The 211040-nt window shown below is 43.7% G+C and overlaps 1 protein-coding gene across 7 annotated transcripts; it reads right to left on the reverse strand.

The window, feature by feature from the left end:
* Positions 1–29247: 29247 nt before the first annotated feature.
* Positions 29248–151960, reverse strand: TRMT61A (tRNA methyltransferase 61A). 7 transcript variants are annotated; one of them, XM_085626296.1, is made up of 4 exons: positions 151863–151960; positions 151127–151469; positions 94630–94896; positions 29248–29803 (listed from the first exon to the last, which is right to left on the reverse strand). In XM_085626296.1, exons 2-4 carry the CDS (start codon positions 151455–151457, stop codon positions 29478–29480), a joined length of 924 nt encoding a protein of 307 aa, XP_085482422.1. In that variant the 5' UTR covers positions 151458–151469; positions 151863–151960; the 3' UTR covers positions 29248–29477. The 7 variants fall into 7 exon arrangements, with proteins under 7 accessions (XP_085482422.1, XP_085482427.1, XP_085482426.1 ...); XM_085626301.1 differs by having other exon boundaries at positions 151127–151466; positions 151863–151929; XM_085626300.1 differs by having other exon boundaries at positions 151786–151881.
* Between the last annotated feature and the right edge of the window lie 59080 nt (positions 151961–211040).

The raw sequence follows: 211040 nt of genomic DNA on the forward strand, positions 1-211040 counted from the left end.
ATTTCCCTATGCTAACTTTCACTGGTTCTGTAAGATAAGTTTTAATCTGTCTGTTGGATACACCAACTACTTGGATTGTTTCATCTGAGAGAGAAAGATTCTTAATATCAGCTGACCTAACAGTTGATTGAGTAGCACCAGTATCTACTAGGAAAGTAATATTCTCATTATTTATTTTTCGTCCACAAATGGGCCTGTCTGGTCTACTTCTAGAGTTGCGGCAAGTACGCTCTCTTCTTCCTCCACTCGGCACCGTCAATAACCTTCTTCTGACTCGCTCTCATCGCGTTGTAGCCAATACTGCGAAACAGCGCTAGCGCGCGGCAGCTTAGTTACCTGTTCTTCGTTGTAGAATCCTGTCTCATTACTGTATTTCTGTGAATTTTTGCTTTGTGGAAAAGGCGGTTTTGGCACCTGATTCTGTTGGGTAACAACCTGCTGCTGTCGCTGCGGTTGACCACTCACCTCATTCTGCACCTGTGGATTCAATGATGCATTTTCATTATTAGTACTTGGGGGAAATTTACACTTGGATTTCCGATGCCCTACTCTTCCGCAATTATGACATGGGAATTTCTTTTTAGCTTCTTCTATAATAAAATTTCCCTTACCTTTCCCAGGAATTAATTTTGGTCTGGGTCCTGTACTATTCGCTTGTTCCACTAACTGAGCTTCCTGTCTTTCTGCCACCTTTACTTGTGCCCACATAGCTTTCTCTTTTAATTTACGCTGTTTGGCTTCAATCTCATCACTAAAATATTTTGCATGTCTCAATACTTCATCTATTTTCTTGTTGTGCCAATCTACAGTATGTTGCTTGATCATTTCACTAATTTCTGGACGTAAACCATATACAAATCTGTATACAAAATGGCTCAAATCCTTCTCACTCAAATTTTCATCACCACTGAACTGTTTAAAGGCCTGGATTAATCTCTCGTAATATGCATGTACTGATTCCTTACTTTCCTGATGAGTTCTGTCAATTTTTACCCAATCAGTTTCTTTGGGAGCTACTTTATTTTTCAGAAAGGCAATAACCTGTTCATATTTTTCATAACTTCTGGGTCAGGGGCTCCTGTCTTTGGATCCCTAGGGTATTCCTGTGTAGGCCAATTTATCACAAGCTTGCACTCTGTCCATAAATCTGCTGGTACTATTATGTCAGATGGACTGTTTAGATCAATCCATAATACTTTAGATAATTTCACAAATCTGTCGACTTGCCTATACCACTCGACAGGCTTTTTGCGTAGTCGAGGGAAATCATTGGTAAATGACAAAATATCTTGCCTAGTCCATGGAACATGTACATATCCTCCTCCTGGAATTTCTCTCATGGGGCATTCTGTTACTACTTTTTCTTTTTCTCTTACAGGGAAAGCTGCAAAAGTTTTATCTGAGGCATCATCTCGTTTTCGGTACCACCTGCTTCTCCATTTATCCACATCTCCCCATTTTCTCAACAAGATAATTATTTCCTTAATCTGACTTATTCGTCCTGTGGTATTCAAATTTTCAATATCTTTTTCAGTAAAATCTATTCAATATGGTTTTTGTAGAGCCTTTACCTTTTCAATATCTATACCCATTTCATTTGCTGCTACTTCTAATCTTTCATGCAGATTTTATACTTTTACACAGAAATAGTAACTCCTCGTCCTGATAAGTTTTTAACTTCTCTGTGGGGATAGTTCCTACTATTAATTCTTCCAGAACCATTCATAGCTTGCCACATCTATTGATTGGGATTCTTTGTCTTTTCTCTGCAAGTTTCTCAACCATTCACTTAATTCTTCCGAAGTAGGACCCACTGGTTTCACAACATTACTTCGTTCTAAGTCTTTTTAAATCTCTAAAACTGATTCCATTGTCATTGTATGTCTTTCTGCTATATTTGGATTTAATATCAGGTTTTTTTAAACATTTGGATCGGTCGTACTCATTGTTTGTCTCCATGGATTTTCATCTAAGCTTTGCCAGTCTGTTTATTACTGTTATAAGGAACCATTAAACAAAGTTCACTATCTTTCTGTTTATCAAAAATAGGCATAACAGGGCCTATAGTCACTGGAACAGTCACAGCTTCTACATTTTTAGTCAATTCTCTTATCTTTTCAGTTAATTCTAAAGTTGTTTTTGCTAATTCTGTTGAATTTTCACCACTCACTTTATCATCTGATTTTCTCTCTATTTCTCTGAAGGAATTATTTTTCCCTAATTCTTGGGGTAGTGGTTCAGTTTTAATGATTCGCAAAGTTTCTCTCATTGGGGCACTTGGTGTCAACATTTCAGATTCTGGTTGATACGGGGGTGGATTTTTATAAAACATGTTATCAAGAACATCATCCTCCGATTCATGCACTCCATACCCTCCTGATTCTATATTATGTCTCTTTCCCGTAAACTTTCTACCTCCAACTTCTTCAGCATTTCTTACAGGAAATAAACCTTCAGTCATACTTGCATTCTGCCACCTCCTCATTCTGTCATCATGATTTTCATGCCCATATCTACAAAACATGTATCTATATCTTCCGCCACTCTTCTGTCTTTCTCTGTCATGCATCTCATCTTCCCATTCTGTCAGTGCTTCAAACTGTGTTGGTCTAGGTCTTGGTTCTAGATTCATCATTTTCTCTCTCAAATTTCTCAAAACCGCTAAATTAAACGAACCATGCTCTGGAAATGCCAAAACTCCGTCATTCTTTGTGTACTTTACCCAATTGTCTAACCAAATACAAGTATGATATCCGTATTTCGCAACCATAAAGGATGCGGGAGTTTTCGGTGGGGGAAGTAACTGTCCTTCCCTAGTCACAATCGGTTTGTCCTTTTTAAATAATTTCTTGATTTTCCCAAACCTGGATTTTTTCTCTTTTTCTGGTGGATCGTAATACATCATTTTGTCTTTCGTGTATCGCTAGTTTTTCTCTTTCGACTGTTCTGTTGTTCTAACCAATCGTAGCGCGACTCACACTAACGCACCAATCCGGAGCGTCTATGTCACTTCTGCGAGTCTCCAAACCCAGCGCGTCTCCCACCTACGCACCAATCAGCAATGTCTACATCACCCTGTAATTCTCCACTCCTAGTGCGGCATACACTAGTGCATCACTCAAGGGCGTCTACGTTTCTCACTGACTAGCCAATCCCAGCGCAGCTTTTCTGACGTCAGCTTTTCTTGCTGTCGCAGCTCCTGCCGACCCCTCCTTTCCAAATTTTATTGGTAACTTTTCTTACGTTCTTTTTTACTTTACAAATTTGTTAGTAACAACATAAAAACGCCACCATTGTCTGCTTCGCTAACCAAAGAATAGTTAATGACCTTTTTCACAAGAATTCCGTCTTTCCCGAGAGCAGCGCTTACCTCTGCCCTACTACGGAATCGTTACTTCCGTTGATAAAGTAGCACATCCCTCTACCTTACCCTTCTATCAAGCATTAGCTAACTGTTTCTCCAGAATTAAGACACCTAGTTGGAGACCCAATGCTCCTGAGAAATAAAACCAGAGTTTCTAAACTAACCCGAATGCCTTTTTCATTCACGCACTTTCACACGGAAAATGTAGTTCATTCACACAGAATTCTGCCTTTCCCGAGAAAAGCGAACAGTCTGTCCTACTACAGAATCATAACACTCGTTAACAAAGTAGCACTTCCCTCTACTTTATCCTTCTAACAAGCTTAGGGAACACCTATTACCTTTCCAGTGATAAGCGTTATCAGAGCTCCTTCTGGACTCCTGGTACCTAAGACCAAAATTTCACAGGTGAACTTCGCTACCATACACTTCTTTCATACAGGAGATATTTCTAATGCAACACACAACGATGTCACCGAATCGAACCCAGACAATGCGTCGTGCAACTCCAATCATTACACGTTTTCCCTGTGTACCTACAGGACAACAACAATTCCGTCTTTCCCGAGAACAGCGCTTACCTCTGCTCTACTACGGAACCGTTACAAACTCCCGACTTGCTACATCCCAGAAGCCGTGCAAACAACATAGAACCAAACGTGACTCAACATAGAGTGTTAATACATAAACCAATACTAATCAATAAGCAATAAGCAATTTACAAGCAATAATCACCAAACCAAAACAATAAAAACCATAACTCTGCTACCAGAATAACTGATGCAGCGCGGAAACCTGGGTAACGGGGAACAGGACAAAACCCATACCAAATATCCTCCCTTCGTCACAGACCAGATATCACATTAACACTTTTACTCATGCAGTCATTGGTGGGGCCCATAACACCAACATTCACACATCACTTAACACTGGTCTGCACTTACAGGAGAGATGAGTGTTTCATGCGCTGACATGAAAGGAATACCTTATAACCTATAGGAAGAAAGTTATATTACATATCTATACATTAATATCTTACACCTACAGATCTCAATCCTAAACTTCAAGGTACTCCTCCCACGTGATCAATGGATCATTTAGTTGGATTAGTTGATGGCGATTTAGAACCAGCTAAAACACATTTAAGATCTTCCCTCCTTCAATAAATCACAAATGCATTTGTTTGTTAATCAATATCTGTTTTTCTATTTATTGCAAAGAGTTAAGTTTACATCTAATACGTTTATTAATTTTTATGTACATCACAGAACACCATATTTACCTAATCTGGCTATCGGGCGTCCTCTAAGTCATCAAATTAGCTGTCAATCAGTCGGAATTCAAAAGTTCTTCATGCAGCACGCTACAGCCCCAAGAATGGGCAAGGACCAGAGACGTGCAAGCATCTATCAGTGCCCATAAATTTTATAAAGTTCGCAGTTCATCAGGAAAATGGGCAGCATTCAGACTGCCAAAGATTCAGGAACGCAGCAGTCACCATAGATAGTAGCGTCGCGCAGCGTCACCGTCGTCTTCGTCAGCAAAAGGAAAAGGGAAAGTATGCGCAATCTCTCTCTATTCTACCATCATTTTTATAATAAAAGTAAAGTCAAGATGTAACAATTTACAAAGTTTGGGCTTTCTTGATTGGTCAGTTGGGATCGTCCAGTAAGGTTTAGCACAGTTCAAGAGGTTATGTCATGGTTTTGGATTTTTCTGGTTTCTTGTAAAAGTTAATTGCGTGGGTACTTGGCCGACTTCCCACCGTGGCCTTGTTCGGGCACAGTATGACAAGGGTCATGACGCGGCCACAGAAACAAACGGATGCGCAGTCGCACTTCGCCCGAAACCTCGTGGAATGGTGGCCATCACATCGTGTCACGTTGGGGGCCATTTTGTTTTTGGGCCCAAAAGGACAACTTAAGCGAAACAAACACAAAAAGTAATTAATACATAGAAATAATGAATAAAATGTTAACCCCTTACTAATCCCTCTATGTGCTTGTAATTATCTAGCGTATAGCGACATTTAAAGCGTTCATATTCACCCATTTTATGTCATCTGGAGAAACATAACGAAAATGTCACAAAAGCAACATATATCATGCAGTATTCTATTTACTACATATACTACTGTTAATATGCGTACATATTTTAGTCATAGAACTTAGTTAGCCATGCGAAATGCAAATCCCACGTATATTTCATATATTAGTAATGTTGATTAAAACAAACAAACTTATTTAATAATATTACAATTAATAGATTATTTAATTAGTTTATTCATACAGAATAGGGGGGGGTATACAAAATTTTGTTCTACCCACTCCTTTATCCGCACTGTGCAATCATTGCTAACAGCATCTTGCACAGAGCAAGCGGTCGTTTTATGCCGCTCGAGTAGATTTGTACTCGAGCGGCAGCTTTCTCAACGCGGACTGGTAGTTTCTCATCGCGAGCGGTCGCGAGCATACGCGACCACTCGCAATGAGAAACCTGACCTCCCCTCGTTGAGAATGTCACCGGGAGGTTTATTTTCCACGCTCGCGATTGGCAACTTGATGTTGCTGATCGCGAATGAGGAAAAAGTCTCGCCAGGATGTTGATTTTGTTCGCTCGCCAACTTGACGTTGAGGACCGCGAGCAAGCAAAAACTGGCCGCTACGCGTTTTTGCACTGTACTACTTGCAATTCGCGTAGTGCAAACTACGCACGCTCCGCGAGCGTAGCGTGGTACTATGCCCAGGGTTACTTATGCTCTGTTTTTATCCAGGTTGTCGGTGGCATTCCGGGGAGAGTCTGTTTTACAGAGAATCACTGCTAATTACCCCTTATCGGTGGCTTGATGCGTTTTACCTACTCAGGGTCATTTCATTTTGTAACAAATATGCCCTATTTTTTACCATTAATATTCTGTCTTTGTTTACTTTAATTGTTAGTTAGAGTTCATTAACGCTGCTTTAGAACCTATTTAAATGTGCTTTCTATTAATATTTCTTATCATGCATTGCTCTATGGCTGAATTAATGATCCCTGACGAATAGTTAAAATAAACACAGGCATAATGTTCATGTTACAAAGGCTCACATATGTTATGTGCTTTGCATACGAATGACTGATATTTTTTTCTCTTGGATAGGTGGCAAACTTATCAAATGTGTTAACATGAATTTTCTGCTTTTGTTTACTATATGTTTTACTCAAGAATCATGGTCACAGCTCTAGATCACATTTAAATGTTCTTTCCCTTTATATATTTTCTTATTGTTCTAGGCCTACGTTACTGATCCCTGACTAATAATTAAAGTAAACACTGACAGAAAGCTAATATTCCAAATGATTTGAGACAGTTGTATATACTGTCTTTTTAAGTATTGTCTGGGCCTTTGCAAACATATCTCTTCCCCTCCCTCCCCCCGCTTTCTCCCCCGCCACTACCCGGAAAGATGACAAACCTATATGTTAACAGTCTCCTTCCCACATAACTTGTGTTTTTTTTATTTTCCCCATTCCTTTTGAAATGTTGGGTTGCCACCTTTCAAAGAGAAAAAAATACCAGCCATTTGATCATGTTTTAGGTATATGCAAAGGCCTAGTTGTAATAGCTAAACAGGACTTTATATTTTTTTTAAAAGCCTGTATTCATTTGTAACATGGCTTTTATATCTTTATGCACTTTAATTATTCAGGCAATGCCATGGCAGATGCCATTGATTCTGGTGGTTGCGTGCTGCACTCATGTGAATAGCCAGCTTCTTGGCTCACATACCCCTGGCTGCAGCACACTGAGACCTTATACTGCCGCACACATTTGGAAAAAAAATAGAGGGAACATTGCCACCAGAGACGTTTTAAAGCATGGGCAAAGTGGGCTCTGGCCCAGGGCCTCAGCCTTTTAGGAGACCCCCTGCTAGAGCCGGCTTTGCTCTGGAGAGAGTCATGCCCTGATGACCTTGCATAATTCTTAAACAGATTATTTTAAATAGCAATTGGCTTTACTTTATTTTTTAAAGGGGGGGGGGGTGATATGTAAGAGTACATTACAGAAAAATGTTTTTATGTTTCATGTAACATCCATTAAAAAGTTTATTTTAGATCAAAACAGGGCATCACATATGATTATTTGCAGTAATGTAAGTGAGCAGCTACTATGTTACAATATTGAAAACACGTCACTATCCTTGAGTAATAGATCTAAACACATGTAAAATTTGGACAGTGACCTCGCCCAAAAGGGCATGAAAGAGCTGAAATTGGATCATAAATTAAAAGCTGTTCTGAACAGGGGTCACCAAATTACGTTTGGCCCAGCGCCCCCAACATCCTTAAGATGCCTCTGTTGCCACCCACTGAAACCTAACAAACCCTGAAATTTCCTAAAACTAGACACCCAGAGGAGTCCACGATTGTGTTACTCGTATAGATATAACATTTTCTTACACATAAGGTCTTGCAAACCTAAAACTTTGGGTAAAAACACACCTTTTTCAGTGAACAAAAGTTCTGGAACTTTAGAGATACACAGAATGAATACCACTTAGCCTTCTCACACTTCTCCAGATAGAAAAGTACCCCACTTCTGTGCCTGGTTGTAGTGCCCACGACAAAAAACACCACACGTTGCAATCCGATTTCACAAATAAAAACGGACTCTTTTTTGTGATGTTGGTAGCTGTGGAATTTCAGCCCTGGCTCATCCGCGAACCACGGAAATCTACCAAACCCAGATTGTTCTGAAACTTCGACCAAACAGTCCATAGTTGTGTTATTTGTGTGAAACCCATAAAGTTTTATTCTCCATGAGGTCTTGCAAATCTCAAACTTTGGCTTTGCATGGTCTCTGGTGTGATCTGTTCCTGTTGTGGGCACTAAGCCCAGTCACAAATGTAGGGTACAGTTTTTACTGGGAGATAAGTGGGAACACTGGGTAGTAGGAATATTCTGACTCCCTGCAGTTTCTGGAACTTTCCCTCACAGAAGTGCAAGGAAAATGTGCGTTGTATTTAGCCAAAATGTAAGGTTTGTAAGGCCTCTTGGGGAAAACACTTTGTGGGATTGACGCAAGTCACACCATCCTGGACTTCCCTGGACAGGTTTCCTTGGATGTCATCAACTACCAGAATGCCATTCATACCTTCTGCCACAGGCCCCACACAACACAAAACTCACATCAACATACCGCCTCCATTCAAGTGCCCATCACATTCACACACCACAGGGCTGAAAAAAACAATCACACTGCCTCTCAAATACTCATCAGCCAACTTTCATACAAACAGCACCTGCAAACCTCTAAACACATACCGCCAAACATGATGTAGGTCGGTGCCTTGACAAGCTTCTAGACTAATGTTTTACTACCTGCTTATGTCTCTGTTGAAATCCTCTGTGGTCCTGTATGTTGTCAGGTGAACCGTTACTAATGCCTCCCAGTAGCATTTACTTGGGGCTCACCTTGCGCTTTTAGAGCACTCTCTGTGCTAAATCAAACCCCTTCCAGTGTAAGTTATAAGTTGGAGGGGTGTCCAAGGATGCCATTGGCATTCATTTCTCAGCCTGTGTGAGCATAGCTACCTTTGCAACAAAGGTAACATGCTGGGGTAAACTGTCTTGAGGTTCCCTAAAGGGCACTTCCAAAACTACTAAAGCCTTCAACATTTAGTGCACACAGGGTGCTCTGTAACAATGTGGTGTATGTTCCATCTACATTCATGTGCAGTCCTGTGACTGTAATGCACTTATCTTGCAGCGAACAGAATGCTTGCCACATTCTGTTAAAGGATGAAGGTTGGAAGCAGGCCATAAGCAAGACTACATTGTAAAGGATTTACAAACTAGAGGGAACAATTTGAAAGCATGCATTCCTAGTCAAGTATTGGCTTATGGAAGGTATGTACCTATGCACAGATACTGAAAGGTATAAACTACCAGAACCACAGCTCCACTTCAGTCAGATTCCCAAACGTTCACTTTTGCTTGGTACAAAATGAAGCAAGTTGGAAAACAAGTGCCTGGATGAGATGGGCACTGGGGACAGTAATACATACTCTCTTGCCTTTTCCTTGCTTAGAGCAAAATCTGCGCCTAGTCTTGTTCTCTATTGCAGGAACTTGGTTAGCAAAGTGCAGATCCTGCAGCCTTTCAGTAATTGTGGTCAAGTAGAGATGTCTTTTAAGGTTTTCTTGGCCAAGGTAACAAAGGGCCCTTCATGATTGCTAAGTACACAACTGCAGTATTGGTAAAGGCTACGAAAGGCCAGTTGCACTGAAAGTTCTGTTGGGCAACACCTGGTTCTATTCTGGTTAGATACTGCCCTACAGTACTGAGCCAAATGACCATCATTACATGCATATGGGTCATCATTCAACCAATGACAAGGATTTCCTAATACTGTGTGTCTTCTTCCGCCGGGATAGTGGGAGACTCTATCACACCAGCGGGCTGGCTACCTTACTCCCCAGAGAGCTCTAAATGAGTTACTATGTTGTTTTTCAAGGCATTTTTTCGAAGCCGTCTCATTAGACGCTCTCTGTCACATACATCATATTTCTAATCCTAGTGGCTAGTTCTTTATGCTTTTTTCGGGTTAATTGCCTTTCTTTTACCCAAAAACCTCCTGGATAATGCTATGTTAATTCTTTTTTAGGCTGTTTTCTAAAAATTAAATTCCTTATATTGGACTGTTTTGAATATGTTGTACTGAGTTTTGAACCCCATCACCTCCAACAAGGTTCAAGCCTTAACCTTAAAGAAGCTCCTGGAGGGTGTGTCCAAGATGGCAGACAAGACAGTCGCTTAAACGCGAGCTCCGATCCCCCTGCTGGATTTCTCCTGCTGAAAACCCCCTTGCCACACTAGTGAGGGAGAAGTATGTGGTTGCAGCTGGAGGGGGTCTACTAGACGACGGGCTGCAGCCGACAGCCAAACTGATTGACGGCCGCCCGGGACCACAAAGGTACAGAGGCCTCTGGCCGCGTCCGACCACGCAGTGAGGAGGATGTGCTCTGGAAGGACGGAGACGGCACATGCTGTGCTAGTGCACGTGCCCAGGATCATACCACGCCCGGTGGGGAGCCCTGGGGCAGAGAGCCACCCGGCAGCAGTTGATGCGCCCGCCCGGCTCAACGAGGCTCCAGCAGAGAACAAGACGGGGATGGCGGCGGAAGGAGCAGACCGCCTTCCCAATGGAGTCTGAGTGCAGCATGAGGTGAGCACAGATGGCAGTGTTTCTACTGTACCCCTAAGGAAGGGTCTACTTGTTTCTTCCTCTGCATGCTTTATGGCGGTTCTGTACAACGCGTCACTGGATCCCATCCCCTACCCAGCTGCCTGGAGGACTGTGGAGGCATAGGTACTGTCACCTGAACCCTGGTGCTGCCTTGCGTTGTTCAGGATATCTTTTCCCAATGGCTGGTGAGACAGTGACTTGTGAGGTGCGGTGCCGTGCATAACCTGTAGTGCGTAGGATTGCGCCCTGTATGTGGGACTGTACATACCACCATGTCGCCATAGCGGTGGAGATTGAATTGTAGCTGCATCTAAACTCCTCGTGTGTGCGTCTGAGGGGGACCCAATATTGCAGGCCGCTCTAATTAGCTCCTCCTTCAAGATCATAACCAGAAGTTCTCGGAACTAATGGTGGTGGTCAGCAGCCTCAAGGCCTCCATTGAACCAAAACTGGACTCTGATAATTGATATGGGGCTCTTGAAGGACGCTCACAAAAAACTAAAAGACCGAGTGCAGCATGTAGAGCAGGCAATTGAGACAGTGCAGGGCACGGTCACAGATCATTAAGCACGGATCGAGGCGCTGCGAAAGGAGGTTGTGCAACTATGGGCCAGAGCAGAGGATTCTGAAGGCCGATTACGTCCGAATAACATCGAGGTAGTTAGTCTGCCGGAGGGGGCAGAAGGACCAAGCATGGACCTGTACCTAGAAACATGGCTATTGGAGGAAGTACTCAGTGCAAGACTCTCTAAATTCTTCTCGGTGGAAAGATCGCATAGGGTACCAGGTTGCCCTCCAGCACCAGGGGCACCTTTAGAGACTGTGGTCATGCAACTCTTCCATTTCAGGGATCGGGACAATATATTGCAAATTGCTTATGCTAAAGGCCCCTGGATGGTGCAGAACAGCAGGGTCACCATTTTCCCGGATTACACCATGGATGTAAGCAAGCTACGTGATGCATTTCATGACGTGAAATACTGTCTGCGCACCCTGAATATTAAGTATGCGTTGTTGTTCCCGGCAAGGTTGAGGATGTTATCTGGCACCGAGACATTGTTTTTCACCGCTTCTAAGGAAACGTGGTCTTGGCTTGAGTCTAGGTAGGATCACCAGCGCACACCTCCCTCAGATAATGAAAGTGGTTGGCAGCCCCGGAGGTGCAAAAGACGCGCCACTAAAAGAGTCTGCACCGCGCGAGGCAGACCCTCCAAGGAGGAGACTGCCTTGGGCACAACAGATGTGATAGCTGCAGTGGGATAACCCTGGTCTCTGATCAGATGGACAGGAACTCTTAAGAACTTATGGAGATTCAGTGAGGAGAAGAACTTGTGCTGGAGCTACCGAAGGATTTGCGGGATGGACCGCAGATCACACAGATAACTGTGGACTTATTTCTTTCTACTTGAGTATCAAATATGTCTCTTTTTCTTCCTTCTTTCTTATTCATTGGTGCCTAGCCCTAGAGCATGGCGTGTGGCGGTGTGCATGCAGGAGTGGAGTTGGGGAGGCAACGGTTAAAGGGCAGACTCTTGCAGTTCTGCACCACTGATTGTGAGGGAGGGTGGGCTTTGATATTCGGATGATAGCGGGAGAAGGAGTCGCGGGGGCTTTTGGCTTTGTTTTTATCTGTGATGGATTGCCCCCGGCAGGACAGAAGCTCAGTAGTGATAGCAGAATGTCACTAGAACCGTAATGCCATATGACTCTGTATTTGGCTCCTACACTCAGGAGTCGTAACCAAAAGTACGAAACAGCTGAGGGGTTTCCAAAAGTTGACCTTGGTATTAGCAAAACAGTGTATCTTAATGGCATGGAGGAGTGCACTCTCCCCTCTAGTGACCGTGTGGCAAAGGGATGTGATTCGATGGGCGAATGTAGAGCTTTGGATTAAGCTGGATGCCAGAGCATGGGATGGGAGATGTAATGTCATGGAACAATGGAATTGGCATTTAGCCAGACTGAGTGTGATTCTTGTCCCCACGGACAATGCTACTACACCTTAGCTGTAAGGCCGCAACCGTGAGGAATTACTACCCATTGGGGTGCACTGAGGCATTGACTCCTGATCTACTTTGGGACTGGATGGGGGTGGGAAGGGGCGTGGGGGATTGAACAGAGTTGTTGTCTTTGGGATTGTGCTTATTCATTATGCTGATATTGGACTCATAATAGCACGATTGTCAAAATACGATTTCCTGATCATTATGTTAAGCATTTGCACACAACTGCTTTGTTGTACAAGCTGTCTACATTGAGTGACCCCATATTGCGGCAATATACCACTGCTGGAATTAAAAATGAATATTATGTTGTTGCAGTGCCACTGAAGAACAATACGATAAAAATAAAATCAGTAAAGATATTTTTTTAAAACTTAAAATAGCTTCTAAAACCATGAACAGGGGTAACAGAGGGAGTTAATCTTTATCTGTTTATTTCATTCTGAGAATACCTCTTTCCAAGAGTGGCAGAAGGTCCAGTATGGAGTGATTAACTTTTTCAGCGTTTGAAGCCCTGGTAGCTACAAGTAATCCCAATATAAAGTAATATGGACTGTATTGAATTGCATTTACCATGATGTACTGGGAGAAATGGGACACACCTATGAGCAGTGTGCAACTCTACCCCTTAGAAATATACATACAAACTCAAGCCCCTTGTGGGAGCTGGTGATCGGGTTCCAGAGCCAGGAGTCCGAACCTAGGAGCTGTTTGGCACTGAAAAAAATACTGGTGTCAATGGCTAACAGCAACGGCTGTACTTCAACACACAAGTGAAAACCAGAAAAATTTTACATTTGCGTTGAACTGTATTTACCATGATGCACTGGGGAGGACGGGGCAGACTTGTGACCAGTGTACGATTCTCCCCATTAAGAAAGTAATTTTCTGTAAAACTCTGTATTTAGGAATGAAATAAAAAGTAAGTAGCGGCAGGAAGCGGCAAAAAACTACTGAAAGAACTAAATAGATCAGTAAAAGCTCTAACCCCCTCCAGGCGGCGATTCGCTCCTCCCCGCTCCCCCTTTTCCCAACTGCGCGCTTTCTCCCAAAATCACCACTGGCCATGTTCTTTGGTGCCTGAAAAGGTCGCAGTTTATTAATTCACATGTTTATACATTTCAAAAAACATTTTATGTTCATATCTACATTCGTTGTCCATGTTATATATTTACATCATTGCTCTTTAAGCCTTTTTCTTGCATTATGGACCCAGCCTCTTCAATATCCCGGGAGACGGAGGGGCCTCTTTCGTTGGGCTTCTGATTCGCTGGCCTAGGCTTCAACTTGCTACCGATTTGGAGGGGGACCTTCCAGACCTGCCTGGGCTGCAATTGCCATCCTGCTTGCCCTGTAAACCTTTTGTGGGCCCTCCCTTCTCCCAGGGGTCCCTGCCGTGTGGCATCCCAAGGACCATACTTGAGCATCTACCTTTCCTGAGGCTGAGTCCTTGCCATCTTCCCCCTGGTACCCCTGCCGTGAGGCATCCCAGGGGTCCTGCGGGAGCATTATATCTATTGTGTCCCTGGCAGTACGCTGCCCCTTGGCCCCCTCAGTGCCCCTGCCGTGATACATCCCAAGGACACTGTGAGGGCCTTCCATCTACCTTCTAGTAAATGTTCTCTTTTTATTAACTTTGTTGTGTTTTGTTCCGCCACGCTACCTACGGTTCCCCGACCGGAAGGAGCTCCTCCCTACCCTGGCCTTTCACTTTCTCTTATTTGAAGCCCATCTGCTCAAGTACCCCCACAAAGTTCAGTAGGAACATGTCAATTCCCACCCCCGTGAGGTGTACTCCATCCTCCCTATGATATCCCAGGGACCTCAGGTTTATGAACCCGTGTCTCACGAAGCCCCATCCATTGGCCCTACACACTTTGGCCATGGTGATATTCAGCTTCCGTCTGGACTTTTCCACTGCTCCCAGATCCACTGCCCCCCGCCACGCCCTCCGCACTATGACCTCTGAAAAGATTACTTCTGCGGGGCGGATCAGGCACGCCAATGCCGTGAGGTCTCTCTGCATGTCCTCCAGTAGTGTACGCCTCCCTAATGCTGCCAAGTAGTTTCCCCCCAGGTGGACTACTACCGCGTCCGGTCTGCCACTTTTTTGCAATGCTTCCCGCACCACGGTTAGCAGTTGGTCCCACTTCATTCCCGATTGTCCCCACCATTCTACTTCGGTGACCCGCAGCCATATCCCGCCGAAACCGCGTCTGGCTGCTGCCCATTGTTGGGCCCGCGTCACGTATGAGTGCCCCATGATCCACACCTTCTTCTGTGCAGCGTCTGGACCTAGACGGGGCGGGAGAAGTCTGTCTCAGTACATAGTTGGGCATATGTAACGCTTAAACGCGCTGGACGCCCATCGCCACATCCCCTTAATCAGCCCGCTTCCCAGACCTAGCCCCACCGCCGTGGTAGCTGCCCCTATTCTGAACGAGTGGGAGCCATACTCGTGTGCAGGGAAACCCATTGCTTCCAGAACTTTTCTCATTACTGCTATGAATTGAAAGCGGCTGAGGAAAGAGTCGTTCCTGTGCTTGAAAAGTGGCCCAGCTTTCCTATCCCCTTCTCCCAGGTGTACCTGCAGTAGGCACACCAGGCTGCAAGCTGCGTCTTTAATGCACTGTATCCTGGTCCATTTTTCCTTTCTTGCCTGGTCTGATTTGGACCGCCGCAACAGTATGTCCATGTAGCCCTTGCGTATGTCTACATCCCCCCCGTGGAAGCATGCGGTCCCTGGGTCCACCACTGATGGGGCAACTAATTCGCTGCCCCTGTATGCCCCAAAGAATGCCATCATGATGGCTGCCCTAAAGAGCACTTCTTCCTGCCTTGAGGAGCAGATCCCAGCTAGTGCCCCCAGCATCCCCTGCAGCATGCTGTATTGGATGGGGCACCTTGAGTCTTTCTTGGTCTGCTGCAGCCTGCCCCAGCCCTTCATTGCCATTCTGCATCTGAATATCTTGGTTGGGTCTTCCTGCTCTGCCATCTTTGCGTAATAGGATACCGCGTTTAAGTGTGCCTGGGCCCAGGTTTTCGTTTTTCCTGCCATAAACAACCACTCAATGAAGTCTAATACCTCCTTCTGTGAGGTCCGCTGTCCCTTTCTCAGCCCTGTTGTAGCCCTGAACGTTTCCCAGCACTTACTGTAGTGGGCGTTCGTCTTTGGGGCCAATGCACTGTTCAGTAATGTCTTCAAACCGTTTCCAGCCAGGACCACGCCTCTTCTGGCATTGGGGTCATCTTTTTGTCTGCATCTGGGCCAAGCTCTCTGAATATGTCCCACTGAAAACGAGAAATGGCATCTGCCACTGAGTTGTCTGTTCCCGGGATGTGTCTCGCCCTGAGCGCGATGTTGCCCTTTAGCTGGCAACCCACCAGTCTCCGCAGCAAGGTTGCTACTGCTGGGCACTGTGCAGACCCTGTGTTGATTACTTGTACTACTGCGTTGTTGTCAGACCACAGTGTGATCTGTCTATTCGGTAGCTGAGAGGCCCAAATGTGGAAAGCCACCATTATGGGGAACAGCTCTAGAAGGGATATGTTCGCTGTCAGCCCAGCTTTCTGCCAAGCTTCTGGCCAACCCCCTGCCAACCAGGCGGTCCCTAGTATTGCCCCAAGGCCATACCTTCCCGCCGAGTCAGTGTACAGTTTCAATTTGCTTGCCTGTGCCCACGGCTCTCGCCATATTAGGGTGCCATTGAAGTCTGCCAGAAAACTTTCCCATTGCCCCAGGTCCTCCTTCACCCCTTGCGTGATGCGGACCCTGTGGTGTCTCTGGGTCATGCCCCTAGTAAGCCATGCCAATCGCCTTGCAAATGTGCATCCTGCGGGGATCACCTGTGTGGCAAAGTTCAATTTTCCTAGCAGTTGTATTTCTCTCAATGTCCCTTTTCTTTGATGCCTCAGCTTCGTTATGCTGTTCAGCAGGTTGGCTACCTTTTCTGGTGGCAGCCTGCATGTCCCTGCAACTGAGTGCAACTCTATACCCAGGAAAGCCAGCTTCGTGGTGGGGCCCTCTGTCTTGTCCTGCGCCAGAGGGATGCCTAGTTCTCGCGCTAACCCTATGAACTTGTCTAGGAGGTTGGCGCACTCGTCTGTGCCTGCCCTTCCAATGAACAGGAAGTCATCTAGGTAGTGGATGCGCCCCCCCCCCCTTTGGTGCGCGCGCTCCCAACTCCCACTCCAGAAAACTGCTGAAGGCCTCGAAATGAGCGCAGGATATCGAGCACCCCATCGGTAGGTATTTGTCATGGTAATATGCACCCTCTACTTTGAAACCTAACAGATGGTAACTGTCTGGGTGCACCGGCAGCAGCCTGAACGCTGATTCTATATCTGATTTTGCCATCAAAACCCCCTTTCCTTCCTGTCTAATCAGGTCCACCATATCGTCCACTGATGCGTAGGCTACCGTGCAAGCTCCCTTTTCAAACCAGTTGTTAATGGACTCTCCTTCAGGGTGGGACAGGTGGTGGATCAGACAGAATTTCCCTGGCTCCTTTCTGGGCACTACTCCGAGTGGTGATACCACCATGTCTTTTAATGGCGGGAAAAGAAAGGGCCAGCCACCCGCCCCACCAGTACTTCCTTCTCTACCTTTTGCTTTGCTACCCCGGGGTTTTCTCAGACCGATTTTAAGTTTAAGCTCTCCCTTGCGCCTTTGTATGGGATTGGAAACCCCTGTGTGAAACCGTCCGCTAACAGTTGTCTGTCTGTTAGTATGGGATAGTCCTTCATCAGGTGTAGCAGTCTGCTAACTTTTATGGGGGTTGGTAGCGTCTGGCCGCTGCGTCGTTTTTGGCCTTTCTTTGGGGGTGCTGGCCTTTCTTGGTTCTCCCTGAACCGGGCCGGGTGCTGAGTTTTCCACCCCGCCGATCTGCTCCTGCCCGCCATCTGCGGTTCCAGTTGCCCAGGCACAGCTCCTGCCGAGTTTGATCCTCTCAGCCTTTCTCTCTGCTGTGTCACAATGGCCCCTGCTGCCTTTATCTTTACGCTTTTTGCACCGTGTTACTTACCCTTTAAGGAGCCTGGCGCCGCCGCATACTTGTGTCAGCTCGTGCTGTGGAGTCTGTTCCGTGTAAAGGATGCCCTGGAGAGCGCGCTTGAGGAAGCAAAAAACCCCCTCAGCAATTACCGTTGCTTGTCCCTGGGAGCTTCGAAGCAGAGTTCAGGCTCCGGTCGTGCTGCCCCCGCTTCGGGGGATTCCTGCTGCTCCGCTCCGCCAGAAAAGCGCCTGCCGCTCACCTGGTCCGCGGCGGCTGCGAGAGCTCTGGTCACGCTGCTTCGGCCCCTGTAGGTTTTCTGTGCCGCAGATGCGGGGTGGAGGCTCCGGGCACGCTGCCCCTGCTTTGATGGAGTCCTGCTGCTCTGCCGGAATAAGCCTGCCGCTCGCCCAGTTCGCTCGGCGGCTGCAGCAGCGACGGGGGTGGAGGCTCAGTTCACGCTGCCCCCGCTGTGAAAACTTTCCCGCGGGTCCGCTGGTTGGAGGAGGCGGCGGTGGAGGTTCTGCACACGCTGCTCTCGCCAATTCTGCTCTCACTTCCTGGCCGGCAAAGCAAGCCCGGAGGCCGAAGGCTGGCCTTTGTCGGTGGAAATCGTAGCGGACGATCTATGAAAAGAAAAGGGCCCGAAAAATCAGCCCCGTCGTCAGCAATCGTCCCACGTAGCGTCGTCCAGCAGCCCGACAATCAAAAGTTATTCTTTTCCTTCCTAGGATGCGAGTGGGGTTCTGGATGCTTGGTTGGGCCTTTGGCCCCTTTTTATCCCCCCCCTCGCCCTTTCCTGCTCGCCCCTCCCGATTGGGGGGGTTCACCTTTTACAGAGGGGGCCAACCCTGGCCTCCGCTGGCCTAGCCGGCATGCAAATAGGAGTGGGGGTGGGGGAGGGCCTCCCACCTCCGGATGACGTTTTACCAGGGCCCCCATCGGGTCTGGCTTCGCGTACCCGGCCCGGGTTCAAATATGCATGTGAAAATCAAACGAGCCAAGTGGTTCTTTTTATTTACTTTTAACAAAAATGTAACATTTATTGAAGGGTGTCTGACCGCTGACTGATAAGAAAAGGCCTTTGGGGTGAAAACTATTGATGAATTTAAGGTCTCTGTTTTTCTGACCTGTGATTTGATTTCCATTTTGAATCAATCTTTACCGACGTTATAAGAAACACATATTGTGTCTATCCAGCAATATAAGATGACAAAAGTTATCCGGGACCACATTCCCTGGTGTTGTTCAACACACCTGTTGCGATTTTATGATGGGGAGTGTCATTTTAAAAATTGTCAAGGGTGATGGAGGTACGGCAGGAATAAAACAACGGAAAATCAAACGTTGGCTTGTTGTCACGTGCTGTTCATTCTGTTCAGGAAGGTTGTGCCAAAGCCACTCTGTGAAATTCTGCTGCACAGATGTTGTCAGTTCAACTTGCCTTGGACTTGGCTTCAGACTAAAAGCATTCGGCGGGAGAAGCAGAAAGCAGTGGCAGAGAGCTGCAGATTCATATAAGGAGTGGATCTGTGTGAGAGTTACATGAAAGAGGGACAGGGAATTCACTCGCCTATTAGGAAGATGTACATGCTGCAGTCTAATGGCGGGAAATGAGCCATCACTGCTGGCCGGGGGTGTACAGCGCGAGCACTGTCTGACAGAACAGAATGACCAAATGCTGCTTCATATCTGTGAGAAGCTCTTTGATTTAAAAAACACAAAGGGCCTGCCAAATAGCAAGCTGGAGCAAAGATTGATACACATATGTTATATATATATAAACTCTCCAACTTCTGAAAGCTTCTATTTTCGCTAACGGACACCCATATAAAATATATATATATATATATTAATTCAAGCATTCCATCCATCACTTCTTGTATACATGAGTGTCACCCTAAGTGGGATAGGTATGCCCAGACATGGAACCCGTGCACACTTTCACTGGACCCCCAACCTATACCTGGCTGATGACCCCTAACAAGGGAGAAACTGGTACTGTGTTGCTTGTGTTCCAGTTCAGGAATGATTGACTTGGCAGTTCAGGCTGGACTTTTCTCATTGGAACTGGGCCCAAACCTAAGTGGCATGGTATGGGGAATAAGAATAGACTGGGATATGGCCCGGAGTAATTACCATTGGCTGAGATTAATTCAAGAATTCCATCCATAACTTTTTTGTATACTCCAAAATGGCCAAGGGCAGCATCACAACATGTCAGGAACAAGACCAAAGGAGCAAGAAGCCCAGTCAACAGGAAGGACAGAAAGGCAAATCAAAACACGACCACATATTATTTATATCATTATTATTCAATGTATAATTGAGTAACCTCCACAGTTTAAGCATGTTCTACAACTCTCCACCCTCACGCGTCAGGATTTTAACCTATTTCGCAGCGATTGCACTCGCCTTGGTTGACACTCCTATATATCAATCAGTGAAACTTGTAGAGCGCGCTACATACCCGTGGGGTCTCAAGGCGCTGGGGGGGGGGGGGGGGGGGGTGCCGCTACTGCTCGAACAGCCAGGTCTTCAGCTTCTTCCTGAAGGAGAGGTGGTCTTGGGACAGGCGCAGGTCGGTCGGGAGGGAGTTCCAGGTCTTGGCGGCCAGGTAGGAGAAGGACCTTCCTCCTGTAGTCGCTCTTCGGATGTGGGGGACGGCGGCGAGGGCGTGGTTGGCTGATCGGAGGTGGCGTTTGGGAGCGTAGAAGTTGACTCGGCTGTTGAGGTAGCTCGGGCCTTGGTCGTGTAGGGCCTTGTGTGCGTGGGTGAGGAGGCGGAAGGTGATTCTTTTGTTGACGGGGAGCCAGTGAAGGTCTCTCAGATGTCCGGAGATGTGGCTGGTTCGTGGGATGTCGAGGATGAGTCTGGCTGAGGCGTTCTGGATCCGCTGGAGTCTCTTCTGGAGCTTGGCGGTGGTACCGGCGTAGAGGGCGTTGCCGTAGTCCAGTCGGCTGGTGACGAGGGCCTGGGTGACGGTCTTCCTGGTCTCGGTGGGGATCCACCAGAAGATCTTCCGTAGCATGCGTAGGATGTTGAAGCACGCCGAGGAGACGTTGTTGACTTGCCTGGTCATGGAGAGGTAGGAGTCCAGGATGAAGCCCAGGTTTCGTGCATGGTCTGTCGGTTTGGGTGCGGTGCCCAGGGCGGGAGGCCACCAGGAGTCGTCCCAGGCGGAGGGTGAGGAGCCCAGGATGAGGACCTCCGTCTTGTCCGAGTTCAGTTTCAGGCGGCTGGTTGTCATCCACTCGGCTACCTCTTTCATCCCTTCGTGCAGGTTGGCTCTGGCGGCGGCGGGGTCGTTGGTCAGGGAGAGGATCAGCTGGGTGTCGTCGGCGTAGGAGATTATGCTGAGGTTGTGTTTGCGTACGATGGCCGCGAGGGGGCTCATGTAGACGTTGAAGAGGGTGGGGCTCAGAGATGATCCTTGGGGGACGCCGCAGATGACTTCGGAGGCCTCTGACTTGTACGGTGGAAGGCGGACTCTCTGTGTTCTTCCGTCGAGGAAGGAGATGATCCATTCCAGCGCCTTGTCCTGGATGCCGATGTTGCTGAGGCGCCGTACTAGGGTGCGGTGGCAGACCGTGTCGAATGCCGCGGAGAGGTCTAGGAGGATGAGGGCCGCTGTTTCTCCCTTGTCCATAAGGGGCTCGGATGTCATCGGTGGCGGTGATGAGGGCGGTCTCGGTGCTGTGGTTGGCTCGGAAGCCGGACTGTGAGGGGTCGAGGGATCTGTTCGTCTCGAGGAAGGCGGCCATCTGCTTGTTGACGGTCTTCTCGATGACTTTGGCTGGAAACGGGAGGAGCGAGATAGGGCGGTAGTTCTTGAGTTCGGTGGGGTCCGCTGTGGGTTTCTTGAGTAGAGCGCTGAGTTCGGCGTGCTTCCAGCTCTCAGGGAAGGTGGCGGTGTCGAAGGATGTGTTGATGATGTCTCGCAGGTGGGGTGCGATGACAGCGTCGGCCTTGTTGAAGACGTGGTGAGGGCAGGGGTCGGTCGGTGATCCGGAGTGGATGGAGTTCATCGTGCGGATGGTGTCTTCGGTGCTGATCGGGGTCCAGGCGTGGAGGGTGGTGGTGGGGGGCGGTTGTTCGGTCATGGTGTGCGTTGGTTGGTTGTTGAAGCTGCTGTGTATGTCCGCGATCTTGTTGTGGAAGTATGAAGCGAGGGAGTTGCAGAGGTCTTGCGATGGGGTGATGTCGTTGTTTCCTGCGCTGGGGTTGGAAAGCTCTTTCACGATGTTGAAGAGTTCCTTGCAGTTGTGTGCGTTGTTGTCCAGCCGGTCCTTGAATGCTGTTTTCTTGGCGGCGCGGATCAGCTGGTGGTGTTTCCGGGTGGCGAGTTTGAAGGAGGTCCTGTTGTCCGGTGTCGGTTCCCTTCTCCAGACTTTCTCGAGGGCTCGGCAGTTCTTCTTGGAGCTCTTGAGTTCGTCGGTGAACCATGGGGCCTTCTTGCTGCCGGGTCTGCTAGGCGGGGTCCTCAGTGGGGCGAGTTCGTCCGCGCAGTTGCTGATCCACTTCGAGAGGTTGTCGGCGGCTTGGCTGGGGTTCGCTGAGCTGGCAGGGGGGTGCTGGCTCAGGGAGGTGGCGAGCTGGTCTGCTGAGATCTTGTTCCAGCTTCTGCGGGCGGCCTGTTGCTGGTGGTGGTGGGTCGTCGTTCTCTTGAAGGTGAAGTGGACGCAGCTGTGGTCCGTCCATTGAAGCTCAGTGGCGTGGCTGAAGTCGATGTCTGTGCTGGAAGAGAAGACTGCGTCGAGTGTGTGTCCGGCGAGGTGGGTGGGGGTGGACACCAGTTGCTTGAGTCCCAGGTTGGCGAGGTTGTCGAGCAGGGTGCTGGTGTTGCGGTCGTTGTTGTTCTCCAGGTGGAAGTTGAGGTCCCCCAGGAGGATGTAGTCAGCGGAGGGGAGGGCATGCGGGCTGACGAAGTCGGCGATGTCCTCGCTGAATTGTGTGCGTGGTCCAGGGGGTCGGTAGATCAGGGTGCCTCTGAGGGTGGTCTTCGGGTTGGTGTGGATCTGGAAATGCAGGTGTTCGGCGCTGGTCAGGGTGTTGTCGGTGCTGGTCGTGAGACGGATGGTGCTCCTGTGGACGATGGCGATGCCTCCTCCCATCTGGTTGGCGTTTCGGTCCCTCCGGACGATCTTGTAGCCCTCTGGGATAGCGATGGCGATGTCGGGAGCTGAAGAGGCGTTCATCCAGGTCTCTGTGAGGAAGGCAACGTCTGGGGCTGTGGCGTCTAGGAGGTTCCAGAGTTCGATGGCGTGTCTGTGGACGGAGCGGGTGTTGAGCAGGATGCACTTGAGGTGGGTGCTGCTGGTCTGTGCGCTTAACTATTTAGCATGGCTCAACGACTTGTCTAACTCTTCGTCAAAATGCCCCATCGTAGCCTTACCTTACTAGGTTAACCACCACACCTTGTCTACACACTGTATTATATACATGGTCCATATACCACTTGAGCACACCAGCCTGTTTCACGTCCCATACTGCTCACAACCTACCTCTTCCCATGTTGCTCTCGCATCTTAATGCATGCTAATCAGAACTTTTAGAGTCTGAAATGCATGCTTTTGTCACTGCGTTGCCACTATTGAGTTTCCTAGTTATCTGTAATCCTCCTAACTGTTTTCGCTTATGTATCTTCCTTACCCCCTTGCTCCCCCAGGCTAATGAGGCTCTATTTAACAGGCATGTTATTAAAGTCCTGATGATGATCTGCTCATCCCATAAACGGATCGAAACGCCGTCGACACCCTAATACACCTTATACGCAAAAAACCTTTAGTTCATTCCGCTGTAAAGGTGTTTTGTAGTGATTTGTTCTTGTAACACTGTATATCCTCGTTGTGTAACAAACCGGAAAAGCTTTGCCTGAGCCCCCTGTTGTTCGTTTTCTCCCTTGTTTATGTACTCTACTGGCTAAGTAGGACACAGGATTGTGTCCCATTTTATGTATTGTTTTGTGTGATTATATCCTAAACCTACAAGTAAATATCAGACCTCTGTCCGGCTGGACAAGTCCACTAAATATAGCTACGATTGAGTCTATATTCATTCCTTTGGTTTCCATTTCACTTTCTGGGGACCACTGTTGTTGAAAACAATTGTCTCCCAAGGTCCCTGGTCGAATTCTCTTGGGTTCCCTTGTTGTTGCAGAATATATACTATTATTATTACAACAAAAATCATAAGAGACAAGATACAACCAGAGAATCCACAAAGTACAAGAGTACCACAACCTTATCTAAACTGTGCAACAGGAAAAAAAAAAAAAAACAACTGGCGAAGGTGTGCATGCACACAGAGAAAAGGGAGCATGTTGCACTGGACACATTCATGTACGCGAGATATTGGCATACAATGTTCTGAATTAACACCTTTTTAATGCACTAGTCTGAAATTAACATCAAACCTGTGATTGGCTTTTTTTTGTCTATTGACAGGCCTCTCCACATTGACGTGATCATCCTGGTTATATAGTTTGTTACTTTTCAATTGTTTTCAATGAGTGAACTTTTTACTTCCGTCCTGAACGGGGAGATTTAGTTTCAGGAAAAGTATCAGGCCATTGTTTTTCTGTGTTGGTGTTCTGTTGTTGTCTTACAAAATAGGCGCATTCACCACAGAATTTTGAACCCTTTGGTGTTCTCAGTAGGCATGATGAGGCATTGCTCTTGCTTGGGGATTCCTGTTCCAATTGGGTCATTCTCAGGAGTTGGTAATATAATCTCACACATATCAGATGCAATAGGTCCTTTGGCAGAAGTCAAAGCCTTGGCTTTGTTTGACATGGCGTAACAAAAGTAAGTATATGCTAAATGGACGTTTTCTCTTTGAGGGATTTAAATAAAATAGGTCAGATTACAATTAAAGTAAGCATAATTCACTGATTTCAATTGCACTTTAAAAATGTTAAATTAATTAAAATGTAATTCTGAGCATTTCTTCTCCGTTTTAAGACTTTATCAACCTGCTCTATCCTCATTGGCTACTGGCATTGTGGCAGCTTACATTTTGGTCCTGAGGCTGTTGTCTTCATTCATGAGACTTTGAGCAGGCGCATCTTCGTTTTAGTGTCTGAAACCCTCCTGCCCAGTTAATACATCAACATCTTTACTCCTTGCTTTATGATTGATATATATGCATTTACCATTGTTCACTGCTGAGTTATTGCTTTTGTTTCTGTGTTCAGGGTTCTTTGGTTGGCATCTGTTTAGGTCTCTGCTACAGACAGCTACTAGCTGTCCAGTAGATTAAGGTCTCTTTTGAACCATCCCAAAAAATGTACTATGGGGTTATACCCCGCTTATTAGTTACCACTGGGTGGTTTTACAACCACTCATTTAGTTGCTTCTCATTTGATGGCTTGCCTTCCTTTTCTTGTGTTTGTCCTTCTACTTTAACATAGCATCTGTACCAGCTTTTTCATTGGCTGAGTAGTACGATTCCATCTCTCATTTTTAGGGAACTACTTTTTATGGTCTGGCTTGACAGCATAGCTGTAGTCAGACAATTATGTGAGCATTATTAGAGAGGAGGTTTGGCTCCGCCCACATGTTGGCAGCCATAAGAGCATGTTTTGATTGGGCAGAAGTTGTGCGCTTCCACAATAAAAGTGCTTGCCCTCCACCCTGCTGTGATAATTTTGTTTATTTATCCAGCTGCCGAAGCTTGAACTTTCAGGGCCACACATGTGACATTGGAATGCTATTAAAGTGACCTACATCACTAAATAATTTATGTTGTTTTTCTCTGGCAGCAGCACACATGGGCAGAGAGCACTCTAATCTACATGGATTTTTTAGGTCTGGCTTGACAGTGCAACTGTCACCTGGTCTTTTAATGTACAACAATATTACTCTACAGTTTTTTGCTTCCACGCACTACATATCTATTCCCATGCTATTTACATGTAATGCTTCACATTACCAAAAACATTACTTTAAAGCCAGACCCATTGGCATTGCCAATGTTTACTTTCTTTTTCATTGTGCACATGAGATACACATTTTCTTGCTCTCTCTCTGTACTGCTTCACCCCTCAAAATACCTGCCCCCACTACCCAACCCTTCACTGCTCACAGACCCTTGTGACCCTTGAAACAAATGTTTTAATACAATGTTACTTTCTTTGGAGGGCTTGGCAGTTGTTGCTCACCCGCCCACTCATCTGTTGCTTCTCTAACCCCTTTGCCCCCAACCTGCTCTTCTGTTATTCCCCCAACCACTGTGGTCCGTTAAATTCTTTTTTTAATTGAATTATTTTAGAGGACCAACTACTGACGTTTCCTGCCGGGTGGTTCCTCTATACAGAAACGCCCCTTTGAGCCATTATTTATCAATCTAGAAGTGTCCACCATCTTAGATGAGTAGATTTTTAAAAAATGGCTCTGGCATCATTCTCTAGTCATGTGCGTGTCATCACACGTGTGCCTACAGAACGACGCAGCTGCTACTTTTTGTGCGGATGCTGCACAGCGTTGGCAAAGCTGATAGGACAACAAGGCTAAACCTACTAGATTTGCCAGTGTTTGCTAGAATTAAACCAGTCTTGCAACATGAGCTAAATGGGGAAACTGGATTGCAATAGTTGGTCACATGGTGGAAGTCGTAACCTTATGGAGCATGTGGCCGGGAAAGGGATTTGTTATATAGGATAACTCAAATCTTGTTCTTACCACTGTTGTGTTATTGTGGAGTTCTATGGCATTTCTTTTCAGCTGCACCTGGCTTTTTTCCCAGGTGTTTGGAGGAAGTGTTGGTCTGTGATTTAACACAAATGGCATCAGACTTTTGGCACAGAAACCTAGATGATTGGGATTAGTTTACCTTTCTTCTTGCACTACAATTTAAGGCCATGACACATCAGTTTACTAATTCACAAGTTTGGGCACCCTCCATAGTTCTTACTGGAGAGAGATGCTGGCTAGTTGAACCTTGTTTACTGTTCTCCTATCATTCACAGGTTCAATCCGTTAGTTAAGATCTGGGTCATTCCTTGAGCTTATTAGTGTCATGGTTGCTTTGTTGCTGCAGAACAATTCCCGATCCCTTCCACGTCTTTTTCTATGGAGATATGGAAAATGTATACAGGGCTAGCAAAAGTTGCCAGTAAATCACCTGACAGTTGGTTATTCTGATGTTTTGCAGGCTTATCTCCTTCCTTGCCACTTTTGGGTCAAACCTTCTTCTGTTGGTTTCCATGCCCCTTTGCGTGTGGGAATAGCCTTTTCCCGGAGTTAGGCCCCAACTCGCTACCTTGCTAGTCTTTTTTTGTGCCCTGCCATCTGGCAGGGTCTGGGTTGCGAGCGCCGTCTCCATTTGCTACCCCCTTTTATAAGGCCTACTCACCATGCCGTAAGGCATCCCAAAGTGAGCGGCCCTCCTTCTACACACCGCCCTGTCGATGTGCCTCCATAACCAACCAAATGTACCCCTCTTATCCGCCAACCCTGCGACACTGCTGCTGCGTAGGTGTGGGTCTTGAAAAACCTTCAGCGCCACTTCCCAGCTCGACGATGTAGTAGTGAGCTGTAGTGTGGGGAGTGGTGCCTTATATCCCCCCCACTATTTTCCAGCCGCGTCTGGTGTTGCACCATGATTGGGGGGTTCCACATATCACCTGCCCCACCCCATTGGCCAGGTGACTAGGCGCCTCTTTGGCGCGAGTTTGCCGCAAGCGAAGTGCCCCTTCTGCTTCGGGGCGCTTCCAGGCAGCTAAAACCAGCTCCTTGCAGGGCTCTGATGTCCGTTATAGCACAGACCCTCCAGGCGCCCCTTCGGGCAGCCTCTGCAAAACCAGGTTGCTAGAGTGAGGTTTGCTAAAGTGCCCTAGATTGTTCACCTTTGAAATCACAGTCCATCCTTTTAGTTAATGCGCTTTTGGATATGGGGCATTTGCAGGCACATGTAATGGTTGCTCACTTACTATTTCCTTCCCTTTGGGACTGCTGCTTGGAATGTTAAGTGGCCAGTAGTGAATAAATGCTCATTTTCTTGTGGCTAACACAACAGTTGTTTTCACAGTGCTTTAGTGATTCTTGTTTAGACTTTCGAGTGAAATCCTCCTACTCTGGTGGATGTCCATGAAAAGGACAAAGAACGCCCTCAAGGTTCTCTTAGGTCTTAAGATTTCTGAAGAACAACACCTTGTTCTCATCTTTTCCACGGTCGCTAAATTAGAGAATATATTCCTGCGTAGAATTTGGGTTTGAGTTGTGTCAATTTCCTGGGTCACGAGTATTGAAGGTTTATGCTCATAAAGTTTTCATGTTTTACTATTAATTTACAACGCATTTTTGGTATACTGTCCCAGTGACTCCCAGTGGTTTGTTTCCTTGAGATTCTTCTACTTCTCTGGTTCCCTGATCACTGTGGTCTGGGTAAATGTGGCATTTGTTGGGATCTCTAATCCGAGGTGATGCAGGTAGTTTAGAAACGGTCACTCCTAGCAGTATGTTTGAGCCTTTTGGTTGTTCAGTGCATTTTAGCTTTTTGGCAACAGTGCCTTCCTGTGAGTGGATAGTTTTGCGATATCAAAATACGAACTTCTAATGACAGTCTTCTGCATTCACTGTGCTTGATGGTTCATTGGATTGTGTCTTTATTTCCTAAGTCGTGTTTTGAGAGCAGCACCATCATTAGGGTCTTCAGTGGTACAGGATTTGTCGGTGATTAGGAGGGATGTCAGTCGAAGACTTGGCATTGCTTGGTACAATCTCATTATGTAAGGACTCTGAGGTGGATGAGGACTGTGGTGATAGTGCTCATATTATTTACAGTAATCTTCAGGGAAGGGAGTCCTGCTGTTCCTAGTCCCGTGTATTAGGTTCCCTCTCTCCATAATGTGCAGTCCTACTTTGGTCGCTTTAGTACTTCCTGGTATTATGTAGACTGCTTCAGGTGAGGGCCCAGGATTTTTGTCATCATTGCAGTGGAAAAGAGTTAACACTTTTAGCAAGTTTAAGGAGCGGTTATGGTTGGCTGCTTCTTGGACATGACTCATCCTCATAACGTGAATAGGGCTCAGTATAATCAATAGTAATACTAAGTTATAAAAGGATTAAACAGCGCCCCACTCCTGTAGGGTGCCAGTGGTAAGGTTTTTCTTAGCAGCTGCTGTCTGAGCCAGATCTCTTTCTTCACATGGATTCTTTTTTGCCTGGGGCCACAAATGACTGTACCGTCTCGCCCACCTCCTCCTCTACTTCTTAATGCTATTTAATTGGCAAAAGAAAGAAGTGTGCTAGCCACTGGACAGATGGTTACACAGGAGAAACATCTTTGAATAAGTAACCTATTTTGAAATTCGGAAGACCTTCCCTGCGAAATTACCACTAAGATGGGTCACTGAAAGCACCATAGACAAAAAGGTAGAAGGCTGCTAGCAAGGGGTGCAGTTATTCCTTTAAGGCTGGGAGGTGTGATGTGTTCTTACAGTCTCGGAAAAATGAACTCAGCAGGCAGGGCAGTAGTCTCCATGCAGCTGCACTATTAAAATATTCGAAGTACAGCCAGCCATATGTGGTTTCCAAATGAGCTCACACATGTAAACTCTAAATAAGGAAATAAAAGAGAACCAGAGACCCATGCAAGCAGACTAACCCTTGCAGAGAACACAGCAACAGGGTGATAAAACACAAAGGTAAATCTACAAAATGTTATTAAAACAGGTCTTTATTATTCGAACATGTAAAGACAAATAAGGCTGCATAAGTACACACTGTATTTTGGGTCTGTGTCAAACTGTAGCTCTGCTCGAGGGCGCAAACACTGCTTCGTCTATTCTTGAGCCTGTTGTTTAAACAAATGCATACTCCAAGTCAATCTGACTATATATGGAATTTTCAGCTGCATTCTGAGCCGTGGTACTGACTAAAAAAGTCCTTCTAAAATAAACCTTTAGTAGCAAAAGTTAAGTAGCCTGTGTGCCCCACCACTTCCTTGAGGGGCACTCCACTTTTAAACTGGGCGACGCCCTGCGGGGGATTGCTGCACACAGAACCTTGACTCGGCTTGCTGGTGCTGTCCCCCGAGCTGGACTGATCGTCACTTCCTTGGCCCAGGTCGGCAGTCGGCAGACTAATTGTCCTGACATCATAAACCCGTGGCAGTATTTCCAATGTGTTTAACTCTGTGAAGCCGTGTTCTTCCATAGCCAGGCAGGTTCTCTGGACCTGCTCGATGCAGGGGGAGAAGGAGCAGATCCGCCCACCTGCAAAACATGAACAAAAGGGCTTAGTGAGTAAATCAAGGTGCGAACAGAAGAACTTTCAATGAAAGGAACAGTCAACATGCTTAGATACATTTTAAAGAATTCCCAAAAATAGGATGCTAAAATGGCATTCTGCATCACCTTTCAGAGTTGCACGCAATCCCAGAGATGACAGAGACACAAACAAAGTTTGCAGGATGATTTAAATTGAGCAGAATTACCTGATCGGCCCTCTTTATTACTTGCACCCAGATAACAGGCACTTTGCTTACCCAACATCCCAAAACATTTTCACTTCCTTCCCTTCTGGGTGCCAAACAAATAGGACTCGTCGCCCACCACATACCTTAGAAACTGAAATGTCAAGAAAGAATCTATGAACAGGTACCCAGGTTCTGACTTCCTGCAAGAGAGGCTTCCATATTAAATCGGGGTGAGATGCTACAGCAGGCCTGCCAATCAGCTGCTTTGTCTGGAGGCGGTGGGTTGGTTCTTTCCTCTGGGACGTGCCACTTTGTGAAGGCCACACATCTGTCTCTTTTGCCTAGAAATGTACTCCTCCCTTCCCTAATCATGCTAGGAGGCACAGCATGGATTCCAGAGGCCGGCCTCAGAACTGACTGAACAGGGATGTGGCTTGTAGATGGCAAGAAAGCATCCAATTCATTTATACAGAGGACGTCGGGATCTCACATTTGCCAATTACACCTAGATACAGCATCGATGAGGCTGGCTGGGCAGGTCTCCTTGCTCCAAGAATGCACTGGTGAACTTTATTGTGGTGCGTCTCACTATTACAGAGGCACTAGAGGAGGAAGTTTATAGGAATCAAGGAAGTTAATAAGAATCCCTTGTCCCGTATCGAAGCAAGGGGGCCTTCGATAAAGTATCATTGCCCGTCATTGACGTTAATGTGCCCTTTTTCTACAGACTGCATTAAGGACGTGGGACACTAACCAGCATTTAAAAGTAACATCCCAAATGGAATTTAGGAAAGTACACAATTGCATTTCAAGGACTTCTGTAAGAGCTACAGCCTTGAGAAAGCTCACCGACTGACATGCTATTATTAAGAGCGCAACGTTTCGGTTTAAAGGCCATATTAATGCAGGACAGTAACTTTATCTAGGTAACTAATTTCAAGGTTCATTGAAGAAATATGTCTAAGGATTTACTAGTCCAAACCTAATCTTAGCGGTTTAATTAAGGCTTTAAAAAAACAATCAAAAGAAAGAAATATGTTATACCAGCTTCCTGTTTAGGGCTTTCTGGATAACAAGGCCCTGCCATGTAGAAGTGAGAACAATTACATAAAAGCATGACCAGAAAAGAAGCATTTGAACAGGAGTTGTGACACACAAACGGCATCGTTTCCGGGAGTTCGAGTAGGCACTCAGACAGAACTGTACTGTAGCTGTCAGGTGGCAAAGAGAGCAGCGAGTGAATCTGCCTGTAGAATGAAGTATTCATTACGCGAGCAGGGGTGTCCGAAGTGTCTATAGCAGCCTTGAAGCCCTGGCCCAGCCTTTCTGAAATTGGGGTCTTTTCGGAATATAAGATTCATTATGTCAAGTCTCTGGGGTTCCTCCAGGAACGGGCAAACAATTTGGATGCGGGCCCTATGGCATGGGCTCCGAGACCTTTAAATATCTGGGATTGCAGTTTCATCACGAACGGGTGGACCCTTCTCGAGGGGAACAAGGGAAGGACTCGATCCCTTTTGGATTTCCCTCCCCTTATCCGTAGCAGGCCGCTTCGCCCCATCACAAATGGTGATGCTCCCCTGGCTAGTTTATTATTTTGTCTACCTACCAAAGCTCATTTCCCTCCAAATATTCAGTGAACATGATCCCTTAATGACAGACTTGTTTGGAGGAAGAGCCGATCCAGAGCTGTGCTCTCCCAACTAAAGCTCCCCACATCTGGCGGTGGCATGGGGGCACCGGACTTTTTTAAATATTACCTATCAGCACAACTTCAATAGCCAGAATGTTGGTTGGCTGGGCACCACCAAGTGAATACGAGTCACTCTTAGATGAAGATACAGGAAGGAACCACGCTCGAGCCTTGTACCCAGGCACCCCTAATCTAAGTCCTCGGTCGTTTTATCTTAGCATCACCCACAATTGCCACAAGCATAGCTTCCCCCACATGGCAGAACCAAAGCCTTACTCTCTGGGATTACCATATAGAGGGATTCCAATAGGTGGGAAGGCATTCAGACCAAGAGAGTTAACTGAGGCAGCAGGAATCAGCACAGCTGGAGATTTGTTTTCTGAAGGAGCCTTCCTTAGTTTTGAAGACCTGTGTGATCAGGCTAGCTTACACAGACCTCAGAACAAAAAAGCAACCTCCAAATTCATAGAAGTTGCCCTAATACTAGCCAAATGGGTGATCGCAATGAGATGGAAGTACCCCACTTATCCTGTGGTCAAACACTGGAAGAGAGAGATTTTGCGATGGTCACAAGCAGAGTGTGTGGCCTTATGACGGGAGGCGAAGCGTAGCTTACGTAAACAACCCATAGCAAAATACTGGGATGCAGTACTCTATGACTTTAATGAACACTCTAAAGAAGATGGTAGGCTACCATAACGGAGCAAACCATTGTATTCACATACTTAATGACATGCACACAACTTGAGCATCACCCCACCTGTCCCATGGATTTTACAAAGAGCCACACCACCCCCCTACTGTAGTACGCTCTCTTCACCTTCAGAGCATAAAATGAAATCACAGGAACAGAAGTTTCTTCAAACGTTGTATTTATTTTCAGAGCAAACGACTCACGACATATCCCGTTAACATCCTGTCTTCATCTGACTTCTCCCTGAGATTCTAGATCCCAAGAAGCATTCTACCTTCTGCTCACATAGCTACATTCCATAAAGTAACAACAACCCATTTACCATAACATTATACAATCAACTTACTACACACCCTCCCCTTTTTACACAAACAGAAATTTAAGTTATTCACAAAAAACATAACATATGATAAATAAAAGAAATAAAAGAAAATATGATTACTTCAGTCATGACATAATCACGGAAGCGAATAGGTGCTGTACGTAATCTTGAACCTCCAAGATTTCTACCACTACCCTCACCTTCTCCCCTCTCAGATGTTACACAAGGAAAAACTGGATGTGGTAAAATCTCCTCAGAATCTCCCCTATCACCTTGATGCAAATTAGTATGAGGATGATCAAAGAGTTCTGAATGTGTACCAATATTGTCACAAACACCAAACCAATTCTGATTTGAAATATCTGTAACAACAGGGTTAGTCTTATTTTCCAAAATGATAGCTGCTTGTTTGTTGGTAATTTTAATAAGTGCATTTTTGTTCCACCAACCTCTATCTTGCAGCATAGCAGACCCCCGAGACATACATACAACTTGAACAGGAGATGAAAACTTTGAGTGACCTTTAGAAACCTTAATGGGTTTCCGAATCAAAACCCAATCACCGACTAACAAAGGTTTAGCCACAACATGAAATCTTTTGTCATAGTTTTGTTTGTAACTACTTTGTTTTTTTATTACACAATCTCAAATCTTATTCAAATCAAGAGGAACCTGAGATTGTTTTTCAAGCAACTATGAAGGATTGAGTTTGGAAGTTGGTATGCGGCCCCTTAACAATGTGAAAGGTGAAACACCAGTAGTGGAGTGTGGTGTGGTATTGTAATTCCAAATTCTCTGGAATAAAAAAGAAGGAATATTTAAACCATTACTGACTGCAGTTTGTACTGCATCTTTCAACACTCTGTTGGCACGCTCAACCAACCCGTTTGTTGAAGGACTAAACAAAGGAGCAAGAGTATGCTTGATATCTAACTTTTTTAGAAACAATTCAAAATCACGACTAATAAAATGAGATCCATTGTCAGTTACAATATCATCAGGTGTACCTTCCGTGTAAAACAAATGTTGCAAAAATAAGATAGCAGTGTCAGAATCTGCATTTTTGACAATAGAAAAATAAATCCACTTTGAAAAATATTCAACAGCTACAATAAGGTATTTCTTTTCTGAATTGAAAAACGAAAATGGACCTGAATAATCTAAGCCAATTTTTCTCCATGCTGCAGAGGGCCATTCAACAGGGCACAACGGGGAATTAGATGACTTCCAATGTTTGTCAGAGCACAAGCACTGAGCACACTGGTTCACATGAGTTTTAACCTGACTGTCAATGCCAGGCCACCAATATGAGAGTTTAATTTTGTTAACTGTAGCCGTAGTACCTGGATGTCCCTCATGAGCAAGCAAAATAATTTTATCTCGGATACCTCTGGGAGGAACAAATTTATCTTGCCGCATTAAAATTTCATTAGAACAAGACAATTCTGAAGCAACCTGTGCACATTTTTTTTCCTCTAATGATAAACTCCTATTCAGTGGCCAACCTTTGACAAGAAACTTTTTGACATTTTGCAAACAATCATCTTGTTGAAAGCTTTGCACCCAATCATCTTGCGTGATCTTGTGAGGTTGTATGACATCCTCAACAGAGAACACACATTCAAACTCATCATCCGCATGAAAAGTCTCTTAAGTATGAGGAAGCGGAATACGCGAAAGGCAATCCGCTCGAACGTTTTTGCCACCAGGAAGATACTTTATATTAAAGTTGAACTCTTGGAGTCTAGCTAGCAACCTGACTAACCAAGAAGATGCCTTATTGGAAGAACTATCAGAAAGCATATACATCAATGGTTTATGATCTGTGTATAACTGAAATCTAGTCCCCCAAATATATGTGCGAAGTTTTTCCACAGACCAAGAGCAAGCTAAAGCTTCACGCTCAATGGTGCTATAATTGATTTCAGCACTAGTTAAAGTACGAGAAGCAAAAGCTATTGTACACTCTTGTCCATTGATTATCTGACTCAAAACAGCCCCTAGACCTTTTGCACTGGCATCAACCGTAATAATGCTTTGAACACCATAGGTAAATGGCTTTATTGCAGGAGCATTAACTATCAATTGCTTGACTGATTTGAATGCCTCATCCGCGTCCACAGACCACTCAAACTTAGCATGTTTTTTTAACAAGTTTCGAAGAGGTTGTACCACCAGAGCATACCCTTGAACAAAACGAGCATAGTACTCACTCAAACCAAGGAATGCTCTCAGTGAATCCTTATCTAATGGGGCTGGTGCATTTTTGATTGCATCCAACAACAAATTCTTTGGCTTGATACCTTCCTTTGATAAATTGTGACCCAAATAGTCTACATCCTGTGTCAGAAATTTACATTTGTTAATATTTACAGTCATACCATTTTTTTGTAATTTAAATAAAACTTCTTCAAGTCGAGTGTGATGCTGTTCCAACGTTTCTGAGTGTACTAAAATATCATCCTGAAAGGCTTGAATACCATCACAATTATCAAAAATCTTATCCATTAATCTCTGGAATATACTAGCCGCAGACGCTAATCCAAAAGGAAGTCTCTTATACATAAAAACACCAAACGGTGTAACAAAAGTAGTCAAAGGCTGAGACTTATCAGATAGCGGGATTTGATGATACGCGGAGCGTAAGTCAATGGTGGAAAACAATTTGCTGCGACCTAATTTGGCAAGCATATCATGAATTTTGGGTAACGGGTGGGCATCTACAACAATATTGCGATTGAGAATCCGCAAATCCGCACATAGACGAATATCGCCAGAGTGTTTACGAGCTACTACTGCAGCAGAAACCCACTCTGATGATTCGACAGGGCAAATAATATTTTGCGCACACAATTGATCTAAGTGTTTTTTTAGATCGTCCCTAACGGAAAGTGGAATAGGGCGAACTTTCTGAACAACCGGGCAAACTTTCTCTTTAAGTTTGATGGTATGTTCAAAATTCTTAACCAACCCAATTTCATTGCTGAACACAGATTTATATTTGTTAAGAACAGGGTCATGTATTTTATCATCATCGACTAATAGTACCGGAAAGTCACCAAGAACTACAGGTTCCGGATGACCCGGTTTCAAGAAAATACCCAAACTGGCTTGATCACGCCAACCCAAAATGTCTCTACCATCCAAGGCCACATAAATTTTGGTATTGATGACTCTACCTTTAAAATTTATAGTGTCATTGAAATACCCTCTCATTATGATGTCGTACTCCCCGAAGGCTTTCGGGTTGACATCAGTAGCTATCAGTTTTGTGTTCGTCCATAGCTTGTAAAATGTGTTTTCGTCTAAAATCGTAATTGGAGAGCCCGAATCAGCCATTACTTCCATTTCAACTTGATCTATTAACCCCTTCAGTGCCCGCCCCTTTCCCCGCCCTGTGCCGGCCGTTTCATTAGCGGGCGGGGTTTATGACGAGCTGGTCTCGTCATGGGCACAGCGCAACCGCGGCCCATGACGAGACCAGCTCGTCATGGGCATTGAAGAGGTTAAAACTTTACAATTAGGCAATTTAACTTTATTCCCTTCAAGAGAATTAATATGAATCGATAAAGAAGATACATTTAACGCATCACATATGTCATCATCATTGTAAATCTGGTTCACCTTGCTTTTGTCTTTTGGTAACCGACACATAGTAAAGAAATGACAATTTTTTTTTGCAATTATTGCATCTTTTGCCATGAGCTGGACACTTTGGATTGTTACCAACATGAAACTTGGACCCACACCTGTTACAAAAAATGTTATTTTTACGTTCAAACACTTTTGCATTTTTTAAACGATTTGCAACAGCATTGACTTCTATTTGATTACCATCATCAGTATCTATATTCATGACCTTGGTGCTACCAGATGCATTAGAAGTCTCTGCTAAAATCTTGGATGATGTGACAGAACATTCAATGCTCTTAGCAATAATTACAACTTCATCTAAGGTAGGATTTTTACAAGTTAATATGCGTTCTTGTATTTTTTTGTTGTAACAGTTAAAAACAAGCTGGTCTCGAAGCGCTGTCTCTAAATAGGACCCAAATTCACACTTTGTAGCCAACACCCTCAATGTAGCTAAGTAATCGTCAATGGATTCTTCCGCAGACTGCTTTTGTTTAAAAAACACATGTCTTTCAATCATTATTGAGGGTTCATCTTTATACTGTTTACCCAAACGAGCTAAAGCTTCTGAATAAATGTTCCAAGAATCGTCAGCTGAAGGATTCGTGACAGTAGGAAGACTATCAAAAACTTGTTGACCGGCATCTCCAAGATGATTAAATAAAATGGCTTGTTTCCTAGATGGAGAATATTCAAGTGCATCAATAGCTTCCAAATAGTTTGTGAAAACTCTTAACCATTTTGGCCATGGAGTGGGTGGCTTACCCGCAATTTTTAAAAAACAAGGTGGAGCCACAATACTCTCATTGGATTTAGCCATAGCACACACAACAGTTTTGTTAATAAATTTAAAAAAAAAAAACTTTATCAACTTTAAAAAAAAAAAACACACCTTAGTGTTGATCCGTTTTGTACTCAATACCGATGGTGATGACAAGTAAAATGGATTTTAAAAAAAAAAACGAGAGAAAAACGATGTTCTCTTGAAATCGGCAGATAAAACAACGTGGCTGTAATGCTTTGCAATGCAGGCGATCCCAACCTTTCAAAATAGCCGCTATAACGCGATGATGCAATCGCGCATCGACATCACTTCCTTGTTCCGACTTCCGATTGAGCAAGCTGTCGGCAGTTGACAAGCGAGCGCGGACACCTCAGAGAATCAACACGCAGTTTGAAAGATGCTGAGGCATAAACAGGTATGAGAGCCAAAAATCAAATGAGTACCAACACTGTCGATGTACTCACAACCTCGCAACTTGAATTCCAAACAGGATAACACAGTCGGTGGGTCTTCTTTTCCAATTCTGACAAAAATGCCACTTTTCCAGAGTTCAAAACGCTCGGTTTGCTATGAAGTTTCACCAATCCCATCCAGTGCGTCGCCAAAATATGTAGTACGCTCTCTTCACCTTCAGAGCATAAAATGAAATCACAGGAACAGAAGTTTCTTGAAACGTTGTATTTATTTTCAGAGCAAACGACTCACGACATATCCCGTTAACATCCTGTCTTCATCTGACTTCTCCCTGAGATTCTAGATCCCAAGAAGCATTCTACCTTCTGCTCACATAGCTACATTCCATAAAGTAACAACAACCCATTTACCATAACATTACGCAATCAACTTACTACACCTACACATCAATATGATGCCCTTGAGTCAACCTCCAGAAAGCCTATGCGATGCGGGTCCTGAAAGTTTACATTCCTGTCCTATGGGCCTCTTTACCTCCTCATCCCTAGGATCGAGGTGCCATTCCAGGGGCGGCGAGCATAGAACCTTTAGTTAGCGCCAGGATAGTGCACTTTACAAATACAGATATCATAACATTTGAGACTAGTTTTCCTATCTTGCCTTGGCCCTGTCATCTTAGTGGAAATACCCATATTAAGGACCCTTCCCCAACACTTGAGTATACTCCTGACACAGCCTGCATTAACGATCATGTTTGATAAATGACATTGTATAAGAGTATTGCCATATTTGTCATGCTTTGTTTAAGATAAAACAATAATGTAATTTTGTAAACAAAAAAAAAGCGAGTTAACCTCTTCAGTGCCCATGACGAGATAGTCTCGTCATGGAGCACGGTCGCGCTGTGCCCATGACGAGACTATCTCGTCATGAACCCCACCCACTAATAAAACGCCCGGCACAGGAGGGGGAAAGGGCGTGGCACAGAAGGGGTTAAGCTATTTCTTCAAGGTGTGCCATGATTGGTACCGATCTTTCCTTCATGTCAAATTAAATTTCGTCAACAAAGAGTACAACTATTAAGTGGGCATAAAACCTGCATCACTTCAACCATACTTATTTCCTTCTCTCTGGCAAACAGGCCCTCTATTTGTGCCTGCTCGTGTGCCGACTTTGCGTTGTGTAGGAATATATGTGCAGCTGTATAATTGTCTGTGTGTGTTACCTTCTGTGGGCTGGCTTGCGTAGGAGTTCATTTAGTCCTTGGCTTGCATGGGTACATACTCCTTTGTCTAGTGGTCTGTGTGAATGGGTGACTACATGTATGTTTAAGGTACGCATGAAAGTGTGCAGGGATTTTGCTTTGACTTCCTATTTGAATGTATGTATCATCTAGGTTTATTTGTGCATGCGTGGTATGTGAAACGGCCACCTTGCTCCAAGACATCATGGACATGGTTTACAGGCATGGGCAGAGCTGCCAATGTTTCAGATTGCTTATGTGTGACATTTTCATAATTTCAGTGTAATTAGGAGTGACATTCAATGACTAGGACTGACACTTTCTTGAGCAAAGTCAACCAATGCAGATGAGGGAAACCTATATAAATATCAGAATTTACAACCACTTGAGCAACAAGAAATCCTAAGAAGAGCTTAAAACTGCTGCAAGGCACCAGAAATGGAAACACGCTAACCTAGTGCCCTTGTAACCTGATCGTACTGTTAAACAAATGTGTAAGTATGATATTAAACATTAGCTGCTAGTCCGCGTGCCAGCTGCTGACCTGAGCTGTACTGGGCGTCATGAGAGGGCAGGTGTACTCTGTGCCATTGGTTCAGCAGTTTGATAACTGACTCACAAGTCGCGCACTTGTAAGAATCAGACGCGGGGTCGGGCAACGAAGCAGCACGCAGAGAGCTCCGAAGGGAGCCGCAATGTCGCTGCCGTTCAGACAGTGCACGGCGGCAACAGAATCATACTTGTACAAGTCAACAAGAACCAACCAACCACACGGTGACACCAGTAAATAGGAGGGGTTTCCGGAAGCAAATCAGAGCCCACCTTGCTGTCCACAGGGTATACTCATTCATCGATTCAGCCCGCTGCGTAACTTGGGACACAAATGTTAACAAGATGGGGAGAAGTCTTTCACTCAAACACATACTTTGACAGCAACACCGGTCCAGGTTGGGGGTCTGAAAGTACCAATAGTGTACATCAATAGGCCGCTTGGCACAACACGGTGCGAGAAGCGGCAGGTGGCGCTGCCAAACGTTTTCAGTCAGTGGTGCTAATTAGGCAGCACTCCTGCTTGACAGCTGAAGAGATGCTATAAATGCGTGACTTTGCATTTCAGTGCTGTGACGAGGACCACCAAACTGATATGCATTCAGGCGCGCAACACCCATTGGACTCAAAGGGCTTCAGCCCCCCCCCCCCCCCCTCCCCCCCGTGTGTGGCAGCCCGGGATGAGACACCTTCCCGGGCACACACACAGCCGCACCCGAGCACTTCACAGGTCTTTAAATGTTTAAATGACTATTTGCATGTTAATGAGGCCTTGCTGCTGTTTCACCCCTTCTAAGAGCCCCTGCAGCTCCACTCTGCCTTTGCTTAAAGATTCAGCCCCCTCCGAAATGTTTTCTTAACCCCCCCCCCCCCCCCCCCCGAAATTTGGCTCTAGTTGCGCCTCTGTATGCATTAGTCTAACACCCTGGTACTTGGCAGGGCTGCATGGGTTTTTACTGTACAAAACACTGCTATCAGGCGTGTAGTCTAATTTTTCAACGGAAGCAAACGGGACTGAAATACCCAGAATGCATTAGTCTGTCAACAGTGTCTGTGACGAACGAGAATGAGGTGGTATTGTGTCTGCTTGTATTAATGAACTGTACAAAAGTAAAACCTATTGCATTTGCCATTGCTTATTTAAACATAGAAAAAAAGAAGCATACTGCATGCTAAAATGCCTCTACATCCTGGTTTTCTATATTTTTTTAAACATGAAATTCCATTTTGTATGAAAGTAAATATGTTCCAGGAGACCGAAATTATTTATAGCCCTTTTAAACGGAGCAGAATTCATGTTTTGTCAACAAAAATGTATGGGCATGACTGACTGATAACCACTAGAGGAATCTACTGCAGCACTTCCACAGGGAATCACATTTTACAACAAATTTTCTCCAACACAGAACATCAATATTTGTTCACGTCCACACTTGTCCAAATTAAGCAAGGAAGGTCTTACAACTCCATGTGTGCCTGCCCTTGCCAAACAGGCAGATGAATGGCACACGTCGTGACTGAGTTCACCGTATAAGGCATCTCCGAGTCTTCGTGGTTTCTAATCTCGAGCTGTGTCGACCGAGCACACACAAAAATGAATGGATGGATTTCTTTCCAATGGAAACAAAACTATTCACGCCCTCCAGGCAATGTGTGTGGAGCCTACGATCCAAATGACATTGAAACATTTTCCTTGGCGCGCGAGTCGAACGTGAACTGAATATTCTGTAGGATTTTTCTCACCTCTTCATAAAAAAGAACAGTAAACTGACGTTTTAGTTATGGCCGGGTTCATTGCTAGCTCGTGAAAAATGTCATCTGTGTGATCAGCAGCACAAGGCTGACGCAATCATTAATTAACTCCACCTGCATTCGGCGTCTCAATTCTACGGGGAATTTGCAGGGCCGGTTACAAAAATAGAACGCACACAGTCTGGCCATGCTGGCAGTGTCTATGCAGAAGGCAGAATGATGGCTAAAGCAAGGCGGCCCCCAGCCCATAGAAGGATTCCCTTTAAGTTCCACAAGGGAGCAATGTTGCCAGACCAGGACACGCTCAGGCTGATGAGGCTGAAAGCAGAACAGTATTGCATACATGTAACATTTCAAAAAGCGTTTTCTTGATGAAAATGCGTATTCTGTATATGTAGTATAGGTGATATATGGGTATGTGAAAACATGCAGGCCTTGTCAGGCCCAATATTCTTTCTTCGTAATAAGTTGTAATCATTCTTGTAAGGATGCATTCTAAGCAACTGCTTTTTCGGAAAAGCTTTCAGCTGTCTGATACAGAATGGGTCTTCAGTCTTTCAATGCCTTGGTGCATATAAGCAGGAATCTGAAGTCAACCCCAATTTGATGTTGTATTGCATTGGAACTGGCTGCTTGCTCCTTTGCATAGGATTTTGAGAATATCTGCCTTCCAGCAATGTAGGTGCCTGTGCATGGTCCCGATTGATGGTGTTTTGGAGAGCATTGGATGAATGCTAATGTATACCCGAATTAAATTAGATCTAAAACCCACCTTTCCGTGGTGATCTTAAACCACTGTTTGTAAAGGGCAGAGATTTTGCATCTACCAGGTCTGATGTGTACACAAGGAAATGGGGTAGTCAGTGCCAGTAGTTTACAAGTGGCCTTTGCTTGTGCCCTGATGCTTTGCTTGGCATCCCCTATTGCTTCTGGAGGGTGCTCTTGAAGAGATTTGCGTTGACAGTGCTCTGTAAGCTGTCTGCCGAGGTTGCACTTTGAATTGTCTAAATTACTGTCGAGTCTGGTTTGCAAAATATCTATAAGGCTGGTAACATCCTTGATAGGGTAAATAGCTGCCTCCATCTCCATAAAGTTGCTGAGAATGACGCTATTGCAAAGCTCCAAGAGATATGGCAATGGAAACGTAAGCTTTGATACTCTAAAGCCCATCATCAATGTGTTTGCCAAGCAACGAGTCCCTTTAAAAGGGCATGACAAGGATCCTTTTCTGTACTGCTGGTCAAAAGAAAGTTGCCTGTAGTCAGCCCTGCCTCCTAAGAACTGCTGCTCCGGCCAACCCATTACATTCTAAGCTTGCAACATCCATTGCTGAATCAATGAGTGCAGTCAATTGACATTACCGCGTGCTTTTTACCATCCGACATGAAAATACAGGCACAGGATGATGTCAGACTACATAGGTCCCTCGTAGAGACCTAAAAAGGCCATTGTGTTAGCCACCCTAATAGACCTTGCTGCCAGCTTGACACCCTCTATCTGATGACCTCCATCCTGCAGCCTTCTCTGTCTGCTGGAGCCGGCTCGGTGTGCCATAGTTTCTAGACCTCCATTGTGCTACAGCTGCATGACTACTGAGCCTGCTTTAGGATGACCCATAAGATTCATTGGCGTGTCTTCTGGCACCTTATATTTCTTGTCCAGTCTCGGTACAACTAAGGCTACCATTGCTTAAATCTGCCCTGGACAATGATGATCTACGAAAGGACTTGATTTGATACTCTTCTAGATGGGTTTCTGAAGCCGTCTAAAGAAGCAATCCATTTCTTTGGATGCCACTGGGAGGTTGACTCTTTTTGATGCCCTTGCAACAATGGAACTATCGGTTGAGGTGTTGGTGGTTCATCTGTTGGTAACATATAATTGTACACTTCATTGCCACTTGCCCTTGAGGGGTCTGGGAGTTCAGCTTTTTCTCCATCTGAACACTGGTAGTAATCCGATGTGGGGACCTGTATTATAATATAACAGAGAAATGCTGGAGCTGACAAGCAGGTTTTGTAGGTACTGGTGTGGTAGGTCCAGATGGAAGAGAAGCTACGGGGTCGTATTCATGCTGTTTTGGTGCTTCCTGGATATTCACAGGCTGGGTCTTCCGAGTAGATTATGGTTGTTGATGTAGTTTGAATAGAAGTGAGTATAATGATCCTTCATCATAAGCCTGAGGTCCTTGACTAGATCTACAAGCACCTGAATCATGGTCAGTTCATGGGACTGTTCGTATTACACTGCATATGGATGGTAAATACAATCATAATAAGCACATCTTTCACGCTGGTCTAGTCCCTGTTATGGGATAGTTTGGATGAACAGAATAAGCTTGTTTCCTAATATGGTGAAAGTCTTTGCTCTTCCTATGTGTCCTGCTTATTTATCTTTACTTGCCAGGACTGTAAGTTGCACCACAGGGATCATCTGGATATCACTCCTACTCCTCTCCGGCCTCAGTTTCCAGACTTGATGATGATAGTGTAGGTATTTTACTGGGTGATGTAAGCTTTGGCAGATGTCGTATGACTGCAGTTTTCTCTTGAGTCTCTTGTTGATGGGAATGGTAAATACAATCATAATAAGCACATCTGATGGGTGTAACAATGATGACTTTGTCAACCGAGTGGGGGTGGGAAGTTTGGTTCAGTCGTCAATTGCATTAGGTGAGACTTTGTTGACTGAGTAGTGTCTGGATGTGTAGCAAACAAGTCAGTCAGTGATGAGGTTACCGGGAAAGAAGGTCTTACAGATTTATCTAAAGGTTATGGTACTCCGTTTTTGCTTGGGCTCTTTTAAAGACGAAGCCTCATCGCTGATCATTACATTTTTGGCCTTTTTCGTTTACTTTTGGCCATGCTGCACACCTTCTTGCCAATGGTGTACAGCTTGGACAACAAAAGGCACTGGCTAAGGCCCATAGGTTTCAAAGGTGAGACCTAATGAATTTGTCAATGCTTGTTCTCCTTTGAAGGTGTAAATAATTAGCCTGATTTATCCCCTCAGGAGGGGGGTTTCAGATGGCTTGGAGTTTTACAGCCACTTCAAAAGTCTTCCCTCACTGTCATTACGGGTCTTGGATGAAAAAGTGCACAGATTTTGCAGTCCTTTGGAATATGGTCTGGGTAAAGGCAATGAAGCAGGCTTCTCCAACCTTGTGGTACAACCTATTCATTGGCTTAGCTAATTTACTCTTCTTTATTTAGCCAGGCATACCTGTTCATAACTATCTTCACCAGTAGACAAGCAATTATTCGTATTAATGCACCCTCTCTACTGCTCTTTGGACCAACATCCCTCTTCCACTGTTCACCTTGTGAAATGGATTGTTCACATGTGCACACATAGCTCCACACAAGTAAGTTGAGGCATTACTAGAAACTGCACTACAGGGATTGGAATAATTTAGGGAGTCTTTTAGGTTTGTACCCTAGCCTAAAAATAATTCCACAGAATGAGGAGGTGGGAGGCAAGTGAGCAATCCGCAGTTATATATAGTACTCACCAAAAAAGCCTAACTTATTATTCTGATGTATACTACTAATTGCAGATTCCTCTAGACTCTAGAACAGACACCTTCTAAAGGTGGAGGGTACGCTGAGTGAACTCAAATCAAAAGGTCCTGTAGACCTAAGCAAGTGCATTGTTTTTATCGCTGGAGCTGCTGTGGAGGCAGTGATGCCTCATGGACATAGACTTTGATGCCCACATCACACTCTGGAGGATGTCAAGTCCAGGCACATTTCACAACAATGTTGTTGTGGCAGTCTTGGTTCTAGTAGAATGGGATCTCAGACCCACAGAGGGCTGCTTTTTGGCCATTGCAGAACATAGCTTAATGCAGAGCACTATCCACATCAAGAAGATTCTCTTTTGCATAGACTTACCTTTCTTCATTCCAGAAAATCCAACAAAAAGTTGTTCATCCAATTGAGGGCTCTACGTATGATCAATATAAATTCATAAAGTTATTGGGGTCCAACCAATAGAGTCCGTCCTTCTCTTTCAAAGGGTAAGGGGGAGCAAATTATGATGGTACAGTAATTGTTTGCTTAACATGGAAGTGAGTCTCAACCTTCGGCCAAAAGGTCACCCTAGTCCTCAGCACTAATTTGTCTGGAAAGATACTGATGCTGCACCGTTGCAATTAAAGTACCTGCAGTTCACTCATGCGACGAGCTGATGAGGACAGTTTTCAGGGTAAACAGACTCAGCGAGCAACTATGCATAGACTTGAATGGTGTACACATGAGAAATGGTAAGATCAAGTTAAGGTCCCACTGGGGCATTACAAATGTTTTTGGGAGGGAACATGTGTCAAATTTAATAAACTGCTTCGCAATAGGCGATTTAAATAAGGATAGCTGGTACGGCAAACGCAGAAAGGTGGAAAGTGCTGACACATAATATTTTAGAGTACCCACTGAAAGGTCTTGTTGGGCTAAAGAAAGAACAAGCAACAGAATGCCCAACAGCTCAGCCTGTGAGAGGTCAGTGTTTCCAGCATCAACCGAAGAAACAAACTTGTTCCAGTGCCCAGCATAGATGTATTTCGTGGAAGGGCATCTGGCAACTCAAATGTCGATAATTGCTGCAGCAGGAAGTTGTAAGTTGCAGAGGTTCAGATAAGGGACCTGTTCCTGAAACAAAAGTCCTCCCACAGTGGTACCCAGATTGGAGGACAGATGCTCATGTTCAGAATTTCTGGGTACCTCAATCTCCTGGTCTAGTCTGAGGCAATTAGGATGATGTGGGCCCACTTGTTCACGATATTCAGAACACGGGACAGGAGAGTTAGTGGCAGTGAATATGTACAGGAGTTGCTTGTTGCATTCCAGCCGGACTGCATCTCCTAATGACTGCTCTTAAGCAAACTCCAATGTGCAAAATCATTGACACTGCACGTTCTGGACTGTGGTGAAAAGATCTAGCCAGAACTCTACTCCGTGATAGAATACGCCCTGCACCACCTCGGGATGCAGATGTCACTCATCTCTTAAGCTGCCAGGTGACATATGTTCAATTTGCATGCTCTGGCGTTCAAAGACCCTACCAGGTGGTTGGCTACTAGAAAGATCTCATGCAGCTCCAACAGTCTCCATAGACGTAAAGCCTTTTGGCATCCAGCCCAGGACCTCGCTTCTCCCTGCTTGTTACAGCAAGTACCACATGGTGTTGGGGTTGTCGTTAAGACCCACACTGGCCTGTTTGCAAAAATTCCACCTCACCAAAGAGAATATTCCATTGGATAGGCTGTCAGAGAACACACAGAACTACTTGTAAAGAGAACAGACAGGAGCTGATTAACTGTCAGCTCCTCTGGCAGGGTACTGGAGAGCACAGCTACAGAATGCAGACACATACAGTGCCTGTAGTCCTCCAAGCATAGCTTTAATGGCAAAGGCTGGTGAAATATTTAAGGGTATAGAAAAACCTTGTGTGTAGAGCAAGATCAAGAGAGAACAAATAACTGCCTATTTAAGAGGTAGAGAAGCAGATCAAGAGACACGATGACTCCTGGCATCAAACTTGAAGTTTTGGGCTAAATATTCAGTGCAATAATTTGGTGACTTGGGAGAGGAAGGAGGTAGCTGTAGAAAATGCGTACTACATTAATTGCTTGGTATCCTCATTGGATTACCTCAGACCTCCTTCACTAAAGGTTACATTTATTCATGTAGGTGTTTTGTGCAGTGTAAAATTAACACATCTGAGAGTGGTAGTGAGAGGCGTAGTGCTAAATGGGTGTTGGGTGTCTACCAAGGGGATTTAAGTGCTGAGCAGAGATTTAAACTCTCCGAGATGCTGTTTAAGTGCTTTAGGACAACATTGGGGCATAGAGAGATAGGGTTAACGAATCTGGGTTTGAGCTTAAGGGCAAAAGGAGCCAGGCACTCAACATTAAACGATATTATACTATGATGACAAAATTGACAGTTGTTAGGTCCATGAGGAAGCCATGGAAACACAGAGTTTGGAACAGCTTTAGATGCTACCCAACTGCAATGGAGTAGCGTGACAATGTATGAAACCTCCTGTAAGAACAATTTTCCACATGACATGCACCTGATAATAAATGCTTGCAGCATGAACAGACAAAGGTGACAATTATTACTGTTGTGTATTTCACTTCTGTCCATTAGTCTTAACAATTCCACTGGAATTTGACCTCTAGAAGCAAATATACACATGTATTCAAAGAAACATTGAAAAACCTGACATATTGTGTTTTGGAGGCAACGGCTCCCTCCAACCAATTGTTCTTCCAGCGACAGTTTATGTTTGTAAGAATAGCCTTGAGCTGAAAACAATGTAAACTGCCATTTCAATCCCTTAGACATCTAACTTCCATGGCAACACCTCATCTCCAGCCAGCAAGCAAGCACGTCCTCTACAAAAGAGTCTTCAGATTCTCAACATGTTTCCAATGACAACACCAGTAACACAAAGGAACCCATGCCACTCGTCAATCACCTGCCTGCCTCCTCACAACATTCGAGGTTCTAAAGCCAGCACATAACTACTTTGTTTCCCTTGAGTTCTGTGGTTAGAGTTGTAGAACCTGGTTGAAGAAAGAAATGTCTGGCTAGTCTCCTCGCACTATCCCTTCACTTTACTAAGATACACAATAGAACATAATAGCACTTTTATGGATTACGGATAGGTTTGGCTTACACTTATACACTAACTTTGGGATTTCTCTTTTAAACTGATAACCAAACCATAGATGTCTGGTACGAGCTACACTTAACTAGTTTACTCTTCTGTATCTAGCCAGAAGTACCGATTCATAACTATCCTCACCAGTAGACAAGCCACTCTTAGTAAAGATTCACCCTTTCGCCTGCTCTTTGGACCGACGTCCCTCTTCTATTGCTTATTTTGTGGAATGGATACTTCACTAACACACACATAACTCAATACAAGTAATATACGGCATGCCTGGATACAGCATCAAAGGATTTAGAATAAATAAGCAAGTGATGAGGTTTGTACCCTACCACAACCCCATTCAAAATTTTAATAATGACCTAGTTGCAAACCTCGTACCAATTACTAGTAATGTTCTGTTTTTTGGTGGTAGCCCAATAATGGGTCTTCTGAATACAACAACACAGTTATAATTTACTGAAAAAGCTCTTTCTTTATAAGTTGTTAGACTCTTTCGGGGGTTGTTAAAGCAAGAACGAAAAGCAGAAAGGAGTTGGCCTAACAGCTAGGGTGGTCGACCTCGGATCTGGGGAACTGGGTTCGAGTCTCGGTACTGACGCTGAACATCCTGTGATTCTGGGCAAATCACTTAATCTCCCTGTGCCTAATAAAAAGAAAAAAAAATTGTGTTCTCATGTAATGCAACTGGTGATATGTAAAGTGCTCTGATACCCGATACGGGTCAGGTTCGCGCTATATAAAACTCTAAAAAATAAAAATATATATATATTTGAAAAAATGTAAAGTCAAAATTGGGAAATCTGTATAGCACTAAGTTGTCCTTCAAATGACCTCATTCCAGTTATCGTTTGTAAAAAAGAATGGTGTTTTTATTTAATCCTGGCAACTCTTGTGTACATGTATTGTAGTTGTAAAACATTTTAAGATTTTAGGAAACAATTGTAAAAAAAAAATTTGAACTTCAATTTTACACTTTATATTTTCATCCACTCTGCTGGCATGCGCCTCTACCTCTTCAAACAAATTACAAAGTTCTCCAGTTTCCTAAAGAAACCACAACTTCTCCAGCTAGCTAGCCAACCACATCAGATCCTGCGCTCTTTTGTACCACATCTTCCCTAAGTATCCACCCACTAACTGGAGCCAGAATCCAATGGCGAAAGATCATATCATTCAAGACTGTCAATTCACATTCAAACAACTCTCCTGGTTCTCATTAATAATACCGCAATCTGTAGAGAGTGAATAGCTACCTCCATAGAGGTGTCCCGGTGCTGGGCTATAGATGGCGCGCAGCCGTGCTGTATACCGCATGAACCCTGAGAGAAAATTAAACTGACCTGAAAAGCCAGGTTTTTACAGATTTCCTAAATAAAGGATCTGACTCAATCAGACGAATGCAATTAGGCAGGGAGTTTCATAGCTTGGATGCCCCCACCGTAAATGATCTGCCGCCAAGGCGGGCTTTCCTAACTCACGGGATACAAAGCAAATTTTGAGAATTGGACCTCAGAGAGCGATTCGGTTTGTAGATGGATAACCGTTGTCTCAGGTAACTGGGACACTTCCCATGGAATGACCTGAATGCTAAGGTTAAGGCCTTGAACTCAATTCTTTTTTCCACCGGCAGCCAATGGAGCTTTTTAATATGCGGAGAGATGTGATGACGAAATGGAACACGTCTAATCAGTCTAGCTGCCGCATTCTGTACCATCTGAAGTCTCTTGATAAGGTACGCTGGCAAGCCCAAGTATAGGCTGTTAGCATAGTCCAGCCTAGATGTCACAGTGGCATGGACTATGATCCGGCGTAAATCCTCCGGCAACAGATGGAGGAATTTCCGCAAGTGTCTCAGCTTGCTGAAACAGGAGGCTGTCACTTGCTGTATCTGCGCAGAAAAAGAGAGGTCTGCCTCCCGCTTTACCCCCAGGTTCTTTATTGTGCCTGCTGGAACGGGCGGTGGGCCCATTTCTATTGGCCACCACAGGTCCGCTGCAGGCAGCTGCATCTTGCCGAAGAACAACACCTCAGTTTTCTCAGCATTGAGTTTCAGCTTGTTGTTGTTCATCCAGAGAGCGGTGTCCTTCAGGCAGGCTTTAAAATTCTTAAAAGAATCAGCCGACTGGTCATTAAAATGAAACACGAACCGTGTGTCATCGGCGTAATATATCGCCTTCACGCCCTAGTTGGCTATTAGTGAAAACAATGGGGCCAGGTATATATTAAAGAGGAGCGGGCTCAACGCAGACCCTTGAGGAACCCGACACCATACGTTTTTAGATCCAGACTGATGTAGTTGTAAAGAAACCCTTTGAGTGCGAATTATGAGAAAGGACTTTAGCTAGGTAAGGGCTACACCCCCAATGCCAATGTCCTGCAGACGCTGTACCAGCACTAAATGATTTACCGTATCGAAAGCTGTCGACAGATCCAGGAGCACCAGCATAGTTGATACCCCTGAATCTGTTGCCATCCTCACTGACTCTGCCACCTCTAGAAGCGCAGTCTCGGTGCTGAAACTGGCTAGAAAACCAAATTGGGTATCATGGAGGATACCTTGGCTCTCAATAAAATTTGCCAGTTGTCACTGCACCAATTTTCCCAACATTTTTATTTTTCATTAGAAACGCTGAAAAATCTAATACACCTAATCTGGTTCTTTAAGGTAAGAGGTATATATCCTGGCCCTATTGACAAAGTTGACTGGTCCAGGTCATTTTCAATAAGCCTCACGTCCTTTAAGAACTATCTTCTACCCAATTTTATTCAGAAGCTGTAGAATAAATGCACTTTCAAACGTCTGCTCTTGGCATTTATCAATGTGTAGGGCTAAAGGGGAACCCATAATAGGGAAATCCAGTAGTTTGGGGATGAAGAACAGTGCTTAACAACTTGAAACTATATACCTGATCCAACCATTTCTCAAAACATATTTCACATTATGATTTAATGATCATCATCAACTGCCCCAGTTAAATGTTAGACTGGCAAAGATGATACTTCATTATTTTTTTCAAATGATAGTTCACATGCTGCAGTATCCAGCACAATTTTTTTCAGAGGTTCATGCACCCACTGTAGCCTGAGTGTTGGAATGGGAATGTCCACCCACTGCATGGTGAACTGGAGAGTGCCCCTGCCCAGAGTACTTCACCAGATGGAACTCTGGTATCCTCACCTATCCTGGTATTTTGGCCCTGGCATCACGCTAATTTGAGCAACAAGTGACGCTTTGCCCAGATCACTAATGCAGAACATATTCTGTAAAAGAGCAGATGCATTTGGAGGAATTCTCTATGTGAGTCGAGCCGTACTCTTGCCATCACTGGGAGGGGTGAAGGCCTGGCAGTCTGGTCAGCTGGAGGCTTTGGGCTTTCTACAAAACTTGGCCACATGTTGCTGTAGTAACAAATACAACAATAATTGGCAATGCCAACAGGTCTGGCTTTAAAGGAGGAATGCTATATGGTAATGTGAAGCCTTACAAGTAATAGGATGGGAAAATTTATGCATCTGTGTAAAAGCAAAGAACTGTAGAGTAATATTGTGTAGATAAAAAGGTTAGACGACAGTTGCACTGTCAAGACAGACCTAAAAAATCTATGTTGGTTATTGACTTCCTTCCTCCCATCTGTGCTGCTGCCAGAGAAAAACAACATAAATGATTTAGTTATCTAAGATAATAGCATTCCAATATCATGTGTGTGCCCCTGATATTTCAGCTTAGGCAGCTGGATAAATAAAAAAAAATGGTCATAGCTGTGTGGAGGGCAGGCATTGTTTTGTGGAAGCACCCAACTGCTACCCAATTAAAATATGTGCTCATGGCTTCCAACATGAGGAAGGAGCCGAAGCCCTCTCTTGTGATTCTCAAATAATTATCTGGCGTAAGCTACTCTGGCAAGCCAGACAATAATCACCTTCCCAGACAGTGGAAGTGTATTGCATGCATTCCAATTGCGTATGGTTGGAAATTAGACACTGGAGTGAGAAAGAATAGAGACAGAGCTCCCCTTGGAAATTCAATTAGGTCTTCCTTAAGAAGGGGCTGCTAACTACTTGTTTTTCCTGAGTACTGCCAGTTTAGCAAAAGGAAAGTGTGAAGAGTAGGACTACAGTTCCTACTGCTCGGGTGAGGAAGTTTCCAATCGGGGTCTTTCCATTGTGTGTCTGATTACTGCCACTAAAGATCACACCTAATTCCTACTAATGTAATCTACCACACAGAAACTGGATTGAAGACATGGAATGGTTCCTGTAGAGCACAAGACTAATCCCAATATCCAACAATAACTAACAAAAATAAAATCAATAACCAGGCCTGCGGTAGTGAGTGCTATATATTACAACCATATTACATTACATAACTCGCACTAAACTAACCACCATAACACTCAGCAGCCAAACAGTTGATTGTAGTACATACAGGTGGCCTAAATTATTCACCTTTACTGCTCGACACTCTTATGCGCACAGCTAACATAAGACAAAACTGCTAATGATCATATCAATCACCCAGTACTAAACCAGTCCACAGCAATAAAACACCCATCACCAACTGAACAGGCAGAGAATAACTGAAGAGATCTGCCATATAGCGCTGGCCAATGGAGGACTCGAATAGAGACCAAAACAGCAGGTCCCAAATAGCAACATACTACGGCCACTTCTTGGCATCCCGCAATGACACTCAGATTTCAGATGATATTAACAAAGTCCAACCCAGCAGATATTTCCACTACTTCTCCCTTTAACCTATGACTGCTCAGGACTATAAACTTTTAACACAACATCTCTGAATGGACAACTCAGTATAGCAACCAGCTAGGAGGACTATAAACATACATGTCAAAAAGAAACCTGCAGAGCTGCTCAAAGCTGTCAACTTACTTAAAGCTGTAAGCTGCCACACCTCTTCATCCATCACACTGCTAAGCGCTGCGTTTTAAAACACAATAACCGCACCTCTGTGATCATCACAAACATGGAACCACTTCCTACATAGGGTCAAAACAAACAAATAGAACACTCTTCTGGGCACAAAAGAAGCAGATTGAGAGGTGCACCGACTCATAGCATCAAACTTAAAGCCTTAGGCAAAATATTCAATGCGATCATTAGGTGAATTGGAAGAGGAAGGTAGCTGTGGAATCATTGTCATCATCCTTGGTATCATCATTGGATTAACTCACACTTCTTCCATTTAAGGATACATTTATTCATGTAGGTGTTTTGTGTTGTGTACAATTAACATACCTGAGAGTGGCAGAGAGGGGCGTAGTGCTAAGTGGCTGTTAGGTGCCTGTTGAAGGGATTTAAGTGCACTAAGCGGTGATTTAAACTCTCAGAGATGCTCTTTAGGCACTTTAGGACAACATCGAGGCACCAACCGATAGAGTCTAACAATGTGGGTTTGACTATAAGGCAGGAGTCAGGCACTCCTCGACATAAAGCAAGAGTATACCATGGTGACACAATTGATTGTTTTTAAGTGCAGTACCCAAGAGGAAGCCAATGAAAACACAGAGTTTGGAAGAGCTTTTTGGGTGACCCAGCTTCAATAGAATAGTGTAGCAATGTATGAATCCCACTGAAATAATTTCCCACATAACATACACTTGCTAATAAATTCTTGCAGCTTTAACAAAGCTTTAGCGGTGTAATACATTTTTGACTTAATTATGACTATTTCTATTTCACTTTTGTCCATAGGTCTTACTGGTTTTACTGGAATGATTCCACGACAAGCAAATATAAAAAATGTTTGAATGAAAGAAACGCTGTACCACCCGACATATTATTTCTAAAGGCAGCGGCTCCCTCCAACTATTTGTTGTTCCTCCGATAGTTTACATTGTCTTCTACCCAAGGCTATTTTTACAAGCGTAAACTGCCATTTCAAAGCTTTAGACACAGAGCTCCCATGGCAACACCTCAACTCCAGCCAGCAAGCACGTCCTGTACAGAAGAGCCTTCAGATTCTCTGAGTCCCAACATGTTTCCAATGGCAACACCAGTAACACACATGAACTCCTGCCACACACCTATCTGCCTTTCCACAACACCTGTGATTCTAAAGTCAGCACTTAAATATTCAGTTTCTCTTGAATTCAGTGGTTAATGTAGAACCTGGTTGAAGAAAGAGATGGCTGGGTAGTCGCCTCCACCCACTACAATCATACTCTTCCTACAGGTTACTAAGATACGCCATACAACATAACTGCACTGTATAAATTACCGATAGGTTTGGTTTAGACTTATTATCTTAATTTGGAAATTCTCTCTTAACAGTCTTCCATCAGAACCAAACACGTCTGGTACCCCATACGCATCGGCTCAACCAGTTTACCGGTCGGTACCTATCAAGGTATACCAGTTCATAACTAGCTTCACCTGTAGGCAAGCCACTCTTAGTAAAAATACACCCCATCTCCTGCTCTTTGGACAAACGTACCTATTTCACTTTTCACCTTGCGGAATGGTTTCTTCATTCACAAACACGTAACTTCACACAAGTAAGGTATGGCATGCCTGGAAACGTCTCCAATGGGTTTGGAATAAATTAAGATGTGATCTAGGTTTGTACCCTAGACCAACAACATTTGTAATTTTAATACTGACCTAGTAGCAAACATCACTACAGTTACCAGTGATGTTCCATTTCTTGGGGGTAGGCCAATAAGGTGTCTTTTTTAATCCACGATAAAGTTGTAATTCACTGAAAAAGCTCTCTATAATTTGTCAGCTTCTTTCAGAGGTTGCCAAAGCAAGAAGCTAAAACTATATCAGAAGCAAATGCGGTGCTAAATTGGGAAAGTTGTCAAGTGCGAGGTTGTCGTTCGAATTACCTTGCTCCAGTTATCATTTATGATAGCAATGACATTTTTATTTAATCCATATTACTGTTTGTTTAGGTCAATTCTAGATATTTTAAATGTTATATATACAACCATTCTCCAGACATGCGCCTTTACCTCTCTAAACAAATTACAAAGTACTCAAATTTCCAAAAGAAACCATAACTTCTCCAGCTTGACAACCATATCAGACACGGTCTTCTTGTGTGCACATCTTCCATAGGTATCCACCCACCAATTGCAGAATCCAATGGAGAAAGAACAAATCATGCGAGACTGGCAGTTCACATTTAAACAGCTCCCATCGGTCTCATTAGGAATATTGGATAAGGTAACACACCTAATCAAGCTATTTACAGTTATCATGTATTCCCCAAAAGTAGTTTGTGAATGAAGATCGCTGCCTCCCAACTGGAGCCTGTTTCAAACATATTTTAGATTATGAGTCTTATGACCTGTTGTTGATAAAATGAAAACACACGAGGAGATCTATGATGAAACACAGTTGTTTCTGTTGCCATCAAGGCATGGTGTCTGAAAATTGATGGCATTGTTGAGAGATGGTAGAAGTCCCATATCGGATAAATATTATAATCCTTGCCCAACATAGGCTTAGCCCCATGTCATACAACTCACCAGGGGCTTTCCAAAAGAATGATGCACATCATTTCTCAATTTTAAAGTGAGCTTCACCTAAAAATAAGAGCACGCCAGCGCTCAATTTTATGGAAAACTTAGGTGGTTTAGTTCTCATGCTCTGCCATGCTTTTTACAAAGACAGTATGCAGGATTTCTCACACCTCAACCACGGTTGCTATAGAAACATAGTGGACAGCGGGAATACTCAGGTCCCAGACATGTATACAATTGGGGGACACAATGTAGGGGTTTGCAGGTACAGGTGCAAGGCCACTACAAGGTCACAAATGGAATTATTAAAATTTAAATTATAAAACAATACAGGACAGGGAGTTTAGGTACATGCCTTTTGTGAGATTTGATGCATGCTACTACCCATGGGAAACCTTCCTGCGGGTCTGGTGGGGGTGTTTCTATGTCCATTTCCTACACGTTAGATCATCCACAGACACTATTGCTTGAGTGTTAATGGGGTAATGAATGCAACACTTATGTGAATGAGCTCCTTTCCTCCTTCTACCACTTGAGTGTGTTCATAGTTGGGGTACCGGCAACGTAGAGTCGCTATTTCACATGTTGACAATGTGGCAAGCATAGTACAAGAAGTACAGAATTGCTAAACATTTTACCAACCAACACTAGCACAAACCCAGACCATGTGGCAAACAGGTAAGCACAGTTAAAAAAAAGTGTGGCTGCAACATGTATTTACAGAGTTAGTGCACGCAGTTCTGTATGATCGGTGGACTTTGCTTATGCACACAAGCGGACTAAAAGCAATGCACACAGTTGAATTATCAGTTCACATTGGGTGGGCCAGCCATTGCTTACATATTTATTGTAAGTGACTCTACAAGCTGAATTTGTGCTGCACAAACTTCCTTTGTAGATTATCATAGCTTGCACAAAGCAGCCAAATATGTTGTCAATCCATCCTGACAAAAACATCTAACTACCAAATTTTAACAAGCATTGTGAAAAACAGTAGTTTGAGTCTTTGGAACCTATTGGCTTTGCCAATGTCTTTTATCCATGCTGTACAACGTTGGCAAAATGCTGTGGAGCATGACGAAAAACTGAAAAAATAAAATGTTGATGCTCTAGTACACATGCATGCATACAAAAAGATAAGGGTGTCACTTTTTTAATTTATTGATTGGAGATGGACTAGTTAAGAAAAAGAAAATAAACAGAAGAAGCGCAAAAACACTTTAAAGGCGGATGGGCCTGCAGCAAATCACTGCCTGGTCCTCTGCAAAAGAAACAAAAAAAGGCTGTGAGTAGGGGCAGCAACGGGGATCAGGCAGATGGCGGAAAAGCAGCACTCTGTGGGGAAGCAGCACTCCAGGAAGAAGCAATCAGGTAGGAAAGCAACATTGGGAAGAAGTACACAAAGTAAGCGCATCAGGGCGGGGCAGTGGAGAAGCATAAAGGTGAGAGAGAGAGAGAGAGCAATACTGAGCGTGGAAGAGCGGGGTAAGAGAAGGCCACAATAGAAAAAACACATGCACTCTTGTAACAGTGCTTCAACAAAAAAAGTAGTGCAGTGGAAGGACATAAGTAATGAGGTTATGCTCCAGGGGAGAGACAAACACAAGCAGAGGAAGGAAGCCCACCCAAGTGAGCAAATAAAAAAGCTAGCAAATGAGAATGACAATAAAGTCAACCAATGGTAAGCAATTTGCGGGTTCTAAATCTACTGTAAGCTGACAAACTGTCTTTCTGTAACCAGACAGCTAGCACTGTTTGGTAGTCAAGACCTAAAAAGCAAAGCAGTGGGAAGAAAGGGTGGTGCTGAATTATTAAGACAATCAATGAACTACAAAACACCCAAGATCAAGCACAATCATCCTGAGTGGTAAAGAGATCAAAACAAAAATATATTTGCAAAGTTCTGTGATCATGAATGAGTAAGCAAAGCAAACACAAAACGCTCTCTTACCATGATCAAAAGTTACCTTTCTGTAATGATATGCTCAAGGAACTCCAGGTAAACTTCCCAAACAAAAACCGATATACAGACTGTAGGAAAAAAGACATCAGCCTTCCACTGCACTTTAACAAAAAGTGGAATTTTTAAAACTTAAAAAAATCGTTCAGATTAGAATTTTTTACTGAAAAATATCTTCAATTACTTCAAATTAAAAGTATGCATGACAACAAAAACCGGACTCAAATGTTTTTTTTTTAAACATCTTTATTGGTATTTAGGAATTAGAGACATAATTTCAAAGGAATATACTGAGGTGAAATCGGGCTCCCCATCCCATCCCTCCTCCCAGACAGAGACAATGGGAAGTAAATGATATCATCACTAAATCTCCGGCTATCTGCCGGTGGGGAAAAGAAGGGAAGGACTGCGACCCATCAATCCCATATACAGAAGCATTCCATTTCTCGGATAAGGATATGAAAAGAGGAAGAAACATCGTTACATCTGACTCAATTCTTATCGAAATAAACCAAGTAGAAACCACGTAAACTTGTGCAATCCCACTGAAGTTAACAGAAACCAGAGGGTTTACTGGAATTGTGCTCTACAATTCTGAAAGCCTATTTTTGGGATTAGTAAACAGAACCGGCACTAGACATAGCGGACATCTCTTCTTACCAGTCTCAGACATTGACAGAACACCAAAACACTCTGTGGATGATTCACAAACGCATTTTCGAGTAATGGAAGTAGTACTCCAGGAGCACTCTTATGTACTCCTACAAGTTAAACTGCCCGAAACATCCAACTCCCTAATAGTAAAAGTTCAAAGAGGGCCCATCCCTTCGATTTATACTAATTGTGTAGGTGTATTCCTGGGGTATTGCCATTTTAAGTGTGTTGGGGCCAACTCACAAAGGTATATAAGAGTACATAAAAGAGAAGAGAGAAATATTTTACATACTACAACATGACTTTGTGAACAGGGCCCTCTTACAGCAAAGCATTCTTTAAATATGCACGCTGTAAAACTGAACTTATCTAACTAAAAAAGATCATTTATAAAAGAGGGGATGTTTGAGCTTCCACCGTGCTCTCTGAAGCCAGATACAGCTTCACAATGCATGTAATACATTAACAACCAGGGTGCAGCACACTGCACTGGGATAATCTGTGCACATCAAAGTATTTGACTAGTACTTGCTCATCAACTTAATTGTATGCGCGGCAGTGACACATCTGACGCACTATGTTACCGGAACATGCACCAGTTGCATATCAATTCCAATGGAGGGGGAGCCCCTGACCCCCCTATTCACGGAGATTCTCCTCTGAGATACTGTAGGACCATGTGGGTAGGGACACCATAGCAGAGGCTCTGACTGACTATATTGACAAACTAGACGACTGCCCACAACCGTGCGACAGAAAGGGAGGCACCCAAAGCGGTGCTGAGAGGTAAATGTCTGGGTCTTCCGTCACACTCTACAGACCAAACTCCTTCACATTGGCAGCATTTTACAGGAGGAATGGTGGGGCACCGGGGGGGGGGGGGCGGGGGACCCAATGTCAGGAAACAGAATTACTGAGACAGGTAACTGAAACTAAGGACAGGTTAGAACATTACACTTTGAAATTGTATTGACAACTAGTTAATCGAGAGGGTGATAAATAAGAAGACTCTTGGCCTGGATCCTCTGCTGCGAGTTGGCCCGCCCCCTGGAGCTACACCTGATGGTTCTCTGTGGGGGTGAGGCATACACTCAGAGTGACATACTGGAGGTATTTCGAGAGCACTTCAAGTGGGTTTATGGCAGCACAGGTGACACCAGACCATGCACGACACACTGAATATGTGAGGGGAGGGGGGGGGGGGGAGGGGGCAGGAACTGGACACGACACATATATTAGAGGAGATTCAGGCTGCTATAAAATCTCTCCCAATAGGAAAGATACTAGGAAATTATGGCTTCACATCTGACTTTTATCGCGCTTACAGTACAGTGGTGGCCACCCACCTCTTTGATGTATATGGAGAATCACTAGACAAGAAAGTACTCCCGATTTCTTTGTGCAAAGGTACTATTGCAATGATCTTGAATCTCGGGCTGTGGCATCTGATCCGCCCTCCTACCGTCCAATCGCAATGATAAATATAAACATGAAGATCCTGTGTAAAGTTCCAGCATTGCATTTGGGTCCAGAGCAGCATGGTTGGTCCATCCGGACCAATGTGGGTTCATATCGGGACGGAACGCAACCATGAATATCAGGCGGTTAATGCATGTCATGCACACAGTGGAGAGTAGTGAGCAGGAATGGGCACTGGTCTCCCATGATATTGCAGAGGCATTTGACACGGTGATTTGCCAGTATCTCTTAGCGGTCTTGGAGGTGATGGGCTTCGGACCTCGATTTAGAAATTGGATGAGCTTGCTCTACATGGAACCCATGGTCAGGGTCAGGTTGGGTAGGCTATGTTCTGCCCCCCTGAAAGTAAGGATGGGTATATGACAAGGGTGCTCACTTTCACCTCTGTTTTTTGCGATAGCACTCAAGTCTTTGGCGCTCAGGCGAGACATGGGGAGGTGGGGGATCTGAGTGGAGGGGATGGAGTATTTAATCTCGCTCTATGCTGAGGACATGCTTTTTTACCTGCATGCTCCAAGGGAATCACTATAGTTGCTTCTGGAGCACTTTGATGCTTTTGGAGACATATCAGGATTGTGTATTAAGATGAATAAGTCATTGATATTCCCTCTGAGTCGCCTGGCTTCTCAGGACTCCGCCACATTACCGGACATGTCCTTGCGCTGGGAACCTGATTAGTTCCAATGCTTAGGAATTTAGATTACCCTCAGAAGCAGCAACAATATAATATTGATGGAGTGACAGAGGGCCTAACTAGGTCGGCACAATTCTGGAACACGCTCTCCCTGTCCCTTATGGGACGAGTGGCAGTGGCGACAATGGTGTTCTTGCCATGCTGCCTCTATGCTCTACAGCACTCGTTAAACATGCTGCCAAGGACAGTTTACACATCTCCACACCTTATTAACAACTTTAGTTTGGGCGGGAGGCAGGAGCAGAATGACCCGGGAGACTCTTTAGCTGCCTTTAGAGGATGGAGGATTAGTACTGCCAAATATGGAAATATACTACCTAGCATCTCAGTTCTAGCATGCAGCACACTGTTTGTCAGATATCCACAACTAGGCAAAAGATTTACTGGTGAAGGACACACAGGTAGAGACGAGGCCACAATTGCTCCACAGGGTGGGAGAGGTGATGATGCGGTGCCATATCTAATCAAACATACAGCCATATTGTGGGAACGAGCAGTAAAGGTGGTACTGAGAATTTTTCCCTTCGCAAGAGGAGTTTGTATTCTGGGACCTCCCGGATTTCTGCCTGTTTTTTTTTTTTTGAAAATTCTTTTTATTGGCATTTTTAAGATGTAAACGTACATACAACATGTGCCGTATAAGTAAATGTGGTTCATAAGTAGCGGAGTAGACCTTCAGCACCATAGGGAGTACATCAATGTCTTGTGCAGTGAGGATGTGGTCTGTGTTATAGCAGAGCATTGCCAGTAAAAGAAACTGGGGGGAAACTGAACTGGGGTGTGCCATGGGGTTTATAGTGTTTGGGGGGGCATACGCGATGGATCCATTAGTGCCTACTCGATAGTGCAGCTGCTGCTCGCCTAGGGGGAGGCGGGTGTGTGGATTAGTGTGGGGGGCCGTTGGATGTGAGAAAAGGACGAAGACGGACCCGGCTGGTCCGGTAGTGGTACAGGGGGACGTGGTGGAGAATCCGTTGTCTCGGGAGCCTGCAGAGCAGATGGCTGTACCGCGTTGGGGGTCTGGATGGCAGTGACTGTGTCTTCCGGGGTCTGGGATTGTCTGAATTGGTACAATAGAAGCGCCCACTCTAGAGAAATTGGGACTTTGCGGATACCTTTGGCTTCTTCCGCACGGATTGCCTCCTCCTCTGCAGCCGCCCATTTAAGAACCGCCCCCACCCATGCCGCCAATGGGGGGCCTGATGTGGCGCGCCAGTGCATGGCTATACAGCGTTTGGCCAACAAGTGGGCCAGGGATACGAAGCGCATTGATATTTTATGTCGTTTTCTCCGTCCCAGTATGCCCAATGCGCAGCCCTCCCAGGTGGTCAGGTGGGTCAACCCGGTAAGCTCCCTGAGTGTCGAGTGGATAGATGACCAATAGGTCTGAATGCCCGGACACGTCCAGAACATGTGGTGAAAGTCTGCGTCCCCCGCTGGACAGCGAGGGCAGAGGAAGGTCGTGTCGGGGTAAAAGCGTTGAAGTCGTGCTGGCGTTAGGTAGGCCCTGTGTAGGAAGTGAAACTGTATGTTCTTGAACCGGGCGTTCCTGGACACTTTTTTTGGGAATTCTATCGCTCTCTCCCATTCACTATCATGGAAAGGTCGCCCTGCTTCCTCCTCCCAGAGGGTCCGCAGGGGTCCCAATAGCGGGGGTGTCAGTTCCCTGATTGACTTATATAACCATGTGGTGTGGTGGCGCCCCGGTCCCATTCGTAATATTGTGTGGAGAACCGGGTGTGTGGGGGGTTCCCCCAAAGTGAGGTCGGAGTATGGCCGGTAGTGGCTGAGAAGTTGGCGATGGCGCAAGAATTGGCCTGGAGGTAGGTCATACACGACCATGAGTTGCCGGTACGACCGAAGCTGCCCTTCGTCGAACAGTGATTCTGCCTCGGTGATAGCCCTCGCCGTCCATTCCCGTAGCATGGCAGAGGTAAAGAACCCTCCATGTCTGGGCCAACCCGGATTTCTGCCTGTTGACCTCCGCAGTAGACGTTACTGCCTGGAAAGAGAGGGGTGTTTGACACTGTGAGACATCTACCCCAATGAAATGTTTATTGAGTTTGAGCCGGCGCAGGAGACTTTTGGTGTGGGTCGGGCCAGTTTCTATAGTATGCAGGTATTGTGGACATCGTGTGTGACATCTGGCCTACATACCCAGATGAACAGATTTTCTCTGAAGTGTTTAGGACGCTGTTGGATTTTGGCAGAGGTAGGCACTTAGTGTCACACTTATATAAAGCCATGATTACAGATAAACCTAAGATCACGTTTCCGGCTAGGAAAGCCTGCGAAGAATAGCTGGGTGCACTGATAGAGGAAGCAGTGTGGAAAGGTGTCTGTGCATTAGTTAAGCAGGGAACATGTAATACACAGTTTAAATTAGTACAATTCACTTACATAAATCGCACATATATCACCCCGGTGTTACTGCATCGAATAGACCCCGCAAAAACAGACAGATGCCACAGGTGTCAGGGAAGATCTGCAACCTTTCTTCACTTAGCCTGGCACTGTGCTCCAGCACATGCTTATTGGGAAGCAGTGGTTCAGAGAATGCAGAGTTTCGAGGGTGTAATGGTGGAACTGGACCCGGCCACACGCCTATTGGGGACTGTCAGGAAGCAAAGGGTAGGAAAATGGAATGTATGCATCTGGTCCTACTGCTAGCACAACGGCGGGTGGCTATACCAATCGGCCCTAACGAACAGGGAAGGACTAAAGATTTTAAAGAATGGGCGGTAGCAGAAGAAATCCAACTTCGGCAGTGTAGTAGGGATGAGCATGCAGAGGATTATTTGCAAATCTGGGGGATCCAGACAAGGTTTAAGGAGGCTGAGGAGATGTCTGAGCAAGAATCTAAAGAGATGGGGTGTATTGGAAATCCTGGGGAGTGAGGTGCATTTCTGGGACGAAGGATTAACTAGTGGTCAATTTCTAATGTACTGTTATGTAATCACTGGCCCCTGAGAGTGGAAATATTTCTATTCTACTACATGTTTGGCGTGATCACTACAATGTTTGAAATTGGTTAATGGTGTAGTGTGTGTTTTCTGTACTGTTCTATTGTACTTGTTAAAATAAATACATTCTTTAAACAAACTTAATTGTATGTGCTTGCTGTGCTGTATTGTTTTCATTTCCAACCTATGTATTTCAAAATTGCAGTTATTGTAAGTTTCTTGTCCATGTATGGTGTTTTATATCTAGTAATTCATTACTTCAACAAGCTGCATTGCATAAATAGATATCTTACACAATGTCTATGCGTTTCAGATATCACCCATCCATCCTTTATGGGGAGGATTTAATTAACTCATGGAGCAGCCTGTAGACAAAAACAATCACATATGGATAAATGATCCCTTTTTTATCAGATTTCACAAAATGAATCGTCAAAATGGGAATGTGGAATTCCTATCACCAAACTACCAGGACATAGTGTTTGCGGTAAAGGACAAGTCTTCATGTTTATTTTGTCTGCAGGATAAATTGCCCAGCCCATGCTTCGCAAGCCTTTTGGCCGCCAGTTTACAAAGCCGCAGTATGGTTCGGAAAAAAATGATTGATTTTATTTTATTTATTTATAAAGCGTGAAATTCATCCGACTGGATATCACGGATTGTCTGCTGTGAAGGCAAGATATGCCTCGATATGTATAAGATGTTGAAAATGGTATGCGTTTCATTGATGCAAGGCATTTGCAGTTAGGGTGAGTACTCCATAGCTGAACTTTCGTTGGGACAATGGTTCCAAAATAAAACGTGTACACGTTAGCAGAGTTTAACGATTTGTGTGTGGCTATTCGTTATGCTCTCAGGATGCTCCGTTATTATATGCAAATACGTACATGCAGAGTGGACTCAAGGTTGGCGATTGTTTCCTTTAAAAATAAAAAGACACGCTAAAAAATTCAATTTGAAAAACAAACTGATGAAGCTTGCAGACAGTTTTGCAATTTGCTTTAAAAATGTACTTGAAAAATATCTGAAACCTAAAAAAGAAAGAAAGGTTAGCCCTTCTCACAGGCATTATTTAATAAAAACGTGTTTGACACAAAAATGAGAAAAAGTAATAATGGAGAAGCCGTCCAGCAGTATGTGAAGAAATCATTTGGGGCCATATTTTTTATGGAAATGTACTTCTTCCAGGAATTCAGAAACGTTAAAAGAAGCACGTTTGAAAACCTGAAACGTTTGCAGGTTTCCAGTAGTACTTAATAGGACCAATTTACTCCACGTCATTACGGAGAGTTATTTTCATAGCGGTTATTAGCTTTCAGCCTTCTCATTACCAGAGTTTTGATCATTTTAGTTATTGATCCTATATTATTCCAAATGTAAGATCTCATACTCCACTGTAATTGTTAGATCTTTTTCAAATGGTCACTGGCCACACGAGTGGGCAATACAAATAAGCCTGAAATCAGAGACTGTGCAACATTGAACACAAATCACTACTGCCTAATGTGGATTATCTCAAGGAAACATGACTAAAATGAATTGATATGATGCCTATGAAATTAATTTCCACAGGATTAATTATTTACTAAATAGAGTACTTCCTTTGAAACCAAAAGCTCGTTTTTACGTTCAAGACTGTTCGTGTGGTTTCCCTCTTTTCTGACAGATAATAAAGCCTAAGTCAAAGCAACCGAGCATCGCTGGCGTTCAAAATGCTTCCAACAGCACATGATCCATGCAGAATGATGCTCCGTCCCCTTCAGACCTAGCTATGCTAGCCACATGAGACATTTTCTACGAATGGATGGTGAGTGCTGATAAGAATAAAACGGTTATTTTTTCCACTATAGATAAACGATCAACCACAACTGTGCTTAATAATAGACGAGGGGCTTGCACCATCATCTCTCGTGACTCTCGGTTGGTCCCACAGCCAGGATATACTCACTTGCCTACATTCCCCTCCCCCCCCCCCCAATCTTCTACTGCATATTTCATTAGTGTAGATTGAACTACTTTATTGTCACTTCCTGGCACTCAAGTCATTCGCTTAGTTGGACCCTTTTTTAGGTCGCAGCCTACCAGACAGCACAGCTGTTCGGTTTGCTTTAGACATCTTGGGGACATTCAGAAAGTTAACCTAGGAATGCATTCTGCCAGTTGCTTGCCATTGACTTTGTGGTTTGTAACACACATGTTCTTGCTTTCCATATGCTGGTTTTATTTGTTTTAGGCTGTCCATCTTGAGTTCATACCCTTGCACAAACCTTATTCACAGTATCCTTCCGAGTGCTCCCTTTCTGCAAACAGGACTGTAAATCTTGTTCTTATCTCATCACATTTGCTGTGCATTCAAAGACCGAGGTCAAATGTCAGGCGCTGTCTTTTTACTTTTCTTTTTCTGACTTCAAAGTGAGAGGATTTATGTGAAAATCTTGCTGGATACTGGGGTAGGTAAGAGTTTTCTTCTACCACATAACATCATTTAAATGAACTGTGTAAGTATTTCAGAATATATCAGAATTAGGAAAACAAATGATGCACATTTTTTACTATTGCTGAAGTGTGTTGGAAACAAATACTTTAATATGATTAAAACAAATTATGCTACGTGATGCAATTTCCACACACTTTCGTCTGTGCACTGTATAGTTTTATTAATAAAACTGCATGTCTGTGCAAATGTATTGGTCATTTCAATTGAAAATGTGTTGTCCGTAATGACAGTGTGCTACCACACCATGAATACTCCACTCTACTCTGCACCACTCCACTCCACAACACTGCACTCTACTCTGCACCAATCCACTTTACACCACTGCACCCTGCACCATACCACTGTACGCCACTGCACTCCAAGCCACTTCATGCTATTCCTCTCTACTCTATCCTGTACCACTCTACTCTATGCCAATGCACTCTTTGCCATTCTACTCTACATCACTTCACTATACGCCACTCTGCACTCTATGCCAAAACACTCTACACCAATGCACTTTACTCTGTAACACTTAACTCTATGCGCCTGCACTCTACGCCAATCCACTGGACGAATAACAGCACTTATTGCAGACCTTCAAAATGCCAAACATCAATTTAGAGCTTTCCAGCAAGTAGACAAGGTTAATTTGAGCAGGACAATATGAGAGACTGGTTTATGGTCAACACATCATTTGTCCTTAAAAAGGGAACATCACTAATTAAACATTTATGCAAACATTTTCAGACTAATCTGCAGCTATCTCATTTTTCCCATTCTTTGCTTACTTTATTTAGAAATGATATATTTATTGTAAGGCCTAATGTATTTTTTCTTGAAGCTCAACTAATTATAATGGAAATCATAAGATGGCGTCCACCAGGAATTTGTGAATTATAGTATTACTACACGGATGATGAATGGCGATCAAGACTGACAGCAACTTAGCGACTCTCCGAGCAAGGCACTAGGCAAAGAGAATGAACTGCTTTTAGGCTCTTACTATGAAAAAGAAATGCCCGGGAGGCACTTATCCTCTTGCCTTTTGAAATGAACAAAAGGTGGCAGAAAAATAAAGAACAGTTGCAGAGAGGGCAGAACATTTTCAGATTGCAAAGGGATATCCGCCGCTGGGGAACAACAGGTTTATTTCTAATTTTTCTGCATAATTAGATGGATGTATTTGACAGAAGTTCAAATAGTCTTCCAGAAAGTGAACACAGGAACTATATGGCCCTTCAGAGAATACTAGAAAACCGGGTAACTACTTTAAATCATATATGTCAGGCATTACATTATTAAAGTCTTCCAAGAGCTCCAAGATAAGATCTAATGATACCTATGTTGTTTTCAATTAAATGTATTACCCAGCATTCAGAAAAAAAGAGAAGAGACAGGAAGGTGACATTCAAATTCATATTAATAAAGCTGACTGGAAAGTGCTGCTATCAACTGTTACCCGGCTGGCCTTGGAATTCAAATGTATACTTGCAACAAAGAATCCTACAGAGATGTTTGTGAGTGCAATATATGATGTTCACAGCCAGCATGTTAGGGTGTACAAATATTAGAAGTGCTCCAGATGTTTTTGGTCTGGTATTCTGCTAATAGGCTGTCTTTATTTTGAGACTCAAGGGCAGATATTTTAGCAGGTGCCTGATTACTGATCAGCAGTTCTCTCTCAAAATAGTTTTATTTTATTGAACACGTTTTATGGGAACAGACTGACCTATCCACCAAGACAAATAGTTCTGAGGGCTTTAATGAATGGTTAAGGAAACTGATTTGTGCAATTGGAAGACCCGTTTATTCTTTAGGAGAGTACATTGAATCCAGAATACTCAACAACTGGCTAACTTCAAGAGAACATAAAACTTCTTTGATGGCAGAGAACATGCCTTGATAGAAATCTAGTATTAAATCTGGCGTCCCTATTGCACGCAAGATAATTAATAGCCTGGTATGCAATTTAGTTGATTCAAGTCATGCATGAACAGATTCTACTCTCTCTATACAATTATCCTTTGTTGTGGAAGATAAGTGTTTATGCTCATACAAATATGCCTTTAATTCTAAAGTAAACTGGTACGCAATAATGGTTTTAATATGTTGTGCTCTTGATTACGATTTAGATGTATTCTTACTCAAGATTCTGTGAGTGAAACTGCAGCTTTTATTTCATAATAATTTTCCTTTATTCAGATTTTAGTTTTTGAAACATCGCAAATTCTTAAAATATTGGTAAACTCAGATGCATAAGGCAGTTTGGAGTCAGACTTGTCTATCCATCGTTATCCATATACTACCATCGAGTAGCATTTGTTGCAAGCCGGGTAGAATCATCAGTGGGTTACTTCTGAGATTTGCACGGATATAGGTGTAAAACTTTTGCTACTTTATAAATGCCAATACAGAAGACTTACATTATTATGTTAGGGTTATTATGGCGAATATAAATGTTCATTGTAATCAAAGGCAATTTCTACAACTTCCTTTTACTTTATTACCATATTGCACATCAGTGTGAACTGCAGAAATATTGAAACAATGAAATAAAACATTCAAAATATACAGCCACGGCAAATTCAGAGCAAGGGACATTATTTTCCTACATGCGCTATCCTTATCTCAGTTTCTCATTACATTTTGGTGTAAAAAAGTCACTGTTTTCACTGGGAATAAAAAAACGCAATATAAATCTGAAGGTGAGCAATGCACAGAAAATCAATGGAATAATACAGAGTACAAAATCGTGAGTAATTCTTAAACTATGTAAACACTGTTTTATCATTAAGGCGTTCCCAGATAGACTGATATTTCTAATGAGTGGAGTCTGACGTTAGATATTCACCATGTACGACTTCTCTCAAGGCCTTGCAAATGCAATGCGCCTGTATTCGATGCTCGGATGCTGGGAGGCCCCAGTCTCTGTGGATACTGTGCACATTATCCGAATTACAGATTATTTGCTTTGCAGACTGTGGTGGATTTTATCAACAGGGAATTTATGAACAGGCTATTGCTATGCCTACAGTCACTGGGGGGTTAACCCGAAGAGAGCTGCCGGCGTCAGCTGAAAATAACCAAGGTTACATGCTAGCAGAAGAGAAACTATTAGCATGTGAAAGCATTGCTCAGCAGAAGCTGCAAGGAGACGTGCCCATCCAGCGTTAGGAGGTGGACTGCACTGCAGCAGAGACAACGCAAAATGCTGTGAAGGGGGAGGAATATGCAGGAGATGTACATTAAAGTGAATGAGCTGGGAACTGTACTCCCAGCTCTACTAAATAAGAAATAACAGACTTCTAGCACGAACTGCAGGCTTTCTTGCTGAGCACTTTGAGCTGCAGCCCTGAAGGGGAGGTTCATCACGAGTAAGCTGCTGCAGGCCCACTGGAGAGAGACACATAAAGGTACCCTTGGAAAGGGCTGTTGGTGCACGAACTCTGCATAGCTGGGTAGAACCGGGAGGAACTTTTCAAAAGCATTCTCCTAACAACTTGCAATTAATTAAAGTCGCATAGATGCTTGAGTCCTGTTGAAATGCGACCAGTTTTGATTATACATAAGCGTACATTTTGATACTAGAATGTTGCACTTACCTGTAACCTTCAGCCCGCCCTCCAGTGCTAAAGTATTACCCATCCTCCACCGCGTCCACAAGTACTGAGCCATTTTTTCTGTCTTGACAATGTAGCTGTCGCCAATTCTTATGTGTTCAACAGAAAAAGTGCTTTCAGAACTTCTACTCAGAGGGGCTTATGCTCTGCCCACATATTACCTTGTGCACAGAACGATTGAGCAGTAGGTCTGCTTCTATTGCACTGTTTGCCTGTGGGAAGGCTTATGCTCAATACAATAGGACTGTGTTGGGTATGGTGGCTAGCCAATAATCAAGGCTTAAGGCCTGAGCCTTTATCATAAAATGTTAAAATAATGGCACTAGGTCTGATGTATTTTTAGCAAAAAGCGTATGTTAAAGTCTGTAAGGATTGAAGGGTGCATTAATACTACTTTGTAATAAAGCTGGCACAGAGGTATTTTATTACATGAAATCTCACAGATTACTTACAAGGGCTAGCAAGCGTTTTGGCATTGGTTACCCCCCCTCTGACAATCCATAGGGATAGAAGTTCTTCAATATGGTAATCCTTGTTAGGCCTTAGCAGGAGGGACCGCATTCTGTCTTGTCAAATATAATTTTGTATACCTTTGCATTTATAAGATCCTGATGGGTACGCTGTGGAACGCTTACGCTCAATAAAGTAGACCTGAGTTGGTTATGGTGTGAAGCCAGTGACAAAGGATGACTGGTTTACTGGGAAAAGGTGCGTTATGTCCAAAACTATTTATTTTTAAACATTATTACGAAGGCCTGGCTTATTTATTGTGAAAAGCATTTGTTAAAGCAAACACGTTCTCTAAAGGTGGATGTTATTACACTGTGTTATGTTACACACTGTAGACAGGAATTATGTTACAAATAATCCCACAGGTTACTGCAGTAGGCAAGGGTTTTGGTGTTGCCCCCTCACATCTACCCTTGGCAACCCCTAGGTGTAGAAGAATATCACCCTTGCACTCATTCTTGGGTCTTTTTGAGATGGGTTGTGTACAGTTTTCCAACTGTAATGTGGTTATTTGTAATGTTAAAACTGTAAGGATGATGATTGCTAGTATATGCACACTTCTGTAGGCCCTTGTTGGCTTTTGCGAATGACAAGTATTTTGGGAAGGTAGACAAATCAGGAAATATTTTGGACAATAGGCTGTGGAAAATGCAGTGCAGAAACAGCTTATCAGTATTAAATAACAATGAAAAGAGGTGAACCTGCAACACTGACAAAATACATTTCCAGGTGCAATAAAGATTTATCAAGCAACAATATTCCCTGTGCATTGGTCAAGAGGATACCTTCTTCGCTATCTGCTGGTGAGGAAACTGTTGTAAACCGTGGGAAGGTTATTGAAGAAATGGCTGGGCTCCTGGGTAGATGAAAAAGGATAGATTCCTGGGTTGAAAGAGTTCACATCTGAGTTTTTAAGGGTCATAAGCAGGAGATCTCATTCCTATTTTGTATGATGTGTTTAGTAACATCTGTGATATGCATCTCAATGTGACAATTAGAGACTTATTTCATTGATCAATCGCTGTGTTACGAATCCATCAAAGGTCTTTCCGATCACCCCCAACCAGTTATAATTAATGTGGTACGCCCCTCTCAAACAGGTTTTGTATAGAAGTGGCATGGATGCGATGATGCCTGCATGTTATGAGACTTAAGAGATTTAAAAATGAGGATGCAACAAGAAAAGTTTCAACACACAAGAAAAAGCCTTTAATTAGGTACAATTTGAATAGTTGGAGTTCATTGTCAATTAATTTGGCTCCGGTCACAACTTTATTAAATAATTCAGAGTACTTTATTTGGGTCTCGAGCCAGAATTGGGTCTAATGGTCTAATTTCTGGTAGTTTTAGATTCTGGAACAAGATATGGATGCCTCTTGTGACTATTCCAATTTGATTCAGACAAATGTAGCCAGCAGAAATGTGTTCTAACATGAAACGGATTAAGCACAAAGGCAGTGAATTTCAGACTCAGGCCCGGATTACGAGTTTAAATGTTATTTATAGCACATGATAAATACCAATAGCACAGGTTACCTTATTTATCGTGGGCGATAACATCTATTACAAGTGTGTGGCGAATAATATGCGGATTTTGATGTTTAACACACCAAAATCTGCATGGAATGGTAAATACCGTACAATTTCTGCTGTTAAAATTCAGGTTTGACCTTCCGAAATTTAACAACAGCTGAGATATTTAGCGCTTACGATGCATTAAATACAGCCAAAATTGTAATTCCAACCTATGCATAAACCAAACCACTCAAACAGGCTCCACGTTTTTATATCGACGCTGTGAGGTTGTTAACAAATCCTGAAAGAGCTGGTGGTCTCTTGTTGGAGGCAGGAGTGACTTTTTGTGGAAATTGGGGGTAAAAAAGTAATTGGCATAAGCAGATGGTTTTATCTATATCATTAAACTATTACTTGAACGACTAAGGTTTAAACCATTAAATGGTAACACTATGGTATCAATTAACATGTTATAAAGAACAGTGAATATGATGAAGATTAACGTTGGGTATTTTGCAAGCGAATAAATGAGGATTTTGCCTCCTTTGAAGAGTTGAATTTAAATGTATGGGGTAAATAAATACCACGTGTTGCATTTCTTGCCCAGAAAATAAGACTCTTTGCAAAACGAACAACACTTCCTCCAAAGCATTCAGGATTTTGGGAGGTTGTGGTTTTTAGGTCTCGCCTGAGCCAGCGCTTTAAATGGGGGATTTGCAAGTGCAAACCAGTGCTTTCAGGCCTCCAAATACAGTGCATGTACGCCGGGCGCGCGCACCATTTGGCAGCCTGCGTGATCATTTCGCGGCCGCTTTGATGTTCTCAGTGAGCTGCGTGGCCACTGAGAACATCAAAGCGGCCGCGAAAGTGCTCACCATATGCCAGTCTACGTGCCTCTCTCCCCTACCTCCTCCCTTATCCCACTTCCTGCTTGTTCTATGTCCCTGTCAGTGTCCATTAGTCCACATCTCCCCCAGTAACCTTTTAACTGCTTCCCTCCGCATTGCCTCACCCCACCCCCATGCCTGTATCACCGAACTCCCTCTACCGCGCTCCCTCTCAATGTGTACACCCGTCTCTCGGCACCCAGCCTATTGTGTATGTTTCACCAATCTTTTGTGTTTCTTTCTTTGTATTCACCTTCTCAATCTCTCCAGCTTGTCCCTCCATTAGTGCTCAACTCTCTTCAGTGTGTCTCTTTCTTTTGTTCGCATGTCTCGCTTTGCTTACTTTACTTCATATTTTCTCGACGCCATCTCCTGGTTTTAATTGCTCCCCTTTGATCTCCCCGGAATCAATCAGCTCATTACGGGACCAGTCCTTTACATTTCCATATCTGCGACCATCTTTAACAGTCCCCCCTAATCTTTGTGCAAAACAGCACTGTTGTCCGGAGAAGAAAGCGGAACACTTCGATGAGGTAGGCCGCCAGGACTGCAGCCCCAGTTATGTGAGCCCAGCCCACGGCAGCTCAGAAGGCGGCCAAAGGAAGGTCTATTAGCCCAACAGTGGTTGCTCCGCGTGCCTAGTGCATGTGCCAATTTGCCTTGAAGGTAGCTTATTTACAAGCTCCTGCCCCGCCAGGGCGTCGCTTTAAAATGGGAATAAGTGATGTACCACCGGCGCAAGGAGCTTGTAAATAAGCCCATGTATTTAAAACGAAAACTGAGAACTCCACGTTTTAAATTAATATAAAAGCTCTGCGCTTTCCCAGCAGAACCCCGTGAATGGAACATTTATGATATGAGAGGCCTTCCAATGTGATCTCACATGTCCCACCCTACTCTTTCCTTTCCTTCATTCCTTCTTTTCTTTGTCCTACGTCTTTCTTTCCATGTTCTTTCTTATCCAATTTTCCCTCTCTTCCTCAAGTTCATATCTCTCCATTTCTGTCCCCTTCTCCCCCTTTCCATTTCCATTTCCCTTTCCTTCCATTAGTTGTTTTCCCTAACTCTTCTATCCTCCCTCATTCTGTCACCCTTTCCTTTCCCTTTCCTTCCCCCACCCTTCCCTTTTCCTCCTCTTCACTTTTCCCTTTCCTTCCCCCTCCCTCCTCTCCCCTCCCCTTTCCCTTTCCATCCATCTCTTTCCTTCCGTTTGCCCTCTCCCTCCACCTCCCCTTCTTCGCTTCCCTTCTCTACTCTTCCCTTTCCATCCCATCCCATACCTCCCCTCCCCCTCCTCCTCTCCCTCCCTTTGTGTCAACACCTTCCTGTCCTTTCCCATCCCCTCCACCTCACTCCACCCTGCCTTCCCTTTCCACTCCCTTCTTCCTAATCCTCATTCCTTTTCCCTTCCCCTTTCCTTCCCTTCCCATACCCTCCCCTCCTTCCCCTTTGACATTTCCCTTCCCTCTAAGTTGGTCTCCGAAAACAATTAAAGCAAGCATTGGCATAGCCAATAGGTCTCGCTTTTGGGACCTTATAAGTATTTAGTTATTCAACTGCTGCATGGCTAAACACTTATAAGGTCCCAAAAGCGAGACCTATTGGCTATGCCAATGCTTGTTTGTTTTTGTTTCAAGGAGAGGCACAAGACGGTCGGTCTGTTCATTAGGACTGGGTTGCATCTCGGTTAATATGGATTTATTGCTTTCTTGAATGAGCACAACGCTTTTGTTTTAAAGACCTTCCATAATTGGTTTAGGGATAGTAAAGAATGTGTTCCTGGGTGGTGTCACTTGAAAAACGTTTTTATTTGTCCTTTTTCTTTAATTTTATTGCCATGTACAAACAACTTTTAAAGAGCCAAAATGTCCTTCGTAAAGTTCAACATGCCATATTGCTCCAAATACGTCTTTGCAGCGGTTGAAGGGAACTATTTTATTTGTATAAAAATGTTTTGCTTTTGTATAAGCATCGGTTTAATAGTAAGCTGTTGCATAGGAAGTCATGAACAGTTGTGATTATAAACAATAAGAACGGCTGAAGTGGATGGTGAATGGAATCTTTTGAATTCCTTATATACAAATACAAGATGAGAGGCACAAAACAGTCAGAATACTAGAGGCTGTAATCCCCAATGGAGAGGACAGTGTATAGGGTATGCGAAAATTGCTTTAAGAAACCATAATCATAAGAAATATTCTCTTACCTACTGTCAGTATGTTGCACCTCTTCCTACATTGTGAAGAGGATTGTGAGAATAATTTTGATAAAGTAAATAAGGTCTGGTTAACTGAAGTGGACATTTCTAGATGTTTGTTATTTGAAATAAAACGGATTAGATTTAACTCTAATTCTGTAAAGTATTTTGAACAGATACATGTATTTATACTTTTTTACACTCCAGAGAAAGGAAAAGTCTAGGTTTGAGTCTGAGTTAGGTTGGGCTTGAGGAAGAGGGCATATTTTGGGGTATTACAACAGAGGGTGTTGGGTCACTAGCCGGTGGTTAAAACAGTGATGGGTTGGAATGCTACCACATGCAATTGCCAGTTGTTCGACTTATTGCAAGCATTCCTCCAACCAGCTTCTGCGTGCTTGATGTAACACCACCCTAAATGGTCAAGAGTATGCCCAGACGTGGGTCCCTTACTCACTATGTCATAGCAACCAAACTACACCTGACTGAAGAAGGTCAATCAGGCCAAAACCAGTCTTTGGTTACCTGATTACAATGAGGGCCTAGTTTGCCAGTTCATGCTGGACTATTCCTATTGGAGTAAGACCAAGATTATTTGCAAATGGCAGGCTCTAATCTGAGAAGAAATGGGGGGTGGAGGGATGGGGGCAGACGAATGATGGGCTGGAATGCTACCCCTAACAACTGCCAGTTGTTAGACTTATTGAAAGCATTCCTCATGTCACCTTTTGTCAGGTAGAATGATAATTGACATGATGTGCTGTGAAATATACATTTTTTTGTTTAAAATATGGCACCTGTTCACTTTCGGATCGTTCATGATGGAAGTTTCTGTTTGCTTAAAGCCATGGGCCTATGCTATAAAAGTGTACTCTTCAACACCTTGCATGTTGTACAGTTTGCTTCACTGCTCCCCCCAACTGGATGTCCTTCAATGCTCAGATTCCTTTATGTTGCAGTAAGAAATTAGTATGGGCTCCACAGACTCACATATGTATATGCATTGCTAAAAGGTAGGCTACAAAGTGTTGTTTGGTACCTAGCATGGGTGCCGCCCTCCTGACCCTGGATGTTAATGACGACTAAAGAGTGTATAATGCTTGCTAGTTTTTCACATAAGCTTTGGCGCTCTCATTCTGTCCCGGGAAGGGCGTTGGAATGTTTCCAAAATAAGGCTCTGATGCACACCAGGCACAGGAATCTTACGACATGGCAGTTCGGCAGTACTGTTTATCCTTACAGCTATATACTATGTGCCCCCCCACCCAATCAGCACCTACAATTCAATCACAATAGACCCAATGAATAAAACGATTCTCTAGACCTTGAACGCCTGGGGCATGAGCAAAATTAGGAAAAAACACAATATATTTACACTAATCTGAAACTTAAGGTTGCTCATAGCACATTCATTCAGGAATCCCACTTAATAGAAATAGAAGGGCCTAAATAACAGAAGTGAAGGAGGGAACAATGCTGTTACAATAATTTTTCTGCCTATCTCAAGGGAGTGCTAATTATGTGTGACCGGGGCTCCCTTTCAGGCCGATCAACTGAGGCAGATAAGGAAGGGCCATATGTCTTGGTAGTGGGCCTACTTAATGGCACCACAGTACTACTGGGCAACATTTATGTCCCGAAATCTAAGCAGCCATGCTTCCTCCCCAAATTAACCACTATGTTGGTGAAAGGGGCACAGTTGTCGTGGTTATCGGGTGACTTCTTTAATTGTGAACTAAATGTTCATTTGGACAGGTCACATCCTTCCTGCTTAGTCCTCTATGACTCAAAATGACAACCCATTAACACACTGGATCTTAATTTCATCTCTATATGATGTCTGACATGCTAGGAATGCAGCTGCAAAGAATACCCCTTTTATTTTCCACCACATGATTGATCTACATGTTAGACTGGATCGCATGCTCTTCTGCAGCACTGTGCAGACGATTGTGACCCACCACGAATGCCTGTGCAAAAGTGTGCCCCATGATAATGCTCTGCTTGTTAGCATACATCAGCCCCCTGTCCCAACATGGAAGTTACAACCAGCCATGCTAGAGGACCCAGCATTTAGGAATGCCATCAAGGAAGGTATTAGGACTTACTAGGCAATAAAAGAGGGAAATGATGAATCCTTATTGACAGAATGCGAGGCATTTTCAAGGCATCATTAGCGGGTGGTGCATAAAGACTGCAGCAGGGGCTGCTAAAACTCGAGAGCACGAATTGTGTAAGTAGGAGGACTCTCTAGGGCATCTCGAAACCAGTACAATCAGCTTCTCCATAAAAGAAATGATGAGGTGTTTTGATGATAATGCATAGGTGGCCAAGACCCACTCTGAGGCAGAGTAAACAGGAAGACTGCTCTCCTGTCTTACCAGACAGGAGCATACTTTAGCCTCCAAGATGGCTATCGCTTCTTGGATGGCTTGTGACTTCCAAGTATTGCCCCTATCCATCCAATAGCTATGGAAGAACAGGTTTAGAACAAGAAATCTGTGAAACAATTTAAAAAATGGCTCTCAGCAAAACACCAGGTCTAGAAGGTTTGCCCACTGAGTTTTCTAACTCTTATACTACCCTACTGGTACCAAAACTAGATGAGTTATACGGTAAGGCAGCTTAAACTGGGATATTACCCTTCCAGCCAATTACAGCATCTCCATAAAGACCATTACCAAACTAAGTTAAAACTACAAACTATTAAGCAGACCCTAGCATCAAGGTTGCTGCTGGGGCTTCCGGAATTGACCCATACTGACAGCAGAGCATTTATCCAGGTAAAAAGTGCCTTCCTAAACACTAGGTGATTATGTCAAAACATGGGGGTTGCCGCATCTTCCTGCTGCACTCAGCTTGCCTTGGACCTTGAAAAGGCCTTTGATAATCTTAGGTGGAAATACATGCCTGAATAAATTTGGGTTAGGTCCCAATATGCTCTGTTGGCTTAAACTGTTGTATACAAAGCCAACACCTAGGGTTAAGATTGGCAGTCTCATATTTGAGGTGGTTAGGGGTTTTTACTGGCACCGGACATGGATGCCCCTCATTACTCCTTCCATTTGCCCTAGCCCTTGAGCCTCTGGCCACAAAGCTCCGGGAAGAAATTAAAGTTTGGCTATACTTCAATCAAATGCTTCTCTTGTGCTGTTGCAGTACACAGACGATATGAAGGTTTACATTAACGATGAGTGCACTGATATCGCACATATATTACCTATTGTAAATGACTTTGAGTAGTATTTGGTAAGAGCATAAATTGGTCCAAATCATGTCTTTTCCCTTTACACACTGCATGCCATAAACTCAGAATATACATGGGGCATGGTGCATCAAAAGGGAACCAATAACATTCTGTTATCTAGGATTAAATTATATCGCACCAACCAAGACTTATAAGATGGTAACCTAAGTATGGCAATAACCACACCTAGATCACAATGTTTTTGTTTGAAAGTCCTTACCAGTGTCCACAACTGGCAGAATGATTGTATTATGCTGATTGCTATATTTCTTCTCAAGCGTACCTTTATAACATCTGAGAAAAAATGTTCACATCTTGGATAGTAGGCTTGGAGACTTGATCTGGAATACAGGCAGACAGGGTTTTGCTGGCTAAGCTAAAGCTCCTAACTTATTTGAGGCCTAGATTCAGATAGTTATTATTTCAATCAATCAATCAATCAATCGTAATGTAAGCGTGCTTCTCACCCGTGAGGGTCTTAAGGCGCTAAGGGGCGTGGGTCCGCAGGTCTGGTCAGCCGAAGAGCCAGGTCTTGAGGGTCTTCCTGAAGATATTCAGGGAGGGGGCGCGTCTAATATCTGCCGGTAGCTTGTTCCAGGTTTTAGCTGCAATGTGAGAAAAGGCTCTTCCTCCTGCTCTTGCTCTGTGGATACGTGGGGTTTCGGCCAGTGCGAGGATCGGAGGTTTTTTTTTGGGTGCGTGGAAGTTGATTCTGTCGTTGAGGTATTTGGGTCCGTTGATGTGTAGGCATTTGTAGGTGTGGATGAGGATTTTGAAGGTGACTCTTTTCTCTACAGGGACCCAGGGGAGTCTTCGTAGGTGTTGGCTGATGTGTGCGTGCTGGGCGATGCAGAGGACAAGCCTAGCGGCTGTGTTCTGTATTGTCTGAGGTTTGCGGAGAAGGGACTTGTTTATGTCGGCGTAGAGTGCGTTTCCATAGTCTAGTCTGCTGGTGAGGAGTGCGTGGGTAACGGTCTTCCTTGACTCAGGGGTGATCCATTTGAAGGTCTTGCGGAGGATGCGGAGGGTGTTGAAGCATCTGGAGGTGACGGCGTTGACCTGTCGGTTCATGATGAGTGATAAGTCGAGTCCGATGCCGAGGTTTCTGGCGTGGTCTGAGGGGGTTGGTGGGCTTCCAAGAGCAGTTGGCCACCAGGTGTTGTCCCATGCTGAAGGGGTTGTTCCAAGGACGAGGACTTCTGTCTTCTCAGCGTTGAGCTTCAGGCAGCTGTTGGTCATTCAGACTGCGATGCTTTGCATTCCTTTCTGGAAGTTGAGTTTGGCGGTGGTGCGTCTTTGGTGAGGGAGAGGATGAGCTGGGTGTCGTCTGCATTTGGTAATGCAGCACTGGGTAGCTGGCCGCTCACCAGCGGAGGTAGGTCTTGCACCCACCACTTTTAACATGACTAAACTACAGGAACCATTTATCACTACTGGGACAATCCTGAAAACTTGACATCTGTGCAACAAGTAGCATTATAACGTTACAATAGCAACCTAAAAGAAACTAGTCAAGTAACTCCATATGCCCCACGTATGTTTTTATAGGCTATCCACAACTATAAACATCCTTTTCAAACATTTTGCTGGAAATTTGGGACAAGGCAGGTCTCTTGATGGTGGGCTACCTTTTTAAGGAAGGAGTGCTCCTTCCCTTTAAGATCGTAGTAGAGCAATACGGTTTACATACCGGGCAGTGTCTGGCCAATGGGAAACTAGTCAGGGCACTACTAATTTACTGGGCAATCTGAATCTCAAGTACATGCCTTATTTCAAGTTTTCTACAGTAAGGGGACTGGAAAAAACTGATCATATGGCTTAGGAAGGCAATACAGTCTCATGCTGGAATTCCCCTAAATAAATTCAGCGAAGATTGGAAGGTGCACATGGGCAGAGCTCTCATAGACAAGGAATGGGGTAAAACGCTAGAAGTTAGGAGAAGCAGCCATGCATTGGTTTGAAAGCCATACATATAATAAAATGTCAAGACCAAGTTAAGCTCCCACTGTGGCATCCCAAACGGTCTGAGAGGAAACAAGTATCAAACTTTTTAGAAATCTCATCACAACAGGTGACTTAAACAAGGAAGACTGGTCGGGAAAATGCAAAAGGGCCAACATAACCTTTAATAATGCTCACTGCAAGGCCTTGCTGGGCAAAAGTTAAAACAAACAAAAGAATGCCCAACAGCTTTGACTGTAAAGGTTCATTTATGAATACCACACCAGGCCACAAATTTGTCTCAGTGCCTAGCATAATGCACTGCATGGAAAAGCACCTGGCCTCAAGGGGGACATCCACCACTTCAGGTGGCAGATCAAACATAGTCAATTGCCGCCGCTCAAACTCCACTACATTGCGTACATTCAGGTGAGGAACCTGCTGCTGAGACAGGAGGTCCTTGAAAAGTGGCAGCCTGATCAGAGGAAGGTGTTCATGCCCAGGAGGGCCAGGTACCACAATCTTCTGGCCTAATCTAGATCTGGCCTTCTTCAGAACTCTGGAAAGGAGGGTCAACAGCGGGAAGGTGTATAGGAGTCCTGTGTCTATTCCAACCGGAATGCAACATCTATCTAGTATTCTTGCAGAAACTTTCCTTTTGACACTACGAGTTCTCAGTGGTGTGAAAAGATCTAGTTAGGGTTCCCATCGCTCTTGGAAGATGTCCTGTGCCACCTCGCAATGTTCCAGCCACCTCGAAGATGCAGAGCTTGTTTTTTTAATTTTTTTATTATTGTATTTTATTATTTCAACACAATAACAGAGAAAAAGAAACTTAAAAGAAAGCAAAGATGCAGAGCTTGTTGACCCAGGACCCCACTCTACTCTGCTTACTGCAGTACAACATGCCGCAATGGTGTTGTCTGTGAGAACCTGCACCTGCCTCCCTGCCATAGACGACACAAAAGCCCTCACAGCCAGACAGGTGGCCAGCAACTCCAGCAGACTATGTGGATCCAGCTCTCCACTCGAAATTCGAGTTCCCTGAGCCCCACCTCTGCCAGATGACTCACCAGCCCATGAAGCCTTCACAGCTATTTTATGTATTATATAACATTTTATTAATAGCAAGTTTTAAATGTATGTACTTTTATGGATCAAAAAACAAAGATTCAAATAAAGTTTTATGATGATGACTCCCCAGCCCAGTGCCTGTCACCACCATCAGCTTTGAGTTGGGAAGAGTGAGGGATCTGCTGCTGGACCAATTGAGTTCGAGCAGCCACCAATACTTATCTTGAGCCGTCTCCTCCGTGACCTGGATGGCATTGGTCAGACTGCCTTAATGAGGGGCCCACTGGAACTACAAATCCCACTGCACCGCCTGCATGTGCCACTTGGCAAAGCAGACATGGAGGATGCAGGAGGCTAAGAGGCCAAGATGCCCCAAAGCTGCTCTCACCGTGATCCAGATTTAGCCTGAATCATCAGGATCCTATCACTGTCATGGACTCACTGGGACGGAGGGAAAGCCCAGAACTCCGTTGTGTCCATGATCTATCCAATAAACGGACGCCTCTGCAAGTGAGTCAGATGGGACTTCGGCTCATTGACAGTGAGCCCAACAATGTTAAGAAATTAGCTGTCGCCCAGAAGTTGACTTACTGTGGCAAGCCCGCCTTCCACAGGCAGCCAATGAGGTACAGGAATACAGGTACCCCGACCTCCGAAGATGGACCACGGCCGCCATCAATTTTATGAACACCGGAGAGGTGATGGTGAGGTCTAAAGGGAGTACAGCTAAATGAAAGTGCTCCCTGTCTACCTGCAACAACAGATAACATTTGTGGGACTGCAGAAGAGGTATATGAAAATATACGTACTGCAGGTCGAAGGACACAATCTAGTCATCTGGGTTCAGAACAGAAAGGATATGTGCCTGCGTGAGAATTCTGAATTTGTCCATCCTCAGGGTTCAGAGGCTGGTGGTCCAGAAAAGGCCAAAGGCAACGTCCTTCTCTGAGTTCGTACACTCTCAGTGGCACTTTTGGAGCAAAACAGCCTTTACCTCCTGTAACAGAATGGTCAGGTGCTCATAGGAAATCTGCTCTGGTGTGGGAGGAATAGTGGGCGGGGCAGCAAGAAGAGATACAGCATAACCATTTTGAACGGCTTGCCAGACCCATCTGTCTGATGTGATGGATCGCCAATCTGGGAGGAAATGTTGAATCCAGCCCCCCCACAACCCCCACAGGTTGGGCATGTGTCACCATGGGCAAATTAAAGTGGTTTACTGGCCATTGTAGCAGGGGAAGGGGAACTGGTGGTCCGATGCTCCTGCAGGTCTTTGGGCTGCCCGCCCGACCCATGTCCACAGCTCTTAAGGACTCGGATGCCTGCTGCGCTGGTTGGGAAAGATTACTGCATCTACATGAGAGCCTTCTGGAATAGCCCCTGGACTTTCTGCATTTATGAGGGAACATTCGCGCAGGGGTCAAAAGTCCCAAGGAATGAGCCATTGCTCTACTGTCCTCAAAGTGCTCTTACGCAGAGGCTTCCTTTTCACCGAAAAATATCCAAAGGGTATATACATGAGAGGACTTGCCAGAGAATTCTGTGAAATCCATTCATGTGATGACATATTTGGCTCAGGGGTGTGGAATGTAATAAAATATCTACTTGTCCATAGGGCGGGTTGCTTCAAAAATCTACTTGTCCTGTAACAAAATCCACTAGTCCCTTTTGTGCCATGTAATGTGGCGACAAATTATGGCAGCAATCTCATTATATGAGAGCTCTGAAATGGCCTCTCTGATTATGCCAGGACTCCTTCCATAGTAGGGTTTGAATACTAGCAATTCCCTTATGTTGCCACAATTCTGCAGATCTATAGACTGGGGCTGAAGGTAATGGTAAGAAACAGTTGGAATGCCCTTTTGTGACTGTGCAAGCCTACTAACTTGCACGTATTAAGGGTTTTCACCAACTCTTCTCTAATCGTTTCCCATACTGAGAAAGGTTGGAAATTTACTCCTGACAATGGCAGACATAAAACTTCTTCCAGGGCTTCGAAAAAAAGAGGTTGGAGGGAAAGTGAACTTGCAATGACTCAGATTTTTGCATGAGCAAATTTACACCTGCATATTTGCTCATGCTAAAATGCACAGTTCACAAATATTTTCTAGGAGTGCTATTCCGTGGCTTACTTCTGTAAAGTCTTGTGAATTCACGAAAGCTGTATATCTGCACTTAATGCACGGACATGGGTGCACTTTTGAGACTTTATTTAGTATTGGGCCAGTAATTGGGTCTGGCGTTAACTATGACCTGTTGTGTTTATTGAAATTCTCTCTCTCCGTCTATCGGTTAGCTTCACTGTGAGTGACAGCATTCTGTTCTTTCACAAGGAGCATATCGACACAGTCGTTTTGTTTAGTGCCAGGAACTACTGTGGCAATGTGTGCTTTTTGAGACCAAAACTATTTTTGCTTTTGCCAATTTTTCTTATAATGGTGAGAGCTGGCTAGCTCCCACACTAATAAGGTTTTACAAAAACCATGCCAAAACAAGTCACACATTGACAAAACCAAAAGGCTGACCAACAATTTTAGACCTACTGGCTTTACCAATTCTTGCTTATTTTTATGTTTACCATAATCTTATTAAAACTGGATACACTGATTTTCTATTATGAATATTTTTAGGAAATACTATCATACATCAACCCATTTTACTAAATGATTCTGCAAAGAGACGGTACCTAATATTTGACAGTAGTTCAGCGAAAAGTTTGTGCCTTTTTCTTGTGGACATTTTATTTGGAAAGCAAAGAATCATCGATCTTGCTTTCAAGCTTCCACAAATATTTGCATCTAATCAGAGCGCATTCTGGGAGCATTATACATAGCCTCATATTGCTAAACATTGAAAACGTGTGTACACATTTTTATACTGGAACCACTGTCAGTAGTGCAGTCTGATCTTACAACATTTACTTAGAGCGCTCACCCAAATAATAAAGGCTTTGCACTAATGAGCCATAAATACAAGTTTGAACAGCATTAACACATGGACACAAATATTACCTTAACTGCAGGCAATGCCTTTCCCAGGTCCATAATGTTGTACTATAAACTAGCAGACAAAGGGTTTGTGCTGTAAGGGGGTTGGGTCTACTTGTCCCAAGGACAAAATACACACGAACACTTGTTGCCCTTGACCCCAAAACAATATGTACTGGGAGTCCGGCTATAGGAATTCCACATCCCTGTTGGCTGCATCCTGTTTGAAATTATTCGTCTGAGTCAAAGACATCTTCTGGTACTACCAGCAAGATCTCCCTGGCCACTCCTAGTCAGGCACAGGAAAGCATGTGTTTGAAAAACTCCTCATTTATCTTGGATTCCTTGTTGTTAAGAGGATTAGTGGGAAATCAATTTGTATTCACCTTACTGGTCAATGCATACACATTAAGGTTCTCTGGAGAGGGGTGCTTGGCAAGAAAATTCGGGTCACCAGGCACAGGTCTGTCCCATCTGGCCACTTGCCCATTCACAGGCATTCAAGAACAAGGCTTTAATCAAGTAGCCTTCAAAGTATCAGTGAGGACATCATTAAAAGGAAACAAGGACTCCGAAGTAGCTGCGCAGGCTGTAAGACTATGTTAGGACATTCGTTTTGGTCTCAATGGAGGACAGTTGTAATTATAACGCTTCAGCAGCCCTCCAGACTACCATTGCAAACGAGACACACAATGTAATTGGTAGACCAATGGGTAGGTCAAGCTCTTTCACAGCAATGTAAAAGTATAATCAGTTTAGCGAGGGGGGCAACCCATCCCAATTTCCATAATCATTATAAACATCTTGGTGTGCCCTCTGCTCTGCTCGGGTATAGAATTGGTCAGAAACAAAAGGATAATAGAGCCTATGCTGATCGGTGTGGCATGGCAGAACTACTGGGTTAGAGCTGGTTGCATGATGACCAGTTAGTCTTTTGTAATCTAGTAGCGTGGCATCGGTTAGGCCCAAGTCAATCTTATTTCGGGTTCCAACACTGGTGTCAGCACCAGTGGTCTAGTCATCGACGGCAGTGTAGCAGGGGCCAGCATGGATCTGAGGCTCAGAGTAGATGTCTGTACCAGAGTCGGTATGAGCCTAGTAATGGGTCCCAGGTGGACAGACTGTGCTGGGAATGGACCCATGTTGGTAACCAGACTCTGTGCCCCAGAGATTCCGTGAGACCCAAGGCGCACAAGAGGAAGCTGGACTGCGCCTTCTGCCACACACTGAGCAAATTCATTTCTCAAAGCCTACAATTTGTTTGTCTCTCACGTCTCACGCCTTCCTCTTTTGATTCTATCTTTTGTTCTCAAGCCCATACCCACATCTCTTTCCCTACATTTCCTTTTCTTTCTACTCTCCGTCTTTTTCTCTGCTTTCATCTGTCTTTCGAAATATTTATTCTGCTTTTCCAGTCTTCCATTTCAAACGTGCTTTTTCTTTCTCTCATAGCTTTTTTCTCTTTATCTTCTTATTATTCCTTGTTATCTTAATAAACTTTAATTTTTCTCTCTGACTCGTTTCCTTCCTTTCTCTTTTTACCTGTCTTTCTGTCAATATCTCACAAAATCCTTTCACTTTTTACCTGTCTTTCTGTCAATATCTCACAAAATTGCTCTATTTTCTTAAGCAGAAGGTTTTAAACACAATAAAAGGATATAGACAACAATAATAATCTTGGTTTTAAAATAGTTTTCCAAATGACCTAGAAATGTAACCAGAGCAATGTTTCATTTTGCCAACTAGCTCATTGGAATGTAGGTGGGTAATGCATTCAAATTTTAACAAGCATTGGAACTGCCAATAGGTCTCGTCCATGGGCAAGCTTTTGGCTTTGGCAATCGGTTGGGAGTGGTGAAAGTGGGTGGGAGAAACAGAGACGGCGGGAGGGAGAAACAGATGAGGGGGGAGAAGAAACAGGGATGAGGAGGAGAAACAGGGACGAGAGGGCAGGTAGAAGGGAAGAGAAACACGTGCCTTGATGTAAGTCAACAGCACTATAACATTCTGTGTGTGGCCATCCTAAAACTGTTTCCTTGATGAATGTTACAAAAAACGAAGTGTGCACCACTACCCCACTGTCCATGCTAATTTATAACAATGAGGTATCCTTTGTAATAAGCAACGTGTTTTATGAAAATATATGTCATACTCCTTGCAATATCGTAACCAAAGAATAATCATGGTATGCCGAAGTAATACCTTAAATTAATTGCCAGGAGAAAAAAATGCAACAAAAAATATAATTATGAATATATTCCCCTGTCTTTAGAAACTTCGAAAGCTGTTGATAATACAAGGGTTTGGGGGCATACAGGAGCAAAATCAACATTAAAAGAAAAGACAGCGCATCCCAAGGAGGTCACATGAACTGGTGACTGTCTAAATACCCAGATTCTGTTCAGCATTGCCACTCAATCATTTTCACATAAACCCGCTGAACTGCTTCGGAGTTCCTGCTCTGGTATAGCTTGAAATCTCTTGCCTTTATATAAGTGTTTCTTTGCCTTCTTTCTCTGAACAGAGCAGGGCAATGTTTGCATTCCTTTTAGATAAGACTGGTTGGGACACCGGTTTGATTAATGAGACAATAAAACTCATTTGTTTAGAAGTTTCTAACAGCTTTCCGTGAAAAGAAGCAAATGTGTACCAGCCAACATAATTAGTAATAGAAAAGACTAAGTTACTTAACTTTGATTATTGCCCCAAGAATGAAAACAAGATTTAACACCAATTTTAAGAAAGCATTACCCAAGACATTCACTCCTAAACATAACGTACTTCCAGTTTACACAAGCACTGAAGGGAAGGGGGTCCTTGCAGCGGGGCCGGAAGGTCAACCGGCCGTCCCCTTCGAGAGCTCACACCAAATGCCCTACCCTTGCAGCGGGAAATAGCTCTACCACCAGAGGTTTGGTAGCTGTGCTGACAGCATATGTATATATTTTTTAACATGCTTGTTTCATATACGTATTCGTCGAGCAGCAGTTACATTGCTGCCCAACACTGTAAGAGAATTGAAGGCGGGGTGACAAGGCACTTCTGCGGTTCCGAGCAGCACTTCTGACTCATCAACTGTTCCCAGAAACGACCCTCACTTGAGCGAGATGTAAAATGCAGTCTGCAGCTTGAGTTGCACACCATGAACCCTCCGGTGTCGAGAACAAACTTCTGTAAAAATGCAACCTGGCACCCTGTACATGCACGCTCAATAAACAAATGTTACTAGAATGCTGATTTTTTAAAAAGAAGTTGGATAGGCGTGTTTGAACCAAACAGCCAAAAAAACACAACAATCCGAATACACGAGCCAAGGCAAACAAAAAAAAAAAAAAAAAAAAAGAGTGCACTGAAACTAGCAAATGGCCAGAAGAGATATGATACATGTAACAGGGCCAGTCTCCATGGGAGGGAACAAGACACCAAAAGTAGGGACAAATGTCAACGATTCACCACAGAAAAGCAAGGAATTTCGAAAGGCACACTAAGGAGCGAATGAAAAACGAGGGGCATACTGAAAGCCCATAGAGTAGACGCGGCATGCCTTCAACAGACAGCACATGCGCTGCCAAGGTGAGACCTAAAGATGTGCAGGCATGAACGATGTAAATCTGAACAGACTAAACAATAGAAGAAATATAAAAAAACACACCCCCACAATAACAATTGTTACTATTCACACGAATTCTTGTCATAGAATCTTCACTGCTGCATTAATGTGATTTTTGTATACTTTCTTCTCCTTTTTTCGTCTCGCCCTCCGTTTGGCTTTTCCTATCCCATCCTCAGTGCTTCGTCTCACTTTCTCCCATTTAATCATGCAGCTCCTTTTTCATAATGGCAACCCCACGCCCCATTACGTCTTGCATCCCTCTGTCTTTCACGAAACGGCGTTCACAATCTATTTCCACTTTCATCTAGATCATTCTTTCAATCAAAGAACTCCTTTAACTATCCCATTAGTTCTTTCTATTTTAACTCAGCATGAAGGGTTCTCTCCATCTCAGAATTGCTTTCTCACCTCATCCTTCTTTCAATGTCTCTCGCCATCTACTGCACTCTCCTTGGTAACTCATATTTTGCCCATATTTACTCACCCCTCACCTTCCTTTCGTTATTTCATTTGTCATCACTACAAGTAACTTTTTGTGCTTGCTCTGTTCTCCAACAAGAGATTCCACAACGGCCTATCTTCCTCCATCTTTCCACCAAGGAGGGTGGTCTGGTAGGATGTAGGAAGCTCAGAAATGGTTCTGCACAGTTGCAGGTTCTATTGCCTCATTCGGTTTTTCACAGAAAAGTGTAATCTAAAATGAAAATGCACTGTCTATTGGTATTTGATGTAATACTTATTTTCAAATATCTAGTGAGAAATTTGGTAAAAAAATTATAAGCTAGAAGAGGGGGGTCCATTACATTTTATCCCATTTTAGGGGAACCCTCTGGAGTGGTATAAAAATAGACTAACTCGAAATAAATAGCTAAATGCATCATAAATTCTTGTTTTGGCTAAGGAGAATTCTGCATATTCCGTTGATGAACGCAAAAGGGATTATTGGACTAGTATGCAAATCCAGCACTAGCCAGATAAGCCTGGTGAAGGGAACAGACGCTGCAGGGAAGTATATTGTCCACAAGTTTCGGTGACAAACTGGTGAGATTTTTCTTGGCAGGCAGTGCCAGGCAGTGCTTAAATTGTAAAAAAAAGTAAGTGCTGGAGCCCGAGGATTTGCTCAGAAGCCAGTGGCCGGTGCCACTGAAGGTCAGGGTGTCCAATCCCAAGACTGCCTAGTTTTGAGTCCACCTCATGCCTCTTTAATCCACCACTAGACAATCAGTGCCCCATTATCTCCCTCTTGCAGTTTCTTTTTCATCTATGCTTTACCCCTTTGTAATTATTTTTCCTCCTCCCTCCTCCCTTCCCCGTTTGTGCTTTTCTCTCTTTCTTATTCTGGATCAAAGTCTGTTGAAGAAAAATTAGAGCCGGTCACCAAAAAAAGAGTGCTGGTGGGCTCCACCTGCAACCTTGCAACCATAGGCCCAAATTAAGCACTGTAAACAGTGCAGTCTATGATGTGAAGCAAACGAGGGTGTCTGTTACAACTAATTTAGCAGATATCTTTTATCATGTAGCTACTGCAACCTGAATTAACGTTTCACTCCTTAAAACCACTTTACCATCAACTTTTAAGTAAATACTCTCACTTCAAAACCTTATCTGCAGATGAATGAGGCACAATATTGAGGCAGCGAGTGAAAGAATCTGTCTCACAAATGCGCACAGACTGGGTCTAAGCTGTGTGCACGTCAGAAAGAGCTCCTTTATGAAGGAAACTAAAACCCGACTATATAATGGATGAGGCTGCTTCATCTGCTGCTTTTGTCCTCTTAGTCTAGACACCCTTCTGGCACACAATGCACTTGAGAGGCAAACAAACACATGTAGAGGCATTGATCCTTTCTACAAATCCGACTGCAAAGCTGTACATCAAATATGCATAAATACTTCATTGTGTTATGTTTTCTGAGAATTTCACTGATTCACTAAAAAGAATCCAATTTAGCCAATGAAATGTTAGAAAATTCAGTATTTCTGATTGGTTAAAATGAAGCGTTACACATTAAGTCGTCCTTTCTGAAAAAGAAGAGACCGTCATTATTCTTGCATTTACTGACTCGGGAGCAAGGTCATTTTCAATCAGAATGATTAAAGTAAACCGTAATCACTTTGGAAATATATAGCCAGTGCTTAATGTGCAAAATATTAAGTGCCAGGGCTCGAATCAGGCGGTCACTGCAGCCGACACGACCCAATGCCCCTGCTAGTGCTACCAATGACAGAACCAAACCAGTTACTAACCATCACACTCCTACAAGTGTGCCAGTTCGGACTATTCCAGGCCCTCAAAGTTATAGGATTAGCAAGGGCGGCAGGCATTAGTCCTTTTGAACAAATATTGAGTTAGTAAAGGACTGTTGTTGTGCTCACTCTAAATCAGGCACACAGCCCACCCTGTGGCAAACTGTCATAAGAGCCGGTGCTGAGCACCAGAAACCACTGGCTCAAATTAGGCACTGTATAAAGCATGAATGATAAGCTGCTTCACGCCCTTGCCACCAGACAACATAAGGTCCCTTATAAGGTGCAATGACAGTTACTAACTAGAACAATATTCTTAGCATTGTTGTACGCTATAAACAGGTTTAAAATAGTACTGTCTTTCAATTTAAGTATAGTGACTTACGGTTCTTATAGCACCACAGCAATCTTAAAGGGCCAACCCTCCCAGGACTGCAAACCGTCTAGGTAAGGCTCATAATAAAACTCCGTTTCAGGAAAGATGGCATCAAGCACTGCTTTGTGAATTAGTATGTCGTGCGTAAACAGACATCTAGAGCTACTGTGAGCACTACAATATTGTTGATCACTAAAGTAAAAGGCATGTTGGCGAAAGGCACAGTTCGGCTCTACACTCTTGGACTTTGGTCGACTGAGGAGAAAGCCTTATGGCTGGGTTATTTTCTTTAAATGTCGAGATTCCAGACTCAACGAACTGTGCACTGATATTATTTTTATTAGCAACCTTTCAAACAAGCATTAAAAATGCAATAGGTCTCGCCTTTGATTAAGTTAAAGCCATTTGCTTTGCTAATGGTATTGTATAGCAAAGCAAATGGCTTTAACTTAATAAAAGGCGAGATCTATTGCATTTTTAATGCTCGTTTATAATGGGAACATTTTCTGCCTGCTGCAAATATACTGCAGATTTAGGGGTTTGGGACAGCAATTTTTTGTTTTTATTTGGCCGCACAATTAGCCATCCAAGGCCTAAAAAATCCTGGGGGAGGGGTTGTCTTGTAAGTATCACGCACGAGATCAAATATAAGACAAGAAAATGTCACAAAGCACTTCAATGCCTTGCTGGAGGTAGTAAGAAATATATACATGCCACTACAATGCAATTAAAAAACATAGGCACAGTGTAAGCATAGAAATGTCACACATGAATAAACTGAAAACTTGGCACAAGCAACTTCACAAATACTGAAAATATCTTACATTGCTTCAAATCATATCTAACAAATGTAGGTGCACGTAGAAACACCCTAAATGGTCATAAAAAAGCATCATAAATAGTACATTTACTTTAAAATAAGCACAAGCCTCACAAAGCCAATGCGTCGCCTGTTTCATTTTCTGCATACTGCATTCTAAAAGTGTATTTACCACTCAGGGTCGCTTTAGAAAAAGAATTAAGAAATGTAAACTTTTAAGACTGCATAATTGTTTCGATTGCTGGCTTGATTAATGTTGTTAAATGTAGGTGTACAGCTTCAATCTGCTGATGTATCCTGCAGGAACACTAGCCTTGTGCCTATTGGTCCTCCTTCTGACATCCCCACCCATCAGAGGTTTGCCAATCCCAATATGGCTGCTGCCTGCTTGCGCTAAATGTAGTGACATGTCTTCCTCCAGTCCGAAATTTAGTCACTTTCCTTTTACCCCAAGCCTTGGGATGGTGGCAGGTGCTGTTAGCAGGTGAAGGGACCACAGGGCGACGATGGAGGGTGCTTTCTTGCGTGACTGGTCAAGCAGCACAGGGTGCTCAGGTATATCACAGCATCTCCTATACTTATTTGGCTGTTAAACAGGTGATTGACCAGTTTACTGGATGCTCGGCTCATCGTTTCTGTGTTGAGCACCACTTTGCCAGTAGTTCATCCACACACATTTGTTTTATGCTTAACTTTGCATTACGTTGGTGCAGAAACTGCCTTTAAACTGCAGCATGTGTGCTATGTAAGTGGCCATACCTACAGTTCCCCTTCATCCCCTGCAGATGTCTTGCACATACTCAGCACACAGAAAACAAGGAGCAGCCCTTAAATATGACAAAGGCGTACAGTTTAACCCCCACTTCACTAAAACATTGGTAAATGACCACTTACCACACAGTTAACAAGTAGTGCGGCAAGCTGATAATATACCTCCTGTGTCACGCCACGGGTAAGAGATCCAATCCCGCTGGGCATGGCTAAAAGGAGACAGGGTGGCAACAAGCAATGATTGCCATGCCTTCAGTGCAATCATTGCACTGTCTTTAGCATAATTTGGGACGTCAAATGACTCGCACGAATCAAAGCTGAAGGCAGAGCAAGGACGAGGCTTCTTGGAATCGTAAGCCTCGTAAGACGAGAGCAGCGCATGCGCTGCTTACGTCACGAGACCTAAAAAGGAAAATTAAGGCCAAGGGTCTTTAAGGAAGAACAAAAAGTAAATATTGTTGTTATGTTACATTGTATTTATCGGTTTTTAATATAGCACACGTCTGCTAATTGCCTGGCCATGTGCAGCTTTTACTTGCACAAGCATGGCTTTGAATGAGGCTGTAGTTTGCCCACAGAGGGTCATGCTGAACATAGTGTTGCGTCTTTCATTCTGCAGTTTCCCTGCAGTCGCATTCCAAAGATTTGGGCGTCCATTGTGACCTGCCGATCAAACTAGTGAAAGTGTGAGACTTCTAGGTTTGTCACTGTGGGGGTGACAGGCGTTTGACCCTCCGCCTAACTCATTTCAGCAGCGTCAGTCGATCATTTTGGGGTATGAATTCATCCTGTGCTTTATGGGGGATCTTGCGCAATACTTTTATAGGTGTTCTTGGCTTGTTTTAGTCGGTGTGTGGGTTGTATTGGGCTCATGGCACTGATGTGAGATTGTATGTTGATTCAGGTTTTGTGATCTGTGCAATTCTAGAGTAAGAATTTTAGGGGCACATGCCTCAAGGTATTTTGCGATTGTAAACAGTGCGATTCGCAAAAATCCGCCATTTGTGATCGCAAAATAGCCTTTTGCAATGCATGAAAGTTTTTGTGATTCGCAATTTAGGTAATCGCAAGAAATTGCGATTACCTAAATTGCAATGAAAATAGGGAATCACAATTTGCGATTCCCTAGTGCATATGCAAGAAGCCTTTCCTAAATGCAAACTGTGCATTTACTAAAGGCTAATTAGCATCAACTTCAAGTTGATGGTAATATGTGCATACTTTGAAAAATGTACAAAACTGCATTTTTCAAAGTGCCATGTGGCACACACATACCCCTAGAGCATGTGTGTGCCTTACATGTGCACCTTTTTTTGTCAGGGGTGCCTTAGGCCCCCGGGCACCCTTGCCTATGCATTACCTAATCTGCGATTACCAATTAGGTAATCACAATTTAGGCAATGCAAGACCAATCCCAACTATGGCCCTTGAGGCCCAGAGGAAAGCATTGAGTCGCAACAGTGATTCCCTAATTGCGCTTGCGATTCTTAAAGAATCGCAATTAGAGAATCGCTATTTGCAGCATGTTTTGATGCATTGCATTTTGCGATTACCAAATAGCAATTTCTTAGAAATCGCTATTTGGTAATCACAAATTCAGATGTTAATGCATATGCCCCATAATTTGCTGTCGAGGTTCGACAAGGAAGGTAAGTCTCTCTGTAGTTGTGATCCGCTCAATGCAGCAATATCCATGTAATCCACCTTGCCCCATACCCTCCATTTACTCCCTGTACCTGTGTCCCCATATTGTTATCCCTGCTCTGTCTTACAAAGAAAAGAGCATGTGGATTTCCTAACATGCTTGGAATATTTATATAGCACTGTGACAAACAATTTATTTTTCTCTTGGAGCTTTATGCAGGGGCAGGTCTCTTTTGGTTGGGGGGAAATGGCATTTCAACCTTCCACTGGCCCAACTAAGTGTACGTGGTGTTCATGTAACATAAGGATTTTCCCTACAATGGTAGTTTGAAGGGCAGGGACAGACCTTACAACACTCTAATCTAACCAGAATGAGTCACACTTGTGAATTGGATAATCAATGTTGGGTGCTCTTCAGAGGGTTCGGGTCTTACAACCCCTCATCAAGCTGTGGCTGTGTTGTGGTGTAGGGGATCATCTCTGAGAATGTAAAGGCTGGATGTAGACAGCGCAATAAAAAGACAATCAGTCAAGTATGTGGCAGTCTAGGAAGATGAGAACAAGACAAATCTGCTGTCGAATCAGTGGGGATCTCTCTACTGTCTATGACAGTCCAGTGATAGCGCTGCTATCTGTGAAAAGCAAAGAAAAGCTCTGCTGTCTGCTTTGGTGAAGGGACCAGTCAGCTGGGTAAAGGACTGCTCTGCCAAACGTGAGGCATTGTTCTGTTGTTTCTGGTAAGTGAGAAATCGCTCTTCTGACTTGCCAGTTGCCAGTGAGGGGTAGTTCTGCTGTCTGTGACAAGTGAGAGTGCTCTACTGTGTGCACTGAGCGAGGCTGAAGCCAACCAGGTAAGGGATAGTTCTGCTGTCAGTAGCACTATCTACGGGCGTACGTTTATGCCCTGGCTTGGTGTGTTCTTGGCACTCCACCTAGGAGGACTGAATAGACAGGCGCACATTTCTGTTCCCTTTCACTAATCGATATATTTATCTGCAAACACAAACAGCCCTTCCTTCTCCTTCTCACTAATCAACACAACTATCTGAAGACCCCAGCGTTGAACAGAGTTAACAGGAGAGCGCTAGGATAGTACCAATTGCTAATTTCCCTAAAGAGATCGACCACAATTGCAAAACAACTTGAATCCATTAGAAGAAACAAGAACGCAATTAATATTGTCTGAATTAATTGTTTTCGCTTCGAGAAATTAGATATAATACAGATAACACAGAAAGCACGATGATATTTCTAGTTGAATATGAGAACATTTAGTATATCGTTCCCGATTATGCTAGATGTAGGAAGGGGTTAAATGAATGAAAACTAAAACTGAATGAAAATAAAAGTACATAGCCCTACGCTTTCATCAATGATGATCTGAATTTCGTCCACATGTTCCCATGCAGTTACATATTCAGCGGATTGAAAGAATACATTTACTGCAGTTCAAAAATACACTTCAAACCCCTGCTCCATATTCATAGATGGTAACCACTGTGGGTGGAAAGCAGTTTTTTTTACTAACAAATATCTGCATACACTGATTTGCATTACAGTCAGTTGTCTGACGTCAACACTTTAAGTGCAAATACATATATGCTGCACCTGAGCATTAAACCGGCTCAATATGTGGACAAGCACAACCTGCTCTTACTGCGTCATACAGACCACATGATCTACTTGACACAATTACCTTTGATTTTCAAGGCCTCCTTTGCATGACCAATGGCTTCCCATGGAGACGGAATGTCCAGGAACACAGCGTCTGCGACATCCGTGACACCAAACCCGTTATTGCACACATCCTGATTCTTGACCGTCACCAGGTGGTCAACTTTGTGTTCCTTGAACTCTTCATTTGCCTTTTCTGCCCTCTGCTGGTGGAACTCGACGGTGTACAGATGCCCGGTGGGCGCAATGGTCCGTATAATAGCATGAGAGAGAGATCCACTTCCTGTGCCTAGGAACAGACAAACACAGGTTAGAAGATGAACACAGACATTGTGAAAATAAACAATTTATCCACAAGTGATTAATTGGCAATGCCAAAATAATACCTAGAAGGAATCAATATTGGGACCGGTTACACAATCATAAGGTACGTTCTTAACTGGCCAACTAAAATACCAGATGTAGCGCGCATGACTACTTATGTAAAGAAACCCTTGCTGGAAGCTTCCTCCAGTTATGGTGATAAATACAGAGTTTACAACTTTTAGAAACTTTGAAGAACCTAACCTTTCAATGAACCCGAAGCACAATGTAACTTTTTCAGCATTTGCTGCCGTCATCCATTTTTTGCTCACATTCCAGCTAATAAATTGCCAGTTTTCAAGCAGTCCTCAGATAACTGTGTTTTCACATTTTACTCATGCTCACCATCGGTTCCAGGCTCTTTATCTTAACATTAATTCAATGCCATCACACCAAGGCACATGGGATGGGAAGGGTTCTGGGAGGATTTACAGTATGATAAGGTTGGTAGGAAGCATTAGGTGCAGAGCATGGAGTGAAAACAGAACTACATGCTGGAGCCAAGAGAGCACCCAAACAAAGCAGTGTATAATTAAACCACTAACGTGAACCCTTCCAAATAGTCCACCGCTCCTTCAGATTTTAACTCCCCCATGGGTCTGTTAGTAACAGCATTTACATAGGTCCTTCCTGGTGGAGTGTGAAGATGACTCACAAGTTTCACAATGGGGTCAATGTGGGGAATGGTTAGATAAAAGCAGCCTTGCAACTGGAAAGAATGTATGAGGACATGTTTCCAAGACTATGCCATATGTAAGCAAGAGTTTCACCCATCTGTGGCAATGCTATTAGGCCAAATTGGGTAATAACTTTGAATACATATATATATATTTTTATTCACTGCAAAAGCCACTGGTTTCAGGGACGTTATAGTTAGGAATTAGCACTTAAAAAACCTTAGATATTCACTGAAAAAAACCACAGGTTTCATGGACGTTATAGTTAGGCTGCTATTTCACTCGTAAAAAAACAGAGAAATTCAGCCGTTATACTTAGCTGAGCTAACTATAACTTGCGCCCCCGCAATGCACTGCTGATGACGTAACATATTACATCACTCATGACATAGTCAGAGACATCACTGATGATATCGCAAATGACATCAATCATGACATCACTAATGACATCATCCTGTGATGGTGAGTGTTTCTAAAAAGTTTAAGAATGTTATATATATACGCCAAGGTGTATTCGAAGAATGAGAGGGTGTATGAGTGTCTGTATGGATGATTTGTTGGGTGCGTGACTGACTGTATGAGTGAGTGGTTAAACATGTCTTAGTGAATATATGGGTGAGTAAACATGTCTTAGTGAATGTATGGGTGGGTGAATAATCTGTGTAAATGTGTGTATCAGTCTGTCAGTTGGTGTGTCCAACAGGACACAAGGGGACCTCAACGACCCACCAGCAGTGCACCAGGAGGCGCGTCTGCAGAGTAGTGCAAAAAGGGGCGTGGCCTCTGACCACCTCTTATATATATATATATATATATATATATATAAAAATAATTAAGGGCAAGTGGTGTCCGAAACGCATCGTCCTGAGGAGCATTTGAATAAAAGATCTTTATGCCAAAGATTCCTGTGGTTCGTGGATTCTCTGGTTGCCCGTCGTTGATGTGGAGGTGTGGAGAAATCAAGTTTGATTATCGATATATATATCGCTCTAAACTCAAAAAAGGAACTCAAGCACCTAAAGTGTCAGAGAGTAAGCGGGCCAAAAGAAACAAAGTTCTTTTGGTCCATATATGAAACACCATGCATAAGCCCTTCTTCCAAACAGACTCAGCCAAATTATTCCAATGCTTGACTGAGTGGAAGAAAGAGTTTTTACAACGTACTCAAACATACTCGAATCTTCAGACCACCAAAAGGGTCTTTTTTTTTTAACATTCTTTTTATTAAACAATGACCGGTGAATGGTACATTACCGTGGATCAAGTGGTTGACACTTTGCACAACGCATGAATGGAAGGATGGAAGGATATACAGATAGTACATATCAGAAGAACATCACGGAGAAATAGGGTCATCATGTTCAACATTTCGAGGAGGTGTACAGATCTCTCCTCTAAAGGTATTCCATGGGTTCCAAATATGTGACAACTTCTTAGGGCACCCCCTTGCCAAATACACTGTCTTTTCTCTAAATATGCACCAATTGAGGTTTTTCTCCCAAGCTTCCAATGTGGGTGGATGTGCTGCCCCCCACAGCTGAGCGATGTTTCGTTTTGCCAACATGAACCACAGAGTGGCCCACTGAGTCTGTGAAGTGTTTAAATCCATGGGCTCCCAGATATTCAAGAGGCACCTTCTCACCTTGGGACGGAGGGAGACATGTAATACCTCATTAATCATGTCGTGCACTAGGCATCAAAAAAGGTTGATATGTGTGCATTCCCAGATGATGTGCATAAACGTTCCAGTAAGGCCACATCACCGTTTGCATTCCCCTGTATCAGACCACCCCATGTGCACTAATCTAGGTCCTGTTATGTAGATCCTGTGAAGTATCTTAAGCTGAACCAGTCGCAGGCGTGCCGGGATGGCCACCACTTTGGGGGAGGTCACTGCTGCCTGCCAATCCTCATCATCCAGCTCTAGCCCATCTTGCACCCACTTATCTCGCAATATCATGAGGGGGGGTCCGCCATGTGGTTAATTAACTTTTTATATATTAATGATATCGTTTTGTCAGGGAGGTGACCATCTAAGACTCTGTCCTCCAGAGGGAAAGCCTCTGGGGGATCGGCTCCTCTAGGAAATGAAGACTGAAGTGAGTGTGAGACCTGCGTATAGCGAAAACTTTCTGTGTCTGCCAAATCATATTCATTTTGAAGCATGCTGAAGGACTTTATCTCCCCCTTTCCCAAAACATCTTTAATTGCTGAGATCCCGATAAGGTCCCACCTGTCGAACCCCTTCGTCCTCCACAGGTCGCTCAATTTCTCTGAATCCCAAAGAGGGGTGGCTAATGTTAGTCTGTGCTTCCAGCCGAGAAAATTAGTGGCGTTGTGCCAAATTTAAACCGAGTGCTTTGTGGGGCCTGTTAGTTTAAACCGCTTAGGTCGGGAGTACAACGCCCTACCATAAGTGCCATCCGGAAGGAGCCATCTGTCCATGGCGTAACCCGGGTCATCTGCCCAACCATATGTGCCATGATTAATAGCTGCCATATGGGAAGCCCAATAGTATTTCTGAATATCTGGGAGGCTAATGCCTCCATCATACCAGTGTAGCGTTAGCTTGTTCAAGGCGATTCGAGGCCTGCCGTCCCATAATAGGTCCCTCTGCAGGCTCTCAACCTCCTTAAAATAACTTGCTGGAACTAGATCTAGGGTATTTTGCAGGGCATATGAGAACCGTGGTAATGCTATCATTTTAAACAGAGTAGCTCTGCCCAAGAGTGAAATAGGGAGAGTCTTCCAGCTGGCAATGTCGCCTTTAAGTCTACGAAGAGGGGGAAGGAGATTCTGGGCATAACGGCCAGAGGGGTCCAGTGAGACACAAATCCCCAAATATTTAAATCCATTCAGGTTAATTTGTATTGGGCAGTTCTGGGGAGGGACGGGAGGGTCCCCCCTCAGAACAAATAATAACGATTTACTCCAATTGATGGAAAGTCCAGAGAATCTACCGAAGACTGTAAGAATGTCCAGCACCACTATGAGCGATTTCTTAGGGGAGGACAAATAGAGTAAGATGTCATCTGCATACAAGGATATGCGGTCCTCCCATCCGGGGGACCACCGCAAACCTCTTATCATTGGGTCCCAACGTATCCAAGCGGCAAGGGGTTCCAAGGCCAGGGAAAGAGAAGGGGGGATAGTGGGCAACCCTGACGAGTCCCTCGACTGAGTAGAAAGGAGGCTGAGACCTTGTTATTTACCACCACTGGAGCCAGGGGTTCCGAATATAAAAGACGTACCCACTGAATGTACTCCAGGCCAAGTCCCAGTTTCGCCAGAACTGCCCACAAGTATGGCCACTCTATGGTATCGAAGGCCATGGTTGCGTCCAACGACACAATCACAGCAGGCTCCAGAAGGGTATGGACTCTGTCTATCACGCCATGAACTCTGCGCAAGTTCAGGGCTGTATTTCTATGCGGCATAAAACCAAATTGATCCGGGTGCACTAAGCCACCAATCACCTTCACCAAGCGGTTGGGTAAGAGTTTGGCCAGAATCTTAGGTTCGGCGTTTAAAAGAGAGATGGGCCTGTATGAGGCGCAGTCTGTTTTGGCCTCCCCTTCCTTGTGGATGGCGACAATAGTAGCTATTCTTTGTTCCCGGGTCATTATTCCCACTTCCCTAGATTCTTCAAACATAGACTTCAAATAGGGGGCTAGCTTATCTGGTCTCAGCTTGTAGAGCTCAATGGAAAGTCCATTTGGGCCCAAAGCTTTCCCAGAATTCAAGGAGCGGATCGCTTGTAAGAGGGCTATCCATATATTTCCGGTCATCGAGGGAGAGACAGGGAAGCTTCATATCTCGCAGTAGGTCCTGAGAGTCCGCTTCAGTGTGGGAGGACACCGCTGTATATACGGAGTGGAAATGTTCCACAAACCTGTCTACTATTTCCTGTGGCTCTGTGATTGAGACACCTCCCTGTATTTTGAGCTCCGGAACTAGTCGATTCGCCCATTCCTTTTTGTCCAGCCAAGCTATGAGCTTCTAGGCCTTGTCTCCCGAATCATAAAGGCTTGCCTGCTGCTCTCTACTCAGGGCCTTGGCTCTATCTGAGACTAGTGCTTTATAGTCGTACTGTTTCAGATTCAGCAGATGGAGCTTCTTCGGCGTTACACCCGACTCCAGTTCTCCCTCCAGTCTATATATGTCTGCTTCAAGCTCGAGGACCTCTTTTTGTTTGTCTCTCTTGGAGCCAGATATCAAGGACAGGGCTTGTCCCTGAATTACAGTTTTAAATGCTTCCCACAAGGACCGTGAAGAGGACACTGACCCCTCATTGTCGGAAAAATAGTTGTCAATAGCTTTAATTAGCTCTTTACGGATCTTGGGGTTACGAAGATACCAAGGGTTAATTGTGGCCAAACTACCAACTCCACCCACACTTACGAGCAGGTGAACCCAGACAGGCGAATGCTCAGAGATACCTCTAGCTAAGTGTTTAATTTTGTTGATATGTGTGGCTTGCGTGGCTGGCACAAGACAATAGTCTAGACGGGAGAGACTGTTGTGCGCCCCAGAGTGAAAGGTGTGCTGAACCCGATCTGGATAATATACTCTCTAGCCATCGACCAGTCCCATCGCCTCAAGGAAGTCTGGCAGCCAACGGGCAGACGGTCTCGCCTCTCGAGGGGGATATCTATCCAATGTACCCGAGACCACTGCATTAAAGTCCCCCCCCCCCCCGCAGGACCAGGAGCCCATCCAGAATAGTGAGCAAGGCCGCGCCAATATCGGCAAATGTTGTCCCCTGTAAGCCCGGGGGAACATAAACAGACATAAAGGTGATGAGCCGGCCCTCTCACATCCCGGATATAGCGACATATCTGCCTCTATCATCCACCCATGTGGAGTCAACTGCCAATGGGAAGGTGTTCCTCATCATAATATCTACACCCCTAGAACCTGTGGTGAAACCAGAATGCGCAATTAATTTATACCCTCCCCTGTGCATCGACTTACATAAATTTCCAACCAGATGCGTCTCCTGGAGCAGGACTATGTCAGGAGAGTGCCTCTTAATGTATTGGAGAACCACACTTCATTTGATTTTATCTCCTAATCTGTTAACATTCCAGCTCAAAATTTTAATGTTTTTATCCCCCATTATGCCTGCTATAAGAAACCGTAGGTCAAGAAGTCCCTGGCTTGTATTCTTTCTGCAACTCTTCTGCAAGTGTACCCATACATTGCACCAATAGAACAAATGTAACAAATAACAAATAAACAAAAAACCCCAAACCAACAACCCCCCACCCCGCTGCCCTGCACTCTGGGCTTGGAACTGGCCATCGGAAACCTGCAGAGTGCCGGTCGCCCTAGAAAGAAATTCACGGGAAGAAAGGAAGGGGAAATAGTGTGCTCCGTGTCCCCACCCCTACATATGTAAAGTGTAACACCCCTAATAGGAAAAGAACTTAAAGCATATATAGTATCACCAGCTCCCGCAATGAAAAACTCAAGTACCCCACCCACCCCACCCCACATCAAAGTCCCCGTTACTCAGTTCAAAGCCGCCATACTCAAGAGTTCTAATTCAGGCCGCTTAAGATGTCCACCTGTTTCCTGGCGCCGCGATCGCCCTGATTCTTTGCTTCGCGATATTCGATCCACTCTGCCACTGCTTTAGGCTGGTCAAAGAACCACGCTCTTCCGTCTGCTTGGACCCGAAGACGTGCCGGAAACAGCATTGAGTATTTCAGGCCCCTTTCTCTCAGGTCACGTTTCACAGAAAGGAAGGACTTCCTCTGCTTCTGTACTCTCTGTGTGAAGTCGGGAACAAAGGAAATGTCAGCATTTTCATAGCGAAGGGAGCCCCCGCTCTGGAGTTCAACATTCCTGTCCCGATAGTTCAAGACCCGAGCCAGCATGGGCCGCAGGGGAGCGCCCAGTTTGGTACGGCCGCCCGGGACCCTATGGGCGAGTTCAATAACAAAAAATTTGCTGAGGCCTTTGGGCTGCCGGTGTTTAAGAATAAGGCCCTCAACGAACAGGTCCGGGGATTGCCCTTCCGATTTCTCCGGTACTTTGTAGTTGCGTGACATTGCCAACAAGGCTGAAGGTCATTATTTCTACCTGCTTGACTTTTTTGTTGAGCTTCCCTAGGTCGGCCCTAATAAGATTGATGTCAATCGCCATGGTGTCCATTTTGTGTTCCAGTGAAGTTTTGACCCCAGTGATAGCCTCCAGGACATCCTTGAGCGACGGCTCCTGTCCCTCTTCCCCTGAACAACCTCTCCGGACAGTCGGTTCTGCGGAGCGTCCTTTATAACTGTGTACCTGTCCAGTTTGTTAGTCTGGACCAGCTTCGCCCCACGGGACCCGGAAACCTTGACGCGATCAATCGTGGTATCCAATGTGTGTTCCGACGGAGCTGAAGTATTGGGGGCAGGCAAAGGCACCAATCCAACAACGTTCACCAGTGAGGTCAACTAGGCAGAGTATCATCGTTCAAAACACAGGCCCTTGAGGTCTAAAGTCAAGCCTTTTCTCCCCAAGGAGCGGGGCCCGTAACTCAGGGGAAACTGCAGAGGGCCGACGGCTCTCCCCTGGCTCCGCTTGAGCCCCCCAGAAAGGGGGTGGGGGGGCCTCACCTCAATGCCTTGATGAGTTAAAACTGTAGCCCCCAGGGTCCCTCCTGCTGCAGCTATGTACAACTTTACGCTGATGAGGCAGGCTGAAGATTTGCCCCTCACAAGGGTTCACTGCCCCTACCAGCAGATGCACGGCAGGCACACCTTGCGTCGTCTTTGCTCCTTAGCGCCCACCTCACCAGATTCCAGGTGTGGGAGCGTAATCACCGCTGCAGCCACGGATCCCTGACGTCTCTGCGCAATTCTAATGTTGGTGGTATCGGTGGCGCTGTGGAACCACAGCCTCGCAGCGCAGTGCAGGCGAGTCTGACAGTGCTTGGGGGGTGGGGGGAAGATGCGCCAGTTACCTTCCGTGTGTAAACGTGTGTGGTAGACCGCTGCCCCGATCCGGGCGCCCAACGCACATCTACCACGCAGGGGCAAGCAGCAGGGAGGCTCTCGTTGCTAGGAGCGCACCGCCGCCATTAATCAACTCTCGGCAGGCGCGCTTCTCGTCGTCACCGCAACGCCAGTGTTGGCCTCGCTGATTTCAGGGCGCAAGAAGTGATCACCGTTGCAGCCTCGGGACATGGATGCCACCCCGCAGTTCCGCTTGTAAATATCGCAGTGGCGCCTCCAGAGCACGGCGCCACCGCTCGATGGTGTCAGGCCGGTCAGAGCTCTCCTCCGGCTCCTGTGGCTACTGTGGACCCTGGCTCCCGAGTTTTCTGTAGGCCTCAACACGCCGGGCCGATATCTCGTCTTCCTGAGCCGCTAGGCGAACCGGGGTGAGCGGTTGAGAACCGCTACCATCTCAGGAGCTGTCGAGGGATGGCACTTATAAGTACTCAGGACACCAAAAGGGTCTTATATTCCCAACACCGCTTTCAAAGCAGCTGACAGAGTTTCATGTCCTTGTTTAAACAGCCTGGAGAGTTTTCAGACACCACCTTATATGTAACAGAAATCTCTAAAACAGATCATATAATTTCAGAGGAAGCCAGTGTAACTGACCAAAGAACTAGTGACATAAAAAATCTTAGGATGGTCTCAGAGACTATATGTATTGATTGATTTTGAATAGCCAGAAGTCTAAGTAGGAGCACAACGGAAATTATCAGAGAAAATCATTGAAACAGTCATGTCTGGTTTCTACTATTTCGTGAGACACGGTAGCCAAGTGATCCCTGAATTTTTTTTTTTTTTGTCATTTCAAGCACTAACAAACAAGTTCATTTGAGACGGTATGGATTTGGACAAGCCCAGGCATACCCTTAGAGACAGCACTTTTGGGATAGCAAGATTTCCAATATGGAAAAAGGAACAGACTGTACTCATGCCAGTTTGTTAAATGATGCATAGAAATAAAATTATGATTTAAAATCGTCAAGGCTATGATAATTAATACCAACACAACATTGGAAGGAGACGATAGTTAAACACTGATTCATCTTTCTTGACATCACTGTTTTACACAAAAAGAGGGCCAGAGAATCACAAATAAACTCTGTATGAATTGACTAACATTTGAGTGTTGTACCCCCAGATTTTTGCCTTGACTATTTTTGAAGGCATAAGAACTCTGTGCACGTTATCACCGCTAACCAGTGGTAAAGTGCCGGTGCTTCTCCCTTAAATATTATGAAAGTGATATACACCTGATTGGCATATTTAACATATCTGTCCTTAATATACAATACAAATGGTGCTTAGGCCCTTTATGTTAGATGTCTGTAGTGCACTGCAGCACATATTTTGCAAACCTCTACGGTACGGCATACATGACTGCAGGCCTATCATTTGTTGCCTGACTGTATCAGCATAAAAATTGCTATTTGACCTTTCAAAATAAACCATTTTGACAGCTTAAAACCTTCATTTTAAATATTTATATATTACCCCTATGTAGCCCTTATTATCCATAAGGTAGGGTGCATGGTATCTAAAATCCCCAAAAGCTATTTTCACGGTAGCAAGCCTGACTGTTATATAGGAAACACTGGGTTAACTCATTACATTTAATCATGCTAATTTCGGTTAGGAAAAATATAGAAAAATAATACAACTATTTTTAATTAATAAAAATACAATTCAGTGGCAAATTCGGATTTTGACTAAATATGAAAGAAAAGTAACTTCTAGAAAGTTACCTTTTCCCTACTTAAAGTTCCTGAAGGCTAATCAGCCTTTGCTCTCCCATTTCTCCCAACAAAGAATTAGCATTTGAAGAGGTGAGAAAAATGCAGCTAGAACAGCGAACACAGGTCTAGGTGCAGGGACAGATTCATCAAGAGTTGGTATCTGTAATACCTACTGGGCCTCTTGTCTGCCCCGAACCACAAGTAATAATAGACCCATGTGCTAAACACCTAAGATGAATCGTCAACCAATTCCCAGGCATTAGAGTAAAGTTGGAAACCAGTAGATTGTAGGTGCGTAGCAACCCCATAATGTAGACCAGCGGTTGTTAACCTTTGAACTACTGTGAACCCCAATAACTAATTATTGGACACCAGAGACCCCAATTGAGTCATTATTGGATGCTGTGGACCCCAGTCTAAACAATTTCTATGATTTAAACCTCAAGACAATATATAAAAAATACCCCAAAAAATGAATACACCAAACAAATGCCCAAATATTGGAATATTTAGTTTAATTTACAATTTAATTTGGAAACGTTTTCACATTTTCAACTTTGTATAAACTGCTGCGGACCCCCAAAGAGGCTTTGGGAGCCCCAGGGGTACCTAGACCACAGGTTAAGAACCACTGATGTTGATCTTATTATGTTCCAATTCTTTACATTTTGTCAAAATTCTAAACTACTTAGATGATCAGTAATGCTGGATGCCATTTTGTCTATGGGAACCACATACCTAAGAATTATCTCACCAAGGATTAAAAAGATATCTCTCTCAGGGCAGCGAAAGCAAGAGATTCATTAAATAGGGCCTGGAATCCGGAATATGAAGCTTGCTGCTGATGGAAAAAATACTGCTGCAAGTCCCTCAAGACAAGAAACTCTGACCACAGGTACGATATGTGCATTTAAACAGTTCAGGAATATCACGTCCACATACTCATGCCTTGCCTCCACACATCCCCCACCCTAATCCCTTATCTCAATTTTAGGTACATAAGGTAAAATTGACAGCCACAGCCCAAGAAACTGCTGATAATTAGACTTTACCTTGCCCTGTTTTTGTGACAGCAGGAGGACGAAGGCAAAACTCTTTAAAAAAAATTAAACTCTGATGCCCGACTCCAGCGGGACAAACTAATAAACATGGCCCACGCCAAATCAGCTAAGTTAATAACCTAGGCTTATAGAAGGGTGCTTTAGCATTTAAAACCAAAATATGATTTACCCTCATAGGCAATCATCATTTCAACGGAGTCACACTGTTTCCTTAATGATCTACTTCTTGCCAAATTTGATGACTAGTTATGGAAAATGTGAATACACATTATGCACTGGCAGCAGGGATATAAAAGTACATTTTCCAAACATGTATATCAATTTACACGTAGTAGTAAAATGCAAAGAAGAAAGGTACTCATCTATTTTCTTTACGAATTCAGCTGCACAAAATACATAACTTAAATCAAGATTCTAGTAGAAAAGGGCATCAAAATAATCACCAATTATTATGTGTTTACTTCGGAATATTATCAAAAAGCACTGAAATTTTGTTTGAATATGCACTGTACTTGGTTTTCTAAAATGAATCAAAAATCAGTTATGCTTACAAATGGTTTCTGTGACCTCTGGTTGAGTTATACATTTAGGCAAAATACACTTTTGCCTGTCTGCGTTAAAAACGTCATATACGTCAGCAAAAATGAATGGCTGAAGAACTTCACATTCAGACCTTTATAAAAATATTTCGCCACCCTTTTATTTCAAGAAAAGGTCAGTGCGGATTTAAAAAATGGGGCATTCCTGTAATTTATCAAGGGGTAAGAAAGGAATGTGCTGCAATAAAATCCAAACAGGTTTCAGACACCCTGCAGCACTAACAGAGCCACACTTCAAGTTGCCAACGACCCATCCTCCAACAGGAACAACCCATGCTTCATGGTCCTGCTTGACCCTGCTGCAGCCTTCACAACAGCTGACCATTCAGCTCTAATCAACAACCTGGAAACATGCATGGGATTTTCAGGCACTATCTTGAAATGGTTCACATCCTACTTCACTATCCGGCACCAGCTATTACAAATACATTCCACAAAATCACAGACTCTCCCCAGCTCCTGTGGAGTACCTTGTGGTCCATTCTTTCTCCTACCATCTCCTGACAAAGACTAAATTCTTCCTGTTCGCCAATAGCAAAACATAATCCCGGATTCAAGCCAGGCTCTTCAATTCAAAACCACCAGGCTTCACGTCCCTGCAGATAAACAATGAAAATTCTCTAGGATTCACACTCCACGAAGACCTCTTCTTATTCAAGCAACACACTGCAAGGAAGACCAAGTTAGCTTAGTTTCAAATCTCCCTCTGGACAAAAGTGAAGCTGTTTCTCCATTAATATAACATCAGAACAACCATACAAGTTTTAGTCCTCTCCCCTTTGGACGGGGTGCTCAGCTGAGCCCTCTTTTTTTTTTAAATGAGCTGCATCACTTAAAAATACTGGGGGGAAACGCCAGATAAGGAGCCTGGACGATACCAGACTGGAGACAAAATATTGTAAGAAGGAGAAAACACAACAGGCAAGTCTTCTATGATCATGTTTCCAGAATCTAGAACAGCCTTACACCCACAAAATCAGCACCAGCTCTTAGCCCAAAAAAAGCTGAAAACAGAACTCTTCAAGGGGCACTATCCCGACCAGATAGTCTACCCATGACCTTCTTGTATTTTCCGCGGGGCCATGTTCCCTGTTTGGTGCTCCCTTGCTCTTGAGCTAGGTCCATGCTACACAAACTACAGCACATATATACATATAAAAACATTATAACAATCGAAACTTATAGTGCAACATATGCACCTATAGAACTTCCAATGGTACAGAAAGCCGACCTCAGTAGCATATACTTCAAACATATGGCATATTGCTATCAACTGAATACTGGAATTACTCTGGATGATACACTTTTTTACTCTCTTATCAGCTAATAATGGGTGCTGCTATAATTAAAAAACTTGAAGGTACCCCTTTAAGCAACCCGAGCATGATGAAAGGCTGAACTGGCACGACGGAGATTCAAACCTGCAACTAGTAGGTTCCACAAATCGCTTTACATGATGTTGCTATGTTACACTAAGTGCATACCACAACTAGAATAGTTGTACAACAAACACTTCAGTAACCAAGGAGCGAAAACGAAAAATCTTACAATAGCAATTAAAATAATGCAACCTGAGCTGTAAAACAGCAAGGACCCGGGGGCATTTAGTTCTTATGTACGACCGGAACAATGTGGTCTGTTAGCACAACACAAGGTGATACCAGCATCTACATTTGGTTGTTCCCATAACCCATTTTATTTTATAATATTTGTCTGTACACGTCTTGTCTTCATCACTGAAAAACGGGTATATGCTGCCCACATAACCAGTTATGATGAAAGCAGAAATAAATAAGCAAAACAGTAAACCTTAACATCAAAGACACAAAATTGAGTCTTGACAGGTGGAATTTCATAAAAAGGACTAAAAGCAATGTTTTGAAGTGCGGATAAAACATGTGCAGCATATTCTGAGCAGCCATTAATAGCCTCCCACCTCCACTGGCTTCTGCTAAGAGGCATCATTATCGTGCAAGCTTCCCTGAGGAGGGCACGCAGAGGCTAATCTCGAATTAATCCTTCTGCCCTGATGGAATGAAGTCTGACCGTGGCACACTACAAAACGCACCGAACAATTATGCAAAGCACTGTACCTGGAAATGTATTCAACTTTTAGAGTAAAGTATTAAGCAAATATAGTTAATCAGAAAATCCATCTTGTGTTTTATTGTAGGAGGAAGCCCAAGAGTTCAGAATATGCAGAATAATCAGTTCCAAAGGCTGTACTTTTATTTTTTATCACACAATTAAGAAAACCAAGGTCAGCACTGGGTAACATGGGCCGCAATGGTTTTTGAATACGCCCTTGCCCAGGGGATAGGATAGGGCAAGACTGGCTGTTGGGTGCCGCCACAACTGGGAACCAGACCTTTTCAGCCAAAACGAACACAAACATTAGCATAACAGATCTGTAATTAACGTGCTAACGGATGCAGCGTTAGCACATTTGAGCCAGACACACGGACGGAAATCAGCAGGAAGGGACAATGAGGCTGGGCTGGCTTTTGCCATGGGCGAGCTGGGCACAGGCCCTGGGCGCCATTTTTCAGAGAGGTGCACGGAGCTGTTTCTTTTAAAATCATTCAAACAGCAGCGCCCATCGGCTTCAGTAATTCAGTTCGTAGTGCTTTTCATCACTTATTAATGGGGCCAGGGCACTTTTAATTTGTTTATTTTTTTTAACACGCTATCAACCCTTTTCCCGGTCATTCCCTCTCACCCCTTTCCACCAACAACACCCCTCAAAACAAATAAATTGGTACCAGTACGACAGACCTGAGCTGTGATTTATTTAGGTGAGTTGGGGGAGGTGCAGGGATGTTTCAGAGATCAGTCACTGCAACGATTCTATCAGTTTGGAGCCGAAATGTGATTACAACAAGCATTGGCATAGCCAATAGGTCTCGCTTTTGGGACCTTATAAGTATTTAGTTATGCAGCACAATATCCTTGGTGCAACTTCATCAACCGTTGCATGGCTAAACACTTATAAGGTCCCAAAGGCGAGACCTATTGGCTATGCCAATGCTTGTTATATATTACTGTGCTAAGAAATACATTCTGTCAGCTGATATGTGCTGTAAGCTGCAGTCTGCGAGTTAATGTTACTACACACCGAGTATGAAAAGGCTGCGGATTAAATAAAAGCAAATGGAGGTCAGAAATTTGGTAGTAATCCATAAACTATATGCATGTATGCATTGTCATGCTGCTAATTATCTTGAGTAAAGAAAATCATTCCTGGATGAAAATCTTATTTCACAGGAATGTTAACTGCAAATTCGGGAAAACAGTTCAACTGTATGACCTATTTAATGCTTTTTGTGCATAGAAGCTCTCAAACACGCAAAATATGTAAATGCACACGTGTACAAATATACACCAGTTAATACAAGACACACAGAGCACATTTTAGTCACTCAGCAGCAAACCATGACTAACACTTCAAAAGCAAGTCTGTAGCTTTCTGACAATCACTAAATGTAAACCAATAAACAATGATGTAGCAACTAGCAAAATCTTTATCTATATATATATATTTATATTACCTACTGGCGGTCGCCAGTAGGTAGTTATAGTTAGGACCACGTTTCCATAGGAAAACCTCAACATTCTATTTTGAATAACTTTGGCGCCGGTCGACGAATCCTCGCGAATTTCTCAAAATAGGTGGGGCGCTACGCTCCGCTCCTACCCTGAAAGTCTCGGGGGGATTCGTCAAGCGGGGGCTGAGATAAAAGGGGGGTCCCAAAACGCGTTTTTCCCATGCATTTTTCCATAGGACCTTTAGACAGGGCTACAGCCCGAACGGCTGAACAGAATTACTAGAAATTTGGCAGAGAGGTAGTCCTCAGGTCAAGGAAGTGCCTTTTGTAGGTTTGGTGTAAATCTGTTCAGTAGATTCTGAGAAAATAGCCTTTAAATCAATATATATATCTGAGCCCGCTTACGGTACGCTTACCGTACGCTTACGGTAAGCGTACGGCGGCGTGCGCGAGCGCGATTCTGATTGGCTGTTAGATCTTAGTAAACATTCGAATCGGTCGAAACCAGGAAGCGGCGGCCGCCATTTTGTGTATTTCACTCTGAAAAAAAAGAGTGAAAACAAGGAAAGGGGGCAATGAGGAGAGTTACAGACCCCCTAACATTTGTAAGGGGGTCAAAGAAGGACAGAAAAGTACAAAAAAAACATTTATTGATTTAAAAAAAAATCACGGGGTACGCGTACGGTAAGCTTACGGTAAGCGTACGGTAAAAAAAAAAAAAAATAGATAAATGAAAAGCAGATTTAAGAGTTTAGAAATTAGGGAGCTCTAAAAAGAGCTGTTGTGTTTATGAAGTCATTTTTTTAGTGGTACCTACAAGTAAGTACCGATGCAGAGTCTAAGGTTCAAGAGGAAGACTCTGTTCCCTTCATCACTGAAGTGCACACCATCTCCTCTATAAATGTCTTGCATGTCATAACGCAAGTTGTTGTGGTAAATGGCACCCATACCATAGTCACGGAGGAAAGCAGAAACAGATTTGTTGACGTGCTTTCTTGCTTTGTCAATCTGTGGACAGAAATGATTGGACCAGTTCCATTTTTGCCTTTGGCATATGTTGGAAAACACAAAGGCAGTTTTAGGGAAAAGTGTAAACAGTTGTGCAAAGGTGTCCTTCATAAGCATTTCCAGACCTACCCCAGTCAAAGTGCCTAGGTCATTGCCACCACAGTGCACTATTATGAGGTCAGGGTGTTGGATTTGAATGAAGGATTTCACCAATGGCATCAATTGGTGCCACTTTAACCCTCTCTGACCAATCCATTTAATGTCTACATTTGGCAAAGCAAGGTCTCTCACCATATCTGTTTTCTCTGCAAACTTTTCACTCCAGAAGACATAGCTGTGCCCTACAATCCACACTGTGAACATCTTCAAAGGAGAACTGGATGCACTCAGGAGGTGTCTTTCAGTAGAATGGCAATAAGAAAAGAAAGACAGTTTGGAAATGGAGGCATACATATTTTTTTAAAACAAAAAGAACTGATTGGCTGTTTCATACCATTCTAGAATAAAAACTAGGCTGTATGTGAAAATTAATAGAAGCATGTTTTGTATTGGTACAAAAAAATGTGTAACCAAAGAACAGTACTATGGATTTGCTGTAAGGTTTGAAAAGTCAAGCACTCTTGCTCTGTGGAATTGAAACATTGTGTGTCGAACTTCTGACCTAACTGCACACAGCAGTGTTCCATGAGCTGTTGCTATGGTAGCAGGCAGAAGTCAAGTTGGGGGAAGGGTACTAGGCAGAAGTCAAGTTGGGGGCAGGGTACTTTTGGAAAAGGGTTGGTTTTCAACCAATAGAAATGTGTGAATACATGTGAAAAAAAGGGGGAAGCACTGAGATTTGAAACTTACATGTATATGTGTGGAAAAATAGAGGGAAAGTTTGCCATTATCTGGTTCTGCTGAGAGGAGAGAGGTGAACAGAACAGAGATCCTGGCTCTGATAATCTGCTGTTTGAGTGTCACATTTCTTTCACAACTAACTAATTTTAAAGGTGAGTTTACAGTTTGAGAGGGGATGTATGTGGTAACTTAAGAAATGAATAATAGAAATGGGAATTGTTTTTGTTGTAGTTACACATGGTGGTTTCATAATGTGTCAGTGTGTAAAAGTGATTTACACTTGCCCCGAAAAAAAAAAAGAGCAGTAAGTGTGCTTTCAAATTGGCAAAGAAATTTCGTTTTGGCACTAATGTGAAAACATGACTCTGTGTGCATAGAAGAATTATAGGCAGAGATTTATTGCGTCTTGCTCTGGTGATTTCACAGTTGCATTAGATGGAAAGGGGGAGCGAATTTTTGGGGGAAGAAGCAGAGGCTGTGATAAATGATTTTTAGTGTTTTTTTTAAAAAAATTAAAAAAAGGTACGCTTACCGTACGCGTACGGTAAAAAAAAAAAAAAAAGTTTTTAAAAACAAGTAAAAAAAAGATGGAAGATAAGGTTGGCTCTTAAAAGAACCGTTGTGTTCATGCAGGGACAGAGGAAAGGAAGCATGGGAAAATCATTCAAAGCTACAAATGTGCTGATCTATTTTGTTGTTCACTAGGGAAACACTGGTCTCCCTATGACAAATTAGACCTTTACAAAATGTGCAATGAATATCAACCTTCCGAAATCGAAGGTTCATTTCCAGAGGGCCAGCAAAAGGAGATTCTCCCCCCACAGATGAAGGGCTCACCTGACCTGCAGAAGAAGGAGTAAGCCCTGCAGGTGATGGTCCAGGCTGAGCTGCTGTGGATGTACTGGCTCGTCTTTCTGAAGAGTTACCTCCAAAAAGATGACCATGTGTCCTTCTGTGTACATCCTGGAGGTGTCTCTTCATGGTGTGATTCCCAAAGGAATACTTCCTGTTAGGATTACCTCTAGAAAGTACACGCTTACACAGCTTGCAAGTAACTAAGGGTGCATTCACCTTTTGCTGGCCTTCTGGAAAAGTAAAATAATCCCAAACATAAGAAGGCTTTACTTTCCTCGCTCTCTGCCTCAAGACAGTGCTGCTGGTGCTAGCCTCACTCTCAGAAGAGCTCTGCTGTTCTGCCATCGTATCCCAAAGACAAACCAGCTCCTTCTCCCAAGGGATCACAAGCAGAAATGAGGGGAATGGGTGTGGTGTAGGAGAGTTCTAGAACTGAAAGTACTTTCAACCAATCAAAAGTTGTGTTTCATGATCACATGACCTACCGTACGCTTACGGTACGCTTACGGTACGCTTACGGCAAAAAGTACGCGTGCGCGTAAAAAAGACACGCGCTTCCGCGCATGCGCATAACAGTCACTCCCCGGCACTTCCGCGTAACGTGCGCGTGTGGCGTAAGCGCGCACGCGTCCCACGCGCAGTACGCGCGGCTACGCAAATTGCGTAACTATACGCAAGCAGCGTAGATAGATTACGGACGTTGCGTAAACCGTACGCTTACCGTGAGCTTACGGTACGCGTACTAAAAAAAAAAAATAAAAAAAAAAAAAAAAATCTGGTGATAAATTTTACATGTTTATTTTAAAAAATATATTAAAAAAAAATATTTAAGGATTTTAAAAATTTAAGCATAGTCTTTATAAAATGAAAGAAAATTAAATTAAAAATATGTTTGAAAAAAATGAAGAATAAAAAAAAAAATTAGCATTTAAAAAACCTTGCAAATTCACTGAAAAAACCATGGGTTACACACACGTTATAGTAAGGAATTAGCATTTAAAAAACCTTGCAAATTCACTGAAAAAACCATGGGTTTCACACACGTTATAGTTAGGAATTAGCATTTAAAAAACCTTAGAAATTCACTGAAAAAACCATAGGTTTCACACACGTTATAGTTAGGAATTAGCATTTAAAAAACCTTAGAAATTCAGTGAAAAAACCATAGGTTTCACACATGTTATAGTTAGCTGGACATTTTACTCGTAAAAAACCAATGAAATTGCCCCGTTATAGTTAGTTCAGCTAACTATAACTCGCGCGCCCGCAATGCACTGCTGATGACGTCACATATTACATCACTCATGACATGGTCAGTAACATCACTCATGACATCACTGATGACATCTCAAATGACATCACTGATGACATCACTGATGACATCATCCAGTGAATGTGTGTTTTTCTGAAAATTAAATATGTTTTATATATGTATATCTCAAGGTCGATGGAAGAATAAATGAGTATATAAGTGTCTAAATTGATGATTTCTTTTTGAAAAATTGATTGTGTAACTGACTGATTAAGTGTATCATAGTGAATACATGGCTTAGTGAGTAATATTTAAATATGTAAATATCTGTATCAGTCTCTCACTTTGTGTATAAGTGGCTGCATGGGTTGGTGAGTAGCTACATGGGTGTCTATATAGGTTATTAGTTGGTTTTTTTGAGTATTAGTCTGAGTGTCTGCATGGTTCGGTGGGGGGTATGACGTAGTGCATAGGTGCATGAATGAGTGACTCACTGTTTGTATGTGTTGAACAGAGCATGTGTGCAGGACTGCATGGGTGGATGCGTGTGTGTATTGGTGTGTTAGTGAGTGAATGACTGTCTGAATAGTGTCTTTATGAGTAACTACATATGTTTTAAACTAGTATATGTGACTATTGGTGTATATATGTGAGTATATGTGAGAGGGAGAGATTGAAAGAGTTCCTGTATGAATAAGTATGTGTTTCTATAAGTGATTGTTTAAAAGACTAAGTATGTGTAAGTTTCCGTAGAAGTAAGTGTGGTGGTGTGTGTATAACTGTATATACAGGTGAATGTATGTTTGATTCTTTATTAGCATGAGTGACTATGTGTGTGAGTAACTCTATGGATGAGTGGCATTATGTAACAGGATGTATAGGTGTATGAGTACATATGATGAGTGAGTACATGTATGAGTGACTGTATAGGACTGTTGGTGAATGAGTGGATGTGTATGTTGATCTTAGAATTACTGAAGAGGTTGTTGTAACTGGTATTGGTATGTCCATTGTTTTGAAAATTTTAGTCTCTATTTTTGAATGTGTGTATCAAAGCTTATATTAAGGTGAGAGGAGGTCTGCCACTCTATCACAAGGATGATGTCATCAGTGATGTCATCAGTGATGTCATTTGAGATGTCATCAGTGATGTCATGAGTGATGTCACTGACCATGTCATGAGTGATGTAATATGTGACGTCATCAGCAGTGCATTGCGGGCGCGCGAGTTATAGTTAGCTGAACTAACTATAACGGGGCAATTTCATTGGTTTTTTACGAGTAAAATGTCCAGCTAACTATAACATGTGTGAAACCTATGGTTTTTTCACTGAATATATATATCTATATATATTTAGCAGATGGTGTTCAAGGTGAGTGCTGAAGGATGACCTTGGCCGACCTTATTGATCCAGTTAGCCAATTTCTCATTAGTAACATTTCTCCCAGTCTACTACTCACTCTGCGAAACCCACCTTAGTGATACTCCACTACTCCCATTCACAATGGCCTAGTGCTATCTCTCACACCATACATTTCATTGATTGTGCAAAAGGAGCATTGCTGCACTTAAAGACCGTCACTGGAGAGGAGAGCTTTGCCACTATTTTTACTCCTGTTTGACCAATCAAGAATTCACTACAGAATAGACAAGCATCCTAGGGCCGGTTTCAGGGCATCACCCCTCATCAGCCAGGATAGCTTGACTCCAGTGATGCAGCGAGCAAGGAAACCAGAGGTGCGTTCAAATTCAGATTTCATCATTTTAAGTAAATGTAAGCGTTTACATATATAAGTGCACACACTATACACTAGCCCTCTGTAAGAGGCCCCTATTTTTATATGTACCCACTTCTTGAATCACTTTTAGTGACACCACAGGATATACCAGATTGAAGAAAAAATGCCTTTCGTCCCTCTCACATGGTTTTGGCAAGACATTTTCTATTGAAGCCAGTCTCGGGGGCAAAAAGATTTGACACCCATAATAAAAAGTTGTCCAGGACCTAATAGGCCCATGTTCCAACCAAAGCCAACATTGTGTGCATGTAAAATCAAGTACAGCGATCATCAGGGCTGCATTAGGAAGCTACAGCACAGTGGAGAGAAATGAATGTTTTTGATGAAACTTTTCTTTTTTTATATAGCGCAAACACAACTGAAGGTATCGGAACACATGAGCACCAGTTTCAATACACATGTACATATTTATTTTTTGGATGCATGGGGAGATAAAGTGATTTGGCCTGCTTCAGATAATGTCGAGCAATGCCAAGACTTGAACCAGCTTCCCCAGCTCTAAAGAGGTCAGCTCTAGCGTTTTTAATGTGCTTAATGGATACATGTTCTTAGTGTATCTAAGCATCTTTTCTAGCCCGACCTGCATTTATAGATTACATGAGCCCGGGAATTTTTTTTTTGTTTGCTATGTCTGGCACAACTTTGGTTTCGTAAAATGGATAGTGAATGGGGCCGTGCCTGTCAATTACTCCAGGGATCGTTAAACGCCTACAGAAACAAGCATGGTGGGGCCTACTTTAAAAAAGAGCAACAGCAACTAGTGTAGAATGAGAGAGGGAGACCTTTTGGACTTTATAAATGTGTAGCCATGCAGCACATTATCCTGGGTGCTCCCGCCAGGGATTGAAGAGCAATACAATTACTACACTTTTTTTTACATTGTGTGTGTGTGTAGTAAGTGGTAATCTGAAATTTGGGAGCAATAGGCGGTCCCGAGTCATCATTGAGTGCAGAGTTATATTTCACAACAGCGGGGGAAAAAACACAAGGCAACAGTGAAATTGTGAGACGAGAGGCACAATATGAAATGAGACCCCGATGGTGTGGTAGACCGAGGCTGGGAACAGATACAATGAAAGTAAGAGAACGTGGGGAGAAGGACTATGGCTGCGGTGATATCCAGTTGTGGACATATAATGGCGAGGTGACGAAGTAAACAACGGATAGATATGACATGATAAGTGACCGACAGTGTTAGTGACAGGAATCGAGTGGTGACAAAGGAAGTGCATCGGGGTAGCAGCTATATAGGGATAACAGATGAAGTGAGAAAGTGCCAGAGCGGCTGGTTACAGTAGTGGTTTTGACAAACAATGGAGAAGATAAAGTGGTATTAGGGACAGTAAATACTGTTGCTATACTGTGAAAGACGTAAAGGCGATTGTGAAAACTATGGTGGATGGCATATACAATGGAGGGTTGACAGTTGCAGTGGCAGATAAAATCACTTGAAAGATACAGGAGGCGCCAGGTACAGAGGGAGGGTGTGAAAAGGGGCATTTGGCGACAGATAAAGTGGAGGCAAAGAATGGTGGGAGGCAGATGCTGTGGCGGGAGGTATATGTGGGAATGGCCGTTACAGAAAGGTTGAGTAGACAGGCAGATAATGGATACAGTGATGGTGGCCAATACAGCAGATTGTGGTGATTTTTACTGTTGAGACAACGTTATAAAATCAGAGTGGCAGTAGAGAGACAGAAATAGGGCGGAGACAAGTGCAATGGGGGGTGACAGCAAGATTACAGATTCAAGAGAATGATCTATTATGCTAGGTAAATAGGATGGGTATTAGGGCAAGATACAGGTTGGCGGACACTGAAGGGGTTAAGCGAACACAGGCGTTGTATGGTAAGGAATGTTGACAGAACAGAGAATAACAAACAAGGTGGGGTGAAAATTGGATGCCATAATGTTGAGGAAACATAGGCGATTGTGCAGACAGTTTTAGGTGGTGCCGATCAGAGCTTGTGTCAACACTGCAACTGCAATACAGCAAGCAATGTACAGTGGCTTTGGGTCAGCTCTCTCTCTGAAGCCATGAGCTCATATGTTTTATGTTTTATTTTAGAAAAATTCAACACAATTATAATCGACGCATCTGTCCATTTTGGATGTTCAATGTAAACATCTTTTCCTGGCAAGTGATTAAAGATGTATTTACACTGAAAAGAAGCGGTTGTCAGAATATTAAATTATGATTTTTTTTGTGTTTAAAACGGTTTCTTAAAATGCGACTTTTTTGAGCAAGTTGTCATACAAGAATCTTTCAACGGTTAAGCAACGGATTAAACTTTTTTTAATGGATTTCTTGGGCAGCATTGTGGTCTCCCTTTGACTTATTGTAAAATGTAAATTTAGTACAATCTGTCTGGTAGCAGGGTGTCAGCCATTTAAAATTACAAATATCAATGAGCTGAACAAAATGTTGTGAACCTTTCATGGATGTCTTTCAGTGCACGTGCGGTTTCAGCAACTTAGATGCTGTTAGTAATGAGAACACAATCACGCTTTACGAATAGGCGGAAGTTCAGAGGGCGTTGTCAACTGAACATTACCTGTGAGTGGCAGGCGTTTCTGGCATTTGTAGCACCTCCAGAATGTGAGCAATATTTGAGGAGTTTATTTATTATTTTTGAAACTGCCTAACAATTAAAACAAAGTGCAACCTTGTTCATCTTTGATTTTGAGATACCATGCCTCTTCCCCTCACCAGCCCCCCACCATCTACATATCAGCCCCAATATCACTGAAATTGTAACTCACCAAGACTGTGCATGCTAGAAACAACTTATTTTCCTCAGAAAAAAGTCCCATGCGTGTGTGGGAGTAAACTGGTGAATTATTTGGCATTCAAGCCTCAGACAGGGTCTGCTTGTGCAAGTGTTCCCCGTAGTGGCCGCGCTCCCTCTACTCGGAGCACAGATCTCCCAAGACAGGATATTCTTTCTCGTCCACTGTGAAGTACAGGCACAGCAGATGCACGAAGCAGCAGGATGACAGCAGCCAGAGATACTGGGGCTATGGTGGGCGGGCGTCCATTCTTCATGTCAATTCCGGGGGCGGAGCTAGCTTATGCATGGCCGTGTGCTACACATCTTAGAAATGGTAAATGTGATAAACAAAAGTGCTACTTTGCTGAAAGAATGCCTCCCGATGGAGAGCATGGAGGGGATGTGTCCGCGTACTCTCGTACTTGTTTATGATGGGATTTGTAATGCATTAAAAGAAGCAGCCACAGAGGAATTGGCAACAGGCAAGCAGCAACCTGGGAGGAGGGGTAGTGGGGGCGGGTTGCAGAAACGGATGAAGGTGCCTCGCTGGGGCAGGCGCAAAGCAGCTGATCTAAAAAACAAGCGTGGTGCGCGAGCACTGCAAGGAATGTCAGGTATGAGGTTGGCACCCGGCCGCGCTGCTGCTCGCTCCTGGGCTCCCTAGGCCAGGGGAGAGACAAGGCGGGACATGCACCCGCCTTTAGCCAATTGCGTGCTTTCTTAGAAAGACGCACGCAAAGGCCAATAGCGTGTGAGCAAAAAAAAAAAAACACGCACGAGCGTGTGCTCAGAGTTAAAAGTCCTTACTAGAAGCCTCGCAGAGCAGTACATGCGAGCTGGCTCAGGAGAGACCTAAAAAGGATTTTCTGCTGCTTCATTTTATTCATCATGACAAACAAAAATGGTTTTTCTGGGGGGTCACTGATTACTTCTGCTGGCGCATCAAGTATCGCATATATCAATTTTGTTATCACAAACGTATCTCAAACACCTAGACACGAGAAACATTCTTACAAACAATAAGGCACACAACTCAAATTGCTGTCTGCTGTGTACTTTTTATCGAAATAATATCATTCCTATACTTTACACATAAATAATCATGGCAGTCAACACAAGTGAAATATTTACAAGTAAGTAGTGACAAAGTGACATTGGTGCTCAGTGGTGTGCAATATATACATGGTGGTGGAAATTATGTACATGTGGGTAATGGGCCAGATAACGTGGGGAAATGCAATGACTGCCGACTGATGATTATTCTTTCTTTGTGCAGAGCCTTGGATGATCTGAGCCTAGTGTGGTCGTCGACGTTTCAACCCTATATATGCTCCTTTCGGTAGTCAAGAACGGGTCTTCATCAGGACAGAACGGGGTGGGGCGGGGTTTGGGACAGCCTATAATTAAGAAAGGCGGTGTTAGGTGTGTTACATCTGGCAGAGATACAAAATGGGGATGCAGGTGGTGATGGATTCACTCTGGTTCTTTTAGGGTGAGTTCCATATAGGCTGTCCCAAAACCCGCCCCACCCCGTTCCGTCCCGATGAAGACCCGTTCTTGACTACCGAAAGGAGCATATATAGGATTGAAACATCGACGACCACACTAGGCTCTTATTATTTTAATCTAAAGTCAGGTCTAGGTACAATCCCGACCAGACGAAATGATTGTACAACGCAAAATTAAGTTAAATATTAGTCTGCCTGTGTATTCTCAATGCGGAATTGTAGGCAGGGGATACGCCTATGTTTAAGGACACTGTCGGGGAGCCTGCAACTGAACTGTTGGGAAGAGGGCAGGTTGAAGTGTATGGTGTTATATTTGTATTCTGGAAAAGGAAAATAAAGTTTATAAAAAAATTTATTAGTATGCCTGAGGCTTACAACTCCAGAGAAATCAATTGCTTGCCGAATGTGCACCAAATAAGCATAAGCGGTTCAGCCACCACTATCCTCAGATAGAAGTACAACCAGTAGAGCTTGCCATACTCTGCGAGATGGTCCTGCCAGGGACACCGTGGCAACATTGGGCCTATCATCTCTAGGAGCTACAAGTGCTCCATTAGGAAGGTGCCACATAAACTACTAGAGTGTGCGGACATTTTAAAAACAGTGGGCAGGGGGTATTCTTGGACAAGTTATTGGAAGAGATGCATGGTAAACTATGCTCTAGGAAAGGAGACAGAGATATTCAAAGTACAGGGACCTGGTCACATCCAAAAGAGTAGCAGGAGCAATATGAAGCCCCAAGAGATCCTGTACTGCATTACTACTTCGAGCACAGAGGCAGCATGATGCCTACACCAGCAGAGATAAAAATAAGAGGAAGCATTATTGAGCACTCGCCTTACAGTCAGTCGCTCCTTCTTTAGAAATGGAATACAGAGGAAATTAAAGAAATTATCCATGATGTGCTGAATAAGGTCTTACTCTCAAAGTTCATAGTGTCTGTGAATCTGTATGCTGAGTGTACCAGTTTATTCTCTTGTTTTACATTATGTTGTCCTTTGGGGATTCATTGTATATACTCTATTTCTACTAGTCTTACTATATTTCAGTTTTATCACTCTCCATTTACATTTCACAGGACTTTAGAATTCTTGTTAATGTATACCCTGTTGTGAAGAGTACAATTGACAAGCCCCTCTATATAATGTAACTATCCTCTTTGTTCTATTATAACAAGAGAATAAATTGCAGTAAAATAAACAGAATGTAAAAAAATGAATTATAACAGTAAAATCGACTTGCTCAGCTACAATGCCAAAAGGGGACTGACACCATCAATTGCAGGATAACAAAGAAAGTTCACATGCCTCACACCGATAAGGTACACCATGCTTCCCTACCGCTACAGTCTATCTCATTACCTCCTCCCCACAAACCTCAAACACAATGAAGACACATAGCAAAATGTGGCTACAAACTCCCCAAAACGCACATTTCATTTCCCTCTCTAATGCTAACACTACAACTCACGGCAACCGGGCAACATTATTAATACAATGCTGACACTTTGCTAAAGAATAATTACCTATTTATATCTGGCATTAAACATCATGAACAACCACATGTACGTATCTGAAACGGACCCACACAAAAAAATCTGAGATGCACCCATATGCAACACCACTGAAGACATCACAAGGAGCGACACCCTGCACTTGTAAACAGCACTTAAGGGCTCAATACCTTCCTGTCCTATACATACCTCATGTAGAATGATTCCCGACCACCATCAAATCACTCTGACCTGACACCACTAATACCACTTTTCACATCAACAAGATAACATCTCTCTCCAATTTGAATGAATCACTTTTTTTCTTTTGTAAATGTTCTCAGCCTACTTACTGCAAGAAGATATTTAATGCCAATGATAAGGAGGCTCAAATGTACTAGGTGTACACCAGCTTTGATTTATTTGCAATGAATAGATTGTCCTGAAGTATATCTGTGTGTAGGTCTTTTTTTAAAATCTGCCGTCCGATTTCTCAGTTCATTAATTTTTTGACATGTCTTCTGCATTTGGGCTTTGGGTGTATGGTTTAAACTAAATGCATTGTCTAACTTAATGTTTTATTTTTTTGTTTTATTGATTTTAATGCTCAATTATTGTACCTTTGTATGTATTAGTTTTTATGTATTTAGGAGAAAACGAATTATACATGCTTGTTAGTTTAAGTTTATTAGTTTATATGTTGTTTATGATGAACTTTTAAGTGACTGATTGATTGAATGACACCCACAACAGTATAACTCTCTGTGAAGGGCAGCTATAGATTCAGGCATTACAAAGTTAAAGAAGACAAAAATTAAGCCTGGTATCAGTCTTCCACAGCAACCTCAGGGGCCAACAACCATACTAAAGATCTGCCTAAACTGCCATAAATACACAGTTAAATTGGACCCTAATTACCTGCAGAGCTGCAGTCACAATAACGGCATCACTTTCAGCTTTACTCAAGAAGCAGGGTTCTCCAATGTTGGTCCCAGAGGGCCGGATCCATGCCAGATTTTTAGCATATCCACATTTAGATAAATGTAGTTATCTTAACCCTTTCGCCGCGGCGGGAATCCCGCCGCGGCGCTGGGGGGTGCGGGGGGGCAGCGCGGTGGCCCGGTGCTCATGACGGAGCCGCTCCGTCATGAGCCACAGTTGAGCTGTGCTCATGACGGAACGGTTCCGTCATGACTCCGCCCACTTGCGTTTTCCCCCCGCACAGGCGGGGAACAGCTCCGCGTAGGCGGAGCGGCCGCCAACGGGCGTGTCATGACGGAACCGTTCCGTCATGAGCACACGGCAACCGTGGCTCATGACGGAGCGGTTCCGTCATGAGCGGGGAAGGGGTTAAAAATCTGGAATGGATCCAACCCTCCAAGACCGAAATTGGAGAACCCTGCTCAAGAGAATCATTGCCCTGCTAGCTTTCTCTTAGATCTGGTTCGTTTCAGTGCCCCAAACTATAATTGACAACCTACAACCGGATAGACAGAACATTCTGTGTAATGATAGAATTAATCTACAATGTCTTCAAAACTCAACCTTTCACCACATTTGTGGGCCTCATCATAACAATTTACACTAACCAAGGTACAGATTATGATCAACATCATCTTCCATCCAGGTAATAAAAACACCATCACTGATGATAGTATCAAATTCACGCCCGACCAACTCTTCTCCTGAAAGTTTACTCCTCAGTGAATTAACCTGTACTGGTACAAACAAGACCACCGGCTAAGTGAGTGCCTTTCTGGCTAGAAACGGTGTAAATCAGCACTCAAATGGACATACTCACAATAAAGGTTCCATCACAGCCCTAATCATTGCCAGGCAATGAATTGTACAAACAAAAGCCAAAACCTCTGCCTGTCGATTGGTCAGATCAATAATACCTGCCTGTTTTTTCACTGCACTCCTTGTGCAGGCAGACCTCAAAATATCGATCCCCCAGTTTATAAGGACAGGGTTGACTCAGTAAAGACTGTAGATTCCATGTACTGATCCAGATGCACTTATCTGAGAATACAAATATAACCTTACTCACATAATGAGCCCGATTTCCCTAGTGACACTGATAGAAGTTGACCAGAACCAGGGGAATATAAACATCAATCTTTATTCAAGCCTGTACAACTGAAAAAATATCTATAAAATATCCCATAGCCAAGTACCTCATCCTCAAGCAAAAGTGACGGTAGAAACGGTCGTAAAAAGCTATTCACAATTATAAAGCAACAGTTCTCCACTCCCACCTACTAGCTCGATGAATCAAATATGCTCTCACCCAAGGGATCATTCTGCTAAACTGAACGCTTTTGTTGGCGTCCCTCAGTCTAAATTAGCTTGAAAAAGCCATTACTGAAACCAGATTGTCTCAAAAGTCTGGAACTCCCTCAATCCATGGCAAGAAACACAGGGGATGCCTTAAACCCAGCCCCCGCTAAATTGCATTAATACCACTGTACCCACTGCTCTGAAAATACACCTTCTTACATGCCTCCTCTCCTACCACCCATACAAATACGTTCATACCCAGCACAGGCCTCCCCTACCTGGGGAACATTGCCTTAAAAATGTGTGACCACTGAACTTAACAAACACGTCTACATCAGCCATCTCGTATGGGCTTTTAGTCACGATTTCAATCATGGCACAGCAGTAGAACATGTCTCCTCAAGATTATAGACCACTCTCCCCAGATAACTAGTTAGTCTTAGTGCTAATTTACCTATAGTCAGCGTTCAATACGATTGGTCATAACAACCTGCTAAACTTGTATAAGATTTATGGAATTAAAAGGAGCTGCTATGAACTGGTTGTCGTTGTATCTCCCGAACTGATTTCAATGGTAAAAAAAGACAATTCACTTCCAAACTCACTCACTTGCCTTCCGGTTTACCACAGATGTCCATATTGGCTCATTCTGTTCAAACGCCAGTTGAACTTTTAGGTGGATGCCGGAAAAAAAACAATGTCTCCTTTCACCAATATGCACAGGACACCCCTGAAAATGGAATGCCCAAACTGTTTTCTGACCGTAACCAACTGCCTATCCAAAATACATAAAACAAAGTTCTTTGTACTGTCACCAAAACAAAAATGAGAAATTCAAACGGATTGGAATGGATATCTGAAAAAATGGACATTACCCCAAAATCCAGTTCTTCTGAAAAATCCTTGGATGTTATTTTAGACTCAAAACGCAAACTGTACAGCCACATAATGACCGTTACAAAGGGTGATAACCACAGTCTCAGAAGTACATGGAACATTAAACACTCTCTGCTAAGATCTAAACATGAAGAATTCAGTTCAAGTGATGGTCATATCCAGAATTAAACATGGCAATGCTCAATTCACAGTCCTCACTAAGCAATGCCCACTTCCACCAATGTATCCACAGACGTATTTCATCTGTCTATGGACATTTTTCTGTTACATACAATATGTTTTTTTAACTATGTGAAGGATTCTGCAAACCTGGACTAGGCACCAGAAAGCACACAACACTACTAATGACGACAATAACAATAATAACAAAGCACAAATGCAGTACCAGACTATGAGAAATTTTTCGGCTCCACTGAAATGATTTTTGTTAAGATCTTTTTATTAAGATTTTGTAGCGAATTGAGTAGAGCAGAAACACATTTCACAACTGAACATGACACATTAAATAAAGTTACATATATATATTTTTTTTAAAACACTAAAAATAAATTTGTACTTCCCAAGCAATAGTCACAGTTCACTTATTAGTGAGCACCCAACAAATTCTAGGAGCAGTGGCACATCGTCCTATTTAAACAGCCAGAGGACTGAGCATCTAGTGGCATCAAACCCTTCCTTTATTCTTGTACAAGGACTGCAAACCAAGTAGCCAACAGAGGCTCCATCTCCCAATGCAGAAGGGCTATGGCAGGATAGAATAACAAAAAGCATAACCCACAGGCCAGGGACATTCATACCCAAAATGTAATAAACTAGCCACAGTGTCTAAATGCAGTAGAGATTACCTGAATGGACCACAAATGTCTCTGGGCCTGGCCATTATAGGTTTAAGTGATACAAATGCTTCAGTTAGATAGCTGCAAAGCACAGCATCCTTAAACCAATTCTTATTTTGGGCCCTTCATCCAAGCTCTGGCAATGCTGGACTTTGCCAAGACCAGCAGGAAACCCATCAATCCTCTAACAGTATTTAGTACAGCCTTAGTGTGTCCTAGTACTACCAGTAATGGCCGACACTGTAGGAGCTTCAATGGTACAGGCAACTTCCACGCAGAAAGAATAAGGGGACACAGCCAGGCGATTAAAATCTGCCATCTCAGCGGAGAATCGAGAACAGTGAAAAGTTCTAGCAGGATCAAATCTATTCAGCATAGTCGTGGTGTAGTATAGTCTGTTTAGGAAGCTGACATGTATAGGTTTGCGCCTCTAATTAATGTGAACCAGGTTAGTTGGTTTACAGCAGTACATCCAGGTAGCTAAGGAGATTTCCTCCCAAGGGCGCCTTGGCAGCACTAACTCGAGGTAAATGTTACTCTGTGAACAGGTTGCATATTTTAGCTATCCAGCCAAGAGTGACAGTGGCATAATACATTTGGGTAAGCCACAGGAAGTCCTTCGGCTTTGGAGGAAACAAGTCCCAGCAGGACCCTGCAGCCTGATTCAACCGAAAGTGAGTAAAAACGTCCAATGCATTGGTCAGGCCACAGGCACAAAACTGTTCAGTCATCAGGAATCTCTCGTCAGCTATTCAACCTGTCCATGTGTGTGAAGCTTCAGTTTAGCAAGTGGTCTTAACATACAAATCAGTGGGTGAGGCAGACAGTGCAGGATTGTCTGCAATATGCATGTCTAGGGAATATAGCGTTGTCCTCCCCGCCCTATTCGCTCCAGACCAAACTCCCCAGGGCATACATTTAAGGGCCTCTATAATGTTGCTAGTTCTAGGTATCTTCAATGCCAGAACAGTACATAGCATCCTATTCTCCACCTGCTCCGTCTTAATGGGCATATGCAGTGCAGTGCTGTCAGGCCCCTCGCATATAGTAAAGACAAAGGCCTCACAAAGCTGAGTGAGTTTATCCCATCAGGCCAGTGTTGCCGATCCTGTTCAAATCCTAGTGAACATGTATTTACCCGGTAGTATGGGAATATTAGTAAACAATACAGAAATGTGGGTAGTATAATCATTTTAGCCAGAGCTATTGCGCCCACAAGGGAAAGAGGGAGACATCCATCTAACAGCTTGAGTGGTATATTTATCCCACAACAAGCCCATAATTATCTTGGAGAACGGTGCACAGTTCCTATTAATCAGTACACTGAGATGTCTCACTGAGTGCTCCCACCAAGTCAGAGGGAGGTCATGCTTGGGTCTGGCAGTTCCATCAGTAAAGGGATACATTTCAAATTGTTTGCAATTAATCAGTATGCTGGAATAGTTCCAGAAGTGAATTATATCCTGTATAATAGGATTAAGATTCATGCATGGATTTTTGAAAAAGAGAAGAATGTAGTCAGTGTGCAGTGATATAAAAACGTTTGGAGGGGAAGGCTAAACCTTTCTTTAAACGCCTTTCTTGTTGAAGGATGCAAGAGGATCAATAGCTAGGAGAAATGAAAAAAGGGTGAGGTGTGGAGCCGGTCTAGAGTCCCTAAAAATTAAAAAGAGGTGAGATGTATATACATTTATATGAACCCTGGCACTAAGGGTGGAATATAACAATGCTACAAGCCCATTCTGCAGATCACTGCTTGCAGAAAAGGCCACTCAAGGGAGTCTAAGGCATTCAGAAAAAAAGCTACTCCTTGAATTTAAGGGCAAGCAGAGTGTACAGGTTATTTGAAGTTGCCTTGCCTGGTATAAATAGCACCTGGTCAAGCAGGACGCGTCTACAGATCAGCAGGTTCAGCCTATTCGCAATCACACACACTAATATTATGTTGTCCATGTTCAATAGAGAGTGGTCTGTAAGAAGAGAAATGACAACGTTCCTTCTCAGGTTTTACCATGGCTGTATTGGGTGCCTCACTGGTCTAAGGATTCTTATTAGAGTGCTATTAGTTGCGGTGCCAAAAGTTCCTTGAAAGTTTTAAAATAGTCAACCGCGAGTCCATCAGTACCAAGGGCTATATAACTCACAAACCAGTCGATGTCACAATGAACCATCAGAGATAAGTTCAAACATGTATTCTCAAATTCTTTAGACAGCCCATAGCAGATTAATATCCCCTACGTACTTCTCTATCCGCTCCTCTATATGGAGGTCATTTCGACTTGTAGAAGTCTCCATGGTACTAAGCAAACTTATTTAACATGGCTTCAGTACCAGACACCAACACAACAGCTCACAAATGTAGCAAGTGTACTACAATTCAGTGTGGGGTTTTTTAAGAGGCCAGTTTCATCTATTGTGTGCATATAATTTTCAATATCCCAGCTTTCTTTTCTATAGCTATAACACATATATAGACCTTAAAGGTCTCTCAGACCATTGAGAACGCAGAGATGGGTCCCAAATTCCCTTAAAACATTACAATATGGCAGCAGAGATGTCAGTTCGAATGACAGTCTCTCGAAGCACCAAACTAGGAAGCTAAATATTAGGATGGACCACGGAATGGTCCAACAGGGTTCAGGGGGGTGGATATTCTGTCCTGTAAATCCAGGGTGCGACCTCTCTAGAAACTAGCAAAAAAAGCTACACTGTGTGTCGTGAACTAATAAGTAGTAGGAGAAGACTTTGCTTCTTGTTTCAATGCCCGCCAGGCATAGACCATCCCATCTGAGTCCAGGATATGCCGTAGTACCTTAACGGTCTTGTTCTCCAGGGATTAGTGATGTCAATGCTGTGGTTGAGAGTTAGATTGAAATCTCTGTACTAGATCATATTATCATCATGGCTCCGTGTGCAAGGGAGCACATTGTTGTCAAATAACTCAGGGGAATCAATATTAGGGGTGAACAAGTTTATGAACTTGAGCGGGCAGTCTTTCAGATTCCCTGATAAGTAGATTACTCTTCCTGTTGGGTCCAGGTGTATATTGGCAGGATTTAAAAAAAAGAGTGTTTTACAAATTAAGGAGCCGTAAAATGCCAAGAAGTTTGAGTTCATCTACCTATTTGCAAAATTAGAGTACCTGTTGGGTCGGCATGCGTTTCTTGCAGGAGGGGGCTATTTCAATGTAATGGCGTTCTAGACATGCATGTACTAAACACATTTTCTTGGCATTGCTTAAGCCATTTATATTCATTGCTAATATGTAAATAGTGAGGCTAGTGGCTATCCCATTGTTGCAATGTAGCTGAATGGAAATAGGCGCAGTACTGTTGGAAACTAAGCAGGAAATGTGCAATGTAATACTGTGATGTGTGACTAAGAGCATTACCCAAGTTAACTGGGCCTGTTCATCTGAACCCCTCCACCTCCTATACACACTGAGAACCCCAGTGGATAAACCCTGCAAACTTCCCCTAGAGTAAACGCTTTGTCTTACACAATGAGGGATGGACTGACACCTGCCACCCCGAACCACAGACCTGAAACATAACATAACATACACCATATGAAACACCCACTATTTAACCAAATCTAAGCAGACCAACAATTCCCGCAGCAGCGTGACTAAAATAAAACAAGCATTGGGATAGCCAATAGGTCTCACCTTTGGGACCTTATAAGTTTTTAGTCATGCTTTACGTTATTGTGGGTGGATGCTATTGGATTGACGTCTTTGAAGTAATGTTGAAGAAATGTTGTAAATATGTTTTGGCTGGTTGTTAGAGGATTATGGTTGTGTTATTGCCTGGACTTTCCATAGCAGCTGTACATATGTTAGATGGGTGGTGCAGAACAGACTCGCAGGATGCTGATTGGATTGTAGGTTTTAAGCCTTATTCTTCCCAGCATATGCGAACTGTATATGCACACCTCAGTCTTTTTTTCATCATTTATTCTTAAATCTTTCACAACATGTTCATCCGTGCATGATTCTCTGCAGTAGACAACCCAGGAGGTGTTTAGCATTAAGCCAGGGATTTGCAGTATTGAAACGTTAATTGTTTTGGCAACATTCACAAGTGCCTTTGGAAAACTTTTTAGATTAATATATTTTGTTAGGTTTTTCACTTTGGGACTTCAACTGTGAAAAATTTCACTTTTATAACAAATTAAGTGGCTTGACTCCTTGTTTCATACTAATAAAAATGGTTCTGAAGAAGATATCAGTGTGGTTCTCCGCAATGCCTTTTTGATAGAAAAGATCGGCAATATGTAAACGTAGCGGATAAAATATGTATCTATCTAATTTAGAGCATATGATTATGACACAAATGTACATTAACCTGGGCCCAGATTTTCTATCTTCCACGGAAACGGAGCGCAAAGTGCAACTCTGCATGGCTTGATAGAAAACCGTGTAGCACCAAATTTACAGAGTTGCCTTCCAATGACGTCTTTGCCTCATAGTGCATTCTACCACGAGTGCCGTCAGTGTCAGTGAGTGGTAAACCAACAATGTCTAGCATAGGTTGTGTAGTCGAGGTACAATATCCAACAAAAATTCCTTCACAAATAAAAGCAAACAGATGCAAAAGCGATATTGGGCCTGAACAAGCGCCAGAAAGTTGATCAACTCTGCTGCTGTGTACACTAGGTTGACTGCGCAAGCTCCCGCAAACACCAGTAGCCAATCTGAGCCACGGCTTCCACGAACCATTTTTGGATTCACCAGGTTCCATTACAGAAATAATTTTCAGAGATAAAAATATGCATGGTTGACGGTTTCAAGAGAACGACCAACAACAGAAAAGGTAGCAGACTGCAGGAAGCGAAGGCAAAACACCGTGGGATGCGAGGATTGCAGCTGCAGCGTCCCGCGAGTGGTGAGCGCGCGCTCGTGTAAAATCTGACACATAACAGATGGCACACTGCGCACCGCTGCTCGTTACCGGAAGCCGTAGGCCTTTTCATACGCACGAGCGTGTGAAAAGTCCAGAGCGATTCCAAGAGGTCGCTTTCCTAGAGCAACGCATGCGCGCTGCGCTAGGCTCGACCTAAAAACAGATGGTCCCTGCGCGTGCATGCAGTTCGCTCTTTCCTAGACGTACTGGCTTTTCACTGACATGGTCTATAAAGGGATGGACGTGATTTCCTTATGAGCTGGTTCACCCCTGAGCCAGAGACAGGCAGGGTTGGGACAAAGGGACAACTGTTGCCGACGAGAACATCGAGGGCTCGACTAACAAAGCTCTTTATTAAAAAGCTTGACATTTGCTCATGTATGTTTACTACTCATTTTAGAGTGCCTTTTTAACTTGTAATGGTATGGGTTCACTAAGAATCATAGAACTAGTTTTGGAATTGTTATAGGGCGTGTGGGATATTTTTATTTATACATTTTAGTTTTATATAGCACTGGCTAGACCCGGAGGTATCAGAGCGCTTAATTCATTAATAACATAATGAATACATATTCAATACAGGAGTTATTAGTGAAAACGAGCCAAGATCAAACAGATCAAGGAGAGTTGAGAGTCCAACGGAAGGAGACAGCAGCGGAGGAGAAGACGAGAAATGTCCGAAGACCGGCTGGGTAGCTGACGGCCAAAGTGGTGTGCCAGAGCCAGTCTCCCCTATAGCTGTCGGAGCAGCTCCACGGGATAATTATGCATGCAAATCTTCCACCATGTGAGGATAATCTAATTTTACTTTTTTATTGTTGTTTAGACCTCATTCTTCATATTTTTGTACTGGACTCTAATTTCTTTAACGAAAATGTACATTTTAAAAAGAAATGGAATTCTACTTGCGCAACTGAAACCCAAATGGTAATAAAAACTGGTAAATTGTTATTTTTTTCCTCCATGGTGATATATTTATTTTCTGATGAGAACCCGTACTCCTGCTCCCATGAAATATGGGGGTGATCCCGCGCCGCAATGGAAAGGTACAGGAGCAAATCTGTGTGTGTTTCCATGATGGGAAACTTTATGCGCGAGGCAAGTACATATCCAGAAACTACAAAGTGTATGCCTGTTCACCCTGCTTCTAAAACGTATCTCGCACGAATGGGGTTATTCACTAACTTATGCTGGGTGCCCCACCAAAAAGCCCCACCATCCTACTTTAAACGCTAAACATGAGAACACTGAATTTCCGCCATACAGGCAAAGTTACTGCACCTTAAAGACATAATATTCCACCTGTGCTAATTCTATTAACAACAAAGTGGAATGAATGTTTTCAAAAAGCTTTTATTACACCTGTGTTCCAAAAAGTCAGTAAATCAGGTCAAAAGTTTAGGAAAGATGGTTGAGCGTGACACGGAGCATTAGAAAGGAGAATTCCCAACTCTCATCAGTGGCTATTACATGTGCGACCCACAGACGCCGCTCCTGCGCATGCGCTGTTTATCTTGCTGTCAGTTCCCCGGGTATAGCAGGATAATGGTTAGATGGTAAAACAGGATGGGAAGAGAGGCAATGGTATATAACTCGATAGACTTGATAAAAACTCCTCGACCGCTCCAAGTTACACTGGATTTCAGCTGTCTGCACTGGGGAAAAGATAGCTCAGTGGGGTGAGTTATTGCTGCCTAGAACTGCGTGTGAAGTGCAAAACACAGCCTGGCTGGCTGACTTAGTGTATCAAATTTTTTCAGATTTATGAAAGGAGTCGATTAATGATGCATACCTAAAGTGCCAAGAAACAACTGGTGTGTGCTTTACACATTGTTTATGTTATAGAGCTGGGTGAGTTTTGGATTCATTCTCAGTGATGAAAACTGAACCCTGTCAGTGTATACATGCCCCGCGGTCTCACCAACTGTGGCATGGTCGCATTTGTTGGTGTCTCTCCATCTCACAAGATGTCCCGGAAGAACCCCGGACCCCCAAGCATCCGACTCTTCCAGAAAAGAGCACTGAGGCACAGGGTACAACAGTGACATGATCTGCAATAACGAGGAGCCAGGGGTCAAGCCCTGAGCAAGGAGGGGGTGACAGAGGGCCAAAGGGAAAGGTCTCAGAAAAGGGCAATACCAACCTGGAAGGACAGGCTCTGAGATGGGGGTGAGATACACAGGATCAGAGGGGCAGAACCAGAAAGGGGAGGATGGTACCCCGGAAACGTGGGGCAATGCCAGACAGGTAAGAGAGAAAACCGGGTCCAGGATTACAGTGCGTGTAGCCAAAGATGGATACACAGGGGCCTGAGAAGGGAGTGGGATGCGCAGGGTCTGGGCGAGGAAGGGACTTGGGTGAGGTTGAAGAGGGGGTGGTGTACTCCAGATGAGAGGGATAGGCCCAAGAGGGAGGTGAGCATACACATCACCCGAGGATAGTGGCTTGAGAAGGGCACAGTATACACATGGCCAGAGTGATAGAACCTGAGAGGAGAATTGGATACAAAGGGCCTGAAAGACAGAGTCAGGACAGGGGGTGGGATAGACAGACCCCCTAAGCACTGGTCCGGAGTGGGAGGTGGAATACACAGGGCTAGAAGGACAAGTCTTAGAGGGGAGTGGCATACACAGGGTTCGGGGGACATGTCTCGAGGGGAGGTGGATACGCAAGGCTTGAGGGACAGATTGTGGGAGGGTGATGGGACACGCAGGGCCCGAGGGGAGTCTGGTACACAGAGGCCTAAAAAGGCTCAGGTTAAATATGGGGCGAGCGGCATGGAGCGGATTCTTTCATAGTTTTCCCCACCTGCCACACACATGCCGAACACACTGCCAACTCCAATGGGTACCACCGCAAGGGCTGTCCACGGACAGTCGCGCAACAAGAGGTCAGTCACAACAGGCTCATTCACAAGTCTTCAGCCACAAACGGTTCAGTCGCGAAGGGGGCATACACCGGGGTCAGCCACGTGCCAAAAAGGGCGAGATATTGGTACTCGCATCTCGGTAGCCCTGGGCCACCTGCCCCCAGATGTCGTCAGCGATCTCCTTGCAGCCCACAGGGCAGTAGACACTGTAAGACACGGAGAAGCGACACTGTATTAGGTCCTCAGCCACTGCACTGGGCAGTGCGCATGCACGGAGCGCTGCGCCCAGTGCTCCATGCTTCGTCTGCAGTGTGGTTGCAGTGCAATTCCTGAAGAACTCATAGACTGTTCAAGCAGTGCATCTCCTATGTGTGGCAGAGTGTGGAGAGTCTCAGAGTTATAAATACAGTTCGTCTCTGGCCTTTTCAGCATAAAAGCACACATGTGAAGCAGTGTAGCACCAAGCAGCACTTGTATAACACTAATCACAGTGCTACTGCACTCCCCTTCACCACTGAGAAAAAGACAGATGGCCCCTGTACGCGCCGCTTCACTAAAAAGCACGACAGTGATAGCTAATTAGAAACCAGCCCGGGAGTGGTGCGCACGCATGCTTGTGCCCGCCGCTGCACACAAAAAACAGATGGCACACTGCGCACCACTGCGCGTAACCGCAAGCCGTGGGCAGCTACAATTCCTGGCAAAGGTGGGACATGCACCCGCTTTTGCCCAATTGCGTGCTGCCTTCGCACGCAAAGACCAATAGAAAGAAAGCAACAACAAAAAAAAGTACAGATTGATTCCAAGAGGTCGTTTGCCTAGAGCAGCGCATGCTCGCTGCGCTAGGCTCGACCTAAAAAAAAAGCACTATTGATGCATGGTGCAGGATAGCAGACCATGAAGTGTTTACATATAGGGCGGTTCACCAACTCAAAGAGCAGCGACAGGTCATATCCCATTCCATCAGCATCCCCACAGCAAATCTCATCCCACAGCAGAATTCATCCACGTGTCCAATCACTCTATGTTGCTTGTCTGCTCCGCAGTCTCTTCTCCGAGATCACCCTCATTCCTTGCCAAATTTGGGTGATCGCACCTGCGCTTCCCCAGTTTGGTTTTGACCAATTTTATGGCGCCCTGGAGGCAATTGAAGTACATGGTTCGCCCATCAGCCTGAATGTTGAGATTGGTGAAGTAAATCATAGCATAGCTGACCTCCGCGATTCTCAGCAGCTTTTTTAACTTCATGAGTGTGCGCCTTACCTCCCGCACTGATGAAGTATTTGATAAAACGATGCCTTGTTATATCAACCACCTTTTTTCTCTAGCTAGATTTAACTGTATCACCATCTCTGGAATTTACGAGATGTGCAATTGTTGGGAGTGGCTGTGGGCTCTCTCAACAACAATGATTGCAGAGAAGTTCAGCCTGCAAAACATATCCACACAGAATGTCTCAACAAACATCTCGAATCGCCCTGTGTTGCTGGTTTCAGTTAAGCCAATGAGGCACGTGTTATTACGTTGTGAGAATGACTCTAGATCTTCATTTTTGTCAGCCATTTTGACAATGTCAGTCGGGGGATCATTTTTTGAGGCCTGCCATGTCATTTTCCAGGCTAGACACACTCTCCTCCATCTCATTGAGCCGGTCATGATGTTTGTACTCCATTTAGGGGAGAGGATGTAGCCTTACGGCTAGAGTGGTCGACATCAAAGCTGGGGAACCGGGTTCTAGTCTCGGCAACGATGCTACACATCCTGTGATTCTGGGAGAATCACTTAATCTTCCCGTGCCTAACAAAAATGTATGTGTCCTTGTGTAACGTAACTGGTGCTATATAAAGCTCTCTGATACCGGATATCTTTGGGTCTAGTTCATGCTATATAAAACTCTGTCTTCACCCCGTAGACAGAAACGCCCCCACCGAACTTCCAGCAACATCATCAGCAGACACCTTCGCTGAGTGCCTAGCACCAAAAGCAAGCTTGCACTGTTTAAAGTCATACTAGCCCACCCTGCTACAGTGTGTGGGTTTGAAGCAGAAACACTGGCAAACATTATAATCTTATAGGTGCTATGCATGTCACAGTCCAGCTGATGTATAGAGCCCAAGATCCGTCAGGGGCCAGTCAGCCCCACAATTTAGTAGATGGCACACTTTCTGGTCAGTCTCAGCTACGTCCCTGACACTTCCCACCGCTCCATAATGCTAGCGAATATATATTGGCCACAGCCCAGCATTCAGGCCAATGTCCCAGTAAGCGGTCAGCAGGGTACCCACAAATGGAGAAACTTGGGCTGTGTTGCGCACCCTGCCCATACCGCAGCAGTTTGTAGATATGGTGCCCAGTTCAAATGAGGGGTTTGTGCTTGGGAGGGCTGTTGGGCGCGCTTCCATAATGATGTAAGGTTCTGCCACCAGGGGTGGAACCATACATCTTCCTTAGGCTCCAGGGCAGGGATCCATTTAACTGATGTGCATATCTTGACCCCGTGTGCGCCATCAGCCGATGGTCTACCTCACGCAGCCCCAGGAGCTGACTTCATGAGAGAGATCCAGGCCAGGTAGTGACGTAGTGGTAGGTAGAAAATTGCTTCAGAAGCCATATGTTTTTGATTGCATGCACTGCGAAAGTGAAGGGAATTCGTTTTGGAGATATGATTCTTTTCGGTCACCAGTATAGTAGGAAGAATAACACAACAGAAGTTTCACATGTCTGCACTTACAAAGCATTACCAGAAATTAAATGGGCTACAATGTGGAAAACGCTGGTATTCCAACACATCGAAAACAACCTGTTGGCGTTTCCAAACTCACAGACCATGCTCCAAAATTGTTGCATTTATGCACAATGCAGAAATGAGCCTCCGGTAGAGAGAACTGTGGATACCTAACCCACTCCTGATTGTAAAAGGCCAACAAATACAACGGTTGTATCAGCTACTCTAATGTTGCGATGAACATGCTAAAAAAAAAAAGTGACAATGTTTCAGGAAAAGTTAGGCATTTCTGACAAAACTAAGCTACAAGGAATAACTTGACCCAAGCAAGTAAATGTTTAAAACTTAGCCTATCATATGGAAACATACCTGCAGCAGTTTCATGTTATCGGACAAACGTTTGAAAATATTTAAGTGCAGAACAGTCACGGGGCTACTTAACCAAGCTAGCACACAGTAATCTGCAACAAGGAAAGGGCATGATTATGTGATCCTTATTTGATGTCATTGGAGTACAGTGACAACAACAAGGGAAATGTGTCAAGTGCATTCTGGTGAGTTCAGAACACTTAGCGGATTTGGGGAGCTTCATCTTGCAATTTGGATGGCCCTTGTGCTGTGTTGCGTTAATGATAGAGTGATATTGGTGTGTCTAGGCAATTTCTGTTTGAGTTTTTGCTGCAAGTAAGGTATTTGGCGCTGTTCTGGTTCAGTGAGAGCAGTGTTGGTTTGTCAAGTATGTAGTGTTGAGCTTATTATGGATGTGAAGAGCGACACATATTCCTCTGTATGGTCTTTAACAATAAAGACATCGTTGGCTGCACAAGAGAGGTGATGGTTGGTCAAGCATGTCCAGTTGAACTTAAAATGTTATGTGAGGAGTGAAGCACATGACATCTGTTGCATGTTGGTGCTGTTTGTTGCACAAGAGTGATGATGGTGAATCTGGTATAGTCTGCTTAATTTATTATGCATACCTACACATCACTTGTTGCTTTGTTAGATGTATAAGTGTATTGTGTTGGTGAGTTTAGTCTACTGTGATGAATTTGTGGCAATGAGAAAAAAGAAGGCAGCTGTGTTTCTATAGAATTTTAGGTGCTTTGGGTGGCAAAAAAGCAAGACCCCATCATCCCTCTGGCCCCTGGTGTCCTGTTGCCTGCATGATTTTTTTTTTTTAACACAAGCTTTATTGGGTTTCAAAAGACAAAGCATTTAAAATGATTTACTTTGCCTCAATCGTATCATGCAAAATCGTATTTAGTATATTATTCAGCTCAGACAAGACATTCTCGGCTATGCATACATTATGAGCGTGAGCTAAGGCACTTTTTGAACACTGTATTCTCCAAAAGTATGTGGCTACAACCAATTTTCAAGCATAAAAGTCCCCCTCCACCCTCCCCTGTAACTTGACATTCACCTATTAAAACATGTCTTATTGCAGAGCATTAGGTAGCAAGTAGGTCGATTGGCAAATATACCCTTCGGTTAATTAGTTAACAGGAACAGTCTCGGCCATAGGGATTCACAGTCAGTCTCTACATTCGTGCAGCCGTGTGTTGCGAGCAGTCGTGGTTTCTCATCGGGGACAAGTGCCGGGACAAAACTGTTGCTCATCTAGGGTATCACATGCCTACCAGCAGCAAGTAACAGTATTCAGGTAGTTGGCAATTCTAGGGTCTTAAAAGATTCCAGCAGCATGCCCCTTTCCATCGTTATTGGTCGCTTCCGCAATCCACAATATTCTTCCTGGTGAAGAGCGTCGCTCTCTGCTAAACCCCACCTCTCCATCTCCTCCCTCCACAGGGATAACGTTGGAGGTGTTGCCGATTTCCAACACCTTGTTAGTAGGCATTTTGCCAAGGGGAGAGCCAGGTCCGCAAACCTCGCCCCCACCCTATTGAATTTGGGGCAAGGGTAGAGGCCCAGAAGGCAGCTGGTCCACCCGTTACCTCCTCCAGTGTGGCAACAATCTTTGCCCAGTATAAAGACATTGTGGAGCAAGCACAAATCATATGTATCAGGTCAGCATCCTGTTCAGGGCATCTGTCGTCGCCACTCGGCAGGGGGGGTCTGACACTCCGGCAGGGCCTCACCGTCTCTCAGCGTGGTGACCTCGCGGGTTCCACAGCAGCGCTAGCACTTCCCCTTCAGGACCGTGCCCACCGACCGTCCGGACATCTGTTTCACCTCCTCAGGGCCGCCAGGTCCGCTCCTCACCTCCGTGGACCGCAAGGGCCAAGCGTTGCAGCCAGTCCCCTCCACTGGTGTCACAATGTGCCTGCGGCCGTCACAGTGTTCGCAGGGTCGCTACCCCAGTCGGCCGTCACTTCAGGACCAGAGCAGGTCAAGCACAGGTGGGACAAGGATTGGCAGGCTCCGCCCGGCACAGATCCAAGCAGGTACAACCCTCCACCAGATCACCAAGCACCGCAAGTCACCTCCAGCAGCGTCCGGCCTACCACACGGCCATCGGGGCTACAGCCTCAGGGCTCTGCTTGGCTTTTCTAACATGGCCACCATCCATGACCGCCAACCGTCCCCTCTCTCAGCATCAGCGGTCTCCTGTGCACATTTTTCCAGACCAATGGCATCCCAATATGGACAGTGTGTCAGGATTTCCAGGTCTGGGATCGTGAGCTCTCCACTCAAGCAACTGCCAACTTCGGCATTTAGCTGCATGATAAAGTAGTGTTTGGGCATATAGTGCGTTCTGTTGAGTTTGGTGCCAGGAGTAGTAAAGCAACACATTTCCTTGTGTATGGCCAGTGATATTGTGGGAGGGTGCCCAAGAATGTGTGGTGTTGGTGGTAGTGCCTGCATTAGGCACCACTGAATCCTGAAATTATTTGAGTTTCTTGAAGAATGTGATTTAACCTACTAGTAGATTACCACAGCTGCTTTAACCTATCTAGCAACATAACATGGGTGGTTTAAAGAAAAATCTTTGCCTATTGGTATACTGCAGAAAGTACATTTTGAGTCCATTTATTATGTAATGTAAGAACAAAGTTCAGCTGGAGATACATGCCACAGGAGACTGGGAATCTAAAGGCTGATAAGGAGCATCAGAGATACATTCATGAGTTCCAACTACAGCACTTCAACAAAAAGGAAAGGAAGGAAATTATTTTTTTCTCTGTGTGGTGCAGCAGAGCACTTTTGCTGATGCAGACGGGCTCACAAGTTACTGCTGGGGGTTCAGATTCCTGTGATTCTAGGTAAATCACTTACTCTTCCCATGCAAAAAAAAATACGAATGTGAACTAGTGTAATGTAACTGGTGCTCAAATAAAGCATTCCAATGAGTCCAGTTGACTTTGCGCAACATAATAATGCAAACCAATACGCTCCGATGGCACGAGTCGGAGTCAATGGGACCACTTCTACACCCTTTGCACTCCACAGGGGCACGCACACGTCAAGGGTGCCCGTTATCACCAATGCTCTTTGCACTGGCATTGGAACCACTGACAGTCTGGATACGGTGAGAACCGGTGGTGAGGGGTATAGACTCAGATGGAGGCTGGGAAGACCGTATCTCTTTATATGCGGATGATCTCCTGCTCTATGCCCACAGACCCAGACAGACATTCCACAGACTCATTCATATTATTCAATCCTTCGGTACATATTCTGGTTAGTGTAACAATTGGGATAAATCTCTGGTCTTCTCACTAGCGGGAGAACTGCCAACCCTGAACTCGGTCTGTTCTGAGCTAACAAGGAAGGAGTTGTTCAAGTATTTGGGCATATGGATTACGAGGTCCGAGGAGGAGTTCATACGATTGAACTTACAGGCACAACTTGACAGATTGAGGGAGGACACGACGCACTGGAAGCGACTGCCTGTTTCCCTTATGGGCAGAGCAGTCCTATTCAAAATGATGGCACTCCCACGCCTGTTGTATGTTGTTCAAAACACTCTATATCAAATACAAGAGAAATTTTTTAGGGCAATAGAGTCTGAGCAGAGGCTACTGTTATGGGGGCTGGGGGGAGATCCCCCGAATTGCTCTACGGAAACTGCAGAAAGGAGTGTATGACGGGGGATTGGCCGTTCCAGATCTTCGGAAATATTACTGGGCCTCGCAAGTTATAAACATTAATGGTTGGGTATTTTCCCCGCTGGAGGAGCTGGCGTATAGGGTTGACCGAGTAATGATGGGCAATGGCAATTATTTAGCCGAGCTATACCGGAAAGGGAGACATATTACACACCTGTCGGTGCACACCCGGACGGGGATTGAAATATGGCAGAAAGCCACCAGCAGGACGGGCTTGGAGAATAGGCTCACTGAACAGACACCTTTGTGGGTGGGGGACCAACTGAAAGAGCTGCAACGCTTAGAGGGCTTCCTGAAGTGGAGCCTTATAGGAATTGACTCATTATGAGATATCTGAAGGGAGGCAAGATTGCAGAAGGAATTTCAAATGAGAGGAAGGGGGTTTCATTGCTAGCGACAACTAAGGCATGCAGTACATGGTCATCTGCAGGAAGGAACCTCAATACCGGAATACTCTCCGCTTGAGGACAGACGCCTCCTAGATCCCATGATGGATAAGGCAATATCACTCACATATCGAAAGCTGGTTACTAACTCCCTGGAGTATATGGGACCGTTAAGGGAAGCGTGGGAATCAGAAATTGGTCTCCTCGAGACAAATGATTGGGCTGAGCCCCTACAGAGCCCCAGGGAGATAGGTATTAGGGCACGCTTCCGACTGGTTTGACTTCGCATTCTTCATAGATCCTATGCCTCGCGAACTATCCAATTTCAGATCGGACATTGTATGTCTGAGGAGTGTGCAAGGGGCTGTGGAGAGAAAGGGTCGTTCTTCCACATACTGTGGGGCTGCTCCATAATCCAAAAATATTGGGAGAGCCTGTCCAGAGTCATGTCTACAGTGGTGGGAGAGCCGGTGTTGACGGAACCGAGGTGGCATATCCTAGGAGTAACTGGAGAGATAACGTGGCCGCAATGGGCCAAGACCTGGCTGGCACTGGCAGGAGGGTCAGCCAAACGAAATATTGCCCGTGCATGGGGATCTGGGGACATCCCCTCTGTTAAAGCCAGGAAAAAAGATATGGACTGGTGCTTCAGGGTGGAACATTCAGTGTATTAAAGCAGGGGCTGCCCTCGGAAATGGGAAAAGATATAGAGTGCATGGGCAAAATACAGAGGACTTTGGACAGCGGAAAGTTGGTCACTTACAAGCCTCTTTGGAACCAATGGTGGAGCGATACCTCCCGAGATGGCAATAATGGCAGCAGCAAACTAGTAGATCTCAAAGCACGAGATAGCAGGGGAAATATGTACACATGTAAATCTCTGTGACTCTATAATGTATGTATGTATAATGCATATCTGAGGTATGTTTTTTGTTTGAATAAAAAGAATTAAAAAAAAAAAATGCAAGCAAATAAAGCATAAATAGTACCTCAATCACTGTATGAGAAGCAGACGGACACTAATTAAACCTAATCAATCTTTACTAGTTTCATGCTCCACACAAAGACCAGAAAGTGACGCCACTGCAGAAGTAGAAGGCAGCAAAGAACAGTAATACTGATGCCAATGAACACTACGTAATTGGGGGTAGGGGTGGGGGGGGGGTAAAAGCTCTGTTTTTTTGTTGTTGTTGATGCACTAGAACACCAAGCAACAGCACATGTGTGTTCAACTTAAAAATATAGGCTGAGACAGAAAGAGGAAGCAGTGAAAGGTCACTCCCAAAAAAAACACAAGCAGTCAGTGCTTGGTCCATGCTCCAGGAATGGAGGAAACACACAAACAGAAAGTGAAGCCAGCACGAGTTGACCAAACAGGAGCCAGCAAATAAGACTGAAAATGAAGCCAACCAGCTGTAAGTAATGTATGGGTTCTAAGCTCCTTGTAAGTAGACAAAATGTTTTACAGGCAACAGTGCACGCACTGACTCAGGCGAGACCTAAAAAGGGTGTTACAAAGCTGACTTCTCTTCAATAAAGTGCATGGTAGACGTTGTAAGAGAGAGAGGGAGAAGTTTAATAAGTACAAATCACGGGAGAGAACCCCAACCATCCGCCACGGTCAAGCTGCAGTTCCCGTTTCAAACAACACATTCCATTAGAACAGACACCAGTGGGAATTCCGATGGAACACCCCATCATCATGTTCTACATTGCTTCAGATAAAACCCATCACATGCATATAAGAATGTTACCAGTTACCATACACCTCCTTGTCCTAGAATTATAAAAGAAAAACAAATCTACCTAGAAACTAAATTAACAGATCAAAGGTAAAAAAATAATGATGAGTGCAGTACTAATGAACAAACTATGGCATGCCCATTTAGGAAACTGCTACAAGAAGTTGGACAACCCCTAAAGATGCATACATAGAATAACAAATTAAAATGGATATAAAAGATACAGTCCTAAAGTAGAAATACAATTAACCTGATAAATCTGTATAGACATACTTTTACAAATACCAAAGAAACACTACCTTTCTCAGACGTTGACTCACACCCAGACCATCACTCTCTTTCCTCTCACACCCATCTTCATCTAATCTTTCGTCCACCTTACCTTCCACCCCATAGTTAACCATAATTCCGCTGTTAAGATTCCACACCCTGGTATTTGTTGTCTTAATTGCATTCTTGAAAAACGTTATGACCCGTATGGGATCAGAGAATCTCCAACAACTTCCTGAAATCCGGATTCTCACCCAAACTCAGACCTTCACTTTAGTAACTTTAACGCTTTTCCTGTCATCAAACCATCTCTTCCTCACCTTCATTTTCTTCTCTCTCGCACCTTCACTTTGTCCTCATTCCACTCACATTTTTAATTCACCTACCCAGCTGCCATTACATTATTAGCTCTTCTTTTTCTGAATAATTCAAAACGGTGATTTGCCAGTCACAGGATGGGGGGGGGGGGGGGGGGGTCAAATGACTGACTGACTAACTGACACACTCACACATACACACACACACACACACACCCCCTCCCCCCCACCCCTTCCAACAGACTTCCTCTCTACAGTCCTCAGCATTGACCTTTGTCATTCTAATCCTCTTAACACCCTGTTAAGCGCTCCACAACTCCATTGGCTTCAGGGTGATATGATGCACATTTTGTATATCTGATACCTTTACCAGTCACAAATTCATCCCTTTCCTTCTAAACTAACTGTACACCATTATCAGTGAACAATATTCCGGGGACACCCTCCCAACCAATGAGTTCCTGAAGAAATGCAACCACATGTTTGGTATCAATGCCTCTGGTAGTTCATTTCAGGCCATCGTGAAACAAGATCTTTTAAAACCAAGACACCGAATGTACCCCCTTGGCCACGAATGGGACCAAAAATGCTCAGTGTGACTTGCTCTCAAGGACCTTTTGGTAACTGTTTCATAACCGTCGGTTGAGTCCTAGGCTTCAAAATCGTATTGCTTATCATACACGGAACACGCTCTCGCACCAATCTATCAGCATCAATTTCCATCCCTGGCCACCAGTAAACAGTTCTTAACCTCTCTTTCATCTTAGATATACCCAAGTGACCTTCATGCGCCAGTTTTAGCAACGTTTTCCTCAAAATAACCAGCAGCACTAACCCTGTCTCATGAAACAATAAACCATTAAGTTTGGGTAACTTCTTTCTCACATCCCAAAACTTCTGACTCTCCTTGCCAATACAACCCTTCTAACTCCAACCAGCTCTTAACTGTTCAAACATCTCTTGAATACAACCATCTTTGCACAAAGTCTTTATCCATTCCTCCTCAGAAATAGCCGCACCATTAATGACACATACACAATTAAAATCATCCACATCATCTTCCTCGCTTCCAACTTTGTCATACTCCGACACTAATCTTGATAGTCCACCAGCAACCACATTTCTAACCTCCGGGATATACTCCCCTACAAAATTGTACTCCTGTAATGCCACCACCCATTGAGTAATTCTCCCCGACACTGCGTCGATACCCTTGCTCTGAAATATCTCTGTCAAAGGAGTGTGGTCAGGCTCGACTTTAAATTCACAACCCCAAAAAAATTACTTCATTTTTCTGACCGCCTAATATATCGCCAGAGCATACCTCTTGATTACAGAGTACCTAGTTTCCGATCCTCTCAAACATCTGGACGCAAAAATAATCGTTCTAGTGTTAGGACCATAACCTTGCAAGAGGACTGCTCCTAAAACCTTCACACATCAGTAATAATAGCGGTTTTCATATTTGGGTCAAAACTTCTCAAATTTGGAGCTATAATCAGCTTTCTCTTCATAACTTTGAACTCCTCGTCACAATCCTTGTCTTAGACAAACATTGCTCTCTTTTTCAACAATTCTCATATCTTGGTACTTTTTACTGCAAAATTAGGTATACATTTACAATAGCATTCTGCTATCCAGAAATATTTGAGTAGATCCTCTTTATTCGTTGGGGACGCCAAACCATTTATAGAACTGACCAAGCTTGTTTTAGGCTTAACACCATCCTTTGAAACCTCATGTCCTAAATACTCTATGAACATCTACCTAAATTTGCATTTCTCCCTTTTTATTGTCAAGTTGACTGTTTCCAACCTCTTGAAAACCATCTTCACTCTGTGGAGTTATATTGTCCATATAGCTTTCAAAAGCAGGAGGAGGTTTAAATGCCAAGAACTGCTTTGTAAGGTGGCCCAGAGTGCCTATGGATATTATTTCATGCCACACTAGAGACCAGTAGGTCGATTTTAAGACTGGCTTGTCCGCCTTACAAAGTAATTCAGCCAAGTCCCACATTCTGATCAAACCCAATTTTTGCACCAGTCATGAACAAACCTTAAGCAGGGTATCTCCAAGGCTCAATCCACATTCCTTACATCATTCAACGAGTTTCTATATTCAGCTAATTCTAGAGTAGTCCGGATACGGATCAAGAATAGTAATGGTTTTAAGTGTGCCAGATCAGATACTTTTTTCATCCTCTATTAGAGATTCTCAGCCCTTTCTTGGCCTGCTCACAGTCGAGCAAGTACCATTTTGGGTCTTTGGGAGAGGCTTGTATGTTACCACTTAATTTTTTATTATAAAAAATGCTTTGTAATTTGTTAAAAAATCTGCCATGTATATCTAAGCTTAGTCTAGACTCCTCAGACAAATTCCCATAATTGGCCAAAAAATATATAAATCATTGATATATCCAGGCAAGGATTTTCTCATTAGCCATAACCCTAGGTCAGGACACTCTTCTGTGGTTGTTGGCCACCACAGGTTCAGGGACCACAGTGCTGTGATAAGACATTGATCTAGTAAGATAATTTCACGCATGTGTGACAATCAGGGAGGGGGTTGTGTTCGCTAGCTATAGGGGGCAAAACCACCATGTCATGAAGCAATGGCGAGAGACTGACCTCCAGGAAAACATAATCGATCACACTAGTAGTGACTCCCCTCTTGAACATAGCTGCTGTCTTTTGGTCGGAGCAGGTTCTCCCAGTACATACTCTTAACCGCCGCCCCACCACCACAGATGCAATTTGGAGAGCAACATTGGAGAGACGGCGATGAGATTTACCCTAGAGGCTTGGAATATCCCATTGTTCATGCTCCCTTTCTGCTATCATACTAAGAAATTGAGAAGGTTCAAATGAAGAATTAAAATCACCAGAAACAATCACTTTAGCATTCTACTGGAGCAGAACAATCAAATCATATGAAAAAGACATCATTGGTGATTCATTATTCGAAGGCATAGACCTAACATGTACATTTAGTAACACCAATTTCAGACCTGTTGGGAATTCAAGCATTACCCCCATTAAATCAGGTGAATCTGCTTTCAACAATTCGTGGGTACACATAATGTCAGTCTTTACCAATATCAATAAACTTCCCATTCATATCTTGCGTTACAGATTGCACCACATCCTTCACAATTATGGAGGGATTACGATTAGCTTCAAGCATGACCCCAAGATCTCTCTGGTGAAACCAGCTCAAAATACTGTTGTCTCTTAACAATTAAACCTTTCCAGCAACACAATCTTCTTTTATATTGAATCATTCCCATGTAATACCCTCTCAATTTTATTGGTTACCCACCATAAGCCAAAGGTCTGAAGTCAGGTTTCATCAACTTCACACTCTCTCCAAATTCTGATTAAAGAACGCATTGGAAACCAACGCTATCTTCGCCCCAGAGTCAAATAAAACTTTTGTTTGCTTACCATCTACCAAAATGTCATCAATGGGACTTTTGGCACTCCACAACCCACTTGCAGAACTATCTCCCACACTCAAAATCCGAATCATCACGGTCATCCACCTCCACCTGTGTTACTTTAACATTAGTCAACACTTTTATTCTTATACTCACTTTGATAATTCACTTTCTTACCAGAGCCCCTGCACTGTGCTTTAAGTACTAGACACGCTCTATATAAGGCCATGTGATTAGTACTCCCACACCTGTAACATGTCCTTACATCCATACTCTTCCCTGTGCCATCATTGTTTTTCCTGCATTTCTGGTCCACCAACCATCCCGGTTTACCTCTTACTAAATCCGCATAGTTTTTTTACAGCATGAACATCAACTTTTGTGTCCTTTTTTAGGACTTCTACACACTTCAGTGCTCAATTTTTTTTTAGCTATTACTAAAACATCTTCCAAATATGGATTGTCTTTCAGTCAAAGTGTATGCATGACCTTTTCGATGCAACACCCCAGCATGAATAGGTCCCTTATCCTCTCAGACGTGGTACCCAAAATTTTACACGGCGGTGCTAGCTTCCGTGAAGCTGTGACACAGATCACTACAGATTTGCCTTTTTTTTGTACCCGTCTACCAAATTGATATCGCTCAAGTTTAGTACTAACTTTGGGTAAATAGTGATTGTCTAACTTTCTGATGCACAAATTGTAGTCATTTAGCTCTGCTGCATCACCATCAGAGACAGAAGGTAGGAGATCAAAGACTTCCTGTCCCTTCAGGAACCAGGCATTGTAACAGCAACGCAGTCTTGCGATCTAAATTTAAAGACGCTCCGCAAACCCTAGTGTAAAATTCAAAAACTTTCTTCCACTTGCTCCACTTAATCGTAGGCTTCCCAAGTAAAAACAAAAGAAAGGTGGCGCAGGCACATTTTGCATTGTTTTCACACCAAATATTACTCCCACCAAATGGAACCAATGAGTTTGCAATAATAAGCGTGCTTAACGCAAATTTGCGCAAGCACAAATTAAATGGACACAAAATTGCTTTAAAACAAAGTGTGCCTGTCACTAAGCAAAGACTTACAGCTTAGAGCATCAAACAGGCATCAGACAAGCTTATCGCCGAAATATAGCATGAAATAAAGATAAGCTTGCTTCAAAACAGAGTGTTCCTGTCACTGAGCAAAAACATACAGCTTAAAGCATCAAAAAGGGGTCAGGCGTGCATAACGCCAAAATGCAGGTCGAAAGACATATGTGCAAAAAGTGTGTGCCTATTGCTGAAGAAACACACGCACAATCCAAAGAAAACAAAGTGTGCATGTCACGGAGGACTAATGATGAAAATTACAATTTCAAACAGCAGACAGGAACTCCCCAGCGTGTCTGTCACTGAGAATGACATGACTTCAATAGAGTAAACTACCATTCAAAATGGCTGCATCCTTTGCCGAATTACGTAAATTTCCAAAGCAAATAGAGCTTGTTTTCTCTCTTTCTTCAAGCGTACACATGTGCCCAGTCTTGCCAGATTTGGCTGTTTCCCGCACAAATGGGCAACATTTTTCCCATTTGTGCGGGAAAAAACGATCCTGGCGGGTTGCGGAAAGTTGGGTGGCATTTGCCCTTGTGTGCACAAAATTTGTGGTTTCCGCGGCGCCCACAGATGATCTGTAACAATTAGCGCCCTCAATCATTCATAGCACGAACGCGCTACTTATGACGGCCCTGTTTCTTGTTTTTGGCCTGCTCCCAGAGAGAATGGACCAATGATATCACGAGGGGGGAGGTCTGTCATCATTTAGTTTTTTACTTTTGAATCCCTGCATTTGCCTATCTTGGCGCAGGCGCTCAGTAGACTTGGAATGCTGTGGTCTGGAGCTCGAGAGGCAGAGTCAGGAAGGTCAAGGCAAGGGCTGGTTGGCCGACCCTCCAGCCTGCTTCTGTAGCGTGTGGTAGTCCTTAGGTGCCAGCAGGTGTATTAAGGTAAGATTAGTGGTTGAAGTGTACACTTATCCTGCTCTGCCGCTCTCAGCTGTCCCCTCTCTTTTTTCCTCCCTTTCTGTCTCTCTCTCGCAGCTCCTCACTTGTTGAAAACCATGCTTCAATAAACGTCTCTTACCCTCTGTTTCCTCTACTTTCCTTCATTCTTTCCCCAACGAAACGGATCAAAAGATGAAAGAAACACTTTTGTTGGAAATGTCCTCTTTTTCTTACATTTTTCTGGTCCAAAGTGCAGTCTCAGGGCCAAGAGAAAAATAGGTGCAAAATGTCAAAAAAATAAATAAATAAAGCATTACAGAGTGGTTGCAAGGTGGCCAGATTGGTTTTATTCTCACCCAAACACATTAGTGCCACTTTACAGCGTGTGCCAGTGAAGCGCTACTTTCTTTTTCTCGTCATGCTTTGAACAGCATTGTTTTTCCTGGGTTTGGAAGTGCACCATTCCTGGAGGTTCCTCAATACCTGGTTGATGACTGGAGTGGAAAACTTTTAATGTGATCCTTATCAGCTCTTTTCCTTTTTTTAGTTTATAAAATGTGTACTGCTGCGCTTTTTTCAGGGTTGTTGTCTTTTTTAAACTATTCTACTTATGTTTTGTAAGGATTTAAGCAATGGACATTGAAACAGGCCCCTTCTGGGCCCTCTAGTCATGTGCTTAACATTTAAGGCAAAAACACTCATTGGTTTCTGAATGAGTGTAAAAGTGTTAAGGTAATCATGTCCTGCTTACATTTCACATGCTTTATGAGGGTTTGCGTTTTCCAGGATGTTGTATTTTTTTTTTCAGGCAGCATATTACTCTTGTCTTGTGCATAATTTGAATTGAGTTGCATCCAGGTGTTTATAGCAGGGCACAATTGGGTTGTAGCTGAAGACAGTGTGAGTTTCTCTCAGTGGGGCAGTATGGTGTTCAATGAGGGAGAGGATGTGGCACTATAGCCCAGGCTGCCGAATTTGGTACTGGGGAACCAGGTTCAGCCTTTGTGACCTGTCCACCAGACCACTCTCTTGATGGAGCACATTCCCAAGCTAGACTTAGAAGCCCTAGAGTCTTAGCACCTTGAAGGTCTGTCCACCACAATCTATACTGAAGTCCACCGCCAGTCTTGCGGGCACGCCTACAAAGCAGCACACCTTAGAGCAACTGTGACTCTGTCACTGAGGTCACAGATGCCTTGAGGCCAGTGACCCTCACCCATTGGTATATCCATTGACCTAGTTTCTGCAGTAGTAGTGCAACTCACCAGGGATCAGCAATGCAGGATTTGCACGCACATCAAACTAAGCTTGCAAGCTTTACAGTCTCTCTGCTTCATGCACAAGCAATTTCAAAATGGGAGTGGGACAGTGCTAATGATGACGGGGAATGGAGTGGGATGAAATACGACCAGTGTGACACTATCAGTAGAGTTGAGGGAGTGTCGGTGTTAAGGTTGTCATTTTCCTTTCTGCTCCAACAGCCTTGCATTCATTCTTACCACAAACAAACCCATCTGCTGCTTGCCAAGACTAGGACCTTTAGTCAAGCGCTTGCTGCAACAAAATGAAAACAACAATGCCCTCTATACTTTTAAGTGCCAGAGTAAGTGGTCACGGGTAAGGACTTTGGAACGGGGGTCAGGGAATCAGTCAGAGTACGTGACCGTGTCTCTTTTCTGGCCTCTCCTTTCATTTTAACTGGAAAAGTGTGGCACTTTCGTCTTACTGCGGCAACCCACGGTTTTCACACTGTTGCCTGACATTTACGTACAATTGATTTGCACGAAAACCTTTTTAGATTTGTCTGCTGAGGTTTATTTTTTGCTGTTGTCCCAAACTGTCATTGTGAAGGAGTTTTTTGTTGTTGAATATCTTCAGACAAGTACAAAGAATGTTAAGCCGTGCCAAACAAGCTGTGTTGCAATTACTTTAATACAAGGGGATGTTTCTTAATATGTAAATCATTGTGTGGTGTTAATTCTGCATAACCTTTCCAGTATTCTTTTTTGGAGCCACATTGTTGAAATAGCATTGAAATTCCTATTCACAGACAAAGTGGTTTATAATCTGCTTTTGTAGAGGTAATTCATGAGTGCAAGGTTCAGGTTTGGTTCTGTGGTGACAGAACTACAATCTGAAAAGTTAAAGTGGTGACTGGTCTTAAAAATGAGTAGCTATTAACACAGGTGTGCAGTTAACTTCCTCCTACGATCTGTATAATGAATAGAACTTAGATTCATCCTTAAAATGTTTTCTGAAGACTACATTTGCAAAATTTGAGAGTTTCGATGTTGGGCCAAATTTAGGCTTATCCTTGAACGTCTTTGGGCGGGTCTAAAAATCTGGCAACACTGCATGTGCCGTAGAAAAAGTAACTGATTCCTGGTTATAGCGCATGCAACTCATCTCTCCCAATGAGCTCAGCGTTCGAGCTTGCCTGACTTGGGTTGCTCGAGATGGTTCATCACTACAAGACAGATGCACCATCAAACTCCGGCCAACAGCCAAAAGTAAGCACCGGAGGAGCAGGCCCGTAACTTTCCTTTCTTTACTTCTTCCACACAATGTCCAGTTGCGGTTAGCTGCACTTCACGACACACAGGCTGAATAAGCCCTCTAGACATACTTTTTATTTTTAAAAAGAAAAACTCGGCAGCTAACGTGACAGCACAACACACGCAACTCACAATAGGCGCAATTTGAGATGTCTTCTTCCTCGCACAATCCCAAAGTTCAACTCATCACAGGGTTACAAAGATGACTCATTTTCAATGAAGCGCACAGTAGACATAGAAGAAAAACTGGAAACACACCAATATCAAAGCATGGATCTTCACATTGGAGAATTTATGCTAATGTGTCAGTGCACTTGCGGTGCTTATATTAGAAGTGATGGGGATCCCTTAACCCCATGGCTGCTTGAAGTTATCACCCCCGTGATGAGTCCCTTGTGGTAACTTGTAAGATTCTTAAGCGCATGCAATGGGTTTTATCTGGAGTAATGTAGAACGTGCTGATGGGTTGTCCCATCAAAATTCTCACTGGTGGCTCTTCTATAGGAATGTTTTGTGTGAAAAAAGAACCACAGCTTGACCATGGCAGATGGCTGGGTTGTCTCTCCCGTGATTTGTACTTATTAAACTTCTCCCTCTCTCTTACAATTATCCTTTTTAACTCTGAAATTGACCATTTAAATGGCAATCTATTGCCAAGAGACCTATGTTGTCATCATCAAGAAAATGCCTAAACACTCCATTATCAAAAGTTATTTGTAAGTATCAAACAACACGAAATTATTTTTTAACCATTACCTGATTCACAGACCACAGACCCCGGCTTCAGTTCCAGCATCATTGTGATTATCGATATGTCTGTGGAATACAGAATTTGAGTTCTGTGCGGAAGATTCATTGTCCACAGCTCTGGTGTTGGATGAAGTATATAGACCCATCCTCCTTTGCTGCAAGTCACTTTTGAGCCAAATCGTTTTCCAATAAGGTCAGTGGAATGCCTGATAACTCCATATTTCGTCTGAGTTTGGCCACCGTTTTGAACTTTCACTGGAAACATGTAGTCGTGTCCCAAGAAGACAATAGCTGTGTCGCCATCTTTCATACAATCTCCGTACTCAACAAAACTCATTTTAGCAATCTTCTGGGTAGCGTGGTTGTATTAAAGAAAGGAAACAGAATATAAGTACAGAGGATAAATTCGAATGTACATCTACACATATTATTAAGGCACATAGCCAAGTCTAGTAATACAATTCCCGAAAAGGTTGAAGACCGGTTTTAATCAAATAAAAGAGTTAGTTAGCCGCAGCAAGAATAATTATATGAAAAAACATACACGCACGTTTTACACATCAGTCGTCTTTTCAACGCGGTAACCTGTCGGCGACAGCCCAACGACGCCGACTACCAAGGTAAAAACACTTTGCTAGCTTCGTCTCCCCTTACCCACTTATCACCTTTTGTTAAAAAAAAAAAGAATAGAACCACTCTTTGCCGAACTCTTCTATTTTGGGGGAAGTACGGCTCTCAATACCTCGTTTCTGACGCGGAAGGCACTAGCAGGGACCCGGAAGTGAAGCCGCACTCGGATTCTGATGCCCGCCCCTTTAATCGCGTTTCATTTTTCAAGTGCCGGGTGCCGACTGAAGCCCCGCTTCGATTTCGTGGAGGGTTGTGGGGGGCGCAGGAACTTGCGGGGAGAAGTAGTAAGGGGAGAGAGGATTGCTTCTTTGGCTCCCCCTGCTCATTCCCTCCGATATTTGTATGCTTGTAAACCCATGCTGTGTATATGCCGCATTGGAGTGCATGGATTGAAGTATCCGGTGCTGCTCGGCATGCAGCAGTTAGAGGTAGGGAAGGCGACAAATTAACAGGGAAGCTGAGCCAATGGTCTGGGTGGACAGTAAGTACAATAACACGAGTTGATGGTACATGTAAATCATGCAACAAAAGTCATGCGTTACCTCCATAACCCATGTTTACGCAGCAGCCCCTAAACCATCTAAAGACATCTTGTGGACTTTAAGAGGTTGACCTAGGAATACCTTCAGCTCCTTGATTACCATTGGCTTTGTGGCTAGTAACTCACACTTTCTGGCTTTCTATATGCTGTCTCTATCTTATCTTTCAGAGTGCTCCCGTTCTGTAAACAGGCCAATAAATCTTGTTCTTATGTGCCACTTTGGTGTGCATTCAAAGACAAAGCTCAAATGTCAGACACTGTCTTCCGAGGGGCTCGTTTACTTTTCTCCCTCAGACTTCAAAGTGAGTGGATTTATGTGACAATCTTGCTAGATACTGGGGGTAGGGAAGGTTTTTTTTTCTAGCACAGGGCAACATTAAATGAACTGTGTAAGTATTTCAGAATATATCGGAATTAGGAACACCAATAAAGCTCATTTTTTGTTATTTCTGAAGTGTGTTGGAAACAAATACTTTAATATGATCAAAATAAATCATTACACTTTCATCTGTGCAGTGTATAGTTTTATTAGTAAAACTGTATGTCTGTGCAAGTGTAGTGGTCATTTCAATTGTAAATGTGTTGTCTGTAATGGCACTATGCTACCCCACCATGCATAATCCACTCTACTTTGCACCACTTCACTTTACGCCGCTGCACTGTACCCTGTGCCACTGCACTCTACTCCACTCTGAACAACTGCATTGCCAAACCACTGCACTCTACTCTGCACCACCCTACTGCACTCTGCACCACTCGACTCAATGCTACCGCTAAGCCCCTGTACCACTCTATGCCCATGCACCCTTCGCCACTGCACTCTACACCACTCCAGTCTAGGCCACACAAATCTACTCTGCACAACTCCTCTCTACGCCACTCTGCGCCACTGCACTCTATGCCAATGCACTTTACTCTGTAACACTCAACTCAATGCTCCTGCACTCTTTGCCAGTCCACTGTACGCCACTCTAATCTACACTTCACTCTACACCGCTTTACTCTATGCAATTAAACTATATTCTACTCTATGCAACTGCACTCTACCCTGCACCACTCCACTTCACCCTACTCTGAAACAATCTACTTTACACCACTGCATTCTACGCAACTCCACTCTGTGCCACTGCACTCTTAACCACTGCACTCTACACAACTGCACTCTACTCTGCATCACTATACTGTACACCACTGCTCTCTACGCCACTCCACTTTACACCACTGCACTCTGACACTCTACTCTGCAACTGCACCCTCCGCCACTAAACTCTATGCCACTTTACTCAGAACTACTCCACTCTTTGCTACTCCACTGGACTCTATGGCACTATACTCTACAACACTCATTTCTACTCTACTCTGCTCCACTGCACTCTATGCTACTCAACTCTATCCTGCTGCACTGCCCTCTGCATCACTCAACTCTACGCCACTCTGCACCACTCTATGCTACTCAAATACACAACACTCTCTGTCACTCCACAACACTCTACTCCATTCCATTCTATGACTCTCCGCTCCGTCACTAACATTTAGCCATACTGAACAGAGCCACACTGGTGTGTAACCTGGCTAAAACACGTTGGCAAAGCCAAAAGCTCTTGCATAGGCGAGACCTAGTGGCTTCGCCAATGCCTGTCTTGTACTACTACTCAATTGATGAGGTGTCTAGCCGTTACCCAGCCAGCATCACGTGACCCAGCTGAAAACAATAAAAAAGCAAAAAACTGAATTGACAATTTGTCCTTCCTTAATGCCTCTTCTATGACGGCAATAAAGAGGGAAGAAACCCACCATGTGTTGAGTCGTTTCCCTGATGTCCCGGGGTCCGACCTAATATGGATCCTGGGCAACGGGGAAAAGTACCCCTTCAGCAGCTTGACTCTTAGGAATAGCATGGTCTGAGCAGTCCAAGGCTCCCATTGAGGAAGATGGATACAGGGGAGTGAACACAGGCTCACAACTCAAAATGTGTGCAGCAGCAGAAATAAATCATTGTTCAGCCAAATACTTTTATGAACAAGAGAGAAGTCTTATATTTTTACCGCTAACAACACAAAGGAAAAATACAACATTCACAAGCAACTACACAGTCTCCCTGAGGCCAGGACTCTAGTGTTTCTTTAGGCAGGGTAATTGTCTGATCCATCCCACTTTCGGGGGTGATGTGTTGATCCTGAAGCGGGTCTCTCGCCTTATTTATGGTGCACAGGTACTCCCATGGCGGCCTCACTTCTCCGGCGGGGGTGACAATCATATTGCATGTCTTGTTGCTCCCGGTGACCCCCCTCTGTCATACAGGATTAATGTAACCTTTCTGTACATGAGCTTCGCCCCGTTAGGCACAGGGAAGTCTTCAGTTGCAACCCCTCCTGGCATGCAAAGTCACAGCTCATCATGGCACAAAGGCTACAGCCCTCACAGCACAGCACTTTTTGTAGTGGCTCCTCCTGGAATATGGGGTCTTCGGATCCTCACTAGGATGGGCTCTGGCCCAATCGGTACAGTGATGCATATGGCTCAATTCAGGGCAGCCCTTCTGTGGCATATGAGGGTCGCCGTCTATGTCCTGCACACAGGCAGCGACCTAATCGGTGCAGAAGCCGTCTTCTCATCTTGCAAAGGTAGTCCATTCGACAGGCCTTCCCACTGGACCTCGCTCTCTCCAATGCAGGCAGACGCTGGGGCTCCAGGGCAGGTGGTCTTGGATTTCCTGAGCGACATTGCCTCGCCCAGCAGGGAGACTAGCAGGCCTTGACCCCCAGTCATGGACACACGCAGAAGTCTTGCAGAACTTCCCCTCCTCACACAGCCTGTCTGGCTGCTTGACAATTTTGGGGGTCTCAGGCTTCCTTTCTTAATCCATTTTCAGACCCCAAATGTGATTCTGAGACTATAAACTTTATGTTTGGGTCTGTTTCTTTAGAAGTGCCCACTCCTCTGCCCTTTGTTCCTCTTCAAAGCAGCCTGTCACAGCAGGAGAGACTCCAAAGCTGATAGCCCCACAACACAGGAGTAGGACTAGAGTTCACATCTGGATGTCAGCCACCGTGATATGTGTATAAAAAAGCTTAGCCCAGGGTTCCAGCCCTATTCTTTATGATTCTATCATCAGCCTCATCTCCATCCTGAGATGTGCCCATCCCCTTTTTTGTGACTACACACTACATCAAAGAGCACCCTTTTAAGTGTTTGGGGAAGCCTGGCTCTCTCCTCTCCAGTGTATGTCCCACCCAATTTACAGGAATGCAGCAATACACACATCTGTCTGGATGGGTTCCTCCGCCTCCTCTCCTCATATTTCACCATGCAGGCCTGTGTCTCCCAAAATGGAACCCACGGTCCTTCATGTTTTGTTCCATTCACATGCACACATACATCCAACGCATGTATACAGCATACACACACACTTCACAGCACTGTATTCTTCACTTATATACCACCCAGACACCAATGGATCCAGCACATATATTTAACCTGCATTAACTGCACATTACTGTATCCGTCATGTATTGTACCACTCTTAGGCACACATACATCCAGCACATACATTTAACATGAACATACTGCACAGCACGTCATCCTTCTTGTATTGTACCACTCACATGTACACATACATCCAGCACATGCATTATGCATGCGCACGCTGCATAGTGCTGCGTTATCCCTGTATTTTGCCCTTTCCAGGCATACATACACCCTGCACAGAGACACCATTCATGTGCTGAGCTGCACTACACACCAAACCAAGGTAGGCCAATGGTGAGTTAAACACACAGCAGCAGAACTTTAACTGAGTGAGCCTGTGGGTCTCACAACAATGACACAGGTTAAAAAACAAATGCTTACTCCTACTGATCACTACAAGATATTCTGCCACCACCAAGCTCATGCTACTTAATTCCTGGTTAGGCAGTAGCCTCTAACCTCTATCAGGGAAGCGCTTCCACTCCAACAAAACTGCAATATGTGAGAAATGCCTATGTCATGGCGCACACGCATGATCCATGTTTGGCTATGACAACAAAATTGAGCATTAGGGATCCAGACATCAGTACAGTTGGGGCTTTCAGGGCAGGGCTGCACACCAGCAAGCATGTGGAGGATTTTTTCTTTCCAACAGACGCCCCTCCCAGATCAAGACACTCCGAACCAAATCCTAACCTGGAGAGGTTGGGTGGTCAGATTGGTAAAACCGTCTGGAATGTCCAACAGCATTCCCATGGCTCAATCCAGCTCTGTGCTCCACTACAAATTCAAACCCTTGCAAAGAAATACACAATACCAACAACTTATGATTTTCTCCCTTTATAGTCATCAACCATTACAGTGGCTTATGATCTGTTTTCACCACAAACTTAGTGCCAAACAAATAAGGGCAGAACTTACTCAAGTCCCACGCTCTGGCAAAGTACTCCTCCTCAAAAGCCACCCAGTGCTGCTCTCTTGGTTAGTAATCTCCCTAATAATGAAAGCTACTGGACTCTTCCTACCTTTATCATCATGTTGAGCAAACACAGCTTCAACTAGTTTGTCAGAGCCACCCGTCTGTACAATGACTAATCAGGTACTTTCAGTACAGGTGGAGTGCATAGTGCCTTCTACAGTTCCTCAAATGCTTTCTGACACTCCTCAGTCCATATCACTTTCCTGGCTGCTTCTTGGAGGTCAAAGCAGTTAATGGGGCAACTACGCTTCCATAGTTTGCTACAAAGTTCCCATAATACCTGGTGAGTCCTAAAAAGACCCTCACGGTGGCTACGCGGCGATCCGGCAGGGGCGCTTGTTAGAATGTCTCCGTGACTCCCTCCTTACACCATCAATCCACCACACAACTCTGTTTCTCCAGGGCCAGAATCGCAATCCGGAGGTGTAGCGGTGCGTAGTACTCTTGGTCCGGTGTCGAACGGATGTCCAGGGCCGAAGTTGCAGACACCGGCGTTTGAGGCCTTCCCTGACGTGGGACCCGGGACCTCGCGTGGCGCCTAGACCGAAGTGGAGGTCTTGCTTGCCGGCATGACCCCTCCCCGCATCCCGGGGTGCCGAACTACTCCGAGTCGGTAGTCACTGGGCCTAATGTACATCTTGGACTCAGCAGCCCCGGCGCCCCTGCACCTTTCCCTGCACGGCGGATTTTGAGCACTGAACTTTCGGAGGGGGTGCGGCCCTACCGCTCCACAACTAACAAGCATCTGCGCGGCGATTCAACTGCACACTGTGGGAGGACTCGGAGGGGTGGAGGACTGCGTGTTGGGGCATGGTCAGTATCAGATTGCTGTGCTCACACATGCTCTGAGACAGCTCTGCCCGACACTTACCGCGCTGCAGTGACCGGTGGACACCCCATGGTGAAGTGGCCCCCGGTGCACATAAAGAGTGCGCGAAGAAACACGGCCTGGTACAGGTGAAGAACTTGCTGCTCCCTCAGGCTGCTCTGGACCGATAAGGCTGCACTTGGAGAGATCAACTTGCCGCATAACCCAGCCAACAACCTGTAAACTGGTGAGGAGTATCTCTTCCATTTCCCATCCCCTCCCCCCCTTGCCGTCAGCAGCACTCCAGGCAGATCAGGCCTGAACTCAGTGGTACTACTATCAGTTGCTCAGTCGGACCTGGACAACTGTAAGGCTCTCACTATGTCTGGCACAAAGGGCGTAAAGCCAACCCAGCAGAGTAGGTTGAACCGCTACACCTGCCCGAAAGTGGACTTGCCTGAACGTACGGTGGCAGGGGACAAACAGCAAGTAGGGGCGGAACATGACTCTCCGGACCTCACTTTGAAAGACGTGATGGAGGCTATAAATGGGGTGCAGGCCTCCATGGAGCAGCGAATGGATACTCTTTCTTCGGAAATGATGCTGATCAGGGCTGACCTTACCAAGCACAGGGAAAAAGTTAAACAACTGGAACTCACCACGACCAGCCTTGTGGAAGACACATCGCACTTGCAGACTGAAATTCGTGAACTCCAGGCATTCTGTAAGTTCACGGAAGACAAGCTGGATGACTATGAGGGGCACACGAGGCACAATAATGTACTCATCCTTGGCGTGCCGGAGAAATCGGAAGGACCCGCCACGGACCTATTTGTGGAAAACCTAATCACTACGCACCTGCAACCGAAGGGCTTTTCCAACCTGTTTGTGATTGAAAGAGCTCACAGAGTGCCCGGGGGTCGCCCTAAACCTGATCCCCCCACCCGATACTGGTCAGATTGCTAAACTACAGGGACAGGGATACAATCCTACAAGCAGCCAGGGTCGCCCTTCCAATCAAACTAGATAACTCGGAAATCACTTTCTTTCCTGACTTTACTCAAGCCATGCGGAGACAACGACGCTCATTTCTAGCTGTTAAAAGGAGACTACGTGACAAGGGCCTCAAGTACGCCATGCTTTTCCTGGCTCGTCTTCGAGTTGAGGCCAAGGGAAAGACTCGATTCTTTGATCTACCAGAGGCTGCATCTGACTGGCTGGACGGGTGGAGGTCATCGGCGGAAGGGGGGCTCCAGTGGCCGTTGAGGCTGACAGCCAGGTTCCATCATTAAGACTCCAAGTGGTTCTTTACCGATTGCGCACCCTATAATTTGATGGTTACAGGCAGATTATTGGCACATGTGAAATTAGTCTATAGTATTGTGCGTTAGCGCACTTTGAAGTAACAGGCTCACTGTAAGGTTGGCCCGCATGGGCCCGGAGCATCTGTAATTTGAAATGGTAGGGAGATGACGGGGCGCTTAAGCCTCCCCAGTATCTTCTTTTAGTAAGTTGTTGGGCGACAGGCACTCTGCATTTGATAAAAATGGGCAGTTCTGAGCCCAGAGTGCAGGGGAGCAGGGAGGGGGGTTGTTGGGAGGGGATGTTTTTATTTGTTTGCAACTATTTGGTTGGTTTCGTCAGTACAGTCAGTAATTGTTGTTCAAGATATTACACCCTATTCTGCCGTCAATGTGTGCACAGTGGAACAAGGATATTAAAATTTTAAGTTGGAATGTCAACGGGCTTGGGGACAAAATTAAGGTATGTGTCATTTTGCAATATATCAAGAGACTGATGCCGGATATAGTGCTACTTCAAGAAACGCATCTGGTGGGTAACGCATGCAGGGCTATGCATAGGTGAGGTTACTCGATGGTTGCACACGCGGGTTTCACGACTAACTCTAGGGGGGTGGGCATCATGCAAAAAAAGTAGTTCCCCCCTGTCGCTCACGTCCACCTGGACTGATGACCGGGGCAGATATGTCGGGATCACAGGCACGTGGGAGGGTCGAACCATCACATTCATGTCCGTGTACGCGCCACCGGGCTTACAGTTCACAACATTTACTGATTTAAGCACTATACTGCTGGGATTGCCAGAGGGGCAGCTGGTGCTTGGTGGGGATTTTAACTCAGTGCTCTCAGGCTCATTGGACAGACACCCCCCTCGTGCACTGCCTCACACTTCGCACACTTTCTCCGGCTTCCTGGAGGCCATGGGGCTTGTGGATAGGTGGAGAACATACAACCCAGACAAAATTCAACATACCTTTCACTCCAGAGCGCATAACAGCCTCTCCCGCCTGGATTACATAATAGTTCCCGCCTCACAGGTCACGAATGTTCATGAGATCAGACATCTGGCCAGGGGCATTTCCGACCAGTCTCCGTTATGGGTTCACATAGTTCTGGACCAAACACAAGTGGGAAGACTAGCCCCTATCAACTCGTGGTACCTAAGAAACCCAAAAATTCGCAAAGACCTAGCCAAGTCCATTGACAACTATTTTTTGGAGAAGGAAGATTCCGTAGACTCTCCACAAACTCTGTGGTAGGCCTTTAAAATGGCTCTCCGAGGTCAGGCCCTCTCCTTGATAGCGGGATTAAAAAAAGACAAACTCAAAGACATCTCTGACGTAGAACAAGAGGTTTATCGTCTTGAACAAGACATGGGTTCAGATATCACACCTGAAGCCCTTCACACACTCCGTCTCCTTCAGGACGAGTACAGGGCCTTAGTGACTGACCGAGCTAAGACACTGGGGCAGGACAGGATGGGTCGGCTCTACGACTGGGGGGACAAGGCTGGGAAACTGATCGCCTGGCTTGACAAAAAGGAACATGCTAGCAGACTTGTCCCAGAGCTCAAAGACGCTAACATGTCCCTCATAACAGACTGTGGAAGGTCCACTGGCCGGGGTGAAAAATAGAAGGGAAAACTCGCCACTAGGTTTAAGGAGTTCGCTGGTTCTTTTATTTTGTCCTTTTTAGGTCTCCCCTGACCCAGCGCATGCGCTGGTCTGGCAAGACTTATTGAGAGGGCTCCAAAAAGTGCTACCAGGCCAGCCTAGAGCTACAGTGCATGTGCGCGGGCGCGCGCGCCGCGCTTTACTGCAATTACTTTCACTTTCGCGGCCGCACGGCCGATTTGATGTTTGATCACGATCACTTTAACTTACGCATAGCCAATAGGTCTTGCTTTTGGGACCTTATAAGTATTTAGTTATGCAACTGTTGCATGGCTAAACACTTATAAGGTCCCAAAGGCGAGACCTATTTGCTATGCCAATGCTTGTTTTCTTTGTGATAAACTAGGTATCTCTTTTCTCTGTCTCACAGAATACAAAACAAACAAGGGAGAGAGAACAAAACACAACAACTAGGGAGCCTCTTCTTCTCGCGAGGTCATCTTCTTCGGGGAACAAACAAAACAGCTTCCGGTGCTTGCTGTCAGTGATGCCCTTGGCGCCGTCCCACGGCCCGGGAAGTCCAAATAGGAGGGAGGGAAAACAACAGAAAAACCCGGGATTAGAAAAACTTCCTTGTTTTGGCTTTTCTTTAGTCCCAGTGCTACCACCACCAAGAAAAAAGATGGGTGCTGAAAGAGGAACGGGGAATCGCGTGCAGGTGCCTTGTCGGAAGAGTGCACACACAAATAAAAACCACACATGCGTGTTCTATGTCCCCATGCTGCCAAACCACCACCAAAACGACCCCCTTAAGGCTACTTGCCTTGAGCCACGGCCCAGGACCCGGGCCGTGGCGCTGGGACCCGGGGCGTCCTCTGCTGTCTCCGGGCCGCCGGGTTTCTCCGCAGTATACTCTGCTGCAGGGGTTCTCTGTCCGCCACTGCTGGGCTCCTCTCGTGCCTCCCCTCGCTCCGGTTCTCTCGCTACCGCTCTCACTCTCTCCGATTCTCCCACCGCTGCTTCTGCTCGCTCCGCTTCTTCCACCACCGCTTCTGAATCGCTTCTTCCGCCGCCCGCCTCCTCGCTTGCAACCCGCCTTTCTTGTTGGTTGGCCCCCGATGACGTCAGACGTTCCTCAGCGAGGCGGGATTGCGCAGCTAGACGGCTGGGTTCTTCCGCTCTCCCTTCTGCGTCTCGGTCCGTTCCTCTACGCTTCCGGTTTGCCGGCTCGCCTGGACTCTCACACAGACCCCCAAGACATAGTTAACCATTTTGCAGATCACTTCCGTACTGTATACACTTCGGTGGCACTGTACACCGAAGACGAATCCTCGGATCTCCTAAGAGACATCTCCCTCCCCGCACTCTCAGATGAGGACCGAGCTTTCATGGACAATGACCTCTCCACTGACGAAATAGCTCTCACTATACGAGCCCTACATTTGGGCAAGGCTTTGGGACCAAACGGCATCCCTATAGAACTCTACAAGCTCCAACCAGATAAATTGGCCCCGTATTTAAAAGCTATGTACAAAGACAGCCTCGAAACGGGGTTGCTGCCTATGGACCAGAAAATCGCAACTATTGTCACGATTCATAAGGACGGGAAAACCAGGACAGACTGCGCCTCCTATCGCCCTATTTCACTGCTAAATGCGGAACCCAAAATCCTCGCTAAATTACTCACTAATAGATTGATCAGGGTGTACTAGATCCCCTATGACTTTGATCAATCAGGATTCATGCCACGTAGGAATACTGCATTGAACCTGCGCAGGGTCCACGGGGTCCTAGGTAGGGCACCTGCCATACGAGAGCAGGGGATCATAGTTTCCCTAGATGCCACCATGGCTTTTGATACGGTTGAGTAGCCTTACCTATTTGCCGTACTCACAAAGTTGGGATTTGGGCCAGGATTTATTCGATGGGTGCGTTTGCTATATTGTGAACCTATGGCTCAAGTAGTCGTAAATAACAAAAAATCGGAGGCCTTTACACTCAGCCGAGGGACCCGAAAGGGATGTCCCCTGTCTCCCTTATTGTTCGCACTGGCCCTGGAACCCCTTGCAGCATGGATCCGGAGAGACCCATTCATGCGTGGACTGAGTTGGTCCCCGGACTGGGAGGACCGCATTTCTTTATATGCTGATGATGTCCTGCTATACCTCGCATATCCCAAGAAATCTCTTATCGTTGTTTTCGACATCCTAGCCATTTTTGGCAGATATTCCGGGTTTGGTAACAACTGGCAGAAGTCTCTCCTTTATGTCCTCTGTGGGGATCCTCCTCCGCAACCTCCAAATTGCCCGATACAGATAGTCACGGAAGGTTTCAAATACCTGAGGATATTCGTCTCCCTCGATCACGCACTCCGATATGCCCGTAACCTCGTCCCCCCACTGCAAAGGCTTAGACGAGACATTACGAACTGAAAGTCACTCCCACTCTCCCTGTTGGGCAAGGCGGCCCTTTTTAAAATGATGTCCGTACCCCGTTTCTTGTATGCATTACAGAACGCGGCTGACCCTGTCCCAAACTTGTACTTCAAAGAAATAGAAGGGCTCCAACGGGAACTTCTATGAGATGGGAAACCACGTATTGCTTTACACAAACTCACGCTCAACTGGTATGATGGGGGGATTGGTTTGCCGGATATAAAAAAATACTACTGGGCTGCACACCTTGCAGCCATAAATCACGCTACCTATGGCCGCTTTGACGACCCAGGGTTCAATATGGATAGATGGCTTCTCCCCAATGGTACTTACAGCCGAGTACTCTATTCCAAACCTGGCAGATATCCACTGGACACGCACTTGAGATCTGGCATTCAGCTAATAAATCGCTCGGTTGGAGCCAGAAACTTACTCTTGCTACGCCCCTATGGGATTCTCAAGAGTTTTGAGATCTGTGGAATTCAAAAGGCTTCGACAAACGGGAACTAATAGGCATATCACATATCAAAGATCTCTGGGACGCAGGTGATGTGAAACCCTTTGACGCTCTTCGGCGCCAATATGAGTTGGCAGATTCTGAACATTTCCGATACCTGCAAGTCCGCCACGCGTTGCGATCAGTCTTGCCCCGAAACTCCTCCCTTCCCGACTCATCCCCACTAGAGGACATAATACTCAACGGATATTTGCCTGTGAAAGCCATTTCCCTCACGTACAAAAAGCTTATAAATAATATGGAGAATCCTCTGCGCCCACTGCGAGAAAAATGGGTTAGGGATGGTATCGAAATGGAGGATGAAGATTGGCAGGTAGCGGTCTCCTCCCCAGGACGGTTGCAATCCCAGCACGTCTCCGTTTAGTACAATTGAATATCCTGCACAGAATCTACATTACGGGTCCCCAATTGCTACACATGGGAGGGTCAACTGATGGGTCTTGCAGGCGGGGGTGCAGCTAGCTGAGCACATTTATGCATATAATATGGCACTGTGAACCTATCCAAGAATACTGGCAGAAGATACACGAGGTGATGGGTGAAACTCTGGGGGTTGTGCTTTGCCCGGAGGCGTGTAGATGCCTCCTAAATATCTGGGAGCCTAATGACCTCACCACTCACACTACACAATGGGTCACACTTGGTCTCATGGTTGCCAAAAGGAACATGGCTCAGCTCTAGGGAATGAAGAAATATGGGAGCAGCGCACTCCTTTTAATCAATTTTACAAATCAATTGTTGTTTTTTGATATAGCTGCTACAGTGTTATGCTCGCTGTCTATCGAGCAATGAAATGAAGAAGCAAAAACACAACCAACTGATGGTTGACACTGAGCACTGTGCTTGGGGTACCTCAGACCCCAATAGAAGAGAAGAGAAATATATAAATGAAAAAAACGTACATGACCTGGACTATTGAGTGCAACAATTATATGTGAGAAGCTGGCGATATCGGAATCGGTATCGGAAGCTTTGCAGTAGAACGGTCCACAACTATCCCTGTCGTCCACATTTGTAAGTACCGTTTCTGATTTTGTACGGTTATTTTCGTACTCATGCCATCACTAGTGTTGATCGCATACTTTCTCTATTTTTAGTTTCCACGATTGTGGGCTCGCTTTCAACATTGCGGTGAGTTGGGTACTCAGTACCCAGTCGTCTTCTATAAGCACACCACCATTTTGGCACATTTGCTTATTCCCATGTGTTTCTTTCCTCCCCTGCAGCCGCGTTGAGATCCGGTAGTTGTGTATTCTTCTTCTTTATCACGCTATTATCAACTACATCGCAGTTATACATAAGGTGAGGTTCTCTCGCCACACACTCTCATGTTTTCCTCATGTTTTCCTCTGCACGATTTCTATTTTTAAAGCCACTTCATTTATTCACATCACTATGGTGATTTTCACACTATTGGGTGACGTTGATTCTTTCCCCTTCTATTAATACAACGCAAACCAGTTTTGTAAAGCCTTTTCTCCAGGGGTATGTAAAACAATGTACCCACGTGGGTTAAACACGATTGGTAGCCACAGGATTTGTGAAGTTTAACATTGGAGCATCATATTATGTGATTTTAAGTTCTTTTTTCAAATATACAGTCCGTGTTTACTATGTTCTTTTGTCCACAGATTGCCCCTGACGAAGGGACATCTAAGTCCCGAAATGCATTGGGCTCACCTTTAAGCCATCTAGTGAACAATCAAATGTATTATGCAACATAGATTTTACTTTGTTAGTAATGCATCCAGTTGATGATTGTAAATATTTATTGTAATGTTTGAACATTGATTTAACCACCTTTGTATACTTTCATTTTGTATATGAACTAATATACAATACATGCTTATTTGAGTTGGACCGTTGAGTTTGATTTTCTATGATAAGGTGATTATTTGTTTAGGGTCTGAGGTACCCCAAGCACAGTGCTCAGTGTCAACCATCAGTTGGTTGTGTTTTTGCTTCTTCATTTCATTGCTCGATAGACAGCGAGCATAACACTGTAGCACCTATATAAAAAAAAAACAATTGATTTGTAAAATTGATTAAAAGGAGTGCGCTGCTCCCATATTTCTTCATTTTTGAGTCACTGTCTTAGCAGCAGCACCCACGATCATTATGTCGTTCGACGCCATCACAAACATCACAGATAACAGAGCGAACACGAAAGCATATACTTCAGATGATGCGTCTGCCATTTACTCACTTATCCAAGAAGTGAAAACTACCGACACACATGGTGGATCTATCACTCAACAATTACGCCAGTTGGAATTTATAACTAGGAGACACCTGAACCAAAAATTGCATGCATCGACACTTGTCCAATATCACAAAGCCAAGAGGATTCCGAGAGGGTTACATCTTGCCATCAAACCCATGCTATTTCGCTTTCACCTTAACACAGTTTTCATGGATAAGTGGTACTCGATACTCAATAAATGCTCGTTGGATTTGATACTTTTAATCATCGAGGAATTGTCTAAAACTATAAAAGATCTAGAGGAGGAGATCTACTCTCTAAAAAATGAGTTACAATTGCGTATGGAGGCTGATTCATGGAAGCTACAACTGGAAGTTCTTAACCAGAAGCTCGACCACTATGAAAGAGAATTACAAGAAGGCAATTTACGAAAATACCGACGAGACACCATCGACTACAAATTGAATGAAGTATACACTTGGGCAGAAATATACACACGCAAACGACTAGATACCAGGAAAACACCTACATCTTCTGACGAAAGTCTGGTTTCAGAGAAAGACACAACCACTAGTCAGTCCCCCGCTGCAGCAGCAAATTCAATTCCACAAACTGGCATTTCCAACTTACCAGCCACAACATCCATTGATACACTATCTGCTCCCTCAACATCTACTGCTTTTTTATCACAGGCCATGGATCACGGACGTCCACCGTCCCAAACAGATTCATCCAGATCAACAACACACGAAAAACCCGGAGAGGGAAAGGAAGCAAGTGGAAAATCCTTACGAAGCGGGAAGACAGTGAATTAGTTATTAACATATCATCTTACAAGTTAAATGACCAAGAACTATCCTTACTCAGACGTGGACTATCGTTTGTACCCTCATCGCATACTAATCACCTTCAGACACAGGGTGAATTTTTCAAATTTATGCGTACCATCAGGCTCAAACACTTTTTCAACAATGTAGTGACTTCTGCCCCACAAGACAATGAATCTACACTAAAACAATTCAAACCTAAGAGTACTTTCATGCCACCGACTTCTCATAAAATCTTGGACAGTTTTGAAACCTTGGTAAACAAAGATCTAGAAAAGCTCAATTACCGACCAAAGCACCACAGCAACATTTCTAAGTATGAACGCAACATCATTCAGAACTTGGCGAATAACCCTTTGATCACAATACAACCAGCTGATAAAGGGGGCGCGATCGTTGTTATGGATTCAACATATTACCACTCGAAAGTGGCATCACATGTCTCTGACACTAACATCTACATGCCTCTTTCTGGAGACCCGACCGTACAACTCCAAGATTTGCTCAATTCTGTCCTCAAGGAGGCATATGAGAATGAATGGATTGATAATGTCAAACGACTTTACTTGATGTGTACAAATCCCAAACGGCCTCATCTATACATGATCCCAAAAATTCATAAGAACCCCAAGGACCCTCCATTTCGCCCGATAGTATCCGGGTGTGCGTCCATTTTTGACCCCATCGGGAAATTTTTGGATCACTTCTTACAGAAGTTTGTCCAATCATGGAGTACATACCTCAAAGACACGACGCATTTTCTTCAAGTTTTACAACAGGTCAGGATTGACCCCCAAAGCACAACATACCTCTGTACCATTGATGTGACAGCCCTCTACACCTCGATCCCACACTCTGCGGGCCTCGAGGCGGTAGAATGGGCGCTCCTCAAAATGGATGACATTGACACTGAAAAAATTTTCATTCTCCAACTTTTGAAATTTTGCCTGCATAACAGTTATTTCGAATACCAAAATCGATTCTATGCACAACTAAATGGTACTTCGATGGGATTTTCGGGAGCTCCAGCCTACGCTAATATCTACATGGCACAGTACGAACAGGACAACATAATTTCCAATCCCAATTGGTGGACAAAAATTATCTTGTATTATCGATACATTGATGACATTTTCCTCATTTGGAATGATTCCATATTATCTTTTACCATGATGATAGATGAACTCAACAACATCAACCCACACATACAACTTACATATTCCATTAGTGCGGATACAATCCACTATCTTGATGTACAAGTGAACAAAACATCTCTTAACCAGTTCAGTACGAATGTATTTCACAAACCCACGGATCGAAATAGTCTTCTAACTTTTTCGAGTTTTCATCCACGCAATTTGATTACGAATTTGCCATTATCGCAGTTTATAAGGATACGCAGAATTTGCTCTGACGATACCAACAGCACCTTTGAACTACTTGAAACTTCTAAACGTTTTGCAGCTAGAGGCTATCCTCAAGAAGTATTATCATCATGCATGAAGAGAGCAATGAACAAACAGCGAGATGTACTCCTAAAACAACAAACGCGCCCTCCAAACCAGAGATTGGTATTTGTAAGCAATTTCTCGACTGCTTCATCCAAAATTAAAAATATTATCCACTCTAGATGGGAACTTCTCCAACAAGAACAAGACTTCCAAGGTTTATTTCAAGAGAAACCAATGTTTGCTTACACCAGAGGCAAGAATTTACGTTCCCTCTTGAAACCAACCACAGTTCCTGAGAAACAGAGTACCTACCATGGTACACGCAAATGTCAAGCATGCGTCAACTGCAACAATGTCATCACTGGCAATATCCTTACCCATCCCTCATCTGGTTCTAAGATCCTTTTGAAACACACCAGTGACTGTAACACCACACACGCCATTTACTGCATTAAATGCCCTTGTGGCAAGGCATATGTAGGTAAAACTGAGCGCAAAATTAAGATCCGAATTACGGAACACAAATCCAGGATCAGAAATAAAAACTCCACCTCAAGCCTTGCGATTCACTGGATAGAAGCTAAACACACAATTTCACAGCTTCGTTTTCAAATTATTGAAACCATCAGTGTTAGACCAGGAGTAGACATCACTAATCTCCTACTGCGTAAGGAAATCTTTTGGATTCAAAAATTACACACCATGGCCCCATCAGGTCTTAATGACCGCCTGGATCTGTCATGCTTTCTTTAGATAAACCCCTTTACATTCTGTTACGCATTTTTTAGGGTTCCCCATCCCTTTTCTCTCATCATTTTCTACTAACTACTCTCACACTAGACCTCTTCTTGTTTGCTTATCACCATTCTTGTTTGTCTTGATACTTTCTTGTTTCATAGTCATATGTATTTCATCCAGTTTTCACTATTGCGCTTCTGTGTATCGCCAGCTTCTCACATATAATTGTTGCACTCAATAGTCCAGGTCATGTACGTTTTTTTCATTTATATATTTCTCTTCTCTTCTATTCCATCCGTTACGGCTCCCTGTCAATCAGCTGCGTCTCACGTTCCTTTATTATATTTATCTATTCATCCAATTTTTATTTCGTTTTCCTTTTTTTCATTTGCTATTTATAATTATTCGGCTTTTCACCGCGTCCATTGGGTAGTCATATTTTCCTAATATGTCAAACCCTTTTCACTATTTCGTTCTGTTACCCCCTTTCAAAATGGCCACCATGGATTCAGTCCTCATTCTATTTCTATTCCGGTAGTACGCCTTAGCCCGTCCCTTTCCTGAGGCATACTTAACAACGAGTGAGGAGCGTTTCCGTGTGCTCCTCCATTCAGTATCGGAAGCTTTGCAGTAGAACGGTCCACGACTATCCCTGTCGTCCACATTTGTAAGTACCGTTTCTGATTTTGTACGGTTATTTTCGTACTCATGCCATCACTAGTGTTGATCGCATACTTTCTTTATTTTTAGTTTCCACGATTGTGGGCTCGCTTTCAACATTGCGGTGAGTTGGGTACTCAGTACCCAGTCGTCTTCTATAAGCACACCACCATTTTGGCACATTTGCTTATTCCCATCTGTTTCTTTCCTCCCCTGCAGCCGCGTTGAGATCCGGTAGTTGTGTATTCTTCTTCTTTATCACGCTATTATCAACTACATCGCAGTTATACATAAGGTGAGGTTCTCTCGCCACACACTCTCATGTTTTCCTCATGTTTTCCTCGGCACGATTTCTATTTTTAAAGCCACTTCATTTATTCACATCACTATGGTGATTTTCACACTATTGGGTGACGTTGATTCTTTCCCCTTCTATTAATACAACGCAAACCAGTTTTGTAAAGCCTTTTCTCCAGGGGTATGTAAAATAATGTACCCACGTGGGTTAAACACGATTGGTAGCCACAGGATTTGTGAAGTTTAACATTGGAGCATCATATTATGTGATTTTAAGTTCTTTTTTCAAATATACAGTCCGTGTTTACTATGTTCTTTTGTCCACAGATTGCCCCTGACGAAGGGACATCTAAGTCCCGAAATGCATTGGGCTCACCTTTAAGCCATCTAGTGAACAATCAAATGTATTATGCAACATAGATTTTACTTTGTTAGTAATGCATCCAGTTGATGATTGTAAATATTTATTGTAATGTTTGAACATTGATTTAACCACCTTTGTATACTTTCATTTTGTATATGAACTAATATACAATACATGCTTATTTGAGTTGGACCGTTGAGTTTGATTTTCTATGATAAGGTGATTATTTGTTTAGGGTCTGAGGTACCCCAAGCACAGTGCTCAGTGTCAACCATCAGTTGGTTGTGTTTTTGCTTCAGCTCTGGGGAGCCTCGCACACACCCAAAATTATAGACTGGAAGAAAGATCTTGACTGGTGTATGTTTAGGGAAAAGACGGTGTACATAGCCGTTGGCTGCCCCCAGAAAGGGTCCAAGATCTGGGACCCCTGGAATGAATATCGTGGTAATATTTGTGTTCCACCCCGTAATTTTCATTGTGAGGATGCCCCTTCTCCGTGATTTCCAATGAATTATCCTACCGTATCTGTATGGGTAATTGTCTCCACTGTAATTTCAATTGTCATGTTTGCTGTACTGTACGTTTATGTCGCTTTTCGTTAATAAATAGATGTTTAAAAAAAAAAAAGACCCTCACTTTATTCCGGGTAGTAGGCTCTTCCCACTGCTTCACAGACTGAATCTTCACATCCAACAGACAAATCTTCCAGTTCCCTGACTCATGCTCAAAATAGACTACAGAGGGCTGCCCCACCTGACACTTGGTTACCTTGATGGTCAGGTTTGCCTCCTGTATCCTAGCCAACACCTGTCCTAGGTTTTTCAGGTGGTCCTGCTATGAATTGCTGAACACTACAATGTCATGTAAATAGGCCACCCAGAACTCTTCAGCCCTGCGAGAACATGCTTCACAAGATGCTGAAAAGTGGCATGAGTATTCTTCAACCTAAATGAGTTCACCATGAACTGATACAGCCCCTTTGGCATAGAAAATGTTCTCTTCTCCGTGGCATTTGGTGCCAAAGCAGTCTGCCAATATCCACTTTGCAGTACTTAACCGATCCACAAGCTCATCCACTCTTGGAATAGGATGAGCACTGGTTTTGGTTAGCTCATTTAGGGCTCAATAGCCACATAGAACCGCAAGTCAGTAGACTCTTCATTAGTTACTAGACTCACAGGACTAGACCAGGGAACCACAAGATCTCTCAATGAACCTGAGGTCCAACATGTTGCCAACTTTCACCTTAATGCATCCCTGAATCTGGTCTGACATTTTGTATATCCTTCCCAGACTGTCACCAGTACCTATGTCATGCACACAGACAGGTGTCAACCCTGGAGTCCGCGAGAAGAGATTGGCAAACCATCCCAACACATATTTACATTAAATCTGCTGCTCAGGCGTTAACTCCAGCTAACTTAACTTCCACTTTATGATCCTTCGTGTCACTATGCAGCAGGAAGAGGATAATTTTCTTCCTCTATTTGCTCTGTCATAGCCATGACATTCACTGTGTAATCTCTCTGGAGGCAGGGTTTCAGCCTGTCAACATGGAACACCCTCTTGGGTTCCCATGTCTCAACTGTGTCCACTAAGTAGTTAACTTCAGAAACCTTCTGAACCTTTTTGTATGACCCACACTATTTTTCCGCCAAAGCCTTTAGACAAATAGGCTTTAACAACAAGATCTCCAGACCTTCCTGATACACAGTCAACATAGCTTTTTGGTCGTACCATTCCTTCATCAACGCTTGCCTGTGCTGAAGGTTTCCCTGACTCATGCATTGCACTATCAACCTCCTGAGGCCAATTACATAGTCCACCACATCCTTCTGTGGAAACTCTAAGGTTCCTTCCCACCCTTCTCTTACTAAGGTGAGTGTACCCCGCACCGGGTGCCCATACAGAAGCTCAAAGGGACTGAACCCTACCTCCTGTGGACTCACTCGGTAGGCAAATAAGAGGCATGGCAGGAAAAGATCCAATTTCCTTCTGAGGCTCTCTGGACGTGTTTCTATCATGCTCTTCAGTGTCTTGTGAAGCCGCTCCACCAAACCAATGTCTTGTGGGTGATATGCTGTGGAGAAGTAGTATGGTACATCAGCTTGCTCCCACATCTCACTCATGTAAAAGGAGATCAAACTGGTTCCCTGATCAGATGCTACCACCCTTGGAAATCTGACTCTAGAAAAGATCCCTATGAGATGCTCTTGTTGCCACCTGTGTAGTTGTGCTTCTCAGATGTACAGCCCTGGGTACCTGGTGGAATGATCCACCACAGCTAAGATATACTTGCTACCTGTCTGTGAGCAGGGGTAAAGAGGGTACCCCAACAGAAACAAAGATAGAATTGGGCACCATTACAACTCAGTTTTATGGTAAGTAGTGTTAACACTACCTCAAGATATATATATGTATGTTATAAATACTACTTACTATGTAAGATGTGATGTAAAGGTAGATACGATGTTAAGTACAGCATGATATTAAATCTCTATGTAGAGGTAACAAATTAAAGGCTATGGTACCAGTAGAGTTTTGAAGAACAAGTATTGCAAAGTATTTTCAGGGCATAATGTTCAACCAGACTCTAAAAGGTGTTAGAACATGATACCAATAATAGTGGATTGCATGTTTCCCTTTAGATCAGGGTTCTTCAAACTGGGGGGCGGGCCCCCCTAGGTGGGCCTCAAGTGATCCCAGGGGGGGCACCAGGCTCTTGCCAAAAGAAGCATTGGGGTCTCCTTAGAACCCTGAGGAAAATAAAATTCTTCCTATCAGAGGAAAGTTTCAGGACAGCTGTCTCAGCACTCATTCCGTCCCGCCTGGACTATTGCAACAGCCTGTCCCTGAATATTCAAAAGAAACATCTTAACAGATTCCAGATGGTGCAGAATGTGGCTGTAAGGCTGCTAACGGGCACTCCAAGGGTCGTGTCGGTGAGAAATGGCCTGTGATACCTTCATTGGCTCCCTATAAAACAAGGGGCTCAATTTAAAGCACTATGTACGGTTTTTAAGCCTCTGATGGGCAGTGGCCCGGATTACCTAAGAAAGCGCCTTCAATGGTATGTCCCTGGGAGAGAGCTGCGCTCCATGGAAGCAAAGCGAGTGATTGTTCCAAGAGCAAAGAAGGCCAGTCGGCGGGTGGGGGGGGGCAGGAGTTTTAGCCTAGGTGTCATCTAACGCCTGGAACAAGCTTCCAATGCATCTTAGGCACTCCACGGATCTCTTTTCTTTCAGGAAGGGGCTGAAAACGCGGTTGTTCACAGAATAAGTTCAAGTGCATAGGGATACCAGTTAGACAGTGCTCAGTGCCAGGACACCCTTGGGTAATAGTGCGCTTTAAAAGCCTAAATAAAATAACATAACATATGCTTGTTGGCAACTCTGCGACAAGTGCATTGGTCTCCAAGTAGTCCTCAACCTCTGGCACCAAGATCTTCAACCACACCGCCTCATGGGCACCGTGGCCTGCTCCTTTTTGTGAGCTGCTCGAGGTCCTCTCGCGATCCCTGTGCCTCCAGCCTGTGGGTCCAATTGAGGGTCATATTTGTTTTCCTTGGGATCCCCTGGGATAGGTAATTGGGTACCACGGTATCCACGGGTGGAGTGGCTCTCCAACCTTCTGTCTTCCACTGGATTTCCACAGGGTCCACCGTGAAGGGTCCTTAATCTTTAAAATTCCAACCGCAACTTGCACATAAACTTGTACGCTCTCCGGGTGGTTCTTATCTACTTACCTTGGGTGGTTCTGTGGGTCCCCAGCAATTCTACGTCCTCTCAATATTGTCCTGACTCGAGTCGTGGTTCTTATACCACTTTTTTATTACATGGTTTGGTCCCCCCGGGGCCCACTGTGTATTATTGCTATTTACTGTAATTTCTTTGCTAAGGTATTGTGTGCTTTGTGTCTATCGCCGTGTAGGAGATACTGTAACGTACTAGAGAGTGGTATATAATAAATACATATTTTTATAAATACTTTGAGTGGTTCTCTTTCATTTAATCTATACTATATGATTGCATTCTGGTCAAACAAGCTGCTTTACGCTCTTTCACGACTAAGCCTGAAGGCTGCTCTCCACAGCTACCACTTGGATAGCTTTCTAAGGTTGCCTAAGACCTCTTAAATCACCATAAGGGTTGTCTAGACTGGTGCAAGGTGCCCACTTACATAAGTGGACATCATATACCAGGCCAGCCTCTCCCAGCAACTTAACTGGCTGGGCGAGCTTGGTCCATTCCTTTTACCCTCCTCAACAGTCAAAAGTTTGGGAGTCTGGATCAACGATTGGCTTACTCTGGAGGTCCAGGCCAAGAAATTGTCTGCATGTTGTTTCAGACTGCTCTGAACCCTGAGGAAACTGTTAAGCTGGCTCCCCGCCTTACTCGTAGAGTGGTGGTACAGGGATTCATTATTTCACAGCTGGATTATGGAAACTCCCCTTATCTAGGGAGTCCCAAAAAATGTATTAATCGATTACAGGTGACACGGCGTGGATTCTTTACAAAACCCTTGGGCAGAGATCAGCAGCACCAGCATTGGCAGCTTTGCAGTGGCTGCTAATACAAAAGAGAATCCAGTTTAAAACGCTGTGCCTTGTTCATTGCGCCATCAATAAAAAAGGTCCTGAGCTCGTACTGCGCCTACTGACCTCTTACAGGCAAAAAAGAACATTGAGGTCAGAGGGTCATAATCTACTGCTGGTTCCTAGGATTAAAAGAACGAGATGTGGAGAGAGTTCCTTTGCATACCTGGCACCTAAACTGTGGAATGCCCTCCTAACACAGCGCAGACTGGACAAATCGGAAACAAATTTCAGAAACAACCTGAAAACCTATCTCAGTCAACAGCTTTATTTCGATTGTTACATCATAAAAGCGACAGATAAAAAAAGCACAATCGTTTAAAATTTTGTATCTAAAAACAAGGAAAACAAATAGAGGTTTTTATACAAAAAAGGAAAAGCGAGTTATCAAACAAATAAACAATTAAAAGTCATCAATTAAACAGTGATTAACAGCCGTTTTGCTCTGATTGACTAAGCCCATGACAGAAATTTCGAGAGGCTAAAAACATACAAGGGCCGGGTATCTGATATTAAAATTCGAAGTGCCACAGATGAATGCCTAGTGCCCAAGGCCCTACACACGGGCTTAAGCCACGTTTGCCTTGGGCTAACATAGGCCGGGCACGCAAAAAGAAAATGTTCAATTGTCTCTTTGGGAGTGCTACAGGAGGGACAAGATGCAACTGTCTGGTAGGGCGGTTTCCAGCAAGATGTTAGGGCACACACAGGGAGGGACCCCACTCTAAATCTAAAATAAAGGGCCCGATCATATGGCTTCCAGACCAAATCCAGGTAGAGCTCCAAACAGGGTGAGTCCTTATGCACTAAAAATTCTTCTGTGAGCCTACCATGAGAAGGATCCGTGGAAATTCTGCTTCTAACCCAATTCCAATATAAGGTTTTCAAGGCTGCTTTCGGAGGGGAAGACCTGTTTTCCCAAGCTTCACTAAGGCCTAGTTTGCCAAGCATAGACTTGACATCAGTAAGCCATCTGATCCTACACCAGCCTACCATCGAGATCACCTCTGCTAGGCCTTTAGCATACTTGGCGAGTTCGGGGACGCGCCATAGCCTAGCCCATGAAAGCAGTGGACGCAGTTTTGCTACGTCACTAATTTGCTGGCAACCAAGGTCCAAAAAGAGGGGTAGCGTGGGTGTACTCTGCGGGAGAGACATAATACATTTTAAAAACTTATTCTCAGACCTAGTTAGGACGCTGATGTTAGAGGTACCCCAAAGTTCAGCGCCATACAAAGCGGAACTAACTCCCTTTGCCCTGTAGATATCCAGAACAGGGGCAATGGGCTTGGTTGAAGAAGATCTCTGCTCTCTAACAAGTGCCCCTATAACCCTTTTATAGTTAAGAGACATTTTTAGTAAATGAGGGGTCCACTGCATGGAATCTGTAATACGGATCCCTAGATAGTCAAAAACAGTGACCCTTTCCAGAGGGGTTTCACTAAGAACAGGGGGTCGGCCTAATTTTTTGGGGGGGTTTAATACCAGGTACTTAGTTTTATTTGTGTTTATTACTAGGCCCCGTTGGTCACAGAAGGTCTGAAAGTTGTTTAAAAGTCTCTGTAGACCCGCCGAGCTTTTTGAGATTAGAAGCGTATCATCGGCAAAGAGAAGGGTGGGAATTCTCTCCCCTGGCAATGATGGTGCGTCCGAAGGTTGTTTGTGTAGATGGTCCACAACCCCATTCACATAAAGTGAAAAAAGGGTTGGAGCCAGGACACAGCCCTGACGCACCCCTTTTGCCACTGGGATCCTGCTAGTTTTCTGGCCATCGGTACCCCAACGTACCTGCTCATAATTGCCATCATGCAGGCGCACTAAGATGGAGAGGATGTTTAGTGGAATCCCCATTTCAGCTAACACGCCCCATAACTGTTCTCTGGGCACAAGGTCGAAGGCAGTCTTCAGGTCGATGAATGCCAAATAAAGACTGCCTCCGCCTATCACTACCACCTTCCAATATAGTAGTAAGAGCCTGAAGGCCTGCTCTATCGTGCCCGTTCCAGCCCTGAAACCAGCCTGATAGTCCGACAGAATCTCTTCGTCCTTAATCCATTGGAGGATTCTTTCTAGGAGCACCTTTCCCACAACCTTCTGGGATGAATCCAATAGACTTATTGGTCAGTAGTTGACAGGGTCGTCCCTCCGGCCTTTCTTAAAGATAGGGACAACCTCTGCCCCTTTCCAAGATTCGGGAATGGCTGCTCCTTTGTCGATTGCACTAATCAGAAGGTGAATAAGCTTCCCCCCACCTCTGAAGGTTTGAACGCAGCAGATCCCCCGGAACTCCGTCGGGTCCCGCTGCTTTCTGTGGCACAATACACCTAATTGCGTGTTCTACTTCTTTAATTGTAAATGGGGAAACCATTTCATTTCTCGTGGGTACTAAGGGTCCGTAGGATGCGGGGGGGGGGCAGATGCCTCTTGAAGATTCAAATACAAGTTAGTGAAATGTTCGAACCAGGCCTGACCAGTTATGTTGCACGTTATAAAGTTACTATCAGGTCTGTTCCTTTCCCTAATAGTATTCCAAAAACGGGCTGCATCCCGCCCAGTGCTTGCTTCTCTTAGAGTTTGCCAGTATTCGTCTTCCCATTCCTTTTTTGCAATCCCAATCACTCGTTTGTATTCTGCTCTAGCCTGCAGCACAAGGGGCTGCGATTTTGTCCTAACAGCTTGAATAAGGCACGCCTTCAATTCTCTGCATTTTGACGTATACCACCCCTGCTTATCTTTTGACATGGGTGGCCATCCGGCCTACCTACACGTACTTGCGCCTTGAAAAGATTACCAATCGAATTGATGGTCTCCTGGAACATCAGCGTAATCCTGGGTATAGCAGAATGATCTAAGGAGATTGTTGCCATCTCACTTAGTGTAGCTTCCAAAAATTGATCTATGGCATGTAATTTTGGTGCGTCAGAGGCTACTTTCCGCCATTTGAGACGCCTACCGCAATTAGACAGAGTGACATCCGATGTTGACCTTTTGGCTGGTGATAAGGTTGGGGTACTATGATTTAACCATAGGTGCCTTAGGGAAAGCAAAAGGAAATTATGATCGCTATCTATGGTAGGTACTACAGCCATATCCACAACAGACTGCCAAAGGTCAAAATCAAGCAAGATGTAGTCGATCCGGGAAGAATGGTTAGCCCTGTTGTATGTATGACTGCCCAATGGGTCAGAGGTGGTTCTTCCATTAACGGCTCGCAGGCCGTGCTCCAGGGTCATAGAATTTAACTGGATCGCCCTCTCTGTCCATCTCTTTATCGGCTCAACAGATAATGCTGGGATACCCCTCCTCACATCATCCTCTACCACACCCAGAATATCTTCTGCGGCAAGTGGTTCGAACGTGCAATTCAAGTCTCCTGCAATCATAACTTGGGCATCCTCACCACACTCATCTAAAACTTTTTCCAGTAATACTATAGTGGGGGAAAAAGAGCTACCTCTAGTACCTCTGGCATACACATTCAGAATCTCTAGGTGCCCCCTAAATCCTGGGCCTTTCAGTGAGATTCTAAGGAAAACCTATCTATTCTGGCCTACTCTTAGTTATTCAAGGTATTATAGCAGAGGCTGCTACCATCGCTAGGAGGCCCGTTGGGTAATCATGCGCTATATAAATCTCGGTGAATAAAATAGCTCAGGTCACAGAGGCCCTGACTTCAAAGCAGAGGTGCGGGTGCTGCTGGCAGCTGCTGCACCCTGTCCCCACTGCCTGCCTAGTGCAACGTAGGGGAGTCGAAACTGCTCCCCCCAGCTGCAACCTGACCCTCTCTGCACTCTTGTTGACCATGCCCCACACCACAGCCATAAAAATAGCCCCCAATAATAATCTAATATCTGATACGAAGGCTTTAAAAACATCGCACTTCAAAGACTCAATCCAAAACAATATTTGTGTGTTGCCAGCATAACTGTATACACGGATTCTGTGAGATTTTTAAAGTGCTGTCAGTGACTGAACATATGTACTTAATAGACAGAGAGATACAGCAGGTCCTTCAGGCCCTCCACATTGAAGAGAGACGCAATTAGACTGATATGTACAGAGTTTGACTTTCTGGGTACTGTTTTGAAGATAGGAATAGAGGTCTTGGATACCCGTGTTTGTTATGCCATTGAAGCTGGACGGTTGATCCCAATTTTATTTTAATGGTGTCAAATGTAGCTGATAGGTCCAACAGTGCTCAGACACCATCTCTATCGACTGCTAGGCGGAAATCATCCCAGGTGTCGATTATGGCTACTTCAGTTCTTCTACCGAGTCTAAAGCCTGTTTGAATATCATCTAGAATCTGATTGTTTTCAATATGCAGGGATTGTGCCACCTAGAATGTTAGTATTTTGGCAATAGTAGGAAGAAGTGTAATGGGCGGTAGTTGGCAGTGTCCATTCTTTTTTTACCAGCAGGGTAATAGTACCCCTCTCCAGTTCAGGTTCAATTATTCCTAATCAAACTGATGTATTTCATGAGTTTACTATTTGATTTATAAATGTGGCAACACTTTCGGAATTAAAGAGTTTAATAACATCTGTTATGATTTCTATTGATGAAGTTTCAAGTTATGACCTAGAGTAAGTAGATTCTGAATCAAGATCCTCTAAGGGGGAGTAAGCGGTCATTCGCTGTTTTGCTTTATCAGGATGATTTTTGATTATAAAAAGGAACTAGCTGAAGGCAAAAGGTTTTGTATATATAATCCGTAGATTACTGATGGTTGTTTAGAAGTTTTTCATGAATCCTTTAATTTTTGATTCAGTTTAATTAGTATTCTCTGTTAGCCCCAAAAATAGCAGATTTGTAGGCATAACAGGTGATCAGGAATAAAAGTTTATTATTATCAGTATGCTATCCTATCCATATGCATTCATCAGTTTTTTCACTATTTTTTAATGCTCATCATCTTCATTAAACCATAGCAATTGTTTATGCGGCACGCAATATTAATTTAAATAGATAGCTCGGACAATTTATCTACATAGGCAGATAGCAAATTGTGAATTGCCTCACTATTCCAGTTTCCAAATTTCAGATTGAGATCACCAGTTAAAAAATCAGTCATAGTAACTTTTAGGGCGTTTGGTTTGACATTTTTCGACGATACAGTTTCTTTACACAGATTTTCCATATTCCTTAGGAAGGCCACAGATGCCAATCCAAATAGCATCCATTTATAGTGGTCTTATGATGGAATACTATTTTCAGGGGCGAGTATAATATTTAGAAGGCGGCCTGCTTTTTGAGTATGTTAATTTACATGTTGGCAACGACCGCATGCTGCAAAAAAGGGTATTAAATCCTGAATAGGTTCCAATGAGATTTTGTTAACATGCATATTTAATTTAAAGAGAATGATTAATTGATCATTATTCATAGGAAGATTTATTATGGTTAACTGTTTCTGACAGAATGATGATGATTTGCCTGAGACAATAAATGATGTGTAGGGTAGTGGGTGTTGATAAAGAATTTGTTATCTTAACTAGCACAAAATCTGCGTGATCAAGCTAAATAGTTTGAAGAGGACTGGGTATAATTGTGTCAGAATATACAATAGAAACTCACCCTTCATGTTTATAACAGGTGTGATTCAACAACATAGCTTTAAAGTCCTTGTGGATGATCTCAGGGAGGATGGGTTTGTCATAATAGTTTAGCCAAGCTTGTGCCTATAAATAAATGTAACTTATATTCTAGTATCAAGTCGTATGTATCCAGTGATTGACATTTGATCTGTTGTGGTATCTGCATTTTTGGATTAAGATTGACTGAATTAACTAAAAAAGTATTGTGAGATGTGTTATTAGGTAAGCACATTTTATCTTTTCTCTTTGATTGTGTTGTTTAAATGTACTTTATCAGAGTAAAGCAAAATTAGAGAATCTGTAGAATAGTAAATTATTTATAGTGCAAACTTACCTGATAAGAGTCTCAATTATTTGGATGAGGAACAGAATTCCTTATTATTATTAATTATTTATTTAAGAGTTTTATATAGCGCCGGCCAGACTCGAAGGTATCAGAGCGCTTTACAACATTTATCGTGATACAATCGAAGCCAAAGTATAACAATAATAAACACATTGTTCCGTGACGAATCCTGTTCAGGGAGGGGAGACAAACGAGCGAGTCAAGAGGTAGGTGGTGTAGAAGCCTTCTTATCAAAGTGACTATATACTGCAATGTGCAAGATTCCACATTAGGCAGAAGCTATCTATTCGCACAATCAGCTATCTATTCAGAAGAATTCGGTTGAGGAAGAGGTCTTTAAGCTGGCTTTTGAATTTTATGAAGGAGGGGTTAGTCCTGATATGGACTAGGATGGAGTTCCAAATTTTGGGTGCATTTCCAGAGAAGGAGCGTGATAGGGTTTTTTGTTTGCGGGTTTTCGGGGGAATGAGAAGTAGAGTGTTAGTACTTCTGAGATTCCTTGTCTGACCGGCCTAATTAAGTTTGGAAGCCAGGTAGGCAGGGTTACCAGTGTGCAGAGCTTTGTGTGTGAGACAAGTAGTTCTGAAGTTGGAACGCAACTCGATTGGGAGCCATTTTAGCTCTCCGAGAGAGGGAGAGATGTGTTCATATTTCTTTACTCCAGTGACCATCCTGGCTGCTGCATTTAGAGTTGACCTGAGGGGAGCTAAGTGAGATTTTGCCGTACCTGTGAGGGTTGCGTTCCCGTAATCCAATCTGGACAGAACCAGGGATTGTGTAGCCTGTTTAAGGTCATTGGGAGGGATGAAGGGTTTTATTTTGTTGAGTAGTTTTAAGTGTTTAGTGTTCTTTGCGGTATTCTTGATATGTTTGACTATGTCTAAGTATGGGTCCAAAGTGATTCCCAGTGATTTTACGGAGTCGGCCGGGGTGAAATTGCAGTTGAGAGCATCAGTGGTTTTTAGCCATTCTGTAACTTGGGGGGTCTGCTCTTTGTTGGACATATGGATTTCTATCTTATCTTGGTTGAGTTTCAGGTGGTTGAGGGATAGCTAGTGATGGACTTCTCTTAGAGTGTTGTTTAGTCTCTAAATGTCACCAATGGAGGAAGTTTCTAGGTAGAAATGGGTATCCTCTGCATAGAGGTGGAAGGGGATGTTGGCTTTTTTGAGTATGGTGGTGAAGGGCTCCATAAAGATGTTGAACAGTGATGGGGAGAAAACTGATCCTTGAGGGACACCCCTGCTTATGGGGAGTAGGTCAGACGTGAAGTTTTAAATTTTTATTCTTTGGGAGCGGTTCTGCAGAAAGGAGGTAAACCACTTCAAGTCCACCTCTTCTGCTCCAACCCTTTCTCGGAGTACATTGATGAGCAGTTTGTGGTCTACCGTGTCGAAGGTTGCTGATAGGTCCAGGAGTATGAGTAGACAGCATCAGTCTATATCGAGTGATTTGTAGACATCATCTATGACATTCAGGATCGCTGTCTCTGTGCTGCAACCTTTACTGAAGCCCAATTGGTGAGAGTCTAGAAGGTTGGTACTGTCAATGTGTTGGTTAAGTTGAAGGTGAACACAGGATTTTGGCTAAGAATGGGAGATTAGAGACAGGCCTGAAGTTATTGAGATCGTTTGGGTCAGAGCCCGTTTTTTTTTAGTAATGGCGTGACTTGCCCGATTTTGAGACAATCTGGCATGACTCCTGAGAAAATCTCGGCCCAGAGCGGGGCTAGGGCGAGTTTGAGCTTTTTAGCCAGTTGGGCAGGGATAGGGTCCGCAATGTGTGAAGAGGGTTTGGATCTGGTAATCATTTCAATGATTTCTGCTTCGGAGATGGGATGGAAAGACTTCCAGTTGTAGGGTGGGTTTGTGTCTTCTTTGCAGGGGGGCGGGCTTTCGTTGGGTGGTCGGAGGTGGTCATCCAGGGAGAGCTCAATCTTGGTGATTTTATCGTTAAAGAAATTGGCAAAGTTATCACATGGGTCTTTGGAAGCCTGCACTGAGGTTGAGGGGGGCTTGGATGTTTATTGTCTAATGAGATTAAAGAGTTCTTTGGGTATGATTTTAGCATTGTTTAGTGCAATACAGAAGAAGGAAGTTTTTCATTCTTGATGTGTTCTTTATATTTCCAGCACTCAGTTTTGAGTTGATCAAGGTGGATTGTGGACGGGTTGTTTCGCCAGAGTCTTTCTGCAGCTCTTAGTTGTCTTCTTTCAGAGTTTAGGTCTGTGTTGAACCAAGATCTCAATGGAATGTTCCTGGCTCTTTTTTGTTTCAAGGGAGCTATTTGGTCAAGTATGGAAGTCATTGTTGCATTGTAGTGTGAGGTAAGTTCAGTTGTAGAAAGGTCGCATATGGTGGTGGGAAGGATTGAACTTACCCTTTCTTCCAGGTCGGCAAGGGAAATCTGTCTTAGATTTCGCGCCCAATGGGGGGATTCCTGTGTACGAGGTAGGCAATGTATCGTTTGGTTGATGTGAAATAGAATGATGTGGTGGTCTCACCAGTCAGCAGGAAGGATGTGGTCGATAGTGACTGTATCGTGAGCTATAATGGCATACAGGATTGAGCCTCTGTTATGGGTTTGCTCTGTGCAGTGTTGGATAAGATTATTGTTGCATTGAAGTTCGTTCATGGATTGGATCAGAGAATTATTTTCATCATTCCAATGTAGGTTGAGGTCACCAAGTATTATGTTGTTAGAGTCCAAGAGTGAGCAGTGTATTATCAAGTCGGAAAGGTGTTCTCTGAATGAGGGGGTGTTGCCTGGAGGATGGTAGAGGAGATGGCAGTATAGTGTTCTGTTGTCAGTCGTCTTGATGGTGGAGGTTGAGGTTGGATATTCAAATGTTTTATATTTGAAGGAGTCCGTTTCTGTTACAGAGATGTTGCTCTTGTGGATGATTGCAATACCCCCACCTCGATGGTTCTTTCTATCTTTATTGATGATCAAAAGCCCGGGGACACAAGCATGTAAATGATTGGGGAAGAGGACTCATTCAACCAAGTTTCTGTGATGAACGTGATGTCTATGTCATGGGTGAGGATGGTTTCTGCTAGTTCTGTTGCGTGTTTGGGAGCAGATCTGCAGTTTATGAGCATGCAGTTGGTTGTCCACGTGTTGTTGGGTTTCTTTGTTAGTGGAGCCATGGGTATCTTAGTGAGGAAGGCTGGAGGCCTGCCGTTCTAGGTGCGATGCGGTCTCTTCCAAATCTAGTGATAACCTGGATCTTGGAACTGGGGTCGACAGTTGAAGATGCGGCATAAGAGTTGGCAAGATCAATGGCCTCTCTCATGGACATTGTGGCACTTGTTCTTTTGGGTCTCTGAGGCTGGGTCATGAAGGGGGTTGTGTTCCAGCTGTGCCATTGAGCCTTGGGAGGACTTGTGTGTTTAGTGTTGGTAACTGTGGGTGAAGGGTTTGGGCGTTGGGTAGGTTCCAGAGGTGTGGTGAGGTTCGATAAGATTTTGTTGATGCCCTGAATTACGATCTGTAGCTGGCTTTCCATCAGAGCAATATTCATAGAGGAGGGGGTAGGGAAGTTTAGGTTCAGGATGTCCTGAGCGGGGCAGTCCAGGGATGGAGAGAGCTTGTCAGTGGGAGAGTGGCTCACAGTGTTGATGTTGCCTATGTTGCCCCTACGGATAGCCTTGGACATGTGGTGTGAAAAATCACGCCGAGATTCAAGCGGCAGCTTCTTGAGTGCCGGTGGAAGGTGAGAGTTAGTAGTCATTGACTGAGGGTTGGTTTCGCTAGTTGCTTGTTGGGAATTATACCGTGCTGGCGGGGGAAGAGGTGGAGGTCGGCAAGGGGTTGGGGAGTCTCAGCAGAGATGTATCTCAGATTTGTTCTGGATGAAAGGTATGTATTGTGCTAGTCAGGGGACGTAGAAGAGGGGGAGAGGGTGGCGTCAGAGGGGGATAAGTTGGAGTTGGTGAGATGTGTCTTGGGATTGTTTCACGAATTCTCCCGGGGGGGTCGGCCGGTTGGGGGCTAGGAAGTCGTTCGCGTAGGAGTAGTGTAAATGAGTGAAGGTGTTGCATAGCGTGGGGAAAAGGGAGTCAAATGAGTCTAGGTTGTCATTGTTGGCTTGAATCAGGACTGTACCGTTGCTGTCGATGGTCGCAGAGGTGTTGCCACTGCGCGTAGGGCGGTTTGAGATTGACATCGTCAGTTTGCAGCTGAGAGGGGTGCTAGTTGTTTTGGATATGTGAATGTGGGTTCTAAGAATGGTGTTAGATTTCGTAGGGCTCTGGGTGTGGAAAATGAGATCCTTTTCTGTTGGCCTTTGGAGGAGCAGTGGTATATATCCGCGAATAGTGATTCCGGGTGTTGTCTAATCAGCCTGTGTTTGAAGTTTCTTTTCTCTTTGAGTGAGCGATTGGGGGGAAGATGATGGAGAAATAGTTAGGGCCATGAGGTTTCAGGCAATTCGGTGCAGCGGCGTGGAGGGAAGTTAAAGTGGCGGTTATCATTTTGCCTCAGTTAGCTTGGTGGATAACCATCCAGAGCTCTCCCCAGTCTATTGGTATTAGAGGGGTGGAACTAGGAGGTGTAAGTGACTAGTTTCACTCTTAGTGGTTTAGTGACAGTTAGATATGAGCCCCTTCTCTTTCTAAGAAGACAAGCTCAGCATTCGGGTCAACAGTGTGAGTTTTCTGGACTCAGTGGTGGGAGAATTCCTCCCCGCCCCACCAATTTGTTGTTCTGCGAGTCCCTAAGGAGAGGTCAGTTAGATAAGCGGAATACTACCCAGAGCTGTCCCCAGTCTATTGGTATGAGAGGGGTAGAACTAGGAGGAGTCAAGGACTGGCTTCCCTCTTAGTGGCTTAGTGACAGTTAGATATGAGCCCCTTCTCTTTCTAAGAAGACGTGCTTAGCATTCAGGTCAACCGCCTGAGTTTTCTGGACTCAGTGGTAGGAGAATTCCTCCCCGCCCCACAAATTCTTTGTTCTGGGAGTCCCTAGGGAGAGGTCAAGTCATGTAGCACCTTCGCGCTGCGGGTCTGTTGCTGCCGTGTAGGGGTGCAAAGCGTGTGGGGGGGGCAGCAGGGATTTACATTAAGGAGTTATCCCAGAGCCCAGGAGCTCGATCCTAGAGCTCCTTCCCCAAGGCCATCTTGCCAGTAAGTTATCAGTGTTAAATACTTCTCTTGTTTATAAAGCTAATGTGGAGCTGAACTTCTCTCTTGGTTTGAATCTTTGTTATTCCAGTGTTCAGCTTGTGCATATTCCAGTGTATATGTGTCTTGTTTGTTTTCTAAGGTAAGGCGTGGAGGGATGCAAACGAGCTTGACTTTGGAACGCCTGCTGAGTGGTCACTCCAGGATCTATATTAAATAACCTGCTAATCAGAGAAGGTGGCTGTGGCCAGGCTGAGGTTAGATGGCCAAAAAGGATCAGAAGGCAGCCAAAACCAGAGGGCAAATAAAATCAAAATGGAGGCCAGATATTTCCAATACGAATATTCGGCTACCCAACTATGCTAACTGCTAGGAAGTTAATACAACATAACACAAACATGTAAACAGTAAAATAAAGTAGATTATAGCTAAAATAATAAAGAGAGTCCTACAAGCAATATAGCATCCAGATCCAAAAATATAGATTTTTATCATGATTTTTTTAGAAACATGAGGCTGCCAAGACAGCTAAATCTATCTCTGTATACCAGACCTAAAATGACCACACAAAACTGAAAATAAGTAGGGTAGACTTTCAGTAATAGTGTTTTTAGGCTTGGGGTGAAAACATTATTGCCAATGGTGCAACACAAGCTGGGCATTTAGAAAGAGGTACTTGAGGACTTCTGCAAATTAGGTGTAAAAAACAGTAACATCCTCTAATCTTTATGGATCCTCGTGGGAAGGAATGTGTCTGAAAAGGAAAATATTTTTCACAAAGGAACAGAAATAAATGTTAAGGCAACCATTACTGTATACAGGTGTCTTTACAGGCAGTGAGCATTTTAGGCATATGCATGGAAGTGTACAATTTTTCATAAATGAGTTCACAACAGCCACGGTGGTTATGATTCTCAAAAAGCACAGCCAATTCATGAGACGAAAGCCTATATCTTTAAAAGTTACTCTTTGGTTTGAGCAACAATACCTATCAAAACGTACCAAATTCATCATATCATACTGCATTTAAATATCTCCTGAAAATGCATTAAATTGTCAAATAATCAATAAACCAGTAAATAATAAGATAAATTTCAGTCAGAGTAAGGCCTGTGTATATTAAAATAGCTCTGGAAAAAGCAATAATCAATAAACACTTTTTGGCAAAATTATATTAAAGTCTTCGACGGTGTGTGTGCTAAAAACTTTATTCAAAATAACCACCGACTTTTAAACGTATTTCCTCAATTCAACCTCTTTATGTGAACACGATGAACAGTTTGAGTAATAACACTAATGTTAGTCTATACAAATATAGTTTTGGAAAGGATGAACACGAGTAGTTAATGGAAACTTGTGCATCAAGCATAGTACAGTTCCAAATCTATCTTGATGAGTTGACCAACAGTGATTCATCTAGTGATTCATCTATTTTTTTTTCCTGGCTCCTTGCTGGACCAGAAAGCGGATACTTCAACCAAACCTGTTAGCAGGTCATGAAAATTGTCAGCAACTTAAACTAATTAATTCACGGCACAAATACTGTTTTACAATATCAAGAGCAAAGCGCTTTGATCCTAGCACGTCTGGTCTAGAAAAGATCAATGAAGTTTGCGAAGACAACAAAGTAGATACAAGTTTTCTTGGCAGCAAAAACAGTGCCAATCCTATGGTGTCTGAATAACTGGAACAACAATGTTGCGCGAAGTACTTTATAGAGGGACGTAACATCAGGAAATAGGTTAATTCTTCTAATATATTGTCACCACACAGACACCAACCACACATGGAAACCCCCTCTTTACACTGAAGGAGTGCTAATCCACAGGCAGATCTTCCAAGCCGAAGCAAGAATAAAGAGACTGCATAGATGGTAGGTATACGGTATTTAAATAGAGGACAGAACTATGTTTATCAATGTCAGAAGAAGGTACATAAAACTTGTTTTGCTGATTCCATAAACGATAAAAACATATCACCTTAGCAAATAGCATGTAAACAAAAAATGTGATATTAATCTACTTTTTTCAACATCAGTTAGTGTATTAACTGAAACAACTGATTATGCCATGAGGACATTTTTGTTATACTTTTTCCCAGTGCAATATAGAGTCTTATTTTAAAAGAGCTAGTTTTGTAATTTTGATAATCGGGGAAATCTTATTTATTTTTCTATGAAACATAGTAAAATTGGCACCTATTTCAAGAAGGAATAAAGGAGGTTGATAAATATATAAATTAGGAGAGGATCCAAAGTGCTCCCTTCTGAATGTCATAACAATTGCTCAGTGTGGCTGTCTAATTAAGTCTTGTCAAACGCAGGTTGGGGTGTTAGTATGCAAAAGTTGCACCAGTACTATTAAGCCCTGATGATACCGGCTATATGCAGAGCCCACATGGTGAGGTATGTCATTTTGAGCCTTATTCACAATCTTATTTTCTACAGCAAAACTCACTTTTAGACTGCAAAATATGCAGTCTGGGAGCATGAGTTCCCTATTCTGAGTACCAAGTCCGGATATGTAGAAATGTACACAGGTAGAGGAAACGTACTATCATGGAAAGTACATCAGTAAGACATATTTTTTGCCGTACTACATTTGAGTATGGTGGGGGAGGGTGCCTGAATGTTCCCATGGATGTGTCAGGTACATGGCCATTGGGAAGTCATAACTTTCTGGATAATCACAGTCCTTAAAAAAAATACGGCATGTTCTGTAGTTTTTGACACCCAATTCATGATCAATACGTAAGGCTCATTTGGATTTGGGTGGTAGCAGAAAACACTTTAATTTGTAGAGAAGTTTTAAATCGTGTGGAGAATCCACCACGTAAATTTTCTTCACCATAATAACCTTTGAAAGAGCAAATCCCACCAGTGGTTTCTACACCTGTTTAGCACTTTTTGTAAAAATCAGAAAATTTCTGTTGTCAGTCAACTCTGCAAAAACGTTTGTTAACAAAGTTTGGTGTAACAGCATAAATAGTATGTAAAAACGTTCTTAAACACCACCCCCTTTCACGGGTGGTGAAAGGAATTTTACCACTAAGAGAAAAAGTCAAATGGACTAACACAACACTTCCCACTTATTGTCTGCTATAGGTGTGCATCCAATCCATAGGTGGACAGTGGGAGTTCTCAAAGAATTCTTGGTTTCCAGGAGAATTTGATAGGATTTTTGGGAATCCCCAAAAGCTAGAAATCTACTTGGTTTCTATAAGGAAACCTAATCTGAGGATACTGAAAATATGTACATGTCTTACTCTGTTCCTTTCCAAACTATTCCTCATATCATAATACACCATAACACCCAAATGCTTCTTATAATCACGTCTAAAACAACCTCCTTTTCAAACTAGACATTACTTCTTGTCTCCAGCCAATTCAGACTCGATTGTATTCTCCCCAGTGCTTCCTCTCATGACATCAAACGGAATCCTTACATTGCCTTCTCATTCCACCTGTAAGCCCAAATAATATCTAAAATCTTACTCTGCTAATCCAAATTAGCTTTCACTGGCAAATAGATACTCTTTGACTGCTGTCTTTCCACTAAACTGTGCTGGGTCTAGTGGATCCAAGGACTAATGCACCCACTCCAGGAATATGTGTTTCAGCAAATGGTCAAAGGTTTTGAATTCCTGTTTCATCCTTTCATGGTTGATAAAATGATTCCATTAAGTTTGTATACAATAAAATATACAAACTGCTATGCTGACTGTCAAACGTAAATAGAAATAAAGTGCTGGGTCTTTAGCTTAGAAGAGGGGTGGGATATAGTTGGTGTGTGTTTGGGTGGGGGGAAGGGATGGGTCATTTAGTTAAGTATAATTTTAATATTGCACTATGTGTATGTACCAAAGACATTTCGATGGACATCAAAATACAATGAAAGTATAATGGCTAAGTTCCTTAGATGATACTGCTGGTAATTGACAGTTATTGGCATTGTTGTTCATTATTTATACTGCTCTATTGTGTGGAATATCAATGTGGATTCAACATGATGTATATCTGTGAATAAGGAGGTTGCAATATCAAGAAAAGTAATAAAATATGTTATTTAAAAAAAAGGTTTGTTAACAATAAACATCATTTACCTGTCAATAGCGCTAAAAGACCTCGTTGGGGTGCATGCTGCATTCATACATGCACATGGTATATTAAACCATTACCCATGCATCACGAATGGCACACATTGAACTCTATTGCCTTCAACAAAAAATGTAAACACTTTCTCTGTACAAAGGCATTTTCCCCAAATACCTACCACTGCCTCCGTTATATTAAGCCCTGAAAACGTAACTTCCATTCGTATCAAGAAAAACCCCACAAGCAGCAATCTAAATCTTTTCCTAGAGTCTTATATACGAACGGAACTGCTTCCAAGACGGTCCAACAACTCCCACTAACTAAACTATCAGTATTGGGAGTATAAGCACTTTGCCATGAATTTTAAAGGGTACGTAGTGCTTGAAGAACTCCACCAGGATCATATCAAACCAGGTCACCAATTACCTCTCTCATCCCTTCTGTTTATAATGCTTCCTTCTACTCAATTGACCTTCATGTACTAAATTCAATTACGTAACTGTTGGTACTCCCAGGTGGCACCAACTAACTTACTCCTGTTAAACATAATGGCCAGGCAGACAACTCATACCTCACCTCAAATATGTCCTTGCTCAATCCCCACCATTTGTGGGTAAACCCTCAATGGTGTGCCTCTTGTTCTTCTTTCCTTCATAATGATCTACTGCTTTCTACCTTCATTAGACTTTTCAAACCCCTCAGGAATAATGTGTATTAATTCATATTCTTCACCACGCATCTGAAACTACAGCGCCTTGAGAACCACGTTCCCTAAGAAATAATCGACCATGATATTGCACTTTCCAGCAATACATTAATCTGCTAAACTGTGTCTAAGTAAATTCATTAGTTTCCTTGCAATTGAATGCGTGGCATTCTTCAGCCCCTCCATAGTAAGTGAATTGGCCAAAGGCTTGTGGCTAGTACTTGACTTCTATGTTATTCTAGAAAGAGAAGTCAGATATATCTCTGAAACCCACCAACAAGACATTACACATCCACAGTCAAGTACATCTTCTTCAGGTTGTAATCATGCCTTGGAGCAGCATTACTTATATCCCATTCCAACTGCTCAAAAACAATATCATACTGTATTGACCACTTGAAAGACAACCTGTCATTCAATACACATCTCATAGGTGCAATTTATGTAAGATATGGGAAACATCTTTGCATAATATGCTAGTTAACACAATAAAACCTGGGTTAATCCTCTTCTGGTGATGGTAACACACCATAAAGATACTTCACCAACTTTACCTTTGGACTAATTCTCCTCTGCTCAAAATGTCACCAAAGGAAACCACCTCTCACAATGTGATATGTGTCCATTTTGACAATTTATCCATGTTCATTTGATTGATCCATGCAATACATGTTCGTCTCATTAGCTTCTTCTACTGTGTCAACTAATTAGATGTCATAATGGTAACACGTTACAGTTTCTTTACACACATTTTCCATATTCCTTTGGAAGGCCACAGATGCCAATCTAAATGGCATCCATTTATAGTGGTCTGAGCAGCAAGGTGCTGTAAATGACAACAAGTGGCACAGGTCACCAAACACGTTACTGTCAAAAATGGATTCTACTTGGCTCTTAAAATAATGTTTTCTTAAGAAGAATATTTTTTTTAAACCAAAAATATTAAATGCTGAATATTGTTTCCAGATCTAGAACATAGGCAGACATTTTCTCATGTTTTTGAATATCAAAGAAGACCTTACTATGGAGAAGGTGGCTATGGATGGGATGCGGGTTGGAGGGCAAGGGCTTGAGTGTGTGTTAGGGATTCTGTATTTGTGACAGGGGTTGCCCGTGAAAGTATGGGAAGGGTTGTCTAGGACCCAGAGGAGGTTGTGTTTTAACTGGATGGCATTGTATAAAAATGGGGGGAAAGTTGTATATGAATGGGAGATGGTAGTGTATAAACTGGATGATTGTTTGAATGTGAGAACCTTGTGCATGAATGGAAGGAGGCTGATTATAAATCGGATGGCTATGCATGAATGGAAGGAGGTGGTGCATGGATGGGAGGAAGGAATTCCTAAATGTGTGGCAGGACTGCGTGAATGGAGGCTATTGTGTATGAATAGTGAAAAATTATGTCAGAATGGGTGAGTTGTGCATAAGCAGGAAGGAGGCTGTGTATCACTGGCAGGAAGATTTGTATAAATGAAAATGGGTTGTGTATGAGCACGTGTGGGAGGTGTAAGAATGGCGAAGGTTGTGTAGGAATCAAAGTCGTGTAGGGATGGGAGCAGTGATCGAAGTGGGCAGAAACTTCACGGCTTGAAGTTACTCTACATTGCTAAAGTGGAAGCATTCCTTCATTCCCTTTCATTAAAACATCATTCCAGGAGTTCTCTAGATGCCAGAGGAGATCTAAGGGAAGAGCCACCTGCATTTAACTGGCAAAGCAGTTTGACAAGTGTGAAAAGTAAACTACGGCTAAAATCAGTCTCACCTGATCCTATATACAGCATGTAACAAACAGAATACACTTGGTGGTTTAAATAATAGCCATTACAACTACCTAACCCAATTGTAGTAATTTTAATAACTTCAAAACGGGAAAAAATCTGGCCTTGCAGAACTTGAAATGAAGCAGTTACTCAAACCTTTGACACACCTGCCCAACCCACTCGAGCTCATTTTGTTGCCAGACAAAGCCTTATTTACACTGGCAGTGGAGGCGAGTTAAAACTGGCAACGTCAGGTTCCCACAGTAGTCAACAAAGGAAGACTATCACCCCTCACAAAGTTAAACAGTTTCACTATAGCTGCTGTTAAGTATGAGAGGAAGAGTGTAAAAATCCCTAGATTTGGAAATCAGAGGAGAAGAGAAGTAGACCTTCCATTCCTTGGATTAGTCTTGGAGGCCCCCAGGTTTCTGTCCTCTGCGCTTGCTACCGACCACGCCCTGCTGGAATTCTGCTCTATGTCGGACCAAAGTATTAGGTGCAACTATGTCCATTATCCAGATTACATGGGTTTTCTCTCATGCCCATTTACCTTTGTATATCACCTCTCAGCCTTTGTTCTATTTCCACAGTTTTGTACATGCACTAGAACTCCTTTAATAACTATATGCGCATCTGGCACTTTGAGGTGGAGAAAAAGGGGACAATGTCACAGCATTCTGCCTGTCAAAGCTGTAACAAGCATTCAAAACTGTTTTTTTTATAGGCTAGGCGTTGCATTGTGTGTTGCATGCACACATGCTATTTATTAGATTAAAGCCTGGCCGGTCGGCTTTGCCATTTCTCTGAATAATGCAGCAAAAAAAGAATTGCTTTCCTAAATAGAATGCGTTTAGGAGAAAAAGAATTGAATGCGACAAAAATCATGTGGATAGATTGCAATTTTCAGATGCAAAGTAGTCCCTTGTGCATTTCATTGAAAGTAATTCCTAGAAGGCAGAATGATATGCTAAATAGCTAAGCATGAGGTGAGAGAGTTATACCCTTCTGGGTGGAGCCAAAGTCCATTCTATGTATATATGAAAAGTGTTTTTGTACAGCCGCGCTATATAGCTAGACCTAAAAAGATTATTTTGACATTAAGATGCTAGTCCAACATAAAATATGTGGTCTGGAATTCGATTTAGGGATAATTTTACAATTCTCAACCTATGGCAATTGCAGTGTGTTTTGTAATGAGCAAATGATGAAAGTGATTTTAAAAAAAAACTTTTTTATTGCATTTTGGGGTAAACTAACGGCACTGCAAAGTGTGTACAACACCAACTGCACCAATCACATCACTAAAACAACAGGTGGAAGAACCAGTTTAGACTTGTCCCTGGGGGCTGATGAGTGTCTTCAATACGGACTCCTGAAAGGTCATCGTTCAGGAAAGCGGTGCAGGAATTGTGTGCGTGTTCAGGTAAAAAGTGCTCACATCACTTCCCCCATATCCTGGAATGTTTCTTTGCGCAGCCTCTGTATTTGTACACAGATTCCTCTGCCACAGCGCACTGGTCCATGCCTCTAATCCACTCTGAGACTGGTGGCGCTTCTTTGAACTTCCAGTGGTGGGCCTCGTCTCTCTTGCCCACCAAGTGACCGAAGGCGATCAATGCTTCATCACCTCAATTGCTGTCCCACCGGGCTTAGATCCCCAGTAGGACACTTCTTGGGGATCCATCCACCATATTTCCCACCATCTTGCCCAGGAGTGTGTCGATTTGTGTCTAGTATGTCTAAATGTTGGAGACTCCCATATCATGTGGATGAAAGAACCCTCTGGTTTTTCACACCTCATGCAGTCAAGGGACTCAAATCTGCTCTTGTGATACAGTCTGGTGGGCGCATAGTAAACTATGTGAAAGTACCAGTTCAATTTTCCTATTGTTATTCTTAGACCTCTTCAGAGATCAAAATATTTAAAATAGTACAAAATCTATACATTTTTATAAATTTTACAGACCATATATATGATTTCTTTTCAAAATAATAGTAAAAAGGAAGCCAGACACCGTTTTTAAAACCCATATGTTTTAGATATAATATACCTACTATTAATGACCTGATTGTCGTAGTTAAATCACCCCCAAATGAATTTGAGTGTTGCAATTTGTATACGTTGTTAAAATCCTTTTTGCTATTATTTTAAAAAGAAATCTATTATGTATATGGTCTGTAAGTTTTATAAAATGTATAGATTTTGTACTATTTTAAAATTGTTGATCTCTGAAGAGGTCTAAAACAAGAAAAACATTTAATTGGCTGTGAAAGTAGTTACATTGGATGAGTCTCTGCCGTGGGGATATGGGCAACTCACGTGCAGCAATTTAGGTGTCTCGCCAATCGGCTTCATCTAATTCTCCTACATCTCTTTCCCATTTTATTCAGAGTTCCACAAGGGGATCTGGAGCGTTGTCAACCAATGTACAGTATACACCAGAGATGCCCTTATTTTCTATCTTTGTAATTATGAATGTTTCCTTGGGGCTGAAGTTTTGAAGAGGGTCAGTTTGTGTTTATAGTTGTGAAGGGTGTGCAGGATTTGGAGGACTTTGAAGAATTGGGATTTGTGTAAGTCATATTCTGTGGTCAGGTCAGTGTATGATTTCATGTGGGTCGTAGCACAGCCATCACCAAGATTTGACAGTCCGATGGCATCCCATTGCTGGCAACATGTCTACCCATCCACTTCCTGGAGCCAATGACCTACCCACAGTGGGGTCTCCCCAGAGAACCTTCAATACCATGATATTGAGAGCATGCACTACACCTAAGTGTGATTTTAGTGGAAAGAGAAAGAGAGTCTTATGGCCCCCAGCTGTATGGGTGGGCCAGGATCGCTCTTCCTCTCCAGGACCCCTAGTACAAGTCAGAAGGGAGTTTCATCTCTATCTCCAAACAGCCCTTCGTTAATAGGGAGCACCAAAGTGGCCCAATTTTATAGTTCTAGATCTGGAACACCAAGTCCCCCTTTGTAAGGCGACTACACACAAATTGGCCGTACATCTGGCCCCAAGTCTCTCCTGCCGGGTACATTACAGAATTAAAATCCTCCCAACCACTATCCTTCCCATGGGCAAGTCAAGTAGCAAGTCAGATAGGACTCCCAAAGAGCCCATCACCAGAAGAGGAGGGACATATACAGTCACTAAGAACCAAAGCTCTTCCTCCAGTACACCCTGAAGAGCAATGTATTATCCCAGGGGTTCATGTCGAACCTCGCCTATTGCCATGGAAAGGGGTTTGTGTAAAATAATTGCCACTCACCTGGATTCTCTCCTAAATCTGGAGTGATAGACCTGGTGTACCCATGTTAGCCCAGGAGTTGGCATTGTGTGCCCAAAATTGTGTCTCCTGCAGGAAGAGGACTTGAGGAGCATGCCTCTTTGCGTATTATTGGATGGCCCCCGCTTCAACTAGTCATTAAGGCTGTTCACTTTCTAAGAGATTATTTTAATATCCTTACCTATCCTCAAACTGATCATTGCAGTCTTGAAGTGTTTGTGCTGCTAATGTGGCCTCTTGTACACCTGTGCAGATAAAACAACCAGAGACATGAATAACACCCCCACAACCACCCACCTACCCACACTTCTCAACATCAAGCATCTGTCACCCTGAACTTCCAAAGGGGACAACAGCCCATCCAACCGTGATTGGCACCATAAACTTGTTTATGTATGACCCAACTAAATTTAAGTGCATTTATGGAACGTTCTCAGTGACTGTTAGAAGATAAGACATCCCTTGTGACCCTGATATTACCCCAAGGCGTCGCCTGCAGACGAGGACAGCCCAGTCACAATGGGTGGGAGCGTAGCCACATCTGTGCTAGACCCCCTACCCAGAATCCTGGGTATCCTCTGATCGTTCCGCTAGTCTGCGTGACGTTTGGCAAGTGTGTCTCCTTAGTAAGGAGTATCTGTTCGAGTGTACTGTCCATCTCTCAGGGGCGTCTTTGCTGGGAATCTTGGAGCCTGGTAGCTACTCACTCCTCAACCCATTCCCAGGCCTTCTCAAGGTAGTCAAAAAAGAATGATTTCTCTTGGTGCAGGATTTTAAGTCTGGCCGGGTATAGCAGCATATAACTCAGTTGCATGGCCATCAAGTTTTGTATGACTCCCTTAAAAGATTTCTGAGATTACTGTAGTTTCTTGGTGTAATCGGGAAAAATCAACACTTAAAAGTATTGTCATGACAGTTCACTTTTTTCCCTTGCTGTGCAGAGTATCGGGTCCCAATCAGCGTAGTATAGTATATTTATTATCAGTGGCCTGGGTGGACCCATTCAAGAAAGAAACGTGGAGAGCTGATCAGTGGGCACCCAGGATTTGAACCACAGCTGTAGAAATAGCACCGGAGTAGACCCCTCCTTCATATCGAGTTAACCCAACCATACGCAAGTTTTTGCAACTGGCTCTCCCTTCAGTTTCTTCAATGTGTTTTTTAAGCCATATAAACATTGCTGTTAGTTTTTTGTTGAGCCACCTTGGAGAGCTCAGCTGCTGCTATTCTGGATTCTGCCTCTTTGATACACTCCACAAGAATACGAAGATCCTGATGGAGTGACGATAATTCGACTCTCCACACCTCCTATCTTGTCTTTAGCATCTTCTGGGAGGTTTGGATGGCCTGCAGAGGCATTTAAGAGGAGCCCTGCTCATGAGGATCCTGGTAGGGTTTGGTTTATTTAGCTATTCTACCTTGGTGCCCAGAGCCTTGTTTTTTGTGTTTTCCGATAATTTGTTAGTGTTTGGGTGCACCTCACCCAGATGCAGTGGATATCTGTCCAGTTGGCACCATCTGTTATGGGTAAGCGCTGGTTAGAGGCGTACACACTGGTGCAATTTGTAACTCGAAGGCAATAGAGAAACTGATTCACTTGCGCAGGCCTGGGAGTTCTGAAGGTTCCTGGCCAGGCCTGGTTGTGGATTATTGGTTATGGCCTGTCCCGTAGTTGGACTCCGGTCCTCCGACATCTGGTTGCACTGGGACCTAGAGTGCTTTCAAATCCATTCACTACCCACTCGCTTGTCCTTTGGTCAGTCGGGCCCTGGCTTCACCTGTTTGGGAGTGTTAGCCTGGGCACGGCCAACGTCTGTACTGCAGCTTCTCCCCTGCACCGGCCTCTTCCATGATTTTTACTCCCAGTGCTTCTGCTTAGGTCTCCCTTCTGTCTCCGTCTCCAAGTTACGAAACCAGCCGCTCGCTAGGATGTGTGCATTGCTTCTTTTCAGCTGATCACACCTTCTGTGCTAGGTCTCGCTAGTGCTGGTTGGCGCGAATCATCGGGCCCTGCTCAAGGCCCCAAATGGCGGTGGTGCCAAGGCAGGCTTTGCCTTCGGGATTACGATATCCCTTTCTGACAGCCTTTTCATGGTAGGGTTCCTGCCATGAAAAGGCTGTCGGAAAGGGATCGGGCGGCCACAAACAAGGCCCCAGGCTGTCGTATCTACTGAAAGGTTACCCTGGGTGCACATGTAGTGCCCCCACTCACTTCCGTGCATTGGACATCCAGGAGGTGCTGCACGGCAAAGGCATGTGCTATTGCCCTTTTCCATGGCCGCAACATGCCCCCACTGTGGTACCGATGCCTTTCCAACCGCCAGCATGGCGGTCGAATCGAAATACGTCAGTTGGACCGCAGCATGCTCATCAGACAGTCTCCAGACTGCCTCTATAGCGGCAGGCAGTCCGATCGCCCGATATCAAAATCAGGCCATAAATTTGGTAGACTGTAGTCCATCAGGGCGGCGCAGCTAATGTCTGCTGCCACATACTCCATCCATCAAACTATAAAGCCTGGCCCTATATATCACAGTTAATCTTGTATTCTTCTGGGTATTGAAAAAAGATTAAATGTTTTCTAGGGATGATGTTTGTGTGTTAATGTTTATAATTTTTACATTATAATTATATGTGAAATAAATTATATAATTTTGATACAGATGGAGATTGTCATCTTACAATGTTTGCACAGCATTAAGGACTCCATTTTGATATTTGCTACTACATTCTCTACCTGGGTTTAACCGTGGGGAGTCTTCTTTTGGTATGGACAAGGATAGTTTTCATAAAGATGTGGGCCTGGGCATTGGATGTGGTGACCTATAGGCATTATCTACTCTAGGCATACTTATGCAGATACTCTGCAGTCCTGGTTGAGGAAGTTGGTGTAAATAGGGTGTGGGGGATATTTGTGTCATGCGTCATCTACTCCCTCACCAGTGGTGGGTTGTAGGTAATGGTGTGTGTTCAGTCTCAAAACTTGAATAAAACCAAAAACAGTTCATCTTAAAATGCCATCATCTAACACACAAGTACAACTGTAAATGGGGGTGACATAATAAAAGAAATACATCTTATTTTCAAAAAGTCTGAGTACCCAGATCTGTGTTGGTCTTCATGCAATATGTTATATGTTTTAAATTCAATGAGGTGGGGGGTGAATCTCCTCCAGCTATCAAACCCTTACCTGCATATTTCCTGCCCCACACTCTAATGAAACCTGCTTTATAAAGATGGCAGTAAACATAGAGTGGGATCAGTAAGGATACAGCAGAAATGGAGATGAGAAGACTAGAAATGATAATCACATCTAGTCTTGCATTAAAATCTAATTTGCTATGTCTCACCGAGTTAGCTATTCAGGAAAGTAGACTTTGATGTAAAATGAAAAAACAGACAGTCTAGGTGGACAAGGTAGTCCTCTGCATTGAATATTTATGCATGTTGTACTGGAAAACCAGAGGCTCCCAAAATAGCACAATGGTTTGTTAAGCTCTGACTTCAGATTGCCTAAGAGAATCTAACCCTTTACCTCAACTGTCATGAAAAGAAGTTGTCAAAAACTATGTCAAATTCTTTTTATTGAACTTTTCATAAAATCATATTGCAATTCAATATGCATTTACATGTGGTCAGCAAAATAAAAAGGCAAGAGAAAAGATACATTGCAAATGTTAATAAACACCTTGCATACCGAGTTAATATTCCATTCAGTGCTTCAAGCAGTGTAGGCAAGACCTTTGCAGGTGGCAAGACTTGCTAAGTTCATGCAGATGGGGTTACAGTGTCTCGTTGTATAGTGTGCCACAAGAGCAAGCTAGGAGTAACAGTAAAACAAATGAACAAGATATAAACTTCGAATGTTGGTGGCAAGTACAGTAATGTGTTGTGGCATTCAGTGGCGTAACGAAACGTGAGGAGTTCCCCCTGAAAAGTATAGAGAGGACTCCCCCCACCCAGTTAGGCTCTCTCAGGCCTTGGGCCCGGAGCCCGTACACAGTGCTGGAGGCAGCTCACCTTGAGCTTGCACCCCTCACCTCTGGGCCTAATGTTACACCACTGGTGGCATTGGTTATCTGCATGGGGCAAGGACATGGTCGGCGAGAGTATTGCAAGATGTGAAGGCTGCTCCATTTTGGGCAGTTATGAGCAACAACAGTACAGTGTGCAGTTCTAGTCCTGGGCCCTTGATATACCTTCATAAAAGAATTGTTGTCCATAGACTTTCATTTTTGTTTTGTGTATTTGTATCATTAGAGAAGTAATTTAGCTTGGGTAGACATTGCTCATCCGTGCCAAATTTTTCTGGACGACATTTTTAAAAATGGCGTATGTGTTGCAGTAATGATGCAATATTTCAGGAACCATGAGACCTATATACTTCATTTTGGTGTCAAAACAGGTTTTCCAAAATGACGACTCTATAATGATGTGTTTTAGACATCATATTGGTAATTTATTTAAATTTTGTTTTTGTTTCAGGTTTTCCGTTGATTTAAATTCGTAAACATGAGCGAAGCATGTAGTAGCAGAGAATCTTGACCTCCTGACAGAGTGTTGCTAAATACAAAATCTAAGGACCTATTCAACAAAGAAAAATGTGTCATATACCAAACTTGCCCGAAAGAAAAGCTAATATCAACTGCGGCTGGACAGAAGAGAGTTCGAGATGCTGCAGTAATAGGGCAAGAATAAGTTCACAACTGATTAAAACTGATGGTTGAAGAGAATCAAATATTTTATCATTGCAACAACAACTATTACAAGTCGTATACAATGTAAAAAAGCCTGGAAAAAATCATCACAAATAGCAGAAATCAGTGAATCACAACAAGAATCTGAGTCTTCTGAGAAAGCAACGACAACCAAACCCAATACCCAACCACTTAGAAGATCGATGGCTTCCCCTCGTCCACCTCCAACAACTGAACAGGAAGCAGAGGATCTTCAATGTGTTATCTGTGGTTTAGTCAGAACAAGGGCCAAAGGGATTTTCGAAAGAACAAAGTGCAGAGTATGTGAGTCTCGAAGGGCAAACCTGTTTCAGATTGCAGGTAGTTTCTTCCAAGATGAATGTACAATGAGTTCCCAGCAGCAACGTAACTGCCAGCCTTCAGTTAAGTTTGCACTCTTTGAAAAAGCAAATTAAGTTTAAAGCCACTCTTGATGGTTGGCTACAGGTTCACACTCAGTGAGATCAGAGAAATAATGGCCAACATTGTTGAAACTATATTGATCCATAATAATGAAATTAAGATTTTTCTGCTGAGAATGTACAGTGACAGAATTAGTTTTTGTCAGTCTAGCAAAAAGAATGAGGCAAATATGGTGTTCTCAGATGATTTGACTCCTGAAGTTCTTGTTTCCAAACCAAGACCACAGGATTTAGTAAAATCAGCAGGAACCATTTTAAGAAACATCCTAAAAGATTAAGATTTTGGACTTAATGCCCCAGAGCTCCACAAATCATGTGAGTCAAGTCAACAAGAATGCCTGATGTTGTCTTACCATTTTTTTAAAATCAATGTTTGCACAGCAAAACTGTTACAAACTAAAGTTCTTGAGTTCGGAACAGAAACCGACAACATTGATGATGGCTTTGAAGATATAAACGAAGAAGTGGAAGACAATCATATGAACCAACAGGCTTATGCTGTGTAAATGTACTGCCTTTTCAAAATCATGTTTTATCAATTACACCATGGCAAAAAGAAAACTCCGCTACACAAGATGACTGCTCACGCAATCTATGACAAGTGCAAAAGTAGAGAGCTAATCACTTCAATGAATATGATTTGTGTAACAACAAGTTATAAGTAACATAGTAAGGAGCAGGAACTTGTTAGCAGCTCATGCTGTAAAATCTTGTGAATTCTGACAGCTTACCACTTCCAAGTCACTTTACCTGGAAAGGATGTGCAATTGCTGCTCTTGATAATTTTGATTTTGAAGACCGCTCTTCTTTGTCTGGAACATCCAACACACATGATACTGCCATGGTGCTTTTCATGACAACCAATGAAGTAGCTGCTGGAAAACAAGCTGTGTCAAGTGTAGGCATAAACAAACGAAGCTGCACCCCAACTGCTTTCCCAGTGTGTGCAAAATCACTGCAAGCCATCAACATGTCCCAGTCTACCAGAAAGTTTCAAAGTGGCTGAAGATATAAATCTTCTTCTTCCTGATGCTGCCATCTGCGGAGCTGATTAAACTGAATTTATCATATGGCTTATTCGGTGTAGACTGAAGGATGAAGAAAAACCAGTTCCTCCGTGGTCTGGAATTCATGCTCTGATCTCCCCGAATACCATAACTCTGAAGAAGGTTTGGTTTTTACAAGTAATATCATCTCTAGTCACAAACAACGCAACAGTATACACAGCTCTAAAAAAAAATGTATATGCGTGCTCAGCTTGTAGACCAGGTGTTTTCCGTATTGTAGATTACTTTTTTATGAGCAATCCAGTAGAATTTGATCATCTTTATCAAATGATTAGAATTTTCCACACGGCAAAAGTTGCTTGCTCTTATTTTCTCACAGAATTTTTTTTTTCCCACATGGATAAAGCCTTCAAAAACCAGTTCTGACAAGTTTTATTTGTTTATATAAATGTTTTTATGACATACTCATTTAATCAAAGTCATGACAGAGCACCATATGCAACAAAGTGGCAGTAGGAGAAAAAGATTACATGAGGGTCACGTTTTGAGGAAGTTATCTCTCCTTTTCTCACCCCAAAAATGGATTTATTCCTGCCTCTGACAAAAGTGCATCTCCATCTATTTTGTAGATAAGAAAGTACCGGCAAAAGGTGTGTGACTACCCACAGACTTGTCGGTTTCTGGGTGTTTACCACCATTTGCAAGCATTCCCACACTGGCGCAACCAACCCCTGTGAGCAGATATACTCACACATAAATTTACACCATTTTGTTTTAATTTTAGGTGTTACTAAAACCATTTACAAGTGCAAATCCACATTAAATGACAGGGTTGGAATTGCACTTTGAAATGCTAATATTTGCAAACTTTTTTAATATAATGTTTTATTAGTTTTGTAAAACAACAATTGCAAACAGATGGATTTGATTCTCCCCTATGTAATTTGTACACATGTATGTTGGAATCAGTTTCACTAATTGTGTTGGTGCAACTCAGCAGGTGGATCTCAACTAGGGCATATATTTTCCCCAAATATGTAGGGCAAGTTCTCATTAAACAAATGTATTGGGATAAGAGAACGTTTGGAGGATATGGTCGGCACAGAACAGCCTGGATGGTTAAGGAGGGGGCTGACAAGCTCCATGGGTCAGGCACTGGATGTGGGTACGTGGGACTGGAGAAGTGAAAGGGAAATGCACAATGCACATGATGTATGCCAAAGAATAGCAACTGTATTTGCTTTAACTGATACAAATAAAACAATAAAAATTGTTCTTATTAAAAAAAACTAATGTATTATTCCCTTTGTCACCCCGGCGGTATGGCTGTAGTTCCTCCCCTCCCACACCTTGTAGCCAACTGAGTTATGTCTCTATTCACTGATTATACGCCATCCAGGGGCCCCATATCTTCTTATTTATTTAGGCATCCTCTATCTGCTCTGTTCTATAAGGGTGAATCTGCCCTCTGCAGCCTAAGTATTGGGTTATTTCCAGAACTTCACAACCGGCAATGTCTTGGATGGCCACCAAACCCCACAAACAATTGACAGTGTTTGGAGACCCCATCTTCCTCCATTAATCCCAATACAGCCAGCATGGAGTGTAACTGAAATGGCCTCCCTAATACAGCCACCAGGAAGCTCTCGACCCGCCACTAAAATTGCCTGAACGGTGTGCACTATCATGTCAAATGCAGGCATGTACCCTGCTCATTGGTGCATTAGGTGCGTCTACAGTCTGGCTTCCTCCCCATCTTCCATACAGGCATGAAATATACCTTGTGGAGGTATCTGAGTTGGATAAGGCGTAGGCGGGCAGAGATAGCCAGCACCTTCTGGGCCGCTCTGGCCTCCCTACACTCATCCTCCTCTAGCTAACCTACATCATCTTGCCATTTAGAGCGGAAGCCACCAGAGGGTCATGAGCATTTACCAACAAGGAACGGTATTTCCTGAAAATACCACATGTTCCAGCCGGGACTAAGGTCAACTTGGCCTCAAATAGGCTGGATTCTGGGAGGTCAGAGAGGACAGAAGATACCTAAGCTGTAGGAGCGTAAATAACTGTGAATTATGCAGCTCATAGTCAGTTTTGAGTCCGTTAGTTAGATGCATATGTATCCAGGACCAAATACCAAATACATCCCAACTTGGAAGAGGAAAAAAGAGCTCGACGTTGACCTTGTTTGTAAATCACCACAATGGTGGCCTCACACAGATCTTGAGGCAGGCTCCGTTCATGGCTGCCTCCTGGAAAACTCCCCAAAAGAGGAGGGGTCACCACCAAACCTAGTCTCTTAAGGAGCTCTGCCGGAAGACCAATAGCGCCCAGCGCCCGGCAAGAGTGGAGCTATGCCTGTCAAGACCTCCTCTTACATAATGGGTTTATCCAATTTCTAATGATCATTCCAGCTAAGTTGCTTCTTTGGTAAGTCAGTGGTCGTATGGTTTATCGCTTCACTGCAGGAACTGGGCGGTAGGTATACTGAGTCTTGTAATAGGCCCTTGGGGCCCTGGATCACCAAGACAACACAGGAGCTCAACCTCAGGATACCAACCTGTAATGCAGCTTGCCCGCCTTACTGTCTGATTCATATAATCCTGGCAGCCTCTGTCACAACATTGGTTAGCAAGGTACATGCCAGTTTGGCCTCCTTGAAGTGTGTTGAACCAATATCGGGGATCCTATATTGCAACTGGAAGACCCTTGCCTCCAGAGCCACAGCCATCGCCTCCTCATGTCTCTTCCTATCCTTGCCATAGCCCATAGAGTCCCCTTCGATAATAATTGTGAAAGCGCTCCACAGGCAGAACCCCAATTCCATGGAGGCAGTGTTAAGGGCAAAAATGTATTCTGCAGCGTGTCTAAGAGCATACGGAAATTTAACGGTCTGCCATCCACCAGGCATTTAGCTTCCACGCTCTCTAGGGGTGATCCCTCCCCACTAGAGAGTCGGAGCAGAACTGGTGGGAGACACCCTTGGGAAGTATGTCCACCCCTGCGATATCACACGTCTGCCATGGAGAGGAAATAAGGCCCACTCCTCCAATCCCAAAGCCACCAGATGTCATACAAACACATAACGATGGCCCACAATGCATGCAGAGGTACCGATGCCGAGAAGGTGGTTGGAAATTCCATGCGTCGAAGGTCCATAAAAGCGTTGAAGTCCCCTCCTATGACTAATTGACAGCAGCATAAGTAAAGTTATGCTTTTTAACCTATCTTCAATCATAGTTGAAGGGATATAAACCAACACTAATTACCAAGGGTAGTCCTGTAGGGTACCTCTTAGAAGGACGTAGCGGCCCAATGTGTCGGTCTCTCTCTACTAAACCCCCATTGTGAACGATTTATAAAGCAGGATCACCACCCCACTGTAGGCCGAGGGAAAACCTGCATGGTACATGCTATTGAAACCCCGTCTTGCCAGGAAAGGTGCAATTGTTTCTCTGAAGGTGTGTTTTCTGCAATAATAGGATATGCAGGGAGTGTCACCTGGAAAACTGCATGACTGCACTCTGCTTGTTGTGATTACTGAGTCATTTACATTCCATGAGAGGAGTTGGAAACCCTCTCGAATTACCACATCCTTTCCATTCACCGTTTTTGGAAAAAAGGTCTTTGTGTACCTAACAATAAGAAAAAAGCAAACTTAAATATGAACATCCCCCAACATCTCCCACCATATACTTCACACCCAAAGCAACTGCTTGCCCACCTTTAATACAATTAAAACACACCTAATAACTGAAGCACATCAAACAGTCTGAGTTAGCGTGGGACTTGTCAGTGGCGTGAAGATGCACCCCCCATAAACAATTAGTGAAACACCCAGAGGTAAAGCCTCATGATGAACAAATTAGGCTACGGGGGTGCTGGGTCTCTGGAAGCCAATTCTCCATCTGACGATGGCCAGGGAGGTCTCAGCGTGTGAGTAGTAGTGTCCTCAGATCAATTTCGATAACCATAGCTACGGACTATAGGAGGCAGCAGTTTTGAGGAAAGTTGATCCGTGGGGGGGGGGGGGGGGGGTCATCATGGGGGAGACGGGGTAGTCCACTTTTAAGGTTTGGTCATTCCTCGTCCTAGTCTGTGTCTCTCAGGAATAAGAAAAAAGATTGTCTTGTCTTTATGGACCACCTTCAATTAGGCCGGGAAGGAGCATGTCTTTAATTTGCATCACTCTTTACTTTAGATTCAACTCAATGAGTAAGCATTATTGCTGCTGGATTTTGAAAGTATAGCCCAGGAAGATAATCACTGTTGTGGGTCAACAGTGCAACCTGTCCATTTTTCAAGCTGTCTTCAGGATGATGTCTTGTTATGCAAAGTAAAAAATGTGGGCACTGATTGGCTGCGGGGCACACTGGACAGAATGCTCTATGGCCAAGGGTCTGTGTGCTTTGTCACCCACAAAGCAGGGTGATTCGTCCTGCGCCGGGACCCAGGACCTCAGACAGGTTGTGATGTAGTGTGTGGGCGGTGGGTTCTCCAATTCCTAGGGTATGCCAACTATTCTGATATTATTTCTTCATGAGCCCACTTCTGCATCTTCAGTGTGGGCCACTAGCCTGTGACTGTTCTTTGGAGATTTGTAATTGTTGTGCAGAATGATTGGATGGAATCCTCGAACTCCGAAAAACTGCGTTCAACCTCTGTAAGCCAAACTTGTTTCTCACGTCTTGACGAAGCCAGGAAAGGTCGACGCTCAGCAAGTCGATCCTCCCTCAAGGGATGTGCGTGAGTCCTATATAGCCTGCAAAATAGAGGCCGTCAAGTCCACTGAGTCACACCCGACAGCATTCCAACTTATGTCAGAACTGAGTCTGGTGTACTTGTTGATTTTGACCTGCTAGGAGTGCTGCCACTGTTTGTCTTGCATGTGCAAAAAGTCTGCAGCGCAGGGCTGCCACTCATCACACCGCAGCCCCTGATCCATAGCAAGGCAGAGACAGCCGGATACAGCATCGGTGGGAGGGGGAGCCTTCCCTACACTTTTAAACATTGCAAGTACTGGGCCCAGCCCTCACCTCAGAAAAAGGTTGAAAATGCAAGGGCCATGGGGTTTCGGCCCCCCAGAAGGAGAGGGGGGGTCATGCAGGTAGTCTGAGTCACAGGCGGCACAGGTATTGAAGAAACAAGATAGCACTTGAGTTGAGGGCTACAATCCTTTCAGAATTTGGAGAGCTGAATAGGTGTATGTTACAGCTGCGCCATATTGTAGTGTGTTAGAATGTAATGATTAGAATGTCAAGGGGTCACGTGCTCAGGGCTGAGTGTTCTTATTCTAGAATCAGATCTTCCTGGTCCACAGTTGAGGATCTGATTCTGGTACGAGGAGACGCTCGGCTGTGGGCTCTTGTTAAAGAAGCAATAAACGTACTTGTTCAACCTCATTCTTCTGCTTTCATCATTCACAATAAGATGGAGTGCTAACACATATCCTCGATGAGGAGAAAGCAGTGGTTATGGAGTCCACTGGCTGATCTGGGGTTGATAGCATTCTTGAAGTTGAAGGATTCATTAGAAGCGTGATGTTGAAGATATCACCAAAGATGGGGGATTATTTTGGTGCTGTAGTATACAGATAAGAAAGTGCAGCTGTGACCGTAATTTAGTTCACAGTGTCAATTAAATGTACGTCATGGGATACATGAGGAAAGAAATTCAAAGCACAACTTCATGGGGGAATAGTTCAGTTCAACGTGATGACGTCAGGCCTATATTCAGTACGTGGAGTCTTAACAAACTTTAAGGGGGCTAGTTGTTGGAGGAGACGGCAGCCTGTTGAGGATAGCACGTGGTTACGGTGGCGGCCATCTTTTATGGTATTTTCTAACATCAAAAGCAACTTGGAAGTGGTCTAGTCATTGAAGTAGACGGTTGTGTGTTGATATCAGCAAGTGTGTTCGGCGGCGGCCATCTTGGATTGCACTTTTAAACATCGCAAGCAATTTATCAGGTCGGTGCGATTGGGGCAGTGAACCCTGATCATGTGGTGATGTTCAGGGCACTATACTCTGATCGTTTAGAACTTTCAAAAAAACACTTTAATAAGCTAGTAGACTGAAAGATAGTTTATTTGTAAACTGATTATAATATCTTAAATTGTTGCATTGAGAAATAACATTTACTAGCTGTTTTCTGATTCCATAAGCAACTGTATGTGATGCTAACTATGCTTTATAAAGAAAGATTATGGCTTCTGGTGGGAGTGTAGACAACCATCATATTTTCTAACTAATCCAGGTAAATCTGCGCAAAAATGGAAATATCAGTTTTGTGTACTTGAAATTTATCTGGTTGCTATAGATGCCATTAACTATTCACCAGTTAGAAAGGCAGCATTGTTATTTAACTGTCTTGGGGCAGAAAATGTTTGATCATTTGCCCGTTTCTGCAACCTCCGAACAGTATTGAAGCAGGGGATTCCGATAACTGGAATGTGAACATTGAGGCAGAGAAACGCCTATCATGTCATTTTTCTGAGGAACCAAGTATTTTGGAACATTTTAATTTTTATTCAAGGAAACAATGCCTATATGAAACAATTGCTCAGTCTGTAGCATCATCAAGGATTTTAGCAAGTTTGTGCTGTTTTGAGAACTATGTGGACCTCTAAATATGGGAGCAAATAGTACTGAACTGTGCTTCTAACAAAAGTGCAAGAGCATTTATTGTGTTGTAGGAATCCCTCATTGGATGACACTTTTAAGATTGCTAAAAGGACAGAAGGGGAAAGTATGAATGTGGGTGCATTAAAAAAAAATTTAACATAGAAAGCAAAAAAGGTCTTGGTCAGGACGCTCCATTGTGTGTTATAGGTGTGGGTCCACCACACACATGAGTAACTCAGTAACTCAGTTAGTTGCCCTGCTCAAGGAAACAAATATACTAAGTGTAAATAAATTGGACATTATATGTGCATATGGAAGTGCAATAGCAGTGTACCTGTGAAAGTTAGCAGTGTGCAAGAAAGTGATGAAAGAGTATTGGAGGATAAGGTAACTAATGTTGTTTTGACAGTCAATCTGGAAGGCGAAAAAAGTGTTACTACGAGAAAGAAAGGATCTTTTTGTGAAGTAAGGATTGGCGAATTGTAATTAAGAATTATGGCTGACTCGGGTTCACCTGTTACCATGATTTCTGAAGTTACTTTGAAGAAATTATGGTTGGATATCAACAGGAAAGTGATATAAAAGCAGTGGCACATGGTGCTACAGAGATTGAAACTTTTGGTTTTTAGAAGATTCCTTACATGTTTCTGGTAGAATTATTGTTACAAAAGTGTACGTGGCTGTCAATGGGTGTGATATCATGGGTTAAGTGGACCAGGTTAAATTGGGAGACCAAGAACAGAGACACTAGCCATGTTGGTTGATTGTGATTTGGATGATTTCAATGCTATTCTTACGTAATATCCAGAAGTATTGTGTAATGAAATTTGTATGGTGAAGGAATATGAACATGAGATGATTTTGAAGAAGGGTGCAATTCCAGTAGCTCAGAAAGTCAGAAATGTACCTTTGTGTGTAAGAAGTGATTTGGAGAAACATCTTAAAGAGCTGTGTGAGAGCGGGATCATTGAGCCTACAAATGCTTCGGAATGGGTCAGTGCTATTGACATTGCTAAGAAAAAAGGGGGGCTAATCCAGTTGTGTGCAGATTTAAGGCAATTGAACAAAAACATTATAGTTGATTGTCACCCCTTTACCTAAATTGTTGACCACTATTGGAGATGCAATGTATTTGAGAAATATTGACTTAAGGGCGGCTTATCATCAAGTACCTTTGGTGAAGAATTAAGATCATTTGTTGATCTTACAGACCAGCATTCCAGATTTGTGGAAGGTAATGCCACCATTATGGAACCACTCAAGAAAATGCTTAGGAAATATGAGAAATTTGGTTGGGGGGGACAAAGAGGAGCAGGTTCTCTGTAACATAAAAACAATTTTGTTAAATGTACCAGGATTTGAAAACCTTTGTATGGGGATTGGAATGTATCATTATGGTTGATGCTAGTGCTGTAGGTTTGGGTGCAGAGATATGTCAAAATGGGAACAAAGCGGAACACACAATTGCTTCTGCATCCAGAACACTCAAGGATACTGAGAGGAGGTACAGCACAATTGAAAGAAAGGATTTAGCCTGCTCATGGGCTATTGAACATTTTTAATTGCATGTGTGGGGAACGCACTTTGTTCTTTGTACTGATCATAAACCTTTAACTTACTTGCTGGGGGATAAAGGCATGGCATCTTAATCCTCCAGACTTTTTAGAATATTAGCAAAATTACAGGAATATAATTTTGATGCACTATATATACCCGGAAGTGCTAATCAGAGAGTGGACTGTTTTTCAAGGTTGCCTCTGAAGAAGGATACTGAGGAAGAGGCTGTGATTGAAGGTGAATGTGTAGTAGCAGGTGTGGCTATCATCAAACAGTGTCGTAGTATCATTAGTGAAAAAGAATGGTCTTTGGATTGTGATCAGGATGCTTGTAAGGAATGTGTTTTATCTAATAAATGTTAGAAGCTGAAAGACATGCCTCGAATGCCTGTACTGTTTCCGAAAAAGGGTTGGGAAAAAGTAGCTTTAAATTTTGAAGGACCCATGAATTCTTTACAGTAGAATTGAGTTCAATGACAGTGTTGGTGGATTCTTTTTCAAAATGGATTTATTATGACTGTGGAGGAGATGAGTACTCAGATTGCAATTGGATTCTTATCTAAAACTTTTGCTTTAGAGGATTTGCCGGTGGAGTTATTTGCGGACAATGGAGTGCAACTGATTTCTGATAAGATGGAAAAAGTCTTAACGGAAAATGGAGTGAAGCATTATACAGTAGCTCTTTACAGTGTACAAGCCGAAGGAGCTGTGGAATGGGTAAATAAGATACCCATAGAAGGCCTTCAAACAGCTCTTACTTGTGGTCTTGATATAGTTACATTTCTGGAAGAAAACTTTTTGGCTCACCCTAATGCGCCACATACTGTTACAGATGTATCTCCTTTTGTTTTGCAGAGGGGAAGGTTAGCTCCTTCAAAGTTGATGCCGGAGTGGTTGAGTAATTTAAAAAACTGGTGAACGCAAAATTACGGAAGAAGTGGTTGACATGGAAAAACTCAGAAGCAGAGTGAAATGTGCCCTGAATAAAATGGTATGTGGTCATTATAATCCTCATAAGTAGTTTCACAAAATTCAGGAAGTTGGCTCTTGTGTGATGCTTAAAAATATGAGAAACAAGAGATTCGAGATGGACTTTAATTTTAATGGTCCATAGAGGGTGGTACAACTTCCATGTACAGCTTGTTAAGTTAGCTGATGGACGTTGATGGGCAAAGAGAGATCTAATTCTTTTAAATGAGTTTCAAAGGGTGGTATTAGAGGGAAGGTTGCATTTTCA

This window comes from Triturus cristatus, chromosome 9 (assembly GCF_964204655.1).
Source record: "Triturus cristatus chromosome 9, aTriCri1.1, whole genome shotgun sequence".
Taxonomy (NCBI): Eukaryota; Metazoa; Chordata; class Amphibia; order Caudata; family Salamandridae; genus Triturus; species Triturus cristatus.

Coding starts and splice junctions, on each gene's coding strand:
- TRMT61A (XM_085626296.1), bottom strand. CDS start 151,457: ATGAGTTTTGTTGAGTACGGAGATTGTATGAAAGATGGCGACACAGCT. Junction 94,897..151,126: donor GTCTGTGGTCTGTGAATCAG/GTAATGGTTAAA, acceptor GTCTGTTCCTAG/GCACAGGAAGTGGATCTCTC. Junction 29,804..94,629: donor GGAGGCCTTGAAAATCAAAG/GTAATTGTGTCA, acceptor CATGTTTTGCAG/GTGGGCGGATCTGCTCCTTC.